This window comes from Periophthalmus magnuspinnatus, chromosome 5 (genome assembly GCF_009829125.3).
Source record: "Periophthalmus magnuspinnatus isolate fPerMag1 chromosome 5, fPerMag1.2.pri, whole genome shotgun sequence".
NCBI classification, from domain to species: Eukaryota; Metazoa; Chordata; class Actinopteri; order Gobiiformes; family Gobiidae; genus Periophthalmus; species Periophthalmus magnuspinnatus.
This window is the reverse complement of record NC_047130.1, coordinates 9,084,432-9,329,969: the sequence shown is the minus strand read 5'-3', so window position 1 is coordinate 9,329,969 and position 245,538 is coordinate 9,084,432. Positions and strand designations below refer to the sequence as shown.

At 38.7% G+C, this 245,538-nt stretch overlaps 3 protein-coding genes and 1 non-coding gene across 5 annotated transcripts; 1 reads left to right on the top strand and 3 right to left on the bottom strand.

Annotated features, from left to right (window-relative positions):
• Nucleotides 1-3,679: 3,679 nt before the first annotated feature.
• On the bottom strand, nucleotides 3,680-85,855 carry rspo4 (R-spondin 4). The gene is made up of 5 exons (XM_055222156.1): nucleotides 85,680-85,855; nucleotides 53,692-53,877; nucleotides 50,417-50,554; nucleotides 43,797-43,994; nucleotides 3,680-4,412 (listed from the first exon to the last, which is right to left on the bottom strand). The coding sequence occupies exons 1-5, from the start codon at nucleotides 85,762-85,764 to the stop codon at nucleotides 4,282-4,284; spliced, it is 738 nt and encodes a 245-aa protein (XP_055078131.1). The 5' UTR covers nucleotides 85,765-85,855; the 3' UTR covers nucleotides 3,680-4,281.
• Nucleotides 85,856-112,745: 26,890 nt separating this feature from the next.
• On the bottom strand, nucleotides 112,746-128,912 carry LOC117371382 (protein NLRC3-like). 2 transcript variants are annotated; one of them, XM_033967051.2, is made up of 14 exons: nucleotides 128,822-128,912; nucleotides 125,708-125,782; nucleotides 124,818-124,928; nucleotides 124,157-124,273; nucleotides 123,310-123,420; nucleotides 122,534-122,644; nucleotides 122,388-122,439; nucleotides 120,930-121,125; nucleotides 118,472-120,257; nucleotides 117,508-117,681; nucleotides 116,669-116,842; nucleotides 114,821-114,994; nucleotides 114,425-114,471; nucleotides 112,746-113,596 (listed from the first exon to the last, which is right to left on the bottom strand). In XM_033967051.2, the coding sequence occupies exons 1-14, from the start codon at nucleotides 128,830-128,832 to the stop codon at nucleotides 113,052-113,054; spliced, it is 3,684 nt and encodes a 1,227-aa protein (XP_033822942.1). In that variant the 5' UTR covers nucleotides 128,833-128,912; the 3' UTR covers nucleotides 112,746-113,051. The 2 variants fall into 2 exon arrangements, with proteins under 2 accessions (XP_033822942.1, XP_055078130.1); XM_055222155.1 differs by lacking the exon at nucleotides 124,157-124,273 and having other exon boundaries at nucleotides 112,865-113,596.
• A 72,138-nt stretch (nucleotides 128,913-201,050) lies between these two features.
• On the top strand, nucleotides 201,051-206,303 carry LOC117371074 (uncharacterized). Its single transcript, XM_055221828.1, has 5 exons — nucleotides 201,051-201,736; nucleotides 201,899-202,135; nucleotides 202,754-202,817; nucleotides 203,045-203,136; nucleotides 204,746-206,303. The coding sequence occupies exons 1-5, from the start codon at nucleotides 201,051-201,053 to the stop codon at nucleotides 205,956-205,958; spliced, it is 2,292 nt and encodes a 763-aa protein (XP_055077803.1). The 3' UTR covers nucleotides 205,959-206,303.
• An 847-nt stretch (nucleotides 206,304-207,150) lies between these two features.
• Nucleotides 207,151-207,223, bottom strand: trnar-acg (transfer RNA arginine (anticodon ACG)). The gene has a single exon. It is a non-coding gene; the product is annotated as a tRNA-Arg (tRNA).
• Nucleotides 207,224-245,538: the final 38,315 nt, after the last annotated feature.

The following is a 245,538-nucleotide window of genomic DNA, read 5'->3' as shown; positions in this document are numbered from 1 at the left end:
AACACAAAAATATATTAATTAAAGGGCCTGTATGCATCTTTTTTCCTCATGTATTTGAGCAAAATGTCTCGCCCCCATTACAGATAAACAGCTCTTGATGTCAAAATAAGTCCCCTATGTACTGTCTGCATCTAATTATGAAGTGTTTCACTGTCCGAAAACCTAAAAGTGCTTGTTAGCATCCTAGTTTTTGTTATTTTCACCATCACAGCAAAACTCCACTCTGGTTTCTGAAAGTTCTGAAAATTAAAGATTAATTAAAAATGTTTCATGCTTTTAAAATTGTAAAAATACAGTACAGTGGCTTTCAAATATTTTTTTTAATTACAAATAAGGAAATGACAAATTGCAAATAAAAGAATGAAACTGTTTTTAATAAGCCAACATCTCAAAACATCTCAAAAGCTTGTAAACTCGGGTAACACGGCTGCAGCCTCAAAATATACAAGAAAAATACATTCACTTTTTAGTACAATCCATTTTATACAATGATGACTTTGTATACATAAAAAATCACGTACCCTTTATATTACAGACCATAATTTTACTTACATAAACAAAGTAAACAACCTATTTATTTTACATAATGATATTAACACAAACATATTGGTTTGCGTGTCAGAGAATGTGAAAACCATGCAATAAAACTAAATGAAAAAGTACTGTAGTTGATTAAAATAAATTACAATATTGGGGAGTAGTGGAGTTTAGTGTTCATGTTAGTGAAAGCTGCTTCACCATTAAAAACAAATGTTTTACATTTGATTAGTATTAAAACATAAGGACTGTGATATATAATATCCCTTCATTGAACATTTCATGCTTTGTTGGAATGTTCCACAGTATGGCATTAAACTGATTAATCTTTCATCCATTCCATTACAAGAGTTTTATTGCTAAAAAAAATCATACCTTGAAGAACTACTTAAAGTGAGCTGGGTGGCCTTTCCACAGATCTGACCTGTAACTTGGCCTGGTGTCTGCTGAAGATGGATAAGTTGATTGTGAAACTATGGGACATTCGGCTGATAAGTTACATGGTGCCACTTTCACTTTTTTGTATATTTTTTAAAATTATTTTACAACCATACATTTGAATATATTTTTGTTACTTGTCCTCTATATAATTCATAGTGTTTCTCACTCTCAGACAAGCCAAGCCTCATGTGAACCTCCAGAATTCACTCACTGAGCTGCAGGAGCTGCACTAGCACTGGTTAATGATTGACTGGAGGTTTTTAGGTTTAAACTAAGTGGATTTCAGAAATGAAACTGGCAACCCAAATGATTCATATGAGGCTCATTCTGCTTTCTGACTGGATATTCATCTTGAGAACCAAAAGATCAAATCATCACATAAACAACTTGTCCCTCATGTCCAATGTTTTTGTATTACAATTGTTATCAGTAAGATCTATATTTGATTTGACCATGTCTTCCTCACATCTGGGGACAAAGACAGCTCATGTGTATGGAATTAAAATAAAAATCTTTCATACAGTTCCTTTAAAGGGAAATCTGCTACTCGCTAGCGTGATGTGCAGCTATCCATTGGAGGTGCCGACAGCTGTACAGCTCTTTGTTGTGATGACATTTACGGCGATGTCAGCTCTCATTGGGCACCGCAGCTGTCTAACATGGAAGTCAGCGGACTTCTTTCTTTTATTATGTCATTTTAGATGAATGCTCTGATTTAAAATGTTCAGATTATAACATAATGATCCACAGGTGTCATAGATTATAACTGTACAGGCTAGCAGACAAAAGCACAATGTGTCTTCTTTAAAGTTCCATTACGTAACTTTGACCCCAGTTGAATCTTGACTGTTTCTTTTGCCAGACTTTGCCTTCACACTTCACTTGACCTCACATCCATGGTAACCTCACATGACCCCAGCTTTTTTTTTTTTAACTCCAGCTATATCTTTAGTTGGATCTGCTCACTGGGCTAATCACATGCACCCGCCAAGTTTCCATGGCATCTTTGGTCTATAGACGTTTTCTTGGCCGTGGTGCATTAAGTCTGTCAATTTCTGTTTATTCCGAAGACAGGAGCTCGATATTTGAGCTCGAGACTGAAAGATATTTGGCTCCTACGATGTGGGTGCACCATTTAAAAACACATGCATTATCTCCAGAGCACATGGGCCTTTTATGGTTTCTTTGAACTCATTGTAGGTTTCACCTGAATGGAGCTTTAGCGTGTCTCCCAAACATTTTCCATATTTTATTACAAACAAAAACATAAACTAGCAATTGGTGATGTATGGATTGCGAAAATGGTCATTTATTTTGTATTGTTTGAGTTTTTTAAAGTACATGGGACACGTTTGTTGTAGTTTGCATTTCTGTAGTTCACAAATAGCTGACACAGAGCTCCAAGTGTGTGAAAGCCATCTAAAGAGTGCCAGGTAAAGCAGAGAGGAGTGGAGATTAAAGGAAAAGAAAACGAAAAAAAAAAACTCCACTCCATGTACATCCATCAACTTAAAGACTCTGTACCCAATTTTGGTTAATAAACAAGGAACATGGATCAATTTGTTACATCCACTCACTTAATTGCTTCTGTCAGTGAGAAACAACACTTCAGTTGGCATATCTCAACAGAAATCAGCATGACTTGGCATAACCTTGAGTCAAAACTAATCAAAGCAAGATTAACATTTGGCAACACTCTGGTGGTGTTGCCAGATCTCTACGTTCACAAAGTTCACAGATAGTGGGGTGGAGGGAGGAGAAAGTTTGGTGTCTAGAACAATCCCGCACAGCTGTTGTAAACAAGCTGTTAATAGGCAGTGTGCACAGTAGCACGCTAGCTAGCTCACTAACAACTAATCGGAAAAACAAAATAAACAACCTATTAAAATTTGAATTACTTAAGATAAAAGACTGCACTATATTTTTAGATGTAGAGTACTTTGTTTGTGTTACTTTGTGGTGTTGTTTTTAGCATATTTGCGTGACTCTGCAAAATCCTCATAGAGATAAAACTGGACAGGAAGTAGTGGTGCTAACAGTGAGGTTGCCAGGCGCTACTGTGCACCTATTAAATAAGTAGATAGGGAATTGCTAGCTTAGAGCTGTCTTGAGTTGGATAAGTGGCTCTTCGGTACTACAGCGAAAAAATCCCTCCTGCTCAGAAAGGATTTTTCTCATAGAGCGCAATGTAATCACCAACTACTCGTGTTCGGCTGACAGGGACTGACAGGGACTGACAGGGACTGACAGGGACTGACAGGGCACCTGAAGCTTTCACAGAAGAGTTTTGTGGCGATTTTGACCTATTTTCAGATCACAAACTTTTTCTCACCCCAAAATCTGTCTGTTGTCTTAAAAAATTTTTTTTTTTAATTGTTAGCTTCGGCTACGTTCTGTGTCCGCTCTAGGGAAGCTCAAGCTCTGATTGGTCGAGCGGTGACGTGGTACAACATGAACGAGCACGTGAGCCATGTGAACGAGCCAAATTGTCATGAACAAACACAAGAAGCATAAACATTATAACAATGATCAATTAATTAATTAATTCATGAACAATGAATTATCAGCATAAACATGATCATTTATGATTTATTTATTATTCCCTTGCCTCCCTCACGGCCACAGCTCCACTCACTCCACTTGCACTCGTCGTGCAAAGTCTCATGGGAGGCAGAGAGCCAATTGAATGAGAAGGTGACAATCTAAGGTATCCCTGTAGGGTCAAAAATGTTCCTTGCTGCTATTGCTTATGTCGTTTTGCGTCTCCAAATCTTTGTTTGAACTAAACGTTTCACTATGACTTAAAAACATGACACAATGAGCAAGACACAACAGACAGGAATATGAAACATCTACATTTTGTACAGTTTAGTTTTAAACTTTTAATATGACTGGGTTGGCAAGATCAATTCATAAGTAGCAAAATTACATTCAAATGGCATTCAAAGTAATACTGAGAATTAGACCATGATATGGAAATACAATATTATAACAATTATAACACACTGATACAAAAGCAAGCAGCAAACTGGTATTTAGGAAAGAATTACACAGGTCTGGGACTCTTTAGACGCCATTCTTGTTCGTTGTTGTCTGGTGTCACTGTAGTTTCCTGATTGGTGGAGGTATTATCTGCTGTTGTCTGATTGGAGAGGGTAATATTTGCTATCGTCTGATTCGTTGAGGTTTATATCTTCTGTTTTCTGATTTGATGAAGTTGCTGTATGTGCAAATATGTCATAGGTCGACGTTTCTGTCATATTTGGTGTAGGGTATTTCCTGCTTTGGTCTGATTGGTTGATGCTACTGTCTGCGCAGACGGGAGCCTCCTGCTGTGGTCAGATTGGCTGAGAGGCCTTTGGCAGCCAGACGCTCCTGGCGCTTTCTCTTCCTCTCCCTCTTCAGACCCAGGCCCTTTTTCTTTTTGCCTCCTTCTGCAAAAACAACAACAAACCCAGTCAGCCATTTGTGTTCATCTTTCTTTTAGCATAAATTACGCATTCATACATTGTTTGCTGCATATGTATATGAGGTAGAACATACAGTTGATCAAAACATTCCTATTCACTTTGAAATATAAATTGGATAATTCCACACTATGGAACTTTCCAGGCATCTCTATGAAGGCAACCAGGGGATTGTTCTTCCACATAACAGTCACAGGGTGCTAACCTTAAACAGTAACAGTCTCACGATATCACAAATTCATCTTGAGATACTCCCACTCTAAAGTTCATATTTGCCCAGCAGTGGGCACATCAATCACAGAGCAGCACTGAGGTTTGTGTGGAAGTCAAAGGTGAAGCCCCAAGTGAACCAAAACAAACATGGTGACAGACAGACGTACTTCAGCGTTTTGTTTGTGAAAAGTGTGCAGAAGGTAAATGCTTGCACGTTTGTGGACAGGGAAGATGCTTCTGATAGGTTTATTGACAACATCTGAGTTCCTTAGAGACACACCTGTGGATGTATTTGAAGGCACCTGAAACACACGGCCCTTTGTGTAATATTGTTGAGAACAAGAATTGCGGACTTGTACAAGTCTGGTTCATCCTTGGGTGCAATTCCCAGATGCCTAAAGGTGCCACATTAGTCTGTTCAAACAATTATAGACAAGTATGAACACCATGGGAATGTCCAGCCTTCATACTATTCAGGAAGGAGGCGGGTTCTGTGTCCTAGAGATCAACATGCTTTGGTCCTAAATGTGCATATCAACCCAAGAACAAACGCAATAGACATTGTGAAGATGCTGCTGAAGCTGGTAAGTGTGTGTTCTTATCCACAGTGAAACGAGGACTGTACTGACATGGGCTAAAAGGCCCAGGAAGAAGCCATTAGTCAAAAAGAAACTGCACACAGGGACAAAGACTTTCATTTTTAGAGACATGTCCTGTGGTCTGACAAAACTGAAATTGAACTGTTTGGACAAAATGAGCATTGTTACATTTGGGGGAAAAATGTTAAAGTTAACAAGCCTGAGAGCACCATCCCAACTGTGAAATATGGCATTGTCAGCATCATGCTGTGGGGTTGTTTTGCTGCAGGACGGACTGGTGCACTTAACAAAATAGACATTATTATGAGGAAAGAACATTATGTGGAAATACTGGAGCAAGGCGTAAATGGGTCTTCCAATTGGACAATGAACTGAACCATACTACCAAACTGGTTACAAAGTGACTTAAGGATAACAAAGTCAGTATTTTGGAGTGGCCAACACAGTCCTCATTTCAATACTATTGAAAATTTATGGGCAGACCTGAAAAGGCATATGTGAGCAAGGCTCAGGTACGCCAGTTGGCCAAAATTCCTGCCAACTATTGTGAGAAGCTTGTGAAAGGATATCCAAAACATTTGACCCAAGTCATACATCATACAATATTAAAGAAATGTATGTAAAGATCTGACTTTGAAGAAAGTAATAAAAAACTGTCTAAAAAAAATCCTTCTCTCATTATTTTGTCATTTAGCAAATAGAAATACATTTGGAAATCCTAATTAACCTAGTCTTAGTCTGGCTTCATGTCAGACAGTGAGAAATTTTCATATAGTGTATCTAAACTTCTGTTAGATGGGTTGATGGGGAAAGAGAGAGTGCCTGGAGTAGACCCACTCAGACAAAGAAAAGAAACAAGAAAACTCCACACAAAAACACTGGGGCAGCCCGGGACCTTCTTGCTGTGAGGTGTGAGTAGTAGCATTGTATTAGGCATCAGAGATGAGACCTGACAACTTGACAACAGCATAGATGATTACAATGTAGTTCCTGTTTAAGCTTTGCTAGTTCATTTTAGTTACTATTCAGTGCATCGTAAATCTCATTTCTGTCTTTTCTTCTCTCATCCAGCCTCTATAAAACTGTCCACCATTAGAACAGAAGTTATTTATGCACAGAGATCAGACCTCCACTGACAGACAGCTATTCTACAGCTGTGCCACACCTTGTCCATAAAAAGGTACACAGGGGAAAAAATCCAACACGAGAAGAGTAAAATATGAGAAAAATGTAAGAAAGAAAGAGAGATTGTGAGTAATTATGTGTGAACTCAAACTGTGCTGGACTCAACCACCTGGTGACGTTCTGTGGATTTATTCATGCATCCATCTTTGATTTGGTGGATAAATTCACATTAAAAAAGTTTCAATAAGTAACTGGCATATTCTATCATATGATGAACACTGGATTTTCAGGCATAAAAACTCCACAAACTTGCCATAGTAGTAATCCTGTGGCTGCACTGGCTTTGAAAGTTCAGGTATGTAATTTGTTGGAGGTGGCTGCGTGGTTCCATGGAAACAGAAAGTTGTAAGAAAAGTGTAATATTATTTCGAAAAGGACAGCATTTCCATGGAAACATGCAGGAGAAGGCTCCAGGCCAAACAAGAATCAGGTGTGTGGAGATGCAAGCCCGCTCAATGTAAGGACGAATGTTTTTCTGAGTTTGTCAGTGCAATAAACAAGAAAAAAGAAAATATGCTTTCCTTTTAGTCTGCTTTTTTGGCTAAAAATATACATACTGTGACTTTAAGTAAAATGAAACCAGTGAGACTGAATTATCAAATTCAGTACAGTGCAAAAAAAAACAAAAAACAAAAACTCACAATAGTTCACATACTTGCTGTTTCATATTGATTGTGATATATATTTGTGATATGGGTTCACTATGTTATTTGCCTGGAATGTTCCACAGTGTGACATTAAGCATCTGTCTTACATTTATTAAATAATGGGTGTTTTATTGCTTCAAAAAACAAGCAGTTGACAAACCCAGAAAAGTAACATAGTGCACCTGTAAGTATCTATACATGTAAGTGTAAAGTAAAAAAAAAGAAAAGTTTTTTAGGTTAAAATTTTTGGTTAAAGAAGACATATTGTCCTTATGTCTGTTGTATAGTTACTACCTATTGATCATTATGTTATAATTTCACACTTTAAATCGCAATATTCATCTAAAATGATTTAATAAAAGAAACAAGCTCTAACTCCTGACTTCTGCTTTGGAAAAGTGCACTGTGCAAAGGAAGCTAACATCACCGTCTGGATAGCTGCAGATCACGCTACTGGATTTTTTTTCATTTGTGCCAAAATGACTATGTGACACTGCCGAATTATACACGTATCACTGATTAAGAAAATAAAATTGGAGGACGAAGTAAACAGAGAGCACTGGGCATATGACAGTGGCGGTGAAAACGGGAGTTGATCAGCGATGCAGTGTCTTGAACATATGATCGCTCAAACATGCATGAATCATTCCAAATACAACTTCGGGTAAGTAAATGGTGAGGGGGAACAACTATAACATGGTTAAAAGCTCAGAAAAGTTGATTTTGAATAAGACCACTTGAACAGTTACTTAATTTTATTCAAGCATTATTAGTGTATCATTGTCATCAACCCACTCCCTCAAGCCTTGCAGTGAGAAAACTGCACATGAGGTTAGCCAAACCACAAGCTAACAATGTTTCAACAGATGAGCCCAGCTCCAAGTGTAAAATTGTGCCTTGTACACTCATGTAGTGCAAAGCTTAGATATTATGAAAACGCTGAGACTAATCATTGTCATAAAAACGATACGTTGCGTAAGTCAAACCGTCTGGTCCAGCTGCTCTGGCTTCCAACTCTGACTGTTTCTGAAATTTCACAACACACTTTGACATATCGACTTGACTGACATCCATGGGTCTACTTTAGTTGTCCCATTGTGTTAAAGGGACTAAAGCATTGATTGAAATTTGCTTTTGATGTTGGTTGTGCTGGCTCGGTATGAAAAGTGGGATTTGTTAGATTTGGAGGCTGGTTGGACTTCACAGAGACAGGACAATAGATTTTATATGGTCAGCCTGACCTGGATACAAAATCATATGTGGAATTTGCAGACATTAAATGGGAGGTGCTATGCTTTGTGTCTTTCGAAAACAATCTCAGGTACCTTTTATATTAGCATGGTGGATTTCTTTAGCAATCTTTTAAATATTATTCTTTTTTTCTCCACTGGTTTTATTCATAAACTGGTTGAATGACCACCAGAGGGAAATAGGCTAACTATGTTTAAAAGATCCAAACAAAATGTTTCCCAAGGCAAGCTGTAGTTACAACAGAGAGCAACTGTTCCATGTTAAGCATTGTTGGTTTCAATAATGTGTCACCATACCACCTTGCCATAGTCCAAAAGCCAGACCAGTTTGGGGTCTTTTGTTTCAACTTGGCCCCATCCGGACGCCCAAAACCCCCTTTTTGGTCCAAGTATCAAATGTAATTTTATGAGTGAGTAAAAAGTGGTGCTTTGAGTGAGTGCTATGAGTGAGTAAGAAGTGGTGTTTTGTTGAAATTGGAAAATATGTCTCAGATAAAATGGCCCTGATCTGTGGGGTGCCCCAGGGGTCAATCCCGGGACCCCTTTTGCTCAGTCTCTCTCTAAAACCCTCAAATCTTACTTATAAAGTCAATAACATTTGCAGCTTTTTACCATCAAGGTATACTGTCAAAACCAGACTAGGAGAGACTTATTCATGCATTTGTCTCCAGTAGGTTGGAGTACTGTAACGACCTGCTCACTGGCCTCTCCAAACGAGTGTTAAGACAGCTGAGGTACATCCAGAACCTGCTGCTTGGGTCCTGAGCAGAAATAGGAAATACAAGCACATAAGCCCTTTGTTCAGGAGCCAGTGCTCTGCACTGGCTCCTGTGGCTCAGAGAATAGACTTTAAAGCAGCTCTGCTTGTGAACAACTCTCTCCATGGACCAGCACCAAAGAACATCTCCCACTGCTGGTCCCAAAGTCAGGACTAAACACAGGGAATCAGAGTTTCAGTTTTATGCAGCTAAAACCTAGAACAATCTTCCTGTAAGACAGGCCTCAACTTTGACAATTAGCTGTGCATATGACTGAAAGGTTTCTTAAAGTTTTAATTTGTTTGTATTGTGATTTTAATGTCTTTCTTATTCTGTAAAGCACTTTGAATTACTAACAGTTTCTAACAGTTCACCTGCTACAACAGAAATAATATTCCACACCCCTAAACCTTTGACCTTAGACTGCACCTGGGACCACTCCATGGGAAAGTTATAGATTTCAGGATAAAAATTCAACTGAACTATTATGGATTTGCTTCACACGTGGCACGGTTTATGTTTATACACCCAAACTTCCCTTAGCCATAGACTTTGGACTGTTTGTGGCAGATAACTGTATTTTATTTACAAATGTCTTTTTTCATTTGCCTCGTATTTGTAAGATATGGTCAGTGTAACATCAGTGTAATTGTGAGACATGATCACTAATCTAATTCTATTTCAATTCAGTGGCTCATAATTTATTGAGACATTATCTTGTACGAGGGTCATTCAATAAATAAGGTGAATTTTTTAGTATAAGGACTTAATACAGTTAGAAGCTTACTTTTTTTTTTTTACTTGTTTTTCACATGGATTTAATTTCTTTTGCAGATTAAAAAAAAACAAAAAAAACTTTGAGAGTTTTTGGCGATTAACAAAGATGGCCGACCAAGAAGCATGCTCCAGGATTGAACAGTTATCAAGTTTTTGGTTGCTGAAGGGTGCAAACCCGTTGAAATTCATAGGAGAATGTCAACTGTGTATTTTTTTTTTTTATCTACAAAAGAAATTAAATCCATGTGAAAAACAAGTAAAACAAAAAAAAGGAAGCTTCTACCTGCATTAAAAGTCCTTATATCAGAAAATTCACCTTATTTATTGAATGACCCTCATAATACTTGGTGAAATGTGGACTCATTTCAGTAAATTTTCATTCCATGTGGTCTTGTAGCAGGGGTAACTCTGTTGTCTGAGGTACAGTGGGTGTTAATGCTGCGTACAGCTCTACCTGGCTTATAGACGGATGATGAAGTCTACTATAAAACTCTTGACAGAATGTTAGTAGCTAGCATCCTGATTTTATTTTATTTAAATACACTGAACAAATCTGAGGTGATACAGTGGTATGTTTTTACTGACAGAAACAAAAAACAAAAAAAACAAAAAACAGGCTGGCCTTTTAAACAGATGACTCCATGCACACACATACTTTGTTACATTATGATATTTAATACAAATGATGCTGACAGGATGTGTATGATAATTAAATAGCATTCTTAAGTGTAGTGTTTATCCATACAGAGACAAAATGGCTCTAGTTTCAAAAATAAACTGTATAAACATAGGTTCAGGAAATGAGTGAAACCTGTGGCTCATGGTGCAGTGGACGAGTGAGATGCTGTAATGTCATCGTCTAAAAAAAAAGGCAGGGACACTGTAATTAAGGAGACGCCTAAACAGCGGTTTGAGCTCTTTGCCTCTGGGAATTGGCTTCAAAACGTGTCATCTTCAGAGCCCATTCCATTTGCCTGACCACCCAGTCCCTTCCACATTCTGTTTGAATGAAGTTTTGTAAAGGGCTTGAAATTGGATCATAGAATGTGACAAACCTCATTTGTATCACAAATGCAGATCACCTCAAAAATATTCTAATCACATTCAGAACAAAAATATAACTTCTTTTACCTGAGATAAATAAAAGTTTAATGCTTCGATTGTCGATTCTGCAGAAATCTGCGCTGTTTCTCAGTCCTCCATGTTATTTTTCTCCCTTTTTTTATGTTTAAGCCGCCATGTTTGTTTTGACACAAATGGGCCGTACGTCTCTCTGATTAGTTAATCCATCTGTCCATCACACTTTCTGGAATTAGGAGGACAGGTTACGGTTCCAAACCCACTCGTCTTTACAATGTTTTGTCAAAGCATGTGGTTCTGACTGTCCAAGTAACCGCTTAGATCTGGAGGATAGTGCTCTTGTCAGGCTGTCCCAAAGACATGGAGGAAGATTCAAAACGTCAAAACTGACCCAAATTGGCCACACTGAAAAACCCTATTACAGACATACTTTTCATGACGAGAGTGCACTGAGGCCACTGTGGTCTATAACAGTGTGTTCTGTCTCAGGTTTAGGACTTGGATGCAAATTTATGGTTATTGTTAAACACTTGCGCTCGGACAGAAATGCAAAGCAGGTGGGGTGTTCTCAGAAAGCCTTCCCCCAGCACCCTCCCTCTCCTCCTCATTCAGACACGGCCTCATTACTGTGCCAATGGAAAGCGACAGGTCTCTGTAGCAGCCACTTGAACTGTCAGCGTGCATTAGATTGACTGGGGCGTACACTTTATTTACGCACAGATCTGGCAACGAGTCCAGACATCCATCATTCTGCTGTCACACGTCACATTCAAAGCTGGGTCGTAATTTTGCGTTTACTAGTTATATTCAGACAGAACTAAAAGAGGCTAGACAGTAAGTGAAAAAATAAGTAAAATAATGTCAGAAATCAGGATTGATCAGTAGGAGGGAAAAATTGGTCCCATATTGCCGAGTCCTAATGCACAGAATGAGAGCCACATTTCACATGTCAGCCCCAGGGCAGCTTTGACTAAGGCGATGGCTTATGGAGTGTTGCAGAGTGAATGAATAATGCAATGCAAAATGTTTGGATTATCTTGGGAAAAAAAAAATTGTATTGCTGCTGCTACTACGATCAGAGGTGGGAAATACTCACATTCACTGGTACATTCACTCAAGTAACTTTTTAAAGAAACTGTACTTTTCTAGCAGTATGCTTTAATCCCTACTTGAGTATTTTTTTTAACTGATGTAATAGTACTCTTACTTGAGTTTTATTATTCTTCCTGCTGCAAGTAAGTCTATTAACAAGTCAATTAACAAGTTGACACTTCCTTGAGTCTTGCACCGATACTTTGTACTTCTACTTGAGTGAAGTAAGGTTACTCTTATTTGAGTTTTTGGCAACTCTACCCACCTCTGATTACGAGTAATACATGTTTTTATTCCTAATTACAACAACGGTAAGAATCAGAGATTATGTCAAAAATTGTGAAGTGCCAGCAGAATAGAAAGGAGCCCAAAAACATGTTTTTTTCTGTGAGAAGGCAGTTGGTATACATGTGTCACTGTGTCAGATTGGCAGTTCAAACCCCTGTAGTGCTGTTGAGCAGCACCTTGCATGCTCACAGCACTTTCACACAGATGTAGACGTGTGGTTTGGCTCTGTTCTTTGGGCACAGAGGGGAGCGCAGACAAGTCAATTGGAAACCTCATAGTCCACAAGCGCGTACAGCTGTACAGACCCATGTGTGCTGCGGCTGGCGAAGACTCTACTCTTTTATACTTGTAATGTACAATTACTTAAAAGTAATCAGATTACAGTATCTTTGCTACAGTGAACAAGATAATTAGCTTTACAGCCAAAGGTTATACAGAGGCTTTGCAGCTTAGCAACAAGGCAAAGTCACATTTCTAATAAAGCTTGACCGATATGGGGTTTTTCATAACAGACGCTGATACCGATTGTTTAGAATCCAGAAAAATGTCCAATAATCTCTGCTGATATCTTTGGGCCAATATGCAAAGCCAATTTTAATTATATTCCACAAATTATACAATTCGAAATAACTACAAGCTCATCCACAAACCTGTTTTAGTACAAAGTGGATATGACGGCTGTTAAGGTTAAGGTACATTTTGTTGTCTCTGTCTCCTTTGCATTTAACCCATCCTTCAATGTCGCTGGGGCATCTCCTCAGGAGCAGTGAGCACATCAGCGTATTGCTCGAGGACTCATCTCTAGATCTTGATCGCTAGTCTTGGTCAGAACTACTTGAGCTGGAGGATTTTAACTATGGTGCATGTTTTGTGTTGATAGAGGTAACCAGAGAGTCTGGAAGAAACCCACCCAGACCAGGGAGAAACAAACTGCACAAGGCCCAGGCCAAACTGGAACCTTCATGTTGTGAGGCATGAGTGCTCTCCACACAGGCACCGTGCTGCCAGCGTGCAGTCACATTTGTCCAGTGTCCTCTAGACACTAAAGCATAGGTGTCAAACTCTGGCCCGTGGGCCAAATTTGGCTCGCAGTGTAATTCTATTTGGCCCGCAAGGCAATTTCAAATTAATATTAGAGCTGGCCCACCGGTATTATACGGTGGCAGGGCTGTAACACCGCATTCACCGCTTATATTACAAATCCCATAATGCTCTGCTGTTGTTTTGGCGCATCAGTTAGGACAGAGGCAGACTAACCTCCAAATGGAGCTGATTGAACTCCAGTGTGATGAAACGCTGAAGTCAAAATTTGATGCTGTTGGGGACGCACAGTTTCCACAGTTCATCCCTGACACGATGCCTCAGCTCCCCACCGAAGTTGCTCAATTGCTCTCTATGTTTGGTAGCACTTACCTATGTGAGCAACTTTTCTCCTCAATGAAGATGACGAAAACGTCTCACAGGAGACGTCTAACTGAAGAACACCTTTGTTCAATAATGAAGGTTTCTTCAGCTCAAACCCTGAGCCCCGACATTGATGAATTGGCATCCAAGAAAAGATGCCAGGTATCTGGCTGGGGCGCATCAGAGTAGATCAGTGTGTCACAAAATGAGCAGTAAATACATTTTCTATGCACTTTTTCTTGCTACTCCAAGGCCTGAATGGTTTATTTATTCATAGTTGTTATGTTATTTTATTTTGAAATTTATTAGCCTGTGTAAGAAGCTAATTTTCACATGTATTATTTATTACATATTATTATTACTACTATTATTATTAGTAGTATTATTAGCAACTCGATTTTGCATGCCTGCACTTTAAAGTTATATAAGCCTTGCTTGTTCAATATTCATTGTTAAATCAAAACTTGTTTGGTTCCATATTAAAAGGTTCATTTGTTCAATCTTGGCCCGCGGCTTTGTTCAATTTAAAATTTTGGCCCACTGTGTATTTGAGTTTGACATCCCTGCACTAAAGTGTTCAAATAAAGTGTGTTATGCATATTTGTTATGCAGCTGATTGGCCCAAACTAAATATCAGCCTCTGCAAGAGATTAAAGGCCGATATGTGAAACATTGCCTATATACATATCAATATATCGGTCTATCTTTAATTTTTAATATAATAAACTTATTGTAAAACATCTTATAGATTAATACGAATCAGAGAGAGGTAAATATCAGTCAGATCTAGAAAAAACTACCAGTAATATTAAGTATCAGTTCTGGACTGGACTAATATTTTTAGATTCAAAGCTGCTGCACTGAATTACAACAAAAGTTAGTTATAACAGTTGTACGATCAGTTTTGTTAAACAAAATTGAGTTTTCACTAAAGAAATAAATACTTTCAATTAGGGATGCCACAATACTGATACTGGTAACGAATATTGGTGCAGATCCATGAAAATTTGCTAGGACGGGTATCTTTTCCATGATATGGGTTCAGCCCATATCCTGGTTGAGTCTTTTCATAATGTTTGAACTTTTAGTCATACAAAGGTGTTCAACAGTTACTTGCTGGATAAATAATACAATTGGATACACTACATACTACATATTTTGTAGTAGGTTTCTTGATGGAAATAAAATGCCTTTTTTCCCTAAACTAGCATCGGTTAATATCGGGTATTGATAGATAACAAAAGCCAAAATATCTGCATCGATATTGAAACTGGAAAAGCTGGATTGGTACATCTGTAGTCTCAATCTTTGCACTGTCAAACATAACCAGTGATGTTTCTGATCTCTCATGTTGCTTTCCTAAGTACAGACTTATATGAAAGCCCCAGTATTTACAGTGGCCTGATGAAAGAGTGTGTTCTTTGTTCAAAACACTGTAAAACTAAAACTAAAACTACATCACTGAGCTGGAGATATGATAAGGGCCCTCCACTTTCTATGAACATCTTCACAGAGCGCTCCCTGCTGAGAACTGGAGAGGGCAACGAACAATCCCAGAGGTCTGCTGAAAGAGTTATGACAGGTTGGACTCATCCTATCGAGAACATATGGGAGATGTGTCCAAATTACCTCAGTTCTGCACATGTTGCCTTTGGTGTTTCGTGATGAGAGCGGGACATCCATCAGGAGAGGCCCAGGGGGGAGCGGCCTTCAGACTGCACCAAGAAGATTGAGTCCTGGTTTAGTCTTACATATTTATTGTTTAGTCCTGATTTTGACCAGGTTTAGGGTTTGTATTCAAGATTAAGATTAGTCCTGGTTTAGTTCAAAGTTCAAAGACTGGTCCTAGATTAGTTCTGATTTTAGACATGTTCATTGAGCTGTGGAAAAAAGTTCTGTGGACACATATTCTCCCACTCTGAGATGGTTCACACATTGAAGCACTGGGAACCACAAACACTTTTTAACATCTAAAAAGAAGATAACACTATATATTGTTTTTTTTTTTTTTACATTTACGCTTTGTATAAGCAACTATAGTGAGTTGCTTATGAAATCCATGAAGTGCTACAGAGACTTCTGCTCCTGAACCTCTGAGCACAGCATCTGCAAATCAGGGCTGCACGTTCATCTTTACGCAGAACTGTAAGCTGTTGTCTTTGTTTTGTTTTGGTGGGTATACTGGCTTCCGCGAGTGTGACGCTTATTTTGAGAGACCAAAAATAATAAAATATAATTGTTTTACATATATGTTTTATATAAACAAATATTTCAAGATCACAATAATCTTCCAATTTAAACTAAAATTTAAAAAATTAAATACACTTCAATTAAATACTTGTAATTTATTTTCCCAAGCCACTCGGAGCCGCATGCAGCTCTGGAGCCACAGGTTGCCGACCCCTGCTCTAGAGTCTATAATTAGGATGTATATTGATGGATGGATTAGATGTATATTTACTTCTGTAGTTCAGCTGCACAAAAGCTTTCTGTTTGCTATTTTTGTTCAAATCTATTTATTTAATTCCTGTATTAGTTTATTTGAACAATGGGACAAACATTTGTATAAATGTGCCAGTATTAAATACACAGGTAGTTTCCAACTGTAGTCCCCAGTTTAAAAGTGTCATGGGCTCCGTCTCTACAGCATTCTGGCTAGTTTCCGTCACTTTGGAGGACCACAGGACCTCATCTCTTCTGTTTGCAGATGATGTCCTAATCACTTCATTGAACCAGGACTTGCTCAGTGTAGAGCCACTGCTCCTCCACGTGAAGAGGAGTCAGCTGAGGTGGTTCTGGCATCTGTTCCATGATGCCTCTTGGACACCTCTCTGAGGAGGTGTTTCAGGGATATCCCACCGGGAGGAGGCCCCAGGAAAGACTCAGGATACGCTGTAGGGGCATTGTCTCTCAGCTGGCCCGCAACGCCCTGGGATCCCCCTGGAGGGGCTAGATAAGGGACAATGAAAGTCTTGTAATCCCTGCTCGGCCTGCTGCCTCAAGCCCCAGATAAGTGAAAGAAAATGGATGGATGGAATTAATAAATATGTTTTACGCAATACGTAGAAGAGAACATGTCAGTGACTTGACAAATGAAGTGAGTACTCAACTACCATGATTTTCATTTCAAATGTTGCAGATTCTAAATGACGCAATGTACTTTTAACATTAGCACTGTTGATAAAGAGTCTTCAGGAGAGTTCATTTTAATTTATTTATTTCGAGCAGATGAATGAATGCATGTATCCAGTACAGTTAATGTGCATTTCACATTTTTTCTTATTTAAGTTTGAAAAGGAGTGGAAAGAAGAAAACCTAGAGCGTCCAAATGACATCACATATCTGCACATATTGCCTTTAGTGTTTTGGGATGTGCCCTGGACATCCATCAGGTGGTGCAAGAGTGTGCCAACAAGAAACTGCTTAGTCCAGGTTTATTTCTGGGTACTTGTTCTGCTTTGCATGAGGTTTCATTTACCTCTATTATTCCTGGTTTAACATTGGTCCGGTTCTAGCTTGGCTCTTTTCATAATTGTAATGACTCATATGGAAGATGCTTGTCAGCACATGTTAGCTTGAGTGTTTAGTGATGTGCACTAAGCATCCATCAATAGGAGCAGGATGTGCCAGCGGGAAATGGGTTTTATAAACTGCAGCATAAACACAACACGGACAAGATAGACTCTGGCACTTTGTTTGAATCAACAGAATTTAAAACTTTTTTAAAGGTGCACTTTGTCTGCTACCTAGTTATTGCTTTACCATGAATGATTCACCATATGGCATTAGCTTTTCTCTCTCCACTCAGATAAGCAGACAATGCCTAACAAAATGATTCTTGCGATATCTGTAGAACTCATGAGAACCCATTTGGGCATGGTCCCGCTGGTGCGATAGGGCCCGGCTGCTGGTGGGTGGACCAATCACAGAGCAACACTGACGTTTGGGCAGAAGCCGATGGCGAAGCAGAGTTTGAATGACATAATTTTGCTTAAGTACTCCAGAATCTGCATACCTTCACTGGACTATCAAGGACGTCTCCGTCTTCCAAACCAGGATAAGATTATTGGTCTTAAATGGTCTAATATGTTCTATGTTGTCCTAAATATTTGCAATGGTGATTTGTCTCTTTGAGGTCATAGTAACAAAGGCCAGGGCTCATGTTAGAGATGGATCATAGAGATGTGAGAACAACTGGCAGTGCATGTAAATAATTGGGTCAGAACATCTTCAAAAATGCAACTCTTGTGGGGAAGGACGGGGTCTGCTGCGGTGGTCCAAGGATGGAACAGTGGTGAACCGGAAACCAACGCATCCAGCCGCATAATTACATATAAACAACCAAAATGACTGTAACTATATTTCAATGACTAATATATATCCACATTACAGACACTTATGGAATGACAGAGGAAGGGGGTTAAATAATTGGGTTGGCAGTGTGATTCTCTCTGTCAGCCAGTGCATATACTGCCATTCAAGCCTTGAGTAATACACACATTCATAACTGAAGTCTTTAGCAGTCCTTTGTTTAAAGAGGCGATATTATGCAGAATTGACATTTGGAGCTTTCTATCATGTTATAATATTGGACCCTCATCAAAAACATGTCTGAAGTGGTTTTATATGTGCATGTTTGAGTCATCTTATGATCTCTCCCAGGCCCTATGTGGTTTTGAGCAGCCCACCGTGCTCTGAGCAGACCACCAGAACATCCAGGTCCATAAGTCACAATGACTGCAGACTCCCTAAATATAGCTCAGCCTTTGCACAGACCACCTTCTCATACAAGGGCATTAAAGAATGGAACAAGCTCCAGACAGACTGAAACGCTCCTCTGACTTGAGGGACTCTTATGTCAGAAAAGTCCTGTTAGAGGGTCAGCTCTGTCGTCACTGATTTGCATGGAGTGGATGAGAGAAGAATGGCAATTCTTGACATAATCTTTGAGTTATTTTAAATGGGGAAACGTGGAGTGTGATGTTTTTAAATTAAAGAATAGATGGTTTGATTGTAAATGAATGGATACTACTGGCTAAATCTGGTGTAAAGTGTCTTTTCTTTTATGAGCTTAATGTGTTTGCACATGATCACCTGTTAAAATAAACCAATAAACTAAACTATTCAAACCCTCCTTATGGTCAGAAGTACAAGGCTGGGCCTCTTATATAAGACTCAGCCCATAAGCCTACATGACCCATGCTTAACCATGGCCATTTTTTATAAATATATAAAAGCCACATACAAATCAATACTCTACAACTTCACAAACCTGATGTGCAGGGGTTTTATTAGCCAAATGCATGTTGATTATGTTGTGACAACGCTTTGAAGGGGGAATGACTTAGCACAGGGAGCAAAGGGAGGGGAGACTCACAGAAATGGAACTGAAATAAATTAAATGTGTTAATACGTAGTTTTTGGTGAATATAATATTTTCAAAACAAGAAAACGTAACATGGTGATCTAAATATGTTATGTGTTGGCGGTTAATACCCCATAGAAGTATAATACCCCCTCTTTAATGTATTAAAACACAGTGTTGTTCTTCTGTAGTCCAGTATAAGACTGTTAAATATGCTTTCATCAATTCTGTTCATGAGCTTTCTCTGCTGATCAAAAATCACTCCATTTCAATTTTTCTTAGATTGTGGCATCATAGGTAGAAATCTGAAGTCTCCTGTTTTAAAACAATAAATCATTACCAAACTCTTAAGGTTCATTGCAACTCTGTACCAATATTAGCATGCTTGGTCATGTTCTGTAATTGCTATTTATCAAAGAAAAAGAAAAGTCTTTATTATATGTCACATACACAAAATTGTATTGTACAAACAGCTCTTCCACTCTTGCCTCTGAAAGTTATGAAAAGCGCTTACAGACTCATCGCGGTGAATAGTTAGGATACTCGGAATGCATGAAGTAAGTGACAAATAACGTACGATCGCTGCAAACCGTTTAAAATGAACTAGTGCTTGTTTTCACGTTTTTAAGACAATACAAATCAGATATAGTGCCTTTAAAAAAACAAAAAAACAAAAACATGAGCTTGTTTTTTCCTCATCTTCTTTTTATTGCCAAAGCCTGCACCACTGACACATGGCCAGGCTAATGCGCCCATTTATTTTCTTGACCGCCCTATGCCCCGAGGGTCACCACATGGTACAAATTCACAAATATGCACAGATCAGTGGGCAGTAGTCACTTTGCATTCTGCTATAATCTTTCTCTCTAATACTAATAACATATGTACACAGCAGACGACAGGGAGAGGCAGGCAGATGTGATCAACCTGTATCTCAAAATATTTTAAGTGAAGCCTTACTATCCAAAGATTCGCCAACCAGTAGTCAAAAATGGCCAGAGGTGGGTAGTACTCAGTTACATTTACTTGAGTAACTTTTTAAAGAAATTGTACTTTTCTAGCAGCATACTTTTTTCTGACTTGAGTAATAATTTTATTGAAGTAACAGTACTCCTACTTGAGTAAAAGTCTACGAGTGATACAAGCTTTATGCCGACAATATGAAATGATTTGAACATTTCTGTTTCTTGCAGCGCTCCGTCAGATATGATTTAGTTTGTCTCATTTTTGTATCTATCCTTTGAAAATACCCATTACACATTTTGGGCATTATTTCATGTTTTGTCTTTCCATTATATTCACTTTAAATTATAAATCAGATGTTACCTCTTACCTCCAAATACTTTTTACTCTTACTTGAGTCATTTCTTGAAACACATCTTTGTACTTCTGTTTGAGTTTTATTATTTTAAAGTAGGGTTACTCTTACATGAGTATTTTTGGCTAAGCTACCCACCTCTGAACTTGGCAACCTCTTGGCTCGTCTCCACGTGCTTTCTCAAATGTAACTTTTTGAACTCTGAAAAAGTGTATTTACTTTTTTGACGCAAATATTTTGATTTCAGTGTTCTCCAACCAAAACCAAAATCCCCCAGGAGATTAACACAAAAACGGGATGTTCCTGTTTTTGAGTACACTAACCACAAGCTTATTGTAATAAAAACATGGTGCCTGCTAAAGACTGTGAAAAGTAAACTGTGGTTTGGTTGGATTTAGATAAGAATTATGTTGTTTTTTAATGAGATAGATTTAGTTTACGTTTATGTTTCATACATGTCAGGAGCATGTTTCTGGTTCATGTGAAGAAAAAGTAAGTCCATGTTTTTGATTAGGGATAATCATAGCATGGTGGAAAGCTTGACAAATAAATAATTACTTTAAAATAACAGTGTAGTTTAACAGTGGCATTAGATAATGACATAATGATAAAATACTAACACATGCAAAACTGCAGAAGGCTGAAGTTCTGTGACTTCAACACAATGTTGTCATATCTGTGGGAATAGGACAGCTCCTACAGGCGTGAGTAGAGCGAGTTCCCACATGAATTTATGTGATTTTTCTTAAGAAAGGATTGAACATAAGGAGCTGTGCATTAAATAGTTTCAATACACCGACACCGACCGAGTCTGGAACACCACGAGGTGCAGAGGAGCCTGGTCTCACAAATGAGGCATTTGTCCTGAGCTGAAGTATATCACTGCTTTGAGCAGATGAGAGGAGGAGGCAACTGAGTATGTTTCTGATCAGAACAGAGCTCACCTGTGTGTTCACGACTGACAGGTACATTCACCACAGGTAGGCTCTTTCACGTCATCCAGCGGGGTCACGTAGTTGTGTAGTTACTATAGACCAAACTGCAGCGGCTGCACAAGCCAATCAGTCTCGTGTGAATCTCACAAGCTTTAAGATACCCACATACTGTCATCAGAGCAAGTTGGGGTGAAGTCAGACACAAATCTAACGAGGATGACAATGTGTTCAGATCAACATTGACCGACAACTATCAGATCTGCACAGTTCTAGCTTCTGTCAAACAAGCCCTGTGTGAGAGACAGGTCTGAGAACTCTATGGAGTACTACTTTCAGAAATACATCGGAAATTATAGACCCACTACGCTGTATATTCTCTGGATTCGGGGTTTTTTCAGGTTTTGGGTGAGTTTAATCACTGATGCTTATTAACACTGCAGCATCCTGTCACTACTGATTATGTACAGCAGTTATCCCTGTATCATACAGAGCACATTCATAACCTTTTACCTCTGTTTGCCTGTGTTGCCTCTGTCACCTATCAATCCCACTACTTGAAACTCAGGAAAATGATACGAGAATCCAGACTATCATCTTAGTATGGAACTGGAAAAGTGTCTGTGTGACCAGTCCTACAAAGGCCTTGTAGCTCTTTCAGTACCAAGTCCCCTGCCCTGCACACCATTAGTCAATTTATTTTAACTTCACCCTATTTGTCTAAAGGGGTTAAAATGAAATTAGTCATTAAATAGAAATTGTAATTTGAATGCTCGACAAAGGCATCTTCTGAAGCACAAGCGTTTTGAGCACTGCTTCAAATTAAGTCTCCGGCTTCATTTCAATTCTGTATTCCAATCATATGCTGTTCTGGCAGACCGCCAACAGATGGCACTATTCTCTAAACCAAGTGCTTCAAAGCACTCTGTCAGTCTGCGGCAGCTGTGTCAAAGTACTTCATGATGTCTGAACTTCACCATCACCAGCGGGCACAGTTAGCAAATTACAAAATCTGTAGGCTAATTATTAAGATAAATTCTCATCTGGTAACACATGTGTTTACAGTGACAAAGAGTGATCACAAGAAATTCAGTTTGGAAGTAGGTTTAGTGTGAGTTTTAGCAGGTCTTCACATTACAATCCCCATTCTAATTATCTATATGCATGTTTGTTTAAAGGTTATGATGTAGTGAAAAGCATAATCAGTTTTTCTCATGTAGATGCACAGTGAGTGTGCTCAGGGCTGTAGATCAGTGAAACTTTGGTAGGGACATGTACCTGTGCAAAACTATGCCTTTACTACTATGTAATCAGTCAGTGTGATAAACCATTGATAGCATTAGTTTTAATGAGCACATAAACTCTGAGCATGTTGTGTGGCGCCAGAATCAATACAGAAGTCATTTTTATGCCCCTAATTAGGAACGTAAGATGAATCACAATCCAATCGAAATCGCAATCAGCAAAATGCAAAGAACTTTTGAACTTTTCAGTGATTTCCTCCTGAAAAAAGAATAAACTAATCTGCATAAAACTTCTAACCCTGTACTTTAGATCTGTACAAACATATTCCAAAATGTGATTCTCATATGAGTTTGTCAGTTCATATTTCAGTCTTTTTGTTAATTCTTCTGGATGTGTTTGAATGGTGAATTTTAAACTGAATCCTATTATGAAAAAAAAAAATCTGAAATCTTATTCTTTTCCTATATCACTCAGCCTTACCCCAAATAACAATAAGCATGTTTAGTTTTATTTTTTTACATAAATGTTGCAGAAAAATGTGTTGATATGAGACTTAGCTCCTTAACTAGCTCAGCTTTAGATCTGGTTTAGTCTTGGTTTAATCCTATCTTAGATCTGGTTTAGTCTATCTTGGGCCCTGTTTTGCATTAAGTTCAGAAATAGACTGAAGCCTCTGCTCTTACTTTGTCCGAATACCATTACTCTTTTGGAACAGACGTTTTCAGATAAAGGCATCAAGTGGAGATCGCTCAAAAATGCTCCTCTGATCCTCCACAATCCAGCGCAGACTCGACTCTGCGCTCAGAACCACATGTTGTGGTGGAGCTTGTGCTTGGGCCTACATGGATATGAAGAATAAATCAGGTTTGGAGGAGTGGACAGGAGCCCGAGGGGGACACCACCACAGAAACACTCAACAGGAAACCACACAAAAGACAGACAGTGACCAGCGGGACACATAGGCCGGGAAGAGTCAGGAGGATGGGCCAATGGAGCCGGGACTGTGGAGGATAAAAGCCAAGTACAACTGGTTTGGATTCAGCAAACAAAGGACACTTATTATGCAAAATAGAGGGTTTTTTTTAGCTTTTAATCATGTTACATTATTTTCCCTCATCAAAAACACTCTCAGCATTTGGCTCTATTTCAATTTTTCCCAGATTGTTACATCACACGTAGAAATCCTGTGCGTTTTTTAACTCTATAAATCATCTGCAGACTCATTCGGAGCATTTTTGTTGTCAAATTGCAGACAACTGTTGGCTTCCATTACCATGGCGATCATGTTGCTTAAACTGCTTTTGTTTTTTTCTCTCCAATGGTCTATTGGTCATTCCCAATGCTGGGAATGCAGGGTACTAACACCAGGGGAGAACTCAACTGATGCAAAACAAGCCCTATGGTCCATCACTAGTATTAACAGACATGACATTTCAGGCAGGTGCACAACTTTTTTGAAGTGAAACAGGTGAACCACCAACAAATCATTCAATCCACTCTCAGCATTTGGCTCTTTCACTTTATTATTGCTGCCACTAAGTCCTGTTTTTAAAATGTACTCCCAATTCCTCAATACTAAAAATAAGGTTGGGTACCCCGCCTTTTTATTATATAGTCTATTTAAAAATAGTTTCCTGGGATTAACTTGCAATATTGTTTTCGTGTCAGTTGTATAAAGTAGTTTCAATATTAGCATTTATCACAGTATATCTTTGTACCAATATATTCAAATTTGTTATCAAGACAGGCCTAAAATAGCTATTGCTGGGTTCTTGATTCATAGAATATATCAGATTCAACATTAGTGCATTTACCTGTTCATGGCATAGAACAATGTTATCAATAGGTTAACTGACACATACTGATCACAGTATGACATTGTCACATTCAAAAATCTGAAATTCATCAATAGAGCATGTTTGGAATTGAGAGATAGCACGTTGAGGGCCAATATAAAAACAATATAGTCTTATAGAAAGGCTATAGAAAGCTTTGGTGGCAGAGAATACAGCATTTCTCAAACAGGTTTAAATCCCACAATAATTGGTCTGAACTTTTCCTGGCCCACACAGACACAAAGGATAGACAGTCTGTTCCTCTGGTTCTTCTATCATCAGCCCCACCGGAGCCTTGTCATCTGTTTAACAAGAGGAGGCAGACACAGAGCAGACTTCACACCACACAAACAGTGGATTCACTGCTCTGGGGTTGAAGTAGTAGCAATTTTCCCAACAACAACAAAAGTATGAATGAATTATTCATGAACATTTTGAGGGCTGCACCATATGAGTAAAACATGTTTGAGCACAGTGAGCCTGTGCTGGTGGTCACATGAAATGCTTTATAAATACAATTTGTTGTTAATTTTGCGATCTCTCCCGGGCCCTATTTGAACCCTCTTTATGGTTAACTTTAAGATTCTGTGCCATGCTCCGTCTCGAAACCTACATTATCCATGCCCCCACATGACAATTCTTCATAAATACAAAAAAAAAAAAAAAAGATACATGTGATATGCAGTAGCATCGTGTTGTGATAGTGCTCTGAAGGAGGAGTGACTTTGCCCAGGGAGCAAAAGGAGAGGGGATCCAGAGCGTCAAAAACGAAAGCGCAACAGGTTAATACGTTGCTTCCAGCAAATATAGCATTTTCAAAATAATAAAAGGTAACACGGTGATCTAAATATGTCATGTGTTAGCAGTGAATACCCCTTAAAAGTAATTTACCCCCATTCCCAATCCCAACAGAGAAATTTAGCAATTTCAAACATTCATCATTACCAGCCTTAAACTATAATGATTTGTACTATACACATTTAACGTTTAGGAAGCACAGATACAATTTATGAATAAGGATGGGCGATATATTGGTTAGAGTATTGATATCAGCTAATTGAAAGATGTTTAAAAATATCAATATCAGTCAATGACTATACTGATATTTAAACAGACATGTGTAAAAATGGAAAAGGAATAGTGTTATATGGCTGTATATTTATGTTTACCGTATTTCATATCCCTGATACATTTTGTTATTATTTTAATAATAATAATAATAATAATAATAATGGCTTACACTTGGCTTGTCAAAGCCTCTCAAAGCGCTACACTATAGTCATTATTCATTCATTTCCACACTTGGTGATGTTAAGCTACTATTGTAGCCACAGCTGCCCTGGGGCAGACTGACAGAAGCGAGGCTGCCCTCCGACCACCACCTATCATTCGCACACACCACTTTCATACTAGGCAACGTGGGTGAAGTGTCTTGCCTAAGGACACAATGACAGAACTTGGTTCGAGCGGAACTCAATCCTCCGACCTTCGGGTTGGGGGACCAACACTCTAACCACTGAGCCACTGTCACCCCATACAAAAGTGAAATGTTAATTTGTGATCTTTACTTCAGCTTAAGATACATTTGTGGTTCTTGCCATGGATCTTAAAAGCTAAAGATATTGGCAAATAATGTTTATTGGCCACAACATCAGGCCAGATATTGGTATCAGTTCAAAAAAATCCTAATGTGTACACACTGCTTAAAGAATTGCATAAAAACAGCAGTCATAACAGTTAAAGTGTACATTCATAAGATGTCTGTGTGATCCCTTGTGCAGGTATGATCCACGGTAAAAGAAAAATGCAATTCTGTCAACTGGACAAAAAGTTGTAGGAGTGAAGACATTTCGCTGCTCATCCAAGCCGCTTCTTCACTTAAGGTCAGATTGCTGGTGGACACTGCCTTATATCTATTTGAAGGGAGGAGGTAGCTACACTGAAACTAACACACCTATTCTTTACAGTTTCTATTAAGAAGCCCTATTGTTTTCCTTGTTCACTTAGGGTCTGAGGATGGAGTTATAAATAGGCGATAGATGGTGTCTAAGGCCCCCATTCCTGTTCAAAAATTGCTTCTTTAACTTCCCTCACAAACCATTTCTTTTCTCTGAAGATCCGTACTTCACTATCTTCATAGGAGTGGTTAGTGTCTTTGAGATGGAGGTGTACGGCAAACTGGGGTCTCGAGGAGCTCTTGTGACGTGTTGGTGCATTCTCTTATGGAGTGGCTGCTTAGTTTCTCCAATGTAAAGCTCACTGCAGACTTCACTACACTGAATGGAGTAAAGTAGTTCATAATATATTCATTCAAACAGTGCTTTCTTCCTTTTAGCAAATTGTCAACATCCAGCAGCTTTCAGACTACACAGCAGAATTACTACAAATTTTTCATTGAGAAATCTTCAGTTACACTCCCCAAAGCATCCTTATTTAACCTTCTGAGACACGTGTCGCACTAAATCGGATGTGAAAAACTCAAGAAACGGAACTACCGTAACAAAGTTTCTTCAGAACATCTCCAACTTCAAAACAGCTATACTGGGTCCACCTGTGCTTTAGCCTGCTCTGAGATCCCAGATAGAAGCTTCCGATAAGATCTCTGAGAGTGCACTAACATGGACCCACTCCAGTCAAATCAAATCCGTCACAGTTTCAACAGCAACCTCACGAAATGCCTGGAATCCACCCACCACACGCTGGTCTCATTTCAGACACTGCAGAGGGGACTTTACTCTGAGAAGGCCAGGGCGGGTGCAAAGGCCAAGAGGAATGTGCAGAATGTGAGGTCCTCACCATCCTGGTTTTGTCCTGAGTACTTTCTAGTTTATGGAGGACATGTTACGGATAATAGAATAATGTTTTCTTTCCCCTCATTATGGGCTTACCCATTGTTGTCTGAGTGATTCATATTTGAGTAATCCTGTGTTCAAGACGTCAGAGCTAAGATGCATTCCCTGTGTTCATTACGGTTTGAAAAAAAAGATGAACCTACTCATCAAAGTTGCAAAAACATATTTCAATAATAAAAATAAATAAATAAATGTTACTACTACTGTGAACTGTCTATATGAGAGGGAAGGGTCAGCAGCATGTGAAAGGAGCACGGTCTTTAGTTGTGAAAATACTCAGAGTGACTTTATGGGGCATTTCCATAGTTTTGTAATAGAAGTCAGTAAATCAATTTTTATTGTAAAGTTAGACCAATGTTGCGGCTTGCAAGGGACTAAATGTAAAACAGTGATTTACATGTGAATCAGTGTTTCAGTTTTATGCAGCGAAAACCTGGAACAGTCTCCCTGAAGATGTGAGACAGACCTCTACTCTGACAATGTGTAAATCCAGGCTCAAAACAGTTCTGTTTAGCTGTGCATTTGACTGAAAGGTTTTTATTCTGCACTCTTCTCTTTTAATGTTAATTTTATGATAATTATTTGGGATTATTTATATTTTGGTTTGTTTCTATTGTGATTTTAATGTCTTTCTTATTCTGTAAAGCACTTTGAATTACTTTGAGTACGAATTGTGCTATACAAATAAACTTGCCTTGCCTTGCCAGGTGTCATAGATTATCACTAAAAACAGAAGGAAGCAGCACGTCTTCTTTGATTTCAGGATTTGTTATTATAGTCTGGTTTGGTAGTTTGGTTTAGCCTTTGTTTTTGCCATGTTTTTACCCAGGGGCGGCGCCAGACATTTTTGGTTGGAGGAGCTATGAGGGTGCTAAGTACTTCAATGTGGGTGCTCACTTAACATGTTAATTTAGAGCCTTTTATGGATGCAAGTGCACCAACCCCTACCATGTTTGAGTCGCTGTTTTAAACAAATTTAAATGTAGTTAGCTCCGGTAGTGGTTTATAAAACCTAATATGGAATCATTATCAGCTGTAGTCTCATTTTGAACTCTGTGGTTGCCATTTGAACATTTTTAGTCGAGACTGAATGTGCTATGAAAATTGGGCTAAAAGCTTTGGGGGAGCTATTGGGCAGCATTGGCCATTCTAGGGGAGGTTAGTGACCCCTCAAGCCGTACCCCCCTGGTGTCGCCACTGTACCAAGTGATTAAAATGTGTGTAAATGTGTCCTGACCACAGACCTCTGCCAGTGCAGGTCTGCGTAAGGAACCCTCAAGTAATCCATTTTGGTTTTCAGGTCATTAGACGTGTGTTATCACATGAACCTGCAGTACACAGTAATTATTTTGACAGGCAATCTGCAAGTAACCTGCAGTATTTTAGTTTGGTTCAGTCCTGCTTTAACCCATTTTTGTAATGTTTCCTCATCAATATCATAGCTGGAGTTGAATTTTGTTTAGTCGTACATGTTTGAATGATATTATATTATTAGTCTGTCTAAGCTCAAAATGCTCTGTTCCACTTTATGATGTCATGAAGCAATAGTTTTCAGGTTAACAGCTACCACATTTAGTTCAGCAGAGATCAGCAATTCCAGGGCTGAACTTAGCTAAATGATTCTAGTGAAAGTGAATGGAATTTAAAAATATAGTGGAGCACTTCCTGTATTATGACATGATATCACAAGGTGGTTTCAATTTGAGAGAAGAAATTCAGTCCAGATATGCAGGAATTGTGTGTTAAATGAATGAATGAAACAAAACACAACTCCAGGTATGTTTTTGATGAGAACATTATAACATAGATCAGAAAATAGCACAATATGGGCCCTTTAATTGGAATACGGACAGAACTGAAATGAGGCCTAGCTTGTTGTCAGCACTCTCTTCAGACTTTCTCTTCAAAAGATCCATGCCTGTGTCAATCATACGTATTGTTTTGACAAGCAGTTTTTGTTTTGCAGTTTAGCTCATTTTTCGAAGCAAAAGTGAAGTCTAAAGACACTCAAAGTTGTCCACTGTTCATTATAAAACTCAGCTGTCCCCCTCGGCCACGTCTGCTCACTGATGGTGCAGCTTAACTTAATGCATGTGAGATTTGGGAGAAAGTACAGAGCCTGCTGCTGTGTGCTGTGCTACAAAATAGACTGAATCCATGTGGCAGTATTCAGGCCACAACAGGCTGTGTGGATTATATGTGAGAAACGCAACAGTTTGGGAAATACACAAGATAAATGAGCAGTTTTGAACCAACTACTAAATCAGGTCTCAACTAGGACTAAAACAGGACTAAAGAGGTCTGAAAAAGAACTAAATCAGTTTTGAATAAAGACAGGGCTAAATCAGTTAAAGTGCCCATCATTTGGCCTGAAGGTTGGTGGCGCAATTCCAGCTCCCAGAGATGTTTGTAATCTTGGGAAAGACACTTAACCCACATCACCCCAGTGTCTGCGTAGAATGTGTGTGTGAACGAGTGAGTGGTTCCTTACTGTAAAGCGCCTTGAAGGTAGAAATCACTTAAGAAATGTGTCCATCTAAATTTGACCATTACATGTATTGCAGGACTCAACATATACTAAAAGATATGATTTAAATCTACAAATTATGTAATTTTTCTTGAAAATTAGCGGCATAAGATTAGATTTTTTGTGTTTTGCCAATCAAAGTTGCATTGTTGTATACAATAAGGAATATTTGATTAGTTTGAAGTATATAGTAGTAGTATAAGTCCATTGACAGTTCATTGACAACAATTGTTTTGCTTAATTGTTTTTCCTATAGAGAATATTATAAAAGAAGCAATTTGAGACAAGATCAGACCACTGTGTGCTGTCTGGCCCAATCGTAAACCTTTTATTGAGTGTGAATGCAAAAAGACATACAGACAGATATTCCATCCATCCTGCTTTGTTATCTAAAATTGCTTTTGTAAAAGAAAAATTCTATTCTGTCAACTGCACATAAGCTTTTAGGAGAGAATAAAGCTGTTTCAAAGCTGTGCATTCATATATGTGAATATTAACTGCAATTGAAACCAGAAGTTTACACACACTATATTAAAAGACACATGCTTTTTTTTCTCACTCTCTGACATGAAATCTAAAACCTTTCATGGTTTAGGTCAAGTAGGATTAACAAAATTACTTGTATTTGCTTAGATTAGATGGCAGAATAATGAGAGAAGGATTTTTTAAAACAATATTTCATTACTTTCTTCAAAGTCAGATGTTTTCATCATTCATTATTTAGTACCATTACAGCTGTAGGACTTGGGTCAAATGTTCTGGATATCCTTCCACAAGCTTTTCACAATTGTTGGCAGGAATTTTGGCCCATTCCTACTGACAGAACTGGTGAAACTGATCCATGCTCACACATGTCTTTTTAAGGTCTGTCCATAAATTTTCAGAAGTTTTGAGATCAGGACTTTGTGATGTCCACTCCAAAATACTGACTTTGTTATCCTCAAGCCACTTTGTAACCAGCTTGGCAGTATGCTTCAGGTCATTGTACATTTGGAGGACCCATTTGTGCCCAAGCTTTAACTCCCTGGCTGATGTCTTGAGATGTTGCTTCAGTATTTCCCACATAATGTTCTTCCCTCATGATGCCATCTATTTTGTGAAGTGCACCAGTCCATCCTGCAGCAAAATAACCTCTCCACATGATGCTGCCACCCCTGTATTTCACAGTTGGGATGGTGTTCTCCGGCTTGCATGCTTCTCCCTTTTTCATTATGGCCAAACAGTTCAATTTTAGTTTCAGACCACACCCCATGCCGGTATGGTACTCGTTTCACTGTGGATAATGACACACTCTTACCAGCTTCAGCCAGCATCTTCACAATTTTGGCCCAAAGCACATTCATCTCTGGGACACAGAACCTATATCCTTCCTGGATCGTATGATGGCTGGACATTCCCATGATGTTTATACTTGTGTATAATTGTAACAGATGAACGTGGCACCTTCAGGCATCTGGAAATTGCACCCAAGGATGAACCAGACTTGTGCAACTCCACAATTCTCTTCCTGATATCTTGGCTGATTTCTTTTGACTTTCCCACGATGTTGCACAAAGAAGCAGTGTGTTTCATATGCGCCTTCAAATACATCCACAGGTGTGTCTCTGATTAACTCAGATGTTGTCAATAAACCAATCAGAAGCTTCCAAAGATGACATCATCATCTGGGTATTCCCAAATTGTTTAAAGGCATAGTAATCTTACTGTATGTGAATGAAAATGAAAAAAATCCTTCTCTCTTTATTCTGGCACTTGGCAAATAGAAATGATTTTGGTAATCCTAAAACAAGAAAGGTTTAGACTGATTTCATGTCAGACAATGAGAAATAAAAGTATGTGTCTTTTTATATAGTGTATGTAAACGTCTGATTTATTTATTTTTTTATTTAAAGGACAATGTGTAGTTACATTAAAAAGATGGCTGCACCAGATTTAGCATAATGCTACTTTCCATCTGTAGTTTTAATTTAAACTGTATATGCCAAATACTGTACAAAAGCTGTAGGTTTATAGCTATAAACTCCTTTACGGTTTGAAAATCAGCTATAACCAGCACTACTGTAAGATTAAACCATTACCTTGAGACACAGTAGACCTATGAACATTATAAGCTTTTTTCTTACCATGTCAACTCATCCATTTATATTAGAGGGGGGCCCATGTGAGTCTTCTTGGCTCTGACCGACTAGTGTCCGTCTACAGGCCTGGTCAGAGGGGCCAGTGGCGCAGATTGGTAGCCTTTCTTCAGTCAGTCTACCGCAGGCATGCAGTAAATGAAAAGTGATCAGTGTACTACTTGAAGACACTTGATCAAGCCATTCAAGCATTATTATTTAATATTAATCACTCTTAAAGCATTGTGCCCTCTCCTGGTTTTGCTCAAAGATTTAAAAGACTTTTACTACTTTAGTGAAAATTAATAGAAGTGCATGCTACAAACCAAAGCACATCTCCAGCTTCACGCCTCACTCAGACTGCACTCGGTCCATCTGCGAGTCCTGTGTCGGACCGGTTTAGTTGCGGTCTAAATTTACTTTCACGTTTAATGTTATTTTATCTTTTCATCTCAATGGGACATTTTCTGCTCTCCATAGCATGTTTGTCATTAACTGTTTAATAATATCCAGAACACTTTTATTTGTGTGCGAGCGAACACAGCTCAATTGAATCTCAATACACAAACAGCATTTGGAGCCTAGGGTCAAAATGCTGGCTTAAATGGTATGCATGTTCCTCCACTGTGACTTCTGTGGTTACAGGGACCATATTTGTTCAAGCTGATTGCAATTTTGATCAGAAATGTCTCTGTAATTACATAAATCTTGGATAAATTAGGTGATCTGATAAGAAATACTTTTGTATAATGTTTCGTTAGCGGTTGCCTAATTGGTGTTTTGAATTTTATGGGGAAAGGAGATAGTTTTCCAGAGGGTACACGTGATAAAAATGTCCCCGTCACGGTTAGTCATCATGAGTGTATAGTTTGAGTCACTGAAGTGTAAACTCCGAAGCATCTCCAAGTCCTAATCAGCAACAGGTTTTACCAAGTCCGGTGTGGAAAAACATGGCAATCAAATCCTTAAAGGTAACATGTAACTTTTCGGTATGGCGTCCACCACTTGCCTGTTTCTAAGTAGATGTTGTTTCTTTGCTTGTAAAGTTCCACAGTATGGCATTAATCATAATAATCATGCATTCACTTGATCACATGACTTTAAAAAGATGTGTTCTTACTGGGAGTGGGGCCATCGCTCCATAGATCTGATCTGATCTGTTACGGATGGTGTCACTTGCTTGTTTCAATGGAGATGAAAGTTTAATAAGTTATACTGGGGAACACACAATTTCCATAGAAAAAAGCCATTGGCAGAGGCTTGACCAGAAATATTACATAGTGCACCTTTAAAGCCAAAATATGCAATTGTTTAGCTAAAAACTTTGACTCTGAGCGGGCTTCCATTTCAACAAACCTGACCTCCTCCTGCTTGTCTCCATGGAAATGTTGTTCTTTTGGCTATAATCTTCGGCAATATGGCTTAAAATGTATCTATCTCCATGAAGAATGTTCCAAAGTATGGTTTTAACTTTCTATTTCCATTGAATCATGCAGGTGACATCCCACCTCAAGTTACATGTATCTTTAACATTTTCTTCTTTTTAATGCTGATCGAAAATTACTTAAAAATAGAAATGGGTGAATTAACATCTGTTTCAAAACTGCTGAACTGATTCCCACTCTCCCAAATTCTGTTGATGTGTGTAGTCGATCATTCACACCTTAAACATTTCCTTGATATTAATAAGAGAAAGGCAAGATTTGTTTCCAATAAAAGAAAAAGATTTTCATTTAAAGGGCCCATATTACCGTATTTTATTATCTATACTATAATAAACAGACCTGGAGTTGTGTTTTGTTTCGTTCACACATGTTTAACACACAAACCCTGCAAATTTAGGCTGAATTCTCACTCTGTTTTACCTTGTGATGTAATGTGGTAATACAGGAAGTGCACTTTCATTAGAATCCTTTGGATCATTTCAGCCATAAAATTGCCCATCTCTACTGAACTAAAGGTAAAAGGAGCTGTTAACTACTACTACATGACATTACAAGGTGGAATGGAGCATTTTGAGCTTGGGACATGTAGACTGTAGACTTTATATATAAATGGACATAGCTAACCTGCTAGCTGCCGCGTTCTAAATTGAAAGTGATCATGGGCACACTTCCAGCTCCAATAACTCTGGCTCCAATTCACTTTACATTGGAAAACTGTCGCCAACACTGAACATTTATTCTTCTTTCCCCAAGGTGGCTCCTGTTAGTGTTAGCAACAGGTTTGATTGACAGCATTGCTATGTGCCCACTCCCTGCTAAACCAGTGGTGCGGGCGGGAGGGAAGGGGCGTTACCTCACCTTACCTAACCAACATCCTCACTCCAGATTGGCTCTTTGGTTGCTATGATACTTGCGGTTGAAATTCCTAACTTGCAACTTGGCTCTAAATTCACCCTTATAACTGCTAGCGTCGATGAGCTTCATTTGACTGGAGCCGAACGCTTTGGTTGACATCGCATTCACTTAGTCTACTTCTTTATACAGTCTATGATGTAGACAGACTAATAATACAGGATTATTCAGACATGTGTGAATGAAACAAAACATAACTCCAGGCATGCTACTAAAATGTAAATGCGTTAAATTTTTATATGTAAAGGAATAGCCCATCAATGAAGACCACCTTGGCTAATTTCTTTTCTTTCTTAAAGATATGGCAAACCTCTCCCAAACTGCATGACATATTTGATTTTAATCCCAGACTTTGACCCATAGAAGACCCCGTCCATTTAACACACTATGCTCTTCCATCTGAACCACTGTCCAACGCTCTCCATGCATCTGTCTTACATCCACTTCTCATGTCCCCTGTGACCCAAAGCACCAATGCAGATCCCCTATTGAGACTAAATCCCCCATTATACTCCCATTATAGTCCAGTCTCATCTCAACTTTTCTCCGATGAATGATGTGCTTCACCATTTCGTCACAACCCAAGAACTGCCAGGTGGCTCGCTGCTCTCCCCAAACATCACATGGAAAGAAAAGATGAACAACTTTAATTTATTCAAGTGATGTCTCTAGAGGAAAAAATATGGCTGCTTGTCAGATTTAAAAATTTAACGGCTTTAAAAATCAAATACAGAACCACCGGGGCTTGCACGCTACTGCTAGCCGTCCAAAAACGAGTCAAAACACATTAGGGAACCCTGACAGCACAGTCCTGACCTCTTCAATATACGCGACCATGAGACAACGCTAGCTAGCACATTGGGAAGCCATAACAGGGAGGCAACAAGAGAAATGTGGTTCCAATCATCACAACTGAGGTTTTTTAGTAGAAATTGTTTATGGTTATGAGGTGGATTGGAAAAGAATAAAAAGGAGAGAGATTATGATGTCTTTCAAACCAATTTTAATGTGAGCGATATTACACTGGAGATTGGTAAACTGCTGGCCTTGGTTAGGCACAAGTGAGTCATAACGAGATTCATAAACCATTACTATTGACAGCGCATGATAACAACTTTACTTTTAAAACTGATTTCATTTTTTTTTTTTTTACAAAGGAGTGTTGCCAAAGCAAAACAGTTGCAAGGTGTTTTGTCAGATTTTTATGCCGTTCCTGTCATAAATGTCCATTACTGGAATTTATATGATTGATTGGAGTTTGATTCCAGTAATTCTCTGGTTGGTCAGAAATTGCTTTTGAGAGTGCACTATGGAACTTTATGTGGTGGTGAGGGAGATGTTATTGCATGGCCATGAATGTTCTACAGTATGGCATTAAACGTATGTCTCCTATATCGTGTTCAATTAGGTGTTTTTATTGATAAAATATACCTTTATAAACCTGCATTGGGATTCAAGGATTTATTGTTATTGTCACAAGTATCAATGAAATTACATTTAGAGTATTATAGTGCAATTCATAAAGCGCAAATAAACATATTCACTATTGAGTTACTTGAAGTATGTAACACAACATGACAAGAAAGGCAGAGGTACATACAGCAGTATAAAGTGTAGTTTGCTTGTTGCAGTTCACGGTTTATGGCAGGTGTGCAGAGTGGATGGTTATTGACAGACCTAGGTGGAAGGAGGGGGAGACGGGGCAGTGCTCTGTGGAGTCTGATCGCCCGGGGGTAGAGGCTGTTAGCCATTCTGGTGTGACCTGTACCTCCAACCAGAACTCTAGTGGAACAGGTTTGTGCTGGCTTTGATGTTCAGCGGTGCATAACATACAATTTTACAGAAGTCCACGATCATTTCTTTGGTTTTCTTTATGTTTAAGGCCAGACTGTGGTTTTGTTAGTTAGTAGTTGTTCAAACTCCTCGCTGTATGTGGGTTCATTGTTTGTACTGAATCGGAGCACAGTTGTGTCATCTGCGAGTTTTATGATATGATTAATGGGGAAGAGGGCAGAAACGGTCATGAGTGTAGAGGGTGTACAGCAGTGGGCTTAGTGCACACCCCTGGGGAGCACCTGTGTTGATGTAGATCGTGGATGAGATGTGCTACCTACTTTCACACAATGAGAGCGGTTGGTTAGGAAGTCCAGTATCCAGTTGCATAATGAGCTGTTGAGTCCAAGGTCACACAGTTTTAGCAGGAGTGTTTTCGGCAGAATGGTGTTAAAGCCGAACTCAAGAGACTTATAGAGCGCAGACTTGCCTATCCCCATTTAATGTCATAATAAGGAATATTGCAGGTAATACATTATTTTTGTTGTGTGTGTTTTTGAATCTGCAAAGAGCAAAGCACTGTCACTAGATGTAAGAAATCATGTAGTGAAATAAATAAATAATATAACCCTAAAGATACATCTGAAAACAACGGTACAATGCCAACACTTAGGTATCGATACATATACCAGTATATATTTATATTTAGGAGTGATCTGCACAGGCCTTGCGGTTAGATAAGTTATATATATATATATATATATATATATATATATATATATATATATATATATATATATATATATATATATATATATATATATATATATAAATAAATAAATAAATATATATGTGTATATATGTACATATTTTTTCAATTTTACCTCACCTGTAAATGCTTCTATGTGGTGTCAACATCAGCAGGATGGCCCTAATGACATACTTTGGTCCACTGACTATCTGAATGGAACAACAGGCCTTACATCATAAACCATTAGCTATAAGCTCCCTCTATAACAGGTACATTTATCACCGTCTGATTTAGCTGCACTGCTGTTCCACTTCTTTAAAGACAGAAAACTAAATCAGCACGGCTAGCATGGATTAGCGCTGCCATAAAAACAACTTAATACGTCTTGGGCCTAACTCCAAACACATGTCTGCATCACTCCAGGATACTGTAAAAAAATGTATGCTGAGTGCTAATGCTAAAAATAGTATGCTATGAGCTAACGGTATGTAGCATATACTGCGTAGCTAATCACACCAGGTGTGCCGTGTGGATTTACTCACTCGTGGTTTGGCAGTCTTTAGGAAGAGGAAACATCATGCCAGGATTTTATTACTGCTAATACAGGTAGCAATTAATCTGCCATACTGAGAGTCAGGTATTACATCAACACAATAAGAATAAGGTTCTGATTATGCATGGAATAACTTTGCGTAAACTCTAGTTTTTCAGGTGGGGATGATATTTGCTAGATAAAATGACTGAAACTAAACTCACTGTTTGACTCACCTGTGTCTCTTACACTACACTTCTACATAAAGATGTAACTTTTGCTATGTTGAACCTGAAACCTTTTAAAATCTTTCACTGCAATTAATATCAACACTTCATAACACTTTAACCCTTTAACTGATTTTTCCCTCAGTCACAGTTGACACTGGTATGAGCAGATGTCACCAAACTCCGGAAGATAGTAGGTAATCTGTGGCTTTATTTGTATTAAAAGTTGCTCTCTGTGTGTTGATGGGGCAGCTCTGAGGTTTAAATCCCACTTAGCACCAGCACTTGAATCTTGCAAGGAGTTAGGTGAAGTACTCTCTCAAATAGGTTTTAACCATTATATTTTATATATTGTGGCCTGTATCTGGGAATCTTAAGGGTTATACAAACATGTAGTGCTTGAACCTATAGTTTTGGTTGGGGAGATGTTATTGCTTTTACATGGAACACTTTGTGCCATGTTCCTGTCAGCACACTTGGGAAAATGTCCTTGCGAAACACCTGCTTTTTTCAGAAGAGCTGTGGAGAATTATAATGGATTAAGATTAATGACACCACAGACTCTTACCCTTCAGGAGAAACAGTACAGGCAAACTAAACAAACAGCCTTGTAAAACCGTCTAGCCAAGTATCGCACAACAGATGTTTGTGGTGTAGTAAATACGGCTGAACCATGTTGGAACAGTCCGATTTTTCTGTAATCTTGTAATTGCAATTAGAGTTTTGATTTAGGATATAAAATGAAGAGGCATTTCACAATATTCATTTTAAAGGGTCTGTATATCCCCATGTATTTGAGTAATCCACTGTGTACTGTCTGAATCTAATTATAAAGCATTTTCTCTTTATTGTAGGATTACTGTAGTGGGATAATATTTATGGGTTTCAGCTTTCCATTTACAGGCGCCATTTTGAGCACGTTTCGCCATTGACAAGATATAATATTTTGTTTTGGATCCATGCATACCGAATCTCTGTCTCTAACATAATCAACTAGCTTGTTAGCGTGCATCCCCCTAACTACTCCACATCATATCAAGTTTGTGAAGTTGTAGTGTATTGTTTTGCATCCAGGTTTTGTATATTTATGGAGAATTGCCGTGGGGGATGAAAGCTTGTGGGCTGAACATGGTAGAACTCTCCAAAAAGTTGATTTTGCATAATATCTCCTCTTTAACAATTGTGATTAGCTTACATGTCCAACAAACTTCATAAATAGTATTCTAACAGCTAACTGCAAATTGAATTACCTAGGTCCAATTTGAGGGATATGAATCTGATTCACACACCCTTCGCCAGAACCGATTCAAACAGAACTGTACCTTCAGATTTGGTTCAGTGGCACATGTGAAATGAAGGAGCTTTAGTTCAGTGCTTTGCTTCACTGTTTCTGCAAAAATCTGTGATGTTTTTCTGTCCCCTGTGACTTTTTTAATCTTTTCTTTTTGCCACGTCAGCAGCCATATTTGTTTTGATGGGTGGCTTGGCTAATCCAGCTGTCAATCAGGCCCATCTGAACTCTGGGAGATACACCTGGTGACCAGAATCACATCTTTGTAAAGTGTTGGAGAGGTGTCTTTTCTGGATCCCAGACAACACACTGAACAAGTTTTTTAGCTTAGCTTCAGTTGTCTCTTCCCATTAATTCTTGTGGCCATTCAAATTGCATGTTGGATTTGATTGTAAAAAATCATGCAGACAGAGTATCACATGTTTAAGTACATTCATTTCATTAGGGTCATAGAGGAGAGAGGCCTATAACACTTGTATGTCTCTCTCTCCTCAGAGGGCATGACTGACAGATAAGGCTTTCAAGAGACAAGCCAATACAGATGTCTCACAGTGTCAAAACATTCACTAGAACTTCACACTGATGCCTCTATTACTTCAGCCCACATGAACACCATTACATTGTCACATTATTCCACTGGGCCTGGTATGTCTGCTGAAGCACATAGCAGTGTCAGGAGCAGCTGAAGTGAGATGATTTGAGATGTTATCAGAAAGAGAGGAAGCCATTTTGAGAACACGCAGTCCTTTTTAAGTCATGCTGGATGAGAGGGTCGAGGCAGGACGCACTTATCAAAGGGACCATCTCCAGTTCTGTTCTCAATCCTGTTTCCAATCTCTGCTCTCAGCACCATGAAACTACCTCTGGGTCTATGTTTGGACACCACTGCATTGTTAAAGCGACTGTCCGTCAAACAGATCCAAGCAAATGTATTGCGGGAGTCTACAATGAGATGATGTCATACACATTCTAGGCAAGAGGCAGTTTTTCCTATTGTTTACATAGTACTTTCCCATGAAATATCTAAAAGGTAAATTTACAAATGTTGATCTTGACTAGACCCTTTCTTTCTTTCCTTCTTTCTTTCTTTATTAGTTTATTTGACAGTGACAATGTGCAAAAACATTAAAGATGCTTTACACCAGATTATATCTGAAGCTAGTTTCCATCTGTAGTCCCTGAGCAGGTGAGAAATACAATATAAAATGCAAGCAATATAATCTATACACACTCACACACTACAAATGACCAATTATTGTACAATAATATTTACATTAAAATCTCACTAAAACTATATCATACCAATTACCATTCTTAATGCTGACACTGCTGATAATAATTTCTTAACATTCAATGAAAGGTTTTTCATTTCAGAGGAAAGTTTCACACTTTGGGGCAGTTTGTTTCATTCATTCCTTCGAGACAACTGTTGTTGTGACTTTGGGCGTTACAAAAATAAATTGAATTGAATTGAATTCTTTGACCCTAGAACTCACCATATTACAACAAAAGACGGCAGGAGGGAGGAGTTAACCACTGAAACTAACACCCTTATTGTTTAGAGTTTCTGGTTGTTGGCTAGGTCTAATGAACTGTGCCTTCTCCCTTCAGACGGGATGGAGTGTCCACCTCTAAAGTAGTAAAGAAGGAATCCCATTCATGTCAGTGGAGAATTTGAGAAAAGGTTTGTAGAGTAACTATTATATAAAGTAGGTTGATTTGTGTAAAATGTTGACTGTTCATGTGCACCAAGATGTCAGCACTGCACCGATTCTCTGGGAGGCTTTAAAATGGCTCTGTAGTCCACATAGAACATATTTGCTGTCAAGAAGAAGTCCCGTGCGAAATAATACAACCCGAATCCAACTAGTCTAGATACCAGAGCAGTTAAAAAGTAAATTTAAACACTGACTTTTTAAGACCCTCTCTGTACTAAAGTTGATCAAACAGTGCATCCTGGCTTCATACAGTCAACTGGACAAAAGCATCCACAAAACATAGATCCAATCCTGTAGGTGTCTTCTCCAGATCCACTAGCATCTCTAAACACAGATACATGCAAGTTTAACATTGAGTACTAGCAATGCGACACACCAAGCGACTGTATATGGCCCAGCTGCACCGAGGGGTGCAGCCCTTTTATTACAGGCAGCACTGTCAGGTAGAGGCTGTGGTTTGGTGGCACAGAAGAGAGATGCACCAACCAGTGGACAAGGATTCGCAGCCAACTCAGGGGAAGCACTGAATTTCGACACTTAGGGCACGGGACCAACAGCAGCATTTTTATATATGTTAATGAAACACATGGTTAAGCAAACAACAGGGGAGTGCTGGGTGTGACGAGGCCCAGGCCAAGCGCCATGACATCTACAAGTAAATGTAACTGAGTAAATGTAACTGAATACTACCCAGCTCTGGTCTATGCACCAAAGTTTGTCAAACGTCTCAGTAAGTGATTGTAAATGCCGACATGCATCCCATTACTTGCACAAATATGGTTAGCTTTGGCTCAAAATTGATTGTAAAACAGCTGGCACATGCTTTGGAAAGTTGATGTTTTGATTTTTTTTCCAAAGCAATTCATATGTCCAAATTTACACAGCAGGCACAGGCGCCCGACCACAAGAATGAAATCTGTATTCAAACTGCTTATAAATTTACAAGTAAACAAAAAGCTCCATCACTATTGGACCAGTTGGAGAACTTATTAAAGCTTTAAAGAAGACAAATTGTGTTTGCTATGTAGTTATAACCTATAAGACCTGTGGAAAAATGATTTGGACATTTTAAATTGCAATTTTGATCTAAAATGACTTAATAAAAGAAACAAGTCCACTGACGTCCGCGTTACAAAACTGTGGTGCCCAATGGGACCATGAAGTTGTCACCCCCTCCTATGGATAGCTAGAGTTCACACTAGCGACGAGCTGAGATTTATCCATTTGTATAAAAGTTACTTTGGGATGCTGTGAATTCCTATGTGTATATGGATGAATGGATGAAGTACAAGGCAGTGGACGTATACTGGTGGTGGTGAAAACGAGGGCAGATCGGAGCAATGAGGTCTTGACTACAGGAGAGTAAAAACATGTATCAATCACGGTAAATACAACTTTTAGCGGGTAAATGAGAAGGGGAAACAACTATAACATCGTTAAAAGCTCTAAAAAGTTTATTTTACAGAATAGATCTGCTTTAAGTTACGAAATGTGTAATACAATGCAAAGTTTTCCAGAATTATATATTTTTAAAAAAACTTTTAAAATATGCATGAAATGTTTTATCTTTTATAATCCACAGCTTCTGAACAACCAAACCCGTCAAGGTGGGCCTTACAAGTGTTAATTGGAAGTAGCACATGTTGGAATTCTTTTATGGGGTACAATTTCTGCCACTTGGCATTATAAATCTGGCCCCTGTATCAGCCCAGAGCCGAAGCGGCACAGATGTTGGCACGGTAACAGAAGCGAGCAAATAAACTCAGTGATCGGTTATGTCAGACAGAGCCTCATTAGAAACACACACAGGTTTGCTTGGGGCCACTGTAGATTAGATAAAAAATGGGACATAAATCTTTAAAAATCAGTTTACACTTTTGGTGGATAGAAAAATGTTCTAGTGGTTTATGTAGCATTCCAGTTTTCCCCAGCAGTCAGAATGAAAATGTACTCAATTAGAAGTACAAGGGCTGCTTCCAAAATTGTATTTAAGTAAAAAGTAGACAAGAAAAATACTACAAAGAGTACTGATTACTAGTTACTTTTTAACTGATTTTTAGACCTATATTAGTATTTTATATAGCTTAAACAGTTAATAATTTTAGACAACAATCCATTTTCCCTGAGCTCTGGCCAGTCAGTGCCGGTGAGGCAGAGCTGTTATGTGTTTGTCAGTTTAGAAAGGAGGAGATACAACTGAGACAGACGTGGATCGAGATGATTGGGACTTGTACAGTTCTCAGTACTCATGTGATTTTAAATGTAACTAATTACAATTAAATGGCTAGAATTATACTCAATTAGTATAAGTGCAAGTCTGGGTTTACACATCTATTCAAAAAAGTACAATAACCCCCCAAAAATGTACTAAAAAAAAAAAATGTATTGTTGTATGTAAATTAGTTACTTTGCACCCCTGGTAATAAAAATATAAAAAAATGGTAAACAAAATAAATTAAAAAAAAAAAAAGAAAAAAAAAAAAAAAATATATATATATATATATATATATATATATAAAATATGGATATAATGAACATATTCTATCACTTTTTTGTTGGGGTCAGCCACTTGATTGTTCCTTGTCCCACAGTATGGCATTAAACTTTATATAAACCTATATTCTTACTGATCTGATTACCTGACCAGCCAGAACCACATGTTTTAACAACACAAAGACGAGGGACTCTGGATCCATATCCTGTCTCCCCAGTTCCAGAGGGCGTGAGAGGCTTGGCCCATTCTAGTAAAAACATGGAGTTTTAGAGGTGAAAAAGAAAGAATGAAAGAAAGGAACAGTACAGATTTCTGACGGAGGCTTGTCACGCTCTATGGTCCGATTCCAGAGCCTTTCTCTTGAGCCTTCTGGAGTCTGTAGAGGGGACTGGCTGGTCAGGCAATAGATCTGACCTGCAACATTTCCTAATGGTGTCAAGTTTGTGGTGTCAGCGTAATAGCGTGGAAAGTTTCAGGCAAAGCAATAACATCTCCAGGGAGACAAGCAAGTGCTGGACCCTTCACCATTAAAGTTATATAGTTACAGTTAGAAAGTTACATCCTTAATATGGCTGTAGCAATATTAGCATAACAGAGCATAACGTTGCATTTAATAAGCATAGTATTAATAGACTATACAGTACTAGACAAAAAAGCTTTAAACTGGATGAACAGAATAAAGCTCTAAAATATGTGTTTGTTGGAGATGTTTTTTGAGGAGTCTTACCTTTCTTGGGTGGTGTGCATCTCTTCTTCAACTTGCACCTCTGTGTCTCGGCCTGTAGGGGGCAGAAGGAGGTGGTGTGGTTGTCGGACGTGCCCCTGGTCCTGCTCTGTTTGCCCCACCTGTAGCCACATGTTGCCCCATCCCTCTGGCACATGCTCCACTCACTCCATTCGCCCAGGGAAGCCAGGAGGCAGTGGTCTGTCAAGTTAAAAAACATTCAAAATGTATACTTTATCCAGACTTTTTATAATAACTTTGAGTCATTTACATGTATCATTTTGACATACGGTAGAAATATAAGCTTTTACAGCTAACACCCCACAATGATCACTTAGAATAAAGTACACAGGTGCATTTGCTGATAAAACAGAGCTATGTGTCACATGTGGCGTTTTCAGACCTGTTAGTCCAAGAACTGAAGTGATTAAGGACTAGAAGTTAAATCATTGTTGCAGTGTCAATGGTGCAGATTACATTCTCATCACACTTCAGCTCAAGCTGAAGCTGGCACTGCATCGCAAATAGACAGAAGTGCATGTGCAGGAAACAACAACAAACTAGAAACCATGTTTTTGGCCACAGGAAAGTCTCTAACAGATCCGTATCATTAAAAGCTGAGTTGCATCAAATTTTTGTGATGTTGTGAATTTCTGATTTGGATTTTGTGAAATATGTTGGACATATGCTCCACACTGGGCCATTGAGGGCGCTAACAATGAGGAGGAGAAGAAGAAATTTGACTTTAGGGGATGCTGCACAACATGAGTGGGCGAAAAAACCACAGAGGTATGCCAACTTTATTATCGCTGTATGGGACGTGGATCAAGGTAAGACATGGCTACTACCTCATTAGACTAGAGTAAATCCATGTAAATGTTGTGAGGATTAGCCTCAGCGCTTTACTTTACAAGCCCATGTACACTGATTAGCCTGTAAACTCTTGTTTTTGTGATCAGTCCCAGAAGCAGTGATATATTTTTGTCTGATTATATTAAGTAACTTAAGAAGGTTGTTTGGATGAAAAACTGTATCGAGGCCAGTTAGTGTTCACATCACACAGTACATGGTCTCACACCAGCCCTAACGAACTGTGGGTGTTCTAAACTCAAGTTTGCCTTTAAGCGCACCAGATGGTGTAGTGTGAAAGCCTCTTAGTCAATGATTATGTTTAGTTAGCTTGTTTTCACTGACTTGTACTTCATTGAATTGTGAACACATAAAGCTGTTCCTAACACTTTTATCCCAGTATTCATACGAGACAGGGCACCAAGTGTCACCTACGTTGGCCATGTGCATCCTATACTATAGCAACATGACCCATGCAACCACCAGCCACCCACACATGCGAGGGGCAGTGACAGACAAGAACAGAAATTCAGTAGTTTGGAGTCTTCCCAACTCGCGGAGGAGCAGTAACACCAAAAACACATACATTTGTACTCTCACACATAGTAAACTTGAGGACTTCAGTGCAACAATTTTGCATTTATTGTCTTGTTAAATGAATTATATTAGAGTCTGCACTTTGGATAAAACACCAACAAGCAAAACACAGGAAAAGTTGCGATTATGCTGGAAGCACTTCTTGTTCCTGGAGTGGACAATGTGAGTAAATGCATTACTATTAAAGGCACTGTACCTGATTTTTAATCTCTCTCACGTGAAAAACAGAACTACTTCATTTTAAACAGTTTGCAGTGGTCCAAAGTTATTCCTCACTTACCTTCTGCATTCCGAGCATCCTAATTATTCACCTTGATGAGTTTATCAGCATTTTTTCACAACTTTCAGAGAGCACAGAGAAGTTTTGCTGATGTTTTGTGATGGTGATGCCAGCAACAACTAGCAAGCTAACATGTACTTCCTGATTACCCAACACTAAAATGACCTCAAGAGTTGCTTATACAATATATCTGTACTGCGGCAGGACACGCTTTACCCAAACACATGAGGAGAAAATTGGATATAGCGCCTTTAAATCAAGCTTTAATCACATCTGAGGTTCCCGTTTGCCTCAATACATTTTTTGTCGCCGCCCAACTCCCTCTGATCCACCGAATCCTCTGCCACAGCTGGCGGGCAGATTTTCGCTTCTTTTAAGTATATATTTAGTCTTAACTTAGCCACGCCTTATCGCTAGGGTTCAAATAAGGTCCATATTTACAGATCTGATGCTATATCTTTCTTTGCATGATGTCACCTGTTAATTGAAGTTCTTTCCACTGTGTCCCCCTAATGGTAAAACAAAACAGGAGACCCGGCATTTCCTTCAGTAATTATCATTATCATTGTCAGATCAGGGGATTAAGAAGACTGGTTTTGAATCGGGGCTTGCTTGAGGTGTACAGACTTGAAAACTTCGAAGCGTCTTCCATCAGATCCAGATGTGCGGGGCTGGCTGAGAATAGTCCAGTAGCCCCAGATGTTGCAGGTGGATGGCAGAGGGGTGCACAATATATCTCACTTACTTAACGTACAAGGGCAGAAATAAAGATAAATACTTCAATATATGTATCGGTGGGCATGTGTAACCCATCTGTACTTCATATAGTACCAATGCATGCATGAAAACTTACTGACTGACTTGGCTTAACTATGGTTTAACAGATTTACTAATGTTGATAGTACTAGTAGCAGTAGCAGTACTACACCAAAGAGCACTAAACGTTTTACAAGTAGGTTAAAGTGGACATATATATATATATCTTGTAGATTTAAATCCCTTTTTAAACATATTTTTGTGAACTTTAAACCATGTTGGGATGTTGTTACCTCATCAAAAACATACCTGCAGTTGTGTTTGATTTACACATATTTGAATAACCTTTTATTATTGGTCGGTCTACATCTCCAAAGCCTAAAATGCTCCGTTCCACCTTGTGATGAAGTGTCATGAAGCTGTAGTCTTCAAGTTAACAGCTACCTTTTACCTTTAGTTCAATAGAGAGGCAATCCCAGGGCTGAAATCATCCAAATGATTCTTGTGAAGGTGTATGGAGTTTAAAAACACCTGTATTACGACATGACATCACAAGGTGGAACACAGTGTTTTCTGTTTGAGTCCTCAGCCTAAATGTGCAAGATTTCTGTGTTAAATGTGTGAATGACACAAAACACAACTCCGCGTATGTTTTTGATGAGGAAACAACATTAAAACATAGATCAGAAAATAGTATAATATGGGCCCTTTAATGAAACAAAATGAATGAAGACAAACAAAACTCCAGATCTTTTGAAGAGCTTTTAACCATGTTATATTGCTCCCTTAAAAAGTACATTATATGTGGATGTAGGGACTGGAAACAAGCTTGTATGGATATGTTATTGCTTTGCCTGAAATGTTCTGTATTATGTCATTAAACCTCCCTTACTTCTCCATGGTGATAGATTACTTTAATGGCATACTGTGAAACAGTTCAGGAGAAGCAATAAAATCTCTATGTAAATAAACAGCTGATGGTCCCTCCACCAGAAAAGATACATTTTGCTTGGTTAATACTTAGATGGGAGACCTCTGGTAATGGCAGGTGTCATAGTGGGGCGCAAATGGTTTTGTCCATAGTCAACACACTGCACCCACTTTGCCAAGTGTGAAAGTGATGTGTGAGTATAGACTGTATATATAAATGGACATACCTAACCCGCTAGTCACCCTGTTCCAATTAGGAAGTGATCATGGCCTGCGCTTCCGGCTCCATCCACTCTGACTCCAATTCACTTTCCGCTAAATGATCCTGATTTTTATTTCATTATTGTGTTCATAAATCAAGATATGAACATTAATAACAAACAAACAGGCACTTTTTTTCCCTGAGGTCGCTCCCGCTAGCTTTAGCAACATGTTTGACTGACAGCATTGCTAAGTGCCCGCTTCCTGCTAAACCACCGTTATGAGTAGGAAGGGGTGTTAAGCTTCAACAGCCTCACTCCGGATTGGCCCTTTGGTTGCAATGATACTCACTGTTGGAATTCCAAATATGGAACTTGACTTCCAAATTTGCCCCATAAGTGCTGGCCTTGATGAGCTTCATTTGACTGGAGCCAAACATCACACTGCCTTACCCCACTTCTTTATACAGTCTGTGTGTGGTGAGTGGTGGTGGTCGGAGCAGATTGGCAGCCTCATTTCCGGGCTGTCTGCCCCAGGGCAGCTGTGGCTACAATAGTACCTTACCACAACTGAGTGTGGAGTGGATAAATAAAGCATTGTAAAGAGTTCTGAGAGTCTTGAAAGGCACTATATAAATTCAATGCATTATTATCCATCTCCATGGAGATGAGTAAGTGACACTACCAGGCTAAGTTACAGGTCAGACTTATGTAGAGAGTTGTCTTTGGCCAATCCATTGAGGTCTACTTTTTCACTGAATATCCTCAAGAATCAGAAGTTTCTGTTTAAACTTATTCCATTTTAAAACATATGCTAATTCATTCCTGTAAGGCATCTGTTGTGGTCTGTTCAAACTTAACCAAAATCCAGCCAGAATTCCCCCATTTTTTACAACTGCAGATGGATTTATCTGGAGCATTACAGTCTTTTCTGAAACAAACTGTAGTTTTACAACCCCCTGTCAGAGTCAGATTACTGCAAGTTGATATGAGAATAAATATGGAACTCCCCAAGAACTACTGTGAGATAAAAACAATTTTATCCAGAGGCCCTGGGATCAGCTGCAGTCCACCGCACATATTCCAAAACTTCAAACAGCCGTCAGAACACATTCTGGTCACAACAGATACAATGAGACTATATGCCAAAGACGACTCAAGAGTTTATGAGCAAGTCAAATTTTGGTAGCGTTAGAAATCTACATCTGATGACACTGTCCTCAAAACATAGAAAAAGACTTTTTAAATTATCTGCTCATAAAGCTAGCTAAGCTAGCTGTGGCCAGCCACAATCACACACTTTGCCAAAATTTTACAAAGACGTGTGGGTCTGGACTCGCATCCTGTCTTCCCAGTCCCTGTCTTTGAGTTGGGAGTAATTGACAGGTGAATTAACCAATCAGAGAATCACATAGACTGTTCATGTTAAAACTACAGCGGGTTACAAGTAAAAATGGAAAATAAAACAACACAGAGGACTGAGAAACAGCAATTTAAGAACTTGTTTATCATAGGTAAAAGAAGTTACATATTTTGTTCTGAATGCTAACGAGAATTTTCAAGAGGAGATGTCTTCTGTATACGAGAGACGTGCTACACATTAGCAGCTGTGATAAGACGGACATTTGTCATATCATGATTGGTCTGTTGTTAATGTTCACATCTTGAGTTATGGACACAATAGTGAAATAAAACATTTTAAGATCAAAATGACGAGGCTCACAGCAGCAGTTACATAGAGATGGGTAGCAATTTTTCAGTATAAAGTGAATTGTAGCCAGAGTTGATGGAGCTGGAAGCATGACTATGAGCACTTTCTGTCTGAAACGTGGCTGCTAGCATGTTAGCTGTGTCCATTTATATATACAGTCTATGTTTCAGAACCTACTGGACTGGAGACAGAATGTAGAAGAACAACTAATTAGCACCATGCAGCTCCTGTTTGTTTTCTACACAGTTTCCATCAAATTGCCACCACTACAGCTAAGTAACTTTGTTCAGCCATTGCTCAGCGTGTTCCAGCATGGCTCACTCCCACCGTCACCAGGCTAGGACATTTCAGAGAAAGCAATATCATCAAGAAAAATGACACAAAAATGACACAGTGCACCTTTAACAAATTTAAACCAAGCATTTGTGTCTGTTATAGGGAATTCCAACATAAAGTACATATATATATATATATATATATATATATATATATATATATATATATATATATATATATATATATATATATATATATATATATATATATATATATATATATATATGTCTTTTTTAAATTAGCTTTACCCTACTGAATCACTTGACCCTTTTGTTTTCACTGGAGGAATGGCATGTATGATACCAGTTCAAGGTTTGGTCGTTTTTTATTTTATATTATATATATATATATATATATATATATATATATATATATATATATATATATATATATATATATATATATATATATATATATATATATGTCTTTTTTAAATTAGCTTTACCCTACTGAATCACTTGACCCTTTTGTTTTCACTGGAGGAATGGCATGTATGATACCAGTTCAAGGTTTGGTCGTTTTTTATTTCCATTGTCGTAAACAAAAATAAACTCAAGATAACTTAAAACCTATTCCAGATTTTACATTTTTATAAATAGCCACCCTTTACTTTGATCACTGCTTTGCATTTTGGTAATTTCTTGACCCTGACATGGCCCAGCTGTGAAGTGTAAACCTTTTCGGTACGTTATCAAGAAGCTCATTGAGGGAAGACCAAAAGTTTGCAGCACTATCAACAAGCAAAGGGTGGCTACTTTTATAATTATGAATTTGAAATATAATAAACATTTAGTTGAGTTATTTAACTTTTTTTCTTTGCTACATTCCTATTCTTATATCTGGCTTCTTATGTTTGATGTATCGAAAATGTAGAAAGTATTAAACTTAAAGGGAAAAAACTGAATGAGAAGATGTATTAAAACCTTTGACTAGTAGTGAATGTGAAAAAGGCTTGTAAACTCACCCAGGCAGTCGGTGTGGTGTGGGAAGGTCCCCAGTGGACAGCGGCTAAGACACTTCCCTTTGTAAAGCTGAAATCCCGCTTTACATTTGGTGCAGAAGTCCCGGCTGAAGCAGTGTTCGCAGTCCAGGGAGCGGCACTCTGAGGAGCACATAGAGGACAAGAATGAGAGCAAACTGTCACAATCAATAGCTAATTAGATGCACTGCTCCCTCTGCAGCTCTGTTACTCAAATTAGACTTTAATCTGAACTTTATTTGAACACAATTTGACCATAAAGACTTACAACAGGTGAACTGAGTGTGCCACAGTGTGTCAACAGAAAACATGGCATTAACTGCTATGCTGATGACACACAGCTGTACTTATCAATGAAACCAGATCAGACTAATCAAGTGGACAGACTTAGTGCCTGTATGACACAAAAACCTGGATGACACTTAATTATCTGCTTCTTAACCCTGAAAGAAGAGGTCATTGTTCTAGGCCCCAAAGTCTATCTGACCAATTAGTCACACTGTCAGTGTAGCCTCCAGCTCTACTATAAGGAAGTTAACCAAGACCTCTCATTCACACCACATATAAACCAACCCTGTAGAACAGCCTTCTTCCACCTGCATAATATCGCCAAAATCAGGAAAATCTTGTCTAAAAGTGATGCTGAAAAACGTAACCATACATTTGTTACATTAAGGCTAGATTACTGTAATTCCCTACTAGCTGTGTACCCTAAAAACTCTACAAAGATCTCAACTAGTTCAAAATGCTGCAGCCAGGCTCTTAACAGGAAGTAAGAGAAGAGTGCACATCACCCCAGTGCTGGAGTCCCTTCACTCCTTGTTTCCTGTCGAGTTTAGAATTAAATTTAAAGTTATCCTGCTGACATATAAACCTATAAAGGGCATGGCCCCATCGTATGTGCAAGATGCTATAGTACCATATCATGCAAACAGAGCCGTCCACTCTCAAAATGCTGCACTACTGGTGTATCCTAGAGTCTCTAAAAACACAGTAGGAGGGAGAGCTTTCACTTACCAAGCTCCTGTGTTATGGAATCAGCTCCCTGCCCATGTTAAAGAGGCCCCCACAGTCTTTACATTTAAGACCAGGCTTAAAAGGTTTCTCTTTGATTTAGCTTAGGGCCAGGCCAGTTAGGAGCAGAAACAAAATCTGCAGTTTTAGTTAAGCTGCCTTAGCAGCAGCTATTCTGGGGGAAGTATGGAAACCTGAGCACTATCCTCTGTTTCCTCCCACTTACCCAGTCAACAACATTCACTTTTCAGTTCACCTGGAGTTCGTTCATTGCTATCCACATGTTGTTCCCTGTCTCCTGCAACTGCTTCAGATGACTGGCCACTGACTGCCCAGTGATGGCTGGACCCAAGGTATGCCTCCTATGCCCTGAACCTGTTCCGTGGACGCAGATCCTCCCTTCCTTCACCTGACTGAATGACCCAATACATGGCTAGGATGATCCCTACTCTACCGTAGATAAGCCTCCAGACTTGAACTCTGTCTACATTAGTCCTGCAGCCTGCCCGTCCATGGGAGTGGATCTCTCCTTCCCTGTGGTGACCTCGAGGCCTTGAGTTTTCTCTTTTTCTTTTTTTTTTTCCTTGCTGAGAAGGAGGGTTTAAGGACCGGAGATGTTCAGGGACAGTTATCCATTGGCTTGTCTTCTGTTGATTAATTTGCTTGTTTGTTATTGATCAATGCCTGTTTCACAGTTGATTTTCTGTTGGTTAAATCATTTATCATACTGAGCCCTAAGAGGTAACTGCTGTTTTTGTGATTTTGGGGTTTACAAAAATACGTTGAATTGATCTGGTACAGTTTGTCATCTATTGGCAGCAGAGAGAATGACCATGTGGGAAAAAAATTAATTAGCTAATAACCAACACGCCCACACATTATATAACCATGCCGTTAATATGCAGTTGTGCATGTAGTTGTAATGAGAACACAATTTGAAGGCAGAAATGTTTGAACAAGTCTGGCGATGAATTATGAACTTAAAAACTGCCTGTGATGCAACAATTCTGGGAAATTTCATACCACGAGCCAGAGGACCTTTTATGGCGGATTACTGAAACCAGAATGAAGCAAAATACAACTCCAGGTATGCTTTGCTCAAAAAAGTGTGTCCTTTAAGCAGGTTACTCTTGAGTAAAAAATGTCAGTTATTATTTGTTTTTTTTTTACCCCATCCCCTCCACCTTATTTATGCACTGTCTTCTGTGATTCAATAGACCTCTGCCTTTCACACACTGTTTTGTAGACTCACTCCAAACAAAGTGTAAACCACATCCATCCGGAACAATCTGGCACCCCTCTCAGTACCAAACAAGGCAATTCCAAATACTTTGAGTCCATTTAATGAAACCTTAACTGCATTTGGTTTGCGATCCGATCGTACGAGTCCACTGTGAATTCGGGAGGCATTTTTCATAACTCAATATTGTTTTTGTGAACGCTTATGGCGTGCAGAGAGGCTGTCGGCGGTGGGCTATTTTGCAGTTTACACTTGTGGTTTGTGGTTGGAGAGATTTTCTGCGGTCTCCTTGGCATCTCTCCTTCAAATAAAGCCTTTAATGCACAGGCCCAGCTATGTACTGGAAAGGATGTTTTTCTTTCATTAGCGGCGTGAGTTAACAGAATTAACAAGGTGAATCTCCCCAGCCGTGGATTTTATAGCTATGCGCCTTAACCTATGAGGAATGCATGCTAATAAGACAGCTCGATGTTTTGATTTGGTTCATGCATTATATAGATATTTTATAGAAATTTCCAAATATAAGCACACGCTGAACCTGATATAGTTACGATGAAAATAATATCATATGATCAATATAAAACTGCCTCATGCCACACATAATCACGTTCCAGAATCTGAAAATCACCAATAATGACAAAGATGAACTTCAGTCACACAGGCATGACTGTAATTTGCAAGGACTTATAAACAACATTTGATTTTTGGTTGGGATACTGTATTTCTGGCAGACTCAAAATCTGATTATAGAGACTTTTAGAGGGATTAGATTTTTACAATGAAATGTAAACAGCAAAATCATCCACTTTCTTTTTGATCATGGTCCCTCTGATTACTCGTGTCAGATTTTGCAATTTGCATGTCATTTTAATGATCTTAAAGTTCCAGAAATCAGATAATAATCAGATTTTTGGTGTGGTGTGAACACAGGTCCCTGCTAGCTGCTACCCAATTGATCAGTCCTTACCATCTCCATACTGTCGGTCTGTTTGCCTTGAAAACTTACTCAAGCATCGGTTCATATCCTTGCCCTTCTGTTCATAGTGTCCTGCAGGACAGGTGAGCAGACATGTCCCGTGCTGAGACATCCCATCCCTCTGCAGAAACAGGAAGAGTCGCTCGGGGCAACGCACACAGCCGTTGTCACGGGAACACTCCAGACAGCTGCGGCAGTCATCTGTGTCCCTCTGAGCTGTAAGACACATAGTGACAGACCTAAGTTTACATAATAAAACTCAGCAATGCAAATATCACTACATAAGTATTATCAAGTACTTCAACTAATAATATTTGATCAGCGATTTAAGCAAGTGCCCCATTCTGTGCATCATTCACATGTGGTAGACTATCACCAATCTGTCATATAAACATTTAGAGATGGAAGTGTTTTGCTTAAGGACACTCTTTGCTGTTGATTACGACCCAAACAAGTCTTTGAGGTGAAATGTTGTGATCCCACTCACATCACCATCACGTCAAACTCATTCCTAAGTCTTAAGCCTCAAATGAAATGAAATCAAATAAGCTGCACAACATCAGAAACAAGAGGCAGATTTTCACATAAAAACTCACCATCCAGAAGGATAAAGTAATCATGTCAGCAATACAACGTCATCTATCAAACACAAGATAATCTCACAAACATTTGTTCCTGATGGGGCAGCAGTGGCTCAGTGATTAAAGGACCCACCTTGCCAGTCTGAATATTGTGTGTGTGTGTACACGTGTGTGCGTGCGTGTGCATGTGCGTGCGTGTGTGTGTGTGTGTGTGTGTGTGTGTGTGTGTGCAGCCTTGCTTCTGTGAGTTTACCTCTGGGCAGCACTAAGAGCCTGTTATAATTGATCTTTTGTTATGGCTAGATGGAAGGTAGTCAGTGGTATAAACTGTTACTCGCAGCTCTATCTCACTGTAAGCTCTTAAAAACCTTTTGGCATATCACTAGAATTCACATACATACATTTTTGCACAAGTGCACAGCTTTGAAACAGATTTCTCTTTTCTTTGTTTGCTGCATGTGGCAGGATTACTTTGTATCCTGAAATGCACTGAACACGACATAAAAATATGAAAGACATGCTAAAATGGTCCCAGAGAAGATTTGGTGGTATTTATTTCAGTACTTTTGCCAGTACTTGTATGTTACGAATCAATGGATAGACCTTCCCGTGTGAAATTTGTATCTTCTCCTTGTGTCTAGGTGGTTTCATCCTCATACTTAGGTTTTCATCATCAACTTATTCTACTGTGGCACTTGGTACTTTTCTGAGCTGGAGGATTTTTCCTATTCTGCATACCTGATGGAGGGCACCAGAGTGCCAGGAGGAAACCCACACAGACATGGGGAGAAACCTGCACACTCCACGCAGAAAGGCCTGGGAGTCGAACCAGGGACCTTCTTTCTGTGAAGTGGAGAGAGAGTGGGCACCATGCTATCCTCTGTCTTGGCAGTATAATTCACGTACATACAGGTGAAGTATACTTCCACAGGTGTGTGACTAAGCTACTGCTGCTGCTCACACACATATGGACATATTGCGTACTATCAACGTGACTATGGTCTATTTATTGGTCCCAAATAGTGATGGTCTGCTCTCAATACTTTAAACATACGTGATGCTCCCATGATACCACCTTGACTGACATCTCTAGCACTTCAACCACAGGCCTGCATGCAAAGGATTATGGGATAAAGAGGCCAATCGGAGGTCGTCCCAAAACCCCATCCAAAAGCTGTCTGTCCAAATGTGAACTTGCACAGGCCTGTGGTTCAGTGATGACATATTCACTATAGATATGTAAGCTGCACAGGGGGCAGCCAAGAGGTTCACACACAACTTGCTAACAATTCATACAAAATAATTCAAATACCAAAGAGAGCGATAAACTGGCTTATTTTTAATTCTTACACATTCCTTCATAGTGCAGTTTCTCTGGGCTACAGCAACCTCCTCCACACCCTTGCATGGTTTATGGTTATGCAGCAGCATAACCATAAACCTCTTCCTCTCCTTGGTTCATTGATCCCTTTTACAGTAGAGTTGTTCCGTTACCTGTTGGCTACTGGTGTCAGCTAAAGTGCTACAGGAAAGTGCTCAAACCAATTCACTTATTCAACACCACATTGTGTTATTCTGATTAATGATGAAGGTAAATATCACAGTGGACTGAAAACCATTGCCAAATCAATGAGTAAAGCCCAAAACTCTGTTAATCAGAGGTGACAAACCTGTAATTTTGTTCGTAAATTATTGGTGACCAATGCACTCCCTAATTTCAGATGGGTCACTGAGAAAAAAACAAATCTGACTGCACATCATGTTTGGTCATGTTTGAGATGCAAAGGAGGATGTGGGGACTCACTTTGTATGAAACAGAAATAGATATATCATTCTGGATTTGCCAGGCAAGCTACTTACTGCTTGAGGCTAATGCTACCACTTGACAGAGCAGCTTAAGGACAGACAGTGGAGTCTCTGCAGGACACTAATGATGACAGAAAATAGATTTGTGTTACCTATTTAATGCCCTCAATTATCCTTTTTGAGTGGAACCAGAACTTTATTTATTCTACATAATTACCCATGTGCTCTGAGGATGATCTCTTTTTACAGGCCTGTTGTTTTTATCCACACACGGTGGTAATGGACAGGTACTCGGTAACAATGGCTTCCCTGAGACCAAGTAACAGGTATTGGATTGGGATTTTAAAATTGGTATTGGAACAACTTTACAGCACAAGTAGTACGTAAGACAGGAGGAAAATAAGGTGCCATGGTAAGGAATTAATATGTCTTGTACATACACTTTAAGTGTGTGATTTTCATAATTTTACCATGCTATTAATAGGCTATTGCTGTGCTATATGAAAGTGTTACCACATTGTTGATTTATATTTGTGCTCTTTTAATAATATTGGGGGTCTTAGTCCAACCTGGACGTCTTTAGAGCTTTGGGCTTTTTTATTAGCTACAGTTGCCAACTCATTTCATTTCATTGCCGAGTCCCATGGATATATATACTCGCAGGTATATAAGCATGCCCTTCGTGGTTGCCTATAGTGAGCAAATTTCCCCTAAATAATCCACTGGCCCATTATACAGCGCTTTGAGGTCTGGCTCCATTGTCTGCAAACGCACATGTGCTATCGATCTGCAGGCTTAAGGGACTGGGAGAGCAGCGGCAGGTTTAGGTAGCGTAAAACGGCGACCTCTGACCTTAGCATGGGATCGCACTGGCGTCTTAACAAGGACCAGGTGGAACAGGCACTGCTGGGGTTAGCACTAACACACAGAGACTTCCACCCCACAAACTGGATTCACATGAAGGGATAAGAGAGGCAACATAAAGAGTGTACAGGGGTCCACATCAGACATGAGCAGATGTATGACACTGCAACAGCGTGAAATGGGCTTGAAATGAGAAATATGTCAGAGTTGAATATCTCCTGGACAGATAAAACTGTAGAGAGGTTTAACATTTTACACAACCTGTGTTCTACAAGAATTATAGTCATTTGTACATTTTCTGTAGGCTAAATGTGCATTGAATGGTTCCTGTAGGGAAATTTGTTGTCTGCATTTGACCCATCCTTCAATGCTGCAAGGGCAACCTGTCAGGAGCAGTGGGCTCTGTAGTTAAATTATTAGTTAATTTTTGCCTGCCTTCTTCTTGCTACATGTTGTTTAAAGGAAGTGTATGTTGCCTGCTCTCTTATTGTTTAAAAAAAAGCTACTGCAATCACAACTGAACCTGAATTCAGTGCCTAAATCTGCAGATAGAGTACACAGTTTTTCTTAGTATATGTATTCATTTGTTCTGGTTGAGATTAATGTTTTTTTTAATTTCTAGTATGCAGTGTATTCAATTGAGAAAACAAACTGACACTGACAAACCTGGGTTTATTGGTTAAAAACTAATAGAGAAGCTTCGGACACAGGGTCACTTATTTTCATACAAACATGCACATTGTTTGATAAGAATCATGGGAAAAAGTGAATGATACTATTCCAGACACTTGATTCTCTGTCATGGTGCATGTTCAAGGGCGAAATTATAACATTGACAGGGTATTTTTTTGTCCAAACCTTCTTGACTAAAGACAAAATATAGGATGCATTCACAGTACACTTTCATTCAAATCATGATATATTGCCTTGATAGTTCAGGTCATTTGGGCTGTTGCTAATTCAAAATCAATTCTGATCAGGTGTTGGTCCAGTGACATTATGGAGCAATTAATTTGATTTGTGAACGCAGTCAGATCAGAGAGGGAAACAGAATCCAAAAGCACCTTGCACATAGACTGTGTAATCCCTCAGGTCTGATCCAAAATAAAAGCCAAGGTTAAATCTGTCAATTAGACAAAAGTTGTAGGAATGAAGACGCCTCGCTGCTCATCCAAGCTGCTTGTTCAGTTCTAGTCAGATTGCTGGTGGACGCTGCCTTATATCCATCTGAAGGGAGGAGCTAACTACATTGAAACTGTAAGCAGCTATTGTTTACATTTCAGCCTTAATGGGCCTACATTCAGCCTTAATGGGCCTACTGGCTGCCAGTAGTAGATATAAGGCAGTGTCCACCAGTAATCTGACCAGAACTGAAGAAGCGGCTTAGATGAGCAGCGAAACATCTTCACTCCTTAATGTTTAATGTAGCTCTTTGGTCCAAAACAGACACTTTCTACCACACACGCCTCCTACTGGTCGACCTCTGTTACGCTCTGAGTCAGTGCCAGATGTACTTTCAGAAACAGCATATAGTTACCTCTTAGAGACTGTATAAAAGATACTAAGAAAACATGAATCGTGATAAAATCGAAATTGTGATATACATTTTTTGGCATATCACCAAAGACTATATATATCAACAGACATAGCTAACCTGCTAGCTGCTTCGGACTTCCGGCTCCATTGACTCTGGCTCCAATTCACTTTACATTGGAAAACTATTGCTCCTCTCTACATAACTGCTGCTGTGAGTCTCATCATTTTGATCATAAATGTTCATTTTGACCCGCTCTACATGATCCTAAAAAAACAGCTAAACCAGTAGTGGGGGTGGAAAGGAACGTTACCTTCAACAGCCTTGCTCCAGATTAGATCTTTGGTTTCTATGACATCAATTCCTAATATGCAACTTGGCTCCAAATCCACCACTATAACTGCTAACCTCGATGAGCTTCATTTGAAACTGGAACCAAACGCTATGGTTGACGCCACACTCACTCACTTACGCCACTTCCTCTTTATACAATCTATGGATATCGCCCACCCCGAATTCACTCAGACAATATCGGTTAACTGTTTTCCGCAAGGACACCACACAAGACAAACTGGATAGAGAGATTTGAACCACCAACCTGGAAGCTCTTGCAGACTCAAAATTCCTCCCATTACACCGTTAATCAGATCAATGTGCGAGATAATGTCCATTCACACATGTGCAGATTTGAGGCGGTGTGGGAGTTCTACAGTCTATAGTCTTACACGTGGGAAGTCTTTTCGCACATTTCTATAAGTATTATTTTTAATGCAGGTTTGAGTGAGATGGTCATGGGTTATGTCTCTGTCCACCGCAGCCAAAAGACAAGCCTCTCTGGGGAACACTTATGTTTTTCCTTCCATACTTGTACAAACGCAAGAGCCTACAAGGCAAACAGGTGGGTTGGTAGAATGGACCAGTGTTTGTTAATAGAACACATGCTTTCTAATGTTACATATGGGATGGAACAATGGCTGTAATGCAATTTCAATGAGGGAATTAGCTTTGGCCACGTAAACATCGGAATCTAAAAAACAGGGTTACTTTGATGACTGACAACCACTTAACCACACGTGAGTAACATAAGAGTCTCACAAGAAAAAAACGTTCTGGGTGGGGCATTGTTTTGTGTAGTTCATTGATGTAGCAATTAGTGACAGAATTTGCATAATGCTCTCAACCACATCATAAACTTTCTTAAGTATGTTTCATCCAGCACCACACATCCAACTTAAATTAGTGAACTTTAAAAAAATGGAGAAGGAAGTTACATATTGACTCTCTTGGCAAATGTAAAAAATAACCATTTATTTCTCCAGCATAAAATAAAATCACGTTTTTATTTAGCTGCCTCATTAAAATAAATGGGATAAACGTTTATGTAAAAGCAGCTTTTCTAAACATGCTATCTTAATGGGGTGTATAACCTATGGGGAATTAGTAGAGTTAGCGAAAGCAACAAAAAAACAGTTGGAATTAAAGACTGGCGCAATGCTCCAGGTAGAAGTGTGAGATATCTGTAATAATAATAATAATAATAATAATAATAATAATAATAACAATAACAATAATAATATACAAATTTTATCATGCAAAATGTTAGTACTGAGCATGTAAGTATTTAAAAAGTTACAAAAAGATACAAAAAGATGTAATTTTAAGTAATAGATACAAACATTGAGTGAATGGTTGTTTCATCACCAAACAAAACAACAGAGTAGAGTGAGAGTGAGGCTTAGAGCTTTAGGACACAGATGACAGAGAGGACACAGAGGAGGAACACTTTTGTCTTGAGGGCTGTCACTCTCCTCAATCTGCCCTGACACTGGATATGATAACCTTGATGACCTGTTGAGCTGCACAGACTTTTGTTTGAGCTTTTCTATTATCATTGTATTTTACTGCTCGATGTGTTTAAATTGCCTCTCAGGACAAATAAAGTGATAGTGATTGATTGAGTAACCTTTCAAACAACATGATATTTCTCAATTTTAATAGTTAATAAAATATGTCATTTAGCAAATGTCATCGGTATAGTAAAAAATATATATACACACACACACACACACACACACACACACATACATTTTTTGTCAGTGTCCACACTCATGCCCATGTAAGTCACCCTTTAGCTGTTCAGTTTTTAGTTTCAGTTTTAAAATTTCTGGGTTAGTCCTAGTTTAAATCATAATCTGTACAAAGAAGTGGACTAAGGAAGTGTAATGTCACCCATTGTGTTCGGCTCCAGTCAGAAGTTCATTGAGGCGAGCAGTTATAGGGCGAACTGGGAGCCAAGTTCCATATTTAATAGTCTTACCACGAGTATCATAGCAACCAAATAGCCAATCCGGAGCCAGGCTGTTGAAGTTAACACCCTGTCCCGCCCGCACCAGTGGTTTGGCATGAAGTGGGCACTTAGCAACACTGTCAATCAAACCTGTTGCTAATGCTGGCAGCAGCGACCTCAAGGAAAGTAGGCACCTGATTTGTCTGTTATTAATGTTTATATCTTGATTTACAGACAAATTGGCAAAATAAAAACACCAGGATCACATAGAGCGGGTTAATACAAACATTTTGTGACGAATGGGTAAGAAGAGCACCCATGATCACTTCGTATTTGGAACGCAGCGGATAGCATGTTAACTATGTCCACTTATACATCTACTACTTATACAGATCTTGTTTATTCACATTTAGGAGAAAGACAAGAAAGGAGCTGTCTTGATTCAATTTCAGTGCAGTTCCTTCCTCCAAACTATTCTGAAACTTTGTGCGAAAAGATTGATTACCACTGGTTTAGACCGCGTGGAGTGACGGATGGATTGGGTTGACGGATTATTGAAATTTATGAATAAAAGGTTTTGATTTCATTTCCAAAGCCACAGGTGGGGAGTCCATAAAACATTACTTCTGCTCTAACTTCAAATGTAATCACTGACCCCGTGCACAGATGTTCTCAATAGTGCTGAAGAAAAACTAGGCTAAATGCATACACTCAAAAAAATAATTCTTTGGATTTACTTAAAAGCATTGTGTCATCCGGTTGCACGCAATCACATTGAGTAATTGTTGTAAAGTATGCTTATATAGTACATACTTAACATACTTCAATAGGGTCTATGTAGATGGATTAAATATATACTAGATATTTTCATTACATAGTTAATACTCAACCTTATTGGGTGCAAACTACATAAATGCATTGCGTAATCCCTTTATAAAATACTTAATAGTAATTACTCAAGATGCTTAGGTAAATCTTAAGAATTCACGTTCTTAACCCTAATTCAAACATATTAACTAACTTGTATTAAATACCATTAAATAGAATTAACATCACTAGAGTAACTTAATATTATGAATAAAACACATTCATATTTACTCAGTGCAGTTGCATGCAACCGGATGACGCAACATTGTTAAATATCGCTTACAAAAGCAAGTCAAGTTTCCCAGAAGTGAACAAAAAGCATCAGGAATAATTTTACAATTCTTCATTTATTGTCTTTTTTAGAACATGACATTTTAAAACCATGCTTTAGTGCAAAACTAGCGCACATTTTTACATCTCAAAACTAACTTTTTTTTTTTACTTGAAAAGTGCAACATGAAGTTTTATAAAACTGCTTCCCAATTGTGAAGAATTAACTTTACAAAGAGCAACCAACCTGCAAACATAAAAATTTGTAAACACGCCTCTTTAGGGCAGTCCTCTTTAAGTGAATAGGGTCTATTCTTAAAACATAAGATAACCTTTCTAAAATAGCTGTCCTTGTTTGAAAAATTAACTTAGCAAACAACAGATAAGATTGTGAAAAAAGTAAATAAAATATGTATGAAAAGGACAACATTTTGTCCCAAACCAACACATATGGTGCAAAGTAGCACCTACTAAAAATATAAATATTGATATTAATATCAAATTTGAGATATTGTGAATGTTTATGAATATCTGCAAAATAGGCAGATATTTTCAAACTTTCATCAATAATACACTTCATTTGAACATTTTTGCAGTAGCATTCTGGAAACCATCTTTGAACATTGTGAACAAGTGTATTAATGTATTGACTAAAATTGTGAAAAATCATCACAGACTTGCAATTTGCAATAATGAACTTTAACGAGCAAATTTAAAACTTAAAAAAATAATACATTGAACTTATTGGAATGTACTAAAGTCTACTTAACGTATTCCTTTTTAGCAAAGAATATTTTAAATAAAATAAAGTTGTTTTTTAATCAAAAAGTAAGTAAAGCATTTCAAAAATGTTTTCAGTAATCCTGATTTGGAAATTTAAATTTGATTGTTTACACTTGGCTTACTGCTCATCTGAGATCACCAAAAAATAAATACATAAATTTTTGTTCATATTTCCAACCTCTAGTGCAAAGTAAACACTGAAAGAACAGCAGCCCATCTTAAAAAAAGAAAAAGTTGTAAAATATGGTCAGCTAATCTACTCAAGAAGCTTGTTTTTTAGAATTTGGATTTTGTTTGACATTTTTTTGTTATCAAGCTCCATCAACACCTTTTGGTAAAATTCAAAAGTGTACTTGAGATCCCGTGGGTAGTTCAAGTTGATCAGTCCAAAGAGCAAAGGGAAAGCAGTGGCAACCTCACGAAGATCCTGCAGTACAGAGACTCCCTCAATGATGATTCCCACATCCTCTGGATCTTCCTTGCCGCCATCATCCCCTTCATGCAGGATGGCATAAATGCCAATAGAGGTCTTTGGCATTTGTTGCTGGGCATTAAGGAAATCAATATTCTAAAAAAAGACACACAAAATTTTTTTTATTACAGTGAACGCTCACTATAACGCGCTTCACCGACTTTTTTTACCGTGCATTGTGTTCTAGATCGGCACAAGAATTGAACTTGTGTCATGTCATTCATAACAGTTCTCAAACTTAATGGAAGGTGTCATGTCCGTTTATAAAAATCTTCTTGCTCAGAAAAAGAAACATTACCAACAACGACCCATGACAATGTTCTTCTCTCTGAGAAACACTCCTGCGCAGCCTTCAGTAGAAAAAGACGCTACAGCACTATTTCACGGATTTCATTTATCCCAGATTATATTCGGAACGTAAACCCCCACCATAAACAAAGGTTCACTGTACAAGAGATATAAACATTCTCGACTTAAAGAATGAGGGACACAGGTGTGGTGGTGGGGGTGAGGAAATAAGAGGACTGTAGTTGTCTCACCTTTGATGCGGACAGTGACTAAGACCCAACACCAGGGGTCCATCTTTATAAGACTAAAGTACCAAAATATGCTTTTCTGCTGGACACAAATAAATCTTTACACCCATAGATACGTTATACCAAAACCATTAGTCATTAACAATAAGTAAGTAAAATTCTGATATTTTCCTCAAAATAGTATTATTATTATTAAAATTAACATTTCATACAATAAACTTACTACATATTCTTTTATCATGTTGCTTGGATCTTCATTCAGATAAACAGAAAGGGCCTTCAAGGGTACAACATCTTCTTTGGTCAATGGAGTCTCTCTGAAAAATAAATAAATAAATAAAATTAAATTTGGGAGTAAATTAGGACCTATGCAGGGATATCATACTTTAACGCTACTTTATTCATTCTGTATGTTCTATATGTGCCAAATGTTAAAACCATTTTATATTTTTAAAAATACAATAACAATAATATTCTGATTTAAACTTAAAAAGTAAAATTTTAAATATCAATTTTTTTATACTTTAATACACAGTATTTTTCAACTTTTTAAGCGACGGCACACTTTTTTTGGATTGAAGACATTCTGTGACCACCATTTATAAATGTTTTTTACAATTTTTATAAAAACAAAAAAATATCCTATAAAGACTGTATTAATGTTAGCTGTGCAAAATATATTGTTAAAAACCATTATGTTGAGATGTTAACAGTCTAATACATCCATTTATAAATAGTAACTAATTTATTGGAAATGTTTTCAAGGCACACCTAATACAGCCTTTATCTCCTAGAGAGACACTTTTACAAACCAAAAATAACAGTTACGGTTGTAAGAAAACATTGTCAATATAACAGCAATAGTAAGCCTTAGTTGGAAACATACAAACATCTTTAGCTAGCTAAATATACATTTACAGTGGTTATATAGGGCATGTGTTAGATCTAATTTGAATTATTCAATACAGCATGTGGAGCGCAACTAGTAGCTCCTGAGCGACAAGTCGGAGACCCCTGCTGTGTACACTATTTAAATAGATTTTAATAAAATGAAAGTGGTGGTTCTGAGTAATGAAATTATTTACAAGTTTAAAATGACAAACCTCATTAATTCCTGTCATGATTTCTGTTATCTTCCGTCCAGGTTTTCCTCCCTTCTTTCTAAAGATTTTCATCAGTTTAGGAGCAGAAAGATCCAGCTGTGACATGAACTTTGAGGCCAATGGCATTGTGGTGATTCGTCTGAACTCTGCATTAATCTAGAAGACAGTGAAATAAAAATGTATTTAAAATTTTTTTTTTTTTTCCTGCCCCAAATACCAAATTATAAATGTATATAGCCTGTAAGCTTGGTGGTGTTTAAAATGTTTTTTATCTGCAAAAGTTTAAAAAGAAATGTGTGTTCTGATGTAATTTTGTCAAATTAACAATTCTTAATTTTGGCCCAGTGTAAAACATGGTTGCTAAGGTAATTACCAAGTATGTCATTGTTTACAATGAGGAAGTAAAATTATAAATGTAAAAAATTCATCAAACTGGGATGACATTTATGATTTTTATTTTTTTTTATTTTTTTTTTAGGAAAGTCTTAGATGTAATTATCTTAACTGTATTTTAGTAGAATTTGTTGCCTAGCCTCAGAGGTACTTCTTGTAAGTTCAATTATTTCAGTACAAAAAATTTGTGTCAGTATTGTCTTCTCCAACCATAACATTAGACTTTATGATTGTTGTGTGAGCATGCCATTTATGAGATGTTCTAATGACAACAGCATTGCAAGACAACATGACATACCTCTCGATGAGAAAAGAGTGCAGGCCATCTACTTTTGAAATCTGCAATGAAGGGCATGTCTCGAACGATTTCTTGTCTCCTGTGTGGAAAAGTTTTCTCCATCTTTCTTTCAGCAACACAAGCTGAGGTTTGGCTTTCAATGGTGTTCACAATCCCTGGTTTAAAGTCTTCTAAGGTGTATGGCGTGTGCTTCCGGGTTTTATGCGACTTGAATGTACCATAGATATTTGTTTGGTAAGAGCAACCCTTAAACATACAATGCACTGTCTCACTACTTTTTAGATGAGTGTTAATATGAGAAAAATACTCTTTTTCTGTAGCAAGACCACTAAATGTACACAGATGGCAGCTAAATGTTGCAACAGTTATGTGTTTTTTGTGTGGATGTACTCTGCTTGTATGGCTATAAAGAGTTTTAAAAGTCTTGAAAGTACACGGGCAATCCAAATATATACATGGATATAATGGTCTGGAAACATGAACTAACTTGTAGTGCCTAAACAAACGCGTCCTTGTTGACACCACCTTCTGGCACAATTTACACTGCCACATCAGCACATCTGTGGAAAAAAAGACAAAGCATAAGACATATATTTTTCAATAGCATTTTAAATATTTTAATTAATATTTTTGTTATTTTATAGCACTGCCTTCTGAAACTGGATTCTCAAACTTTGAAGCTCACCATGTATAATTGGACTGTGTAATAAAAGCTATTTAGCTATAATCTTGTGCTTTATGAGCTTTATCTGTCTGCACATTGGCCCTCCAAATACAAAACTACTAAAACCCACATTTGAAAGTTTATAAAATCCAAATTTCACAAATTTCCAAATTTCTATCTGTGTAGGTAGTTTTATCTTGTCTTATGGTCATTACAATAACTTTATAAAAGACTACATTAGATACATGTTCAATAATTTCATGATAACTCTATACATAAAACTAATTGATTTGATCATTAAAATATGCAAACAAAATCTTATTACAAAATGGAGGGAAGATTTATTATTTGTTCTACTTGTAATACAACGGCAGGAGTGATCCTGCATGCTCAAACCCTATCGAAGTATTTACAAAAAGATAATAGCCGAATTCCTTATTCAGTCTCCCTCTTCACCGGGATACAGCGCGAGGCTCCGCAGTCACGTCATCGCGGCGGTTGTGCCTGCCCATCGCCGCCTTCGCACGCACCACTACAGCTTTCATTTGGTCTCCGCTGGTCTCCGCTCACACACACACCCACCGACCGACCGACCGACCGACCGACCGGTCCGCCCCGCGCTCATACATTCTTCCCATTCTCCCCCACGCCAGTGTAGCACGTGCAGCAACCCCAGTCTGTAGTGCAAAAAGTATGCTAACCAAAATATTCCCTCAATTTAGCGTTCAATACATGCTCGTGACGAATCATGAATATTATATACAGCCGAAATGTCCGGATAAATAACGATATAAAGTATATCAAAGTTAATAAAGTTTTACTTACCAATAAATTTGAGAGAAAACTCCAAAGATGGTCAGGTCTCGTTGATCAGGGCAGGTGAAATTAGCGCATGCGTGTGTGCTCACATTTGAGCGGGCAAAAAAAATCAAATCAAATACGGAATCCCAGAAGGACATAACTCAAACATTTTACTTAAGAGTTTTGAGTAATCCCTTGCATATAGCCTTGAGTAATGCCAAATATTGAATGTATTTCATAATATTTACACAAGCATGTCAAAAATATGTGAAAAATCAAAGTGTTTAAATAAAAACTACAAAATACACTTTAGTAAAAGTAACAACAGCCACAATTCATTTTTTTGAGTGTACCTTCCACTGCATTTGCCCTCCCTCAGCGTAAATCAAATATGTGCATGGACTAAATTATTATTACGATGTTTTAGCTCAAGTAAATGTGAAAGTAAATGTGCTTTAACAATGCAGTATATGTTAAACTCATGTGGCATTATTGGTATTCATTTACTTTTGGTTAAAACATTGCATTTACTCACCCTGTCACGTGTGCATTGCATTTTCATTTTCATTATATTCTAACATCATAGACCTGATTTCTCTGGGGCAATGAGACTCAAACTATTTAAAGGTGGACTATAGGGCTGCTCGATTGTGGGGAAAAAAAAAAAAATCCAGCTGATTTTACTCACAATTGAAATCAGGACTATTCAAACTATTAGAGAATAAACCCCCAAACCCAAACCCATTGCAACTGTTTCACTCATAGAGACATATGTGTGCTCATTACAAACGCAGAGAAATAAAAAGGTTTCATATTGGCTGTGCGCTCTCATCTCACAGCAATTGGGTTTCCTCTGGGCTCTCCGTCTTGCCCCAATCCTCTAGCTACGGTGACTGAAGGATGTTACCATGTTAACTTATTATACCTGTATCGGTTAGCTGAAGTTATTAAAGGGAAATAGGGAGATATAGATAAAGTTTGACAGTGACTTTGACTTGTTACTTGTTTTGCATAATCACTCAGGCCCTTAATGATCTCACAGCTATTAACATACTGGCGATCCCTATCCTTTTCTTTGTTTTGATTTCAGTTTAAGTATGGAGTTGTACTTGACCAGAACTGAAGAAGCCGCTTATATGAGCGGCGAAACGTCTTTACTCTTAAAACTTTTGTCCAGTCAACATAACAGAATTTTCTTTTGCTATGGAACCTACCTGGACAACTGAGAGATTACACAGACATCTTTACCGTCATGTCTGATAGAGATTGATCGAAGACACAGTGAGAGGCGGCATCACTCTGAGTCATAATTCCTCATCTCTGGTTACACACATTTCTAAGTTTTATCTTTAGCCGTGCATCGCTGTGATACCTATGACTAGAGGCGTCGGGCTTGGGAAGGGGGTAAAAGGTACTGTTTATCCAGGGTCCAGTGCAGGGTGGGGCCCATCACAAAGTCTGTAATCGGCATTTTTTATTAGACAACATGTAGTGTGGGCCCATTAAGATCATTTGAACCCAGAATTTGGTGCTACAGCCCTGCCTAAGACCTACAGCCGACACAAGATTTCCCCCATAATCATGCAGCGGATACCTGGCTTTCAACAAAACACCACTCTAGTTTTTGATGACGCTCATAGCTGTAACACGTGAACATACTGTACTGAGACATGGCCATGCACATTGTATTCTCTTGAAACCACTCCCTCTCAATAACCCCTGTGCTACATGACAAAACGCAGTCACATCTCACTGCTAGATTTGTACTCCGTGTCCTTCTGTTTTTGGCCCAACAGCACACTTACCCCATACTGCTCCAGATGTTATGTTTGTGTAAAAGTACTATGACAATGCATTTACTGTAAGTGAAGCATACCCTGACCAAGTATTATGCAACCCACAGTGCACTGAGAAGCCTCCACTTTGGTTACAACAACATCAGTAATTGAGTTAAGTCACTACACTTCATATAGGGAATACTACCTAAATGTTTAGTCTTTGTGATTTGCTGTGTTTTAAATACAATTAAGTACTTCCATAATGGTAGCCCGCTGTCGTGTTGGCTTGTACTTTGGCTTGGTTGGGTCCACTGCACATCATCAAAAACATACCTTGAGTTAGGTTTTGTCAATGGCCTATATTTGCATAATCCCGGCTATTTAGATGGCCTCTCGCTTAAGAGTTAAAATGCTTAGTTCCACCGACTTTGTGGAGTGACAAAGTAGACTTTTTTAAAGTCCAGTTGCTTTCACTAAGATTTGTTGATTTGTTTGTTGTTGTATTTGATTATAATCGTGCAAATGTATAATTTAGTAATAGCTTATGTGAATCTACCCCCTTACATGAAATAGAAAATATATAAAGGTTTGAGGGTTTTTTTAAGTTGAAAAAAACAAAAATTCTGTCAACTGAGCAAAATGTTTTAAGGAGAAAACATTTTGCAGCTCGTCCAAGCCACTTTTTTAGTTCTGGTCAGATTACTGATGGACACAGGTCTAATGAACTATACTACATGTGAACTGTGTCTGAGTTGTATTTTGCATAATGGTTCAGGGCCCTAATCGGTGCTCACAAACCTATTAGCATACTGGGTAGCCCTATTGTTTTGCTTGTTTTGATTTAGATCTGAGGATGGAGGATAGCAGATCGATGATGTCTAAGCCCCCCATTCCTTTTCAAGGAAGGATTGTCTTATAAAAATTGTTCTCTAACTCCCCTCTCAAACCATTATTCTTTGGCTAAGATCTGTACCTTACCTGTACCTTACCTAGAAATGCGACACAGCATGTAATTAATTTAAAATTTAAATTAGAAATTAATTTTTGAAATACAAAAGTACCATAGCGCTAATGTCCTTTTGATTAGGCTATGTTCAAGTAATGGAGCGCACCAAACTAGACTTGAGTAGGGCACAACCAACTGCATTAGAGAGCTCATGACGATACTGGCACTACAGGGAAGACGCAAACAACAACAAAGACGCCAAAAGTAAAATCTGTCAGATCTGACAGATTTTGCTTTTGGCTTTTACTAAACAACAAAAGCACAAAGTGAAAGTAAGTCAGAGATAGAGCAGTTGGGGTTTGTGGACTTTTATACAGTTCGTTGGTGTTGCCTGTCGGTGTATTACTGACGTTCCCCCTGCTTTGTAACATAAAGCTGTGGTACCTAACTTTTGTAAATGCATAAATTGTATAAAGTATATTCAAAATCAGGACCGTCCCTAAGCAGAATTTGCCGTTGTGGCCCTTAACACCTCAGTACCACGTATCCATATTTTACCAAATTAAGACATAAACCATCAACCAGTTGTAAAAAGACTGCACAACAGCACAGCAGCAATAGCCACAAGTGTAACAGCATAAAAACATGTAAGGAAGTGGAGTCTGGGGGCCCAGCCCCAGAAATTTGGAAATTTTAGACATTTTTTTCTTGATTTCTGGTGCATTTTAATGTGTTCCAGTTGATTAAAGTGGGCTTACATTTATCAGTTTTTTATTATATAAAATGCTCGGTTGGATAGAGTAGCCAAAACATGTACTTAAGCAAGGGTACATTTACTTCAGAATCAATTACTCATGAAGTACAAAGTAGTGACCTAAGTTAGAGAAGCATGAAAGAAACAGTCTGGCTATAACATTGATAATCATCAGTTAATTTGAAAGGACTAAACATGAAATAATGCTCAAAATCTGATAACTTCAAAGAGTAAACCACAAAAAGAGGATTTTAGGATGACGTTATTTTGATGTTTATTGTCAGGTTTTGGATTTTGGTGAGTTAAGTGACATAAATTTGCATACATTTCACGTAAATGCACTTATTAATGAGCATTTAGAACATTTTCAGGAGCCGTTCTCAAGTGTACCGTTCGAGTATAGACCTTGGGGCCCTAAGCAGCGGGTTAGTCTACATATAGGCTGGGTCGGCCATGGACAAAATGAGACCTGTGTTATTAGCAGAGTCTGTTGCTAATAATTAATTTTGATTTCTTATAAACCAGGAAGTAAGTGCCAAAAACAACACTCTGATTGGCTGCAGTTGTGTGGTCCACCCCAGTTTCACTTCACCGTTTGACAAAAGTTGTTCACAACTTTCTGAGGACAAAGTAGAGTTTTGTTAACAACATTAGCATGACAACAGTGCACTTCCTGGTTTGCCCTATAATATTTACATACATAGAGCACGCTGTGTTCTCATTTCTACCTTTACATTATATCTGTACTGTGGCAAAGAAAAGGTTTCTCAACTATATGGACAAAAAGTACAAGGCTATAGAACAAGACCATACATTAATCACTATTCACCATTAAAATCCTCTTAATAACACCTTATATGGATCACTTTTTAAGCATACATGCTGTTTCTTGTTACATGCTTCATATTGGCATTCAGGAAAGTACGGTGCATTTTACATCCCATGGACCTCATTATTCCTGCATATACCTCCAAAGCATATGAATTTATGGACTGAAACTCGCTCTAGCGCCCAAAATATGATTCATACCAGCTCTGACTCAGAAAAGTCTTTTGTTATTCTCTGCTCCTGATTTCCACACTGCTAGAGGTGCGATGAAAACCGAACTAAAGAAAGAAAAATGCATAGAATTTCTTTTCACGTTCATCTGTCTGATATAGCGCCTATCGATAAGCATTGAGTTCACGAGGTCCAGAATAACAAAGATGGGTAGTACTTAATATTTATTGTGCTTTTTTTGCAAGATTAGGAAGATTTTTGTTATTTTTGTTGCTGCAAGGCCTTAAAAAAGTAACTTCTCAGAATAGTTTTTATGTAATTATGCTATTTATTTGTTGAAGTGCATGACTGTTAATGATACTGTCTACTGAAAAATGGTTCATTGGGATCATTTTGGTTTATTTCTTTTGTGTCAGTGGCATAAAGTAGCTACAATATCATCGTTTATCGCAATTTTCCTCTGTAGTGATATATCAAACTTCAACATTTGTTATCATGACAAGTGTCGTAGTACTCAGTTACATTTAATAAGTTACATTTACTTGAGTACTGGTAACTTATTAAAGAAATTGTACTTTTAAGAGTAAGTTTCTAGCATCATGCATTTAATCTAGCTTGAGTAATTAATTATTGAAGTAACAGTACTCTTACTTGAGTAAAGGTTTTGGTTCTGACAAGTGATAAATGCGTTATGTTGACAATATGAAAGGATTTTTGTGTCTATCTTTTGAAAATACTTACTTCTGTGCATTATTTAATCACATTACAATAACTTTATAACTTTACGTCCTGACAGTTACTCTTTAAGTTACTCTTACATAAGTAGTAGTTCCCCAAATACTTTATTTACTCTTGAGTAATTTCTATCTAAATAATATTATTTTGACATAACATTGCTCTTATATAACTACATTTTTTGGCTGCTCTACCCACCTCTGCGGAATAGCCCTATCTATGTTAATATACTGGAAGAAAAGTTTTTGTTGGCAGTGTCTAAAGCATTTATAATGATGTAACAAGGCAATGGTTCAACTGTATACTCCAAGTGGTCGTAAAAATGTCTCTCCAAATGTGAAAAGACAAAAGTTCTGAAAAGTTAAGTAGGCTCTAATGCCAGTTTTTTGCACTTTGAAACCTTAGGCTACAAAATCATGAAAATTGTTTTGACTTGAGTATTTTTGGAGAGTTTGGGTTCAGTACAAAAGCTACAGTAGTGATGACATGAGGCAGTGGGAATAGCTTTTACAGTAAGAAGATATATTTATCAAAAAAAAAAAAAAAAAACAGTAACTGTACAGTGGGTTTGTGGGAGGTAGAATCATGAAAATGGTTTGATAATATTTATTAATTGCAACCTCTTAAAGAGAAGGTATTATCAAAATGGACTTTTTGGAGCCTTCTACCATGTTATAAAGTTGTTCCCTCATCAGGAACATGCCTGAAGAGGTTTTAGATGTCATACATGCATGTTTGAATAATTTAGAGGTCCCTCCTCATGGTTAGCAGTAAGATTCTGTGCAATGCTCAGCCAAGAAGTTTACATCGCCCAAGCTCCCACACAATAATTACCCATAAATATACAAAACAAGGATATAAAACAATACACTACAGCTTCACAAATCTGATGCAATGTGTAGTAGTTTCATTAGCGGCAGGCACGGCGATTGTGATATGATAGCGCTCTGAATTAGGAGAGACTTAGTGTGGAGAGCAAAGGGAGGGGGGACTCTTAAACTTATTAAACATGTTAATACTTTGCTTTCTGCCAATATAGCATTTTCAAACAATAGAAGGTAACAACGTGGTCTTAATATGATATGTGGTAGCAATTAAAAATAAGTAATTAATAATTCATAATTAATACCCCATAGAAGTGAAACGTCCCTAACCATACACAGAAAGGTGCATTCTCACAGTATTTATGAGTTCACAAACTCACAAGGATCCATAATGCTCCCGCTGTAAGGACAATCAGTACGGTGATTAGACCAATCACAGAGCAGCAATGAGGTTTGTGCAGAAGCAAAGGTGAAGTGCCCAAGCGAGAAAAACCCCAAACGAAACATGGCAACACCAACATTCATACTTCAGCCTATTTTAGTGTCAATACAGACTATTTAGCTTCTGGAAAACATGCAGAAGGTAAGAGCTTTGTGCATTTGTGGACAGGGAAGATGTCTGGGCTTTTCTCTCAATTGGATGAAACAAAAGTGAGATTTTTTTTTGGCTTGTTCGGTTGTTGACGCTTTAACCAATCAATCAGATACAAATATCCGTCATGACATTCTGCGTTTTCCAATCATTTTCAGTAATTGATTGATATGTGTCACTCTGAATGAAGTTCTACGCATATCAATCTGGTGTGAGTCAGGTTATAAATATGTGCAATATTATACAAATTGTTTTCTTTATTAGTTCATTTTAAGTTCAGCATTGGAACTTCTCAACTTCACGGTGCAGCCAGTTTTTTTGTTTTTTTTCAACAGTAAAATTATGTAAACTTTTTTTCTTTTTAAAGAATTTGTAATCTTACAATCAGTAGTTACAACAATTTGGTCACACATTAACATAACATTCTAAACGCTGCCAAAATTCCATAGTGAAGTTGCTACAAAACACTACAAGATCTGTGGCATATATCTGTTACTTTAGATAGTAGCCTACTGTAAAATACTGTAAGAATTTTAGTTCATTTTTTACATTTATCATTTTGTCAGAAACTTTTGAAATGAGTTGCTCTGGGTCACAAAGATGTCTGTGTAGTCCCTCAGTCGTCCAGGTCTGATCCATCTGTGTCACAAAAACAAAATCAAACATGGACATAGTTTGCTCTAAAACCTGTCAATGTTTCTTTTAGTTTTTTGTTTTGTTTTTTTATGTCTGTGCATTTAAAGTATGTGTAGTCTCATTTCACGTAAACAGGAGATTGAGAATAATATTTAAGTTGTTTAAAATATCAAGTCTAAACGGTCCTCACAAAACCAACATTAACATAATTGTAATGGCTGCCAAAAAGCATTCATATTTTTTTTTTCTCCAAAAATGTATCCCCTGCCACAAAAATGAGAGTGAGCAAACATCTGAAATATCAAAACAATATGTCAGAGTTAAAACAATTCAATATCTTCAAGTCGTATTGAAGAAATCAAAAGTAAGAATCAATCCAAACAATTACATGTTAACTATTAAGTCCTACAGAGAAAATTCCTCCCCTGACACAAAACGAATTCATCATCTGAAACTTAAAGTGCATATGACAAGTTTTACTGCTTTTCAATGTTTACTTGGTTTGGTGGGAACGTACCAGTGGTAAATATTTATCATAGTTTTACACCAGTTAAGTGTCAGAAAAATGTTCAAAAGTTAAAAAGGGGGTATTATGCAAAAATGTATTTTTTCGTAGCTTTCTAACATTGTTCCCTCATCAAAAAGATGCCAGAGAAGGTTTCATATATCATCATAGACTGTGTGTATAACCTGCTAACCGCCACGCCGCGAATGAGCATGGCCACGCTTCTGGCTCCATCGACTCAGGCTTCAATTCGCTTTGTACTGAGCAACTGTGGCCCCTCTCTCTGTAACTGCTGCTGTCAGGCTCATAAAATATTTTTGTATCATGATAATATAAATCATGAAAAAAAAAATAAAATTAATGAAAAGGTTTGTCCAAATCTTAATAATGGGTAACGTAACCATTATGAGGTTGTCGCCAAGTTGGATTATTTCAGTCAGTGGCGTAATTTAAGTATTTATTACGCTTTGAAATTAGCATTAGCCCCAGCACATAAAGTCATACCTCTGTCAACACAAAAATGTCCTCTCGCATTTGTAAAGAGTTTAACATGTTGTCAGTGACATCCGCCTGCAGCTCCCTGTCCTCATCTGTCAGGATTTATCGATTTTAGCCATAGACCGTATAAAGAAGTGGACTAAGTGATGTCGCCCATAGAGTTTAGCTTCAGTCAAATGAAGCTCATCGAGGCTAGCAGTTACAGGGACAAATTTGGAGTCTCATATTTAGAATTCCGACTAAAGTATCATAGCAACCAAAGAGCCAATCCAGGGGCTGTTGAAGGTAACGCCCCTTCCCGCCCACACAACTGGTTTAGCAGAGAAGCACTTAGCAACGCTATCTATCAAACCGGTGCTTGATTTGTCTGTTGTTAATGTTCATATCTTGGTTTACGGACACAACAGTGAAATAAAAATCAGGATCATGTACAGCGGGGTTAACGTGAACATTTTAAGACCAAAATGACGAGGCTCACAGCAGCAGTTATGGACAGACGTGGTGACAATTTTTCAATGTAAAGTGAATTGGAGCCACATAGACCTTACGTTACGCTGGAAATGGTCGGAAATGGAGCTGACTGTCCCTCTGATTGGAACTAGCCAGCTTCAGTCGTGTACAGAGCCGATTACCTCTACATATGCCACTGCGTGTGTCTAACCAGGAAGTAAAATTATAAACTAGACAAAAGTAGCGAACATGTTTGGTAAACGCTTAAGTTTTAGTGAAATTAGTAGTCTAACCTCTCATATCCACTTGTAATAGAAATAAGTAAACTCTAATAACCAGACAAATTTATCTTATCAACATATTTCTGAAATGAGCTGAACCATTGCAGGGTAAAAAAAACACATAAAAAAGGGCTCATAAAATTATTATAAGCAAACTATTACGTACAAATGTAACAGCTACTCCTCCAAGTAAAACTAATTAGCATTAAAGGACCAGTACGCAATTTTTTCCATGTATTTGAGCAAAATATATTTTGTCCCAGTACAGATATATTCCATAGGTCAAAATAATTTCGCTGTGTCCTGTCTACATCTAATTACAAAGCACTGTATTGTCCGATAGTCAGGAAGTGCACGGTTAACATGCTAGTCATCGTTAACTTCACTGTGACGGCAAAACTCTGCATCTCTGAAAGTTGTGAAAAGAGCTTAGAAACTCATCTCAGTGATTTTAAAACAGTAAAAATCAGATGGAGCGCCTCTAAATAAACACTTGTGTGACAGTCTGTCTCACATGTGCCTGGATTTCCCAGCATTGAGGCATCAACAAAATGCGAAACACATTTTGGGCCAATTTTCTTCGACTCTACGCTACAATATTTTACGGCGCGGCCCTTTAACCTGTCCTAAACGGATTGTAAACGTGTTCCAGATGAGGACTATTACCTGCAGCTACCTCAGACAGGGCTAATCATGACTTTGACCTGCTGAGCTCCAAAGCGACAATTCACACTTTAGGACAACGCTCACTTCTCCTCTGCTTCTGTCGGGAATGTGGAGAGGATAGAGTGACGGAGAGAGGGAGAAACAGAGGGAGAGGGAGAGAGAGAGAGGGAGAGAGAGAGGGAGAGAGAGAGAGAGAGGGAGAGAGAGAGACAGAGGGAGAGAGAGAGGGAGAAAGAGAGAGAGGGAGGGAGAGAGAGGGAGAGAGAGAGAGACAGAGGGAGAGAGAGACAGAGGGAGAGAGAGAGAGGGAGAGAGAGAGACAGAGGGAGAGAGAGATAGGGAGAGAGAGACAGAGGGAGAGAGAGAGAGGGAGAAAGAGAATGAAGAGGGAGAAAGAGTGTGAGGGATGGAGAGAAAGTGGGAGAAATAGAGTAAGGGAGAGAGGCAGAAAGAGTGTGAGGGGTGAAGAGAAAGAGGGAGAAACAGAGTAAGAGAGGTAGAAAGAGTGTGAGTGAGTGAGAGAGGGAGAAAAAGAGAGATGAGAAAGAGAGTGAGTGCAGGAGAGAGGGAGAGAGAGAGGGAGAAAGAGTGTGCGGGATGAAGAGAAAGAGGGAGAAACAGAGTGACAGAGGTAGAAAGAGTGAGAGAGGGAGAAAAAGAGAGATAGAGAAAGAGAGTGAGTGAGAGAGGGAGAAAGAGAGGGAGAAATAGAGTGAGAGAGGGAGAAAGAGAGGGAGAAATAGAGTGAGAGAGGTAGAAAGAGAGTGAGCGCAGGAGAGAGGGAAAAAGAGAGTGAGAGGGATGGAGAGAAAGAGGGAGAAATAGAGTAAGTGAGAGATAGTAGAAATAGAGTGAGTAAGTGAGAGAGGGAGAAAGAGAGGGAGAATAGAGTGAGAGAGGTAGACAGAGTGAGAGTGCAGGAGAGAGGGAGAAAGAGTGAGAAAGAAAGAGTGTGATGGATGGAGAGAAAGAGGGAGAAAGAGAGTAAGTGGGAGAGGTAGAAAGAGAGTGAGTGAAAGGGAGAAAGAGAGGGAGAGAGAGGGAAAAAGAGTGTGAGAGGTAGAAAGAGAGTGAGTGTGCATGAGAGAGGGAGAAAGAGAGTGAGTGCAGGAGAGAGGGAGAAAGAGTGTGAGAGTGCAGGAGAGAGGGAGAAAGAGTGTGAGAGTGCAGGAGAGAGGGAGAAAGAGTGTGAGAGTGCAGGAGAGAGGGAGAAAGAGTGTGAGAGTGCAGGAGAGAGGGAGGAAGAGTGTGAGGGAGAAATAGAGTGAAAGAGAGAGTGAGTGAGTACAAGATGGAGAAAGAGAGCGGGAGAAAGAGTGAGTGAGAAAGAGAGGGAAAGTGAGTGAAAGTGATGAAGAGAGGGAGACAAAGTGAGAGAGAGGGAGAGACAGTGCGAGAGAAGATAGTGAGTGAGAGAGAGAGAGAGTTAGTGAGAGAGGGAGAAAGTGAGAGAGAGTGTGAGTGAGAGAAGGAAAAAGAGAGTGAGTGAGAGGGAGAAAGAGAGTGAGAATGAGTGAGAGAGAGAGGGAAAGAGAGTGAGAAGAATAATGAGGGAGGAAGACAGTGAGAAGGACAAAGAGTGGCAGAGTGGGTGGGTGAGTGAGTGAAGAGAATGAGCAAGAGAGGGAGAAAGGGAGTGAGTGAGATAGAGAGAAAGAGAGTGACAGAGAAAGTGAAACAGGGAGAAAGAGAGTGAGAAAGAACATGAGAGAGAGAAAAAGAGAGGAGTGAGAGTAAAAATAGGCATGATAATGAGGCTATATAACTTAACGTCTTATAGCCCATAGCAGGGTTTGATATTTTTCTATTATGATTTGTCTTGGTGGGAAGTACCTGTGGTAAATATTTATCGTAATTGTATTAGTTAAGTTTTGGTTCGTGAAAAAAAGTAATGTCCAGAAGCAAAGCAAAAATACAGGAAGTAGAGTTCTAAAACATAATAGCTCTACCTATCTCATCAACACCAAAAATTCCAACCAAAATGTCAGGACAATTAACAGGCAAGGAAGGCGTTTTTATGTCAGTTTAAACCTTAGTTTAACAATATAAAGGTGTTGTCATTTACTTTTATTAGTCTGTTTAGTCTAATTGTGACATTGTGCAACTTAGAGACGTTTTGGTCCTTGTTTACATTATAGTTGCTAGGTAACAGTTCTGGGTATTAGCTCTACATACGTCATATCTGCTGCCCATGTACAGCCAGGACGTAAAATGATAAACTTTGTCAAAATTAAATAAAAAAAATAAACTTGAAAAAACAAACAAAAAAAGAAAAAAGGCGAGATTTTTTGTACAATTAAATTTTAGTAAAACATAATTATGTGACTGTTTTTAATGTTAATTTCATGATGATTATTTATGATTTGATTTGAGTTTGTGTTGTGATTTAACGTCTTTCTTATTCTGTAAAGCACTTTGAATGATTATTGTGCTATACAAATAAACTCGCCTTGCCATGACCGATCTAACCTGTCATACGCACTTTAAAAAATGAAAGATATAAGACAATTAATTTTTGGACTGAATTTGAATCATGTTTCATTTGCACTAGTTGGGAATTAGGTTTCTGGTGTGTTTCATTTCAAAAAGACGTTGCTCTGAATCGAATGCTTTAAAATGAATGAACCAGTAGCATAAATTAAACAGTCTTCCATATGATCGTCTTCTGCTGGTTTCCATAGTAATACAATAGTGCTTTAAGGTAAAATTTAACATTCTCAAGTACAAACTGCTGTATTTCGATATGTGATCATAGGATTTTTATAGAAATTGAAACATAGCACGCACATTTAGACTTGAAACTTCGATGTAGCCTAGATTTTAAAGTTAATATTTACAGTAAAGCGGCAAAAACTTACAATTCACCACTTTTAATTAATTTGCATATTTTTTTCTTATACATTACATATATATCTATTCTAATAAAACAATAGAAATCATATGAATGCCAAAAAAAAAAAAAAAGGTATTCGTGCAATCTCAAAAAACGTGAGAGCTTGAACAGGCTACACACGCTTTACAACTTTACTCCCCAAGAATTCTACCAAAGTCGAGCTACTATTTGCTATTTATTATACTTTATACTTACGCCAAAAAGGCAAAAATTACAATTTTTCCCGAAAACTCCCTCACGTACCAAAAATGCACACTGTTTGTGGTCAAAAGCGATCAGAAAAACGAGGAAGAGAAGAAGAGACAAATTGGACATGAAAGGAGGTCAAGCCTAAAGCCCAAAGCCCAAATCCAGCGTTTGACCTTTGACCTGTAATGTTCCGCACATTATTACATCAGTCCCCATCCGTACCAAGTTATATCTAAATCGCTTTACCGGCAAAGGCAGAAAGAAACGTATTCAGAACTGTGGAGTTTGAACTCAACACATGTATTTCCAATTCAGTCCGCTAAATCAAATACGCCTGGAAGATAGAGAAGCAAAATCAGTACAAGGTGGAAAATACTCTGCTTTTTGCGAGTACGGGTTAATAGCGCTAAAGTGCATGTGACAGGTTAGCCTACGCATTTCGCTAAAACACAGCTAACGTCTTTATATTTAAGCTTTTACTCAAAATCTTGCCTAGTTTCTTCCTAGTTTTTAAAATTTGGTGACGTTTATACAGTATTTTACTTCCTGGTTGGACATGCGTTGCAGATGTGGCATACATAGAGGTAAATGGTCACAATGGTCACATTTTTCTATAGCGCTTTTCCACCTTCAAGGCACTCAAACAAGCGCTTTACAACAAGGAACCACTCACCCATCCACACACAAGGAACACCCAAGGACACAACAACAGCATTCATCTGTGTGAGCCAGAATCGCACCACCAAACTATGGATCAGTGGATCTGACCGCTCAACCAATGATGTTTATGTCGAGAGCGTCGACGTTAACAAGAGGCAAAACGTGTCTGTGTTGCACAATAGTTACGATTGGACTTATAAAAATAAATGGAAACGGATTTATTTTGTTAAATGAAGGTTTAAAATGTCAGAAAAAAATTAGTTTCTTGTGCGCTACTTCCTGTAGTTGTGTATTTTTAAACTGTTTTCTATGATCTGCCACTTAACTAATGTAATGATCAATATTACAACAGGTAGGTCTACTATTCCACCAAACCAAGTCATAATTAGAAAAAAATATGAAAACCTGGGTCTCTGCCTCTGCCTCGGGGTGAGATCAACTAGTGGCCGCTCCAGGTACTACAGCTCCGATATAGCGCAATGCCCGTGTTCGACTGACAGGGCATCCACAGCTTTCGGTCGGGTTTTGTAGGGATTCTTCTGTATTTTCACAACATGAACTTTAAAAAAATGTAAAATCCTCAAAGAGCCTAAAGGTTAGCTTTGCAAGATTTAGCCTAGCCCCATTCTGAGTCCGCGCTAGCGCCGCTCTGGCAGATATTGCTCTGATTCTGATGTCATGGAGGGAGGCGCTAATCCCTATCGAGAAAGTTAATGCAGACCCATGCACCAATGAGCACAGGCCTTTTGAAAACAATATGACTCCACCTTGGGTTCACGTTCCACATTTTATTATACTGGGGATTACAACATGTAAGTAGTGCTTAAAGCTAAGTACACTGCATTCCATTTCCCAAGCCAAGATTAGCATTAAGCAATCATAAAAAGACAATCGTTTGGCAACTTGCATGTATGTTATTTTGACTAACTAAGCAACAACAGATACTTTTTTTGTTCATTTGTAAGCCAGATGCCCTTCCTGCCGCCAAGACCGTGGGCGATGTGTGTGGAGTGTCATGCCGATACATTATAATGTTATAACGTTTTGGGGACATTTAAACCTCCTGTTAAAGATATATGCTTATGCTGCGCCCACAAAATATATCAAATTATTCAAATGTTTTTATCGTATCACTCCATAACGTTATTAAAAGCTCCCAACCAAGCATTAGATCAACCGTATGTTTTGTGTCAATTCAACTATCCAATGTCTGAGGAGTTGGATAGTGATTTTATTAACGTTTTAGGGACATTTGAACCCACAACCATGGAGGTATATGCTTTGTGAACATTAAAAATTATAGTTCCCAACCAAGTTTCTACCAACTGAACTTTCCACCTCTGTTTTGGCTAGCTTGATGAAAGAAAAAAGGTAATATTTTAAACAATTGTCGTATTCAATGGCTAACCTGATCACAAAATTATTTAGAAAAAAAGAAAAAAAAAAGCTAATATTTTAAATAATCATCTCCATTTGTCAAAACATTAGCAACTTTCCTAAAATGTATTTCTGCAGCACTATTTAAAGCTTTTTCCTCATCACAGAATTATTTAAAAAGAGGGAAAAATGCTGATACTTTAAACAGTCATCATATCCATCTGTCAAAGCATTACCAATTTTCCTAAAAAAATATATTTGGGATTTTGTCAGTCCAAAGCGTTTTCAAATCTCCCAACCGACCATGTTATCAAGCATATTTTTTTAACCAATTCATCTTTCCATTTCTATTCACGAAATGATTTCAAAAGACAAAATGACTCATTTTTGAAACAATCATCGTCTCCATTTGTCGAATCATTCCCAATTTCCCGGCTTTAGCGAACACATCAAACAGGCGTTCCCAAATATGTCAGCCGCTTCCTTCCATTTCAAACGATACAATTTCACCTGTCACTGCCAGTTAGCTTGAAACATCCAGCCTCACCTGACGACCACACAGATCCCTACAATCTTCATCTAACGCCTCTGACAGCAATGGGAAAGGCCTAAACGCTCGCAGTCATTTTGACCGGATCTAGCTTATTTTTAGTGGGAATTCCAGGCTGGGGTCAGAGCATACCTGTGCAGAATGGGCCTATAAAATGTCATTATGGGTAAATGTGGAGCAGGATTTTGTCGGAGAGTGGGGAGCGTAACTGGGACTGACAATGCGATTTAGGCTTTAATATGAGACATGTGAGAAAGCAAACAACAAAGAAGCAACCGCGGAGAGGAGAGCGGCCGAGATACAGATCTGAAATGAGCAACTTTAGCCGATACTGACAAAAATGAGTATGGCATTTTGTTTTGTTTTTGTTTTGTTTATTTTTTGGGGGTTTTTTTTAAGTTTTTTTTTGTTTTTTTAATTCATTTTACTTATTTATTTTTGTTTTTTATTTATTTATTTATTTTTTTGTAGTTTGATACCAATTTTCAGTCGATATTGATTCATGTCATTTTAATAATAATTTTTTTTTTCAATCATTTACATAATTTACAGCGAACAAACACAAAATCATCATGAAACAGGAACAGGCTGAAGTAATGTTTATGTTGCTTATGCTACTAAATCAATCAATTTTAGTGAAGTACTGAAGCAGCTTTATATAAACAGATATTTGCAAGCCAAAAAAACACAACACAGATTAACTATACTGACTATAGACCGGACTATGGACAACAGTAGCCAAAAAATGTAGTCAAGTAAGAGTAATGTTACTTCAAAATAATATTAGTCAAGTAGAAGTACAAAGCAGTAGTCCAAAGAAATCACTCAAGTAAGAGTAAAAAAGTATTTGGAAAGAGTAATTTGAAGCGTAACCGTTGGGGCGAAACATCTGAGGTTAATCAAAAGGACAAAATATTAAATAATGCACAAAATCTGGTATTTTCAAAGGGCAGACACAAAAATGAGCCAAACTAAATCATATCTGATGGAGCGCTGCAAGAAACACAAATGTTCAAATCATTTCGTATGGTCCATATAAAGCTTTAGTCACTTGTAGACTTATCACAGAGGGAAAAGGAACCACAACTTTTACTTGAGTAAGAGTACTGTTACCTCAATAAAGTATTACTTAAGTTGGAGTAAAAGTACACTGCTATAAAAGTACTTCAAAATGTACTATGCACCTCTGCTGTAGACTCTCTCTTTTACATGTAATTTCGATAATCATTGGTACATATGCATTTGAGACATTTTTTTCAACCTTTAGAACAAAGTAATTTGACACTTAGTTCATTCCATAACTTCACACAAAAAACTGAACACACATCTTTTAAAAAGTCCTCTCAAATGTGCAAACTGTTCCTCTAAATATCTTGGTTGAGGTTCAAGTATTGCATGATATAGGGTGCTAGATATTCTAATTTTGCATATCACCAAAACAACTATTATGATGTTACTTTTAATCAAATTGTATAGTATGGCTCCCACATAAAAACACTCAAAAACAATTGTAGTAGTTGTAGTTGTGCCCACTGCATGATGTCATCAGGTGGTAATCCAAAAATGCTATCTTGCGTTTTAAAGTCCATAAATTTTCACCAAACTCAAATTACCTTCACTGCTCCAACATAAGTTTTAGCAGCTGTTGTTTATGAGACTATTTGAACTGTTTTACTTCTAAAGGTAATGTTTAATGTATATGATGTGAATCTTGTTATCAAGTACAAACATGATTCCTAAAAATAACAAAATACTGCAATTATAAATGTCTGCAAATGTGTTTCTTACTGATCATGAAAATGGTTGGACGTCCCTTGAAAAGTATGTTAAATTACGCTCAAACTGAACTTAAAATCCAAAGCTATAGTAATACACGCAGTACTCAACTCACGCAGTACTCAACGCACGCAGTACTCAACGCACGCAGTACTCAACGCACGTAGTACTTGTAGAGAATCTTGATATGGCCACAAAAGTGAATCCAGAAAAGAACTGATGTAAGAATATTTAGCCGTCATACTTAAAATACTCAAATACCAAGGATGGTTTATTCAGTGGTAGAACGTAATGAAGTAAAAGTAGTAAAGTACTGTACTTAAGTATACATTTTAGCTATCTGTACTTTACTTAAGTAGATTATAAGGTGATTTTTTTTGCTTTTACTTCACTACATTTGAAATCAGGTATCTGTACTTTCTACTCCACTACATTTTTTAACTGGACGGAAAAGTAATAGTATTTTTAATTATTGTTTGACCTGTAGAAAAGTTTGAGGGTTTAACACATTCATAGTTTGAGTATTTACAAATGAAAACAGCAAAAAAAACAACATCAAAACATCAAAATTCAGCACAAATCTTTAGCAAAATCCTTATAAGACACCAAATAATGTGCAAAATACTTTTACCTTTTACTCTCCAAGTGCATTTTTAAACAGGTGCTTGAATACTTGTACTTAATTAGATTTTTTATTAGATTTAGAAAAATTTGATTTTTTCGTGTTATACTTTTACTTGAGTTTTTTTTTTTACTCTGGTATCTGCACTTTTACTTGGGTAACAAAATTGAGTACTTCTTCCATCACTGGACTTATTGTTATTACAGTAATGTTGCTCAAGTATTTGGTGAAGTAATATTTGGCAAGATTACATTTCACATCACAACAAGTGTTCATTTATGAATATATCGTTGTTTAGGTACAAGAACAAACAGAAATCGTATCAGACTTTTACCATATTAGCTCACTTTATGGGGAGAGGTCAAAACGGTTACTTAAAGAGCCCATATTACACTATTTTCTGATCTATGTTCTAATATTGCTTCCTCATCACAAACATACCTGGAGTTGTGTTTTTTTTTGTTTTTGTTTAATTCACACATGTTTAACACACAAACCCTGCATATTTAGAGTCATCATCAGACAGAAAACACTCTGTTCCACCTTGTGATGTGATGTGGTAATACAAGAACACAAACTCCACTGTGTTTTTAAACCTCACACACTTTCACTAGAATCATTTGGATCATTTCAGCACTGGAGTTGCCAATCCCTACTGAACTAAACGTAAAAAGTAGCTGTAAACTTGAAAACTACTACTTCATGACATCACAAGGTGAAATAGAGCATCTTGAGCTTTGGAGATGTAGACAAACTGATAATAAATGGTCACTCAAACACGTGTGAATGAAACATAACACAACTTCATGCATGTTTTTGATGAGGTAACAGCGTTCTAACATGGCTTAAATCTCATAAGAATCCCTTTTGCGTAGTATAGGACCTTTAAGGAAGTAGTATATTGCTGTTAAACTAATGAAACAAAGACATCCATATGAATTCAAAAGTTAGCTAAACGCAGCAACTCACGACATGCCATTTCATTTTTAATTCAATTCAAGAGAACTTCGGTTTCAGATTGTACTGACCAGTTTGCCTGTGCAAGACTCCCACTCCCATCCGCATCACCTCACACATAACAGACACCACCATGGACACCGCTCTCCAATGCATCTGGGCTACTGCAGCACGCGCCCGCTTCACCGCCAGACTGGGGACATCGGGGGCGCCAGATTGGACGTATTTCCCCCCAAAAACAAAAAAAAAAAAAAAGAAAAAATTGCCCAAATCTTCAAAATGCGACAGGGTAGTAGTCTTTGAAGCGGAATACTGCGGTTAAATTGAGATTTTTTGATTCCGAAATTTCTAAAAAGTTCCCCAAAACTCAGGTGTAGTCCAGAAAGAGCTAGCTCGCCTCGCGCGGACTGGCAGCTAGAAGGATATGCTCACCATCTAACTACCTCTGTCAAATTTGCAATAAACGAGCCCCCACTTATCCCATAGCCATCTTTAACCCTTTAGGGGTCTTTAAGTAGTTCCACATTTCCGAGCTCACGTCTCCTCCCTCCTTCTCTCCTTCTCTCTCTCTCTTTCCTCTGCTACCTCCACCACTTTTATTATCCTTGTTTATTTTTTGGACAAAGATCTCGCTATTTGCTCCTCATAAATTGGAGGAGTTTGAGATGTTTTTTGGATTAGTTCTTGTTTGAAGATGTGACCACCCTGAAGGAGTTAAAGAGAGCGGGAAAAAATGATTTGATTGGGTTTTGACATGTTTGAGTAATCCATTTGTTGTGCTTGTTTGGTCCGAGGAGGCAGGTATAGAAGTGGGGGGTCCGCGGGGGTCTCAGATGAAGAGATAGGGGGAGAGGTAAGTGAAGGAAATGTGGTCTAATTGTTTTGGCTGAAGCAAATGACTTCAAAATGTATGTTCTACCAGGGTTTGAATATAGATTGTGGTCACAGGTGGTAAAGGAGCAAGAGTAGAGTAACGTTACTACAAAATAATATTGCTCAAGTAGAAGTACAAAGTAGCGGTCCACGAAATTACTGAAGTAAAAGTAAAAAATGTATTTGGGATAAAGAGCATCTTAAAAAGTAACTGTTTGGACGTAACATCTGATTTATAATTTAAAGTTAATGTAATAGGAAGGACAACACATTAAATAATGCACAAAATCTGGTATTTTCACAGAAATGAGGCAAAAATAAATCATATCTGAAGGAGTGCTTCAAGAAACACAAATCATTTCATATTGGCAACATAAAGCTTCTGTCACTTATAGATTCACTCACAGTGGGAGAGAGGAACCAAAACGTCTACTTCAAAAAACTTTTACTCCTAAAAGTAGGAGTAAAAGTATGCTGCTAGATTAGTACTCTGAAAAGTACAATTACAATTAAAAGTAAGTGTAGTAAATGTAGAGTAAATGTAACTGAGTACTACCCACCTCTGATTGTGGTGGTACAAAGTCAAATACTGTAATGGACAGAGATGTTGTTATTAGTGATGTCAGCTGGTATTTTGTTTTAAATGTACCTTTTATTAGACCAGAAAGGTTCCATTGAGATTCAGGTCATTTTCACATGTTAGTGGCTCTGTAGAGCGACCCCAGTGAACACTAGATTTAGTTGTATATACATTACTTTTGGGTCTGTCTTGTTCACATACACCGCATCATTCACCCCAAACACCATGAGCCATGTTCCATGTGAGAGTCCATCAGCTGACCGCCAAATGTATTTCCATGACAACATGCTTCAAAGGACAGAGCCCCGTGAATAAGCACATGCTCGTTTCCTCTATACGCAGTGGTATTTTCTTTCGCCTGTGGCGAAATACACCGTGACGACTGTGTATGATGGTGGAAAAAGATTTTTGAACGACAGACTCAGGCTCACCTGTGCAGACAGAGGCAGGAGGAGACTGTTCACATTAAGTTGATACAAGCTGCCAGACACACGTGTCAAACAGCAGTTTTGCAGCATCCATTCATATAAATATGTGATCCAGAGTACGGTCCAGAGTGAGATTGTTGAGTTCATACCGACCCAAGCACACCGATATCAGGGCGGATGCTCTTTAACGTCAACCTAACTTGTGCCAGTAAAGTGGCAGTGAAAACAACCTCAGAGATCTGTTTTTCAAAAAGGAGCAACAGCACCACCCATTTCATATACAGTATTTCATATAATAAAGCACACTCACTTTTGTAAAGTATTGGACAAGTGTGTATTATGGATCCCAGGCAAGTATCTCCTAGACACTTTAAGATGGTTTAGAATTTGATGCATTATTGTTTCACACCATAGACTGTATGTATAAATGGACATAGCTAACATGCTGGACATCATGATCCAAATGGGAGCACGGGTGTGCTCCCATTTGCAAGTTTATATTTACTTTATATTTTAAAATTTTTACTCTCTGTAACTGCTGTAGTGAGCCTCGTCATCTTGGTCTTAAAATGTTCGCATTAACCCACTCTACATGATTCTGTTTTTTTAAATTTTGCTATTGTGTCCGTAACACTGAAGATATGAACATTAATAACAGACAAATCAGGTGCCTTATTTCCCTGAGGTCGCTCCCGCTAGTGTTAGCGTTAGTTTGGTTGACAGCGTTGCTAAGTGCCCCTCCCTGCTAAACCAGCAGTGTGGGCAGGAGGGGGCGTTACCTTCATCAGCCTCGCTCTGGATTGGCTCTTTAGTTGATACTCATGATCGGAATTCCAAATATGGAACTCGGCTCCAAATTTGCCCCAATAACTGCTAGCGTCGATGAGCTTCATTTGACTAGAGACGAACATTATAGGTGATATCGTACTCCCTTAGTCCACTTCTTTATACAGTTTATGGTTCATTCCAAGCCCAGGGTCCAAACATGGCCGCCACTTTGCGTCAATGACCAATCAGGGAGAGACCGGATTAGAGCGGAGCTAGAGCGAGTCCAAACCAAAGATTTTTTTTAATACAAAATTCAATCTTTGTGAGAGCTCTAGGATCCTATCAGTCACAAGCAGTTTGTGTGTGGAAAAATTATTTATGGGTTGGATGGAATTTATTTACTGCAGTACCAATGGACTGGCCACTAGTAACTAGGCAACTCGCAAGGTTTAAGCTAGCAGTGCTCTATAGATTTTTATAATAGATCCATAGTTCACACTGCATACTTTCTGTTGGAATCTATGACTGGGCTGAGACTTTCATCACAGCTATTTATTTATAGTGAACGAACATCATCATATCATTCAGAATAAAATATATAACTTAAATATAAAGATACCTCCAATTTAGGACATTTACTTCTTCGCTCGTTGATTCTACAGAAGTTGATGTTTTTCAGTCATCTTTTTTATATATTTGTTTTGATATGAACAGACCATGGGTTTCTCTGATTGGCTAATTGGCCTGTCAATCACACTCTTCTGAAGTCAGGGACACATGACCACGTCCCAGGATATATGTCTTTGCATATTGCATAGAAAACAACTGTATTCGGCTGGTCAGGCTAATAGTTAAAGGCGGTAAGCTATAGCAGGAGTGGCCTGGGGTATAATGGCATGTCTATGTATCTGCCACCAGTGATTTTCACGTACTGCTGTCACATTTACTTAACTTGAAATAGTAATGTTGCAGTTTATCTTTGAATTGAACCATCTATCAAACGGTGCCTCAAAGCATGGAAGCTGTTATCATTCGGATCAATAGCAGTAAACAATTCAAAATAAATTATCTTTTGAAAGTCGTCAAAACGGCGTCCATGACAGAAAGAATCAAGTGACTAAAGCCCAGGAATACATGCCAGACATCTTTTTATTAACGATTATAGCTTTATTTTTATTTTTACAATGACAATCTTTCACTGAAGCATTTACAAGGCAGCACTTCAATAAATTCCTTCTTTTAGCGATTTCATTTTCTATTTCAAAACCTTTAAATCAAATCGGTGAATACCATTGTCACTGGAAATTTTGCATCCACACAAAAGTTCCATCGTCAACTATGGCAGCTTTAGATGTGTGACAAAGTGATGTGGAGTATGCGTAAATACTGTTTTTCATTTGAATCGTGTTTGCCTGTGATGTATCGGGGCCAGACGATTCTGTGGTCTTAAGTCAAAGCTTTATTATCCGCGTGTCATCTCCCGGTCTTTAACGTCACCATATTTCAAATGAGGAAGGGCCAAAGTAACGTCTCAATTTGGGCTCATTTTCTTTTCAAATAAAAGTGAGTTACCGCCCCACAGCAGCAGTCAGGGTTCATCAAAGACCAGACGTGGGCTAAAGGGGCATAAATTCTGAATGTGTCTAAAGATGGGCTTTTCAAACTTTTGCCAAAACATCATTTGAAGGTCGCGGTTGAGTCGTATCAAGAGAAGATCTGCCAGAAATGCAAACAACACTCTTTGATCAGAATTCTGGGATATATTTCTAATTTGAAATGGGGCTTTAAACGGATAGAATTACTCACCTAGAACAGGTCAGATTCATAAGTGCATTGACCTTATTCTGCCCCACCACATTTTTCTTCTAAATGCCACTAGAAGCTGCTCTTTAGTTGTGATGACACTTCCAGTCAAGAGGGACTCCCATTCATTCCAATGGAGAATTTGAGGAAATACTGTATATGATAAAATAAGTGATTTGTGTAAAATGTTAAATGTTCATATGCACTATACAAATGAACATGGTTAACATGTTAGCAGCCACGTTCCAAATAGGAAGTAAATGGCCAGTCCTGGAGCGCTTGAAATAGGAGATCTCAGAGTGGCTCCACTCTTCGAGTCTCACGGCTTCGCGGTGTTAACGGGGCTGACCTCAAGCTGACTTACACAGCCCGCTGTGACAGTAAAAGTGCTTGGAACTGAGCAAAAATTGTTCGGTTTATGTATATTTGTATGATTGAGAGCTGCAGATCTGCTCTTTGACACTTTCACTGAGGCAATTTGGATCAACTTAACATCAGTCTCCAGGAGGAGACTAGTCTGCTCCTGGCTCAGTCTGCACAGGTGGGTCCTTCTGTGGGTCTGTGGGTCCTTCCAAAAGTTTTTTCTCCTCCACCATCACGCGTCTTCGCCTACAGTCCTCACGGTGTATTTAGCCACAGAAGAGACCATCACATATAGGGGGAGTAACTGTGTTCACAGGGCTCTGTTCCTTGAAGCGCGGTGTCATAGAAATAACTTCGGCGATCAGCTGATGGACTCTCACATGACTCATGGTGTGTGTTTGGTGTGAATGATGTGGTGGATGTGAACAAGGCTGACCCAAAAGTAAACAAAACTAAACTAAAACTAGTGTGCACTGAGGCCTTATCTTACTTTCACTAAACTGTTTTGGTATCAGTGGCTGAACAGAGAGTCCTGTCTTCTTGTTTCTTTTGGAATAATTACCCTAACAACAAGCAGCAATGGCTTACTTTTTTTAAACCTTTCATTTAATGCCCTTTTAAATGATAGCCATCTGGGCTTTACGGTTGATTAGTGCCACTACCTTTAAGCTATTGCAATAAACATTCACCTTTGTTCAAAATATTGAACTTTGTGCCAGTTTTTGCTTTATGTTATTGTAAAGGTATTAACAATAACCTTTACAATAACAAAGCAAAAGCAAAGGGGTTAGTTAGGGGTTAGTTGGGGGTTAGTTGGAGGTTAGGGTGGACATTCAGACACAGCCATAGGGAATTTTGCATCTATAGTAAAGAGTACATAACTGGAGGATTGACCTATTTAAAAAAAAAAAAAAAAAAAATTAACATTAATAGGGGAAGCCGGAGCACCCACAGGGAACTACACACAGGGAGACAATGGCACCACATGGTTTGGGAATAAAAAACATTTTATACATTGTAAGCCCTAATTAACTTCAGTTAGCTTAGACCAAGTCAAAACAAATGCATTTCAACAACTAAAATCCACCACTGAATTCTGGCCCAATCACTAGCATATTTTTCAAACCCAATCCCAATCTAGTATGGCACATTGACCCAAAAACATATGAGGTCTGTTTTTTAAGCTTTGATTGACAGGTAAAGGAAATGAAGAAGAAGACTAATAGTAGTAGTAGGTTAAGCAGATAAGAAGACACGTTTTTGGACACATGAGGAGTCATGTGGTGATGAGAACACAGAGACAGATGTCCACACAGCAGGACATAAGATATGAGTATGCTCTGTATATTGTCCTCTGCATGGACCGCCTTGTCTCATTGATTTATAGTGACTATTTGGTCTTCACTGTGAACACATATTAGCAAGCCAATAGACAAATAGGCAGGTTTTTTATGGTCCATGTCTACTGATGACAGCAGAGGGATCTCTGATTCAAATCTAATGGTTTGGTATTAGGTAATTGCTGCGTCCACATGATTCTTTACATAGGGTATGAAATAGTGGTTATGTCATAATTAGTGGTGTTGAAATGTCTCAAGGGTGAAAAAGTAATAGCACTCGTAATTTCCCACTTGACAAAGTACTGTCCATAGACTGTATATAAAAATGGACATAGCTAACTTGCTCATTGCCACGTTCCAAATAGGAAATGATCATGGGCGCACTTCCGGCTCCATCAACTCTGGCTCCAATTCACTTTACATTAGAAAATCATTGTCCCTCCATTTGTATTTCGCTATTGTGTCCATAACTCAAGATGTGAACATTAATAAGAGGCAAATCATCTTCCCTCTTTCCCCAAGGTTGCTCCTGCTAGCATTAGCAACAGCTTTGACTGACAGCGGTGTTAAACGCCCGCCCCTGCCAGACCATCAAAGGAACAGTATCTTCAGCAGCTTTGCTCCAGATTTGCTCTTTAGTCACTATGATACTCACTCCACATTCACCCGTATAGCTGCTTGCCTTGTTGAGCTTCATTTGACGGGACCGAGCGCTACGGGTGGCGTCACACTCAAGTCCACTTCTTTACACAGTCTATGGTAGTGTCCAGTGCTGATCACTATCCAGTCTTTAAGATAAAAGCAGTGTCTTAACGTATTGAGTATGAACAAATCGTTCTTAAATAATCTGTTACAATATACAGTTGCCAGCATTAGCCGCTTACCTTAGCTTGAGCTGTTAAAAGATGGATAGTGCCCTCTTTTCATCTGAACTCTCCAGTCTGTTTGATATTTAGTGTGAGATTAATCTTGACTAAAACTCTTATGACACATATTACTCTATAAACATCTCTCTCTCTGTCTCTGTCGGAGTTGATGGATGTTTATTAGAAATACATTTTCACGTAGTGTAGCAGACCTTTTTACTCAGTCAGGGCAGGGAGAAAGCAGTGAATTGACGAAGTCTAGCCACAGTCTGGCTGCAGTGAGTCAGGGGTTAGTTGGAGGTTAAAGTGGACATTCAGACACAGCTATAGAGAATTTTGTGTCTATGGTAAAAAGTGCATAACTGGAGGATTGACCTATTTTACACTTTTTACCTTAATGGCGGAAGCTGGGGCACCCACAGGGAACCACACGCAGGGAGACAATGGCACCACATGGTTTGGGAATCAAAACCATTTTATGCATCGTAAGCACTAATTGACTTCAAGTTAGCTTAGACATAGTACAAATTTATCATTAGTAGTCCAGCACACTGCCTTATGCCCATTCTCTGAGGGTGCCATGGCACAGTCCCAACTTTTAAAAATAAAAATGCCACTTGATAATAAGAAAAATATGTTTATAGACCACTGAACTGCAAATACTTATAAACAACTCACTCAAATATGCGCCCGTCAGATTCCAAAAAACAATTAGGTGCTTAACCATAAAAGAAAAAATGCTCGCTGTGTTACAAAATGTCTGGGCTGCACACATGAGCAGTCTGTTAGCTGCATATCTTAAGGTTAATAATAGTGGCGTCGCTCACAGGTGCATTCTGGGTAATCCAAAAAGCTTTTAGTTTGGAGCCATAACCGTATCTTTCCATATAAAGTTAATGTTAATTCATGTGGTTTGGCTGGACGGGAGATAGACAGTTTGCCACCAGCTTTGAAGATGGACTTAAGAGATCTTTAAGTTATTTGTAAAGTTGTGTGATTTACGATGGAGTAGTTAACCTAAGTAAAGTTCTTGAGTTGATTTATTTGGGTTTTTAAATTCTGTCTTTAAACTACTACTTTAGACCACTTTAATCAGCTTCCATGCGTTTAGCAGATGGACAGCTGGCTGCCACGTTGAAAATACAAAGTAGGCATGAGCGCAAATTAGCTCCACTGACTCAAGCTCCATTTCACTTTCTAATGAAGAATGGTGGCCCCTCACTCTGTAACTGCTGCTGTCGCTCTCGTCATTCTTTTGCTTGCCTACATCAAGATATGAGCATTAAAAACTGACCACTCTGGTTCTTTCTTTCCCTGAGCTCGTTTCTGTTTGCATTATTAACAGGTTGGATCCACTCTTTCACTCTGCCCTTCGTTCGTTTTAGGTGATTGATTTGAAACTCCTCACTGTCTTCTCTATGAAAAAAGTGGGTTGGCCATCACTGTCTGTTAGAAGAGAACAGCACTGTATGACATTTATCTATAAGGGACTACTTCAAAACCTGCCAGAATACCTCACCTGCTTGTTAAACACTGATAACAAAACATTTAATACCAGATCACATGACTACATAAGGCTAAGGACTAGCTGCACCAGAACTGAGACGGAAAAGAGGGATTTTAGCTGTTTTGCCTCATAGAAATGTAATACACTCCAAGGAAAAGCAAAACTGGATACTTCGCTGACACAATCGCAATTGAATAATCTGGCAATGAACTTTTATACTCACATCTGCACCTGTTTTTATTGTGTATTATGGACTTGTATATTTGTTTGTCTTGTTTTTCTGCTTGTATTATATTTTAAAAAGGGCACCCATGAAAAAGAGTCAGAGAGGTCCCATTGGGTTTTCCTTTATAAATAAAGATGAAGAAAGAAAGAAAATAAAGGTTTGATTGACAGCTATCGTGTCTCATTGCTAAGCGTCCAGCCCAAATCAGCAGTGTGGGTGGGAAACGTGCCATCTATGAAACGTGTTCTCAGAATTCCAAACTCTGGAACTCTGTGTGAGCTCCAAACAATGGACGTCTTGCGGAATACAAACTCACTCATCCATTTAAGCGCCAGTGTCTTGATAAATAATACATGATATAAATATTCTACCCTGTGTTTGATTATTGGGTCCAAAGTCAACTCTTGTCCACAATGACGGGATGCAATCATTAAGTGTAGTTTTCAATAGTCAATCTGAAGTTTATAGTAGTTCGGTTGGTAGAGTGTTCCACTGATCTGAAAGTTGGCGGTTTGAATCCCACTCTCAGAGTCAGATCCACTGACCTGGTGCAATTCCAGCTCCTACAAATGAATGCTGTCATTGTGTCCTTGGGCAAGACACTTTGCCCCCAGTTTATCCATGTACCAATCGCATCCTAATCATTTTCAATGTACACAGCTTTTGTTTTCACCCAAAAGGACAATGAACATTTGGCCGCACAGGAAGTGACGTGTGGTTGAAGACATCTATAATACACATAACTTCACCATAATTTCACCAGCCTGTAAAAAGGACACTCGAGATTTGTCACATTGACCTGTCAAAGTTCCAAATTTTTTTCTTGAAAACTAGCTAGGCTTACATGCAGCTGCAGACTGGTTCCAAGGAAACTGCAAATATGACAATAAATAGGTAAAAATAAATAGATTAAATGCAATTTCATCACTAGAAAATAAGTTAAAGGGCCTATTTTACACTGTTTTCTGATACGCTATAATGTTTCCTCCTCAAAGACATACCTGGAGTTGTGTTTTGTTTCATTCATACATCTTTAACACACAAACCCTGCATATTTAGGTTCTTCTCTTAAACTGAAAATACTTCCACCTTGTGAAGTCATGTAATAATACAGGAAGTGCTCCACTGTGTTTTTAATCTCCATACACCTTCACTACAATCATTTGGATAATTTATGCCCTGGAATTGCCCATCTATACTAACCTTAAGGTAATAAGTAGCTGTTAACTTGAAAAATACCGTTTCATGACATCACAAGGTGGAACAGAGCATCTTGAGCTTTGGAGATGTAGACAGACTAATAATGCACAATTACATGTGTGAATGAAACAAAACACAACTCCAGGTACGTCTTTCATGAGGTAACAACATTATAACATGGCTAAAAAATTACAATAGTCAACAAAAATTACAATAGTATGACACTGAAATAATATTGCGTTTTATAAATTAATTAGGTCAAATACCTTATACAGTGCATCTTTACTTTGCGTAACTAGTGGAGAAACAAAAAATTGGGTAAAGAGTTTTGTAAAATCTATCAGAAATAACATGAAAGTTAAAATTGTATCCGTTCTTTTATCTATCCGATTCTCATTTCTTTGGTAGTAAACTAGACAGATTTTGAAGCAGTAGCAGACTCACTCCCAACTTCATGCGCTCTCAGCTGGTGGCAGTTCATCGAGGGGTCAGACGATAAAGCGGTTTTACCACCCGTAGTTTTATGTTCAAATACTGTGGTGTTTACCTTTTCTTCTTTTAAAGAATGCAATAATTCAATCATAAGTTAGTGAACATCCACATTTCTTCTGTCACATTTATTCGTGTCAGGCTACTTCTTTTTTCCTAGTGCAGGCGAAGTTCCTGACCTCTTTGACACCGATCACAGATATAGACCAAGCGGTAGTCTTGCCTATGGACTCAATGGAAGTTTAAAGAAAGAGAGATTGACAATAGATATTTACTCGATGTACTTGAGTATCTTTATAATAAAAGAGTGGTGTAAGAGTATTATTTGACTTAAGGTCTTTGAGTTTACAGGTAAGAAATCTTTGTTACATTATTAAAAGATCTGACCATGTGTTTCTTGTGCTGCTCCTTCTATGAGCCTGTGTTTTAGTTTTTCTCATTTTGTGTCAAGATTTTGTGCACTATTTAATGTCTTGTCCTTCCAATTACAGTAACTTCAAATTCTGCACCCAGACAGCTACTCTTACATATACTGTACTTGAGAAATAGTTTTCCCCATTTTTAAACTCTTGCTTAAGTTCTTGAACCACTATTTTGTACTTCTACTTCAGCAACATTAGTTTGAAGTAACAGCACTTTGACTTGAGTACAGGTTTTATACATTCACATCTGCAATAATGGGATATTTAAGTTTTAATGAGTGAAACACCAAAGAAAAGGTGCTAAAAAGTCATGATAACTTCTAATATGCTCACTTTAAAAGGGCTGTATATGATTTTTGATTAAATAAAGTGAACATTTGTTTTGTTACTCAACAGATAATCGTCTTATTATAATACATCTACATCTAACTATAACACAATTCTATCTTTCGCAAATCACTACAGTTTTTCTACATTTGGGCACAAATTCCAAAACTTGCCACTCAAGGAGTAAATTCTCTGTTCATGTTGGCACAACCTTATATCTATTTTCAAGCCTTAACTCTCAAATCAAACTACAAAACACTTTTTGCAGAATCTAAAACTCAACTATTTAAACACAGATAGCAGCTGTAACACCTGATGCTCACCAGAAACACTGACTCTGGTCCCACAGGCCTCTGACTCCCTCACACCACACGTCGAACAGTGTCGTAGCGTTCTCTGGCTGGTGTCTGGGTGAGGGTCATTTGTCAGATTTATGAAATGTGCCAAAGCAAGCAATTTTCTGGTGCACTGTTAGCATACTAGTTGTTGTTAGCATTACTCTGACTGCTAACAACAACTCTGCTCTGGCCTCTGACAATTGTAAAAAGTGCTTAAAAACTCATTGCGGTGAATAATTAGTGTTAGTTAGTGTTAGATGTGTTCATGATGGTTCAGTGTGATCGTGGTTAAACAGTAGTAGAGTACTGAATATAATAATCACTAATCCTCTCTTAGCTGCCCATAAATAAAAGCACTCTCTCCACAGCATTCAGAGCCGAGGTGGTGCAGAGTTGGACAGTCCTGGGGTCTGTACATATGGCTGTATAATGTGCACAAAGAGCATTATCTCCATCAGAGCAGCCCTGGAGGACACTGCTGTGGTCTGATCTTACAGTGGGGAAGGTGCAGCCCAAAGCAGCCCTGTGCCTCAGGGCCCGACATCAAACTATTGGATGTTTGTGGTTTATCTTCTCTGTGAAGCATGGGGGTGTTGAGTGCTTTCATGCACTCAACAATAAGGACTACAAGTAAATCATGAAAATTTGATATCAAAAGAACAAAAAACTTTCTTCAAACAGAACAGTTCAAAAGCAGTGATTCAGGACTGTATGACTGATTCAGGAGTAAATGGTTACAACAAGGAAAAGCGGGACAATATTTGGGCATAAGGCTAAGGTGCACTTTTATTGTCCATGCAGGGTAATGTGTCCTCTGCATTTGGCCAATCCTTCAATGCCACTGGGGCATCTCCTCAGGGCAGTGGGCATGGCAGACTCATCTCCGTATCTTGAGTGAGGCTTGGTCAGGACTACCTTAGCTTGGACTATTTGACCTATTTGTGCATATTTTTTGAGCTGATGTGGAAACCAGAGAGTCCGCAGCAAACCTTGCCTGAGCAGCCAGTCTACATTCTGTTTGAATCAAGAAGGGTCTGGAATCAGACCATAGAGCATGACAAACCTCTGTCCAACCACAGCCGGTAATTTGTATCACGTGTCTTTCAAATGCAGACATCTCCTCTCGAAAATTCTCATATCATTCAGAAGAAAATAAAAAACTTCTTTTACCTGAGATAAATAACTATTTAGTTGTTCACTTCTTGATTCTGCAGAAATCTGTGCTGTTTCTTAGTCCTCTGCATCATACTTTTCCATTTCTTTACCTGTAAGTCATCATGGCCTTGTTTCCATAGGGCTGGGGCAATACGGGGCAGTACGGGGCAGACCCTGAGCGTTTCCACTGCATAAAGTGATCCAACCCCCTTCTAGGAGTCCAAAGCAGACCGCTGGAGGTACTACCTTCCAAAGGGGTCTGGCGTGTGGGGGCTGGTGCTAGTCATGCCCCTGCACATCCTGTCATTGGAGGACCTGTATCAAGCTCAAAAGTGGCCTGGGTTATATGTAATTGAAATGCTCCCCAGTTGGGGGTGCCCCCTCCCCAACTGTTCTGCACCAAGCGAACTGTGCCAGTGGAAATGAGGCTCATGTTTGTTACCCAAACAGAGCATGCACCTCTCTGATTGGTTAGTCTGCCTGTCAATCATGGCCAACTGTAAAGCCTGGGAGTCAAACCCAGATACTTGCTGCTTGTTGCTGTGAGGTGAGAGTGCTAGTAACTCTGTCACCGTACCACCATGTCATATTTTTAATAAACATTCTGCGGTTCATTTCAAAACTTTGACTTTATGGTTTGGGAAGATTCATGTCAGTTTGAAGAAGTATTATTTTAGCTGTGAACAGATTTGAATGTGTGTAGTGACTAAATAAAGCCAGTTTCACCATGAAGATTCTTCTGTTAGCCAAAATGAGTTGAGGCCTTTGTCAACAAGACCTACAAAAGTATAGACTAGGTTAAACCTGAGGTGAAAGACAAAATGAATGAAGAGTGTGAGAAACCTAGTCCTTTACAAAGGTTTTCAAACAAGCTGTGAACTATTTCGGGACATCACCACCAAGCATGTACTTTATGAAATCGTCTTGTTGCACAATACAACCTAATGTTCTGGATCTGGAGTGTGGGTGTGATGATAACATGGGAACAATAGTGTTAAATCTAGGACAGATGGAGGACAGGAGTGTCTAGGACAGAGGAAACATACAAGTGTCCTTCAAAACACAGAGGAGACAAGGCCATGACTGAAAGCCATGTGCAACAGATGATAGTGATGTGATCAGGCTGTTCAGGTTGTATTTAAAATGTGCTTCTGCCTCATGTACTGTACTATATACTGTTTACTTTTGTGTAGAAATTGTAACATTGCTTTTTGGTCTTAAACCTCTTTAAAAGCCCCTACTGTCAGGTGTTTAAAATTAGCACTTGTGCCATAAACATTTAAAACAATACATCTAATCCAATGTAAATGTTATGTATATGTTAAATAATAAAATAAAAATAAACCAACACAGAAATATTGCCAAGCCTTTCACACAAAGTGCCATCAAGCTGTGTTTCTTATTTATGCTTTATTTAACCAGAACAGCCCTACTGAAAATAACAACCACATGGGAGAGTCCAGGAAACACGAGAGAATCCAAGAATTGAACCTGGGATTTTCTTGCTGTGAGGCTGAAGCACTAACTGCTCTTCCATCGTGCCACCATGGAGCTTAGGCCTGAGCAGTTCAAACAGGAGATAATCTAGTTCTAGTTTAAGTTACCTGAGCTAATTGTAAATCAAATGTTTCATGGTTCAGGGGGTTCTGCGGATTGGATAACTCAATGAGAAGAGGTAAAGCGGTGCGGGTGGGTCGGGTTCAAATGCGCCTCTGCTTTAGTTTTATGCGATGTAAAGGTCAGCACAATACACCTCACCTAAAGCATGTTCTGTAGTTCTGATTGTACCATAGGACTTTTGTATTCACACGTCTACACACCTGCCCAAAGAGGACAACTTTATTCCTTATACAGTGTCAAATAAAAGCAGCAAAAGAAGACGTGTGTGCACAGAGCAGACAGGTTATTAATAGTTTTACAGCTACATATTGGAACAACACAAATGATTCTCCAGTCTGAACAAGATAAGCCACGGATCATTCAGGCCTACAGTGGACAGACAAAGTTCTTCACCCGGACAAAGGCGTACAGAACACGCTGCGTCAGGTCGACTCTTCGCTCCTGCATGTTCCGGCTGCTTTAGTCCCAAAGTCTCCAAAGCTTCTATCTGCACTATATCCTGTGAGTGCGTAAGCCATTTCTAACAGGTCCTAAATAGATCATTGACTGTAAAAGGTCACAAGGCATGCACCCGCGGATGTGACGACCAGCTGCAGTGGTGCAAAAGACATTAGTTTGAATGTATGTGAGTAAGTGGCAGGTCGGGTCCAGACATTTGAACCCATTTCTGCGGGCCAGGTGAGTCGGGTTGGATTTTAACTCGGGTCGGGTGGGGCGGGACAGAAAAAATCACGAGTACCCACGATGATTTGCACAAAGAGATCCCACATGCCTCACCCTGCTGAAGGCATGTGCCAGTCTCTAGGGTTGAGGCGCTCATTCTGGGTTGAATTTTAGTTTTTGGGGAAAACAAAAAATCCAAAGAATGTATCACATTCTTGTCTCCTGTTCCTCTCTGTCTTTACGCTCCTTTCACATGATTGAGTTTAGACAGACCATAACTATCCTACAGCATTAACAGATTCTTTTGGCTTTTCTTCAGCAAATCGTCTTTCCATCGTGTAGCACCTGCTTAGAGATTCATTTCTTCTGCTCTACACAAGCCAACTCTGCCCATTAAAGGGGCCATGTGATCCTCTAATAGTGGTGCCCTGCTCTCCAGAAACTACATTGTTTTTATAGCCTCTACTCTTCACCTGATCATTTTTCAAACTCAAATTGCTTTCACTATAAATCATAGCCAATTATTAATGTTTAAACCTCATTTAAACAATTCCCAATGTGCTCTTTGCTGGCAACATAGCCCGTTGTCATAAAAATGCTTAAATTGCACTGCGGGACTGTCCACCACCAGCTCGTATCCATGGAGATGTTATTGTCTGCCTCAATTATTACATAACAATACATTGAACTTAATTGTCTCAAAGGAGAAGTTGGAGACACTATCTGGCCAAGTTACAGGTCAGATTTATGAGATCCATAGAGTACTGCCTGTTGTGTGCAGGGCATAGCATCTTTCCATTCATCTTTTGCAGTGACTCAGCAGCTCTTCAGCACAGGGTAAATAAAGTTTGATGTTGATGTACATCTTGAGAGGAGAGTGTATTTTTGAAGTCAGATAGTCATCCATCACTCGTATAGGCCTTGGAGGGATGTGTTTGTGTTTGATCTCATGCGAAGATGAAAGAGGGAAACGAAAGGCTAAGAAAAATAAATGAATACAAAAATGTTCAGGTGCTTGTGAAGAGCTAATGGTTTTGGAAAGTAATAGAAGGTAATGAAAAGGATGGGGCTTGACTTTTATAACTAGACACAATGTTTGGAACTCTGAAATAATGAACTCTTAAAAGGTTGGACTCATGTGATATTGTTAAAAGGGACATACTATGTAAAACTGACATTGTGTTCTCATGTTATTAACTAAATCAGAGTTATATTGTTGATTGATTCGTGCATGTTTGCGTAATCCTGTATTGCCCTACTTTAACCCTATAGAGGCGGATGCTATCGTCACCAAACGAGCGCCAATTGTGCTATCTCAAAGCAGAGGCAGGGAACTATTTAAATATTTTACTGTCATTACGGTAATCTGCTTACGTTGCCCCTCAAAGATGACGAATGAGAGCGCAAGTGACGCGGGGATTTCCCCAGTCACTTATTCAATGCGTCAAAGAAAAAATACAGATGGGGATGTAAAATAGAGGTAGTTGTGTGAAAAAATGCAGTACATTCTGATACCTTCCTTTAACATGACTTTTTTGGCTAAAAAAAAAAGAATAAAAGTCTAGGCAAGCTATACCGGTCTATAGTGTGCTCAGTCCTTAAAGGGTTAAGTATTTAAGTGCTCAGAAAATTGCAGTTTCCACCTATCCCCTATCCCCACCCACTCCTCTTTGCTTATGTACTTACACTGGGTCATACATGTAGGATTCCAAAAATGTTACGTGGCAATTTTCCACCAAATCTCAGAGAATTTTTCAGACCACAGCAATGTAGAAAGTAATGACAGAAACGTGAAGCTCTGTGGACCACCTTCGCACAGCCAATCCTAAAGCAACATATATGCCATGACTTTTTCTTACAACAGATTCAATGTTTTCCATCCACTGATGAATAAAGCCCCCCTAATAATCTGCATGATGTAATGTGATTTAATATCATTCACAAAAATAATCTTCCCAGCACATTGACCTGATTTCTTACTGTGTCAAATGTTCAATGTTTATGTGCAAGTTAATACTGCACCGATTCTCTGGGATGCTTTAAAACAGCTCTGTAATCCCTATAGAGTTTATTTGCTGCCAAGATCAGCAGTTCCAAACAAAATAATACAACTGAAATGACAATGGCGGCGCCCACGGCAACTTCTGGAGTAAGGTGAATAGAAAACAGCATTATCAAAAACAGCAGAGACAGGGAGCTGCTGGTATCCACATAACCAAGAAGAGAAATAAAGATAACAGTCACGCACTTACTAAGAAAATATTTAAAACTCCTTCATTTTAGGAGGGCAGGACTTATTAAAAATACACTATCTGTCTCGGCTGGCGCCTTCTTCGAGGTGAGATGGCCAAAGGAACCTAAAATAATGGCTTTAAAAATATGTTTTAACCAAGTGAGTGCCCGATAAACTCTTTATCACAATATAGTATATGTCCAGTAATATATTTGCTTAGAATGAACCCCCTTAGAACATTATTCAAAATGTTATGTCTGTGTAATCCCTCAGTCGTCCAGGTATGATCCATACTAAAAGAAAAATGACGACAATAGGGCTAAACAGTATGCTAATAGATGTGAGAGCACCCATTAGGGGCCTGAATGATTATGCAGAATATGACTCAGGCACAGTTCATATTTAGTGTAGTTCATTAGACCTAACTAACAAACAGAAACTGTAAACAAACAAGTGTCTGTGTAATCCCTCAGTTGTTCAGGTATACTCCATAGTAGAAGAAAAATTCAATTCTGTAAACTGGACAAAAAGTTGTAGGAGTGAAGACGTTTTGCTGCTCATCCAAGCTGCTTCTTCAGTTCTGGTCAGATTACTGTTGGACACTGCCTTATATCTAGATGCAGGGAGGAGCTAACCGCACAAAAATAACTAAACTAACTAAACTAATCATACTTAGCATAATCATTCAACCCCTAAATCAGCCAGCAAATCATCTTACACTCCTACAACTTTTTGTCCAGTTGACAGACTTGAATTTTTCTTTTACTGTAAACAAATATATGTGTTAGTTTCACTGTAGTTAGCTCCTCCCTCCAGACAGATATAAGGCAGTGTCCACCAGCAATCTGACCACAACTGAAGAAGCGGTTTGGATTAGGAACAAAACATCTTCATGTCAACAACTTTTTGTCCAGTTGACATATTTTAATTTTTTTTTACTTTCAAGATGTTATACTTAATGAAAAGAATTGAGAGTTAGCCGGTGGCAGCAGTGGTAGTGTTTCACAGAGATAGGAGTCAGCGTCTCCCATCTCGTGACTGTGAATAATAATAAGTGCACAGCCTCCTTCAGCAGCTGTGGTAGGTTCATTGATCCCACATGTCTGTACGAGGAGAGAGAAAACAATCTGTCAATGCACAGACGCAGAGCGCAAGTCAGGGTCATCCAACGCTTCTACTCAGACATTATGAAAGTCAACAGGAAGGTAGCTAGCCAACAGTTTTCATAAAGGAGTGGGTGGTTTTTGTTTTAAAGGTGGATGGGCAGATTAGGTAGACAGGGAGGAAAAAATGTAAAAAAAAAAAAAAAAAAAAAAAACTAACCTAAACTGTACATCTTTTTCTGTACAGTGCATAACTTCATCATTGACCTGACTTGATAAATAAATACTTAAAAAAGGTGCAATGCATAACTTTCTTGTGGAGGGTCTGCCACCTGATTGTTTTTATGTTACGTTGCCTGAATGTTCCATAGTATGTAATAAAAAAATATATATAAATACATTTAAATATATGGGTACTTGACATGGCACCCATTTTTGGTGTCATCACTTTAAATGACTTTCTAAAGAACTTTTTTTCCCTCCAAAATTAAACTTAACAGTGCACAAATATGTGTTTTATAAATTACATATAGTTTTAGAATGAAGTTGTGTTCAATTATTTTTGGTATTTTAACAAAATGCTGTAAAAATGTCCTGCGGTGTAGAATAGAAAACAAAAAACAAAAAACTAGAATGAGTTCGGAGACAGATCATAAAGGTGTTGGCATAAAGGGAAGCATGTTTACATTATTTAATACAATCACTCCTTTATCTCCACTTTAAATCTATAAAAGGTATAAACAGTTTAATACTGTAATCCAAAGAGTGTCCTGCCATGTGAAGGGCCGGCCATAGCCTTTAGGGGGTCTAAGCTGAGTTTGCCCTCAGGAGCCCTCGCCACTTCAGTGCCACATATTCATATTTGACAACATTAAGAGATCAACACAACCACTTATAAAAAGACTGCAAATTCTAGAGACTCACAACAGCAATAACCACAAGTGTAACAGTATAAAACATGTAAGGATGAGGAGTCTGACAAAATAAATGTAAAATTCTGGACATTTTTTTCTTGGTTTCTGGTACATTTTAATGTGTTCCAGTTGACTAAAGAGTACACTTACTTCAAAATCATATCACTCAAGAAGTACAAAGTAGTGCTCCAAGTTAAGAGTTGCATCAGAGAAACAGTCTGGACATAACATCAGATTTATAATGGAAGGACTGAACATTAAATAAGAGAAGATTTTAGGATCACATCATTTTTATGTTTATTGTCAGTCTTTGGATGCTGTGATTTCACGTAAATGCACATATTAATGAGTAAGATGGACGGATACCAATACCAGTATCAGCTGCCAGTACTCGAACTCGTCAATGAGCTGCCGATACCAAGAGCCGATACCACTGTATCTGTGCTGGCTCTTGTTTGATGCTCACAGCTCATCTCTGACCTGAGCAGTGAGCTCTGAGCAGACACTGAGCAGAGGCCAAAAAGATGCACATTAACTGTTCTGCACATTAAGCACAGCTGTGATCATATGTGACTGTCACATCAAATATACAAATGTTTAGGACAGAGGACACCAGCGCTGAGCTTATGTTTACAATAGTAGCATGCTAATGTTGCTATGTGGCCCTGGTGATTATTTGCTTATGCAAATAAGAACTCATTATAATTGACAATCAACTTACTGAACAGAGCGAGTTCAGAGATTTTAAAAGATGTACAGCATGAACATATTGGTCAAAGTGTGGCCCTGGTAAAAGTAACACAACAGTCACTGTTATGCTAACAGTGGCTCGTTAGCAGTTAGTATGTTAGCAGTTAGCATGTTAGCTGTTAGCGCAGAGCGCATCTGCACAGAGGAAGTGGTAAATATTAAAGCCAGATGTTTATCTAAATAAATTACCACAAAAGGACAAACCATAGCTACAAACAGCCAGTGTAATGAACGGACTCACCTGCAGTCCTCTGTCCCTCCGAGGTGTTTCCTGTCTGTCCTCTGTCCCTCTGAGGTGTGTCCTGTCTCTCCTCTGTCCCTCTGAGGTGTGTCCAGTCTCACTGTTTTATCTGCAGGTCTAATGGTGTAAAGTGGGACATATTTCGAGTCTTCTCTGAAAAGTAGTGATGTAACGTTCCGTATTGAGGGTTCGAAGTGTGTGTCGAGTAGGGGAGGGGACGTTTCCGCTTGCTTCATTTAGGGGAGAAGCTCAAAATGATGACGTCCGAAGCCTCGCTGGTCGGCTGTACCACGTGACTGAGTCAGTAAGTGGTTTCGGATTTTGCGCGAGTAACAACCTGTGATGTCGCTTGGATGACAGTGTCAGACACAAACACAAAATGTGAGATGTGTGTGTGTATATATATATATATATATATATATATATATATATATATATATATATATATATATATATATATATATATATATATATATATATATATATATATATATATATATATATATATACATACATATACATATACACACACAGAGAGAGTATGCTGCCATCACTACAGTATATATATATATATATATATATATATATATATATATATATATATATATATATATATACACACACACACACACAGAGAGAGAGAGTATGCTGCCATTACTACAGTATACATGTTTTGCATACTTCTTTATTTTGCTGACAATTTTATTCAGACCTTCTGCAAAATGCCACACACTTCAAATTCATGCAAACTGATATGTTTTGCGTCCTGTAGATGTGCTACTAGAGCAAATGAAGCTTCAAGAAGCTTTGCGCTGAAGTGAACCAATTGGATGAAAGGCTTCAATGCTTCATGAAGCTTCATCTGCCCATCGCTACTGAAAAGTCTTGTCCCCAAAACGATCTTCCTCTGGCTTCTTCATGCATTGTCCCGAACTTTAGATAAACTTAACTTGACTAACTAAAGTCAACTAAAATGTCCCTCTGCTGTCCCTGCGCTCCCAGCAGTGTTGGGCATCTTACTTCAAAAATGTAATTAGTTATAGTTACAAGTTACTTCTTGTAAGTAAGTAAGTAAGTAACTAGTTACTAGGCAAAGTAACTATGCCGTTACTTATTATGTTAAAACAATAAAAACACAACAGATGTGAACCTTTAACGTTTATTTCACTTTAACAGATTGCCACTATATTGTATTTGTTTACAAGTAAATTATAGAATGTATCAAAAATAAAAAATATATAAAAAATGTTGCAAAACTAAGGCATTCAAATGTAAATCATGTAAAATAAGACAAAACCTTTAAGCTTTTCTGGCCACACACTGTAATTCTCTGCCCAGTATTCAAATATTAATCACTCTCATTTCAACATAAACTGAACTTTATCCAACTCTTTAACATTCATTAAAAGATTCACACAATCCCTCTAACACGTATCTATTCCTTTATTTATCTATCTATCCATCCAATCAGCTGTCGATGCACGTGTGGACAGGACATCATTTCCCATCATGTATTAAGCGTTTGTAGTCCATGCAGGCGGCCGCTGGCGGTGGAGAGCTGCTGCGCTCGCCTTGCTCAAAAACTTCCCGTTACCGGCGCACAGGTTATGTCAGCGTAAGTCGGTGGCATCTTGGACACAAAACTAACCGGTATGCACCGCGCACCGATCGACGGCGATAGTATCTGCGCCCGCCTCATCTCAAACAAGCCTTTTATCTCACCCCGAGCCGCGGTGCAGCTCCTTGGCTGAGAGACTCTGATGAAGAGAAGAGTGAACTGAATTAAAAGTAACGCGCCACATTTTATAGTCAGTAACGGTAACGGCGTTAGGACGCTGGGAAAAGTAATTAGTTAGATTACTCCGTTAGTTAAAAAGTAACGCAGTTACTAACGCCGTTATAATGTAACTCCATTATTCCCAACACTGGCTCCCAGAGTGCACCTGGAGGGGAGGGGTCCTTCACACCGGTGTAAACATGTAGCTGTCCACACCACTGCCCCACTCAAAACATGTATCAGCACATATCTAGTTGCTGGAAATAAAACATATCTAATTGTTTAAGAGGGACATGTAGACTAGTGTAAACACCCGAGTGACATTTAGTTTTCAGAAAAAACTTTCCAATCATTATGTTGAATATAAATGTATGGGCTCTCGGGGGCCCTCTGGTGGCCTCAGGGCCCTAAGCAGCTGCTTTGTCTGCTTATAGGCTGGGCTGACCCAGGCCATGTGACATGAAAAATCACATATTTAGAAAGATTAAAAAAAACAGTAGGAGCTCATCTGACCTTTATGCACCAGGGGAGCTCTAGTGTTAAGTGTTTAAGATACAGGTTAAAATAAATAATAAAAAATGCAACTTTTCTGAAAAACTTTAAACATGTGCCAGTTTGATGTCCTGCAGTGTGACAGCTGAATTTCCTGAGACAAATACCAAATTCCATTGTTAAAAAGATGTTCTTTAAGATGGGGCAGTTATATAATTATTAAACTAGCACTATAGACATAATTAAGTCATTTATTCAAATTTTCTGACGTGGCAAATTTGTAGTGAATGTCCAACGAGGTGACAGGAGAGGTCACATGGAAAGGCATGTTCAAATATACAAAATTTAAAGAGTTACACAAACAATGCTGTGACTTCCTTAGATTCCATTTGTTTTTGAAAATAATTTTTGGATTTTGCTACAAAGGCGTGTTGCACTGCAGGATGTGTCTGTCATCTGTACAGGGGCAAAACTCATGTTACTTTATTGCATGAACAAAATCAATTACAACCCTTTTAATGCTCTCTAATTACCCTTTTTCTCCACTACAAACCCTTTCGTCTCATTACATATCCTTGTAATGCTGATTTATTCTTAATTACAAAAAACATTTGACATGATGGCTGAGTTGTTTGTTATATATACTCTTTTGGTACAATTATCCAATCAGAAAACACACTCTGGCCCTTTGGGTTGCCAGTTTCAATACTGAAACCCAGTTGGTTTAAAGCTATAAGTACTTTTTTATCTGAATTGTCACTACCTAAACACAGCACCTGCCTCCAATCAGTGGTAGTGCAGCCTCTGCAGCTCAGTGAGTGAATTCTGGAGGTTCTGAGCTTTCACATGAGGCCTGTCCATAAACTGAGAACAAGACAAACTTGTGTGTGTCTCTATCTGCAGGTTAAATCAATGGAAATCTAGGATCAGTTGTGATTCTAGTAGTAGCTTTTTTAAAACTGTAAGAATGCAGGCTATATTTCCTTTGGGAAGAGACATCTCATTTTTTATGAATTGTAAGGTTTTGAAGTGCTTATTTTTTAAGACTAGATTCAAACCATAGACTGTACAGACAAGTGGACTAAGTGAGTGTGACGTCACTCACTGCGTTCGGCTCCAGCCGAATGAAACTCATCGAGGCGAACAGTTATAGCAGTTAAATTGAAGTTAAATATTTGGAACTCTGACCGCGCGTATCATAGCAACTAAAGAGCCAATCTGGAGCAGGGCTGTTGAAGATAAAGCCCCTTCTCCTTTAGCGGAGAGCAACGGTGTCAATCAAACCTGTTGTTCACATTAGAGGGAGTGACCTCAGGGAAAGCATCTGATTTGTCTGCTACTAATGTTCCTATCTTGATTTACAGACACAATCGTGAAATAAAAATACGAGGATCATGTAGAGCGCGTTAATATGAAGATCAAAATTACAAGCTTGACAGCAGCAGTTGCAGAGAAAGGGGTGACAATTTTTCAATGTAAAGTGGATTGGAGCCACAGTTGATGGAGCCTGAGGCTCACCCATGATCACTTCCTATTTGGATCACGGTGGCTTGAGGGTTAGCTCTGTCCGTTTATATATACAGTCTATGAGTCAAACACACATTGAAGGTAATCTAAGGACTTGCCCTGACATCACTTTTGAACACATGTTTTTCATTCACTCTTTTCCAAACAGTTGTTTTGCGTGAGGTGTCTGGATCAGAAAAATGTTTATTTTTTTTTATAATTGAGTCTGTCTTTCCACTTCCCACTGTTTTGGCTATACACTATATGTTTTAATAACAATAAATACTGGTTATTAAAAAATATATAGAATTTACCTTCACACTATTATTGTTCTAGTGCAGTAACTCGGTAACAGTAATTGTTACCACTATTAGCAGTTCATTTAATTAACTTTATTGTCAAAACAAAGTAATAAATGAGTTGTGTTCTGATTGATGAAAGAAAAATGTTATTTGGTGCCCCCTGCTGAAAACCCCAATTTAAATGTTCCACTGTGGGGAACAGACTCATGGCAGAGACCTACTGCCCGCTGGTCTGATGAGGGTACGATACGATCGTGTTAGCAGCAGGAGTTACCCACACAGTTTCCATTGCTGAGAGCTCAGGCTTGAAGGATTCGCATGAAGAATATGAATTGGAAATGTAAGAGTTTTGCTGAGATGCATGATGAGGTTTGGTTGATTTGTTAAAAAAAGAAGTCTATTTTAATGAAATAGGTTTTCAGTCTTACCTCACAAACTCCAGGACCACTGGGGGAAACCCAAATGAGAGACTCGTGTGAGGCTCATTCTGTTTTCTGATTGGATAATCCTCTTGAAAACCAAAACACCACATTATAACATATCACATCACACACATCGTACCCATCGTGTCCAATGTTTCTGTAATTAAGAATAAATCCTCATTATTACCAGTAAAAGCTATTTGAACATGTTTACCTCACACCTGGAGATGCAGATAGGTAATGTTTATTAAATGTTTTTAAATCAAAATCTTACATACACTTCCTTTGAATTATAATCCTCGAGCTATGGTGCTAACTCAGAATCTGCAGAAGGATCCCTGAGTAGATGCCAATATGGAAGCCGGAGGCGTCACTACTGTGCATTAAGACATCGACTCCTGCTTCACTTTGCAGCTCTTAAAACCTGTTCCAAAGCTGTGCACATGCCCGAAAAGTGAGACATGTAAATACAGTGGTCTCTCGCTATATTCGCGGTCTCGCAGATTTTTCCAGTGCAATTCTACATGCTTTTTGACAGTGTATGAATGTGCGTTGTGTTCTGCGTCTCGACCGGCCAAGGGGCTGCAGACCACCGTCAATCGATCTCCTCCGTGCTGTGTCTCTCACAAAGCACAGAATACATTCTGCCCGCCAAATCTACATAAATGTTCCATCGACACTACAGCGGAGCGGCGCCAGGACGATGAGGCAGGGTCAGGGGAACTGTGAAATACATGAGTCACTATTAATTACTTAAACAAGAGAAAAAATGAGAAAATGTGAATGCCTGTCTGAGAAAAGTGTATAAAATGTGTGGTGAGGGGTTTTACAGCTTTAAAACATATAATAATTGTAAAAAATAAAGCTGACTACTTTGCAGATTTCACCTGTTGTGGGTTATTTTTAGAACGTAACTCCCGTGATAAATGGGGGACCACTGTACTACCAAACCGCCAAAGGGCTTATAAGAACAAAGAACAAGTTAATATATATTTAAATTCCCACTTCCTCCTTTTTAAGCACCTGCATCCCAGCTTTAAAGTGGATACTTCACTGGAGCTATGAGTGTACACCTATTTATGACATCTACATAAACTCAACACTTTTAATCCAACTCCAAGGACTCCAGAATGTGAGATCAGCCACTCCCAATTCACCTGTTGTTTACCGCGGTCCAGAATGCAACTGCCGCTCTCAGATCTACAGCTCTTTTATGTCGACCTAACTAATGGCAGTGTGGAAAGGATCTGAGAGACATTACTCTGCTTTTGTGGCCAAGTCCAAAAAGCACAAAAACATCAATGTATCCAGTGTTGGAAAAGGATTAGATGTATAAATTCAGGCAATAATGTAGTCTTTTTTTGGTTTCACACTGATACTTGGCACCTAATTGTTTGGCCTAACAATATTTTAACAACACCGTTTCATTTACATATGTCCTCACTGGCCCCATCTGGAGTGTTTTGACTAGCTTGCCTTGTCTACATGTTTTATAGTGTTATTCCCTGTAGAGTCTCCGGCACATGCAGTCTGCTACAACCTGCCTCGTTACTTTGCATCACTGACATTGCTTCATCTTTGTTCTTTTCTTTCACATCTGGATCTCTTTGGATCACTTTGTCCAATGCTATTGCTCAGTGCTCCTATTGAAGATATACTATGCTTTTTGCTTGTATCTAGTAATATTCTTGTACACAATAACACAGTACTGAACTCAAAAAAACTTAAAATTAATCTTATATTTTGCTTGTTTTCCCCTAAACTCTACACCAGCCCGTTTCATATCAGCACGTTACAGCCACAAGCAGCTGATTTTTGTTCACAGTGCTTTTTGAATTACTGACAGCATGATTTTACTGCTTTACTCTTAAACCTAGTGTTGAATACTGTGTCTGAAACATTGAGGTGAACTTGTTTCTCTGTAAGAATGCGACACATGCTTATTTTAAGATGTCTACACTTGAACCTGCTACTTCGGTTACATGATACAGGTATTCATCTTTCGGTTGACAAGAGGTGTTGTAATACATTTTTTGAGTAACTGCAAGCAACTTTTAAGTGATATATTCTACCTTCATATAAACAGTTAACGGTATATCCACTTATGACCTTGTATGGACAGTATGTAAAAATATTTTCTCCTTATTTACTATATATTTTACTATATTTATAGGACCAGCCTTCTGTTGATAGTACCTTTCTTGGAGTATAAGTACTGGATGGCTCCTTTGTAAACTCCCGCACTCTCACTCTCCTAAACACAACCCGACACACTCTCACCCTCTTACACTCACTCACACGCACACAGACGTACGCATGTGCCTGCTGTCTGTAACTTCATTCATCTGATCAGATAAACTTCTTTCAAGTCTCTAACTGGTCTGCAATCTATTCCTTCACAATTACAATTACTATGCAATATTGTTTTTCTAAATAGTTTATTTTTCATTTTGCAAACTGTACATATTTGACTATTTCAAATGCTTATCAGTCCAAGTCAGTTTCATATTTATAGTCAAAGTAACTTGGAGTTAGCATTGGAGCTATCAAATTCCCAAAAATATCCCATCAGCTGTATATCCTAAGGAACCAGATGTATGCTTTTCTTCTTGATCCAGCCAACTCTTCAGTTTCTCCAGTACTGCTTGTAGAAGGTAGTTTTTGCATTTCAACAAAAATGACAATGGTGATGCTGAAAATAAACTAGTGAAATCAGAACTGTCCAGCAGGTGGAGCTATTTCAGAGTGACAGCTGTTCCAGACCATACCCCAAACCCTGCGAACAACTGCCCGGTAAACGTGATGTTGACCGTATGTATGTGGATTAACTGCTCTTTAGAAACTCTATAGAAAGACAGTGCCCCCGCGGGATAGTCCAAGTACACGGCCACTCTGCCTTTACGCGAAGCCGTGAAAGTTCCGACTCTGGATTCATTCCCATTGTGTCGAAAGCAGTAAAATCCGTAACACACCATCAGGCTCCAGGATTGGCTGTTGAACCCAAAGCCGCATTCGCCACCCTCCCCTTTGCGACCAATGCTTCGATAGCTCACGGCTATATCCACTCCTCGGGTTTTCTCCCCGGGCCAATCAGCCTGCCACTCCACTTCCCAGTAGCATCGTCCCGACAGGGCGTTGCAGCACAGAACTTGGGGCCAGTAGTCGAACCTGTCCCGATGCAGAGGGTAGTTGATGTCAGTTGGAACACGGGTCACGGTTCGGTCAGATAGATGGAGTTGTCGATAGGCGGTGTTGGAGTCCAGAGAGTGAACACAAAAATCTGATGAACACAGAGAGGTAAAGATAGTTACTTATAGCTGATTAGTTAGTTAGTAGCAACACTTTATGGTAGGTTCTATATGACCAAAATAAAAAAAGGAAAAGAAATCATTCAATTCTCTGACTATTTACAGGTTTCAATCTCCTGCATATAGACGACATTTGGAAGGTGTTTGCCCAAAACCTCTCATATTTTGTTTGTATCACTCTGCTTTTCTGTTCACTGCAGCTTTTTGCACGTTTTCACTTTTGTCCACCCACTGCGTCCATTAGTCCACCTTTGTCATCTCGTAAGTGACAGGTGGCTTTAACCAATTAGAGGGAACTAATGAAGCAAATGACTTAAGCTGTCCCATAAAGCTATTAAAAGGAACTGTAAGTAAGATTTTAGTTTGAAATGTCATAAACCTGACCTATTTCTGTCCCCACATATGCAGAAAACATGTTCAAACCAAATATAGAATTTACTGATAACAATTCTAATGCTGATTTATTCTTAATTACAAAAACATTGGGCATGGTGGTCCATTTATTAATGTGATACTTTGGTGTTTTGGCTCTCAAGATTATTATCCAACCAGAAAGAAAAATGAGCCTGACATGAATCTCTTATAGGACATTGCCAGGACTCTGATCTAAATCCTCACCACCTAATTCCCAGCACCTGCAGCCAATCATGAATCAATGTTAGTGCAGCCGGTAACTTCATTTACCTTAAATTAATAAGACTATGGGTTTCTCTATTGCACTCATCTACATTTACGTATTTACCCCGAATTCCTGCTAGGGGCATTGTAAAGAAAACATTAAAAAAAAAAAAGGTACATACACTTTTTCAAACCTTGATTCAACCATCGAAATCCTGCAGGCTCCAAACTGAAAAATAAAAAGGACAAAGAGGTCACATTTTAATATTATCTATGAACTAATCACAAACAACTTTATTCAACAAAGATGATAGAAAAGTGCTGAGTGTTTTGGCAAATGCATAAGGGGGTGAAATGTCCAACAGGTCCTTTGTTCCAATTACCAAAGGACACACTGGTCCTTTGGAACTGGTCAGAGCAGCCGCAGCCCCACATTTTGGTAAAACTCATTCCCTGTTATCTATTGTAGCGCAAAATAGTTGTCTCTCTCCACATTTCATGAAACAGCTGTCTGGTCAATAAATCCTTCTATAAAATAAAATTAAATCACTGTGTATTTGCTTTGGGTTTGTTCTTACTTGAGTGTTTCCAGGGGGGCTTGGGGGTCCTCCCATAGTCTAGACAGAAGGTCCACTGCAGAGGGTCCAGGGTTGTTGTAGCTCAGGTCCAGACTTTTCAAACTTGACCCGGGCGTTGTTAGAGCAGAAGCCAGAGACCAGCCACTTTCCTCTGAGACCAGACATCCAGACAGACTGAAGACGCACAACCATAGATGAGGTGTTGAATTAGCGTCTCTCACAGTGTAACAAGTTCAGTGCTTTTAAAATAATGTTGATCGGTATTTAAGAATAATTAAACCAAAATCCAAGGGTTCTCCCAACCTGCCTTTTAGTCCTCCACACCCTGCTCCCCCTTCTTCCCTTTAGACCTCCAGACCCCACCCCTCCTCTCCCTCACTCTCCTCTGTAGTCCTCCAGATCATGCCCCTCCTCCCTCCTTATTCTCTAACTTTCGACCTCCAGAACCCACCCCCCTCCTCACGCTTCCCTTTAGACTTCCAGACCCCTCTTCCCACTCCACTTCAGTTCTCCACACCCAGCCCCTCCTTCCCCCTCCTTCCCCCTCCCTCTCCCCTTTACTCCTTCAGGCCCCGCCCCTCCTCCACACTCATTCTCCCCTTTACTCCTCCAGGCCCCACCCCTCCTTTCCACTCATTCTCCCCTTTAGTCCTACAGGCACTGCTCAGTTTAACAGCTTGTTTGGACTGTGGGTTAAAAACAGCTGAAATGCCAAGGATAATGGGGCTAATTCATGAGGTGTTACAAACAAATTTGTAATTAAGGCCTTCTTACGAACATTTTTGGTTTTACAAAACTTTCTAAACTGAAAATGTCATGAGCACTTGTGGCACAAAAATTCTACGGTTTAAGAATACAGTACTTTGATAGCACAAACAAAAATTCTAATTCCTACATAATGGCAAATTATATTATATATTATATAACCGCAATGTGTCCATGTGCCCTCACCCCTGTCCCCACTGTACCATGACTCACAAAAAGACATTATCAACCATGAAAGCCCTTGCTTATTTTGATAACATAACATATTTAGATCATCATGTTACTTTTTACTGTTTTGAAAATTATTTACTTGCTGAATATATTTTTTATTACTCTTACTCTTATTTTTAGTCACTCTCCTTTCAGAGCACTATCACAACACAATCAGTGAGCCTCCCACTAATGAAACTACTTCACATCAGGTTTGTCACGTTGTTCTGTAGAGTTTTATATCATGTTTTTGTATATTTATGTAGAATTGTCATGTGGGGGCATGACTGACGTAAACTTGTGGTCTGAGCATTGGACTCAATTTTACAGTTAACCGTAAGGTTGGCCTTGATTAGATCTAAACCTCTTCAGGCATATTTTTGATGAGGGAACAACGTTACAACATGGTAGAAGGCTCTAAAGAAAACAATTTAGCATAATACCCCCTCTTTAAATATACCCCTACTGAGTGTGTTCATGTGTGTTTGTGTTAATCGCTGCTGAAGCTGTAAAACAGCGGTAGTCTGTAGATCCGCTCTACATGACTTTCTCGTTTACTCTCTTCCTCGTGCTTTTACGTCATAATGGCAAGTCAATATTAGCCATATATGGAAGTTTAGAGGGCGTTTCTTAGTAAATGCATGTTGTGCTTTATGTAAATGAAATATAAATGATTATTGTGGTGTTTGTAAATGGATGTTGGTGAATTAGGTGCAGCTCTGATTTCAGAAGTTGCTTAAGAACGTTCTGTAAATCTGGACAGAGTTCTCTCAGCATTTTCGTTAAGTGTAAGTTATAAAAATTTCAGAAACATTCATAATTGAGACCCAATTCTTTTTTAGGTCTATACATGTGTGGTTTGAGCAGATCTACCTGAGGGTCTCCAGTCTGCAGCCTGCACTCCTGAGCCCTGCACTGAGCTGTTCCACTCCAGAGTCCTGCAGGTCGTTGTTGCTCAGATCCAGGTGCTTCAGACTGGGGGACTGGGAGCAGAGGACTGAGGACAGACACCCACCACTCTTCCAGGACAAGTTACAGATGGACAAGCTGCAAACCGAGGCAAAGGTATATTTAGGCAGGTGAGAAATATTCAAAAATAAAAAAATCCAAACACCTTCATTTGATTATTACAGTAGAGCTTTACATTGTTCAGTGTTTAATGTATTTACTCTGAAAAAAAAAAGAACAAAATTGGAATGTAAAGCTGTAGTTCAGTTAACAAATTAACGTCTATAATTTGTTGTACTTTGCACCTCTTTATTGTCGTTATATTTCCATTTGAAATCGACAAAAGGCTGGAGGCAGCAGTCTGAGCAGGGATGTGCAGATTTCACATACACATACACTTCTACCCACTCCTCCGGTGGGACCCTGAGGCGTTCCCAAACCAGCAGAGAGACATAATCCCTCCAGCATGTTGTAGGTCTTCCCCGAGGCCTCCTCCTAATGGGACATGCCCGTAACAACTCCCTGGGGAGGCGTAAGAGGCATCCACAACAGATGCCCGAGCCACCTCAGCTTCTAAACAAGGCTCTACTCTCTACCTCCTGTACACATTGTTTATTTTCATTTCTATGTATAAAATTCAAATGAAAACTTTGAGACATAACAGAACTGAAACAAGCATATAATGACTAATAACTAGATAAAAGAACATCTGAACATAACCAGTGTAAAAGGTGAATGTGGTGTGTTTTTAGCTTGGTTCTTACTTGAGTGTCTCCAGTCTGCATCCCTGGCTCTGTAGTCCTGAAGACAGCAGGTCCATCCCAGAGTCCTGGATCGGGTTCTGGCTGAGGTCCAAGTGTCTCAGATTGGACGAGGGAGAGCTGAGGACTGAGCCTAGAGGAGCACAGCAGCCCTCCGACAGGTTGCACGTGCTGAGTCTGGGAAGGAAGCACAAATCAGGTTATGTGTAAGTTGATTTTTTTTCCACCACTACTAAGGGAACGTACCTATATTCCTAACGCTCTATGTTGCCACAATTCTATTTTCCATTTCTTATGAATGTAAATGTAGAGTTTTTACACTTTAAAGATATTCAAAATAAATCCTTGACCGCCATCTTCACTCTGGCCCACAACTACATTTTAAATAGAGCTACTAAACTGGGCAGTGCCTGTGGACTAAAGAAGAGAGTGAGGGGGAAGGAGGGGTTGTGCTCTGGACATATCAGGAACTGTGTTATTGGTCTAGCAGGTTTCCGCACTTCAAATTCCACCCCCGCAGCCAGGTGTATGCAATTTGAAACACCTGAGTGTAATCAGTCTCATGTGATGTCACCTACTACTGGAAATTGCAGTGGCCACTGAAGGCAGCACACACTTAGGTTTAGATGTTTTTGACCAGAAAGCTGCAAATTTACCTAGCTTGCATTAAAACTGACAAAAATGAAAAAAGGATAATGTTTTGTTGCTTTTAATTTACAGTAAAGTTTAATATTTACATTTTTTCATGTTCATATGAACTGGCAATCAAATACGTAATATCTTCTAAAATTCTGCAGTGAATTGTCTGAATCTTGGCGAGAACATGAAGCCGTGTCTGGGAGGATAATGTAGATTCTCAGGGTTGGATGAGAATCCCAGCTAAACCTAATCCAATTTATGATCATCTACTGTGATGGCATCTGATATCTAAGTCAGTTCCTACATTATAATACAAAATGCAACATACAAGGCTTTTTTGGATGCTTTCACCACTGGCATCAATCTGAGGAGGACCCATTCCGACGCCTGGTATATCTTTAGGTCGAACACATCCAGGTCCATGGAGAGCAGGAGGAATGCCAGGGCTGACCACTCTGCCGGCGTAAGCGTGGTGGACAGTCCCTGGAGTCCGTTCACATACCACTGAATCTTGTCCACTAAAGAGCGGTCTTTTAACTCGTTCAGGCAGTGGAACAAGTTAATGCTTTTCTCTGTGGACAACCCCTCGTTCAACCTCTGCTTTATGTGGTTTAAGGTCTTCTGATGCACCTCGGATCTACTTCCTGTTTGTGTCAGCAGATCTTTTAGGAGCTTCTGATTGGTCGGCAGAGAGAGACCCAAGAGGAACCGCAGAAACAGGTCGAGGTGGCCGGTTTGACTCTCTAAAGCCAGGTCCACTGCACACTGGTAGAAGTCCTTCTTAGGTGTGGTGTCTGCAGAAGACTGGACGGTTGACAGAAGGTTGACGCCAAAGTTAGCGAAGATGTGATGGGCGTGAAGAGCGGCGAGAAACTCCTGCACGCTGAGATGGACAAAGCAGTACACCTTGTCCTGGTACAGTCCTGGTTCCTCCCTGAAAACCTGCGTAAAGACTCCGGAGTAGGATGACACCGCATCAACGTCTAGACCGCACTGGACCAAGTCGGACTCATAGAAGATCAGATTTCCACTCAGAAGTTGATCGAAAGCCAGTTTGGCCAAAGACTCCACCATCTCGATGTTCGTTGGACTCCATTGCAGCTCTACCTCAGACTTTCCATCGTACTTGAGGCTCTTCGCTTTGATTTGAACCACCAGGAAGTAAATGTACATCTCGGTGAGGGTTTGGGGTAGAAGGTCTCTGGATTTCGATTTGATGATATGTTCTAGAACAGTGGCGGCGATCCAGCAGAAAATCGGGATGTGGCACATTATATAGAGGCTTCTTGACGCCTTGATGTGCGCGATGATGGCTATGGCTTGGGTCTCATCTTGAAATCTCCTCCTAAAGTATTGTTGCTTTTGTTCATCCGTGAACCCTCTGACCTCTGTCACCACAGTGATGTAGCGTGCTAGGATTTGATTTGCAGCAGCAGGTCGCGTGGTTATCCAAATCTGCGCATAAGGAAGTAGGGTCCCTCTGAGGAGATTTACCAACAGAACATCGAGCGAAGTAGATTCTGTGATGTCGGTTAATGCTTTGGTTTGGTTGAAATCAAGAGACAGCCTGCATTCATCCAGACCATCGAAAATAAACACAACTTGGATGTGTTCAAAGCTGCGGATTTCGTTAAGTCCACTGAAAAAGTGATGCACCAGTCCGATTAAGCTAAACTGCTTATCTCTAAGAACATTGAGCTCTCGGAAAGTAAATGGGAACAATAGGTGGATGTTCTGGTTGGCCCTGCCTTCTGCCCAGTCCAGACAAAACTTCTGGGTCAGTACAGTTTTCCCAATGCCTGCTACTCCCTTCGTCAACACTGTTCGAATCGGTAGCCTGTTCCTCATGTTGCCAGGTTCCTGCAAGGATATTTCAAAGATGTCTTCACATTTAATGGTAGTTTCTGACTCAGCTTGTCTCCCCAATGTAGTTTCGATCTGTCGGACCTCATGTTCCTCATTGACTCCTTCAGTGCCTCCCTTTGTGATGTAGAGTTCGGTGTAGATCTGGTTCAGAAGAGTGGGGTTTCCAGCTCTGGCAACGCCCTCAAAGACGCACTGGAACTTCTGCTGTAGGCTGGATTTGAGTTTGCGCTGAACTTTATGAATGTATCCTGCAAAAAAATATATATATATATACATGTAAATCAAATTATTATTACATTTTCTGATCCATGATCTGTAATCTTTTTGCCTCCATGGAAATGTTTTTGCTTTGCCTGGAATGTTTCACATTATGGCAGTGAAGTGACATCAAGCCTGCTCACAGCATGAAATGAATGCATGTTTTAAACACAAGAAAAGTTTAGTAGTGCCCTGATTTCGAACGCTGAATGAAGAATATGCTTAAAAATTAAAGTGGACCTATTATGCAAATGTGACTTTTAAGTACTTTTAACCATGTTATAGTTGTATCTCTTCACCATTTAGACTCTCAAAGTTGTATTTAACGTGATTCATACATGTTTGAGGAATCATTATTTTCCTGTATTCAAAACGTCATTGCTCCAGTCAACTACCATTTTCATCGCCATGTGTATATGTGTGAATGATCTTCAGGTGTCATAGATTAGAAGTATATAGCAGTACTGGTTTACTGTAGTAGTAATAAGACCCTCCTTTGTTAAGGTTTTGACATAGTACCACTTCTCCTCTTGTTAAGCCCTACGTATTTTCAGGATTTCTGGATTGTTGCTAGTTAAGTATTGGTCAGATCCAGTTTAATCAGGATTAATCCTGGTTTGTACCAAAACTAATATTTTTATGAACTTGAGAAGCCATCTTACTGCTCTGTAGGTGATCTGCCATCTTGCCCTGCTTCATCCTTCGCAAGAAGTCCACAGTGAGATGGAGGAAAGTCTCTTTGGTCCTCTGCTCTCCACTCTCCTCACTCTCAAAGGACTCTGGGTAATCAAACTCCACAACTCTTTTAAAACTCTGCAGCTCAGCTCGAACGAAAGAGATGATGTCCTTCTCCAAATTCTGCAAAACATTAAGTAAACGCAGAAATCTTTCACTGATTATTGTTAAGGGCCATATTTGATCTATTTTTAAACTGGTATTTCCTGAGGTAGGACTTGAATACTGTGGGCTACATGTCTGGAAAATACCACCAGGTGTCAGCACATAGTTGCGTTCATATTACACTGTAGAATTAAGCAGTTTAATACAAACTTACACACATACCTACATACATATATATACACACACATACATACACACGTACATACACACATACAGAGATACATACATACACACACATACATACATACATATACATGGATGTTGGGTTTCTAAGCTTTTTGGGGACATTAATTAATTTCCTGGAGATTGCCTAACCTTAAGGAGAGTGTACTATGCAAAATAGATTTTTTTTTTCTTTTCGGTTTTACCATGTTATAATGTCATTCCCTCATCAAAAACATGCCTGAAGAGGTTTTCGATGTCATCCATGTTTTAGTAATTTATCGATCTCTCCTGGGTCCTATTTGAACCCTCCTTGCGGTTAGCAGTAAGATTCTGCGCAATGCTCAGCCCGCAAGCCCACGTCACCCATGCTCCCACATGACAATTTTCCCGAAATTCTCCACAAAAACATGACACAAAACTGTACACAACAACTTGACAAACCTGATGTGATTTGTAGTAGTTTCATGCACGCTGATTGTGTTGTGATTGGCTCTGAAGAGTGTCAAGAGTGTCAAAAATGAAAGTGGAACTTATAAAATATGTAGTTTTTGGTGAGTACAATATTTTCAAAACAATAAAAGGTAACATAGTGATCTAAATATGTTATATGTTAGCAGTTAATACCCCATAGAAGTGAAATACCCACAGGATTTTTTCCCCATAAGGGTCCTCACAACATAACACACACACACACACACACACACACACACACACACACACACACACACACACACACACCCCCACACACACCCCCCCCCCACACACACACACACACACACACACACACACACACACACACACACACACACCCCCCACACACACACACACACATTCCTTGCTCTCTGGGGACATCACATTCATTTCCAGGTCACTGATACTATCCTTAACAGTGACTAGTTGCATATCCCCAACCCAAATCCTAACCTTTCAACACTTATCTCAACATCTTATTTATTTACTTGATATGAACATAGCAATTACATTGGCCAGATCAGATGCATTGTTTCAACTGTTCATGCTAAAAAAAAAATAAAAATAAAAATAACATAACATACCATAAAAATGATGTCCAGTTGTGAATGGTGACCCTCTGGACTCAACTCCTGCCTTTGAACCAAGAAACCAGGATAAATTTAAACTTGTTAACTGTGGTTGTCATGGTAAATCATCATAATTAAATCATTATGTTGATCTTGATCACCTGCATACAGGAAGGACAGGGTCACTGAGGAAGGCTATAGGATGACCCATTGAGTCGTTACTTTTAAAGGACACACAGCTAGGCCCAGGTTTGGGGCTTCCAGTCTCCCTCCTAAGAGAAAAAAACCCCCAAAAAAAACAAACAAAAAAACAAAACAAACCAAACAAACGTAAATTAAATTACTCTTTTTAAAAGTACATAGGGCAAAGTAAACCAAACAAGTCCTGTCTCATTCATTGTATGTGTCTGCCTCCCTCTGCTGGCAACAGTGGGAAGTGAAGAATTGGGTCATGGTGACAATAATACTTATGTAGAAAAACTACAGTTTGATTGGGCTTAATAAAGCATAAAGAAATACATCTCACAAATAATTTATTCATAGTAATTTAGGTTTAGTGACTACTTCATTAATTTCCCAAATAGATTTACCTCATTTAATTTATTATGTGTAGGTCAGTGCATTGTCCCTGATCAATAAAAAATTAAACCAAACTAAACTAATGCATTGTTTAATTTTTATTTTGTTTTAATTTATTTTATTCATTATGTATTCTTGCTGTATTAAAGCTGTTAATTGTGCACTTATAATAAAGTGGTACCAAAATTATAAACACAAGTAAAAAAACAAACAAAACATACATAAAGTATTATTATTGTAATAATAATAATAATAATAATAATAATAATAATAATAATAATAATCAATGTAGTCATTATAATGTAAAGTGTTTTTTTTTTGTTTGTTTGTTTTTTTTACAACACAAATACAAACACACCTGGTACTGTACAAACACTGTGCCTCTTTAAATGATATGGGATGTCCCATAGAGTGGTCACTCCACACAGAGGCAGGCACAGGGCTGGGGCCACGACTCCCAGACTTCACCCTAAAGACACATACACATTTTTCATAAATACAGATACAACATATTCTATACTTTGTCACTTATGTACAATAAGGATAGTTATTATCGAGGACTATTAGATTTCACACACACACTTTTACAAAAACAGATGTGTTTACTAAGTGGTCACTACAAAATGTAAATCAAGTCCAGTCTGCCAGGTCTGACTCCCTCTGCTGGCAACTGTGGGGAGTCTGGAGCCTATTTTTTTTAATTTTATTTGTTTTTTTTATGTGCAGACACAAGTCTAGTACAAAAATGCTATGTAGTGATTGTGTGTGTAAATAAAAATAAAGCTCTTGCATATGTGGCCAATGCATTATCATCACCAGGTGAAGCTTAACTATTAGACTGTTTTAATTAAACTTAAAATATATATCCATGTATGTCATCTCACCTAGGCTGAGAGAATAATGACCATCTTTAAAAACAACATAAACATATAAACACAACTATGGACTACTTGAAAAAACAATCTGCGCATTAATTTGTCCAATTACATTAGTGTAGTCATAATAATGTAAAGCAGTCTTATTATATATATATACATATATATATATATATATATATATATATATATATATATATATATATATATATATATATATATATATATATATATACATATATATATATATATATATATATATATATATATATATATATATATATATATATATATATATATATATATATATATATATAAATACTAACACACCTGGCACTGTAAGAACCCTGTGCCTCTTTAAATGATATGGGATTTCCCATAGAGTGGTCACTTGTCATAGACACAGAGGCGGGAACAGGGCTGGGGCCACAGCTCCCACACTGCAGCCTAAAGACAGATACACTTTAAAATACTGATTTAATATAAAACATGTACATATTTTATGAATACAGATACAACATATTGTATACTTTGTGCTTAATTCTGTAAGTGGCAGTTATTATTGAGGACAATTAGATTTCACTAACTCACAAACTCACAAACTCACAAACTTACAAAAACAGATGTGTTAAATAAGTGGGGAGTGTAGAGCCTAGTGATGATTTTTATGTACAGACAATAGTCTAGTGCAGAGATGCTATTTAGTGATTGTGTGTAAATAAAACATGCACATATGCAAGAGCTTTAGCTCTTGCATATGTGGCCAATGCATTATGCCACATCACCAGGTGAAACTTTCCTATTAGACTGTTTTAATTAAACTTAAAAAAAATATATATCCATGTATGTTATCACACCTAGGCTGAGAGAATAACGACCATCTTTAAAAACAACATACACAAGCTATAATTTGTCCAAATACCATGAATCTAGTCATTATAATTAATTGTTGTTGTTTTTTTCTTTCTTTTTTTGTTTTATACAAACACACCTGGTACTGTACAAACACTGTGCCTCTTTAAACGATATGGGATGTCCCATAGAGTGGTCACTCCACACAGAGGCAGGCACAGGGCTGGGGCCACGACTCCCAGACTTCATCCTAAAGACACATACACTTTAAAGTTAACATATAGCATATAACTTTACACATAACACATGTACAATTGTCCATTTACTGGATATGAGAAAAACTATGTCTATATGTGTCCTCTATCTGCAGGTTAATGCACTGGCATCAGTTACAGGCCCTGCCCATATGGGTCTAGAGCAGGGCCTGCTCTGCCGCCTCTCCTCTTTTGTCTCCTGACGCAAAAGCATCCGTGTGTGCGCACACTCTCTCCACGCTCTCTCTGTGCTGCTGCTGACCTGTTGTGTTTTGCCCTGCCTCCCTGCTGCCAGCTTCCTCATGCCCACTTCTGTACCGCACTTTTAAATTTGTCTTACACCGTATTCATTCACAATACACCACAGCACTACACCACAGATACTAACATACTCATAACCACATACCTTTGTTTTTGTAAATAGTATTATTGTTTAAACTTTATGTAAATAAAATACTACTTTTGAGCGTGTCATCTCCCCTCTTTGAGCCAGGCATAACAGGCTGCACACTGTTCCTTTAACAAGACTTCTCTAGTGTATTATTTTTATGCCTTTTGCTTCTGTATTCAAAGTACCTTCTAGTTAAATGATAAGACTTAGGCCTATCTTAAATGTCTATCTTCATTTTTATTGCACATTTTTATTTCACTGCTATTTTTGCACTTTGTGTTGCAACACTGGAAATCCCCCATAGTGAACAAATACAGGTGCTCTTATCTTGGTACTATCAGTTCAAGTTGTCTTAACAAGTCTCACACAGTGTCGGTGTCTTACTTGGGATTTCCATATGAATGTGCTTCACTGAAAAGAACAGGAGGTCCCACAGGCGGCTCACTCCCTGTCCCCTTCCTGAAAGAACCACCAAGTTATATTTTTAGTTATTTATTCATTTTTGGTAGTGTAAAGTTGAAGTTTGATATTAAAGAAAAAAAAAAAAAAGAAAGAAAGAAAAAACACAATTAAAGGCACTGTACCAGATTTTTACTGCCTTAAAAATGTGAAAAACAACTAATTTATTATGAACAGTTTGCAGTGGTCCGAAGTTATTCCTCTTCTACCTTATGCATTTTAAATATCCTAATTATTCACCATGATGAGTTTATAAGCTCTTTTCACCACTTTCAAAGACCATGACAGTAAAATTAACAACATCTAGCATGCAAAGCGCACTTCCTGATTACCGGACAATAATATGCTCTCTAATTAAATACAGACAGCACACAGCAGACTTATTGTCACCTGAAGAGCTGCTTATACGATAAAATATACACAGATTATGTTCAAATTCATGGAAAAAAATAATAAAAATCAGCTACAGTCCCTTTAATGACAATATTAAAACTATAACTAAAGGTGTATTATGTAAATTTTTGGTGTAAGCATTCACCTGCTTTCTCCATTAAGACACTATTGCTCTATCAGGTTCCACAGTATGGCTTTAAACTTGCTTATCATTTATAAAAATACAGGATTTTGTATTGCTCAGAAACACACTCGCCTCTCCACAAACCAGACCTGTAACTTTGCCTCATGGTGCCATAGTCTCTTGTTTTTATCTCCCGAAAAAATAATTTTAATGCCAAACTGTGGAGGATTTAAGGCAAACAAATGACAAGAACAATAAGATCTCCAGAGAGACGAGGACACAAAGAAAGTTACATATTGCACCTTTAAACCACTGACGCATGATTGTTCCAGTAAATTGTTTTTAGATTACCCATATTGTAAAACTACCTGCAATAATTAGATAAGAGAACGAAACTACGTAGTGTAGTTATCTTTAATGTTTCATCAGAGGTGGGTACTACATTTACTTGAGCAACTTTCTAAAAAAATGTACTTTTCAGAGTACAATCCTAGTGCCATACTACTACTACTTGAGTATTATTGTGACTTGAACATTTGCTTCTTGCACCGCTCTTTCAGATAAAATGTAGTTTTTCAAATCTTTGTGTCCATCCTTTGAAAATGCCAGATTTGGTGAGTTATTTCATGTTTTTCCTTCCAATTATGGTAAATAGTCACATTTTTATATAGCGCTTTTCCACCTTCAAAGCTCTTTACCTCAAGGAACCGCTCACCCATTCACACACACATTCATACACCAGTGTACGCAGACACTGGGGGAGAGGTGGGTTAAGTGTCTTGCCCGAGGACACAACAACAGCATTCATCTGTGGGAGATTCAAACCCCTAGTCTTCAGGTCAGAGGGCAAACGCTCTACCAACTGAGCTCCTGTCGCCCTAATTACATTCACTTAGATTAATTATAAATCAGACGTTATGTCCCGACAGTTACTCTTTAAGTTACTGAGCTGTAGTTTTACTTTTACTTATACTTTAGTTATTTTACATATACTTTTTACCCTTTCTTGAGTAACTTGTTGAATGACTCCTGCCACCACCACGTTGTACTTCTACTTGAATAACATTATTTAGAAATAACATTACTCTTACTTTAATACACTTTTTGGCTGCTCTACCACCTCAGTGTGTCATGGATGTTAATTATTTATAAATCTTAAGCTGTGTGTGTGTGTGTGTGGGGCTGTGTTTGTGTGTCTGTGTCCGTATGTATGTGTGTCTGTGTGTGTGTCTGTGTGTGTGTCTGTGTGTCTATGTGTGTGTCTGTGTTTAATTCCTCAGTCGTCCAGGTTTGAGTCGTAGCAAAAGAAGAATTCAAATCTGTCAACTGGACAAAAGTTTTCGAGCGAAGCCATTTAGCTGCTCATCCAATCAGCGTCTTCTTTTCTTCCTTCCTTCCTTTCTCTCTTCCTTCCTTTCTCTTTCTTTCTTCGTTCCTTTGGCTCTTCCTTTCTTTCTTCCTTCCTTACATTCTCTCTTCCTTTCTTCCTTCCTTCCTTTCTTCCTCTCTTCCTTCCTTCCTTTCTTTCTTTCTCTCTAACTTCCTTCCTTCCTTTCTTTCTCTTCATTTCTACAGGAGAACCCATTGACAGCACTTGGATTCTCTTTTTCATGTTTTCCTGCTTCAAATACAATACAAACACCATTAAAAACAGGAGCAGGGATGTGCGTAAAAGTTCATTAGCAGATTGTTACATCGTGTTTGTGTCACTAACACATCACTTTTCTTCAGAAAGTTCGAGCCCTGGTCCATAAACCTGAAGAACACCACGTCCTGACTGTGCAGACGTGTGAAATCTGACTAACTGTATATTGTCCAGTTCTTTGTGTCTTTTGTTACGTCATGTAAATAAATGAAACTTAAAACCTAAAACCTAAAACGCCGCTGAGACTTTTGTCCTTTTCACAGAATAGAATTTTTATTTGGCTAAAACTTCAGTTCAAACATTATCACACACTTAGGGTGACGCCCTGCAAGTAAAACAAACAACTTTAGTAGTTTACTTATGAGAATATATCTTTTTATTCACATTTTTCACCAGCTCATGTTTCCTACAAAACCCTGCATTTGTTTGTGTATTATGTGCACATATGTGGGACATTTAGATCTGAAAATGGACAGAACGAGGTTTAAAAACACTTACAAAAAACATAAACCAGATCTGACTAGAATTGCCTTAAAATTTCAAATACCACCTCATTTTTAGCATTAAAATCTTTATAAATCAGAAAAAATCTAACATACGATCCCTCGCACTTGTCACGTCTTGTTACTTGGTACAAGACTGGAAAAGTTTATCGTATGGTGCTACTTTAAGGACTCACAAAACCGATTTAAGTTGATTAAACAAAATAGTAAAACATCTTCAGCGGCACTTTTATAGTGACCAAAAAAAAGGTAAAACTGAAAAATCGCTTTGCCTGTAGTGTCTTTAAAGTTCCTCACTACAGCAAAGTAAACACACTGATCTAGAAAACATATAGTCATCTTTTTATATATAAATGAATGAGTCTGTTACTCACCTGGAAGCCATTTTGTATATTTTCTCCAGATATTTCACTACATTTTGTCCCAGATTTCCTTATGAAACTACCCAAGGATACTATGGACCGGCCAGTGTCACGAATGGTTATAAACTGGTTAATGTTTATACCGCACAAACTCTTTATCTTGTTAAGCAGCTGCACAAGTTGCGTGACTTGTTTGAGAGAATGGCACTCCCCTTAAAGGAACAGGAATTTTAAAGTGCCTATAGTTGTTTTTTTGGTGGGATAGTACCTTTGAGAAATATTTATTATGACACCCAGTACTTTTTCAGTTAAATGAAGCCAAAACTAAACAGTATCTTAAATTCACCTTGCTATGTCCGTGTTTTCCTAAAGGGGGCACTGTGGCTTTGTCTCAAACCTGCCACTGAGATAATACTGGGATAATATTTTTGCACAAATTGTACATTATATATATATATTTTTTCACATCAACAGTAAATGTGGTCTGAAGGTTAATAACATTCAAACACTTACAATATTCATATTTATTTCCATGTAGGAGGGAAATTATGAAATGAGTCAATTTTCTGATACTTGCAAATGTGTAACCCTTCACATGCGGGTAATGGGTCGCTCTCCAACACCCAATCATACATGAATACTACAATTATACTTCAATTATACTGCAATTATACTTCAAGTTGCACGTTGAAACAAGAATAATGAAATAAATCATGATAAATCTCTACGTGATTTCATTTGTTCAAGGCATAGACTGAAGGTGAAGCCTCTTCCTGGTTTGGTAAGTTGCAGGCGCTTAGCAACGCTGTCAATTGCTGTGTCTCAATTCGACGGTTGCACACTTCGTGGACTGCACTTCCGTAACAAGGCCTGTCACGTTTCATGCATCCCACGAATGCGCCCGACAAATGTGCCCCGCGTTTACATCGTTTCCACGGAGATCGGCTGTGAATGAAGCGTGCATCCGAGCAGACTTTGCACACTTCTGTATCCCATCATGCACCACCTGTGGCTTCTTCTACAGGAGAAACAAGGTATATTTTCTTAAAGTTATGTAATACAAACTACAAGAAGAAATCACCTAGAACGTTATATTTGCCTGATATTCAAAGAGTAATTCCTTACTTAATCCTTAAGTAATTCCTTACTTCATCCAGCGTAAACAGAAATAAACACCTGCAATGATGGCACCTTGACTCTTCTTCAATTAAATATATAATTAAAAGTAAAACTGTAATTGCTTCTTAGTCTATTTTAAACGTTTAGCTCATTAGTCAGCAGCCGTCATAGTTGCTAGGCAAAGTAACATAAGCGACGTAACGTAAGGGTGTAGACAGCGGTTGACGTACGCTCCGTGGTGTAGGCTCGTCCCATTTCAACACGGCCTTTGCGGGGAGCACCCTTTGTCTGCCAGGTCTTTCGAACGGTACTTCAAAACATGCAACCGTTGAATTGAGACACGGTAAATTAAACCTGTTGCTAACGCTAGCAGATGCCAACCTCTGCGAAAGAGTGTATCTGATCAGTATGTTATTGATTTACGGACAAAATAGTGAAATAAAAACCCTAGAATCATGTAGAGTGGGATAAAGTGAACAGCGGTTACAGAGAAAAGCTGAATAATAGAAAGAGAAGCACATGCTCACCTCCGATTTGGAACAGGGTGGAACAGGGCGAGCTACATCCATTTATATGTACAAACAAATTAATATTGAACTTTGTAGATAAAATAAAATATATTAACTCATCTATCCAATGTTGAAAATTAATTTAAAATCTTTTTTTTACAACTCTTTTGAACAGGCCAACAACCTTTTGATTAGATCCATATCGGATAGACATTAGACAAAATTGTGAATGTTCCACGCCAGGTCAAGTTACTGGTCAGATCCGTGGAGAGATGAGTGTGTTGAGCAAGTAAACATTAAACAAGATTAACGTCGTACTGTGGCAGGAAAAGTAATAACATCTCCATGGAGACAAGCAGATGGCGAACCCCCCACCAACAAAATTACATAGCACAACATAAACACAACTGCATCTTTGGCAAACACTTTCGACTCACAGTAAGAAGGTTCTAGGTTCAACTTCGGAGCCTGTCTATGTGGAGTTTACATGTTCTCTCTGTGTCTGTGGGTTTCTTCTCACTACTCTCGCTTCTCCATCAACCCAAAAGCTAACGTAGTCCGGCCCACAACTAGCAGCAAGATCTGGAGATGGGTCACCGGGCACGGCACTGTGACAGTTTGCCCCAGCGGTAGGGAAGGATGGGTCAAATGCAGAGAGCACATTTCAGAGAATAGGAAATTGCTGTTGTTTGCCTGACTGAACAACACAGGGAGGACATGAAGAGTCTTTCCCCTGGCTGATTATCCCTTTAGCTCTGGTTGTCCTGGTTCATTTGACCCAAGAGTGCTGCCTCCTTCACAAATGAACAAGCACCATTTAACTCCACTTTTAGCCTGTGTAATGCCTGCCCCCGGGTCCAGCGCTCTGCTCCCGGTGTAGACGTGGAGTGAGTCGCCTCCAAATGATGTTTTCTTGTTCATATTGCAACCCGATTTAGCCTGAAAGAGAGAAAACATCATAATGTAAAGCTAATATCACGCAGATTGAGGTTCCAATTAGTATTATTTAGCCAGGGCACTGCTGGAGCGGCAAAAGAGGTTCAGCCATGTACGGTGAGTGACAAGCTGTTTACCAGTGTAATATTTCTTAACATGTTACATGTACAAGGCAAACTGAATTTGTGTATGCTTTCAGACAATGGCACCTTGAGTTAGAGGCAGCTCAGGACAGTGACAAACCTCTTCTGAATGTGGTAAATAATCATATTTTATATGTGTATTCAGTCTGTTTCTGTTGAACACATTACTTTTATGCATGCCCTTATTTTTGTGCACTAACCCTTTGTCTCCTCATTGTTTCAGGCCTGGGATGTCATCATTCGCCTTAAAGTTTACAATGTTGTGCTTGAGGCAGCAAGATTGGTGATTTCACCAAAAAACATCCCAGAGACCTTCAGGTGAGTCTCTCAATGAACAGAATTAATTACCGTTGATTATCTGCAAAACTAACTAGGACTTTTTTTTTTTTTTTTTTTACAAAAGGCACCCAAAACTGTTGCAAATCGCAGAGAGGTTTGCGAACTTGCTGTCCCAGAATGTAGAGGACATGCCCCGTCTGCTCCAGCCCAGGGAGGTGGTCCTGGAGGTGATCCCTCAACTGATCTTCAGCCTGTTTAGGCCTCCTGTGGATGCTCCATATATTAATATGCCACCAAGAGAGATAAACTCTCTGGCCGTCGGAATGGCCCAGTCTGTCCTGGACAGACTTGAAAAATCTGACATTTCCATGGTCCAGCAGTGCTACTATTATCGTCGTTTTCCAGATCAAATGGTCCAGAACATCATGGAAAAAATCTTTCAGATGTTTCCAGGACAACAACTTTTTCAACATCTGAGCTCCTGTTCAAAAAGTCTGCTTCGGGCCATCACCACTGCCACAGCAGATGAAATCTGTCAGCTGTTTCCTCAAATACTTACTGAGGAGCTTCCAAAGTCCACTGGAGACCAGGAGTCACCTGCTCTCCTTTTATCTGAGCACCTCAACAGTGAACTCCCTAAGGAACACTCAGAGGAGCCGCAGAAGCAACCTGCTGAGACAGTCCCTGAAATTGATGCATTAGAGACTTCTGACACAGTGAAGCCTGATGCAGTACAGACTCTTAATGCAGTAGAGAGTCCTGATATGGTTGAGCCTCAAGCAGAAGAGACTCCTGATATAGTAGAGGCTCTTTATACGGTGGAGACTTCTGTTACAGTAGAGTCTCCTGACACAGTGGAGCTTCATACAGTGGAGCCTCCTGACACAGCGGAGTCTCATGACACAGCGGAGCCTCATGCAGCGGAGCCTCATGACACAGCGGAGTCTCATGACACAGCAGAGCCTCATGCAGCGGAGGCTCCTGTCACAGCGGAGCCTCATGACACAGCGGAGCCTCCTGTCACAGCGGAGCCTTCTGACACAGCGGCGCCTCATGCAGCGGAGGCTCCTGACACAGCGGAGCCTCCTGACACAGCGGAGCCTCATGCAGCGGAGCCTCATGACACAGCGGAGCCTCATGACACAGCGGAGCCTCATGCAGCGGAGCCAGTACAGACTTCTGATACGATGGAGCCTCGTGCAGTGGAGCCTTCTGATACAGTGGACACAATAGAGACTCTTGACACAATAGAGACTCTTCATACATTAGAGCCTGGAGTCCATACAGAGCCCCTGCCTCCCAGATCTAGGGGTAGATCTGCCATCTCCCGCTTCACCCGGTGGATTCGAAAATTCTTTTCCAGGAGGAAGACTAAGACACATTCACCTTGATTCATTCAATAAAAACTACAGCACATTGCAGTTTGAAGTCAGTTATTGTGTTCTATATGGTGCCAGAAAGTCTTATGCCCACATTCTTGTCCGCCATTGGGTAATTTATTGGTTTGAACTACTATGATATTGTTGTAGTCTTATTCAAAATCTGGATTGCCCCTAATGGTGGTTAGGGGCAAAGCCAGGGCAGAGCGCATGTATCCAAAGTGCTTCTGGTACTCATACTTTTGGCTGGGGACATACACCTTAATCCCGGACCGGCCACGTTGGAGGTACAGGTGAGGCCTGACATCGGAGGAGCACCGCACACAACGCCCCTGCTCGCACCAGAGCCACACCAAACAGTCGCGCATTGGCTAGACGGCCGGCTCTTGGCACAGGACCAGGAAGTGCCGGAGCAGCGCCATGCAGAGGAGCGCACTGCATCTGTGCCTAGCCGCTTGGGAATATCCAACTTCAGCCGAACTGGTGAGTTACCTGGCCTCATAGTCCCACGTGCGGACGCGAGGACGAAGCCCATAACAACCACGGGTTTTTACTGCGATGGTACAGCGTCTGCGGCGCCGGGTGGCAACTCCTGTTTGGCGAACGGAAAGGCAGCGAGACAGGCTAACGACGGAGGAGCGGATAACACTCAAACACGCACAAAATACAGCCTCGCTGCGCTAAAGCAAAAACAATACTTTTTCTTTGAAACTGTTAATCATGCGCGAGTATTATGGGAACCAAAGTGTAAACCAAAAGGAATATTCGGGGGACACCTTAACATCCGCAGTCTAATCTCCAAAAAGGACCAGATTGCTGTTCTCCTCATGGATTCCAACTTGGATTACCTTTGCTTAACTGAATCCTGGCTTCACAGCTACATCCCCACTAATATGATAGACATTGATGGATATCAATGCTTCAGAAAGGATAGAAGCTCAGGAAAGGGAGGAGGAGTGTTGATTTATATTAAAAATAAATTTAAATGCAAGGTAGTTGAATTAAACTCCAATCTTGAGTGTTTAGCCCTGAACATAACTTTGTCCCCATCAATGAACTTCAATGTTGCTGTGCTATATAATCCACCATCTCATAATACGTCCTTTTATGATGAATTAAGCCATGTAGTTAAACATCTTGAGGAATATAGAGAAACTATATGGTATGGTGATTATAATATAAATTGGTCTGATAAAGGTGCAAAACAAAAACTGAAAACAATAATGACTAAATTTAACTATCAACAAATGATTACAGGACCCACTAGGATAACCAGACAGACTAGAACTTTGATTGATATGGCCTTTACAAATAAACCTGAACGTATTACAAGAATGTATAATTTACTAACAGGGCTATCTGACCACAACATGACTCTAATGGTTAGAAAACTGACTAAAAAAAGACTGCAATATTTTGGTAAATTATGCAACAACGATAATGATATCAAATATGTAATACCTAAATCTAAAACTACACTGTTTGAAAGAGAACTAAATAATTTCAGTTGGGAGCAAATCAAGGATATGGAAGATGTAGATGAATGTTGTACTTTTTTAACTGAAGCCATCACAAAAATAGCTGACAAATTTACTGAGCAAAAAAAGTGTAAACAAAGGGAAAGTACTCTTCCATGGTTAAATAATGATATAAAAAAACTAATGAAAAAACGAGATTTAGCTTTGAAGAAATCAGTACAATCAAGACTTAGTACTGACCATTTAACATTCAAAAGTTTAAGAAATAAAGTAGTACAAGAACTGAGAAAAGCACAAGCTTCATATTATACTAAGCTTATTGGCAATGCAAAGGGGAATACAAATTCTCTTTGGAAACACTTAAATACTTTGACAAATAAAGCATTCAAACCTAAAAGAATTAGTGAACTCACCATAAATGGTAAAACTACTAATAACGGTGCCACTATGGCTGACAGCCTTAATACTCATTTTGTCCAGTCAATTGAAGAATTGGCACAATGTTTTGAGAATACTGATTATGTGAATATACCACCTTTAACGCACCTTGAGAATTATTTTTGCATCGAAGAAGTGAATGACACAGAAGTCACACGGATAATAAAAAAGTTATCAAATTCTAAATCAAATGATGTATATAATCTAAATAGCTGTTTTCTCAAGCGCTACAGTAATGTATTAGTTAAACCTTTGACACATCTAGTCAATTTGTCCATAAAAAAATCAAAATTTCCCTTAGGTTGGAAAAAAGCAGTGATTGTGCCAATTTTTAAAGCAGGAAGCCCAGATTCTATGTCCAATTACCGGCCAATATCAATTTTACCTATACTGTCCAAAGTAATCGAAAAAATTGTAGCAGCACAACTTACTGACTACTTGGAGGCTAATCAGCTCCTCAGCTCGCAGCAGTTTGGTTTCAGAGCAGGGTATTCAACCGAAATAGCAAACTGCTGTTTTATTGAAAATATAAAAAAGTCCCTCGATAGAGGTGAGGTCGTAGGAGCTGTGTTTCTCGATCTAAAAAAAGCCTTCGAAACCGTTAATCACAGTTTGCTTTTATCAAAAATGACATCATTCAATATCACCCCTGAGGCAATTTGTTGGTTTGCCTCTTACCTTCAGGATAGGAAACAGTGTGTTAAAGTGGCCGAAAATAAATCTCCATTCGCAAATATTCGCATGGGCATACCTCAGGGCTCCATATTGGGACCATTGCTGTTTAGTCTGTTTATAAATGACTTGCCTTTGATCTGCCCAGGTGTCCGCTGCCAACTTTATGCGGATGACGCAGTTTTTTATGCACCCGCCAAGACACCAGAGCAGGCGGCGGATGTTTTGTCCGCATGCATGGCTGAGGTTAGTCAGTGGCTAACTCAAAATAAGCTGACTCTAAATTTTGCAAAAACTACTTCTATGTGTTTTTCTATTAAAAAAATAAATGTAGACCAAAGATTTCAAATAAATTTACAAAATGATAAAATACAAGTAGTTAACGATTTGAAATATCTTGGGTTGGTCTTAGACCCCCAACTAAAATTTGATAAGCATGTTAAGAGTATAGCCAAAACAATACAAAGAAATCTAAATTGTTTTAAATTGATAAGGCAATATATTCCAAATCAGGCAGCCCTGCTGTACATGCATGGTATGATTTTTTCTCATATCTCCTACTGCATGACAGCATGGGCCCAGGCAGCTCCCTCAGCCACAAAGCGCATTGGTTCTTTGTACAACCAAGCAATCAAAATTATGGATCGAAAGCCAATCCGTTTTCATCATTGTCACATCCTTAAAAAATATAATCTATTAAGTTTTGAAAGTTTTACTAGTTTATGTTTTCTTAAATTATGTTTTAAGTGTATTTATAACTTGGCCCCAGAACCACTCAGTACATTTATACAAAGATTAAACAGCACCAGAGTGACAAGAGGCACCATAAACAAGAACTGTACAATCCCACAACGCAGAACCTCTTTTGGACAGTCCGCCTTTTCATATCAGAGCTGCAAACTGTGGAACTCACTGCCCACTGAAATAAAAAACATTTCTGAGTTGAAAATGTTCACCTCTAGGGTTAAGAACTGGCTGAAAATGAGTCAAAACTGTACCCACTTGTAAATAGGCAGTATGACAGAGAGAGAGAGAACGTGTGAGTGTTGAATGTATTTTTGTGCACTGATGTATCTATTTTATGGGGCAGGTGTTTTAATATATTTTGCATATTGGTGAATTGTGGAGAAGCTCAACCAGGGACGGGAGTTGAGAATTAGCTTTTGCTACAAACTCTATTTGCATCACATCAGCTGCAATGTTCATGTTGTAACTATGTCAGATTGCATTGTCCCTGTCAAATAAATATATAAATAAATAAATAAAATTTCATTGATTCTGTATACTTCTATATAATAAATAATAAATGTTATACATTGGTTAAATGTATTTTTACAACAGTTAAACAATCTAACGTTAACTTGCAAACATTCAAGGGCATCTTGTGACATTCAGAGGACCCACACAAAGCCTTGAGGCACACCGTTTTCAAGAATTTTGTTGGTACTTCTATAAAATATATAGCCATTAGTGCTCACTGTGTGGGTGAACTGCAGAGTACAATAACTTGTGTTTGTGTTATGACTTATTTGTAACATACATGCAGACAGACAGTTGCCTCTATGACATTGAACAATACCAGCAAAAGTGCACATGTTATGTTCCAATATTAAAAAACACAGCTACTGTATATTTACCTTTAAGTTTGAGACATTGGGAGTTTCTGCTGAGTTTATTTTTATCCATGTGTTTGATGAACATCAATGGGACAGATGTATTTTTTAATTAGTCACTTTATTGCATAGGTGTCAAACTCTGGCCCATTTAAATGATAGGAAAAAGAAAAAAACAAACAAAAAACGATTGTAAGAGACACATTTTGGAAGTAGTAGCGCCTGTTTCTGTTCTCCTTGTACCACTATCCCAGGACACCCCCCGCCTGCATGTACCCGTGTTTTACATTGAAAACCTCCTATCATGCATCATTAATCATCTCCTCCTACACTGTAAGCTCAATGCTATTTTTCATTTCTGGCAGTTTTCACTTTACTTCACCATCGGAGCATGACACCGTACACAGGCTGTAATAGAAATCCATAGAGGGAACCACAGGATGTGTCACATGAAATGAAACAATGGAGGAGCAAAGGAACGATAGAGAAAATACAGTAAGGACACAAAACTGTGAGGTTAAAGAGGAGGTATTATGTTTTTCATTGACTTTCAAACAATACTGGTAACATCTGGGATAGCATATTGTATTTTTGTTGCCATCAAAACGGTATAATATTAAAGGGGCAGTCTTATCCCTGGGGTGGTGTTCCGGGCTTGTCCCACCAGAAGGAGGCCCCCGGGAAGACTCAGGACACACTAGAGGGACTATGTCTCTCGGCTGGCTTGGGAATGCCTCGGGGTCCCACTGGAGGAGCTGGAGGACATGACTGGGGTGGGGGAAGTCTGAGAGTCCCTGTTTAGACTGCTGGCCTCACGACCCAGCTCCAGACAAGCGGAAGAAAATGGATGGATGGAATGGATGGGGCAGTATTATGTTTTTTATTGACTTTTCAAACAATATTGGTATCACCTTTGGTAGTATACAGTGTTTATTTTTGTCACCATTAAAAACAGTGTAATGTGAAAGGGGTGGTATTGTTTTTCATAGATTTTTTAAAACAATATTGGCAAAATAGTATAGTGTTATTTTTGTCACTGTTAAAAATATTATCAGGTTAAAGGGGCGGTATTATGTTTTTCACTGACATTTCAAACAATATTCGTAATATCTAGAACAACATTGTATATTTTTTGTTGATGGATGTGATGGGGCAGTATTATGTTTTTTATTGACTTTTCAAACAATATTGGTAAAATCTTTGTTAGTATATATTGTATATTTTGTGACCATTAAAAACAGTATAATGTAAAAGGGGCGGTATCATGTTTATGACTGACATTTCAAAAAATATATGGTCACATCTAGGATAACAAACAAACAAAAAAAAAAATATCATATTAAAGGGGAGGTATTTTGTTTATTTTTTCAATCAACATTACAAACAGTATTGGTAATATCTAGGATAACATTCTATATTTTTGTCACCATTATAAACAGTATAATGGTAAAGAGGAGGTATCATATTTTTCATTAACATTTTAAACAATATTTGTAACATCTAGGAAAGCGTATATTTTTTGTCACCATTTAACAATAAAGTTTAAAGGGGCGGTGTTATATTTTTCATCACCATGTTACCATTTATTGTTTTGAAAATGCTATATTCACCAAAAACAATGCATTAACATGTTTTATAAGTTTCACTTTAGTTTTTAATGCTCTCAGTCTCCCCTCTCTTTGCTCCCTGTGTTAAGTCACTCCCCCTTCAGAGCACTTTCACAGCGCAATCAGTGTGCATCCTGCTAATGAAACAAAACTATCGCTAAAATACACCAAAATGCATGGATGACATCAAAAACATTTTTCAGGCATGTTTTTTGATGAGGGAACAAAGTTATTATTATTTTCATCTGAAACAATATTGGTAACATCTCGGAGAGCACTGTATGTTTTTATCATTAAAAACAGTGTAAGGTTAACTGTCCATAAGCAAGAGCGGGTTAATACGAACATTTTAAGACCAAAATGACGAGCCTGAAAGCAGAATTTACAAAGAGACGGGCGACACTTTTCCAATGTAAAGTGAATTAGAGCCAGAGTTGATGGAGCCGGAAGCACACCCATCACTTCCTATTTGAAACGTGGCAGGTAGCAGTTTAGCCACGCCCATTTATGCATACAGTCTATGGTCTAGACTCATAATTCCGCTCTAGCCAAGGTTCTATGTCTCCAATTATCTCCACCAGGAAGAGCACAGTCCTATCACCACCTATCTCCATGACCTATGCTGTAATGCTGATATTAATGTTTCAATCTGGCAACTGCTCATTGGCCCATTAAGACTCTCTAAAGCTCTGTTCAGAAGATGGATGTGTGTGCTTAGCCTCTCGTGCTGTTGGGCTAATATCATGCACCCTGATTATAAATAGGCCACAGTCGCAGAAGTAATGACTTGCTTCCTGTAATTGGTTGTAGTTCATATCAGCGCTATTAGTCAAACTGAAACAGGGACTCAATATAAGTGAATTTTACTAAGTGGATTTGGTTCATTGCATGTTCTAAATAGTGGCTGAGGAAATTGTAATTACTCAAGTATGTGAATGCAATCTTCAAGCCCGGCAAGAAGTGAACTCGCTAAATATTGTATACGGTGTACGTTAGCAGGGTACCTCATCCGTTCTCGCGTTTTATGGTTGGAATTTTTCATACTTTTCAAAATAATGAAGACATATTCGTGACAACTTGACAGTTTTTGAACATCGGTTTCTGACCCTGAGTAACAAAGTCATTCAGTGGAGGGCACGTATCGGGGTATGTGGTACATTTGCATCTTTTTAAAATTATGTATTAATTCATTTGTAAAGGGACAGCATATATTAATGAATTAATGAATACACTCACTACACATACAGGTTCCTTGACGTAAAGTGCTTTGAGTGTCTTGAAACTCCTAAAAATGTGACCATTTACCGTACGTTTGCATGAGAGTGGAATTCATTTGTTAACCCGTAACATCAGATTAGTTTACTCTGTTTGCCTGTTAAACCTGCATAGTTGAATTGATTCTAAGCTACTCCGCGTCAGATCCCATATATCCCGACGGCAGTATCCAGTTATTACCTATGTCCTGCTTAATGAAGTGTAGAGGATTTTCATTAGAACTGACAAGCCTCCAGTTGGTTGAAGGCAGGGACCAATGAGAGGTCAGAGAGAGGAAGCCATGTTTTATTTATAAGGGACTGAACAGCTGGGGATTGACTTGTACGATGTAAAATACAGCCTATAGCCAGATAATTTAATGTATTGTCTCAAAGCCAAATGTCCCATAGAGTTTGCATGTTCTCCCCATTTCTGTGAGTGTTCTACATGTTCCCCCTCATCACCTAAACCATGGGAAAAGGGAGTAAAGGTTCTCATATCACCTCATCAGTCCACAAAACCTTTGAAAAGTCTGTCTTCTGTTATTTCTTGGCCCATTCTTGATGTTTCAACTTATGTGTCTCTGAGAACTGAACACCTCGTACGTTTCGACACTCCAGGTAGGCTGCAGTTGTGGAATACGACAGCACTGGAGGATAAAGGGTTCCTAGTAGCTTCGTGTTTGATTCTCCTCAAATATTTGGCGGTTAATTTGCGTTTTTTCTTCATTTTTTTTGCGATCCTGATGACTATTTGCGACAAAACGTTTGATGGTTCTCTGATCGCGCCCCAATGTCTTAGATATTTCAAGAGTGCTGCATCCCTCTGAAAGACTTTTTACAATTTTTGATTCAGTTTAATCTCTTTTTTGGCCCATTTTTTCTGAGGAGAAGAATCTGCCTAATAATCATGCACACCTTGATATAGGGTGTGGATCTAATTAGGCCACACCCTCCCTTATTACACAAGGACAGTGCAAAAAAAAAAGGGCAACTTATATTCCAGAAAATACTGTATTCAAACAACTGTGAGAGGCTGAATGATAAAGAAACAACTATAACATGGCTACAAGCACTAAGACGTTGATTTAGCATAATAGGTCTCCATTAAAAAAAAACCCAAAAAACTTCTTCAACCTTTTATGCCATCTAACCCATATGTTATTTCATGTGCCAAATGACAAATATCTGTCCAAACTACTGATGTGTTCTAAGATCCTTTCATATGTTTCCCACCATAGCTTCAGTCATCATTCATACCGTCTTGACTTTATTCTGAGAGTGCCATATTGCATACTTTCACACTCCCTGCGTACGCTAGTGGTCAGGGGCTCCCATTTTCTCGTCAGTAATAACCACACAGTGCACAAACAATTTATACCTTTTATTTCCTTCTTTATTGCTTCTGCAGCGTTGGGCCACGTAGTTTTATTATCGCCCTCTTGAGGCCCCGCGCACGCAGAGTTGAAATCTCCATTATAATGACCATTAAATATAGATAAAGCCATTTCATAGGCTGTAAACAGGAGTCAGTGTTTTCTCCCAGAGCTCCCACAGCAGAGCTAAAACATACACGGCCAGCACAAGTTTATGCAAATTCAAAGAGTGGATAATACGTCAGGTGGTGGTGAAGTGTAACAGCCAAATGTAGTTTTATTTTAATATCGTGGCCCGGGGTGTAGAAATAGTGATGGGATTTTTGGCTTTTTTATGGGAGCTGAATCTTTTGGATTTGTTTGTTTCAAAGAGCTGTGAAATGACTGGCTCTTGTTTTTATTTATGTATATGACAGAAGCCATCATGATGTGACTTTATGTATGTTGAAATCATCATAGAGAGAAATGGCCAAGCGGATTATGACGGAAAAAGTCTGAGCTTGGACCGTCCTAAGTTATAGGATATTGGTCTAGTGTTGCAACGATACTAAAATTTCAAACTCGATTTCGATGCTAAGGAATAGATTCAATACAGCGTCTGATAACACAATGATAAAAACAAAACAAAAAATAAATAAATAAAACCTCTTTATTTAGACAATAGAATGTTACTTTCAGTATTAAATAACAGTACTTTCTTTTATATTACCATGTGGCTTTAAATCTATGTAATTCCCTCAGTCATCCAGGTAGGTTCCATAGCGGTCCATACTAGTTCACGTGGTCTTATACTTGTTCTGATGCAGCTCAAGATCTTTCTAAAGCTATTCAGGAAAGATTCATTTCTGTCAGGTGAATGTTTTTTTTTAGTATCAATAACTGCTCAAATGAGTATCTAGTTTCGATACTAGTTTTAGCATCGATAGCATCATTTTTGACAATCTTACTAAGGTCCAATTCCAATACCTGTCTGTATTCGAACAGAACATAGAAAGAACTGGTTAGTCAGAGAGCAAAAATGAACAGTGAACTAGACATAAAAGCAAAACAAACATTCTTTAATTGAAAAAAAAAGGAAAAAAATTGCTCCGCCTCTTTCTTGCAGACACATCACACTTGAGGCGTCCAGGGACAAGACCCATTACTGCGAGCTAAACGTGGAACACTTAACCCCCGCCCCCACCCCTCATGCCCTGGAGATGTCCTGCTCCGTGATGAGATCCCGGCTCAGATCTCGGGATGCTCCGGGTGGAACCATGGCGACAGTGATATATTACAGTGACTACAGGACTCCCTATGGCTGCAGTTCTCATTCTGTCAGGGCTCGTACGCCACATGCAGCTCGCCTTAACCGTTATAATGGTCACTGTTTTCATAATCTATAAAATGAGTAACAATTTAATTTATTTTTTTCTCTTTATAGTTTTTTTTCCCATAAAACAAGAATTATATTGGCAGGTAAAATCAGAGAACAACATAACCGATTAAAACCTTTTCAGCTCCGTAATAACACATATGTAGAGTTATAAAAAATGTATAAACAGTTGCCATGTACAACAAAATATCCCGAAATGACCCTTACGATAATTGGTACTATAGTTCGAGACAGATTTCCCTGTTGATTACATTGTACTTTGCCATGAAATATCCAAAAATATCCAAAACTCACAAATGTTTAACCAGATTAGTTCTGTTCGTGACTAGACCCAAGAACTCACTGTATTACAACAAAGATCTGCATTTACCATTAATTTGACATGCTCCCCCCATCTGTATTAACGAGTGAGAGCTGTGAGCACAAAAAACACATTTGGCATCATAATAATAGTCTGTTTTTTAATTATTATTATTCTAGTGCATTGTTTTATTCAGCTTATGCATAATTTCAAAGCGTAAACACAAACTCACTCTCAGTTTAAACCATTTTAAACAAATATGAGCCCTGGTCATTTCTCTCTGTGATAAGTTTGTAGATTAAAAGATGTTCTCACACTGGGTTCTGTCCTGTAAATAAATAGTAAAACAGCCAGTGCTTCGAACAGCTCTTTGAAATAAATGGAGCCAAAAAATTCGGATCCCATAAAGTTGTATTGGAGCCAGTATACTCTATGGCAGGGGTGTCAAACTCATTTTCACCGAGGGCCACATCAACAAAATGGTTGCTCTCAAAGGGCCAGATGTAACTGTAAGATAAATGTCCCTATGTTTTAATGTTGTTAATTAACTGTTTCTATATTTATTACTTATTCAAGTTACAAATATTGCGTATGGATTTGCATAGACATGGGAAAAAATGGCTATTTAACTGTGTATCTCCTGATAAACTGACATTTTAAGACAGTCAAACCTTTTAACTTACTTTGTTGCGGGCCAAATAAAATGACGTGGCTGGCCGAATTTGGCACACGGGCCTTGAGTTTGACACATGTGCTCTATGGGGTCAATTTAAAGTCCCAAATGTTCCAGATTCCCTTGAAAGATTCCCTCTTTTTAGCTGCATTTTAGATCAAATCCTGGGTGGCAGAAAACTTTCTCCGAGCAAAAGTGATGTTTTAGTCATCGGTCCTAAGGCTCAGACAGAGAAACTTTCACCCAAACCACAAACACAGTCTTTTAACCCATCTCCACAAGTGAAAAACCTGAGCATAATTTGATCTATTTATTTATTTTTTACTCTGACCTGACTTTTAACCCACGCATTAAGAACATCACAAAAACAGGTTTTTATCACCCAAAAAACAGCTAATCATCTCATTCTCTGTCGGGCCAACACAGACGCTGAAGCTTTTATCACCTGTCGAATAGACTACTGTAATGTCCTGCTCTTTAGTCTTCCCAAAAAGAATATTTCAGGCTTACAATTATTACAAAACTCAGCAGGACATGTCTTGTTTAGGACCAAAGAGCAGGACCACATCACATCGGTTTAAAAATCACTGGCTCCTTGTGAGTTTCAGGATAGATTTTAAAGTTCTTTTTACCGGTTTTAAATGTCTTAATGGTCATGGGTGATCTTATCTTTCAGAACTATGAACCCTAGTGTGCTCCGAGTCATTTCCAAAGTCAGGACAAACTCACAGTGAGGCGTCTTTCTAATACTATGGTTTTTGTTTGAACAGTCTGCAGGAGGACCTCAGTGCTGCAGAGAACGCTCATGGCTCAAGATCGCCCTATTTACGTTAACTTTTGATTCATATTTATTGTCTTATTTATTTATCATCACATGTATTTTGCATTTTTATTTATTTTATATTATGTTCTTGATGCTGTTTTATACTATAGATCATAGCTTTGCAGGTATGGATCACACCTAAAACAGTTTCTGGCATGTTTTTGATGAGGGAACAACATTATAACATGGCAGAAAGCAAAACAAATGCATAATACCTCCTCTTTAAAGGAATGTTTAATTGTGATTTTGTATAACACCAGGCAGCCAGTAGTATATGTCCTCTAACTGCAGGTTAAGGCACTGGCAACCTGGGTTAAATTGTGATTGTAACTTTAAAACTGTCACTGAAGGGTACATACAGTTCCTTTAAAGGGCCCATAATACGATATTTTTTATAAACTACGCTCCAAAGTGTTTCCTCATCACAAACATACCTGGCGTTATGTTTTCTTTCATTCACACGTTTAACAATCAAACCATGTATACTTATGTGAGGTTCTTCTCTCAAACAGAAAACACTCTGTTCCACCTTGTGATGTCATGTGGTAATACAGGAAGTGCTCCACTCCATTCACCTTCACTAGTATCATTTGGATTTCAGCGATACACAGCGATACTACAGCTCCATGACATCACAAGGTAGAACAGAGCATTTTGAGCAAAACAAACACAACTAGTATGTTTTTGATGAGGTAAAATCATTATAACATTACTTAAAAACCACAAGAGTACATTTTGTGTAACATAGGACCTTTAATTGTTAATCAAAGAAACCTGTCTGTTGCCATATACATTTTAAACAGACATTTATATTACAGTGTACATAATCTCGCATCCTGAGTATTTGCATGGGGTGTTTTCAGGCTCTGTTTGTTCTCCGTCTGCGCTGAGTCTATAGTACAGTCTCAGGGGAAGGAGCCGGGGCTCATCTGTCCCACAGGACTCACTCTCATTCATATGTATGTGTTTGGCCCAGAGCTGGATTCTCCTGGATTTGATACCTTTGCATTTGATCCCCCTCTACCTCCTCCTCCTCCTCCCTTTTTCTCATAAGGCACTGAATTGCTTTAAAGTTGCAATTCAAAAAGGTGGATTGGAGTTCAGCATCAATTTGTGTATATTAAAGGTTCTGTATTACACAAAAGCGACTCTAGCGAGCTTTAAACTATGTTGTAAGGTTGTTTCCTCCTCAAAAACATACCCGGAGTTGTACACGTGTTTGAGTAACCTTCAATTGTATGTCTACGTCTCTCAAAATACTCTGTTCCACCTTGTGATGTCATGTAGTTTTCAAGTTAACAGCTGCCCTTTTACCTTTAGTTCAGTATTCTAATGAAAGTATAAAAGTGTATGGAATTTAAAAACAGTGGAGTGCCTCTTGTATTACCACATGACATCACAAGGTGGAACAGAGTGTCCACAGAGTGTCCACCTAAATATGCAGGGTTTGTGTGTTAAACATGTCTGAATGAAACAAAACACAACTCCAGGTGTGTTTGTGATAAGGAAACATTATGACGTAGGTAAGAAAAGAGCGTAATATAGGCCCTTTCAATCCACATATCTCTTAAAGGACATTTTTGTACCACATTAAAATTGTTCACTTTATCCGAAACATGTCTAGTATTCCCTCAGTTGTCCATAGTAAACAAAAAAATCAATTATGTAACTGGACAAAAGCTTTAGACCAAAGACTTCTTCAGTTTTAGTGAAGTTTCTGGTGGGACAGTCTTATAACTGTCTGAAGGGAGGAGGAGTAAACTCCACACCAAAAACACTAACATCTTATACAGACGGAACACCTAATGTTTACAGTTTAGCCTGTTGATCCATTGTATAACATATATATATATATGAAGACATATGCACGGATCATTCTGCAGATTCTTTGGACAATAGAGAGAACTACATAATGCATGAAGCTATGAAAAATACATAGAGTTAACGTTAGACCTGCAGTTCACATTCATCACACATATTACAAGTCAATGCATTATGTATAAGAGGAAAACAACGGTCCATTGTGACTGTTATCCTGCTAAAATATATTCATTTAAGAGCCACGTTTTAGGGAAAAAAAATTGAAAAATTGTGAATTACTTTTCACCTTACGGTAGACCATCTCTAAATGCTGAATTGACGGTAACATTTCTGTTAGAGGATCTACCGTCTATTATTCTTGCTTTTCTTGGAATGTTCCACAGTATACCATTGCACTTATTTATCAAGCAGTCTTTGATTACAGGTATTTTTATTACAATTTGCCTTAAAAATATAGACTGTATATATAAATAGACGTAGCTAACCTGCTATCCACCATCGACACTGGCTCAACTTCACTTTACATTAGAAAACTGTCGCCCCTCTCTGCGTAAATGCTGCTGGTTGGTTGGTTTTAAAATGTTCGCATTAACCCGCTCTACATGCTGCTGGTGTTTTTATTTTGCTATTGTGTTTATAAATCGCCTTATAAGGCGCCTTCTTTCCCTGAGGTCGCTCCTTCTGGTGTTAGCAACAGGTTTGATTGACAGCGTTGCTAAGCGCCCTGCCACCCTGCCAAACCAGCGGTGTGTGTGGAAAGGGGTGTGAGTTTCAACAGCTTCGCTCTGGATTGACTCTTTGGTTGCTATGATACTCGTGGTCAGAATTCTAAATATGGAATTTGCTTCATGTGACTGGAGCTGAACACTATGGCTGACGTCACACTCACTTAGTCCACTTCTTTATACAGTCTAGGCTTAAAACACATGCATTCCTAATATAGATCTGACCTGTAACTTAGTCTGGTGAGTCAACTCCTTGTCTCCATGGAGATAGAAAAGTTAAATGCCATGCTGTGGAACATTCATACCAAAACATTTCTATTGAGACAAGCATGCAAACTCTCCACCAGGAAAGTTACATTATGCACCTTAGTTAGCAAAATTACCTGTTTAACCGACAATCGTGATTATTCAGGTCACAATACAAAATATAATTTTGAAATGTAAAGTACTTTTTTTGTCTGGCTGTTTATTTCACACAACAACAATTAGATTTTTTAATTCACAAAGTTTCTCATAGAGCTTGTGACATCCAAGAGAACTATTGATACACTAACTAAGATCTTAGGATTTCTTGCCTGAGATACAGAACACAAACTTCTTTAATACTTTACGATGAAGACATGAGTCTGGTCACCGATGAATAATGAATAGGACTTTTAGCTCTTTCACTGGATCCGAATTTTTAGATCCCACTGGATTTTCATCTAAAAGAGCCTTTCTAAAGACTGGCTCTTTTTAAATGTATTTATATGACAGAAGCCATTGTGAGAACTCAAATGAACAACAAACTAATCACGGAGTGAAAGGACCAAGGCTACGGCTTGTTTAAAAGGTTCAAACAGAGTGTGTTTACCCTTTTAAATTATGCATAATATAAATAAAGTGTTGCACTACAATAATACTTTTTTAAAAAAACTGTTATTACGATGCCAAATCTGTTTTTCTGTGCAACAGTTCTCACTTGTTCTCACTTGCCTGCTCTGCTTCTGTGCTGATCCTGTTGGGTCTGCAATAATCTGTATAAAAATGCATAGAAACTAGTTAGAAAAAGATTCAGCTCTTTTCAAAAATGAGATGTGCTAAGGAATCGTTCAAAAGAGCCGAATGTTTCACAAACGTCACATGACTATCGGTGAATCTCCTCGAGTTCAGCTGGGCTTGATTGACTCATGGATTATTCAGTCGGGGACACACATGGTCCTCAAATATGGCTACTTACGAGAAAAAAATAAATAAACATCATGTCCTGAAGTTACTCTTGAGTAGTAGTTTTTTTTCCCAAACACTTTTTTACACTCACATTGTTGAACCACTACTTTCTACTTTTTCTTGAGTAACATTATTTTGAAGAAACATTCTCTTACTTGAGTAGTTTATGGCTATTCCTTTGATAACATGGCTAAAAGTGAAACAGTTCAGCATAATATGGACCTCTAAAACTGCCAAGCCTCTGCCACAGTTGCTTTCCGCGCGTTGTTTCCCTCATTGTTCCCCTTGCCCATGTAAAGGGATTAAGCTCCTCCCGCTGTGCGTTTTTGGACAGCTTTTACGGTAAGGCAGTTTTGCGCCTAGAGGGAGTTTTACAGTAAATATCCGTTTTCTTGTGTGAACTTGTCTATCTCTGCTCACACACTGCTCCTGTCTCTGGGTCCCTGGCTCTGCTGCTGTTGTCTCCTGGGATTTGGTGTTTTTTGGCTCAGTCTAAATCCATTGTGTGCCGTAGTGATCTGTACCGGTTTTGTCTCTCCTATAGCGTCTCACCTCTCCTCCCCTCCCAGTCTTTGCGTTCTGCTTTAATGTCATTGTAAATCCAATTGAAATACTATTATTTCTGTTCCTTTCAACATGTTCCAGGGATTTGTTGATATCTAGATTCTGTCAACTTTTTGGTTGTTTACCTGTGGCGGAATTAGTTGCCAATTAGGGATGGGCAATACCACATTTGTTATTTCATACTGTGATACTAAGTACTTTTGGGAGTATTTCCTATCCTATTTCCTAGGACCTATCCTACAAACAGAAACTGTAAACAACAGGTGTATTAGTTTCAGTGCAATTAGAAGTGGCTTGGATGAGCAGCAAAACATATTCACTCCTACAACTTTTTGTCAAGTTGACAGGTATTACATTTTGCTTTTACTATCATTCAACAAAATAAATGACTTATTTTACCTTAGATATATATTTGCATGTTGATACTACAGAAGATTGCTCAATACTCAAACACTTTTTACCATCCACTTCTCCAATTGGTTAGTCTCTGTAAGGCTCTATGACAGAGCCTTACAGAGACTAACCAACTATGTGAAAGACAGCTGGATTTAACCAACGATGGTGACGTGTGAACATTCAAAAGAAGCAGATGACCTTATTGACCTCCTAAATAGTAAATACAAAGTGTAAATAAATTATTTTTTTCACCACCCCTCGATGGAATACCCTGTAACCTACTCTGTAACTATTTTACAAAGAAAGAATTTTTATAGTAGACTGGCAACTTGCAGCCTTTTGTCAGCAAAAACATTCATTTTATCTTCTTTTTATATAAAACTTCGTCCACGTTTGACAAATCGCTGTGTGCCCTGCCTCCTTTGAAATCAGGAAGCAGGACGTACGCACCATCAAAGGAGACAAAGGGGCATTTACCTTCACTCACACATGGGACTCAATTCTCCAAAGACCACCACGCGACTGCAGGCGTGGTCAGTCTGATAGATCTGCCAGATCTGCCAAACTGCGCACGCCTGGGAACAACAGCTGATGAGAAACGACACCTCTGACGACGGGTGTGGGTGCAAATGGAGAGCTTTGTAAGTCTTCTGGGAGAAAATGGACAGACTTGTGTATGCAGCACTCAGACCAACAGCTATAATGAGCCCGAGCAATAAACACAAGACAGTTTTATTTCCCTCTCAACTTCTTAATGATCACACTTCTTCATCCTAATTGCATACTCGCCTTTGTACAACGCTATTTATTTCTTCAAAAATCCCAGCTCTATAGAAGACAGCAGTACAATAACGGTATTTTTAGTATACACAAAGTTGATGTACAAGGCTTGAAATTAATAAGGCATGAAAAAGAAATGGAAAAGGAACTACTCCAGACTAGTGGTGGTCTGTACTTTGTATTATAGCCACAGCTGCCCTGGGGTAAACTGACACAAATAAGACTGCCAGTCTGCACCTCCGACCCCCACCAACACTCACCTCATTCATACTAGTCAGGCAGAAATGTTAGTCTTGTGTGTTGTTTTTCCATTGTCCAGTGTAAGAAGTTAAGTATAATATTATAACTCTATGATGCATTGTTGCTCCTAGTAAAATTTATTCATTCTATCATTATTACTACTTTTCTTGGAATGTTCCACAGTATGGCATTACTTATTTATCAAGCAGTCTTTGATTACAGGTGTTTTTATAAATTTGCCTCAAAATGCATGCATTCTTACCATAGATCTGATCTGACCTGTAACTTAGTCTGGTCACGTGCTTGTCTCCATGGAGATTAAGTTTAATGCCACTCATTCATCGCGAAACAATAACATTTCTATGGAGACAAGAGGCAAACTCTCCACCAGGTTGTGTTAAAAGCTACATTATTCTTTGTCTAATCCTTTGTTGCACAGAAGGCTATAGGTCCCTTTGTGTGTGTGTGGGTTTTTTTTTTTGTCCATTTACCTGTCTGCTGTTTTATTTCTATTGTTTGATCGTCCTTACCTGTGCTCAAATGCAAATGGAAAGGTGTTACCTCTCTGAGCTAAGAAGGTCAAATGGCAAGACTGACCTAAATGTAAATTGTACTTGGGGAAGGGCTTGGACCTCAGACAGTATTCAAGTACTGTCAGGACCGGCCCGAGCTTTCAGGGGGCCCTAAGCTGAATTTGTCTCTGGAGCCTCCGACAGTGGATGTATCCTGGCTCAGCTGTTGGTGATTCACATTTGACAACATTATGACTCTCATCCTTCATTTCTGGTGGATTTTAATGTGTTCCAGTTGGTGACAGTGGACTTAAATTTACATTCTGAAAGGTCCTTGCACCAGTGTAAATACATAGCTGCCCTCACCTCTGCCCGACACAAAAACAAATCTAGGCAGCAGTAGATGTTTTGCTACTATAGGTATAAAACAAGTGTAATTATTTTAGAAGGAATATTTAGGCTGCTGTAAACAAGCCCTGTATCTAATAAAACTTGATATGTTATATTATTTTCAATATGGGCTCTTGGGGCTCTCTGGTGGCCTCGGGGCCCTAAGCAGCTCTTTAGTCTGCTGATAGGTTGGACTGACCCTGAGTGCCCCTGACTGCTGTTACCTCATTGCACTGCAGGAGAAACTGTCAGTAGTGGGACCGTTTGTTTAACGGTGCAAACGTAAGACAGTCGGTGCAAAAGTGAGACAGTCTTCTTGTATGTTTTAGTATTATTTGACAGATAATTTCCATGACACTAGGTAAAGTGGGTGAAGTGTCTTGCCTAAGGACACAATGACAGTTTTGCGTCTGTAGGGAAATACCAAGGACGCTTGTGGTCAAATCCATTTTAGTATTAATAGCTGAATTTGACATGCAACAAAAACACATTTTCAGCTGATGTTCACGGAGAAACATATTTCACAATAATACTACAGTTTGCACATCAAGAAAACACTGAAAATATTTAAAGTGCATATCACAGGACAGACTGCTCATTTCACTTAAACACAGTCAATATAATAATGTTTAAGATTTTACTAAAAATCTAGTTGCTAATTTTAAACATTTTCAGATTTTTCATTGTACTTCCTGGTTGGACATGGGCAGCAGATATGACATACTTAGAGGTAGATGTCTATGTAATCCCTCAGTCGTCCAGGTCTGATCCATAACAAAAGACGAAGTTTAAATCTGTCAACTGGACAAATCGTTGTAAGAGTGAAGACGTTTTGGATGAGCAGAGAAACGTCTTCACTCTTACAACAATTTGTCCAGTTGACAGATTTAAACTTCATCTTTTGCTATACTTAGAGGTAGTTTCATAACTGTTATCTAGCAACCGTATTACAAACAAGAGCCACACTTATAATTATGATAAGACTAATACAAATAAATATCAACATCTTTATTTCGTTAAATTAAGGTTTTAACTGCCAGAAAAAAGAAAAAAAAAACAACACCTTCTTTGCATTTTGGATGGAATTTCCGTGTTGATAACATAAGTAGCGGGATTCTGTTTTAGAACTAAGCGCTACTTCCTGTATTTTTGTATTTTTACTTACATTTTCTCACAAACTGCTACTTATTATATTTATATTTAACATTTACCATAACATGTACTATGCCACCAAACCATGTCATGACTAGAAAAACATGAAAACCTGTCAAATGCACTTTAAAACATGACTACAATTAGCCTTTTAAAATATTCCAGAAATAAAGCAAACGTACCTTTAAGCATTAATGTTTTTTCTGTACCAGATAAGGTTATACTTGGGTTATTTCTGCCATTTGCGGAATGACAGAGCTGAAGACGAGACTTCTCTGAGACCATCTTCAAAACGCCTGGAGGAGTTTTACCCATCACAGTTAAGTCTACAGCAACTGCCAAAATCCAGCTTTCCTCTGCTGCCGTCTGCTGACAGGGGGTGCCAGGTTTGGAGCTGTTTCTCTGGCATTGGTAGAGTCATTTGTGTACAGTTTCTTTGGCTGTAACATGAGTTTTTGTCCACATCTGGTCATGGCTTTACATCAGGTGTCTAATTGGTGTATTTTCTTTTTTCTTTTTTTTCATTCTTGTGGCTTTAATTCCCTTTTAAACATGCTTTCAGTCAGGTTGGGATAAGTATTTTACATTGTCTAGCTCAAAATAATGTCAATATTTGAAAACTGTCAGCAATGGGAATTAACCGTAGACTATTTAAAGAAGTGGACTGAGTGAGTGTGGCGTCACCCACAGCGTTCAGCTCCAGTCAAATGAAGCTCATCGAAGTTAGAGGAGTTATACGGGCGAATTTGGAGCCGAGTTCCCTATTTACAAATCCGACCGAGGGTATCATAGCAACTAATGAGCCAATTTGGACTGAAGCTGTGGAAGGTAACACCCCTCCCCACCTGCACCGCTGGTTTAGCAGGGGATGATGGCTTAGCAACACTTTCAATCAAACCTTTTACTAACACCAGCGGGAGCGACCTCAGCGAAAGAAGGCGGCTGATTCGTTTGTTATTAAAGTTCATATCTTGAGTTACGGACACAATAGCGAAATAAACACGGCAGGATCATGTAGAGCGGGTCAATACGGACATTTTAAGACCAAAATGACGAGCCTGACAGCAGCAGTTACAGAGAGAGGAGCCAGAGTTTTCTAATGTAAAGTGAATTGAAGCCAGAGTCGATGGAGCTGGAAGCACAGTCCATGGTCACTTCCTGTTTGGAGCACGGCGGCTAGCAGGTTAGCGATGTCTTTTTACGGATGGATTTAGTTGATTAATGAAACAAGTGTGAGTGAAGCAAAAATACAACTCCAGCTATGGTTTTGATGAGAGCGCAAAAGGTCAAATATTGCGATTTGATTTGGGATATATGTTTGAAAAGTAGTAAACAACTCGTAACTTGTAGCATGATATTTGGGAGAAGATGCAAATATGAACTGACAAACCAACCCAAGAATCTAATTAATTCTGTAGATATCTGAAGCACAGTAGGGCTAAAAATACAAAATAGTACCATGATATTTTAATTTACTTTTTGGTACAATGACTTCAGTTAAATTAAAACAAAAAACTCATGTTGCTTTATTTAATAGTCAAACTGAGTCTAAATAAAAACTTAACAAAGACAAAACCAAGACTAGCGCAAGTCTAAAGTAGGACTTAATAAGGGAATTATATTTTTTGCCTTTTGTCCAAGTTCTTCTGTAAAATAATGAACTTTGTGTTGTTGCGATATATTTTTTTTTCTTGTGATATCAATTATTGCATCAATATTGCCCTAATCTGCGGGTACGTTAATTGTGCCAACTCAGACTGCAATTTTGATTTAAATTTGATATATTGTGCAGCCCTAGTTCTATTTCTGTTTAAAATGTGAACTCATTTTGGTCTTTACTGGGATCCTAAATCTCCATATTATAATACTTCTTCATTAAAATAGAGGAATACAATGTAGCAAAAGCCAATTCTCTCTATAATAAATTCGCTATGTCTTGGATTACTGAATTACTTGGTATTTTCTATAAACATCATAACTGTAAGAAACTTCAGGACAATTTGATTCAGCTTGCCGGTGAATCTTTCTAACGATAGAACAGCGAGCATGAATTAGATCCATAACCTCTCATGCAACTGGAGTCTGATTCAAGCAGCGTTTGGCGTTCAACATACAATATTCATCTAGGATTAATATTTGATAGAACAACACACCTCTCTGTGGTTTTGAGATGTGCTGATCATTTTCATTTCAAATTTATATTCCCTCAACTTTCTGCAGATTTTCATTGGACTTCCTGAATAATGTGCTTCAGTGGTTTACAGCGGGCTGCAACTCTCTAAAGCCGCCTGTCAACGTGAGATTTTGGACATCCGCGATTGAGATTTATGATCGTGGGGAAAATCTTGAGTCGTTGCTCAAAGCATGGGTTGTAGATCTCACGGTAGGATGGGGACAAAGATTAAACTTAGAAGCTTTGGACGACCCAAGATGAGCTGGGATTGATGTCAAGCCAGAGTGATATTTTGAAAGCTTGGTTGAAGTGGGCCATGGTCTCGTTGCGTCTATGAACAATCTCTGTCAAACATGTGGCCAAGAGTAAACAAAAGATCTGTCAAAGTAACAGCAGAGGAGATCTGCTGTGAAGAGTGTATCCCCTTTTCCATTTCATTTACTAACTAATACAAAAGTAAAACACCATTACCATGTAACACTAGCTTTAGCTAACCATTATAATTAACCCTTTGAGGACTGAGCACATTATAGACCAGTATAGCTCACCTAGACTAGACTATTCTTTTTAGCCATAAAAATCATATTAAAGGAAATATCAGCATGTACTGCATTTTTTCACACAACTACCTACCTACTGCTATTTTACATATCTATCCATATTTTTTCCTTTGACGCATTGATTTAAGTGACTGGGAAAATCCCCAGGCACCTGCGCTCTGATTGGACATCTTCGAGGGACAACGTAAGCAGATTAACATAATGACAGTAAAATATTTAAAGAGCCCCACGCCTCTGCTTTGAGACGCCATTTGAATTTACATGAAGCACAATTGGTTGCAGCGTTACGGTAATGGCGACGATAGCATCCGCCACAATAGAGAATAAAGAGATGTATTCCCAAAGAGCCTGGAGGCCAGTATTTGCTATGACCATGATAATTGTCACAGTGTGCATATGTGTTGCCGTAACAATCTCAAATGATGAACCAAAATCGTGCAGTGGACACCAAGCTTAACATGCAAGTTGTTCTTATTGTCAAACTGTCATTTTAATAATAATTTGCGTCAGCAGCACAGACTGTATAAAGAAGTGGTTTTAGTGAGTGTGACGTCACCCACAGCGTTCAGCTCCAGTCAAATGAAGCTCATCGAGGCTAGCAGTTATAGGGACAAATTTGCAGCTGAGATCTATATTTGGAAATCCAACCATGGGTATTATAACAACCAACGAGTCAATCCAGAGTGAGGCTAGTGTAGAGTGTAGAGTTTTTCAATAGAAAGTGAATTGAAGCCAGAGTAGATGGAACCGGAAGTGCGCCCATGCTCCCTTTCTATTTAAAATGCGATGGTTAACACGTTACCTATGTCCAGTTATATATGCAGTCTATGGTTGGCAGTTGGCAAAGGACGTTGATTCAATTCCAGTTTTTTTTATTTTTATACATGAAAGCTTGTAAACTAAACGACCAGTAGTGTCTCTATACCGTGTGAGCCACTCCACAGGAAAATGAGCCAAAAATACTGACAGACAGCCCTGCTTGCCTGCATATTGTTGACTGGAGCGCCTTTTGTCTGGAGTGTCAAAATATTACGTTGTTGTTTTTTGATTCAAAGACCGCGCAGCTCTGTGACAGCCGTACTCTTGTTTCGCTTTCTCTCTCTTTTCCTCTGTGAAATCTGACCCAGTTGGAAATGTAGTGAACAACTCCACAACAATGAAAATCAAAATGCAGTTGATGTGGGAACAACATAGAATCACAGGACGGAGGAGAGGAGAAGGTTACCAAAGAACTCACGTCTCAAATCAGAGTCTCGAATATCGGGGCTGTGTTCATGTCAGCATCCTGCACCAGCTGTGTGCAGGCTCCACTTGTCTTTTGTGGCCTTGTTGAGTGAGGTATTGCAGAATTTTAAACTACTTTGACCACAGTTGCTCTGGTATTCTCTGTAGTATCACTTGATTATGGGTCTCCAGGAAATCCTTCACATACTGTAGATGTCTTAAAGTGAAAGAGCGGGGTTTTACACTTCTACACTGTATAAAAAAAACACGTAACATATTGAGATCACTGTGTTACCTTTTAATGTTTTGAAAATGCTATACCTGCTGAAAAATTAGTTTCAGATTAGTTTTTGACACTCTAAGTCCACCTTCCAGAGTGCTATCACAGTACAATAAGGCTAATGGGAACTGCTGCACATGGCATCAGGTTTGTGAAGTTGCAGTGTTTTGTTTTGTATATTTATGATGGCCAAACAGGTACATGAATGACGTAGGCTTGTGGGTGGAGCACTGGACAGAATCTGCTAGCCATAAGGAGGGTTGTAGTAGGGTAGATAGGGGGAAAGATCGCCAATTTACTCAAACATGCATGGATGATATTGAACCGCTTCAGGCTTCCATGTTTGACTAGGGAACGTTATAACATGGTAGAAAGCTTCAAAAAGTCAATTTCGCATGATACTTTAGGGTTAAGGTACACGTAATTGTCCCTGAAGGGAAAATCGCCCTCTGCATTTGACCCATCTTTCAATGTCTCACGCATCCTGTCAGCTCCATGTCTTGAGTTGATGGGGGGAAATGGAGTGCCCAGAGGAAACCCACAAAGACACTGGGGGATCAATGTTTGTTTTTCAATATTTAAAAGTAGCTGTATTTGTCATGATCCCAGTCTGTCCTGCCTTTCTGCACTGTTTCCCCCCCTCCCTTCTGTATCTGAGCCTGGAGCTGGGTGGAGATTTGGGCTCCTCCCGTGCACACCCACACCTCATCAGCAACCAAGCTGCACCTGGGGAGGACAAAAAGAGCCAAGCCCTGACACACAGCACCAGATCGTCTGCGTATCCATTGTGGTACAACTTTGCTCGGCTCAGTTCATGTTTTTGCTTGTGACTCTTTCTAAGTTGGATATTTTTTGCTCCTCGTCAGATCCTGCTCCCTGGATCCACTCAATTCCTCTGTCTCCGACCCTGCTCTCCACAACCGGTACGAATCTCACCTCTTCTGACCCAGACCCCGCTGCTCACACCCCACTCCTGGATTACGGCAAACCCCCGCTCTCAACTCCCTGATCGATCTACCTTCATTTGCACATTTAAAACTGTCAGTAAACATTGTTAAACTTTTCCCTGAGTTGTCTGAGTTGTCTCTTTAGTCCCTCCTGTCAGTCATTGTGACAGTATTGCTGTGTATGTAAAAGTGATTGCTATATTATTGTAGAAACTTAACTAAACCAATTTAATTTAAAGGTACAGTATGTAACTTTCTGGAGGTGTCATGTTACCTGCATAATTCAATTGAAAAGAGAACCTTAAAACCATATTTCCGAACATTCTGTATAGAGATAAGTTTTAGGTCTTACTGTTGAAGATTATAGACAACAAGCAGAAGTAGGTCTCCTCAATGAGAAATACAAGTTAGGTTTGTAGAGATGCAAGCCCAGTGCAATAAAAATGTCCATGAAAGTCGATTTTTGAGCTAAAAAATACATACATACTGTAGCTTTAAATTACTTTCTTATCACATCAATGTAATCTTGACAATAATCACTCCATGTATGTATTTCTCTTACATGAGTATGAAAGCAAAATTCTGAACCTTAAAATCCTTTCATTGTAAGCTGTTGTTTTTCCACTGTTGACCTACAGGGGGAGACATTGCTCCATAAAGGTGTGATTCCCCAGCGCTGGCGTCTGCTGCGGAGCTCACAACAGTTTGATTTGAGCACAAACACCACACAGTCAGCAGCTCAGAGTGATCACACTCAACTCGAAAGTCCAGCGGAGTTTGTACACACCAAAAAGGATTGGCCTGGACTTACAACAGAGGAGGAGGTGGACGGGTGGAGGGGCGGGGTGGAGGTTTGGGATGGTGGGGGAGAGATTTGAGAGAATGACTGAGTGCTGGAAGAGAACAAAAATGTCTTCAGCAAAGGTAAAGTGAAAAATCAATTCGGTTAGAAAGAAAATGCCAGGGCAGATAGCGCTGTTTCTGTAGTGTTTTTGTGCGCTATGCAAAATGTTTTTTTCGATAGCGCTACTCCTACAACAATCGGAAAAGCTTGTCCCGTAGATCTATGAGGTTCTAGCTGACATTTTTGACAAAATTGTTCCTGGGTGCCTCTTGTGCATTATATCAAATGTTATTTTGAAGACTAACTTTGTGTTATAAGGTTCCATCAGTTTGAACCAATCAGAACACAGAATAAATTTGAAGTGACCAATCACAATTAACTTTTTTTGGTATAAAAATGACATTTCAGCCCAATTTTCATGTTATTAAATGTTTTTTGAGACATTATAAATGACACTTTTAATACAGTTTGTACACTATAATGCATGTAACTGTTAGGCTAGTTTTCTTCAGTTAGAAAGCTATTTTTCTCTTCTTCTTTCCTCTTTGTGACCCTCCACCATTAAAATAAAGTCAATAAATTAATAAAAAGACTCACCTATTTCAATTCTATGCAGCCTAGAAAAACAAAAACAAAGAGAAATAAAGACAAAAAAAACAATTTATTCACTTTTATCTATGCACGGATTGCAAAAGTTTATTTCTTCATTGCTATTTAGATGGCGGGGTAACAGTGGCTCAGTGGTTGGAGGATCCATTCACGGTTGGAGGATCCATTCACGGTTGGAGGATCCATTCCCGCTTGGATGTCGTTGTGTCCTTAAGCACAAAACAAATGGTGTGTGCATGATGGTGGTTGTAGAGGCTGATGGTCGAAGGCTGATTCTGAGAGGTTTTTGGAGTGAATCTGGGTGATAAAATGCTGAAAATAGGTCTGGTACACATCTTACTCATTATCCCTTGAGCAAAAAAAGTAAGGGGACCACACCCTATCTCTGAGGGTGAAGGCAGCCATTCATGCAAAATCAAGCCCTTGTACTCGTAACAAACTTGTCTACTAGAGTTTTGATACAACAGACTCTAAACTGAGGCAGCATCATTACGACATATCTTGGATGGCTTGGTCAGGACTACCTTAGCTGGAGGATTTTACTTATTGTGTATGTTTTTGTTTGATAGTGGAAACTGAAGTGCCCAGAGAAAACCCACCCAGACACAGGGAGAAGATGCACCCTTCTTATGAGGTGAGAGTATTGAGGGTTGTTGTATTCACGCTTCATTATGGCCTTTACTCAGTCTCTCTTTCTGCACAAAGACCTATGGAAATTAATTTGCACCATAAAAAAACTAACTCAAATAGACTGCAAAACATTTTATTTCAAAATTCTGTGCATCTAGAAAATAATATCTCCTCATTTACCCTCTCAGGGCTGGGTTTGACAGCTAAGTATGGAGCGTGAAGCCATAAAAGAAATCATAACGATGCCTGATCGTGACCAAGAATACACATCTCCACTGTATTTCACCCCCAAGTAAAGTGTGGGCATTTATGTCTCCCTGAGCAGACATCATTAAAACGGTGTCTGGGTCTGTCCAGTGTAAGAGCAGGTACATTTAAAGGTAGAGTCTGTAACATGCGGATCTACTGGTTTACACATAATAATCAAAACTTAAAGGGGCTCTACTCATTTTTTTCATGTAATAAAGTAAAATCTGTTTTGCCCCAGTACAGATGTATAGTAAAATGCTTAAGTGTGCAGTCTGTGTCTAAGTACGAAGCGTTTTTATTCTCTGTGAACCCGGAAAGACGCAATTACCGTGCTAATTGTCGTTATCATGGTGCTAGACTCTGCTCTGGCCTCTAAAAGTTGTGAATAGCACTTATAAATTCATCGTTGTGAATAAATTAGGATGCATGGAATGTGCTAGGTAAATGAAGAATAGGTTAAATTAATTAGTTTGGTTCCTTAAGTCTTTAACTGCAAAAGCATAAAATGAGAAGAGTATGGGCCCTAAAATCAACACCTGAGGACTGCCATGCTGTATATTGAAAGTAGAACAACTTGCTATCATTTACTTGCAAGCATTTCTTTAATTAAATCACTGTAATGTGGCTGGAACACTTACAACTAGTTTCCATTGGTTCTTTAAAGGCGCTGTACCAGATTTTTACAGTCTTAAAAACATGAAAAGCAGAGCTAGTTCATTTTAAACAGTTAACAGTGGTCCAAAGTTAATCCTCCCTTACCTTATTCACGCTGCACATCGTAATTCACTGTGATAAAGTTATGAGTGCTTTCACAACTTTCAGTGTGAACCATAATATTAACAACACTTGTTAAAAGCACTTCCTGATTATCATAAAATGAAACACTTTATAGTTAAATGAGGACAGCACGCAGTGTACTTATTTTCACTTCAAGAGCCGCTTATACAATATAGGTGTATTGGGGCAAGACAAATGTAGCTCAAATACATGCGGAAAAGAATCACAAAGGCTTTAAAGCTACTGTTCATAAGTTTATCAGACCTGTTCCCCCTCCCCTCTTCTGGCCTTTGTTCAGACTCATCTTTGCTCTCTGGTCTTCTTCTGCCAGGCCAAAGCTGGGACACTATCAAACAGCACTAACGTGGATAGCATCTAGTGGTGACATGTGAGAATACAACAGGGGTGAGTCGGCCTAATTTCAAAATGTGAAAGAATTGATTAACATTTTACATGCAATTTATTGGAATCACGAAACAATTTTTACTGCAAGTTTGAAAAACAAATTTTGATCAATGCATCAGAATTAGGTATAAAGAACATAATGTCATTAACCAGAAAAAGTTAAAAGGGTGAATACTCCACTAAAACTCACGAGTGCGTCTCATTTGAGCCAAATTGCCGCTAATTACTTCGGAGTCATTAAAATCGCTCCCACGAAACAGTGATTTCTGAGTGCATTAAAGACTCAATTATATCAAATGGATGTTGACAACTGTGGGCCTTTCATTACGCTCTTCAGATAAATGGGCTGTAAAAATAAAAGATGGCAGCAGTTTGCCTTGGCAGTACCCAGGCACGCTAAGCTCTTCACACATCTGACTCTATCGGGTTTGGGCCATTCAATACTTTATATACATCTGAATAGATTTGATGCAGCTGCTTTAAACACTGCATAAAAGGTCAGTGCGCAAAGGATATGAACAGGTTGGAGGTCAAAAAAGAAAGTTACAAATACTTTCCATAGCCCCATTCAGTCATTTAGAGGATCGTAAATTTAATGAAAATTGTCAAAGATTATAACATACAGTAAATGATAGCAGTAGTATAGTGCTGCCTCCACCCTCTGGAAGTCCCTGCCCAAACACATCAGAGACTCATCCACACTCACCATCTTCAACACAGCCCTGAAAACTCACCTGTTCCAGACTGGTACAGTAAAGTACATATCTGTACTTTCTGTGCCGCTACATTTGTGAACAGGACTGAAAAGTAAAAAGTATTTTTTTCATATGTTCGTGGTAACATCCTGAGTAAAGTTTTCAAGTTCAAACTTCAGCTTTGAGCAAACAAAAATAAATACACACAATTCTGAAGAAAAAATATTCATAAAAAATATTCAAACCAAAATTTGTATAATTTTAAAGCAGTATCAGTATATTTAACACTTTAACAAATGAACAACACTTGTGTGAAATACTTTTTACTCTTCAAAACTCTTAAACAGGTACTTAAATACTTTTACATAGGTAGATATATGTATGTGATACTTTTACTTGAGTAACTTTTTACCTCAGTATTAAAATTAAGTACTTCATCCACCACTGACTATTATTTAAGGCTTTATTTTCTAGTTACTCACACTTAAAGGTGCTCTATGTAACCTTTCTGGCAGGTGGTCTAGTAATTGCTTGTGTCCATGGAGATGTTATTAATTTGCATGGAATACAGTAAATTTATCTATTCAATAACAGGTGTTTTTATTGCTAACAAAAAAAACACCTTGAAAATCATGCATAGATACCAATAACTATTAGTGTTTTCAATTAATGCTAAAACTTTGAAGTATCATTTCAGGTATCTATTTAGTATTGATACCTGCTCATTTGAGTAGGTATCAATACTGAAAATGTCACATTCACGGGACAGAACTGAACTTTTCCTGAATAGTTTTAGAATGATCTTCAGATGTATCAGAACAAGTATAAGACACGCAGACGGATTACACAGATATAAAGGTCACATGGTAATATGAAAGAAAAACTCTTTCTATATTTACATGTACATTACACTTACATGTACATTAGAGGAGTTTTGGCCCATTGTACACCGTGGTTGCTAAGTAACAGTTATGGAATTCCCGTCGCTAGCCTAAAGTCATGATTTCCAACCAGGAAGTAAAATCTGAAACCTAAAAAAAAGGGCTAAACTGGGAAATAAATGTAAATGTTTCAGTAAAACGAGTAGTCCAATCCATAAGCACTTTGACAGGAATATCTCATCAACATTCAATGGGTGTGTGATGCTAACTGTAGGCACTGCTCTGTCTGATGCTCTGTTGCTAAAGTGAGACTTTAATCTGAGCTTTGTTTTAACTCACTCTGACCACAAAGAACAGACTTAAAACAGGTTGTGCTGCTAAACAAGTCCCTCTCAAATAACATTACAGCCACAAGATATCTAGCATTAACATGAGCCAACAGTTTTTTAGTTATACTCACCCTCACACTTTTTGATAGAACAGGACCATGAACACTCACAGGCTCCTGACAATGTGTTGTTTAAATTCTTTTTGTATTTTTTCTTGAGTTTTCATATTATCTTGAAACGTCTTTGGCAGCATTTGCATTGTGTCACCATGGAGACTGCTGTACATTCCGCCATAGACATGTATACATTACATTTCCAATACATGCTAGAAATGTATTGGTGCTCCTTGTCAGTCACACACATCTTCTACATTACTCACCACATACTCATATAAACTACTATGTGAAACACTCTCTGTAGTATCACCCAAGTTCATAACCTTCAGTATTTCAATGCAGAAATAATGGAAGTGAGTTTATGTTGGTCCCAGATGGAAAGGGTCATTATTTGCATTAATTTATTCATGAATTTTAGCATCACAATGTCCCAGTCATCTACATGCACCTGCAGTGTCTACCATAATGGAGATTCTGCGTGACTTTTGGATGTGTAGGTCACAGTAAACGTTTGGCTGTGTCTGAACAATTAATTTATTGTTATTAATAATCATAAAAGTGTACTATGTAGCTTTTCTGATGGACCTGCTTGTGACTACAGGGGTGTTATTGCTTCAACTAAATGTTCGATCGTAAAACATTCAACGCTCAATCAATCATTGTTCAATGAATCAATCGTTCATTCAGTCTCCACAGAGACAGGCAGGTAATGACACCAGGTCAAGTCAAGTCAAATCAAGTCAAATTTATGTATAAAGCACATTTAAAAACAACCACAGCTGCCCAAAAGTGCTATACAAAGGCAAAATAAAGCAATCATTTAAAACAAAACATGCAAAGACACAATAAAACAATACAATACAGTACAGTACAGCTCAGTTTGTGTTAAAAGCCAGTGCAAACAAATACATTTTTTAAAAGATTTTTTAAAAAAAATGTTAAAATTGGACTCTCCTAATGCACAGAGGAAGATTACAGCAAAGCCCAAGCCCCTCTAGTTTTTAGCCAGAACCTTGGAGCATCTGGTCTGCTAATCTCAACTCAGTCAAGTCACCGGTCAGCTCTGTGGAGAGGTGACCCCACTCGCAGAACTGTGCATACATATTTTTCAACATATCTGTACATTTAATAGTTTGTTGCCACTGTGGGACATTCTGAAAAAAGTAATAACATCACACATTTACTGTTGTTTTTTGAATCCTATCATCATTTGTTATATTGAAATGGCGTCCACAAACTTGTCATATAAATCTTATGGCTTAAAGTTCTTTGGGGTTGAATAATGGCACTACTTTCTGAAGCTATTGTGAAAAATCCCCTTAGTTCATTTATGCTGACAGAGAAGACAGTGAAATGTGCACCAGCTTCTATTACATGTGGATAGACCAAGTAATTTCAGAGATATTAACCATAAACCAGGTCAACAAATCTGCAATCTGACAGTTAAACTGCAAATTCCACCATAGAATTCTGACCTGTCTCCAGCTCTATTGCTCCATTTCAGATACAATCACAAAATTCTATTGGCCAATAATATTTAATACAGATGTGGGGCAGGTCAAATTTATGTTAAATGTCATATCTTTGCTGTCTTTTGCTGTTCTTGGGTCCAGTCAATAATAAAAATGATCAGCTTCAACATTTGTGCTTTTACGTTTTACATATTTCATGGCTCTTGCCCCAATCTGGAAGTATGACCTTTTGACCTTATTCCATTCACTTTTGGCATAAATGCTCCCAAACTGCAGTGTCTTTGTGGTGGCACTTCTGCTTAAGTGGGAATCCTGTTCATTTCAATGGAGAATTTGGGAAAGTTTTGCCGCTAAAACATGATATAAAGTAGGTTTTATTTCAAGTAAACACTGCTCCGATTCTCCAAGAGGCTTTGAAACGGCTTTGTAGTCCGTATAAAACTTATTTACTGTCAAGATCGGCAACCCCATGCAAAATAACACAACCCGAATGACGATGGCGACGTTTTCTACAATGTCGTGATGTCATGTGATCTCCGTGAAGGTCATACTTTCGAACATCGTACCTTGAGCGCACAGCTAAACCCATGCAATCATTAGAAATGTCCACATATTTTCATCTTTTACTACAAACCAAAAACTTTTTTTTTTTTTTTTACCAGCATATTGCAATTTCAGTCATGATTTCACAAAGTCTGTCTGAGTGGTATTAGAAACCTCTTGGACAGTGAACCTTGAAGAAGTAGCTGCAGGTGAAGGTTTGTTGTTGAATTGGATATTTTGTGGACTTCACTGACAGCTGTGGCCAGTGGCAACTTTTGTATTTTCTATATTTTGTGTGAGCTTGTTTGCCCCTCCAACCAACGTCAAATCCAACCTCAAATCGGCTTACGCAAAAACTCAGGGACAGTCATGGCGATATACTTACACGGGCAGTCCTTGTGAATCTCTACTCATGACACGTCCAAGTCTCAGCGAGAACTACGTGTGTATATATATATATATATATATATATATATATATATATATATATATATATATATATATATATATATATATATATATATATATATATATATATATATATATCCATTGACCTATAAACAAATATGATAGGAAAGTATTCTGTAAGGAGCAGGGCTGTGTAACTAAAGCAGCTGTACCTGATTTTTACTGGCTTAAAAAAGTTCATTTTAAAAGTCATTACTCACTTACCTTTTCCAGTAGGAGCATCTGAATTATTCAACATGAGGAGTTTATTAGTCCATTTCATAACATTCAAAGCATTGCGTTTTGCCATCACAATTTTAATTCGATGCAGATTTTTCTAATTATTGTTAATAAGCAGTTCATATTTTTGTCATATCAATTTAATTTTTCTTTTTTCTTTTTTTTTTTTAAGTACAATTTGTAATTAGATTGACCGACCCGCCCCTGGCCTGACCATACTCTGTATAAAGAAGTGGACTAAGTGAGTGTGACATCACACATAGCATTCAGCTCCAGTCAAATGATCGATGCTCATCGATGCTAGCACTTATAGCGGCCGCGAGTATCATAGCAACCAAAGAGCCAATCCGGAGCGAGGTTGTTGAAGGTATCGCCTCTTCTTGCCCGCACTACTGGTTTAGCTGGGGGCACTTAGCAACGCTGTCAATCAAACCTGTTGCTAACGCTTGCGGGAGTGACTTCAGGAAAAGAAGGCGCCACATTAGTCTGTGATTAATGTTCATATCTTGATTTACAGACAAAATAACCAAACAAAAACACTCGGATCATGTAGCGCAGATTAGCACGAATATTTTAAGACCAAAATGACAAGCCTGAAAACAGCAGAAGTGCGCCCATACTCACTTCCTGTTTGGAAAGAGGCAGGTTAGCAATGTCCATTTATATATACATCCAGTCTATGGGCCTGACAGAAGAAGACCAGAGAGCACAGGTGAGTCTGAACAAAGGCCAGGTGAGGGGAGGGGCGAACAGGTAAAATGAAATCAAACAAACTTACAGATGGTAGCTTTAAGATGAAACAATGTCTAAATTTCAACTCATATGCTAAATTGTCAGATAAAAACAAGCAGATGGCAGCTATCTGTCAGCCTGGCATTGGATGTACAATAATTCATCACTTATGCCAATGGATCTGGAAAGGTTGAATCCATCACTGAATAATCATGTTAGCATTTAGCAGCCCGACATGGCAGCTCGGGGTCACAACCAATCCACACACACACGCACTGCACCGACAGAGGGGACAGGTTGACATTTCACATTGTAGCTCACTGTCTATCAACCATTTTAAACTGATTGAAACTTGAAACTACTAATACTAATAGTGGTAATAGTATTTTTAAATATTGAGAAGGCGTGTGATTCCATGTAGACTAGAGAGAGGGATTATTAACTCGGACTATTAAGACTATTAAGTCGGATCAGAAATCTTTGAACATTTTGGCATTAAGGTAGTGTTCCACAAGGCAGTGTCGTTGGCCCTGTACTGTTTAATGAATAGTAGAACTCATGCATCTTTTTATATACAGATGATAGTGCTATATGTTTTAGAGTGCAAAAAGCAATAGTCAATGTGGAGAAATGGTCCTATTATTGTAGGTTTATTTAAGTGTTTGTGTTTTTGCTCTTTCACTCTTCCATTTAAATATTTTAGAGGTCAGTCTTTGAAAATACCAGAATTGTTTTGGTTTGTCTTTGCAGTAACATTTCCAACCCATCCACTCATTTTCTTCTGCTTATATGAGGCCAGGTCGTGGGGGCAGCAGTCTGAGCAGGGACTCCCATACTTCCCTCACCCTAGACACGTCCCCCAGCTCGTCTGGCGGGACCCCAAAGCGTTCCCAAGCCAGCCAAGAGACATAATCCCTTCAGTGTGTCCTGGGTCTTTCCCTGGACCTCCTCCCTTCAAATAAATCAGATATTACAGTCAGACAGTTAAACTAAGGTAACATTACTTTTACTTAGTACCCCCAAATACTTGTTTACTACTCGAGTAATTTCTTGAACCACATATTTGTACTTTTACTGTACAAATATTTTGAAGTAACTCTGATATTATTTTGAAGTAGCTCTTGACTCTACTCACTTCCGCCTTCTACTCTCTTATGTTCATTAAATGCTGTAACGTCAATATCCAATACTGTATCTAAAAGCAAAAGCCATTCTAGTTACAAACTCCCAACCAGGCACCACAAAATTTGCTTTCTATCAATCTTCCAAAAATGCATTTAGTTGTATAGATGCATAGAACAAAAGATGTATAAATTCCAGTATTAGCCATTAGATATTTCGTCAGACCCGTATGTGTTTACAGACGTCCCATTAAAACCACAAAAGGCGAGCATAATTATTATCTCCTAATCTTCACTAAAGGAAGCAGGATTTGTCTGTACTAAAAACCCCAAAGTGGATTGTTTTCTGTTCTGTCACATTTATAAAAGTACAACTCACAGCAGTGCAGGGGGAGGTTATGAAAAATGTGAGAGAAGGTTAAGTACCAAGGACACAGCTGAAGTTGCTCTTGAAATCTGTGTACTTCAATTCATTGTTGTCCACTGAATAAAGTACATTTTAAAGATATAGGTTTGGCTCTTTAGAAAAACTCAAATGATGTAAGGCCATGTTATATTCTGATTTATAAAACAGTTTTATTGACAGAGTAAAGTGGTTGCTGTACCGCTTATTGTGCTTGATTCATACATGTTTGAGTAATATTGTACTGCACTACATTACTACACCTACTACACTAAGGTTTGCTTTCTCTGGAAATTTCAGTTTACATCCAATCTCCAGCCACTTCTTTGCAACTATTTAAAAAGTCAGACTCTGGGTCATGCATGTACAATTTTAAATATTGCATGAACATTTTTAAACATTTAATAGAGAGATGTAAATGAAAATCTTCTACTTGCTACAGTAGAATGTGATTATGGATAGATCAGTTCTGCAATTTAAGTCAATAGATCCTTTCTACACTTCACTGAGAGGAGACAGAGAGGAGGTCCTGAAGTTGGCTGCTTGGTGCTCAGAGAATACCCTTGCTCTGAATACCAAGAAAACCAAGGAAATCATCATCAACTTCAGGAGGCACAGCACAGACCTCGCTCCCCTCTGCATCAATTGCGAGTGTGTGGAGAGGGTCCACACTTTCCGGTTTCTTGGTGTTCTCATCTCAGAAAACATATCCTGGACTGAGAACATAACAGCTATCACCAAGAAGGCTCAGCAGCAACTACACTTCCTGAGGGTGCTCAAGAAATATGATTTGGACCCCAGCCTGCTGCTCACGTTCTATCGTGCGTCTATGGAGAGCCTGCTGACATACTGTATTACAGTCTGGTATGGCAGCTGTACCATGGCGGACAGAGAGAGGCTTCAGAGGGTGGTCAAGACAGCCCAAAAGATCATCGGCTGCCCTCTCCCCTCTCTGATGGATATTTACACCTTCCGCTGCCTCAGCAGGGCCAAAAACATTATTAAGGACAGCTCCCACCCTGGCTTCGATTTGTTTCACCTGCTGCCCTTGGAAAGGCGCTACAGGGCCATTAAAGCAAGGACCACCAGACTCAAAAAAAGTTTTTTCCCAAGTGCCATAACCCTGTTGAACTCACGTATGCACTGACCTCCGACTTGTGCAATATTTAATATAGTGCAATGTTTTTATTGAGTGCAATAAGTTTGATTGAGTGCAATATTTAATACAGTGCAATATTTAATACAGTGCAATATTTAATGTAGTGCAATATTTATCAGTGCAATAGCTAATATAGTGCAATATTTGTTCAGTGCAGTATGTGACTCTGCAGTATTTACTTGTAAATTTTGTTGAGAGTTGTAGTCTGGGGTGTTTTAAATGTTTTAAATATCTTAATGTCTGGCACTGTCTTAGTTATATTGTGTTGTAGTGTCCCATGTCTGTCTGTATTGGAGGGTGAGTTGTTTTTAATCTCGTTGTTCATGTGTGTGGTGTTGTACATGTGTATAGTGACAATAAATGCATTCTATTCTATTCTATTCTATTCTATTCACTGACACTTTTAAAACTTCAATAGCTCCTATAATCCTTAAGTTATACTCACCAAATTTTAGCAGTAGGTAAAACTGAACCTTCCAAGATTTTTGGCAATATATATACGGTTATAATTGTTCACTTACACTTGAACTGATCACTATTTAAACTAGGGGAAGTAAAAATTACCTAATTTTTAAAAATAATGTTTTTTGTGTCCACCATTTTCAGTTTCACACTGAATAGCTCTATCCAACACACTTTGCATAACATTTGAAAGCATTTCCGGGCTTATGGCTCTTATTTGATCCTCGGTATTACATTTTAAGTCGTTTATTGTCTGAGGTTTATTCACAAACATCTTTTCTTTAAGATCGCCCCACAGGAAGAAATCAGGACTAGTCAGGTCTGTGGAGATCACATATTGTCCCCTGTCTTTGAAAACGACTTATTATTCCTTTAATGGCATTTACGCTTGGGGCATCTCTATTATTAAAATGTCGACTGTAACTCTGGGTTTGTGAATTTGACCCATGTGACTCAAAGCACCACTGTACAATGAGGGTTCGCTTTTCGGTGCTATATTTGCTCATATTAATGTCGGAAGGGTAGTTTTGGGCCACCCTGTATTAATGACAAAATGTACTTTCTGCTTTCTGACTTTCAGAACAAATTTCCTCTGCAAACCTGCTTGATCAGGACTTAGGAGTTGATAATTTAAAAGACATTTTAGACATAGACAGCACGCAACTGACTTATTTTTTAATGAGAGCTGCTTATACAATATATCAGTGCAAACTTTGCTCAAATACTTAGGAAAAATCAGATACAGGACCTTCCATGACATAATACATTCATATTAATTAACTTTATTTACTCTTATTCTGTGATTGAGATCCTTGTTTGTCAAATTTTGGTGAAATCCCACATTTGAAGTAACATTTGAAAAAGACAAGCCACAGAGTAAGACCAGTCAGTAAGAAATGCGGACATCAAGCCCTTACTACCAATTACGATACTTTCTCTGTGCTACATTGTGACGGTTAAGTTGGATTTCTGGGGGTGTTTCAGCAAAGTCAGACAGGAGCGTTTACTTTTTTGTAAAACATCCATACATACATCTACCTACATTCCAATGCACTGCAACTGTAGTCATTATAATTCTCAGCACTCCTCTCCTCCCTGTCTGGATATGTCTGTGCGCACGCATCCAGAAAATTGCTGTTGTCATTTCAGATTGACTTGAGTAAATCACTTCCTGTTCACTGACCTTTAACCTCTCACCTGCCACACACATGGTTACTTCCTGCCGTCTGTTAGTGCACTGACCCGGGGCAGTATCAGTTGTAACGGGAACATGTGGTGTTTAAATATTCATAGCTCGGACAGCGCAGAGGGAGTCGGTCACCTCATGCTGATGATTAAGGCAACACTGGTGAGATGATGAAATATTAAGTTAAATCATGCACGTTGGTAGCCTGGCGAACGGCGGGCTGATATGTGTGGCACGCTGAATCGAGTTCTTCACGTCGATCTGGAATAACTCTCACTGAAAGCGACTGGGAAAAGGCGAAATGTATTGATGAATATTTGAATCTGAATCTGGTCGAAGCGTTACAACAGTGGAACAAGCTGAGAAATCAAACTTATGTAAAGTCCAGTTGAAAAAGAAGCAAATACTCACAGTGCGTAAACCATGGATGTATTTTAAAGTCTGGACAGGGTATTGCTAGCTTCACCCTTTTGCGAGTTGGACTTATGGCCATTCTGGCACTGCCCCCTCCAGCAGAAAGCAAATGTAATTTATATAATTTTAATATGTATTTTTCTTTATTATTATGCATTTTTTTGGCTGGTGCGACTTATACTCCAGAGCGATGTATAGTCCAGAAAATATAGTACATATGTGCACTTATTCTGCGTCAAAGTCAAATGAAATCCTTTCACCCATGAATACTAAAAATCAAATACAACATTGATCATAAAAAAGGTTTACTGGGATTGTCTTGCTTTCTTGCTATTGTGTCAGTAGCAAAAAGTAGTTTCAGTATTATCGTTATAGCAGTATTTTTCTGTAGCAATATATGGTTCAAAATGTGTTATTGTGACAGGCCGACCCAAATCTACACTTATTCATTAGAAGTTCAATGGGCTGTTGGATATTTTGATCTTAGTACTGGAATACAGTGGTATTTTTTGTATTGAGCGAACTTCTCTGCCATTCTCTTTTTTCCAACTAATTCTGTTTGGCTTTGATTTTTGAATAATTGGCCTTGGATCATTTTACAGAAAAATTGGCTTTTTGGCTTTTCTTTTAATGTCAGATGTTACAGATGTACAAAGTTTAATAAATGCTCTGGGTATAGTTCAACTTTAAACAAAACAAGATTTGCGCTAAGAAGGTCAGCAATATTAAACCTTGTAAATGTGAGGGCTTAAGTCCCCATTGTGCCTCCAAGCTACACTACTTTGCAAAAGTAGCTAGTATTACTATATCTTGCTAAAATAATACTTGTAACATATGACCTATTTGATTTCTATTTTGAGAACGGTTTTGATGTAGGATTTTTCTTTCATGTTTTAAAATTTTTCAAAGAGACAGGCCTTTCTTTCACATCACCACAGGGATGTTTTTGTTAAGAACCAAAGAATCTTATTAACCTTTGAACATTCTATGAAAAACCAAGTCCCCATACGCTGCCCACCACACGATAATCTGCCTCTAAAGATTGAAGTGTTTATCATTGCGTCAGACCGGTGTGAAGTATTTGCATGCAGATGAGGATTTAGAGGGCTTCTAATCTCAGGTTGTATTTCTAAACAAACAATAAATAAATTATTATAATCTATGTTGACCACTTAGATGTTTCATAAGTCTTTCTCAAAACAGATAGGGAAAATAGCACATGGACGCTACCCCAATATAAATGCTAATGCAGTCAAGAAAAGTAATTATCACATGCAAGATTTGCGAGTTCAGAAACATGGAGAATCCATCTTGTCCACACGACCACACCAGTGTCAATTCAACTCAGTGGAGGCAGGATTGTAGCTCTTAGAAATACTTAACATTGCAGTGTATCAAAAGTGTGTATTTCCCTTTATATTATGGAAAATCTGTTGTGCATTTTAGTCATTGGCATTGTAAGGTATTTTCTAGCAGTGCAGCGCTACACCAAACTGGTATCTTGATTTACTAATGCTAAGTAAATGTAATGCGTGAGGGATCACCAAGACGCTATGGAGACCAGCGTTGGAGCTTACAAGGACATGTGTGCAATATACGAAGGCCGCACCTTCTTATCTCTCTCTCACTAAGGAATGTGACCCCCACTCTGAGAATAAAACTCACCTTGTTCGACGTTCGAAGTTTACCCAAAGCTGCATTTAGCTCTGGGCTTGTTCTGTCCATAGTGCTCGCCCCCGTGGGGAGTGCATGTCCCCGTGGGTAGTTAGTGTGGAGTTTTGTGAGACGTAGTGAAGTGTCCCTCCACATTGTGCTGCTTTGCCGTCACCACAGTCGCTCCGCAGATGAGATACGTGCAGGTTTCTTTTACAGTCTTAAATCGTTGTGAAAGTGATCTCTTTATTTTCTACCATGTTTTGGAGTAAGAAACTGCATTCAGCGCATCCTCACAGAGCTCGCGAGTATAGCAACAGAAAATATAGCAACAGAATCAAATTAAATTTTAGATGCAGCTCATTAGTGAGTTGTGCTATTTTTAGAACTGGTCTGCGGGCGACTCATGTGGGGCTTGGGGGCGACATGGCGCCCGTGGGCACAGGGTTGGTGACCCCTGCTATAAAGGCTGTCATCATGCACATCTCCGGGCTTTTCACCTATCTTTTCCGGAGAGTCCTTTGCTTCGTTGTTCACTTTCCCTGTGTGGAACTGATTAAACCTTTCTGACTTTATGTTTCAGTGTCTTTGTCCTCTTTGACGCTTACACCACAAACAAACATTCTTGCAGCATTGTATCCATGCAGCCAAAGACCTCTTAATAGCTTCTTCATTTCGTGGGATTCAGAATACATGCTTCTCCAATACTTTGAGATTGAGGTCGCCGGTTACATCTCTGGTTTCTGAGACATCAATGAGTGAAACGCAAACTGAGAAAAGTTAGATTTTGTTCAGAACAATAGATTCCTGTGTCTCCTTTGAGGTTGGGCCAGCCAGGCTGTTAATAGGTGTGAAATTACTGATTAGGGGCTTGAATGACTATGCTATGTAGGACTCAGGCACAGTGCACACTTAAGGTAGCACAGTAAACCTAGCCTACAAACAGAAACTTTAAACAATAGGTGTTTTGAGTTTCAGTGTAGTTAGCTCGTCCCTTTATATTTGCTAGTTGCTGTGTTGTGTATTGTTGCCCCTATGAAAAAAATGTATTTAATTACTGTTCAACCTCAAGAGATAGAAACAGTGTAGGATGTGCTGTGTCAGAGGTCATCTAATGAATGCACCACACACCTTTGAATCCAGGGTTCAGGACCAGACTGAAAACTGCACTTTGAAATTTACACTGCACGGTCACTCTTGCTATATCTAGTTACAATGATTTTATTCTAAATATTTGTTTGTATGTTAAACCATTAAAAGTTGAATGAGGTTTTTGATGTGTGTGGTCTGCAAGTCTCTGTGCTGGAATATTCTTTGGTCACGTCTAGGACATCACTCTAACAGCAGTACGTTTCTGCGGTGACAGTCTCTGAGGGTTTCCGTGGTGACAGCATCCCGTGTCACCTTGGCAGCAGTTGCCGGGTGATGGACCGTGTTGTCGACTGGACTAAACTTGTGATACTAGCGCAGCGGGTTGCGCAGTATGGTACCCTACTGTTGGTATGCACTGTCAGAAAAGTTTTTACAAGGGCAAAAACTTTTTATCTTACTTGCCGTGATAAAGATAATTTGATTTAAATATCTGGGGCAATTATAATTTTGTTTTGCCTTAGTCACACCAGTACAAATATGGCTTTCATGAAACTATTCGTGCGTTTCAGTTTCCTGTTATATATGGTGCCATTTTGAGGATGACTGACAAATTAAAAAAAACACAATATTTTGTTTTGAATTGTTAATTGCCATGGCAACCATTTAACATACTTTACTCGAAAGAACTACAATTAATATCTTCCCAGGAGTCAGCTGCCAACTTTGAGCCAGGCTTTGATAAAATAAGTCAGCAGCGTCGTGTGTGCATCTAATCTTCACTGTGAAGAAGGAAGTGCACTGTTAGCATGCACATATTTAATAGCTTTACTGTCACTGTAAACTAAACTCTGATCTCTGAAAGTTGTGGAAAGCGCTTATAAACTCATCTTGGTGAATAATTAAGATGCACAGGATGCATTAGGCAAGTGCGCAATACATTTTAACCTCTGCACACAGTTTAAAATTAGCTAGTTTTTCACTTTTTACTACCATAAATATCAGTTACCACACATTTCAGTACTGGAAAACTTAACACAGTTTTATAATTTGCCAAACTAAACCACCTCTTGCATCTCGACTTGTTTGGTCTAGACTCTAGACAGTCAAAAAACAGTTTGGAGAGAGGGGGACAAACCAGCACTGAGATGGATGGCTATAATTATGCCCAAGGAAGAGGGGCATCTATTTGAAGTAAAGTATTTAATCAGGCTAGTGAGTAAACAAAAAGATGAATGGGAGACAAGGCAAAGTGATTTAAGCAATAATAGAAATCCCGCTGGACTGAGCAGTGTGTGAAGGCCCAGTGAGTGGTTGTGAGTTTTAGGCTTTACGCTCCGCTGGCTCTTGGCTAAAAATAACAGCGCCAAGTATAGGTTAGGGAGTCAGACAAAGAAAAAAGACGTTATCATGACAGGGTAGCAAAAAAGAGACAATTCTTCACGTACCAGCATGCAAATCAATTCAATTTGTTGGCAGTTAGCAGTGCAAACAGGCATGGAGTAATTGAATCGGACAAGCGAAAGACATCACATTACTTAAGCAGCTGGTTAAGAAATAAACCCACTCTTTGTGCATAAGTAAGGAATCAGAGCAAAAACATTTAGACAGCAAATTGAGGTTCTAAGTGACTATAACAACTCAAGATGTGAGAACTTCAAAACAACTCTGTAGCCAACTGGTTTTATTGTGAAGAAATATATTTTACATAAGTCACTTTAAGATAATATATACAAGCTTTATTTACACAAGCATTAGCATAGGCTCAATATCATGGTCCAAGAACTTATGAACTTACGAGAAACTTACATATGATTAACTATTGAAGAATTGGTACAAATACAAATGATTTAATTTCTCGATGTAAAACAAGTGATGCCCTGAAACTTTCTTCATAGTAAAGCTACTTAAACACTCACATAGACCAGCGAGTTTGATTGAAAGGGCCTGTACCGGATTTTTCTTGTCTTGTCTTGTCTCTACATCATATAAACATATAAACTATTCATTTTCTCTGGTAATAACTATAACAGAAGCTACAGCAGGGTCACCTTTGTTTGCTTTTAACCGTGTTGTAGTAGTGCTCCCTCACGATTTACTCACAGAAAGTTGTATTTGGAGAGATTCGCGTTCAAACAATCTTTAATCTCTTATTTTCAAGATGCCATTTTGCCGGTCAACTTCTGTTTTAATCGCCACCAGCGTTCGCCCACTGCTCTGTCAACATTGATACGCATAGGATTTAGCAGTATTGCATAGTCATTAAGGTACAAAAAAATAAATAAATAAATAAATCTGCTTGCTAGCGTGAGATAGGAGATTCCGACAGCTACTCTTTATTGTGATGACGTTTTCGGCGATGTCAGCTCGCATTGGGTATTCTTTTTTTTTCTTTTATGAAGTCGCTTTAGATAAATATTGTGATTTAAAATGTGCAAATTATATTGATGCATGGGTGTCATAGATTATAACTATGTAGCAGACGTCATAGGGAGAGTTTGTCTTTTGCGTCGGGGAGGCAAACTTTTTCTCCTTCATGTCACTAGACTGTATATAACCTAAATGAATTAACTGGACATTTATGGATTTCAATGTGTTGTGTTTTAAAATACAGACAGTGGGGCATCTCAGTCACCTGTTAGGTCAGAACGTGCACTGCATAAAAAAACACGTTTCAGAAGAAGGTGCAGATGGACCGGAGAGGGCGGGTAAAGTGTGTGTTAACTCGTGGACACATGACGTAGTGAAAATATCAGCCTTTATATCACCATGACAATGGCAGAGGAAATGCACACAGCACATCTGCCCCACACGAACACTTCAAGCTAAAACTTAGTATGGCCATAGAGTGGAAGCTCACAGCTCATTTCATAAATACACAAGGATCTTGCCACATGAGCTTAGAAGAAGGTGCCACATGTTCAATTCAATTATATTTATACAGCACATTTAAAATACAACTTAAACTGCTTCACATAAACAATAAACCAAAACAGATATACATAAAATACAACACATAAAACACCAAGATATCCTGCCTAGCTAGAGCCAAATGCCAGGGAGAAGAGGTGATAAAGGCTTTAACACACTTTATCATTGCAGAAAAAACACTTGTTTTGTGCTTGAGGGCAAAAGAGGAGCATAGAGGAGCTTAGAGATGGATGGTAAGTCTCATTGTGACTCGAAATAATTTGGACACTAATAACCAGACAAAAGACAGGCCCAAACTGTGTTGAGGGACTGGATCAGAGCATTCTCCCTGTACTGCACAAATCTTCAGCTTTTTGCACAATGAAACTCCACATTTAAATGAGTAAATTTCCCCTTAAACTCCGTCAATGGCAGACACAAGCACAATATCAGTCTTCTTTAAATAAAATAAAATTATGGGTCTTGTGGTTATTAGTTCTCACATAGCTGATTAGCCCCGAGCAAGAGCAATTATCTTTTTATTATTATTATTATTTTTTTTTTTGCAAAGTCTATGGGGAAAATGAATGAGAAATGTACTGTCACTCCATACTGCACCTAATCCAGCCAAGCAAAACACATTTATTCCCAACATATGGCCACATTGTTCCCCTCATGCCCTGACTCTATAGTGAACTGTACATACATATTGCAGTACAGTGGGACGTCTATAGGGGCTCCATCGCTTTGTACTCAGATCAGACTCCGCAGTACACACACTCACCTCCCCGAGCACTCCGGATCGAGGGGAGCCTTCAGTAGTTCAGATGAGGCCTTTGAGTTCCAGGTGAAATCTCCCTGGGGTGGAAATGAACCAGCATGAATGAGAAGCAGCTCCAGTCTGTGGGCTGTACTGCCTCGGGCCTGCCTCCATCTCCGTCATGTACGCGGTGCTGTGGAAGGCCTGATTTCACCTGCTCCCCTGTGGAAAGACTCTAAGAAATGCTAATGGCTTACCCTGCAAAATAATGTTGACTAAGTATATTGCTGTTTTGCCAATTGAGAAACAGTCTATTCAAATAAGAGAATGGATTTCTTTGGGCAGGTCTTGTTAATATTTTATGAAGTAGTTTCGATAGTTGGAGAGGGTAGAATTCTTGTATTTCTTGGCTGGAGTTATCCATAAATATCATTCTAATGAATAAATAAGTGGTGGTGGTTGAAAAGTTAAATAAAGTTAGAAATGATTGGGTCAACACTACGATCTCTGTATTTTATTTTTCCAGCTACAAAATGTCTAGTATGTTTTACAACCTTAAAAGCAAAAGGTGAAAAAGAGGCTTTCATTAGTTTGTACGTAATAGTTAGAGAGGAGACATTTATACAGAGACTTAATCTCTGTATAATCTTATTTACAGACACCCTGGGAAGTTTTCGTCCACAAATCTCATCCAGCAGTTTAGTTTGATCAACTGATTTTGTGAAACCTCAGGCAAGGCCAATTATGACGGTGGAAAAAACTCTTTCGCTCTTTAATTTTGGCATTACTAGATTCAGAGAGTGTGCAAAACAGTGGATGAGAAGGGCTTGTGGTATTATGTCTTTTGTTTTAGATCAGGGGCCATGACAGCAGCAAAAAAACAAACAAATAAAAAATAAAAATAAAATAAAAACACAAACTGGGCTTCACTGATCACAACATCATTTTTTTTTAATATTTAAATTTTGTATTATTTATTTATTCCATTTACATTCTCTATATCTATATCTTTTTGCACTCAGAAATTACTAGTACTAGCATTCTCCTCTGCTGTCCCCACCTTACCCCCTCCAAAATCACAGAAATATTACACACACATGCACGCGCACACACACACACACCCCCACCCACCCCCACACCCACACACACACCCCCCCACACACCCCCCCACACACACACACACACAACACAAACTTGTCACATACACTTGTAAATAGCTGTTACATCTACAAACCATGTTATGTGTTGGTTTGTCTTATAACCACTGTATATGACTGGTCACCATGTTGCATTAAATTAAAGAAAAAAAAGAGGTCATGACAGCAGTACCATCAACATCGAGTCACTACATTGGGAGTGCATTTATATTAATAAACAAAAAATATAGAACTATGGCCAGTTCTCTCCTCTGCCCAGTCCACGCTCACGTCCAAACACTTCAAAAGGCTCGTAACACTCACAACATCAGAGCTGCACAACTCACATCAGTGGTTTCATCAACAAAAATGGCAACGAGGGAGTTTGGCTCACTTCATCTTTTTTACCCCCAGTCATTATTTATGCAACAGACTGGCTATGGTAATTTTGGATTTTACTGTAATTTTGGATTTTACTGTAGCAGTGTTGAGAGAAGAACAAAGCAGGAGATCATCAGACAAAAGGTTTAACATCTTCAAGTCGTTGCCTTTATTTGCTGAGTTGTTGATTTCTTTGTGGCCTCTTATGAACCCACCACAGTCACAGAACAATTTTCCTGAAAAATGAACCTGATTTTAGAGGACTTCTCTCTGGAATGGATCAAATAAGAATGCGACAAAATATAGAAGTAAATAACTTTCTAGACACATTTTATATGGCAAAATATAGTTTAAAAATGAAATAACTTTAAGTGGAATGTAGTGTAAGTCATGGAAGGTAATGAAGTAAAAGTAGCAAAGTGTTGTATTTAAGAAGATTTTTTTAGGTATCTATACTTAACTTAAGTACATTTTACAGTGGATACTTTTTACTTTTACTCCACTGCATTGGAGAGCAGGTATCTGTACTTTCTACTCCACTACATATTTGAACTGGACCAAAAAGTAAAAAGTACTTTTCATATTATTTGAGGGGTTATTTTTACCATGTTCATGGAAACATCCTGACTAAAGTTTTCAAGTTCAACCTTCGACTTTGTGCAAACAAAAATAAATAGACAAAATTCAAAAGAAAAATTGAGAAATGGAGTCGTATTGTTAAGGTTGACCAAAATATGTATGTTTTTTAACCAGTATCACTACATTTACACTTTAACAAATTAACGCTTGTGTGGAAAAACTTTTATTTTTTACTCTTAAAGTATACTTTTTAAACAGGTACTTAAGTAGATTTTTTCATGTGATACTTTTACTTGAGTAACATTTTACCTCTGTAACTGTACTTTTATCTAAGTAACAAAACTGAGTACTTCATCCACCACTGGTTATAATCCAATGTTTTTATTTTATTGCAGAAATATTCTCCCTGACGTTCCCCCTCTGCTGTGACTGGATTGAATAAATGTCTTGAAGCTCTATATTTTTCCTGTTTATCAGAAGTATCACAATTTCGGTTCAGAGCAGAGAAAGACACAAAGCATGAACAGTCCATTCCAATTACCGCCATCTGGATAACGCTCTCATGACAATATCGCATTGCAAACACGTGCCCTTTTGCTAGCTCCAATCAATTAAGCCTAAATCATCATTTCACTCCACTAATTAGCTTCAGCAGATTAGCACTTATTACGGTGAAATGCATTATATTTGCCATTTCCTCTTCCCCCTTTTTAACCATTCCCCAGACTGTATCTAAAATGGAAAGTGTGCAATTGAATTAAAATGTTATATTAATTAGACAAATTAAAGTGATTCAATTAATGAGTGAGTTATGGGAGGGTGTGCAAGGTTTCTCTGGGTATGACAAGGGCTTCTCGTGGGATAAGAGGTTTATTAATAATATTGAGGATTTGAGCGTCTTGGCAGAGGGAGGTAATTTGTCACTGTCAGTAACCCAGAAAAGCTGTACTCCAGGGGAACTCACTCAGAAAAGAAAGGCCTGAAACTGAAAAGGAGACGACTGCTATGTTGAAATTTGCTGCGCTGAATGAGCCAAGAACCTCCGCAAATGTAGGTATCTTTTTACTGCGATAACTTTCCAAATACAGCGGTGAGCCAAAACATTACGACCACTGGCTGAGGATTGTCTGTTCCTCGTAGGTAAATGAGATGCAGCATTTGGGACAAGCATGTTGTATTAACTGATATCACACTCTATGACATTTTAGCCAAGGCTCTCAAATGTCACTCCCCAGTTGGGCTTTTGCATAAAACATGACATGAACACATGAATAAAAATGAATAACATGACAATAATGCACTATATTTATTAAAAAAAAAAAAAAAAAAAAAAAAAAAAAACAGCTCTGAAATGGTCTGAAGTCTGACCTCTGATTAAAAAGTCTTTGAGTCCCTGTTTGAAAAAGGATCCGCTTTGTCTCTCCCTTCAGTTCGATGGGTAAAGAAAATTGTTGTGGTCGCGTCTGCTTCAAAAGAAAGTGATTCGTATTTTCAATCATGAAGGCAAAAAATCCTTACATTTGAAGACCTTGTTCATTTTTAAAATATGCATAACCTTGTGGAAGTTTGCTAAAAGATTTGTACCAGAAAAACATCTGTCACCACTTTACATTAATTACTGATGAAGATACTGATGAAGTAGACGAAAAGGCATATTTCCGTGTGCTGTTTTATCTCACTCAGGCACAGAGGGTTTATAGTGGCTGATGTTGTTGTGGAATGGTCTGCACAAGGACATTAAACTACATCCTCTAGTTCTATTGTTCAGTTGAAAAAAAATGTTGCTCACCAAAGTATTTAAGAGATACAGAGGAACTGAGAGATATAAATGGGGTAAGTGTTGTATAGAAGGAACTGTTTGTCTTGTAATAATAAGACATGATTTTCTTCATGCTCCTATTTCACCCATGTGTTGACTTAACCCTTGTGTTGTATAATTTTGATCGTATAATAAGGATTGTATGAAAACATTTTTTTCATAAATGTGGTATCAATGTATTAGTCTTAAGTTAGGCTAAAAATAGTCCAAAATTATAAAAAATGTGTCATTGAGTTATAAGAGAGACTAATAGAGGTTAAATTGACTGCAACTTTTTGTCCAGTTGACAGATTTTACCTTTGGCTTTTACTAATCTCAGTCAAAAAAATCAATAAATAAATAAAATAATAATCATCATCATAATCATCATACATTTTAAAAATCATAAAATGTTGATAAATCCCCCTTGGAAATTGACCCGATAGTGTATGTCAAGTACAGTGATGGAAATTAAGAATTACTGGACATTTTGAGTATATATCTATATATCTATATATCTATATATATCTATATATATCTCTATATATATATATAGTTAAGTTATAAGTTATTTTATAGTTGCTCTACAAGAGAAACAAACTGGGGTCAAATTGAGCCCAGAGGAACTTCAACGTAACTCAATGGTAGGAACACACAAGGGTTAACTGTATTAGTGTCAAAATACATGACTGATATTGCATGGCTCAATGAAATACAAAATAAGGGGATGATGGAGTGATGGGGAGGTTATTATGACTTATTGTGTTTGATGTGTTTTTTTTATAAGTAGATGGATTGATGTTGTTAAATTGTGTATAGTTGAGGACCTAGTACATGGCCCTGTGGTACTCCCTTGTTAATTTTGAAAGCAGTAGATGTAGTTAAGGCCAACAATATATACCTACATACCATCACTACATATACCGTGAATACATACTATACCGTCACCGTTGCAAAGAATATGTAAGCAAAGTGCTACTGTCAATATAACACTATGGTTATACTGCCTTCAAATGGAACGCAAAGTTAAGAAACTAGAAACTACAAATAGAGGCGATGAAGTAAGTTAGCTTGCACTGTTTAGTTAGTACGGCTAGTCTGGAGAGAGGTTTTCATGTTCACCCCAAAAAAAAAAAAAATACTATCAAAAAAATTTAAACAAATCTGTCAGATATCCATACACAAAAATCCAAGGACTGGTAATATTTCCATAGTTTTTTTACATTTATTAATGTACTTCAGTGTGACGTAAACTCAGACAGTGAAGGCCAGTCAATATTATTCAGATCACTGATTTGCATAATGTCTTTAGAATGGAAATCTGGATCTGCACTCAGACATTAGCTTTAAGGAATAAATTATCTTGTAAATGGTTCATCTACAGTCAACTCAAAAGTATTTCGTTAATGGGAAAGTTGGCAGAAGTGACGAGTTGAAAAAGTGTCCTGTGTTTTTTAATGTTAGTTGAAAATTGCATTATAATTATTTTTGCAGATAGTTACCGCCACATCATTTATAGATTTGCAACTGATGAAGGTACCGTTATATTATCATTTTGTATTGACATGGTTATTTTTGTTTAATAAATAGTTTTTTAAATAAATGCATGCTAATGGATTAACAATGGCGTTTGTTGGCCTGTATCACTGTAATACATTGTTGATAAGATAAGACGAAATAAACAGTGGTGGATCAAGTACTCAATTGTGTTACTTAAGTAAAAGTACAGATACAGAGGTAAAAAGTTACTCAAGTAAAAGTATCACATGGGAAAATCTACTTAAGTAAAAGTATTAGTTTAAAGTACTGGTTTAAAAATTTACTTTAAGAGTAAAAGATATTACAGAGAAGTTAATTTGTTAAAGTATTAAATGTAGTGATATTGATTAACACAACAAGTATACATATTTTGCTCAGTTGCAATACTTTTTTTTTTTTTAGTTTTTCTTCTGAATTTTGTGTATTTACTTTTGCTCAAATCCGAAGCTTAAAATTGAAAACTTTAGTCAAGATTTTAACACGAACATGGTAAAAATAACCCCTCAAATCATATGAAAACTACTTACTTTTCAGTCCTGTTCAAATATGTAGTGGAGTAGAAAGTAAAGATACCTGCTCTCAAATGTAGTGAGTACGGACACCTAAACATTCTACTTAAGTACAGTACTTTATACTTGTAGTTTGTTACCTTCCACCATTGAAAATAAGATATTTGTCCCATAATGGGGACATAAATACTTTGTGTAGCATTGTTACAATGTTACAATGCTACACAAAGTTCAAGAACAGTAGGAGAATAAGAACATGTAATTAAATCAGTAAATATAAATTATGCTATAAAGATTTACAATAATTAACTAGCACAACACTGAGCCAGCACAGTAAAGATATAAGGCTATGAAATGTTTGCACCACCAGAGGAGGTGAACTCGGGTAATTATGGATTTAAGACTGAGTGACACTGCCCTGTGTATGGACCTGTGCTAATCATACAGGGTTTATTTAACATGGATCTCACACAGGCCGTAAAACATCACTAGACTCACATTATGTTCACAACAACAACAGTGGTGGACAAAGTACTCAGTTTTATTTCTTAAGTAAAAGTACAGATAAAGAGGTAAAAAGTTACTCAAGTAAAAGTATCGCATGAAAAAATCTACTTAAAGTATAAGTAAAAGTATTAAAGTGCCCGTTTAAAAGAAAAAGTATTTCACACAAATGTTGTTCATTAGTTAAAGTGTTGCATGTAGTAATATTGATTCAAAAATGATATATATTTTGGTCAACAGTAACAATACGAATCTTTTTTTTTTGTTTGTTTTTATTATGAATTTTCTGGATTTATATTTGTTTGTGCAAAGTCGAAGCTTGAACACAAAAATGTTAGTCTAGATGTTTCCACGAACATATGAAAAGTACTTTTTACTGTTCAGTTCTGTTTAAAATGTAGTGGAGTAGAAAGTACAGATATTGCTCTCAAAAGTAGTGAAGTAAAAACAAAAAGTATCCATTGTAAAATGTACTAAAGTAAAGTTCAGACACATAAACATTCTACTTAAGTACAGTACTTTACTACTTGTACTTTGTTACCTTCCACCACTGCTCACAACAAACACAAGGCTCTATTAGCAGACGGAGCTCCAACGACTAAATGCCTAACAGTAATTTATAAAAAGTGTTTTCCAAATGCTGAAAAGTTACATTACAAATCCGAAATACTTATCCCAAGGTGACCAAATCATGTTGAATATAGAATTAAAGCCACAAGAATGCATAATATGTGTTGTTTAACTTCCTAAACTATATTCTGATGTGATGTGCAGTGCATAAAGCCTGATATTTACTTCCTAGAACTTGAGACCACTTGTTTTTCAGCTGTCTCCTATTTGCACATTAGCATAATGTAATTCCTGGCGGTGGCTCACCCCGATGCTCTGCCGGTGTTAATCTTGAGCCCTGACAGCGCTCTGTTAATGAATGAGGAGCAGGATAAATACAGACACACTCTTGAGACTGAAGAGGGCAGACTGACAGTCAACAGCCGCTACACGCCCAGAATATTAACCACACAGAAAGAGATATGGGGAGAGAGAGGGACCGGGGCAAATGTGAACGCTGAGGGAAATAGACCACTGAATATGTGAAATCTTAAGGGTGGAGCGTATTGACTTAAGTGAATGACTTTTGGAGACTGTTTTAATTACACAAATCTATATTGTGATTTGCAAAACAACTTTCAGTATTTTTTTTTTTTATCTTTCAAATTCTTTACACATATTATCCACTATTTTTCAACTTTTACTCATGCATGCAAATTAATGTTTTATTTAAATTATGTTAAAAAAAAATATATATATAGTTAATAATCCCGCAAAAAGACCATATTACACTATTTTCTGATGTATTTTCTGTTATAATGTTGTTTCCTCATCACAAACATACATGGAGTTGTGTTTTGTTTCATTAACACACAAATTCAATATATTTAGGCTGTGTTCGGAAAATACTCTGTCCCACCTTGTGATGTCATGGGGTAATACAGGAAGTGGTCCATTGTGTTTTTAAATTCCATACAACTTCACTTCAATCATTTGGATGTCCTGGAATTTGAGAGGGGAGTTAAAGAAGCAATTTTTGTTAGAAAAGACAATCCTCCCTTGAACAGGAATGGGAGATAGACATCAACTATCCCCCATCTATAACTCCATCATCAGACCCAAAGCAAACAAAGGTAACAAGGAGAACAACAGGGCTAGCCCGGATGCTAATAGGCATGAAGTCTCTTATTATGACTCAGGCACAGTGCACACTTTGGGTAACACAATAGACCGAGCCTACAAACAGAAACTGTAAACAATAGCTGCTTCCAATTTCAGTGTAGTCAGCTCCTCCCTTTAGACAGATATAAGGCAGTGTCCACCAGTAATCTGACCAGAACTGAAGTAGCGGCTTGGGTGAGCAGCGAAACGTCTTCACGCCAACAACGTTTTGTCCATTTGACAGATTACATTTTTCTTTTGCTTTGTCACAACATAAAAACTGCAATGCTTGGACGAGGTCTGAACTGGTTATCCTAAGATTGGTGGGCCAACACTTAACCCACTGCACCACCATCACCGCACACTAAAATATTACTACGATTGTTTAGAATTTACTTCGACATATTCATGATAAATCACATTTTATATAGCGCTTTTCCACCTTCAAGGCTCTTAAAAGGCTTTACATCAAGGAAGCACTCATACACCAGGTAGGTTAAGTGTCTTGCCCAAGGACACAACAACAGCAGTCATCAGTGGGAGTGTGTCGAGAGCTGGATTCGAAACCTCCAACCTTCAGATCAGTGGACAAACGCTCTACCAGCTGAGCTACTGTCACTCCTTATTGCTACGTTGCCAGATTTAGTATGCGATATGGCAAGTGTATTTCATTCAATTTACCACTCAAGCCTCCAACAGTCCCCTACCAACACTCTGCCTATTATCACTTACCCACAATGCATCACCTCGTTGTGAACTAGAGCCATTTAGCGCCTCCTAATGCTCCTAAAGTGTTTACCAGTGTGTAGCAATGGGCCCGATCAATGGAGCATCCCTGTTTCTAAACGCCTCTAAACTTGTCGCGGCCCGGTCAGTTCATGCACTTGTAATTCTTTCTTCAGGGGAGAAAAATCAATGGTGCAATGATTGGTTTCTCCCTCTTTAAATGTCCCATCAGAGCTTCGATTTCGCATTTATACACGCCTCTGTGTCACCGCTGTTGTGTTAAGGTTAAGCAAACTTTTTCGTCATGGTAAAGCATTAAAAAGCGATGGAATTTATGTTTAAAATTGAAAATGCAATGTCCGTCGACCAAATGATATTGACATAATATAGAACCAGATTAAAGGGTGACAGTAGCTCAGTTGGTAGAATGTTTATCCACTGAGGTTTGGCAGTTCAAAACCTGCTCTCAACATAAACATCACTGGTTGAGTCGTCAGTCCCAGTGATCCAAAGGTTCCCACAGATGAATGCTGTTGTTGTTGTGTCCTTGGGCAAGACACTTAACCCACTTCACCCCCACTGTCTGCGTACGCTGGTGTATGAATTTCAGCAAAGTTTTCAGTACAGTGTAGATATATTGTACAAGCAGCTGTGTACTGTCTGTATACAATGATAAAGCGTTATATTGTTCCATAATCAGGAGGTGCGTGGTTAGCATGTACTTATAAACTCATTGCGGTGAATAATTACGATGCTCGGAATGCATAAGGTAAGTGAGGAATAACTTTGGACCACTGCAAATTAATTAAAATGAACTAGTTTTGTTTTTTTTAATGGTTTTTAAGACAGTAAAGTCCACAGTGCTTTTAGTTTGTCAATGAGGTTGTATCTAGATCAGGGGATATCTCAAGCTGGGGGCCGCAGGAGGCAGAGTCTGGGTGAGGCTGGTATTCCACAAAAAAAGCTTTGATACAATCTTCTCAAACATCATTGCTGTTTTCAATACACATGAGGAAATATGCCATACAGTACACAGCGCCAGTGACACATGTGTTTGGAGCTCACCGATTTGGCGGAACCTACTGGCTTCTACATTTTAGTGTGTCATTGTAATGTTACACTAAAATTAAACTTTCATATTGTCCCGCGGGCCACAAAATATCGTCTCGCGGTTCGCAATTGGTCCCCGGGCCACGAGTTTGAGACTCCTGATCTAGAGAAACAAATCAGGAGCTAAAATGTGAAATGCGTGAACCACTGGCATAGATAATATTCATACAAGTATACAAGTAAAATGTCTACATAAAACAAACAAACAAAACAAAACACTGTAACATTTTTAATGCTCTGTATAATCTGTATAATATAGAGTGTACTTTCACTTACTTGAATACTTTTACAATTTTCCTCACACTTCCAACCCATTTGTCTTGTTTATTCCAAAGCAATTATTTTTGTTTAATTGTATGTGTATTCGAGTGAAACTACTGATTAAATAGCTGCTGAACATATGGCCATTTTCAATTATTTTTTTCCTTCGCATTTTTATATTTATCTCGCTCATAGATGCTGAATGTGCTGTGAAGTCATTTGAAACAATTAACCAACTTTTTAACACTTTACAATAATTACTTGTTTCTCAGGTCTTATAAAAGCATCTGCAAGGACAAAGAATGTATGGAAGATTGGTTTCACTTAAATGGCATCAATGCAAAAGTAAACAACAGAGAGTTTATCACTGCACAAAACACATTCATTTAGAAAGCCTGGGAGGTTTTAAGACTCTGGAGAAGGAAGTTAGATTTTTTTTTGGCAATTATTAAAAGTCTGCTTTAATACTGAAATCCATTTTATTTGCTTTTAAGAAAATTGATTCAAAAATTTTTCAACGTGAGGATACGGGGCGTGATTGACAGGTGGATAAGCCAATCAGGGACACTTGTGGTTTGTCCGTATCAAGCAATAAATGGCTGCAGAATCAATAAACAAAGCACTAAATTCTGCTAATCTGAGGTGTGAGAAATTCGATTTAGTTTGTTTATGACAGGTGACCAATGAACTCCTTCGTTCCACATGTGTTGCTGAAAAAAACAAATCTGATTGGACGATCATATTTGGTTCTGAAGGACGGAGGGTACGACAACCAGACTGAAAACCCTCTGTATAATAAATACAAAGAGATGTCATTCTGAATTTGCCAGGCTAGAGAAAGCTCTATTGTCCCGAGTTATTTGTAAATGAAAATCTGCTGCTTGCTACTGTAAAATGTCACTGCAAGGAAGCTTAGTCCACCAAAATAGTCCAGTTTTGTACAATTCCAAGTGAAAACCAAGACACCAGCAAATAGACAGTCCCTTCTTTTACTGTGTGCCGTGGAGCAAACTCTCTTTGATTCGTCTCAGTGGTTGTAACGTCTGCCTCGGTCTAATCACTGGAACCAACATTTATCCAACAAGAAAAGCCGCTCATTTGTTTTTGAGGCTGTCGGCTCAGTGTTAGTCAAAGCGTGAGGAGGGACTGTCGCTGGTGAGGGAGAGGATTGGCTCAGTTCTAAAGTCTAAAGACACAGTGAGTGGAACTAAACAAACACAGAACTCGATATTAAAGAACACATATTATGCATTCTTGTGGGTTTAATTCCCTTTTAAACTTTTTTTTGATCACCTTGGGATAAGCATTCCCCATGAATGTGATGCTAATGTGTTCCTTGTGAACCCAATTTAACCGTAGAATCGGAAGAGTATAGTACTGTACTCAGTTATATTTACTCAATTTGCCTGAGTACATTTTTTTTTTAAGAAATTGTATTTTTCAGTGTACTTTTCCAGCCCTGCCACTCCAGTTACTCACCTCTGCCTCTTGGTCAAAACAAACAAACAAACAAACAAACAAACAAACAAACAAACAAACACTTATTTATTCATGTTTACGGGTTTACAGCTGTCCAATTTATTCGTCACTTTCTTAACACATTCCTAGTATAAGCCCAGTGTGGAGTTTTGCTGTCACTGTAAAGCTACCACCTAGCATGCTAACAGTGTACTTCCTGATTATCTGACAGTAAAACACTATATAATTACATGCAGACAACACTCAGTGGTCTCGTTTTGACCTCAGAGCTGCTTTTACAGTAAATGTTTTGCCAGCCCAATTTAAAAAATAAAAAATGTGAGCACATTTTGACTGGAGAACAGCTCATTGCTGTTGTGTCACAGTGAAGCATTATCTTTGATCAAGCAGTGACAGTTACCAATAAATTCCTAAAATATCTTCGGAAAATGTATCCAGAGCTCACACACTCCTGCAACCTCATTAAGCTCTTATCAAAACTCCTCACTTATTTTAATGACTTGTCAAACTGTCAAATAAACAACGGTGAAGCCAAAACGCTGGAACGAGATGAAGCCGTCTTATTCATGCATTTGATAAAATCTTAATGCATGTTTTTTTTTTTTTTTTCTTCCAAAGTTATGACTTTAATTGAAAATGGGAACACGAACAATGTGGTGCATTGTTTTATAAAAAATGCACAAGATTAGAAAAAAAACAAAACAAGCACAAGCTTTATCCTGCAATAGCATGGAGCATGCCTGTTTATCGAACTCTTAAAGATACTACAACTGGGAGAAAAAGTTACGCAATAACCTCGAATTTATACTTAATAAGGGCAAGTTCGGCACATAGTTTGCGTGGATTACTTGCAAATTGCCTTGGTGTACACTGACTGCAAGTGCAGTGTGGTTCGGGACTCAGAAGTCTCTTTTTAACCCAGACACCGCTGTCGTCTGGAGCAGTTTTCAGGTCATTTGGCGTGTGTTATCACATGAACCATGTGTGTTATCACATGAACCATGTGTGTTATCACATGAACTTACATGAAATTTTTGGTCAAATAGCTTTGGTCAAATGTGCACAGCAGTTGGTGTAACAGGCAATCTGCAAGTAACTCTAACTGGACCCGACCTGCAGTGTGAGCAAACCCAGTGTTTCACCAACTACAGTGTACTGCGGTGTGTATTTGAGCAAGGCTATGTGGTGTCACATTCTTTTCAGATTCTTTCTGCCGATCTGCACTTCATCTGGACCCGCAAGGCTTTGAGGTTGGTGTAACATGGGGCTGTAAAATGCCCAGGCTTGGTATAACAGGACCTACTGGAGTCATAGTTAGTGTACACCCGCTGTAAAGTGATGAAAAAGTTTGATTTTGTAAAATCTTTGTATATAAATGGACATAGTGAATCTGCTAGCTGCTGCGTTCCAAATAGGAAGTAATCACGGGTGCATTTCTGGCTCCATCGACTAAAATCATTTTCAACTGAATTCTCTCTAACTGCTGCTTTCAGGCTCATCATTTTGGTCTTAAAATGATCGTATTAACCCTCTCTACACAATCTGCTAATAAACTAGTGGTGTGGACGGGAAGGGGCATTACCTTCAACATTCTCTGTCCAAATTGGCTCTTTAGTTGCAATGATACTTCTGGTCAAAACCCCAAATATGGAACTCAGCTCAAATCGCCCCCATAACTGCCAGCCTCAATCATGGTGGCAAAGGTTATGGGTGACGTCACACTTCCTTAGCCCTTTTCTTTACACAGATTATGAGTCTACCATTGTTCTTTCCTTAGAAATAACAAACACACTGGAACTAAACCAGTATTAAATCAGGAGTTAAGCTTCCAAATTCAATGTTTGTTTTTTTTTTCTCCATACAAATACCACGATGGAGAGATATTTTGTTGGTATCTCCCCATCAGCAGACATAACTGTGGTCTTGGATGGAAAAAAATACAGCCCTAATAATAACCCCCCAAAAACCCCATCCATGTCCGGTTAGTTGTAATATTTACCTATTAAACTGAACAGTAGGGGGCGACCACGCTTCACCTGCAGCCCTTCAGAAGCCTGTCTACGAAGCCAACTCTGTGTGACTAATACAGCTGAGGTAGGATTAACTTTTCCACTCAGAATATCATTGGCCTTAAACCTCTTCTCAATACTCTGTCTCTCACGCGTACCGTATGCAAATATATGACTGAAAATAGAAACTGTTTACGCACATGAAAGGTAGGGCTTATTCCTGCTCGTTTCAGAGAGAATCCATCCAAAATGTGTGTGAGTGAAAATATGGCTTTTTTCCCCCCACACATGACCTGACAGGTTTTCAAGAATATGGATTTTATGTAGAGTTTAATCAGTTGCATTTTTATTAAAGAGTAGACAAATTATAAAACATAAAACTGTATTTTCTGATTCATGCTGCAATGTTTCCTGTCCAAAAACATACCTGCAGTTTCGTTTTGTTTCATTCACACATGTTTAACACACAAACCCTGCACATTTAGGCTGAGTTCTTCTCTCAGATGGAAAGCATTGTTCCACCTTGTGATGTCATGTGGTAATACAGGAAGTGCTCCACTGTGATTTTAAACTCCATGCACCTTCACTAGAATCATTTGGATAATTTCAGTCATGGAATTGCAGGTCTCTACTGAACAAAAGGTTAAATATAGGTTTTAACTTGAAAACTACCACTGTATGACATCACAAGGTGGAACAGAGAATTTTGAGCCTTGGCGATGTAGCCAGAGTAATAATAACTCAAACATGTATGAATGAAACAAAACATAACTCTAGATATGTTTTTGAGGAGAAGAATCAATTTTGTGTAATATAATATATGGAAACAGATGTAGTAAGTAAAGACATAGTATGTAACTTTTTAGCCAAGAAATACACTAAAATAAAGCTTTATTTTTCATTTTGGTTGTGTTTATTGCATTGAAAAACCTGAGCTGTTACTGTGAGCGGGCTTGCATTTCCACACACATGACTCTTCTGACTCTACTTTAATCTTCCACAGCACGTAATAAAATGTATGTATCTCCACGGATAATGTTCCAAAGTATGGTTTTAACTTTCTATTTCCATGGAATCATCGAGGTGATGTGACACTACAGGTGCTATCCCACCAAACAAAATAATAATTAGATAATAACTGATAAATAGATCTTTCCAGTCGAGCTCAAAAGTTGTTTAGAGCTTAGAGCTGTTTAAGAGCTCACCCCTCGTTCACTCAGCCCCTTCACCACATGAGCTCACCCACAGTTTAAGACAATAGTGTCCTGGGTCAGTGGACCTTCAGTGTGTCAGACTCTTCTCCTGCACATGTGATATAATGGACACAAACAGCACACTTAACACAAACATTTAAACGTGCTTAGACTAATCTCCTCTATGCTATAGACAGAGCCAAAGGGGACTGGACAAAGTGCTCTGACAAAGTGTCCTCACACTGGCAGATTAAACACATGAGACCATTTAGGCTAAGAAGAGGATTTCTACTTTCTCTTCTGCTCCTGTTCCAGTTTTAGTCACTGTTGCTCTGTTATTCAATTCTCACTGATTGTAGGACAACCCCAGTAGACCAAAAGTGAGTCGTCCCCAGTTTTTGTCACACTTTGCCAAAGAGCAGTCCCTCCCCTTGTCTTCAGACACAGGTGGGTAATACTCAACTAGATTTCATTTATTTTAATAACTTCTTCATAAAACTGGAGTAGTTTTCAGACACCATTGCTTCCTCTAACTTGAGTTTATAATGTTTCCTCTGGTTACTCATATCTTTATCTACAAGTGACAAAAGCTTTATATTGACAATATTAAATCATTTGAACATTTGTGTTTATAGTTTTCTAATTTCAATGGTCTGTATTTAAAAATACCAGATGTAGTGCATTTAAACCTTTTTTTATAATGTAAAGAAGGTGCACATTGTTTTTCTGCAGCCTGGTTGCCTCAGGTGATGCTTATCGACATTTAATCTTCAATTCAAATCATTTTCAGAGCTTTTTACCACATTATAGTTGTTTCCCCTCATCACTGACCCTCTCGAAGTTGTGTTTGGAGTTATTCATGCTTGTTAAAGTAATCTTTAATGGATTATTTTCAGCACACCATATTGTCCATCAATTCCCATTTTCACCACCAGCATACGCCCACTGCTATATATATATATATATACCTTTTAAAATGGGTGATGTGTGGGATTCAGCAGTGTTGTCATTTTGGCACAAATGAAAAATAAATTTGCCACTAACTAGTGTGATTTGCATCAATCCAAAGGAGGAGCCGACAACTTCACGGCTCTTTGTTGTGTGGACATTTACAGCTACAGTCTACTCATGTCTACTCCCATGGGGCACTGTAGTTTTCTAATGCAGAAGTCAGTGGACTTGTTTCTTTTATTAAGTTGTCAGATTAATATTGCAATTTAAAATGTGTAACACCACCAAAAGTGTCACAGATTAGAACTATATATTAGAACTATATATCAGGCTCAAGCACAACATGTCTTCTTTAACAAACAGAAACAGTCATAGTCATGGTCAATAACAAACAAACAGATTAACCAACATTCCCAGGATGTTGTCCCTGAACATCCTCCGTCCTTGGCTTAGACCTTCCTTTTCATCAAGGAAAGAGGAAAACCACATGTAGATGCATCCAGGACAAATCAAAATAAGAGAAGGCTAGTTACTGTAAAAAGTTGCCTCACCTATAAATAAATCTCACCTTTGATAGAAGGCCAGTGTGCAGGAGTTTCTCCTTTTGAATGTTTCTGTTTTCCAATTACTTACATTTAAAATTATAAATCAGATATTACATGCTGACGGTTACTCTTGCAATTAGTCTGACTTCAGTAGGCCTGGTGACTTCCCAAATATAATATTGTACTCTTGATTCATCTGAAGTTAGTACTCAGTCTTACTGAGTACAATGGTTGGCTCCACTACTCACCTGAATTAGGGGTCAGGATTACAGACAGATGGACCATCACAGTAGAAGGAAAACCCTAAAAATGACCAGTGGAGGTCTGGTGAACCACAGGCCGAGAATCAACACAACAGCACGACCCGCAACATAATAAAGTAGAAGAGGACACAAGCCTCCTTTTCATGTTTACTGTAATAAATCCAGTGGTTCTGGATAAACACTGGTCAGAAGAGGATTATGTGCATTAGGGTGAGACAGACTTTTGTGCAGTAGCCAAGTATTTAAATAAGACACATATTTAAATGCAGAAGGGGTTTAAAAAGAGAATGGGATTATTCCAATAACGACCTGGCCTTTGCTTGATACCTGTCTGTGGTATTATCTTGCAAAAAGGAAAGATCCCTATAATCACATATAACCTCATATGCAGTAAATCAAGGTGGAACAGAGTGTTTTTGGTTTGAGAGAAGAACTCACTCTAAATGTGCAGGATTTGTATTTTACATATGTGTGAATGAAACAAAACCCAACTGACGAAACACTACAACATAGATAAATAGATATGGGCCCTTTTAAAGAAACCGTATGTTTGATTTAGATTTTAAATTCTTACAAGGTGGATGTGTCCAAATCAAATACAGCTTTTAGTTGTAATACTGATTTATTCTTAATTATAAAAACATTAGACACGGTTGAGAGTTTTATGTTATAATTTGGATAATCATCTTGAGAACCAAACCCCCAATCAGAAAGTATAATGAGCCTCTCATTTGAGTTGCCAGTTTCAATGCTAAAATCCGGTTGCTTTAAACCTGAAAGGACTCTCTCTGATCTGAATGGTCACTACATAAACCCCAGCACCTGCAGACAATAATGAATCAGTGCTAGTGCAGCCTCTGTAGCTCAGGGAGTGAATTCTGGAGGTTCTAAGCTTTCACGAGGCATGGCCATATATTTAAAATGATAAAAACTTGTATGTCTCTATCTGCAGGTTAAGGCACTAACAACCCAGGTTCAGTTGCAATTGTAACACTTTTTTAATAATAGAGCAGGTTATATATCACATGTGTCAAACTCAAGGCCCAAGTGCCAAATGTGGCCCGCTATGTCATTTTATGTGGCCCACAACAGGGTAAATTAAACGGTATAACTGTCTTAAAATGTCAGTTTATCAGGAGAGAGCAAGTTATACATTCATATTTTTTTTACATCTATGGAAATACACATGCAATATTTGTAAACTGAATAAGCAATAAATACAAAAAGTTTATGAACAAGTTAAAAAAGTAGTTGCATTTATGTTATATTACATCTGGCCCTTTGAAAGCGACCATTTTCCTGATGTGGCCCTCGGTGAAAATATGTTTGACACCCCTGCTATATATATACAGCTCCTTTAACGTACGCACCAACGGTCTAATGGAAATAAGTGAAATATTGCTTTAAATCTGTGCTCTTGATCGGTGTATGGAAAACACTTTTATCCACTACTTTTAACAATCGGATTCAACATCTATAATGAAGGGTAACATAACATACGGCCGTGTGCAGCTCGTTAGTGTTATAGTGTTGTTTTTAAGGATGATGCAAGTGAGGGATTGTTTAGGAAATGTGCACTGTGCCACATTTGAGTGTTGGACTTCAGATGATACATGTCACAAGGTCGTATATAGTTCACGAGAGAAAGACGGCATTCTTTTACACCAGATGCCTGTCCTTAAGCGAGTCCCTGACCTGTGTTCACGTACTGTATTGCACCTGTACTTTATCTACAGATGAATACACTCAGTCAAAAGTCAGTTAGTCCTGTATTTAAGGCCTTTCTTGACCGCACTTATAGTATCAAATGTATGCTTTCAATTAAAACTAAATAACGATGAAAAGCATATTGATTTTAAAGTGATGGAAATGCCAAGCACATACTGTAATCACTGTACACGATTAAATCACTTTCTCAATCTGTTTTTTTCAGTTCATGGTGTTCTGCAGGTGAGATTTTGTTTACAGGACAAAAAAAAAAAAAAAAAAAAAAAAAAAAAATCAAGAACTTCTCCTTTTCAATCAGTGCCATTCACACAAAGTTAAGGATGAGTGGTTTGACAATTTATGCAGAGCAGCTGGGCAGATGAGACATGCCTTGGCAGATGATGAGGTGAAAATGAGGAAATCACTGCTGAATTAAACCTAGAAAAGAAAAAAAGTTGGTAGAGTGGGCTACAGGAGAGAGATAAGAGAGGCTCAAGCACGAGACGACAGGGCGAGGGCGCAGAGCAAAACTCAAAAATGAGTCTTTTACTGCAGGTATTTACATTATTATTGCTACAGGTTTTATTGAACTATAAGTATGTGGAAGTTCCTAATGTAATGATGTTCACTCAGACATGCTTGGTCCCTCTTTTCTGCAGCAGGATTTTTTTCTGCTGGGTCTGAAGTGTCATCTTCTGCCTCCTCTGCATTCACAAGATCGTCCATACAGAGAGGTTGCATGAAGGGCCGCTCATAGGAAGACCTGCTAGTGTGTTTTAAAGCAGAACTAAGTAATTTTCATAGATAGAGGTCCTTCTGCAGTTCCGTTATGGGAATACGCTGCCAAAGAACAAATTTTCTTTTCTTCTCTGTTCCTTTTTATTGATTTAAGGCAGAATAATCACATACAAAAACATATTATATTGCCAAAAAAAGAAGGGTTTCCCGTGAGAGTTCTCTTCGAGTTGGAGTTGGCTATGTTGCAAGTTTGGTTTTACGCACGGAGACAGCAGAGGGAGACACAAACTGGACGCTTCAAACATCCCAAAAATACATATTTAACCATCACAGGGACGTAGAAAGACTTTGGTATGGTACAGATGTTACTTAGTTCTGCTTTAAGTGCATCAAAGGTATAGCTGGTGATGTTCTTTGCGTTGGTATGGTGCCTGTTGTAGCACTCCCCCCATTTGGGCTGTATTAAAAATAAAAAATAAATACATGGGCAAAAATGTAAAGAATCATGATTTTTTTCCCCCATATTCAACTCTCTCTCTCCATCTTATCTTTGTGTTGATAGGACAAAGAATTCCAGAGACATCCATATTTAAATTTTGGAAGGAGTTTGTACAATATGTTAAGGCTAAAAGCATGTGCTCTACCGCTATCAACAGAAACACGTGCACACGGGGTACAGGCAGAAACATGTGTGATGTGTGCTAAATGAGGTCTTAAGTTTCACTCATAAACTGTGAGAAAATTGTCATTTATTTTCAGTAACTGGAATTATAATAATAAGAAGCTCCAGAGGAGAGAAACAGAGGAGAAAAGGTGATGGGCTGCTGTCAGATCAGAGAAAGGGAGGCGGAGCGTGGCAGACAGCACTGCACACACAGAGACAAGAGGAGAGACTGGACGTTTAGTCAATGTGTAGATTTAAGTCAAAACTTGTGAAACACTATAGCCCTGACTCAGAGTTTTCACAAGAGAGCAGTGACTCTTCTTCAGCACACACCACAAACAACAGTACTCATATTAAGCGTCTGCAGTGTTGTGGTCGCTGTATCAGACTGGTGGGGAAGAAGGAACTAAGTCCAAAAGCAAGGCTCTCGATGCACCTCCACCTTGAGAGGAGCCAGCTGAGGGGACTCAGGAATCTATTCCGGATGCCTCCTGGACGCCTCCCTAGGAAGGTCCCACCGGCAGGAGGCCCCAGGGAAGACCCAAGACACACTGGAGAGACTATGTGTCTTGGCTGGCCTTGGGGTCCCACCGGAGGAGCTGGAGGACCTGTCTGGGGTTAGGGAAGTCTGGGAGTTCCTACTTAGACTGCTGCCCCTGCAACCCGGCTCCGGATGGATGGAGTACAGGCTAGAAAAATGCTTTTACCTACCTCACCACACAAGCATCCTTATGCCACTCCAAAGAGCAAGAAAAAGTCCAGTTGGAATTATGGTGACCAGATGTCCTTATTTACCCAGAGCGGACCAAGTTTGGAGCCCTGTGTCTCCTGTCCCAACAGATTTATCCAAAACCAGTGATTTGTCTCAGTTTTATACAAGAAATATCCCAGCTGTCCAGATTTTTTGCCAATAATAAAGGGGGCAATATATTGTAATTTGTTTAGGTAAAATACAATAAAGCGTGCTTAAAAATGACACAATTAAGGCAAAAAAGGCATTCTGTTGCACTGACTCAAGTCCCTCAGATAAAGACAAGAAGAGAATCGAGAATGGACAATGTTGCGTGCTCGTTTCACAGTTTTATTCATACTAACCATCCCAACCTGCGTGTGTCCCAGTTTTTAATTTAGAAAATCTGGTCGCCCCAGTTGGAATAGTTCAACAGTTTAATGCCTGTCCATTTTATTAACATCTTTGAAACTACAGCAGCAACAGGACCTCCCACTGCGCACTCTTGGACACGTGATCTGTACCAAATGAAACTAACAGATGTGAAAATGCTTAAGTCTACGTTGCTGGTCTGATCCGTGGAGAGGCAAGTCCACTGCAAAGCATGTTTTTCGAGGTATTGTTTCAAGTTTGTAAACTCTGTTGTGAGGGCCCAGGTTTGTTTCCTCAAGCATTTAAATTTTTTTTTTATTTTAGTTGTTTATAGAAAAAGAAAACAACATCCAACCCTTTTGTCTACCTTTATATCTTCGATAACAGAACAAATCCGTTGTGTACGTGTTCCAGTGATGCATTTCCTCTTTAATCTGGCCTGGCAGAGGGGCCCTGTATTTACTGTCAGTGTGCTCGCCTTAGCTACAATATTTATAGCTTTGGTCCAATCTGTGCCCCATCCGGCTGCAGGGAGAAGATAGGGGCTTCCAATACAACCACACAGCGTGCAGTGCAGATCGCAACAAGCACCGGAACAATAATAAAATGTTATAAAAGGCACTTTTAACCAGGCTTAATACACATGGTTAAAGACATTCAATTAATTCCCATATGTTGAAGATATAAAGGTCCATAATTACGATCATTTTTCTGTCCACCACTAAAAACCTATTTCCACACATGTAGTTATGTAAAGTGGGTCAAGTGTCTTGCCCAAGAGAAGAAAAAAAAAAACATGAACACAATTAGAACTGAGAACAACCACCAGTTATAAGATGAGCCCATGAAGAAGAAATGGGTTTACGTGGGTTTACATGAGTCCTTTGGAGTTTTAAAGTGAAACTCATACGCTTCTCTGCCCATGCATAAACACTCTCTTTTGTACCCTGTCCCTTAGGCAAAAGCCCTACCCCATCCCCTACACCTTCAAAATGAAAGCTAAAGGATAGGGCTGAAAACACAGCACTTGGAAATGGGTCAGCTCTCGTTTTGTCTCTGCGTATTTTTCTGCTTTTCCTTTTTCTCATGATAATCATAGAATAATTATATTATAACTTAATACATAGCCTAATATTAAACCCTAATACTATGGAATAGAATATAGGACATGATTATATACATTCTTATATTATGCAGGTGTTCTACAGACTTGGTTTATATGTGATGTGAATGAGAGCTCTTGGTCAAATAAGACTCCAGAGGTTCCTTACAGTAAAGCTGGAGGCTATACTGACACTGTCCAGAGTGACTCTCACATGTCAAATAAAGTCTCTCTTTAAGAGGTCATTGGGCTTTTCTTTACACACTGCAGTGAGTCACGTACCTGTACCCTGTACTTCCTAAAAAATGTCAATATGAACATGACATGACATAACCTATACTAATGATCATAAACTATGACGCTGCTGTGCAATCACTGTATTTGTCTCTCTGGTTTAAAGATTAGCTAACTGGCTTTTATTGCTATTGCCAACTTCTTTTTCTGAGCTGGAAATCCTCTTAAACATTAACATTGTGTTCTTTTCTGATTGTACACTCCTAGGTTGTATATTTGTCTAATGACAGACAGGCATTTGCACAGAGGTTAGTTTAGAATGAGAATAATTATAATTGATTAAAAATGTTCACTAAACTTACTTGAAAATAATATGAAAATAAGAATGTAGTTTTACAGCTCTGAGTCACTGTCTAGTTAAAAATACATAAGTACAATTGTAGTATCACAATGTTTATGTTTTGTTTTCCATTTAAAAAATTACTTACTAATTACTAAAAAAATAAAATAAAATTTAATATTAAAAAAATAAAATCTCTCCTCTGCAAATCATAGTGGCAAAAGTTATAGGGCAAAATGTGAAACTGTTCCTTTAAGACCTCAGTGGGAGGAGGACGTGACCGGCTTTTCCTCTTACCTGGCTCAAAGTACTGTCACTTCAGATTTACTCATGGCCTAACAGGTAGGCACAGACTTTTTTAATACTGAGAGTAGTCCTAGTTTATATTGCATCAGGTTTTAAAAACAAACCTGTACATATAGTGTCCACAAGGAAATCATAACCTCTCCACATCACATCGTTCTTATGCTATCAGTGTCTGTGTTCTGTTTCAAGTTGTTACTGGTGTTTTCAGATGTTATGGAATTGGGCATTTGTGATGCTTTTAATTGTATGACCAGTAGAACTTTTGTCTCATCTTTCAGAGAAATGGGGAGCGCAGAGTTGGTCATCCCAGAGCTCTCTCAGGGAGAGTCCTACCACGTTTTCTGCAGCTACAGCAGCACTGACTACCAGTGGACACACGCTCTCATTGAGGAACTGGAGGACAGGGGCCTGAGGGTGTGTGACCATGAGAGAGACTTCACTGCGGGACGTCCCATCCTGGACAACATGTCTGAAAGCATTCAGCAGAGCCAGAAGGTGCTACTGATCCTGAGCGCAGAGTTTGTGAGGAGCCGCTGGTGTTTGCTGGAGGCCAACATGTCCATGTTCAGAGACTGTCTGCAGAGGAAGCCCATAGTGCCAGTGCTGCTGCAGCGAGACCTGCAGGTCCCTCTGCACCTGGCTCACCTTACCTGCCTGGATGTCCACCAACCAGACTTCAGACAGCAGTTACTCCGAGTGCTGTCCACACGTAACCAGGAAATGCAGGGCTGCACAGTCGTGCCCTACCAGCCCCCATCCGTCTACAATGGCAAGAGCCTCGAGCCACTGTCCCCTGTGAACGAAGAGCAACTCAATGAGTTTGACTGTGGAGAGTGGAGCGACACAGTAGTGCCCCAACAGCTTCGTCTGATCATTCAGCACCCAGAGAGCTACAGAGAGGCCATTGGGATCATCAACACTGTCTCTCAGACAAAAGTGAAATATAGGACTTCCTGGTCCCAAGGAATGTACCATGCCTCTCTGCTTGCAAGAATATTTTTCTGTGGTGTAATACTAACAGTTATTTTTACTACACCAGGTATCCCAGTAACACCAGCAGTACATATTCCAGGTTATGTGTGTATAGGTTTAGTGGGACTTTGGGTTTTCTATAAAATTGTATCCTTCAGAAAAAATGAGCCTGAGCGCATTATGGATGAGCTGAAGAAGGCCATTGGTCAGGCCAACAGCCTCCTGTTTGAGGAGCACGTCCTGATAGGCTCTCAGTCACCCTCTAAACTCCTCCTGGTTTATGTGAGTGTGGAGGGCTGCAGAGAGGAGCTCAGTGCTCTGTCCCAGGACCAGGACTTCTTTCATACAGCCATAGTGGAGCACTCCTGTGGGTATGCCTGCTGTCTCGCTAAAAGGTACTTCCCATTTCAAACCACCTCCAGCTCTAGTCACCTGGAAGGAGGTGTGTGCTTCTGTCAGTATGTCACCCATCAGCTCTCTGTGAAAAACACCAGGTTTAGCTGTTTTAAAAAAACATGTAGCCCCATATTTCCATGTTTATTTTCCTCAAAATGCAGTGGATGCCAATATTAATGTGTGATGTAACCCTTTTTGTTTTTGAGAACCTTCCAATGATCTTAATATTGTTAAAAATATTTCAATAAAGACATAACGAAGGTGCATGTGTGATGTATTACAATAGGGGTAATATTGAAGTTCAGACATGTTGCTTTTTAACATACTTTTGGAAATGAATAATGAAAATATAATGAAGACATAACTGTAAACTGTGAAAAGTAGGTCAAAACTGATAGTTGATTTTACACAACATATCCCATTTCAAGTAAGTACAAAGAAAATGGCATAAACGAGAACTGTGTCAGAATCAAAAAATCCACAACTAAATGACTGTATCTTTGGCTCCGCCCCCTTTTATTACACAGACACTGGATGACGAAGATCCCATAATGCAGCTAGTTCCCCCTGATCGACCTTAGCCTTTCCTCTTTTGAGCTTTTTCACTCGTTGTCAAGGCACAGCCCAGAGAACACTCTTAGACATGACTATGAGACAACAAGAGGTCCAAAAACAGTAGTGGTGGGTAATAATGTAATAATCAATGTTCCTTCACCCTAGCCCTAACCTTAACCAGAATCTCAAAACCAGGCCCTAACCTTAATCCTAACACTGGAAAAAAAATTGTAATTTGGAAAGTTTTGGTAGTGGAATATTTAGTTCTATGAAAAACTACATAAATATTTTTACATCAACATCCAGTTCATTTGAAAACCTGGTTTGTGGTGTCATGACACTGTTCCTTTAAGATGACAAAGGGAGGAGGAATTAAACTACAGTTCCTGCAATCAGGTTCAAAGTGTAAGCTCCTGTCATTCTTGGCTTACCTGTCCGGCATCAGGTAGGTGAACTTTTTCTTTTATAATGAATGAATTCAAATGTTGGAATGTATGTCTTTTTCTAACATTTATTTGATAGCATTTTATTGTTAATGTTAATGATAAGCTATGCTAGTCCTGCAATGTAAATGTAATGAAATACGCATTTTTAGTGCGTTCACCTGCCCCGGGACAGCAGAAAGGAGCAGTAGCTAAATCGGGTAGAGATAATCTTTTCTTTTGATTAATGCATTTGTACATGGTCCCTGAATAAAGTAAACAGAACACTAAACATGGCCAAACAGCATGTATGTAGAAACTAAATATGACAAGTGTATGCTGAAAGTAAAAAAGTAAAATACATTAAAGACAGAGTACCTTTTAAAATGTGAAAAATAAGCTAATTACTCACAGTGAAATGCTATAAGCTTTTACGTTAAAATTTTTACCTTAATTAAATGTATTGTTATTATATTTGATCTATTCAAATGAGTCCTTGGCAGACAATAATCTCATGAGCTGCAAGTGATATTTGAATAATACATCAACTATTTCTGAATTTAACTTGTAAAGAAAGAGAATGTGTACATTTTACAATACTCCATTTTTTTTTTTTTTTTTACATACAATCTAGATGAACCACCATTGTAATTCTTCCAAAGATAATTTGTGGAGTTTTACATTTTTTTCATTTTTGTAAAATTCACAAACACCTGTGTCATCTCTAAAAGCTTACATGGTCTGGCTCCACCACCGTTACAGAACTAAATACAGAACCACAGTATCACAAACCACCAGAGCCATAAACAGAGGTCCCTGTGAGAGGAAGTACCTTGTCAAAATGTTCTGTCTTACAAGGGCTGTGTACAATGGAACTGCTAATGTTATAAAGCCAGGAGGGACGCTCCCAGCGTTACAACTTTAAAAGGTTGCTAAAATGAGAGACTAAGACACACACACACAACACCTGTGAGCACAATTCATAAGAACTAAATTCAGCACTTGAGACTATGTGCAATACCTAAGTACTTTACGGTATGTGCAATTTTATAGGACTTATCTGCAATGCTTCAGTACTTTAGACTAGTGCAAGACATACAGCACTTAAGTGTAAGTGCAGTATTTAAGCACTGTACGGTATGTGAAACACTTTGAGGACTTTAAGGTACATGCTATACACAGCACTTTAGGGTATGTGCAATACATATCACCTTATTTTAGGACAATGCATTGTTGGACATTATAAGTAATTGTGAATTGTAAATGAATGTGTGAGCCTGTTTGACTCGTGAGTGTGTGGTGGCTGCTCCTGCTCTGTACTCAAGTCTGCTGTTGTTTGTATTGTGATTCTAATGTGAGGTTCTTGTTGTCTTTGGTCCTAATGTTTGTAATATTGTTTTAGTGTTTTATGCTACGTATGACTTTTGATGTTACCATCAGCTCATATAAGAAAACAAATGGAAATTGGACTCTGACTCAAATCTGGTATATTTACATATGATCATATGTTCATTAATATTCACTGTCTCTTTTCTAAATAAAAAGTTTGTATAAACATATTTGATTTAGCATACCCAATTACTCACAAATTTTTCTGCTCATTCTTAATAAAACTTGACTTTTGTCTTTCAGAGAAATGGGCGCAGAGTTGGTAATCCCAGAGCTCTCTCAGGGAGAGTCCTACCACGTTTTCTGCAGCTACAGCAGCACTGACTACCAGTGGACACACGCTCTCATTCAGCAGCTGGAGGACAGGGGCCTGAGGGTGTGTGACCATGAGAGAGACTTCACTGCGGGACGTCCCATTCTGGACAACATGTCTGAAAGCATTCAGCAGAGCCAGAAGGTGCTACTGATCCTGAGCGCAGAGTTTGTGAGGAGCCGCTGGTGTTTGCTGGAGGCCAACATGTCCATGTTCAGAGACTGTCTGCAGAGGAAGCCCATAGTGCCAGTGCTGCTGCAGCGAGACCTGCAGGTCCCTCTGCACCTGGCTCACCTCACATACCTGGAGATACAGCAGCCAGACTTCAGACAGCAGTTACTCCGAGTGCTGTGTACACCTAACCAGGAAATACAGGGCTCCACTGTGGTGTCCTACCAGCCGCCATCCCTCTACAACGGCAAGAGCCTCGAGCCACTGTCTGCTGTCAACGAAGAGCAGCTCGTCAACAAGTTTGACTGTGGAGTGTGGAGCGACAGTGTACCTGACCAACTGAGCCTGATCATTCAGCAGCCAGAGCGCTACAGAGAGGCCATTGGGATCATCAACACTGTCTCTCAGACAAAAGTTAGGTTCAGATCTTATTGGGCAATAGGAATGTATGGCCTTGGGTTTGGGTTAGTTATTGTATTATTAATTTCATTAATAGGAATACTAATAAAAATGCCTTTTAGGAACAATACTGAACATGCTTTTAAAATAGTGGGTATAATATTTTTTATACTAATAGTGCCGGGGTTACTATATAAGATATTCTTATTCAGAAGGGATGAGATACGTCGTGTTGTGCGAGAGTTGCAGAAGGCCATTGGTCAGGCCAACAGCCTCCTGTTTGAGGAGCACGTCCTGATAGGCTCTCAGTCACACTCTAATCTCCTCCTGGTTTATGTGAGTGTGGAGGGCTGCAGAGAGGAGCTCAGTGCTCTGTCCCAGGACCAGGACTTCTTTCATACAGCCATAGTGGAGCACTCCTGTGGGTACGCCTGCTGTCTCGCTAAAAGGTACTTCCCATTTCAAACCACCTCCAGCTCTAGTCACCTGGAGGCAAACGTGTGCTTTTGTCAGTATGTCACCCATCAGCTCTCTGTGAAAAACACCAGGAGGTTCAAGAGTTGTATACCATAGTGTACCAACAGTCATTTTTAAAGGAAATTCTTCTTTTAGCAATCAAATTTACATTACATTTATAGCACTTCAATTGTAAAATACAAGTCAGCAACTGACTTACTTTAAATTCATGCAAAAAACAGTAAATTACCTCATAAAAATGTTTATGTCCATAATTATTATTTTAACTTTTTCACTGTCAGATGTTTTGTAAGACCAACTTCTTTCCTGCCTTAGGTTTTGCAAATGGAGCTGATACAGATAAAGCTGCTCAGGTATTTTCTTATATTTGGAGTATATTCTTGAATATGAATATGGAGTATATGAGTATGAGTATGGATGCGTGTGCATAACATTATTGAAATAAAGTTACTAAATTGTGTTTTGTAATTTTGTTCACAGTAATAACACATTCCTTTACTTGTAGAGGCTGGTACAAAAGTGAAGTGCCTATAAAAAGGAAATAGTAGCAATACTCTGTTTTCTATTTGTAGACAAGTTTGGTAAGACAAGCTTGGTAAATTATTTTGCACATTGACAAATAAGTAAAACAGACAGGTAGTATAATGATCGAAAAAATAAAAGCATATCGCATGTACACAAGTCTTAAACAAGCCTTAAATATAAGTTATAATTTAATATGGGTGCAATTGAGGCATCTGTTCCCAGAATCCATTCCTCATTTAAGAATCACCAGACACATAATGTATGTGTAATGTGCCATGCTATAAACAGAGTACAAAATCACATGGATAAACACATAGTAACCTGGACAACTGAGGGATTACACAAACATGAATAACCACAGTAACACTGTACTTTCCATTCAAACCACCCGTGCCACAAACCACCTTTAAACAAGCTTTTATGTCTGCATGGTGTGAGAACTTCTGCAGGACACAGCTGTCTATGCTGTGCCTGAAGTCTGCAATGTAGAGAGTGAAGAGGAAGGGTGCGAGGACGGTCCCTTGTAGGACCTCACACTGCAGGTCAGGAGGTCAAACACACAGTCCCGGGCTTTCATAAACTGGAGTCGATTTGGAGTTAGTCCAGAATCCACTCTGCCAGATCACAGTTCACACCAGCCCTTTCCAACTTGCTCTTTCACCTTTGAGAGCCCTCATTTGTTCTACAAGATTTTCTGCAACATTTTTTGGTAAATATGAATATATTACACTATTTTAAACAGCTGAATAGTTCAATTCAAAAACGAGCCAGCCAGGAGTCGAACCTAGAATCTTCTGATCCGTAGTCAGACGCGTTATCCATTGCGCCACTGGCCCACTGACACAGGAAGGGGGTTTCCAAAACAAAGAGTGCGAGACACAAACCACTCGGAGGCCCTCCCCCACCACACAATATGCATCACAGGCAACTTTCTCACTTTAAAGGGGCAGTGTTGTTCTTGTTTCCCCAAAGCAATAATGAGCCCATTCACACATGTACTACAATGTAAATATAATAACTGAATTTTCCTAAGATTTGACCAATATAAATAAAGACGTATTGGGGAGTTATTGTTATTGTATTCTTCACATCTTTCTGACTGTGTGTGAGTCTCTTGTTTGTGTGGACAAAAACAGCTGTAGCCCCATAATAGAAACAGGTTCATTAACTTCTCGTTCTAAACTGAAAAACTCCCTATATATAACACTTGTTCAGTGTTATTTTACCATAGCAAGCAGCAGCATTTATTTATAATGTACACAAGTCTGGATTTCTTTAAATCTACTTACTAACCATGTCAGTCACCTGCATCCCTACCAAAATGGATAATACATTAAAGGTAAATTATATTCATGTCATATTCAGTCAGCGAACTTGTGTACCTTTAGGCCAAATCTCAATTCTCTTGTACCCCTACATCTTCCCCTTAGCCCTAGCTCTACCCCTTCCCCTGCCCCTTCAAAATGAGGGCCAAAGTGAGAGGCTGACAACATAGCACTTGGAAATGGGACAGCCCTCATTTTGGCTCTTCTTATTTTTCAATTACAAAAAGTTAAGTGCTGTGTAGTGTTATTTATGAATATGTTGAATTATTTAGATTGTTTATAATAACCATAAAAATAACAGTCTGGTATAATCATAATGTATATTATGATTATACCAGGCTACGCTATTATAGGGGCCATATTTAGGTCAACTTATTTAGGCTTAATTTATAATTTTGACTATTAGATTTCATAATCCAGCAATATGACATAATGCAAGATCAATGGCAACACTCTTATGATTAGACCACTGTATTGACTAGTAATGATGCTTGTGAACTTGTGACAGAGTAATGTTTCAGTTATAGGCTTCTTTTATTTAGTTAAACAAGCTAAATGACAAAACAAAAGACCACACGATGAACTGTGATCATTTCATATTGTATATTTCTCTTTGCTTCATTGGTACATCTGTCTCTGCTCCTTTGTGTATGAGTCAGACGCACAGTGGGGAAGGAGAGTCTGTCCCTCCGTGAAGCCCTTTTGCTCAAACCACTGCTCTCCCCACTATCTGCAGCTCAGCAGCAAGGAGAGAGGGGCCCTGTCCCCGTGTAAGTCCTCTCCCTCACATCGGGGCTCTCGTCCCACTCACAACAGTTAGAGGCAGTCCCCGAGCCATTGGGCTTAACCTCCAAGTATTGGCTCATAACACCGGTGATATATGGCATAAATATGAAATAAAATACAACTCGGATCTATTCTTCTGGTAAAGTTTGTAAACTCTACAGTGGCAGAGCAGGTGGATTGGGGTGTGTACTTTGACAAATGCAACTGGATATGTGACAATTCGAAACACACAACTGAGTGCAAAGTGAACAAAAATACTAAAGGACAATATTACGACGTTATAAATGTCATTAAGTGCTTATTGACGACATTTCAAAGTTTATTTTGCCAGCACATTACGTTGTTTCTTCAAACTCCTATTACCACTTGGTTTGAAGTCTGCATCTGAATTTGCTCCACTTGAAGGGTTGTACAGCCCTTCACCTTAGCCCTGCCTCTTGCTGCTAAAGAGAATTGGGATACCCCTTTGCCTCTCGTGAATGGAGAAAAGGAATGGCTAAGGCAAACGGCTAAGGGGTAGAATTGGGATCGGCCTTAGTGTGTAGGGAAAGTACTGTGTCCTGGTATGGCAGACATTGCTGATTACTTTACTAAATTAATATATCTTATATTTTAAAAAAATCCACTAAAATCCACTGCTCTGCTACATAGATATATAAATCTAAACTACTATGGAAATTTTCAAGAAACTGCATACATAGATTTCAACTATATTTTGTAGTCTGTGTTTAAACATCCTCCTCTCAATATTCTTCCAGTTTCATCCATCGTATCTCTGAACCATCAATGCTCCAATTACAGCTGCCACTCACCTCCTCACACACACACTATTGTACCACTACACACTGACAAATGCTCTGATGAAAACCAAAGGGCTTAAACTGTCATGATCCATGTTGTTCCTGCTCCCTGTTTTGCCTCCTGTCTTGCTCCTTCCCCTCCCTCACCCGCCTGAGCCGGAGCTGGGCGGAGCTCCTGGCTCCTCCCGCGCGCACCTGGAACTCATCAGCGCAATCAACGCCACCTGCCATGGATAAGAGGAGCCAGGACCAGACACTCGGTGCAAGATCGTCCGCATGTCAACCTGATTATCTTGTTTGTCCTTGCTTTCTGTATTTTTGCTCGTTGTACCGCGCTTATTGGATTATTTGCTACCCTCCAGATCTTGCTCCCTGGACCGTCCCAGCTCCGACCCTGCTTCCCAGCCCTGGTACCGTCTGTCTTGTCTTGCCTCTGTACTCCACGTCACTGGACCCTGCCTCGCACCCTGCTCCTCATTCTGGCTCTGCTTGCCTTGTCTCCGTCCCTGCACTCCACGACCCCGGACCCTGGCTCGCACTCTGCTTCCTGCTCCTGTACTGCCCACACCGTCGTCTCCTTCTCACTCCACGTTCTGCCCCGGGACCCTGGCCTGCACCTTGCCCACTGCTCATCGCCAGATCTACCTTCATTATTGTTCAATTTATCACTTATTGTAAGTAAACACAGTAAACCTTTCCCCGAGTCCTGCATCTCTTGGTCCAATCCGCCTGCATTACGACATAAACATGATTTGAAAACTATAAAACTCGGGAGGTGAGAGCGAATCAGCACACAAAAAACAACCAAATGTATTGTATTTACATGCTGCTGTGGGGCAACAGTGACCATTTACATTGTAAGGAAATAGATTGAAATAAAAATGACAGTGTGTAGGAGTTTCTTTATACTTTTTTCCTTCTCCTGTCACACCCGTATGCACCTGACACCCACTCAGGTCAGCAACGCTCTTTCTGATGGGTATGAACAATATTATAGGCAGTCAGTGCCAATATCTAGAGATTGCAGAAATAATAAAGGAATACATCTATTACAAATATTGTCTGTTTCACTCACTTTATTTCCATGGCCTGGGATCTGATCAGCAACCAACTCTATCACTAATATTATATTTTCTAACCATATCACCTCCATTGGTGACATATTCAAATGTCATGTCAATCATTAAAAGTGAATGCAAGTTGTATAATTTACTACTTATGAGCTGTTTATATTTTTTTATATATATTTATCATCATATTATATAAGTCTTCTGCTTGAGGCTCCACTTAAAACTTTCAAAGACTAAAAAGTGTTAGCTTGTAGTGCATCGCTGATTGGGTTGATGTCCTTCCCACTGTTATCCTGCATTATTCATAACTATATAATTTATCATCTGAAGTAAATCTGCATATATTTCATCCATGCCGTGGTACAATTAAATATAATTAATAGTTTCACCTGGAATAGCAGCCTCTAGAGTCCAGAGCAAATATTTTATTAATGTAACATTTATCTAAAGCATAATGACAATGCAGCTTGAGTCGCGCTGGAGGACACTCGGCTGGCTAGTCCAGAGTGATCTCTCTCTCTGTACTACTCTGTTTATACAGATGGATCAGTCTTGTCATCACGGCCCTCTGTCACGTCTCAACCTGGATTTGCGCAATCAGATTTGTTTATTTCAGTGACATGTAAAACGAAGGAGCTCATTGGTCACTTATCATTTACAGATAAAAGGTAATTTCTCTCACTTCAGAATAAACCTCAGTTTACTGCTTCACTCATTGATTCTGCTAAAATACAAATTTTTTTCCTGTCCATCCATCCATTTTCTTCCACTTTATCTGGGGCTGGGTTGCAGAGGCAGCAGTCAAAGCAGAGATGCCCAGACTTTCCTTTCCACACACACACTTCCTCCAGCTCTTCCAGGGGCATCCTGAGGTGTTCCCAGGTGAGCCAAGAGACATAGTCCCTCCAGCATGTCGTGGGTCTTCCCCGGGGCCTCCTCTCTAGAGAGGCACACAGGAGGCATTTGGAACAGATGCCTGAGCCATCTCAGCTGGCTCCTCCTGATGTGGAGATGCAGCGGCTCTACTGCAAGCTCCTTCTGGGTGACTAAGCTCCTCACCCTATCTCTAAGGGAGTGCCACCCTGCGGAAGAAAGTCATTTATGTATCTGCAAGCTTGTCCTTTAGGTCATTAGCCAAAGCTCATGACCATAGGTGAGGGTAGGAACGTAGGTTGACCCTTAAATCGAGAGCTTTGCCTTTCGACTCAGCTCCTTCTTTACCACAACAGTTTGACACAGTGACCACATCACACCCATCCACCTGTCAATCACATGCTCCATCCTTCCCTCACTCGTGAACAAGACTGTGTATTCTGGACCCCAGAAAGCACACTGGACCACCTAGAGCAAACCTACAGAAGCCCAATGAGAACATGTAAACACACAAAAAGGCCCAAGTCAGTTCAGGGATCCAACCAAGAACCTTCTTGCTGTGAGAGTCTTAACCACTACACCACCATCAATTGACAAAAAGCTGAGAATACGCATGGAGCATATCTTGTTCTGAAAGATCACAGAACAGAATATCCATAGTAATATGAAGGCTTTCTCAGTGTTACAGTGTGCGCCGAGTGGACATTATCGTGTTAGCAGCGATCAGGTTAAAGGAGACCTGAACAGCAGCTGTACAGACTCAGACATAAATCATCAGATTGAAGAGTAATTCATTTGTGCTGTGGTGCATCCTTCCCTGTGACTGTAGGTGCAGAGATCAGCTTTCAGAAGAACATGAGGTGCCTGGAGGAGCACACACATTACACTTGTATGGAGCTGTAAAGTGCTCTAACGGACAATGGACTCAGAGAAGATCCAGTTTCAAAACCCAGTTCACTCTAAAACTACTCAACTACACTGGCCAAATCTGGCATCTTCATTCAGCATTAACATATTACAATAATGTCCTCCCCATAGGAGGTTAAGGCTGTATTAATCCAATCCTAGCAACAATGGCCATCCATACTGTAATGTTTAGTTCAAAACCAGTTTTTCTACAAGGATTTTCTTTCCAACATAACATAAATAAGTTGAAAGGTGCTTAAAACTTTTGGGTTGAATAATGAAAACACTCTTAATGGATAATGTGCAAAGTGAGGAATAACCTAAGACCATTTACAGCACCTTTAAGTGAGGATACAATTAGTTCAGAAACATTTTTACTGCAAAGCAGTGGTGCAAGAGTACACAGTATAGTATTTGATGAAACTCAAGTAGATGCAAGAGTAACTGGGTGTAACAGCTGATTTATAATTTTAAGTTAATGCAATTGAAAGATCAAAACATTAATATGATAGTAATAGTAGTAATGTAACTTTCTGGGGGTGGAAAGTCACCTGCAAGATTATCGAAATAGAAAGTTAAAACCAAACATTCACTATGGAGATAGAACGAGGTTTGTGGAGATGCAAGCCTGCTCAGAGTTATAATATATACAATATACACATCCATAATGAAAAAAACAAAAACAACAAACAAAACAAAACAACTAAAAACATGCTTTTCCTTTTGTCTATTTTTTTTTCAAACAAAGTTACTTAAAATAATTAAAAAAGTACTTTAAATAATTCATAAAATCTGGTATTTTCCAAGAATAGACCACAAAAATAAGAAAGACAAAATGATATCCGAAGGAGCTTTGCAAGAAACACAAATGTTCAAATTATTTATTATTGTCAACATAAAGCTTTGGTTTGGTGTCTGCAAACGTTTCTCCACAAGTACAATTTTATGTAGATGTCACTCCAATAAATGTATTTGAGGAAATTAAACTATTGCGCCCCTCTTCATCCTCCTCTGCATGATGGAATGCTCTGCCGAAGGGGCCCGGTTTCTCTCAGGAGTCAGAAAGAGTGGTTGGAGAAAATGTTTGTTCAGGTCAAAATCATATTTAACTTTTTATCAAATCAATTCTCTTCTTATAGAGCACATCTCAGGAGAAGACATCCACAATCTCATTATGTCTTCCTGCAGAATTATCACTGGAGAAACAGTGGAGAGCGAGTTTGATGCAATTAAGGTTGAAGATAATCATTAAATAAATAATTCTTTTTAGTTTTCAATAATTTTTCCTTGAAATGGTATATGTCTTTGTGTGCGGTTGAGATTTCCCTGTCCATTACAACATATTCCTGAGTGAGCAGAGCAGGTATATGGGGCAACATTTTAAGCTACTGTGCTTTGGTGAGCTTTACTCAAACATGTATGAATCAAGGGGGCAGGGCCATGTTGTAAGATGCTGACGTCACCTAAACATCACAATAAATAACATTTAAGTCATACCTGAATTATACCCTTAATCATAAAGCAGATTTCAGACAGACCGTGGTTGACACAGTCTGTCTCATTTATGCATGTCTTTGTAAAGTATTGTCAAAGTGTGTGGCTTTGGTTGGTCAGTTAAGGGGAGGACAGTGTTGTGATGGGATTGGAAGCTATTTCCTACGTGCAATGACCTGAAGAAAATTATCCAGTGCAAAATTGAAAAGCAGCTAGATTTGTTTCATTCTGAATATAGCTGGAGCTCAGAGGTGACAGTACATTTTTCATATCCACCCTCAGTGTTTATGTGCTTGACATTGTTTCTTTCCTCTTTCTGTTTTATTGTCCTCCATCAAACTCTGTCACTTTTCCACCACCATTTGAGGCTTGGTGCACCAGTCAGCGCTGTGTGTGATGTGCTGTTGTGCTGCTGTCCGATATGAGCCATTTCACGCTGCACTGGTGATGTGTGTGAGAGGAGACAGAGGAGACACTTGAACACACACGCTCCAATACAAGCTCCAACAGAGGCTCCACCAGCTCCACCGGGCTGCTGTGAGAGAGAGGACTCAGGCAGCTCTTTATAATGGGATGGGAAAAGGAGGAAACTTACTTTTTGAAGAGTATAATAATTTTTCTTTTCTAGGAATGAGAGCATATCTGCATCTCCTCTCATACTTAGTGCTTTTGTGGTGTGGCTTTCACTATATACATGAAGTGGAACAGACCTGCTTAAATTAGAATTCTATTGAGCAGGACCATACACATCACTAAAAAAATGTGAGACCGGATCCAACTGTACCAGTGTGACATCTCATAATACATACAATCAATTTGTTCAATACTGTCAGACTATTCAAGGTTGTGGAAATCAACCCCCAGGTGATTTTATAAATGTCCTGAAAACTGTACTAGAATTGGAGATCGCTCAAACCAGACTAGATAGATGTTTTTGTTTTGTTTTTTTCAGTTCATTGTGTTTGCTGGTACTTTTCATCAAGAATATGTGCTGGCTCAGATTGTCCACAAATGGGTTACTTCACTTAGTCTTCTATAGGCAACAGTTAAAAAATGCCATCTATCTCTCTCTGTATCCAGTTCAGTGTTAGGATGTAGTAAGTGTTAAAAAGTGTCAAAAATACAAACATTCTAACCTTTACAGAACGAGCAGCACTGGTGCCACTGGGTCATTTAGCCAACAACTGTGGCAGCATTTTATTTGTAAGACGAAGTAGCTGTCCATTGGATTTGATTACGTTTTATAAGTTATGCCTGCAAGTGAAAGTGACCTCAGTGGTATAGCAGCCATCTTACCAAAAATGACCAATGATGACTTTTTCAGTTTTTACAAAGATAACTGTGCAATACTGTAGTGCTAATTTATTTGCACATAAATATACTGTATACATGGAGTTATGTCTATGTGTGCAAATGTGCCCATGTGCTCAAAATCAAACTGAAAGAGCCCAGATAAAATGTCTAAGTCTGTGACACAAGCCCGTTCCCTCTCATCCTCTCTGATATTGGGCCAGTAGGAGCCAGAATTAACCTGGTTTCTTGTGGTCCGCACACAGTGGTTTTCTGTCCCGGGATAATTACGGCACTCTGTCAATATGGATGTCTTTTTGTTGTTATACATTATCACAGGCCGAATTAATAGTTTAGGCCAACGTAGAAGAGTCTGTGGTATATGAAGAAAAGAGGAAACACTGGTACGAGGATAATACTCCACAGTAAGTTAACCTTAAGTGAAAAGTGCTGTACCTGATATCTACTCTACAGAACTAGTTTTTAAACAGTTCGCAGTTGTCCAAATGTATTACCTGATGCATTCAAGCATCCTAATTATTCACCATGAGGAGTTAATAATGCTAAAAGGTCAGATTTTTAGCAGGATTTGAACTGGTAACCTTCAGCTCAGTGGACAAACTCTGTACCAACTGAGCGACTCTCACCCTGCAAATGTGCGAGGAGTTTACCGTCACTGTACAGCTAACAAACATTAGCATATTAACGGTGCACTTCCTGTTTCACGGACGATAAAACGCTCTCATTACATGCAGATTTGACTTTATTACAAGCAAAAATCAGTTACAGCCCTCTTAATTGCAGAACTTGCCAGGTTACATAGTGCACTTTTAATAATCTAATTGTTCTCGATCCTTTTATGAATTTTATGCAATATGAATCCATCTCAGTGAAGACCACAATTGAATTAGATTACAGTGTTCTGTGTTTGGATCAGATGTGTGTTGTGCACTCTGACAGAGCATTACTGTTAAAAGCTCTACAGCCCAATTATCTCTGCTGTTTTACTGTTTCACATCCACTTTGTCCTCCTCTTACGCCTCATCATGTGACTCTTACTTTTATCAATTTACATCATTTTACTTCATTCTCCCACAGCTCTGACGTAGCCTACACATAATTTGCTGTCTCTAGGGTAAATGTAATGGTTCAAAAGCTGTAATGGCCTATTTGGAATATTACCACATTAGCAAGAAAAACAGGTGCAGAAGGGCATAGCGAGGGATTAAAAGAATCAAATGGCTTTATCGCCCATTGCTCGAAACATGTCTATGGTTGGTGACTAATGAGTGTTCAGTTTCTTACATAGTTCATCCGCTGTTGAAGGTTGTGTTTTTAGATTAACTTCATTTGACTGGCTTTAAAGAACACTTAAAAATAGATCTGAAACTGTGTTATACTGTTATCCCTCATCAAAACCATACTCAAAGTCGTATTTTGCTTCATTAATCCAATAATCCAAAGTGGTCTTCTCTGAGCACTCAAAATACTCTGTGCGAATATGGGTTGTTTAGTTGCGTCATAGATAAAATCTGAACTTTTTAATCAAGAGATATTCATCTAATTCTCTGCCAGTAAATGGTTTGGAGTAGAGTTTAGGCCTTGGAGGAATAAACCGGGCTATTTTTGGGATAAATGAAATGAATACTTTAAGCCATTTTTATTTTGTTTTTGAAAAGACAGTATCAAATTAAACGAAGATCAAATTTGACAAAAAAAGTAATTTATTTGTCCGTATAATCGTCCAGCGCTAATACATAACAACTGATGTATGGGTTGTGCATAGATGTGTTTCTCAAACTGCGAGCTTCTTCGGGTGGTACAGTTCTTCAGTTTGTGAGTTTGCCTCATTTAGAGTTCATGTAAAAATCAAACCTTTTCTTCATTGGTACTTGGTGAAGTTTGTGTAGCCTTTTTGTTGATGATAAGCGACCTCTATAGCCGCAGTTGCCTTGGGGTGGGCTTCCAATCTTTGCCAAAAATATGTGCTGGCCATAGTTGCTTTGAACTGGATTTCTACAAACAAAAGGCATTGTTCATTGTGGCTCTATTCACAAACATGAATCAGCCGAAGTTCTGTCTTTTCTCTGAAGGAAAAACAGATCCATCAGTCCTCACTGTCTCCCTGTCCATAAATGAGATCCATGTGTTAACATTTACAAAGAGGCCAATGGGAAAAAAAAAAAAAAAAAGAAGAAAAATCAAAGCTTTATACATAATGTTCTTCAGCCTCAAGGTAAGAAATAAGTGACAGTTTTAAGGTTCCCACAGCGACAGTGTATTTAACCTCATGTTCTGCTCTTTATGGGATATAAGAGGACCAGGTTCTCAGCAGACAACAGCGTTAAAAGGTCAGCACTTTGACAAGACATAAAAACTGATTGGAGCAGTTTAATAATACTGGCCCTTGTCTTTAAAATGGATGGACTCTATTTGCAGCTGTATATACACACAAATAACAACTAAAATAACGGTACACAATCATGTTGAAAATGTATCTTTAGAACTTATATTATTACTGTGTTACCTGACTCTTAATTAGCCTGAAGGAGGGCTCCTTCCTGCTTGTTTCCATGGAAATGGTGTTCCTTTGACTATAATTTTCCACAGTAGGGCATAAAATTAATCTGTATCGTTTTAACTTTTTCTTTCCATGGAATCACACAGGCATACTCCCGATACAGTACACTTGTAAAATTTTCATGTGCACCAACATATATTTTACATTTTATACAATTTTTATATTTAAATTAATTGGATTCATACTTAACCAGAGGTGACACCTGGGGTCAATTGAAGGTCAATTGAAAATGCTAGTGTAAATTGCTGGGGAGAACAAACAAGGGGTTTACATCTTACAAACCAGGATAAGAATGATATAGAGCAGACACATCAGTCTTGGTCTGGCTACACAAACAGACAGCTGTGGTAGTATCAGTCACTTGTGATTTGGGGGTGCTCTCTGACGCCTTTGGCCCGTGTCACCAGGCTTCACCCACACAGCCTCACTCACACAAGGGGCTGTGCAGCTCTCAGCATTCATCATGAAGCTGACAGCTAATCTCCTCTCTCTCTCCTGGTGTCTTTGGGAAAAACGTTTGGGGAATTACAAAGTGAACGATGGCTCCTCCTTCTGTCCTCCTCCTCTTCTCAATCCCTCCATCCGTGGCCTGATCTCTCCCTTGTGACACCCACCACTGCGCCGATGTTTCCTCCACCTTCACAAGAGATTATTTTCAAACGTGTAATGTGAAAAGTTAGGCATGCCAAGTTTTCCAAGTGTGATGAAAAGTATATTCATTTGTTTCTACATTAAGACGTTACCATACATACCATAAAGCTGCACTGAGACACAAAGGCCACTAAAAAGCGCAGTGTAAATGTTGCCATCTATTTCATTCCATGTGAACTTTCAAAATACACATGGAAGATTTTTTAAGTGTACATGGACCTGTACGGACACCAATCTTATTTACACTTAAATGCACATCATACCAAGCATCTACAAGACCCCCACACAGTGTTCATCTTCTGCAAGAATTAGCCATGGCATAGTACAATTATGCATTTGTGTATTGGATTGGTGTGTTTGTGCAGTAGATCACTATGCCATAATGTGTCACTGCAGCTGTGACAATAGGCACCTGGAGAAAAGTGTAGCATTTTGTAAAGACAAATTAAATGGCAGCCTGACTCATTTGGCTTAATGAAAATAAAAAGCACTCAAGACACTTCAGGGACTAACACAGGGGAGGACTTATTCTGCCTCATTTATGCCATTTACTATAGAGATTCTGATGGTCTCTGAAGATTTATAATAGAAATAATTAGTTCCGCAAATCTCAGTGAACTACTAAAAGAGAATGTGGACTATGCAGTTTGTTGTAGTTATACTAACAAAATGCATTCTATCATTACAGAGGGGGTATTACTCTTCTATGAGGTATTAATTCATTAATAAAATACATAACATTTAGATCCCCATATTACCTTTTATCATTTTGAAAATGCTATATTGACATGATGTATTAACATGTTCGTTTTTAGTTTTGTTTTTGACATGTTGAGCCCCCAGACCCAATTAGTGCTTAAAAGAGCCACTAACTAATGTGTGAGCATTGAGAAATTCTGTATGTCCTGTTTCAAAGAGGCATCTATTTTTTCAGGGTGGTTTCTGGGGAGTCCATGTGCAGATTAAAGTCCCCCACTGAGGGATATCAGCAGGTCCTGCAGCTCAGTGAACCCAGGGTGTGGTCTGGGTGGGCAGTAGATGAGGATTACTGTTGTTGTTGTTGTTTGTTATCTACATTTGAATAAAAACATTCAAATGTAGAATGCCCTGGCAGTGGGCGGGGTGTTAAATGCGGGTCCCAGAGGTGGATGAGTATCAGCCCTTCACTGCAGTCCGTGGTCTTGGTTCTCTCAAAGTCTCATGTGTAACCTGGGATCAGGCTTAGGGTAAGGTACAACTCTGGTTTGTGCCAGATTTCAGTTAGGCATATAGGATTTATTTATTTATTTATTTTTAATTAAGGATATGTTCCAACCTAAGACTCATTTTAAATGGCCAGAGTGGAGTTTTGTGCCGACGGTAAAGCAACAATAATTAGCACACTTACACGCACTAATCTGATGATCGAATAATAGAACATGTAAAAAGATGAATAGTACACATCAAACTTATTTTGACCACAAGAGCTGCTTATTCAATATATCTGCACTGGGTCAAGATAGAATTTTACTCAAGTACATGCAAAATAAATAAATAAATTAAATTTAAAAAAAATGAGTACAGGGCCTTTAAGTATGGGTCTAAAAGGATCCCCAGGCAAAAGTGGTCAGCTGGCTGGACTAAATGTGCAGGAGTACTAAAACAAAACACATCTTAAGGTATGTAATAATAAATAATATAACACAGTTGAACAAGGGACTATACCAAATCTGACACATAATGCTTAACATTGATTCTTGTTGGAGTGACTACACCACAACAGGCTTGAGCTGCAGCAAAACCTTCTTCTTTATCTGTGACATATTTCTCTGGACTTCTACCTGGTTTCCAAGTTTCTCAAACCTTACACCAACCCTGAACACACCATAAGCTCTGAATGACCCTTTCTTTTACCGCCTCTGTGGTCTCCATAGCAATGCATTGAATAATTCACACCTATTGATTGCTTGATTCTGTAGCAGCTAAACAGGGCTTTAGTGGAAGAGTGTGTGTCCTTCTCTGCTCACTTTGCTCCAAGAATAGACCTCAGAGAACACTGCTCTTCTCAAGAATATAATCCAAGACTGTGGCTGGATTCAACTGTTTGCGTTAGCCTCCAAAACAGGATCAGGAGAAGAAAGAGGGGGAGGAAAATGGAGACGTGTTGGTGAAACAGGTGACAGAGTGAACCTGGACAAAAAAGCAGGGGAAATACAACCTGGAAAACCACGAGGCCATTTGAGACCTGGGCTCATGTACGACTTTCAAATGGCAAAATGACATCTCTGGATCAATAACTAGTGCGGTTCAGGTGTGACCTCAGTATGCAGGCCAGGGGAAATGAAATGGGATATACAGATACAGGAATAAGACTGTAGTATATTTCTATGGTTGTGGGAGGCTCCAGCGTGTGACATTTCAGGTGCTAACCCACATACTTTTGATTTATAAATGCACTTTGAATGAAAATGATTTTTTATTTTTTTTTAAGTTTAACTCACTAATAACAAACTTGAGAAACTTCAGTATAGCATGAAAAGGTCTACACGACCAGTCACAAGTTCAGCCACACTTTTTCATTTATGCTTATGCTTTGTTTCCATGATAATTTACATTGTGAATTTTCACTAAAAGTATCAGAACTATGAATGGACACATATGGAATGGAATAAACAAAAAAAACAACCTCAAAATAACTGTTTTATATATATATATATATATATATATATATATATATATATATATATATATATATATATATATATAAATATATATATATATATATATATATATATATATATATATATAAATATATATATATATATATATATATATATATATATATATATATATATTTTTTTTTTTAAATAATGCTATTTTCTTTGCAATTTTGGCATTTCTTGACCCTGACAAGGCACAGCTGTGAAGTGAAAACCACTTTAAGGGACTTCATCATAAAGATAAATGAGGCATGTTATGTTATTACATATCATATTATGTATATTATGTATATTTCCTGCCTCTTCACACAAAAAAATCAATGTGCTCTGTTCCCATGAGTCCTTGTGTCTCTAGTTTTTAAAGTAACATAATGGTAATTATAGCAAAAGGCGAAGTTTAAATCTGTCAACTGGACAAATCGTTGTAGGAGTGAAGACGTTTCACTGCTCATCCAAGCTACTTCTTCAGTTCTGGTCCTGATATTGTTCAAAGAGAACAACAGCAGGGTCGTTAAAAGTTGAATAGGGCAGTTTCAGCTGAAACTCGAGAAAATTGCTGTTTACAGTTTTAGTGTAGTTAGCCCCTCCCTTCAGATACATTTAAGCTAGTGTCCACCAGAAATCTGAGCAGACCTGACTCTGACTCAGAGCATCAAAAACAAAACTGAAACTTATTAAACATGCTAATGTGTTGTTTTCAGGTTTGTGGGATGATACAAAAATAAACTTCTAATTTTGCTATGAGATCAGCAATATAGTAAAAGAAATACTGTATATAATGCAAAATTCCTTGTAATCAGCTTCGGACCATGTTATAATAGTTTTCTCTTATCAAAAACTGCATCATGCACTTTGCGGAATCACTGCACAGAAAAAGTCTGTTTTCACCTACCCCCTATCCCCACCCACAGCCCTGAACTTACTTGTGTAGTAATGGAGCTAAGGGGCAGGGGGCATATGCTAAGAGCTATAATCTAAAACTATGCCTCAGTTCTGCACAAGTAATTTTAGATAAATATTGTTTATTAAGTAACAAAATATTTCAGTTTTTTAAGATGTAAAATTTTACTTAATACTACTTCTGTACTTCTTTTAATAAAATAAAAAATAAATAAATAGTAAAAACAACTTGATTCTTATCACGGTCAGAGTGACACATCCTTGAGGTCACTCTGACATTGTGAGCTGTTTTTCCTGAATTTCTGGATAAAGGACATGATGATTTTTGCTTTTCTTTTTATTTATTTATTTTTAATATGTTTAATTTTATTTATTTTTCGCACCTAGATTCTGAAGATTTTTCTTATTTCTTTAAGTAAATGGAAGGAGGCTGAAAAGGTGAAACCCACTATAGTGATCTGTGCAAATATCATTAATATAACAGTCACTTCACAGCTTGCGATCTTTTATGCTTCTTGACAGCACAGGTTCACCTCGTTGTTAAAATTGGGTAAAATTTGATGCGTCTTTCCATTCCAGGTATGTCATTTCTCAGGGCAATCAAAGCTGCTTTAGTTCTCTATGGAAATAATCTCTCTATTTTTCACATCTTTCATTTGTTTTGGAACATGTTACGATATAAGACTCACTAGTAGGTATGGGTGATACTGACAAAATACTGAAAAATGAATACACACTTCTGCAATACTTTATGAAGATGTGAGTCTGGTCAGTGGTGTATCTGGTCCATCTGTATCAAAACAAATATGGCTGCTAACGAAGAAAAAAAGAAAGGGAAAAACTCACAGGGGACTGAAAAACATTGCGGATTTTCCTAAAATCTGTTCATATAAGGTGAGGTAAATTTTCTTCAAAGCACAGACTGTATAAAGAAGTGGACTAAGAGAGTGTGACGTTACCCACATCATTTGGCACGAGTCAAATGAAGCTCAGTTAAGCTAGAAGTTATAGCGGTGAATTTGGAGTTGAGTTCCATATTTGGAATTCTGACCGCTAGTATCATAGCAACCAAAGAACCAAAAAAACAGAGCGAGGCAGACGAAAGTCAGTCCAGAGCCAATTCCGAGCCTGTCCCACCATCACCGCTGGTTTAGCAGGGAGCAGGCGCTTAGCAACGCTGTCAATCAAACCTGTTGCTAACGCTAGCAGGAGTGAACGTGGCTACTAGCAAGTTAGCTATGTCCATTTATATATATGGTCTATAGTTCAAAGTGACCAATGAGCTCCTTCGTTTCACGTGATTGAAATAAAACAAATCTGATTACATGATCATTCTTGCTTCAGAATCAGAATCAGAATCACTTTTATTGATCCCCGAAGGGAAATTCTCTTAGTTAACAGATGCCACAACCACAGGATAGAATTAAGAATAAAAATAAAAAGTCATTTGAATAAGAATAAAATTGTGCAATAAGAATAAAGTGTCATACAATAAGAATAAAGTGTCAGTGTTAAACAAAATAAATAAATAGATCATCTCACAAAATCACACACTATTTACATCTATGTACAAAATGGAATATTGGAGTATTGAAGTGTTTGGTTACAGAACGGAGTTTAACAGTTTGATGGCGACAGGCAGGAAAGATTTCCTGTGTCTCTCAGTGGAGCAGCGTGGCAGTAACAGTCTGTGGCTGAACGAGCTCTTCAGATTGGCCAGCACCTCGTGGAGGGGGTGGAGGGGAGAGTCCAGAATAGTCCTGACTTTGGTCAACATCCTCCTGTCCGACACAACAGTCAGTCTTCTGGAGAGTGTGGGAACCAGACTGACATATTCTGGACTTGCCAGGAAAATTATTTTGCATTATCTTCCCAACAATATTCAGATAATACTTAAGAAATGCATCAGGAATGTGCTAAAATGTGTCTTTAAATGTCTTGGTTGAGGGTCAAGTATCGCACAAATGAACCAGTGGGAGATGTGTCTCTTTTTGAGATCATTTTAAATAGTTTTAACTATAGATAATACACTCGATATTCTGTTGTGATACTATCTACTGCTATGTCTCTGACATATTCTCAGAGATTTAGGAGTGAAATGTGTCCACACTGAGACTGATGCTGTTTAATTACCTTCTGAGGCAATGTAATGTCTGGGTCTATGGTACCCCTGTGACACACACAAAAGGCACACATAAAACATGTGACATCATTGGTCCCCACGGGTCACATGACCTTCTTCTACACTGCTAGATTCTTCGATTTTATGACTTCACTGCTCCATAAACCCGTGCTTGAGGTTCTACATTAGCTTATGACACTAAGTAAAGGTGCCGCCATAAATAAACTGAATTTATAGGAACCCTTATAAAGGTACATACAACAGGTTAAAGGAACCACAACATTTTGATTTAAATCGACATGGCCTAACTGCCTACCCAGATATGATGTAGACATGTTCTAATAAAATATAGCTCTTACTGATAACAATTATAACGCTGATGTATTCTTAATTACAAAAGCTTGGACATGATGGCTCATTCATTTATGTTATAATTTGGTGTTTTGGTTCTCAGAAAACTGAGCCTCACATAAGTCTCTCATTTGGGTTGTCAGTTTCAATGTTGAAATTCAGTTGGTTTGAACCCAAAATGCCTCTCTCTGATCTGAATGGTCACCACCTAAACCCCAGCACCTGCAGCCAATCATGAATCAGTGCTAGTGCAGCCTCTGCAGCCCAGAGCTTTCACAACAGGCATGGCCTGTCCATATACTGACAATGCAGGTTAAGACGTGTTCAGACAACTGAGTGCAGGTTCCATATAGCCCCTTTAACAGAATCAAAGCCTGACATTATAAGCATGGACAGATGTTGTTAAACATACAGAAAAACTCATTATGAATTCAGTCTTATTGTCAGACCCACCACTGTTTTATAATCCACTTTTCCTGAAGCTCAGTCCAAGGTCAATTCACAAATGAACATCCAAATGAAATAATGGAATTTAATTAAATTTCCTTTTTGTGACAAATGAGATACTAACCTTCTCTGGAGAAGCTTCAGCCCATAATCGGTTTTATTTATGAACATAATAAAAGAATAATGCAGTTTAAGTAAAACATCATTTAAGTATAACAGCGTTATTTTTACCAGTAACGAGTAATCTAACTAATGACTATCTCCTTTACTGTTACAGTATTATAGTTACTGTCAATATAACAGGCTCATTAGTTTCTTGTCTCATTCAGAGGAGCTGCAAAGTTTTTCCTTTGTTTTAGGAGAATTAGCCAATTACTGTCCTAAGATTAGGACAGTAATTGGTTAAAAAGAGACTGACTGTAAAAGTGACTTTCCTGGCATTTCATTGGTTTAGCAATGGTATATAGTCAAATACTCGCTGTTTTCAACACACATGAGGAAATATGCTGATTCTTGTGGACTGCATGGGTAAACATCAATATTTTGTGGTGGAAGTACAAACAGACGACTACAGTGAGAGTGACACGTGTGTTTGGAGTTTACAGAAAAGATCAGGGCAGTGATAAAGGACACAGCTCTCTGCTTACTCTACTTATCATGAATGCATCTGGTCTAATATCTTTTTGGCGGTTCACCTCTGGTTTTACAGGTGTATGAGCGCTGTCATGTGGTGTTTGTTTGTAATGTTCTGATATCTGTGAGTTTGGTAAATGCTGTTTGGCCACAGTCTGCTGTGTGAGGACAGTAGTTTGCTCTGTGTTATTGTGACTGTACAGTTGTGAGTCCTTTTCTGTGATTTTGAACTCTGTGGAGGAGAATCGCTTATGATGCTGCCTTTGAGTGCATTTGGTGAGTTGCAGGACAAATAGGGCTGAATAGAGCTTCTTTTTTTTTTTTTTTTACCTGAAACAAGCAGTTGGGGTGTATTTTGACGATTTTGTTTGTTGTTAATTTAATAGTTACTTTATCTGGTAATTACTTTCACCACAGAGTATAGGAGTTTCTAATGCGGGTAATAACGGGCAACTATAATGAATTACTTTTTGAAATGATCTTGCCCAAAACTGTTTACGACTATAGTTTTATGTCATCGTTTTAATTAGACGTCTCTGTGTGTGTCTCCTCTTTTTTCCCCTGATTAGCGTCTCCCATCCCTCTGTTCTGCTGATTGGGAGATACACATTTTCTGCTATAATCATAAGCACAGTTATTACAACATTGAGCTGCTAATTAATGTGACAAGACGATCACAGTGTGCCCTTCTGTTCAAGAGTTCTGTAGATTCACATGATGAGTCTGTTATTGCCGTCAGCATCTGATAAATGAGATGATGACATTGGGGCGATATGGTGATAAAAAACAAAAAAAAAACAAAACTGAGATTGGGTCAGGATTGAGATCGTAATTCATTCATTTTCTGTTTATTGTAGCTCTTTCCTTAAACACTACCCCTTTCCGCCCACTGGTCAGTATCAGTATGAGAGCATAGACTGTAACCATTAAAACAAAGGTTTAAAACATTACATTAATTTCTTTTAGAATCAAGCCACTTCCTGGAAAGACTATTTACTGTACTTTGAACTTGTACTTTCTGTCAGTGATTCTGTCCTGTCTGTAATGAGTCCTCTGAATCAGTCTTATCTCTGGTCTGATTACTGCTGTGCCCGTGTTCAGCTGTAACATCAAGAGGACTCGTTAGCTGCACTTTTCTACTCTCATTCTCTCCTAGCCTTTTCAGTACAGAGATTTTAGCACTCCCAGAGGGTAAAACAGTCTTATAACTGCAGGGTTATTTAGTCTCATTACTGTTCTATATTGTGAGGACAGAAATGGACAAAATATAGTATGCACATAGGCAGGGTTAAACGTGGTGTCATGAAGAATAACAAAATGAAAGTATGTCTGTGTAATTCCTCCTTGCCTAGGTGTGCTCCATAGTAAAAGAAAAATAAAAAAAAATAAGAAATCCAAAAAATAAACTGGTATAAAAGCCTTTATATCATTATGGGTGTATTTTATTGTTCAGCTCAAGTTATGGGGCATGTTTGTGGAGAGGCAATCTAATCCCACACCAAATATGCATGTGTTTGACCAGTAAATAAATAAATAAATGCAAAAGCTATAATGTGAGTAAAATATAAACAAATAATAAATAATAAATAAATAAATGGGGCTTTATTGTATTTATACTATTTACTTGTTTGGAAATTCACAGCATTTCTTTTCAGCACCAAGGTCAGCTCCTTTCACATTGATATTACAAAGTTACACTAAAACCCAAAGGGACAAACACCAGTAGCTGATATGAAACATAATCTTGTAGTGTTCTCCCGTTTCAATGATAATTTCCAGGATCACCTTGTAGAATATGATTTGTGAAACGTGTATTAGATTACATTTGTATGTTCGACTGTGGGGCTTCAATAACAGCAGGACTGCACTCTGCTGCTACCAGACTCACCTGTACACAGCTCTCTTTTAATAGTAATAATGGGAACCCTGCAATAGTCTCATATCATCTTTCTCAGACGCTCAAAGACAGTTTATAATTCTATGTACCAATCTTGGTTGTGGTAAATTACTATTGTAGCCATAGCTGCCCTGGGGCTGACCGACAGAAGCAAGGCTGCCAATCTGCACCATTGGCCCCTCCCACCACCAGCACTCAATCACACACCACATTCACACTAGGCAAGCTGGGTGAAATGTCTTGCCTAAGGACACAACATCAGTTTTGCTACTGGTGCCCCATTGTGGCGCCTGATATTCCCAGTCTGATGTGAAATCTCAGAATTAATCTACTGAGCTGTAGAGGCTACACTAGCACACTGATTAATCCAATCCTGTGGCTCACCTGCAGCTGCCTCTACTTCAGAAGACTGAGCACACCTGTTTGGGGCTGCTGGCCTTGGTGGCAAGTATGTCATTTTTGTGTGTCTCTTTTGTCGTGTCACTAATGTAGAAGTGACTCTGTTTCCGAGACACTTGACTGTGTCAGTACTGACTCTGTGTTTGTTTGTAAAGATTTGTCATGTTATTGTAAAATCTGTTATTAGTTTCTTAGTTAAGCTTTTTCTTTGTTACTCTTCCTCTAACCTTGGACATTAGATTTTGTTTGAATATTTTAGATCCCTTTTGTTTAATTTACCTTTTACAAGCCTGTTCATTATATTACTTCTTTACCATTTTCTATCTTGGTTTTTGTTACTTCCCTGACCCCAGACAAGCTGGATCATAACAAGCCATCAGTTAATGAATGGTGTGCAGAGAGAAAAGCCAAAACAAATAGTTTTGTAATTGTGCTTTAATTGGAAGTGGATCATTGATGATTATCTCATCACGTTGAGGAGCAGTGGGGGGGATGAGGACCTGATATCAGTAACAACAACAGATTAATTTTATCTTCAGTCAAAGTAATAGATTTCTGAATTCATCTGGATTAATTAAAAGGGCTGCTGTCTAAACGTCAGCAAAATTCTCTTTCTTCTACTGCTGAAGAGGAGATATGACCAACTACATTCACATTATCAGGCTCAAGTGGTAGAGCAATCAACTACAGTAGACTTTATTCCAACCTACCTCAGCTCACAAAGGTCACAAAAGACTGTTGGGTTTTAAAACAGCATATGGTCAGTAGAAGCTCTGTGAGGAGATGACACTTGGTATTCTAATCAAGGACATACGGTAATTGTGTTCTGATTGGTTGATGCCATGTTGAGGTAATTAATTGGGACATTTCTCCACCAATCAGCAGCTGACAGTTTGATGGGACAGATTTATGGGCTCTATTAGTGGCACAGATGGAGCGATCAGAAGAGAGTGGAGTTAGAGAGGGAGAAACACATAAAGAATGTAAGGACAAACATTTTCAGGCCATTTACCGTAGCTTTATTCCTGACAAATAAAGAAAAAGATATCTCTCTGTATTGTTCATACAGAGTTATACTGAAATTATTTTCCAGGACATTTTAAACAGTAGTGGCATGTAGTCACAGCACATATTTTACTGTTTTTTTCAACTGTTTTACCCTGTTTTATGTTGCTATGTGATATACAAAAAAAAAAAAAAAAGTCCACAATTATTACAATGGCCAAGGTAAAACACATCCAAAATTATAATGCAATGAGCAACAGTGTAGAGACTCACCTCACTGATCACTTTGAGCTTACCTTCTGTTCTTTTCTGTATATATAAATGTATATAGCTAAACTGTTAGCTGCCAAGTTCCAAATAAAAAGTGAGCATGGCGCGCTTCCGGTTCCATCGACTCTGGCTTGAATTCACATTAAATAAAAAAAATTGTCCCCCCTCTCTCTGTAACTGCTGCTATCAGACTCATCATTTTGGTCTTAAAATGTTCGCATTGACCCACTCTACATGATTATTTTGCTATTGTGTCAGTAAATCAAAACATATACAGTCTATGGTTTTTTTGTCCTGTACTCATAGAATCACTCCAAAACTATGTCGCTTTAAAAGTTTTAAACTAAAAGTCCTTTTCTCTGCCTTCTTCGCCATCTCTTGTAGGTTTTTCCAGTGCTTTTGTTAGAACTTCCAGCTCTTCCTTTTTCTTGGCCACTCTTCTATATGCATTTCATTTAGTGAGTAATGTTAACTCTTTTTTTTCCTTTTCTGCATTAACTGCTATTCAGTTTGCTTCCTTCTGCATTATCTCACTGATCTTTAATTCCTTCCTTTGTTTTACTTTATTTATTTCCACTCTCAAGGTAATGTCTATATCTCGTGGTAGCTACTTTGCAGCACTGAATAAGATCATTTAGCAGGGCTTGGTCTAATGCACCGTCACACATTGAATCTTTGACCAAGTGCAATGCTATCGGGCTTCTCTCCTTCAGATTCTCTACAAGCATGTTCTCGTTGATAGAGTACACAAGTTCAACTGCTGCCTGTCCATGAGAGGAGGACAGGAGATACTTCATCAGTTCCACATGGCTGCATAGTCTGCTCTGCCAGAGATAGAGCTCTCAAGAAATATGTCAAGTCTGCAACAAATTCTTGGAACTCCACTCCATCTAGTACAAAAGCTTTATGCATGGGCAAGGATGAGGTCAGAAGCACTTTCAGCTGCTGTCACTATTATAAAAGGGACAAGTGAGCTCATGCTGGACTGCAGGGTACATAAGAGAACTCTATTCCAGCTAAGTTTATGGTTGGCTGCTCTTGTGGAGAAATGGCTGAGTGTTTTTTAAGCTTTTTTTCATTTTTATCTTAAAATGTTTAACCTAACCTTTAGGGATTTTAACCACCTAAGAAGTGCAGCATGCGCATTTCAAAGGACCAAAGTTAAGGACTATTGGATTATGTGATTGGAGCAGTTTGTTTTTCCTTAACTAGCTAGCTCTGAAATGCTACAGACAATTTTTTTTTACAACAATTCATCAGACTTTCTACACCAAATATGGCTGTTGTGTCTTCAGAGTTCACCTCGTTCCCCTGGACACTGCTGTGATGCCCGGGCTTCAGAACAGAGAGGAGGGAGACTTTTGTCCTGAGGGTTGTTACTAACCTCAAACTGCCCTGACCTTGATGATCTGTTCAGCTGCACTGAGACTTTTGTTTGAGCTTTTTATTATTGTATTCTACTGCTCAATGTGTTTAAATTGAGACTCAGGAACACATAAACTGATGCTGTTAGCTGCAAAAGGATTAATCAATACATCAATCAATTAATCAACAAGAAAGGAGACACATTCCTTCTCAAGCGTTAAAATATTCAGGTGTTTGAGTGGCACGTGGACGGTCTTGTTGTAGATGTCCAATTTTAAAAGTTGTGCCGATGTTCTAATCTTCTCCAAGTTCTCATGTTTGACAAAGCGACAAAGCAGTGTTCTCAGATTTGTTTCGATCTCCTTTGCTAAGAAAGACCCCATTGGCGCATCCATTTGAAATATCTCTGAAAAAGGCTTTAGATGCCTTGAAACAAATGCAAAAAACTGCAAGCTTAGTAACTTGTCCGTAGACCTGATCTGTAACTTGACCAGGTGGTGCCACTGCTTGTCTCCATGAAGAAAGAGTTTAATACTATACTGTGGAGCATCCCAAAGAAAGTAATACTATTTCCATTGGGAGAAACAAGTGATGGACCCTCCACTAGAAAAGTTACATAGCGCACTTTTAAAAGCGAGCTGTAATGCCACTGTTACGTGTTGTCTTTATATTCTGCAGTATGAACAGTATGTAAAATGGTTTCACATCATTTATCTGAAGACCACTGCCAAGAACAGTCCCAAACAGCAGTGTAAACAGAATGCATCACTTAAAGGTTAAAGTCGCTGATGCAGACTACATTTAGATGTAAAATAAATGGGAAAGTTGTAGCACAAGGTCGAGTCGCGCTTCTCCCTGTCGCCTTTTCACTTGAGATGAAAAATCACTCTGGTATTCAGGAACATTATAGCGTGTAGTGGAACAAACAGCACTATGAGGGTGCAGAAAGAAAATGGACTCATCTAACATGCTTTTTGCACAGTGTAACGGTCCACTATGGAAATTTTTCTTCTTGTCTCTGTGGCAATGCTATTTCTTTGCCTGGAATGCTACGCTATGGCATTAAAGCATCCAATCTTGCTCTTAGTCAATTGCATGCATTTGCGTCAATTGAAAGTATAAGTATGTATATAATACATAGCGCTAATTCCAAACTGTTACCTAGCTCCATTAATGCTAGCGCCAAAAACGTACTCGCTTACTACAGCAACACATAATATGCCATCAATGGATTTTACTCTCTAAACATGTCCATTTTAAGTGAAATATGAGCCCAACTTTGTAAAAAAAACAACAAACAAACAAAGCAAAAACACAACATTTAACTGCTGATAAACCTGAGCAAACCGATCAGTCCAGAGAAACATTGAGGCTACATTGACGAATATGTTTTATCGATTGCGGGAGGTACGGTAAATTAATGTTAAATGAATGGCAAACTAAGGCTAAAACTGACAGATAACATTTGTAATCATTTCTGGTGAGTACGATGATGAAAATATTGTCCGGCTACTGTCATAATGTAATTTAATGACCTACCTACAAGACCTTTGCCCTCTTGTTTACACTGGTCTGTGAGTGTCACTGATTGCATTGGCTGAGTTGCTGAGGGTCTCCAGTGCAGGCCTGTCCTTGTCCCTCTGAAAAGCTGATGTGACATAACCTTTAACACGTCGAGTAGAGGGAATGGATTTTTACAGCTTAACGTGTTTGCTCATAAAACGTTTGCCGCGCTGCTACGCTCTCCTGATCCACTGGATTTGCATCAAATAAAAGCTAATGCATGCTTACAGCTCTTTGCATGTTTGTGTATACATTTTTGGGGTATAAATAGAAATGGTTTGAAGAGGATATTTGTTCATAGTATTTGGTAAGCAGATGGTCTCGTTTTGTATTTTCTGGGGTTCACTCACAAGATTTTTTTCCTTTCATAAATGCCATTTTGAGGACTTTTGATCATTGTTTTTTATAATAGTTAATTGCAATGCTAATGTTCATTGTTTTCTTAATTAGAAACCTGTTGATTGTCTTTGTCTGTTGTTTATCTCAAAAGATGCTGTTGAAAAATAAATTGTGGCTTCTAAATTCACTTTTTTCTATATTGCCATCGGGATACTAATCTGTCTGAAATGTACTAAAACATGCCTCTCCAACACAAAAATTACAATATTATAAAGTATCTTCAACCTCTATGATTGTGTTCCCCCGTTGTTCAATGTTTATCTTCGTTAAGCCTAAGAAAATCAGGTATAGTTACAAGACTTAAACAGATTGAGACAAGATCAGACTATGATACAATGAAATATTTGTCTCATGAGTCGTGTAACTGCGCTCCATACACATTCCTGTTCTGATTAAAACTTCAGTGTGTAGCCTAATTGTGTAGAACAGATGGAGCTGACGTCTCAGATCTGTGAGTCTGATTTATGCTGCAGCAGAAAGTGTTCAAGCGTCCAGCCACATTCTGCGCCATCATGTTTTAGAAAATGTATGTGTGTGTTTCATGAAATCATAATGTTTTTGAATATGTGTGTTGTATTGTTACTTTGTATTCACGAGCATTTGGACCACGCACTCACACTGCACCTCGATACCCTGGCAGTGCAAGAAATGGATTGAAAGAATTTAAAACTACAAATATTGGGATGTGACTCATAATGAGGCAACTGACAACAAATCATAAATAGACTACAAAGCTGTTTTCAAGCCACCAGGAGAACAGTGCATTTTTGACTTCAACACATGAACATTAAACATTTTACATAAATCAGTCTGCTTCATATCATATTTTTAGCTGCAAGACTTTTCCACAGTTCTCCATTGAAAGCACTTGTACTTTCAACCTGCCGATATGGGACTGTAAATGCCAAGGTGTATCTTAACTGCTACACAAAAGCATGTCTGTGATAGCAATTGGATAAACTGCAAACACTGTTACAAAATGAGTCTCACTTTACTTTTTAAGATTATGACAGTATTATTTTAGGTCAAGCATTCATACATATGCGCAACATGCGACAATATTGGACCCATACTCTAGTCTATGCTTTATTGGCAGAAGTGAAAACATGAAAAGAGGGATATCTTGCACTGATTTCACATTTACCATTAAATAGAAAAAAGAAGATGAAGTTTGCATCAAAAGGCCACTTTTTTTTTTTTTTTCAAAGGCTCAATGAAAGATAACCGGTAATGGCCAATTTTAGTCCTGATGTAGTTTTAGGGGTTTGGTAAAGGGCTATTTATAGTACAGTGCAGTTGTTCACCTGTACTCTGTGAAAGTCAGCTCTTTCTGCTGCGTTGGTATGTCCTACCTCAGTGTGTCTGGGGTAATTAGACAGGCTTCTCAGAAGTGCATTTTCCTCTTGAAAATGTCAGCCTGGCCTTTTGGGAGCTTGGCTGCTGAGAGCCAGAGCTGCTCCGGAGGGACTAAGGAACAAGCTAAAGCGGAGCTGGCCTGTGCTCTGCTCTGACTGACCACACTGCACTTGTGTCCTGCACTAATGTGTTCATCATGCATACTTAACTCATTTTGTACTGGCTTATCTCAACTCTGACATTTTGATGCTTTCAAGTGTGGAATGGCAACACTTTCAAGAGCAGGCACAGACAATATTAAAGCCGAGAAAGAAAGACCATTGTTCAAGTTGAAAGGTCAGTTTACGCATGATATACAATTTTTTTCAGCCTGTAGTAACGTAGCCACCTCTGGCTCATCTCTGACTCCCATTAATGAAGTAAGAACTAGAAGGATGTCATGTAAAACACGTAGGCTATGCATGGTGGGTGGCTAGAGAAAGCCAAAGGTAAGCCGCATGAAACAATCCTATGAAATATTCCTCGAGCCATACAATGGAGCTCAACAGTCCCACTCTCTTTGAAGTCCTATCTGGTTAAAAGTTAATTTTCCATTTATTTTTTTCCCATAGACTTTTGAAAAATTCAAATATTAAGAGTTCAAATGCATCACAGAGGTTAACCAGCTACGCGCTAACTAATATCCATAACACGATTGTTTCAAATTTAAAAAAACACACATTTGGTGAAATGCTCTAATTATTTAGTGGCTTTCTAAAGTTTCAGAAACAGATTTTACATAAATGGGCATTGTGGCCATTAGTTACCACATATGATTAGCCTTGATTAGCTTTCAAACTTTTAATATAATATTTTTTTCAGAAAGTCTATGGAAAAGTCCATGGGAAAAATGAAGAAGAAATCCATTTATAGAACCAGGAATTATCTATAGCAGAGTTGCCAACATGGTCAGACTAATAATGTGGGATGCGTTAAAGGTTCAGTCACACCCTTGGAACTCTGGGAGATAAGACCAGGACTAGGCTACAGGTCATATTTAGAATAGAAAAATCATGCAGTGTTTACCCGCTAGGCAACACAGCCTATGTATTTTGACTAATCTTGATCTTTCAAAACAATATAACTTATTCAGCATTTTTGTTTTGTAAAATGTGTAAAATGTTTTTGCCTTTATCTTGAACACTTTTCTGCTTAATTGTTAATCCCGTCCTTTCATTGAACACAGTGCTTTGTGTCGTGTTTATTCTACGGCCTCTTCACTTGAGTCTTTTCCATTTCTCCTCCTGAGTGCAGACAGAGGGACAGCTATGGGCCACTCTAAGCTCCAATCACACACCGGATTTTCACAGAGGCCAGGAGGCTCGGCTCTCTCTGACGGAAGAAAATGATTATGGGAAGAATGTTAGACCGTCCAATTGCACTTTCATTGTATGCTACCTTTTTCTCTCTACTCCATTCCTGTTATGTTTTGAACCCACTATTCACATCTATACTCAAATACTTTTTTTGATTTAATATAAAAGCCAATATGCACAATATGACCAGTGAACTACCTAATATAAAAGGACCACTTATGATGTTTCAGATTCCAGACAGGAACTTGCTTTGCAAGTTTTGCATTCAAAGTTCTGTCTATAAAAAGGTCGATATTATGCATTCTGGGGATCTTTTTATGCTACTTTCTACATCATGGTATTGGCATTAACGTTTGTGCAAAAAGTGCCAGCAGATGGTGATATACCTGGATTTGCAGATCAGTGAAATAGAAAGCAGGCAGACATTGCAAAAGCCAAAATTAAATCTGTCAACAGGGCAAAAAGTTGTAGGAGTGAAGATGTTTTTGCTGCTCATCCAAGCATGATGTGTGTTTCTTCAGTTCTGGTCAGATTGCTGGTGAACATTGTCTTATATCTATCTGCAGGGAAGAGGTAACTACACTGAAACTGTAAACAGCTGTTGTTTACAGATTAAATAATACATACTTTAAGTTATGACACTGATTCATCTTCCAACACACCTTCAAATCGCTCATTCATTCTGGTCCAATTGACTCTACAGTTAAAATGACAAATCCCCTACATATTGTAAGTGGCATTAGCTCCTGTTTAATGAATGTGATGGAGGCAGTTCATTAAGCTCTAAGGTCACTCCAATGGCAACCACTGTGAGAATCATGGACTCCTCCGCACCGACACGACTAACAACAGGACATTTGACTTCTAATGAGCAATGTTTGGGTTTTTGGTCCAGCACAGAAATGAAACCATTTGGCCCTTAATTGATGTTGTCATGACGACTCAAAGGGTTCGTTAGCTCAAAGTATTTCAAGGATTTATTAGCGAGGACCGTCATTTAGCACTAGCTTAACGAGACGCGTGGAGAGAGGTGCTTGGGTTAGCTCCTGGGCAGAATGGAGGAAAGGTAATTGGTCCTTATTTCATAAATTAAGTGTCACGAGGGTTTATAAGCTCAAAGACAGAAAGTGCTCATGGGAGGAATTCTTCAAAGATCATCACTTTGCGTAAGTTACAGGTTAAGTGAATTAATGGAAGTTTTGCTAAATTTCTAATAATCCCGTCAGCAAAAGCATGGCTGCCAAATGAATGCATTAGATGAGCGAGTTGTTTATCATATACTTACGATGTTTCAATCCGAATTATGCCATGATGTGTGTTACCCGCAAGCGTAGCTATTACAGTATCATTGAGGAAGTGGACCATGGTAATGTTCTAGTTACAGAAAATAAATTTGTACTTCACATTTGAAGTGTGTGATGAGAAGCAGAATGTTTAAAGACCAAAACACAATTTGTCCATGATGACCACCAGGTCATTTGTGTTTTAATTATATTGACATACATAATAAATAATAAAGCATCTTCACTCAAAGAGAGATCATACTTTATAAACTGACCTAATGCACCTTTAACATTTCTGTATTCCCTTGTCAACATCATAATCCTACTATAAGAATTCAAATAATTTAGTTGAAACTTTAAGGTCATTTAGGATATTTTATTACAAGAACATTGTCAAATTGGTTATATTTATAGAAATTACACGTACTAGTCATAAGATTTGGATGACATTTATTATAATATCTTGGGCTCATGGTCGACAGGAGCGGGTCCATGGGCTAGACCTGTTCCTTTTAGCACGGGCTTTGCGGTCCACAGGGGCTACACGTAGGAGCAGCCTTCGTCGGCCAGGTCCTTGGAAGGATGCAGCCAAATATTCTTAAAATGCAGGCTTTGTTGTGATATTGTGTGTTTTTAGGTGCAGTCAGTAATAAAAATGATCAGGTTCAACATTTATGAATTTACCTTTTAGAAATTTCTTTTTTTTTTTTTTTTTTTTTTAATTTTTCTAGACTTTTGTTTTAAACACAAACACCACAACACAACAACACTCAACAAAAAACAAAAGAAACAAAAAAAAAACAAAAAAAGGTGTACAGTTACAACCTCACATAATAATCGCATGATCAAATGAATTCTGGTCTTCTAGTCAGAATATAGGATTTCCATTTTTCCCATATCTTGTCAAATTTGTCCTTTTGCAGTCTGCTGTACAGTGTAATCCGTTCCATGACAAACATTGAGTAGACCAGGTTATGCCAATCGTCCAGGGTGGGGAGGTCCACCTTCGCCCATTTTTTTGTTATTGATTTCCGTGCCGCCATGCTCAACATACCAAACAAACGTCTCATCTCATTGCTTGTGTCCACAGAATATAGGAGTCCAAACAATAATTCGTCCCAATTTAAAGGCTCTCGTAAATTTTAGAAATTTTAGAAATTTCATGGTAAAACATATAATTATGACATCATCACATTCTAGAATCTAAAAACGACCAATTGGGGCCAGGATTTATGACATCATCCCTTCTTCTGGTGGTTGCTATGGAAACAAGAGATGACATCACAAAGCTAGCTTTGAGTCTTTGACTCAAAGCTGTGAGTAAAAGACACCCCCATGATTGTAGGGGTAGGACACTGACAAAGCATTGGCTATTTAAAAACGAGAGCACAATTTCACGATAGTAAGACTTAAGTATTATAGTAGTATAAGTATTTTTATAATAGGATAGAACAATGGAAACTATTAAAATGAACATCAAGGATTTAGTAGATAACTGGCGAAGATTAGAGTCAGACCATGACGCTGCAGAGACGGAGTGGACCAAAAAACTGGATCTCTGGTCTTCCAAAGAGGAAGAGTTTATGGATTCGAAGGGAGCTTTGGAATCCACAGACCTGCCTTGGAGTGAGAGTGAGGCAGACTGGGAGACGAAGGAATCCCAGTACAAAGAGGAAGCTATGAAACTCTTAATGGATGTGGATGCCCATCTCGAAAAGTCTGAGAAGTGCCCGAATTTATCCGAGCTGCAAAGACAATTCGAGGAGAGGCAGAAGCACCTGGCCCTCCGTCAAACCCACAGGCTGCAGAAAGAGGCGTGGTTCCGAGGGAGGGACAAGATTGTGGGGCTGCAAAAAGAAATCGCCCACCTCAGGAAAACAATGGAAAAAATTGAGGAGGAAAAATGCGAATGTGATAAGCGTGATGATGAGATTGGCACTGTAATCATTACGTTGAGGCAGAAAAACAAAAATTTGTGTCAAAAGTGTGAAGAGCTTGACATAAATTTTCAGGAGAAACAATACGCGGTGACAAAATTAGAAAAAGAATTGGACTATTTAAACAAAATCTTCCGTGAAAAAGAAGTAAATTTGAATAATTATTATGAAGAGAAATTGGAGAACGATAACAGAAAGTGGTTAGAAAAGGAAGGAAAATATCGAAGGGAAATGTGCATAGAGAAGGACAAATATGTTGAGGCTATGACACGTTTGACCACTCTGGAAAAACAATGTAGAAAAAGAGCCGTGGCAATGAGGCAGGCACGGGAGGAGGAGAAAAGGCAAAGGGAATTCGCGGAAGAAAAATGCGATCAAGAAAATCGCCAGTGGTGGGCACTAATGCAGCAGGAAATGGAAAAAAAAGAGTCAGAGTGGATTTGTAAAGAGGCAGTGCATAAGGAGCAAATGCACAAATTGGCCTTAAGGGAGAGTGATTTATGTAGAAAATTAAATGAGCTCCAACTAATTGAATCAAAATTAGACAAAATTGTCCAAACTGACCCTGAAACTAGAACAGAGGTTCAAGTTCAGGTCAGTGAAGACACACCACAAAAAAAGAAAAAGTTCTGGCCACGGTTCTGGCGTCGCCGCCGGAGCCGTGCTCCGGAGTAAAAGGGGAGGAATCTGTGGGTGGGGCTAAGTGGGAGTGAATAGTTAAGAGCTGTAGGGGGCGGTAGTATACATTGTTCAGAATGTGTGCGGCCGCCCGGGGATCAGATACTTGCATTTTGGAGGTGGGGTCAGAGTGGGTGGGGCTAAGTGTTAAGAGCTGTAGGGGGCAGCAGTACACACTTTTCAGTGTGTACTGAAAAATGTTATCCTCAATCCCACTGTCACGTCTTCCGAGGAGGAAGCAGAAACTGGGGACCCGGAGGCGGACTCGTCCATCACCCTGGCTGAAGTCACTGAGGTGGTTGGCAAGCTCCTCGGTGGCAAGGCTCCGGGGGTGGATGAGATCCGTCCTGAGTACCTCAAGTCTCTGGATGTTGTGGGACTGTCTTGGCTGACATGTCTCTGCAACATCGCGTGGCGGTCGGGGACAGTACCTGTGGAATGGCAGACCGGGGTGGTGGTCCCTCTGTACAAGAAGGGGGACCGGAGGGTGTGTTCCAATTACAGGGGAATCACACTCCTCAGCCTTCCCGGTAAGGTCTATTCCAGGGTACTGGAGAGGAGAATCCGACCGATAGTCGAACCTGGGATTCAGGAGCAGCAGTGTGGTTTTCGTCCTGGTCGCGGAACACTGGACCAGCTCTATACTCTCCATCGGGTCCTCGAGGGTTCATGGGAGTTTGCCCAACCAGTCCGCATTCGACCGTGTCCCTCATGGTGTCCTTGGGGGGTGCTCTGGGAACAGGGCTCTTTGCTAAAGGTTGTCTAGTCCCTGTATGACCGGAGCAGGAGCTGTTCCAGGTGCATGTTGGACTCCGCCAGGGCTGCCCTTTGTCACCGGTTCTGTTCATTATATCATTATAGACTTATTATAGACTTATATATATATAATTCTTTTTTAGATTGACAGTTCTCCAACAAGTCCTTTGCACGTTTATCTCACTAAAGCTTCCTGAAGTTCCCCTAGACCTCAGCAGCCGATAGCATCACTGCTAATCCTCCCGCTAACGATAATTCTGCGACCCACTGCCTCCTCTGAAAAGCCTCTACTCTTGCCTTGATAACTTTTTGCTGTCAGCTTAAATGGCTGGTTTCAAAACATTACAAAATGAAACCTAGTAGTGCTCCGATTCCATACACCTTAAAGGCTCTGCACTCTTTTTCCACGTATTTGTGCAAAACTGGTCTTACCCCAGTACATGTGTCGCTCTATAAGTCAAAATATGTCTGCTGTGTGGGGTCTGTATCAAATTAGAAAAGCATTTTATTTTTTGTTAATCAGGAAGTGTGCATTAGCATCATAGTTAGCATTAGCTTTACCATCACGGGCAAAACTCTGCACTGGTTTCTGAGAGTTGTGAAAAGTGCTTATAAACTCATAACAGTGAATAATCGGGAAGCTCTAAATGCGTAAAGTAAACGAGGAACTTTGGACCATTTGAACAGTTTGAAATAGACTAGTTTTAATTTTGTTTCTTACATTTTTAAGACGGTACAAATCAGAGTACAACCCCTTCAGCCTGATTGATTCTCTGCAGATCTGACCTAAAATGCCTGGTGGCATTATCTGCTTGTCTCCATGGAAATAAACACTGTGTTTCCTGTCGAACATTTTTGGCAGATCAGTAACATCTCCGTGGACACAAGCAGGCGGCAGAACCAACACCAGAAAAGTTACATCGTGCAATTTTAAGGTATCCTAGAACAATGCGTATTATATCTCATTTAACTTTAGGAGGGTGTCTTAAGAAAAATCTACTTTTTACAGCTTTATATCATGTTATAACGTTCCCTCATCAAAAACATGCCTGATGAGTTTTTATATGTCATCCATGCATATTTGAGTAAAGTTGTGACCTCTCCCAGGCCCTATCCGAACCCTCCTTATGGTAACCAGTACGATCCTGTCCAAAGCTCAACCCAGAATCCTACTCTAGAAATAAGTTTGGCGATCAGCTGATGTCCTCTCACATGGCTCATGGTGCAAGTTTGGGGTGAAAGATGCTCAGTGTGTGTGAACAAGGCCGACCCAAAAGTAAACTAAACTGGACTAAATCTAGTGTGCACTGGGGTGTTTTTCGTGTTTCTGTCAACGACACTTTTCCGCAGAACTTCCACTCCACTTCGTCCAGCAAAGTGTCCAGATCATCGCCCATTTTCACCACTTACCCGGGGCCTAGCATCACAGCTAACTAGCATGCTACTGAAAGTCCAGAGAGCGTGCCAACATGTGTGAAAATGACCGCAGTGTAACGAGTAGGGAGAACCAAAAACATCCAAAACAAAACTGAAACTGCTCCCACATTTTAATAAGTTGTTTTCAGCAAATACGGATTTTTTATGGAAATCTAAATATGTGTTAATAAAGAATACCCTATAGTGTAACAAATGTAACATCTACCATTTCTCCATTGATAGTTCCACACTACTCTAAATCGCTTGTTCATTCTGGTCTAATTGACTCTACAGTTAAAATGACAAATCCCCTACATATTGTAAGTGGCATTAGCTCCTGTTTAATGAATGTGATGGAGGCAGTTCATTAAGCTCTAAGGTCACTCCAATGGCAACCACTGTGAGAATCATGGACTCCTCCGCACCGACACGACTAACGGCAGGACATTTGACAAGTGATAATTAGTAGAGTGATATAGTCCTGTGCAATTTATTAGCTTTGGGAAGTCTGAGAACGTATAAGTGAAACCAACTGTAGAGAGGAGAGGTGTTGGGTTAGCTCCTGGGCAGGATGGAGGAGAGGTAATTGGTCCTTATTTCATGTATTAAGTGTCATGAGCACCTGAACGGTTCATTAGCTCAAAGACAGAAAGTGCATGGAGGAATTTATTTCTTAAATGGTCAATTAAATGCTAAACTTATTTTCAACCTGCTGTAGCCTCTTCAAAAACATACCTGGGGTGCTTGTCCAAGGCTTTTAAAGTGCATTAAGTGGGTTTTCATGTTTTTCTAATTATTATTTGGTTTAGTGGGGTAAATATGTGGCTCAATTCGGAATCAACTGAATAGAATATGGCTGCGAAATGACCCGTGTACATAAAACAGGACAAAACGTCACACGCAGCGCATTGTAAAGTGCAAGTAAACATGGTCCCAGTTCATCTCAGTCCTGGTGTATCTGAGGATAAGTTATTTGAGCAACCGAAGCCAACATTTACTTAATCGAGTGATTTCGCAAAGCATATCAAGAAGGAAGAGAGTAAGGATTTTGGTTATGGCAGTCTGTGGAGGAACGTGTGGATGAGGAATCGGAAACAAAACAAAAATCAGATACAGGTCACATATGGGTAAAAAATTCAGATTTGGCCAGCAGTGTGAACATAGCCTTAGTTTTAGAATAGTCAGTTTGTGGAAAAAAAACAAGTTTACAATGAAAGTACAAAAGCACAAGCGGTAGCGGTGAGTTCTCAAACTGAAAATTCCATCCAAAATCCAAGGACACTTTAAACCACGTGTCAAACTTGCAGCCCGTGGGCTAAAATGTGGCCCGTCAAGTCTTTATGTGGCCCGCAAGAAGGTGAATTAAAAGGTATGACTGTCTGTATGTCTGTGAGCAGATGTGCCCTGATAAACTGACTTTTAAAAATGTCAGTTTATCAGGAAATGTGCAGTTACACAGACATATTTTTTACCTCTAGGCCAGTGGTTCTTAACCTTGTTGGAGGTACTGAACCCCACCGGTTCCCTATGCACATTCACCGAACCCTTCTTTATTGAAAAATAAAATATAATTTTTTTTCAAATTCAAGACATATGTATGTTTTACTGGTGCACAAAATAAACCGTGCATTAACATCACTGTATTCAAAGAATAAAACCAATACAATGTATAAACTCACAACAAATTACATACATACCTTTTAACAAAGACATGACCTTTTTTAATTCTACCACACTGAAATTATTTTAATTTAGTATTGTATTATGTATTCCAATAATGAACTTATTGTATTTATGCTATTTATTATTTTTAACATTTTAACACACACCCATCACCTAATTTCCATTAGGCTACAATAATAATGAATATTTACTGCAAATCAGTGTGACTTCTGCTGTTGCCTTTGAGAGACCAGTTCAGAAATGCAGGGCTTCCCCTTGGCCACTCTCATGTCATTTTCACAGCAAAGTCTGTTCCTTTTCTACATTTTTATGTCATTTTATGTTTTTATGCCGTTCAAAGTGACAGTATTCAATGACCAATACACAGAGAGGAATCTGTATCTGCTCACCCAGCTGCTCTATTACTGTACATTTACATTTAATATCAAAACACAATATATATAATGTGTATTTGTAAATAAAATATATTCAAAACAACTGGTATGGGTCAAAATAAATATATATTTACAAACCACACACTGCAAACAGTGAACAAACACACACTGGAAACTAATAATACACTGTACATGTGACAGTGTGACAGTCATTCTGTGACAGAGGTTGGAGGATCGAGTCCCGCTCGGACCAACTTCTGTCATTGTGTCCTAAGGCAAGACACTTCACCAATCATTCACGCACACTTTGGTGTGTGCTTGATGATTGGTGGTGGTCGGGGGCGCAGATTGGCATTAGCTAATGCTAATGATTACACATAATACACATTTGACCCACAATTAAGTCAATAGCAGAATAAACCACGCATCCAGGAACAGCATCCAGTCCATCAGCACATCAGGTCCTTTGCTCCTCAGTCCACCATGAGATCTTCACTCGGTTCCACAAACCGCTCCGGGTTCGAGATGCCTCTAGTTTAACTTGTACAAACATCCACAGTGTCCTCGATCACGTACTTCCTTTGTTTTGTCCGTTTCGTCATGTTTAAAACGCAAAACTGCTGCAAAACAGTACGTAAAGTTACGCAATTACGCGCGCGTATTTTTATGCACGGATCTTTGCCCGAGGGCGGGCCGTCGGAACGTTAAGGAGTTAAACAGCACTTAGAATCATCAGCGAGTCTTCACTCCACATCAGCTAAAACTCTGGTAGCGGGACATGAGGACGTCTGTCAATAACGCTGATAAGCTGCACAATATGTACGTGAATCACATAATTGGCTGGAGCAGCTCATCCCCGGTCACACTCACTGACTCACATTGAAAAATAGCGCAGAATGAATTGTTGTGTGCTTATTTTATTTTCAACTCGATTTTTTTGCGCGCAGCACAGATTTTCTGTGCGCGGAGACCGTGTCAGCAGTGCGCAATTGCGCACGCACTCAGCTTGGAGTGAGCAGTGTTCGATAGGCACAGCAAAGGGTGCATTTGTCGAATTAGGACACGGCCAGCGTCTGGAGAAGCTCGCAGTCCGCAAATCATATGAGTCTGGTGCGTGTCTTGACCTCCGCCGAACCCCTGGGACTGACTCACCGAACCCCTAGGGTTCGATCGAACCCAGGTTAAGAACCACTGCTCTAGGCAAATGCATATGTAATTTGTAACTTGAATTAGTACTACATACAGAAATAGTTGATTAACAAGTCAAAATGTTCATTTATGCTGCCTTACAGTTACATCTGGCCCCTTGAGAGCAACTATTTTGCTGATGTGGCCTTCAGTGAAAATGAGTTTGACACCCCTGCTTTAAACCGTCGACACCTTTTACACCAGTGGTCCCCAACCACAGGGCCGTGGACCGGTACCGGTACGTGGATCAATTGGTACCGGGCCACCGGCTGTCCAAGAAATAATTAATTATTTACGTTGTATTTATTATCTCAGTCTGAACAATCGTTTATTTTGAAAAATCTTTTATTTTGAAAAATGACCGGATTCTCTCGGTTACATTTCCGTCACTTGAGCGCCGACAACTTAACCACTTAGGCCGTCACGGGCGGGCCATCGGAACGCTTTACGTTACAACTTTACAGCAATGTTCGAGTATTTCTGTGTCACCCACACAAACAATCTACACATCAAATGAAAGCTACGGCATTCATCTTTCTGAATATGTAAACCATTTACACCTCGAATCACCACAGTGCTGACAGGAAAGCCGTTTTTACAGAGAAGTCAGAAATGTGGATTTGGACTTCACTTACCATTGAGCGCTCTGGTTCTGTCAAACATCAACATCGCGCGTATTGTGTAATTTTACGCAGCAGTTTTGCATTTTTATGTGTGTTCAAAAGTGTATAAATTGTTCAGCAGACAAACCTACAGTGATTCTGACACCTGTGGGTAAAATTATAGGGTGTTACCTTTACAAAGACCCAGAACTAGTGCAGTTACTACTGAGGGTTCAATAATGGTGATTATTTTAATTTGGAGAGGTCAGAACAAAGGCAATTTTACCAAAATGACCCGGAATGCTAAGGGGTTACAAATTAGCAAAATGAGTAAAAAAAAAAAAAAAACTCGGTCCACGGTAAAATTTTCAAGCGTTGGCCGGTCCGTGGTGATAAAAAAGGTTGGGGACCACTGTTCTACACCATTCCAAGCTTGTTACCAGCATCGGCGTCATGACTCAAGATTGATTTCTGGCTTACCAAAAATTGAAACGCTTACACCTTCACCACACTGCTCAAACTGCATCCCAGTCATAGTTTAGCTCTTATACTAACAATCTTGCCAATATTGTTTTTTGGTTTTTATAATGACAAAGTTTATAATTTTACTTCCTGGTTGGACATGGACAACAGATATAACACACGTAGGTCATTCTGTAACTGTTACCAATCTAACAATCTGTAAACAAGATGATTA

Bases quoted from the DNA above. Each gene is read 5' to 3' on its own strand.
- LOC117371074 (XM_055221828.1), top strand. From the start codon at position 201,051: ATGGGGAGCGCAGAGTTGGTCATCCCAGAGCTCTCTCAGGGAGAGTCC. The intron at 201,737-201,898 runs GTACCATGCCTC...TGTATCCTTCAG, and splicing joins ACTTCCTGGTCCCAAGGAAT to AAAAAATGAGCCTGAGCGCA. The intron at 203,137-204,745 runs GTAGGTGAACTT...TTTGTCTTTCAG, and splicing joins GCTTACCTGTCCGGCATCAG to AGAAATGGGCGCAGAGTTGG.
- rspo4 (XM_055222156.1), bottom strand. From the start codon at position 85,764: ATGCATTGGAGAGCGGTGTCCATGGTGGTGTCTGTTATGTGTGAGGTG. The intron at 53,878-85,679 runs GTCAGTACAATC...TGTGTCTTACAG, and splicing joins AGTCTTGCACAGGCAAACTG to CTCAGAGGGACACAGATGAC. The intron at 43,995-50,416 runs GTGAGTTTACAA...TTAACTTGACAG, and splicing joins ACACCACACCGACTGCCTGG to ACCACTGCCTCCTGGCTTCC.
- LOC117371382 (XM_033967051.2), bottom strand. The intron at 124,274-124,817 runs GTGTGTTTGTAT...ATCTGTCTTTAG, and splicing joins CAGTGTTTGTACAGTACCAG to GCTGCAGTGTGGGAGCTGTG. The intron at 113,597-114,424 runs GTATGTACCTTT...TGTGTTCATCAG, and splicing joins GAATCAAGGTTTGAAAAAGT to ATTTTTGTGTTCACTCTCTG.